Here is a 288,358-nt window from a genome sequence, read left to right as displayed (position 1 = left end):
GAAGATGTAGTTAGAAGGAGTCCAGAGTAAGCCTTTGCTGGACACATGCCATGCAATAAAGTTCTAGAGAAGTGTCATAGAAGGACACTGCCTCTGCTAAGGGAACTGAGGTGACAGACCTAGAAATACATAGCACCCAGCCAGCGTGAGGACTTGGGAGCACAGAGCCCAGGCACCAGTTTTGTGGAAAGCTCCCAAAAATATGAGGTGCTTGAGCTTGGTGATGGAGGAAAAGTCAGACTAGTGGACTTCATGGGAGGTATGCTCCGGACCATGAGACTGGGTAGACTTTGCCTACAGAACGGCAAAGGAGTGTGAGGAAATATTCAGATGTACTAATTGGTTCTCCAACTCAGTCATGCACGTGTTACTACTGAACCATCACTTGTGTGGTATGTGATGTCCAGAGAGTGTCAGGACCTAGGTCGGTCCCCAAGTCCTTCCTCTCCTCACTTTACCCAACTTCTCCCTCCACCCTGCACCCCTAAGTCCCTTCCATTCTTCTCCTTCGTGGTGCAGTCTGAAGTGGGAGAGTAGGACAACCCACAGTCAGCTCTGGGGACACAACATATCCTCCCTCTCAGTACTTCAGAGTTAATGAAGCAGTTGTCACCAAGTTCATCTTTAGTGGAATTTATAGTGTTTTTCCGTCTTCTCTACAATGGGATAAAAAGGAAAAATTTTGGACCAGAAGATTCTGAGCTTCAGTTCCTTCCCACCACTTGTTAGTGGAGCAAACTGGAGCACATGTCATCACTGGGTTTGTTACCATTCCCAGGTCATGTGAGGAGGGACCTAAGCAGAGTGATTGGGGAGAGCACCCAGTGACTGGGAGTTTGTCTTCCATTCCCATCTCTTTGCCCCAAGCCAGAACCATTCTAAGATACCATAAACATGGCCCAAATAAGTTCTTTTGGGTGTAGTTTCTCCATACTTAGCCTTAAAATCCCCACTGAGATATAAGCTAGGATGAAGCCTTCGTGAATTCACTCACAAGAGTCACTCTGAATTGGCCTTTTGTTTCCACACAGTGCTTCCCTCATTCTTTAAGCTCTTCCAACTGAAATGTGCTCTCCTGGGAACGGCATGAAACCTTATTGAACTGCATGTGCCCTTACAATTTTAACTTGAGGCAAACCATCCCATTGTGTCCCTCTTGCTTTCTCCAGAATCCCCTCTGTCCCCAGTTCTTGTCCATCCTCTGCTCTCCTCGCTAACTGGCATCAGCATGACCTTCTTACACACTCTTCTCCCCCACCCCCACCATCCATGCCCACTCCCTCCCCTGAGGGGAATACCATAGCTGTCCTTCCTTTAGGTAGGTGTTCCCCAAGTTCCTACCTCAGATGTGTGAAGGAAGAGGTCTGAGGAAAGACCTGCATGGAAGAAGACAAAAGATCAACTTCTCCCAGGTTTCCCCATCCTCATTTCTGGTACAATATCTGCTCCTCTCCCCAGCAGAAAAGAAGGAAAATCAAACTGGCTGAACTAAATCTCACAGCAATTGATTTTTGAACTCATTTTATCCTTAGTATAATTATCTCAGCTATTCTTAAAAGATTTTGCCATATTATGTCAAAAGATTTAGTGACTTGAGCAATTGCTTGAATTTAGGTAATTTCTTTACAGTAAAGATAATAGTTCAACATAGTGAATCAAAATATCCCTAATATCCTCTCAATTGGCAGCTACAGGCCATCATCTTGATCAATGTGGTTTCTAGGTAGGTAAATAATGAAAGGAAAACATTAGGAGCGTGGCCGGCAGCAATATATTTTAAGTGCTTATCCCCAAGAAATTTTTCATAATGAATATTCAATTAGATTTCCAAAGGAAATGAGAAAATAGGGCTCTTACCATTTAATGCTAAAGGTATTACACAACGGTTTGCGTCTTAATATTTTTTAAGACTCCTGGCAGCTATCTTTTTAGTCAGAGAATATGCAAATTCCCCAAGAAGAAAGGGGCCCAGGACAAAAAGGATGTTCTGACGGATGTCTCTTTCAATTAGATTTCATGATTTCCCAGGAGGCAATGATTTAGTGGCAGCTTCCTATGCCTCCGTGTATTTTTCCTCTGCATAGCTCAAACTCCATGTTCCTGAGCCTCTGCAGAACTGATGTCTTAAACAAACCCCTTCTCCTGTCCTAGCCCTTAACTATAACCCTTCTCTGATCTCATCTCTCTGCTACCCAATTCTACTCATGAGCTCCTATCAGAAGCATTTACTCTCCCAATAAACATTTCTTTTCTTTTTTTTTTTTTATTTATGTATACAAGAAATGGGGTGTAGGCCAGAGATGGGGGTGGTGATGAAAGAATTCACCGAAGACAGACTGGGGAGAAGAACAGGTGGACTGACTGAAATACACTGCTGAAGAGAGCAGTAGGCACGATAGGAGAAGTTCGTTGTGCCATGTGGGTCGGCTCCCTGGCTGGGATTGAACTCATGTCTCAGTGGCTGGCCATAGCTTGATAGTGCTGAGACTTTAACACCTGCACCACCAGGGAGGCCCACCAATAAACATTTCTTGAGCATAATTCAGGCTACAAGTGTGATTCTATTCCTCAGATTCGAGATATAGTCATTGTCCTAGTTTTGTTCCCCCAGAGGCAAACTCTAAGACCACTGTTAGAGTGTGTCAACAAATTGAGGCAAAACAGGAGTTTATTTGGGGTCTTAGAAATTGCAATTCAGAGGAATATAGAGTCAGTACGAAACTGAACGATAATTCCCAATGGTGCCAGGAAATTGTAGTATTTAGAAGTTTAACGGTCTGAAATTTCTTTGAACAGCAATTACCATGGTGAAGTAAGAAGTAGCTGTCTCTGTGTAACTAGTTCATTGCTCTCTCAACCATCACCAAAATTTACAATTGTGCCCCAGGGTGATCGTTTGTAGCCACAGCTTCCACCAGGCAGTATCCAGGTAAAGATGTGTGTAAGTTACACTCTCCTGAGGGCCTCTCTGGCTCCAGTTCAGATTCCTTGGAACTCCATATCTTCTTCTCATTTCCATAAGTGCAAGTAGTTCATTTAGGAGGTGATCATAGGAAATGCCAGCAGGAGAATGGAGAAGAAAAATAGGAAAGGAAAAGAAGCAAATGGAGGTTCATTAGAAAGCAAATTACCATTTTAGGTGCACAGACACAGACACGACAACTGTTTAATGTGGCTCCCAGAGAACCCCAGAAAGAAGGAACTATGTCTGGTGTGAGAGAGCTGTGTGTTTTTATGTACCAACTTCACCAGCCAGACAGCTATTTATTGCTAATTCCCAACATTTCTAACTTTTTGTGTGGAAGAGGCGAAGTGGTTTCTTTGAGCTATAGAAGGCTCCCAGGCAAAAAAAATCTAGATGTCTGCAGTTGCAAGTCCAGCAAGTGTACATTGAAACTGCAAGGACGTGTGGGCAGGCGCCCTGTGGGCAGGCGCCCTGTGGGCAGGGTGTGGCAGAAACCTCCTGCCGCAGCAATGCTCGATTGCATGAATAGTTTCCTTCAGATGCTTTTTTTATACCCAGCTAGTGATGGCAAGCATAGCATGTCATCCCTGTAGATTACTAGTGGCTTTACTGAGAAAGACTGAGAATATGTTAAAGAACAAGAGGGACAACCTGTGTTTGATGAGAGATCTCTGCTGGGATTTGGATAAAGACTTGTGTATCTTACCTGATGTTTGTTGTCTGAATCCTGGCATTACTCCTAAAATAAAGAGCAGAACCAAAATACAAATGCAAAGGAGGGGATAGGTGATCTGGAATCTATGGAAGGAACTACCCTCAAATCAAAGTCCCTGCTGGCCTTCACAGAGATCAGGGGCAAGCACACTGCAGAGCTCCATCTTAGTGCCAGTATGACTTTTATTAGACTTCCTGACATCATTTGTCTGAGCATAATTTGGACAGAAGCAGAAAAACTTACCTGGGAAATAAAGTAAATAGATTAGCTTGTGTAATGGCAAATTTTAGATGAAGATTGAATATTTCATGTGATTTTTAAAAGTTTCAACCTATAATTTTCCTAGGTTAAATATTAATTATGCATTCTATTAAATAATGTATCTGTTATAGGCTAACCATTATTATATGCTCTTGCAAAATCAAGACATGAATAAGACACATCTTTAAAACTCCTAAAGTCTAAGGGAAAAGATGATTTACATTTTATCCAGACATCTTGAGAGTGTGGTATTTAGAGCACAGACTCTTTGGATTTTAATCCTCACCCTCACACTTACAAGCGGAGTAAACTGGAGACATTCATTAATTTCTTTGTGTTTCGCTGCTACCTATTTGATGTGGTTGTTTTGGAAATTGTATCTGAAAATACCTGTGAAATTAAAGTAGTGCCTGGTGTCTAATCAACACTAGATGTATATTTGTTCTTTGCTTTTACTGTGAGAACATAGATTAGGAGCATCTCATTTCCTGTCTGGGAAATCAGGAAGATTTGGAAAAGTTGCTGATGCTTGAACTGGGCACTGGAGGAAGAATAGGATTTTTATCACTGCAAACGGGAAGAGGCTCCAGCAGGGAAAAGGAAGCCACATGCATAGGGATGGAGGAGCCGTCTGGAGAAGAGGAATAAATGTCACATATTTTTTTTCTTTTTTGCCAGACAATTAACTGTATTTTAAAAATATAATCAAGGAGCTTCCCTAGTGGCGCAAGGGGTTAAGATGCAGCACTATGAGGCTATCTGCGGGGGCTGACCCAAATGGCGCAGACCTCTCCAGTCTTGCCCTCTGCTCCCCTCACAGTGTATTTCAGTCAATCTGCCTGTTCTGTTCCTCACTCTGTCTCTGGTGAATCCTCTCAGCCCCTCACCTCTGGCCTGTGCCCCAGTTGTTTTATGCATAAATAAATAAATCTTTAAAAAATATATAATCAAAACTGTATTTTGAAAATATTACTTTGCATGTGTCTGGCTGGCTCAGGTGGTAGCGCATGAGACTCAAACATATGACTTGGGCAAAAAAGCCCATGAGCATGGATGAATTTCTGTGAGAGTTCCCTATCCTCTTTCCTCTAGGTTCAACAAATAAGCACTGAATCCAAAATAAAAACATACCAACTTGAATTTCCTGAGTGATTTAGCCCAGGATCTCTGTAGCAGTCATGCTGGCATTGACCCTGTGCTATCTCAGACCTGCCGCAGCATGGGATTCAGAGACAAATGGGACAAAGTGCTGCATTTAGAGACTCCAGGTGCCTTTTGTCTGAGAACATGGGCAGAAAAATCAGCAGCTTCCATTAAGGCAGTTCCAGAAATCCAGCTAAACTGACCTCTGTGAGCCTTACCACAAAATTATCACTTAGCATGCACTGCAACTTTGTATGCATTGAATCCAAGAAAACAGTTTTGTTAAAATTTCTCTCTGACTTTTTTTTCTTTACATAGAACAGCTTGCAGGAGGCATTTGAAGGACAAAGTGAGGAGAAGACAGGAAAAGATAAGAAACAGGGATTTTCGAAATGTATTAGTCACACAGTAAGGTTTCTCTATTATTTTTATTCCAAAACAGGCATTAGCAGATGAATTAAATGCCATTTGACATTTAATTTGAAATTAAACACCATTAAAAACCATTTAAGCTGAAAAGATCCTTTGACTTGGTCTAACTTAGTTCCTGCATTGTCACATACCCCAAGGTCCATGTGGGTAGGTGACAGCCCCCTGTTGGCAGATCCAGGGCTAATGTTCTAGTTGGAAAACATTGGGAAGCAATTACTCTTTTTGTTGATTAAACAACATTTGGAAGTAACACACTGACGTCATGATTATTTTCATGAAAATAGAGAACAAGTCTGATAATAGAAATACAATACAAGCCACATACTTGATTTTATGTTTTCTGGTGGTATAGCATAGAAAAACTCTTTTCTCTCTTCAAGTGTCTTTGGTCTAATAACAATATTGTCATGAGATTGTTTATAGGGAAAAAAGACAAATTTAATTTCATATATATGGATGACATACGTGATTTAAAGAAATGACCTCTAGATATGTGATCTAAAGAGTATTTTGCTTTAATATCCTTTTTAGACAAAGAAGAATTGGGAAGGAAATAAAGCTTGCAGATGACTGAAGAAGTAACAGTCTGGGGCCTCCCTGGTGGCACAGGCAGTTGAACGCAGCACTGTGAAGCTGTCCACAGTCTCTGCAGCGCAGGTTTGATCCCTGCAGGCCCTTCCTGTTACAGGAGAGTGCTTTCCACATGGGGATTTCTCTCCTGCTTGTAAGAACAAAGAAGTGTTTTTGCAAAGTCTGTCTCTTAAATAACTTTAGTTTAAAATATTCAACATGCAAAAGTGACACACTTTGGGGCAGCTCCACTCTGAGCCACATGCACAGCCACACTGAAGAAAGTAAATAACTTTTCTATATGTTTTGAACTCAATATATTTAAGATCTTATTTAAACATGTAATCAAATCTAAAAAGTATTAATGAGATATCTTACACACTTTTTTGTACTAAGTCCTTTAAATCTTGAGGATATTTTACGCTTACAGTGAATCTCGATTTGAACAAGTCACAACTCAAGTGCCAATGGCCACAGGTAACTGATGAATGTCACATTGGGTGGTGCAGGTGTGGATAATGGAGCTTCATCTGTTCCCCTGTTAGTGGTTTATATTCATTCATTCATTCATTCATGTAATATGCAGAGGGGTTCTACTTTGTGCTTATAACTGTATATGAAACAAATGCATGTCCTTTTGCTTCCAGAGACCTTGGAGACTAGTGCAGGAGACCAACAAGTAGGTAAACAAATTTTTGCAAGGTAGTTATAAATGTATGTATGTGTGCATGCACAAGTACGAAGTTAGTTAATTAGCTTTGAATTGAGGAAGGTACTAAACAGGAAATGACCAAGGCACTGGTAGACATGAATAAAAACCTGTTGGCAGATCCATGAGTCAGGAATCACTTCTTTGAAATTTTAATAGCTAAGCCCAAACCTACAGAGAAGGCCAGTGCTTTGAAGAAGCGATTGGCAAGAATATTCCAGTTCGAGTAAAAGAACTCAGAGAAAGAATCTGAAAAAGGCTAATGTGATGGAATGAAATTGGGGGAAATCTTGGGTTTTCCAGACTTGGTCACATGCTAGAGAAAATGATCACATTGCATGAATTGTTCATTTCTTTGCTAAATATTGAAAATAGTCATAACTTGATGGACATGTAGGCCTGATTAGGAAGAGGAGAAAAATGGCACATGAATATGGGCCATTCCAAAGGAGAGCGGTAGGCCTGAGCCACGATGAGATCAAAGCTATCCTTAAATAACATAAGGGTTTGAACATAAATGAGGTGAGCAGGTGTTAACCCCTCTCCCCATAGGAACCCCCCACCATTTAATACTATATTAAAACCCTAGGGGAATAATATTGTAGGGTTGCCTGGAAGAGCCATCTCTTAGCTCTGTGCTCCTACTAGTCTAGGATCATCTGATCTCAGGACCAGAAAAGGGTGTAGGCAAACTTTTAGTAGTCATTTACCATCAGGAACAACCACAATAAAATCATTTCAGAGAAATGAGCTGTTCTAATCTCTAGAGAAAAAGAGCTCACATTTTCCTTGAAAAAAATAAATGGCTTCTTATAGTTTAAGCATTTCCCAGCAAACCTCTCTTAATGTCTGGCGGGCACTCTCCCATCAGAGTTCAGTGGCATTATTGAGTGCCTTGAAGGCTAATTAGGGACAGGGATGCAAGAGTGGGGATGGCAGAAGGAGGACAAACCAACTACAGTGTAAGCCTCCTCTGCTTGCTCTCTCTAGAACACAGTGGAAACATCTATTAAAGTGAGTCTAGCTTTTTCTAGATAAAAAGTTCATGTTCTCTAATTCATTTTTCAAACTCCTTTTTATGATTCTGTGGATTTGTCAAATTGTTTTCATGTTCTCCAAAACTTCTTCCACTGCAGGAAGCAAAAAAATTTCCTGGAAACTCCCATCAATAGACAAAAGTCATGGAAGATGGACTGACTTTCCCACTAAGTGCCACACCTTCAAATCATCATCTCTATCACCTGCCAGGCACAAAGATGCCTGGCAGAAAAGAAAAACACATTGAAAAGAAAAACACATTGAAAAGAAAAACACACTCGACCATTATCTGTCATAGAGCTTGATTCATGCAATCCTATTACCAGGAAGGTGGACATAGTGAGATACAGGACAGGTGAGATTTGACAAGGGAAGGTGGGCAAGAGTAGTTAGAAAAAGAAGGCAATGCCAGGGAAGACTTGAGGCCCCCAATAGAGCCAGGGAAAGCAAGCCTGTGCAGAATATCAGATGGGTCCATTTGGGGACCATGAAGACTGAAAACCTAAGGCTAAAAAGGAAGACGATATTCAGGAACTTCTTATAGAGTGAAGACAAACTTCATCTTTTACAGTTTTTCCCAAGGCCAGGCTACGAGAAGTGTGAATCCTCTTATGACGTCTGAGATGTGACCTTGCTTGCATCGTGCATTGCTCTCCATCATTCAACGTGTATTTATGAGCATCTGCTGTGTTCAAGGCACAGTCAATTGCTGGGACACACTCTGTCTTAAGGACTGAACTTTTGGATACATCTGGGTGGTTTAAACCATCTTTCTTTTTTTTTTTTAACGATTTACTTATGCATACAAGAACTGGAGTACACGCCAGGGGTGTGGGTGGTGAGAGGATTCACCAGAAACAGAGTGGGAAACAGACAGGTGGATAGACTGAAATACACTGCTGAGTGGAGCAGTGGACAAGACAGGAGAGGCCTGCTGCGCCATGGGATCGAACTCATCTGCAGTTGCTGCGGATAGCTTCATAGGTTGCATCTTAATCCCCTGTGCCACCAGGGAGGCCCTAAACCATCATTCAACACTCTTTCTCAGTGACCATTTTGACTTTCCATTTGTCCACTCAGCTGACTCTTGCCCATTATGCTCTATGACCCAGCATCTCCTGCTGCTTCTCAGACTGGTGATCAGAAAAGAGATGGAACTACTAGCACTTATTATTGTGCCAAGCACTCTACTTACATGATTTCATTTGTACTTATAACAGCTCTATACATCTCATTTTACAGATAACTCAAGTTTAGAGAGCCTAAATAGCTTGCATAAGCATGGTAAGGGGCAGCAGTCTGGCATGAGCAAATAACTTCATCTTCCTGTGTCTCTGGTATTGCTATAAAATGGGGGACAATGAGTGCCTTCCTCACCCAGAGCAGGGTGAAATGAATGAGTCAATAGGAAAGCACTTAAACTACTACCTGGCATGCAGGAGGTGATCAATAATTATAAGTGGCTGTAATTTCTAGTAGCACAATAATAAAAGAAAAAGTGGTTACTGCAGAAACATCCCATGGTTTTATTTTTTAAAAACATTTCTATACCAGATATACTGTAATGGATAGAGAAATTTTTGCTGGCTGTCTTAAAGTTGTCGTGTCTTTTTTTAGTGCTTCAATTCTTATTAGTCAAAGTTTTTCTCACCACTTAATTTTCAATAAAACAATACTTAAGAAAATTTGCTATAGCTACTTGATGGTGTATTAAGCAATTTAAGAACTGAGTACTTAATATACTAAATGGTACATTATGCAGTTGAAGAACAAAAGGGCTAGTCAAGTGCCCAAAATGGAAACATACCTTCAAACATTAAGTGAGAAGAGGTGGGGTGTAAAATTATACAAATACAAGGATGACATGCCTAAAAGGAAAATAGACTGGAGAGAAGGGATCAAAGTTATAACAGTCTTTATGTTAATAACCTGAGACTATGGTAAGTATTTCCTTTATTCTCTAATATTTTGGGCATATGTAAAATGATTGTTTTAATACATTATAATAGATAATTCAGCATTCCAATGTTTTCTATAATATACATTTAAAAACAAAACTTCCCTGTAAAACCTTCTTATGTAGTTTCCCTTATGCAAGAGGGTTAAGTTTTTATGACATAAAAGGTTCCATGTGTTCAGGAACGTCACAAAAAAAATGAACAAAAACCTTTTAGAAAGAACAAGAATGTAAGTCCTTCCATAAAAAAATAAATTTTCCTCAACAGCTAAAATTGGCTGTCTATGCTAAGAAAACACAGAACGGCCAGGAGGAAATCTGAGCCTGCTTACATTTCCACTGTGGAAGCATTTCTGACAGATGGAGGCTGCTGCTCCTTCCCTCTGTCAAGCCTGCAGGAATCTGCCCAAAACTGTGATCCTCACCCTACTCCCTCGCCTGCACTGGGCTCTCCTTGGTAGTACTGGCCCCTTGGGCTTGGTGGTGCTCCAGCTGGTCCCAAGATGTCTGCTGGCTCTCACTTCTGCTATCCTTGTCTTATCCTCTGCCCTCCTCAATCCTCTCTATTCTCCTTTTTCTTTCCCCTTCCCTCCTTTCTATTCCCTGCTCCCCCCTCACTTCCCCTACCCTCCCTTCTATTCTCACTTCCCCTTCTCTTCCTGACCTCCTCTCCTCTCCTCTCCTCACTCTCCTCCCTTTCCTGACTTTGCTAGGTCAGTTCATGGTGTCACTGGAAACTGGCAACAATGTCTGTGTGCCATCACTGAGCCAACCAATCACAGAGGGACTTGGGCAATTCCTGCTGACCAGTACTGTGGTTATGCGGAGCTCTGGCATCTGATTATCTGATTCACAGCTTCACCACTGATTTGAGGCATCTGAGTCAACTCATTGAATCTTGGTTTCCTCACCTTGTAAAACTGAGCTGATAATGACAATGCATCTCTTAGAGAATTTCTGTGAGGAATCAACCATTACATAAAATAGGCGTGGTCAGTGTTCAATGTAAATCAGCGAATATTACTACTGTTTCATGGAAGAGTCAGCTCAAGTTTTGCCTCTAAGATATTTGCCACAGCAACCTTTCTAAATCGCTTTCAGCCTTCAAGCAAGTTGCAGTTCTGTCTTCCCCCCATTACTTTCTTTCCCCCAACTCCACCAGACATTATGTTATTCACATTATTTAATAACAGCAGAATAAAGTGAGCTGGATTAATGTCTGAATTTTCTTATCTAGAGAAGGTGATAGCAAGTTACGAAGAGCCTATTGAGAGCCACCATCTGGATCCATCTAAAATCATCTTACCCAGAAAAGGTTAGGTAGCATACCCAAAGTTCCTGCAACCAGGTAATGGGTACGAAATACTGGATGCATTTGTTTAAAAACACTAAAGTTCACAGGTATCCCAAATATCTAATTTGTTTTTTTCTTTTCTTTTTAAGAGGACTGGCTGAAGCTCCAAGAGTGGATTTAAGTATCAGTAGGGGAAGAATTCGGGTCACACATGTTGTCCCTGAATCCTAGTATCTCCTAAGACATACCATCCGTGAGACCTCTGAGGCCTTCTGGGGCAGTCTTCTTATTCTGAAGTTTCCAGAGCAGCTCCGCTCCTCCAGGTAGAGGGGATACCCACCCTGGTATGAGAGAGGGGTGCGAGCACTCAGGAAACCCAATCATTTCTTGGTTGCCTTGCTTTGCACAAAGCAAATTTCTTAAGAAATTGAGTATAAATCTTTGTAAATTGGATCATATTTTCAGTTGACATTTAATTTCAGCAACGTGTTCCACAAAGAGAAAACAATTGGTCCCGAGACCACAAAAGAATGCAATAAACCATTTACAGCTATACATTTAGACAAAATGTATTATGGAATGTTTTAACACATCCAATTAAGTAAAATAATGTGATACAAATAGAGCCGAAACTACCAGAAACTGTGTGTAAAGAGGCAAAAGACTCATCTCATGGGACCAGCAGCTGGGATTTGTGAGTGTACACATTTTCTTTTTATACCAAAATTACCCTCAAGTATCTATTTCTCCAACTCTTCTCCTCCCCACCCCCCAACCCCCCGCATAATGCTCAGTGGTTCCCTCTTGCTTAGTGGCTTCTTTGGAAACATCATCACCTTCAATATGAAGTTTCCGATCCAGTCTCTTGGATTCTCTGTTGGGCTCAATCCTAGTTAGCATGGACACTAGAAAAGCAAGACCTAGAAAATTAGTCATTTTAGTAAAATAGGTGGGTAGGCTTATTGGCCCAGTATGGACTCCAAGAGAAACTTGGAATGGCGTGTAAATGGGGGATCGGCTCTCAGACTTCTGTGCCTCTCTTGTTGTCCCCTCCCCTTGAACATACCTCACATTGCAGCCTGTGTTCCCCCAACAACTTTGGACAGGTCATGTTGGAGAGAACAGGGAGAGACTTAGTGAAATTAGGAAAAAAAATGAAATGAAGAGATTCCATTTGAAGCATCGATAAGCATCTTAACTTTTATTTTCCAGAACCTAGATCTTGTCACAGGTTTTGTATCTGTGAATAAAGGCTGGAAGACAAGAATTATAGAATGTGGTATATCACAGAATATATGAACTCTTCACCTTGTACAATTTCCTGAACCAGGGCCAGTTGTGCTCAAAATGTGAAAGTACTTGGAGTCTATCACTGGAATGTGTCCATTTCTCTTTCTGAGCTGACTTCTAACTTCTGTTGCCCACAATCTCCAGAGTCTTTACGGATACTGAGTCCTTAGAAGAGGCCCTCCCCCAGGCATAATCTCCCCAAAACTGAACCAGATATGCCCTTACACCTGAATAGTTTATTTCTCCAAGCCCATTAATTTTATTCAGGAGTCAGAAGAAAAAGAAGTGATTCATTCAAGCCATTCTAATATGTAAATGATTAGCAATATACATTTTGGGGCAGGTTGATTATGGTCCCATGAAAACTTTTTGGTATGGAATGAAGGTGGAAATGTGTTTCCAGAAAATGAGTTTACTGACGTGCCTACTCTGAACACCCAAGGGCCTCAGGCTCCTATTCCCTTCCTCCATCCTTCATTGCTAAGATTGCCCTTTCTTCCCAAACTCCAGTTTATCTCCCAAATTGGTTCTGGTGAGTAGCAATGGGTGGAATTATCAATACAGTCATAATTTTGTTATTTTCCTTTGTCATCTCCCTGAGCCTCAGTTTCTTCATCTGTGCAATGGGATTTAGTCATGTTTAAACAAGATTGAAGAAGCAGGTCATGGATAAATGTTAGTTCCAGTCGCCCATAAATCCAATGCTATCAAGGAAAAGAATTACCTTAATTACAGGGGAGGTACTTGGGGCTCTTAGGAGAAACACACTTTTGAAAAATCATCTTAGTGGACTTTTTGACCTGATTTAGTTGTTACCAGATGGCATCTATTCTCATTTTTTTCTAAACCCATCATAATCCTCTTCCTACTCTCCCTATAGAAACTCACATGAACCACAGTCTACTCTAGTTTCCATGAAACTGATCCCGTTAGTCCTCTCTAAAGAAGAACATGTGGCCTTCTGCTTATTCTGTGCCACTGGGCATAGCAATGGGTCCAGGAGTAGCTTTTGTGTATCTACTAGGAACAGAAGTTTCTTGCAGCAAGGATGCAAAAAGCCTGAAGCTGCCAGGGGTCACCAACAGGAAAAGTCCTGGGAGTGAGGTAACACAGAAGAAAGCAAAGTCAGGAGATGAAAACAATGTCCTGGAATATTGGCTGATTAACCGAAACTGAACCTGCCCTTGATTTTTTAATTATGTGAATCTAGGTATTCTTTTCTTTCTTTACTCTTTTTATTTAACTTAGGTGAGTTTGTATTCTCAAGAAAAAAATCTCTTTTTTGTGATTGCAATCTGTTTTTTTAAAAGGTGAGTTAAACTCAATCCACTAATATGTGTGAAAAGCAATGTGGATATTTAAGGCAGTATCTCTGAAACATTTTTGCTGAAGCCACCTACCAAAAAAAAGAAGGAGTTGATATTTCTAAGGCTTGCAAGTCACTAAGTGTTAAAATATTTTCAGCATTGAGTTCTTTTATATAAAGTGGGAATTTTGCATTCCAGTTGAAAATATAACCATTGTGATTTTTATTAGAAAAATATTTTATAAGTTATATTAAATTAATTTATCTTCCATTTCCCATATTTTTGAGGAAAATATGTTGTTTATCCTTCACATCCCAGTGGTGTGTGTATATATATATATATATATATATATATATACATATAAAACCAAAATTGAGAAGCACACATGAAGGAAAAAAAATCAAAATAGAACAACAAGCAGTGAACTCAGCCCTAGAAAGGTCGACCTGTGCAGAATTGCGTCCTTCTGCTATCAACAGTCCATTTAAATGTGAAAATTTACTTTCAAGTCCATTTAAATGTGAAAATTGTACATATAAAGGACACCTTTTAAAGGTGCACCCACAATGACATCAGTATATACATGCAAGTCTCGGAGCACCCCTGTTGGGTGACAGCGATGGCAAAGTCAGTGTTCAAGAGCAAGTGCCAGGGAATAACATTACAAATACAAAATGGCTGAAGAAGGCTTTTCAATTCCTCCTTGCTGTAACCTCTTCAGGGTGAGGACAGGAATGATTAATTCTACAAGTTAGAGTCCTGCCTTTTTCTAACAGTGATCTCATTTCTTGGATAGTTGCCTGCTTGGTGTCTAATCCTTTTTTTTTTTTTTTAATTTTCCAATATTCCCTCCTTAATCTACCCTTTCTCGTGGGGAATTCATGCCATGGCTAGCTAAACACAGAAAGAGAGGTGGAAGTAGAGATGTCCTTTTAGTGGGACTCCTTCTACATTTAAAAAACTGCTTCATTTGCAAATCTTTCCAAGGTTATGAAGTTTTCTATTGACAGTAATAATATTTGATGGCCATATGGCAAACACACACAAGGGGCAAATGTTGGCAGGCGAATGGAATTCTGGACACAATGATATTTTGATTCTGATATACTTTAAAAAGGAAGATGAGAGTGAAGGTAGAGGAGTCCTTTGGGATCAATAATTATATGATAAGCCTGAAAAAAGGCTTACTTAGAGCTCAGAATCATTCAAGAGAGGGCTACAGTTTTGACCACAGATATAAAGATTTGAAATATATATTAACTTGAAATCCTTTGCTTAAAAGTGAAATAAACTGTACTTGACATTTGGAAACTGCTGCTCAAAGATAAAGGTACTAAGGTTTCCAAAATGTAAGGTTGCGATAACATAGGAGGCTTCTTGAAATTTTGAAGTATAATTTAAAAACTTGGAGAAAAAACTCAGTTTCTTGGAAGATGCTTAGTAAAGAAAATATTTTTCTTGGCTTGGCATGATGTGCTCCATTTTCTTCAGAAGAAATTTGAAGAAAAGAAAGTAGAAACTGTTGAGGTGGGCCAGTTTGCATAAATGAGACAGAAGATGAAATAAAAAATGAAAAACAATGCAAACTCTTCTTTAATGCCCACAGGGAGTAAACAAAGAAAAAAAAAGATCAAAAATTATTTATTTTCAAGAAATCCTATGAATTCTAAGCAAAGTTGTGGGCAGGCTTAGTATGGCAGCATAACCATCATTAGCATAATGCTGAGCCCTGGGACAACAGCAGAATCCAGAAGGAAAGAGCAGGTGTCCCCTGAGGAGAGATAGTCCCTGTATCTAAATCAACAAAAGGGCTCTCAGAGGACGTCAACCTAAATTTCTTCATCTCTGGGTTATAAAAAGATAATCTTCTTGGCAATTTCTCTGGGTAGGATTGGGGGAGTGGGAATCCTATCTGAGTCACCTGCCTGTCTCCCAACGGGCAAATGCAACTACCTCCGCCTTCCTAGAAAGGAAGAAAAGGTCCTGCAGACTGTACCACAACACGCCTGGCTGTTTCCCCTTCAGGTTTTCCATTTACTCACAAGTAGGAACCTGTTTATCAAGTTTGGGCCACAGCATGTTTCTAGAAAAAAGTTGTAAACCTAACAATGGAAGTTAAGAACAGAGATTCAGGCAGAACTTTAACTATAGTGTTCGGAACTAGCAGTTCTGGTAAAGCTCACAGACAGTTTCAGAATACAGTCTGGTTTTTTAAATCCTTTTATTTGACTTGAGACTGAATGTTCACCTACTCTGTATTATACTAGGAAAAGAAATGATACCCAGTAGCAGGATTCTACAAAGCATGAAGTGATACATTTTCTCAGGTAAATCTCTCTTCAGCTCAAACCAAATTCTAACATGCTTATTACTTTAATTTGGGGAGTCTCCAAATTCCAGTGATTTTCTGAGCTTGACTTAAAACTACCACACCCTTCTGAAGAGCTAGGAACTACTGTGTCTGACCACAACATCCACCCAGTCTCTAGCATGCGTCAAAAACATGCTTTTGATGTTCCTAAGCACACAGCTATCAAATAAAGCATCATACAACAGCAAGACTAATGTCTGTCTTTCCAGACAGATACATAAAACTTTAATTATCTAAAGTCTAAGTAACAAGAAACTGCAAATAGCTGAACATTTTTCTGTGTACAGAGCAAAAAGCCAAGGGTGATTAAAAAAAAAAACAAAAACACAAGAATTTGAGATCTGGGTCAAAAGATCTTTTCCGTGTCTCGGATGCTCAGCCATCTTCCAGTCCTTCTATTTAGATATGAATTTTAATTCTTATTTACCTACAGGTGATGTGTTGGTTATCCTAGCAAATGTTCAGTCTTGTCACTCTCAAGCTAGTGTGTGAATGAGCACCACTCTTCCCACCAAGGACCTCAAACTCCAATTTGATTTCCTGATCAGCACTGGGACCTGGAAACCCTGCCCTCAGGTAACATGCCTGAGCCACCAGCAGAATGAGGATGTGGCCTACATATCCAAAATGAAAATAAATGAAAAGCGGTATTGTGACAGTAAATAAACAAAAAATGAAAAAAAAAATAAGGTTTTATTGTGGCAAATGTAAAAATAGAAACTACCTTCTATGTATCTCCCATCTATCCAGAATATATCTTGTGTGAGATAACTTACAACTGTGGAGGTGTGAACACCCTTTAAAAACACACTTCTGAATCATGGGCAATGTTGTAAACAAACATTACCTCAATAAGAAAGAAAGAAAAAGAAAGAGAGAGATGGAGGGACAAAGGGAGGTGTCTTAAACTACATTTTCTGAAATCTATATGGAAAGAATATAAATTATAACATTGAATTTGTATCTGATGTTAAAAAATAGATTCGGTGTAAAGCAAATTCAGCATTACAATGTTATATTGAAAAAATAAAAGGCATACCTATTATGATGATGTCCTGAAATTCAGAACCACAAAGAGAGTCATCAATCAACCAATTAAAGAAGAAATTAAAAAGAAAAGGAAAAGAAACGGGCATTAAGTAGAACATATTTACAAATCCCTTTTGTCCAGAAATTCAAGTATCCATTCTTTCAGGAATATGTCAGCTATGAATCCCTTCAATTCCTGCAGCCCACCTGTGGATTATTCAGGTAGGTTAAATTTTGATATGAGAATATAGAAGCACCCTGACCTAAGATTTTCTGTCCTGACTTGTTGATTAGAGGGTTGGAAATCTAGTAACCTGAGACATAATGTCAGCAGATATTTTATCTGACTTTAGCATATCCCTTCCAGCAGCTTCCAATTGCCAGGTGAAGTGCCTGACAGAGATAGCTAAGGATCTCGGGGGGCTCTAGGGTCATAGTGATCATGAATACAGGCGAACAAAACTAAATGGGAAGGTGACAGGTTAAATCACCAAAAATCTCATTATAGCTGCTCTGTGGTTTTCATAGTGTCTATTTTGAACCTTATCAGCCACAGTCCAACAGTTTGAAATGAAACATCCCTCAGCATCAAATATCTATCAAATTGCCATGATGAGGTGGGTCCTATTGGAGGCTTGAGGCTGCATTCTAGGGCTTTCTTAGTTCTTAGGATGCCCTGGTTTCAATATTTAACTGCCATTTTATTAAAGATCATAGAAAGAAAATTCTTTCTTGGACAACAGTTTTAAAATATTTATTTAATAGTGAGAACTATTGCCGTGAGAGCAGCTGTCCACCCCTGTTGCGTTGGAAGGAACACACGAAGTGTTTGTTGTCATTCCAGCAGACCTGGCTGCTCTGTCCTAGCCAGAGTGTTGTGGGGACTGTGGTGAGCCGCAGGAAGTGCTGTTTATTTGACCTGTTGAGAATGTAAAATGGGGCTTGCGGGGCCTCGGTGTAGGAGTAAGCTTTTAACTGACAAATAAGGCTATGTTGGAAACTACTTTGTGTGTAGGTTAAAGTCAATTTGCTGTATTGTTGTTCCTTTCAATAAAATGCTTTAAAAGTCTGCCCTGAACCTGATTACAAGTTCAGCAGTAAGATGACCTTTAATCAGGAAATAATTTCTGATAAATATAATACTTAGGACAGTGCTTGCATATCATTTTTCCTTAACATCCTTCAATAGACTTATCCCAATTAATCTTTGCATTATAGCAAAAAAAAAAAAGTTGACAAGTATTATTAACAATATTGTTTTCGAAGGATGACCTTGTGACCAAAATCACTGATTGTATGAAGGTAAGATGAAAACTCGACTCCTTTTGACTTTAGTGTCTATAAATTCCCCTTAACTGCTTCCATTTTCTCTGCTACCGCAGCATTTTACACTGCATGTTGCTGAAGTGAGTAAGCTTTGATGGGATCTTGCTCATTTTGATTGTTGTGTTCTTAAGTGTCTGAGTTTTCTCATCTTCTGTTAAAGAGGATTGAACTTTGTTTTGTTGGGCTGTTAGGTTCCTTGCATAACAGCTTAATTTTTACTCCACTCTGTATTATTTTTATCTATGTTATTTCACTTACTTATGACATATGATATCTGGGTGATTGATTGCTTGTGTGCCCTTGTGTAAATGTCTACTGTGTTTACTGCTATCTCCCTAAAACCTAGAATAGCTCATGGTAAGCAAAAACACCAATTTGTCATATTGATAAATGAATACATAAGCAAATCACCTCTTATCAAAATTTTACCCTAGGGTAATAATTTTGCCCTAATATTCTCTTTGAGCCAACAGTAACAATTTTTAAGTTTCTCTTCTATTAATTAAGTGGACTCTATTTTCTCTGAGATCAGTTATCAAGATTTGTCACCTTATTGCAGTTTTTAGTTTTCCTCAAATTCTGATTCAACTTGGGAACATGTTATTTCTTTAACTACATTTTCCATTTTTTCCTCTTCTATTAATATTCTCCCATTCACTTCTTTCTTCCATAGGTTCCTTAATATTTTGGGGACATTGATGGTGCATTTGTGGTTGCATGTTTTTCAAAACATATTTTTGGGTATTTGAGAGAGGGACCTAGGGAAGGCAGAGGCACTGATACAAGGTTTTTGTCTGCCATCTTGAATGGGAAGCCTCTACTATAGTTGTCAAATCTGATCAATTTATTCTTAAAGCCTTCAACTTGTCTACTTGACTCTTTACTCAAAGGTATCTTAATGTGATAAATGCAGTTGGGGAATTTTGGGGTAGGATCTGTCTACTTCATAAACATTCTTGTCTCTATTCCTGAACTTTCAGGATGAAACAACCATAAAACCAAACAACAAAGAAAACATTTTGTTAATTGAGCATCTGTCTTTCTGTCTTGAGATATGTTTACAAACTGCCACATCAGCATTCTAAGAGTGCAGGCTTCCACTTTTAAATGTCATTGAATTTTTTTTAACTTTAATGACGTGAGTATGTTTTCTGATTTTTCTTATCTTTTCATATCATGCATGAAAAAGATGCCAAGTAACATTTGAAGAGAACCACGACCGATTTATAGGAAGAATGTGTGGCATCATTTTTATGTTCATTTATTTTATATTTTCTTGTGTTTATCTCATTTTTATATTCTTTGAAACTTGCATTTACTCTGTTCTCTGAACTCTGGGATTTCTAGTAGATGAGTTATTTAGTCAATTAACAATGCTTTATAGAACATTGTGAAGAATAAATCATCCCAGTTTGACAGTTTGGATATTCGTTTAGTACCAAAACATAGTGCATTTCAAATCATATATCTTATTTCTAATACACATGGTGTGTATATGCATGTATGTGTGTTTAGATATCTTAAGATCTAAATGAGATGGCATATTCTGAATCAGAATAAAGCACTTTGGAGAACTATATGGAGATGCTAAAACTTCTTCATAGCTTTAAGAAATGGCATAGTACAGAATCCCACTAACGAGGTATCATACTTTAGTAATCATTCCCATTTCTTTCTTTCATCTTTGTGAATTATTTTCCTACATGAACATATTATTCCCTAATGAGGATATTACCATTTTTCTCTTTCCTTACCTAAAGGCTGTTAAAATCAACTGAGCTACTTAATTATTTAGTTAAGAGAAAATGCCCTAATTGGAAAGCATCCTCCTTTTGCAGACAGTTTTAGAATGTATAGTTTCATAACTTGGATTTAAGAGAAACTTGCCAAAAGAAACCAAGTGGCTAATTATATGGCAATATGATTTACATAGACTTGTGTCACATTACCATATACATTTAAATATTTCAAAAATTGATCTAGTGAAACTGATGAGGTAATTACTGGGATATTTTAGGATTTTTCCCTTGTGATCAACCCAAAACATCATTTATTATAAAAGTGTATCTTAGTTTGTTCTAATGACAAGTATTTAAATAGAAAAGTATCTTAAATAATAGGTATTATTGTTACTATTTAGCATTCATGAGACTATGTGGAATAATTTTTTATTAGTGAGTATTGTACTGCAATGGCTCTATACTCATCTTGGCACAGAATCACCTGGGAGAATCTTTAGAAGATACAGAGGCCTGCACCCTCTGAGATAACAGTTTATTATTCTAGAGGGGGGGCTGCAAGCCCCCTGGGTTGTTCTTTTCAGCAGTCAGGCACTGATGTGAAGCATCATATATTTTTAAAAATCACTGCAAACATGGTACCAAATTGCCAGTTTTTTCTTTTCTTCCTCCTCCCCACCTCCCTCCCTTCCTTCAAAATGATACGGTCTTCCAGGCTTCCCCGATGGCATTGTGGGTTGAGCACAGCACATGAAGCTGTCTGCAGCCTCTGGCAGCACTGGTTCGATTCCTGGCCAGCCAGGGATATACCCACATGGCACGGCAGACCTCTCCTGTCTTGCCCACTGCTCCCCTCAGCAGTGTATTTCGTCAGTCTGCCTGTTCTGTTCCCCGCTATCTCTGGTGAATCCTCTCACCCTCCCATGCCTCTGGCCTATACCCCAGTTCTTGTATAAATAAATAAATCTTAAAAAAAAAAAAGATATGGTCTTCCTTGTTACCCTAAGTAATCAGAGAAAAATTTCATAATTAAAAATTTTGTTTTCTGTTATATCTTTATGCAGAATTTAAGTGAATTTCTCTGCATTCTCACATACACTAAATAGGTACAATGATCTTTCTATACACCAAGGAAAAGGTCTACATGGAATGGGAAAACCCTAGGACACTGAGGCTTCCTGATGATGGTTTTTTTCACCTTTTTCCTCATTACATTGACTCTCTGTGACGAGGGAGGTCTGCAATATATAGTGGTGTCTGATGTTAGTCACAATCATGTCATCAATTTTTTCAATAGCAATGTTTCAAATTGCTAAGTTACACACTAAGTAATAAAATCTAGAAAATACAAAACCCAGTCCCAGAACATTCAGGCCTTCTAAATTCTGCTGGGGACCACATCCAGTTGCCTATAATTCTGCAAAGTGGATTTGGCCATTTCAATTTTGGTTATATAAATATAGACATTAAGAGCTATGAGAGAAAAATGTACCAAGAAGTTTATTACACTTGAACTGATACTAAATTATCATGTTCAGATGATCACAACATTGTTCCCTTTTTAAATTGATGAACATGTATTTTCCAAAGCCACTGGCAGGAGTCAACTAATGATTATAATGAGCTATTCTAATTGAACTGATTGTAATGATCTATTAAACACTTAAAAAGAAATAATGGAATTACATTTAAGTACTTCTTGAGGGGAAACTGTATATTCTTCTGATAAAGAAAATGAAAATTATGAAATAAATATGCATGGTTAAGTGTGTTATTTGTAGTTTCAAACACTTTTAAAGATGGCTTAGGTCATAATATGTTTCTTCCAGTCATTAAATTATTCTAGTACTGCAATCTTTTGGGACAGTTCAGCTGTTATTCTAATATTCCTATTTTTTCCCTGAAAATTATAACTAAACATTTCCTGCACAAATGATATCAGGGAAGAAACAGTGAAATAAATTGTTCCAGCCTCCTCTTGTAAGCAAGTCATTTAGTCAACCACATGTATTGAATGCCAGGTGGCTAATTGTACCCAGAGAGGTTTATCGTGCCAGCGTCATACTGCTTTTCTATATGATCATTTTGGTTCCAAATTTTACCCTCACAAATGGACAAATTATGACTATAAATTGGAGATACATATTGCGTAAAATTAACCCTAAATGTAGAGGCTAATTTTTTTTTTATTTGCCTGCACATCTATGCCTTACTTTCATAGATACAAATTTATGGAATTAAGAGAAAATGTTTCCATCAAACCTATCTCAACATGTCATCATCTCACACAAGTGATGCCAATACACCAGTGACCATTGGGGGAGTACATTTAAAACAATTAAATCAACTTTCCATTTTATATAGCATTTCTTAGAACATAGTCCAAATTTTCAAACATCCTATGTGGGAAACAAAAAGTAAGGGAGAAAAGGAGAGGTCTGGTCATGTAAGGGGAAATATGTAGAGTTTTAACATATAGTGCCTTTGAACTCTTTTAATGAGAAAATAGTCTCATGGCTCTCCAAGAAGGCAGCAGAATATGTAGCATTTCCCAAATGGATCTGATCTTGTAGGGCACAGGGGAGTGCAGGATCTATGGAAATGGTGATTTAATGAGTCAAAACTACTCATTTCTTAAAATAATTTCCATTCACATCTACTTGTTATTATAATTATTGCTTTTAACCTGTACCACAAGCTTGCCTGCATGCCACCACTAACACAGATTTTACTTATCTCCTAAGTATATGTGCGAAGACAGTTGCAGTGCTCTAGAGCAAACAGCTGATTTCTCTAGAGATGCTCTGGAAACAGGTAGACACCCACGTGGCCATACCGTCCAGGACCCAAGAGTCAGCAGCTCGCATGTGGTGGGTTGCATTAGTCCAGGAAGCCATCTAGGCACAGAATTGAGTCCATTTGTAGTCCTTCCTTCAAGGAGTACTTCCATGCCCCACATTTTACAATCTTGCTATTAATAATCCTTTCTAGATACAGTTTAAGGAAGAAGCTGTAAACTTTGGATAGGCTCAACAACCAAATTGGAGTTCTAGCACTATTTCCCCATCTAACTGGACAAGTTAATATCTTCTGAGTGTTAAATGAATCCACTGCAAGCAAGAGTCACACATTAGGACCTCCCCTGGTGGCGCAGCGGTTGAGCACTGGGCTGCGAAGCTGCCCGCAGCCTCTGTAGCGTCGGTTCGATCCCCAGCCGCTGGCGAGGGTCTCACATGGCGCGCAGACCTCTCCTGCCGCCCGCTGCTCCCCTCAGCAGTGTCCTCCGTCTGTCTGTCTGGTCTCCTCCCTGCTCTGGCTCTGGTGAATTCTCTCACCCTCCCGGGCTTCTGACTGTACCCAGTGCTTGTATAAATAAATAAATCTTAAAAAGAAAAAAAGAGTCACACATTAGTCTTGAATTTGATCCTGCTTCTCTCTCTACTTTGACTGAGTAAATGTGACTAGAAAAACAGCAGGAAGGTAAAGTCATAGGAAGAAGGCAAAACAAGTTAAAAGTATTATTTTCATATAATAGTTTGTACTTACTATATATCATTTCATATAATAATATATGCCAATGTGACATGAAGCTGGCAAAAAAAAAAATACACAAATGAGCTTACTTTGACATTAATTCTGTTCCAGTAGAACAGTGATAAAGAAGTAGACACAAGGCCAAGACTTTCCTCTTCTTTTCTACTTATAATAATTGTATTTTGTATCTTACACAGGCATAGTATTGTGCCTGGGTTAAAGTGTAAAAATGGGTATAATTCTTCTAAGTGTGTCCAGGCTGTCCACTATTGTTGCCTCTGTCGGTCCAGCTGGCAGCCAGCCTGTCCCTAGAGGCCTTGCTACCTCGCTGGCATTGCCTCAGACTCACAAGGGAGCCCAAGCAAGACCAGCGGGGCAATGCAGATGAGCTCAAGCGGCCAAGCCACAGAATCATGAGCTAAATAAAAGATTTGCTGTATTAAATCTCTAATTTCTTGTGGGGGGTTTTGTTATTCAACAAAAGCTGATACTCATTCCTGTGTATATTCAAGATCAAATTTCCTTATGTTTTATTTTCTCCCCCAAATTTGAAAAAAAAAAAAAAAAGATAAGGAGTCTTTTCAGTACAATTTCTTCCCAGTAAATTCATGACTGTGGCAACAAAACAGTGGTAGGGATGCTGGTTTCACCTGAAGGCCATCAGACTAATGGCACTTTTATTTTATTGTTATGAAGAAAATGCCCGGACATCTCACTATATTTTTCCTTTTTCTATAATGAGGTCCCATCACTCTGATCTAAGGTGAGCTGCAGTGCTTCAGGCCCCTGGGCTGTAAGGCTTCAGTATAAGTCATTACACACCATTGTGACCTTGTGAAAACACTATCACCAGCGGTGGCAGCTGTAGCTTCTAATGAGGGCTCAGCCACAACACAATGAAATAGCAGGCTGCTTTTATTTAAGTTTCCGTTTATTTTCAAAATGTGTTTGCCTTCCCATAAAACATGTGAGGTTTTGTGGGTCTGTGAAGGGATAGGTAATTAAATAATGCTTTCTGATGCCCTACCTCCTTAGGCAGAGAATTGACAGTGGCTGTGGTATATCCTGTTATAAGTAGATTAGGAGCCTTCAGTGGGATATAAATTTATGGCACTGAGAAAGTTCCTCTCTGAAGAATCTGTCTCATGCTTGTCATTCCATTTAGCTCATTAGTTCTTGTGATCTTAAAGTTTCTTTAATGTTTAAGAGTTCCTCATTAGAGTTAAATCTCTTCTGTCATCACTTAGCGCATCAGTGGGAATCAGCTGATTGCTAGTTGTGAGAAGACCCTTTAAGAGTAGCACATAAGAAGTGTCCTGAGAGAGTTAGTTTGTTCCATTTCATGTGTTCATTATGTATTTGGCGTCCTTGCATTTTAAACTTTAGAACTATTCTTTGGAAAGCTCTGCCAATTACTAAATTGACTTCAAGTCTTTCACATTAAGCTGATGACAATTTTATTCTTTGAGATGTTAGTGTTGCCTCATGATTACTTTGGAAGCCGCTTTTATTTCACTGCTGAGTTTGTGTTCAAATGATAGACTCTCATAAGAATTCTTAGAAGTCATCTCTTCTGATCTTCCTTCCATCCTGACTGTATAAACCAGCAAGTGAGGATCAAAGAGCAAATACTTGGCTCTGGGGCTCACCAGCTACCTCACTCCTCTCCTTACACACACACACACACACACACACACAGCCCTAAGAATCCTGAGATTTAGTGGAGCCTAATTTGGGATTTAGAAGGGAAGAAAAAAGAGAGATGGAAGAAAGAAGGGAGAGGGAGGGAAGGAAATGAGAAAATGAAAGGAAGGAAGGAAGGGTCATTGAGGGAAAAAGACGTTAGAAATAAAGATGCTTGCTGTATCTTTGGAACCGCAAATCTACTGAAGACCACCACTCAGCACAAATCACAGTGGCCCCCAAGAGGTCAGGAGTAGGGGGAATGGAACTCTATCTACAGAGTGTCAGGTTATGTCAAATAGAGTAATCATCTCTATTTCCTTTCCCTTATTTTTGGAAGTGAATTCTGAATAGTGGTGGTGGAAAATTAAGTACATCAATGATAATCCTCACTGAATCCTACAAGCCATCAAAAGTTGTTTCTTCCTTCATCTTTAAAGTCAGTAACACATTCTGTTCATTAGTTATCATGGTACAGGTGACAAAGGAAACTATAAAAGGAAAAACACAACAGAATATAATATATGTATGTATGTACGTATTGTCTTAGTTTGGGTCTTTGAAAGCAAGGCCTGAGATAGAACTTAGAGATGCAATTAGTTTATCTAGAGGTGGTACAGGCAAAAAGTATGAAGGAACTAGAGACCCTGTCAGAAAAGGAAGTGTCAGTAGCCCATGTCTTCCAGACTTGAGCAGCAGCGCTCAGTATACCAGTCCAGGAGTGCACAGAGAGTGACCTGATACTGGGCATTCATCCATCACCTCAGTCCTTCATGCTCCATCCCCAATGCACACTGCTAGGCTGCACCTCACGCTAAGCGAGTCCCAGGGTCTAGGAGAAAGCTCAGAGGCCAAGAGGCCTGGAGGCAGAGAAGCAGGGAGTTCTATGTGAGAAGCTGAGCTCCAAATGCCTGTCCACAAGCCAGCAGAGCTGGTGAGGGCCCTGGCAGAGGGCCCTGGTATTATCAAGGCCTGGGTTCACCCAGTTTCCGCAACCAATGAACACAGGCTCTTCAAGGTAGGTTATACCAAGGCTGGTCTCTGGACACTGACATCTTAACTCCCTGACCCTATCCTCCAATCTAAGAGCTAGAACTAGGCTTTTTATTGGTATGATACAGAAAGACAGCAATTATGATATTGAAAATAGGGGACTCCCTGGTGACTAAGGGTTGAGTCTCAGCACTATCACTGCTGCGGCCTGAGCTTGATCCCCAGCCAAGGAGCTAACTCACATATGGTGCAGCAGACCTCTCTTGTCTCTCCTGCTACTCCCCTAGCAGTGCATTTCAGTAGAACCACCTGTTTTGCTCCCCACTCTGTCTCTGGTCAATCCTCTTATCTTCCATACTTCTGGCCTACACCCCAGTTCTTCTATGCAAAAATAAATAAATAAAACCTTTTAAAAAAGACATTGACAATTTATAAATTACAAAAAGATAAAGTTAGAAAATGATTATTTGTCCTTTAAAATGCTCTTTGGGTTGAACTCTGTGGACACATTCTGATTGAAGCCTAGAGTGTAGGTTTGGGCTGGGGGTGGCCTGCTCCCAACCCCCACATCTCTTTGGTCCTCACCCCCACTACCCCTTTCCCCCTCACACTATCACTAGCTACCACATGGCACTGTCCTCTATTGCCCCCCACCCCCACCCCCCCCAGCCACACACACATCACAGCCCTGGTCTGCCATCTCCATCCCTGTGCCTGGAGAATTCCCACTCATTGGACCAGTCTCATCTCACTGGTCTCTGCTTTCTCACCCTAGGAGCCTGGGATCAAATTAAGTTTTTCCTTAAGAAACAAAATAATGAAGTTTTTAACATTCCGGCTTGAAGTCAGTTTGCCAACTTCAAATCCTACCTCTGTGCCTACCAGCCATGCCAACTGGCAACTCAAGCGCTCTTTGGGCTTCAGTATTCATTACACATGGACAATTATACAAGACAATCCCCCTCATGTAGTTCTTTCCAGATTCAGTGAGTGTGTGTGTTTAGAGAGCACAGCAGTTCCCAGCACTTACCAAAAAGTGACCCTTTAAGTCACAGTTGTCCATGTTATTACTCCTTTACTTTTTAGGTAGTCTCATTTCCCAAATCCCCAGTCTTAATGTTAAATTTATTATATAGTGATTTTTTGTTGACTGTCTCTCTCTCAGACTATGATAACTTTGCCAGAATATTATTTTTTTCTTTAAAAATATCTTCAGTAGCTAACATGCCACACAACAAATATTAGGGCTTCCAAAATCTTGGTTGAGTAGATGATTCATAATTTCATATACTCATAAAACACAAAATTTCTTAATGTGCATGCAGACACCCTCTGCATATGACTACAGTATACTTTTAAAACCCCTCTGCCACCTTCCTCTCTCCACAGTTTGTATTTCATCCATAAAATTGTCATGTGCTATTTGCTGCCATAATTTGCCGTAACTGTTCCCACTCATATGTTTGGTGAATTTCTTTACTTCTTAAGGCATCAGTTGCATGTCACCACTTTTGTGAGTTGTACCAGACTGCTCCAGATTGCTTTTTTGATGTGCTCTCCTAGTTCTTTGTTCTTTGGTGCATCACTTGTGAAAATAAATTATGGTTGGTCACATAAATATCTCCTTTTCTCCTGCCTTTCTTCCTCCTGGAGGGAGAGCAGCGAGACTGCCAGATATTCAATAAATATTTGTTGAAGGTTAATGCCTGTGACTTTGCTGCTTTGGTTGATGTTTAAATCTCTCTCTGCCACATCCATTTGGGGTTCAGTAGGTTATTCTCCCGGCCAAGCTAATCAAAGGCATTCAATGATACTAACTAGGTGGTCTGTGCCTGGTAGAGTCACAGATCATTAAACTTTATCCTTCGTATTCAGTGAGCTGTTTAGTAAGCCAGGCAATTTTATGGAGTCTCTTTGTTCTTTTTCTCTGTGCCATCCCCTCAAACTTGAGTCAATAGACTGAATCTTGACTAACAGGGTTGATCTGTACTAGAAATCAACATGGATAACATCCTATTTGAAGTTTTCCTTAACTTAACCCAACTTAATTTTATTTATCTTGGGGTGGGAGGAACTATTTTGACTAAGCCCAAACTAAGGTTTCTAATTTTATTAAAATGTAATGCAGATAACAGGCCACTGAATTATTAACAATACCTTTGATGCTAAAACAATAAATCACAGGTATTTTAATAACATCTTACATATGTGACAAATAACATTTATGCTTGTTACAACTTTAGTGTTATTTGAGGTAGTGATCAGTTTGCTTAATTTATTTTTATATGTTGGAGTTTTTCTCATTTTTTTTTTTCATAGAAGAGAGGATCTTGACATTTGTTATGAAACGGTAGGTTCTTGTAGTTAACTTTCTGTTTGTTTTCCACATAGACCCTAACACTGCCTTATAAAAATAAATAATTCAGTGGTCTCCAATTGACATCAATCTAAGAGTTTCGTGTGGATAGGGACACTGGTGTTTAACACCAGGTTTAGGGACACAGAGATCAGAAATAAGTAACTATTCCCTAACAAGGGCAACACATGTGACTGTTGAACTCTTGTTAGCTGCCTCACCAACTCAGTCATCACACGTCAGAAAGAACACCCAAGGTGTCCCAACAACTCCCAACAGCCTCTGTCTCTCTTGACTTATATGCTCCCCTGCTCCCTCCAAGCCTAAATTCTGATTCAAAGTGTTTTTGGAGTTTTTTTTTTTTTCTCTTGATTGGGCTTAGTCACATGAAACCAAAAGTGAGATAGCTAATCCCCTTCCACATTCTCTGAAGCCTAATTATTTTCAGACATGTGTTAGATGTAATCACCAAAGCTATGAGCATTCACACTTGTTTGCACACACACATAGAAGAAATTACTTCAAGTAAGATACTAACATAAATATCACATTTATACCTAGTATTTCAGAATAATTTTTAGAATTTAAAAACAACAGTGTAGGGCCTCCCCGGTGGCGCGGCGGTTGAGCGCTGGGTTGCGAAGCTGCCCGCGGCCTCTGCAGCGACGGTTCGATCCCCGGCTGCTCCCCCGCCACTGGAGGAGGGTCCCACAAGGCGCGCAGACCTCTCCTGCCGCCCACTGCTCCCCTCAGCAGTGTACTTCGGTCCTTCTGCCTGTTCTGCTCCCTGCTCTGGCTCTGGTGAATTCTCTCACCCTCCCGTGCTTCTGACTACCCAGTGCTTGTATAAATAAATAAACAAACAAATAAATAAATCTTTAAAAAATAAAAATAAAAACAACAGTGTACATTTGTTGTCTCTTACAGAGTACATAGATCATAAAATCGTAAATAGCTTGGTTTGGTGGATCACGAGCTCAGTCAGCCATCCGTGGGGCCTGCCATTATCAGTAGATGTGACCGGGGCTGGAGTATCTGTTTCCAAGATGGCTCACTTACGTGACAGGTAAATTGTTGGTGGCTGTTGGCACAAGAATTTTTTCCAAATGACTGTTTTATGTCATCATGACATGGCAACTTATGTTCTCTAGAGCAAGGGATCCAAGCGACACAAGCTTCAGTGCCATTTATAATCTAGTCTTGACCTCACAAACCATTGGCCCCCTCCCCCCACCCTGATGTTTTATGATCACAGACATCAACTCTGACTCAATGTGAGAGTAGACTAAGCAAGAAAGTGAATACCATGGGTGAAGTTTGTTGGGGCCATCTTGGAGACTACATATTATAAAAATAGGGAAACTGATTAGAAAGGGAACGGTATTTCTCCTGTAGGTAAAAAGAAATGGGAGATATCTAAAGATTGGTATGTTTGGACTATCGGAAAGAATGTGGAAGTAATTACTAAGAAAGCATCTCAAACTGGTTTTCTTAAATGTTAAATTTTTTCCCTAAGAAATAAAATGGGATTTAAATATTACTTTGCATTGATAAACATGCTAAATTGAGTTAACAAAACTTAGCTTCAAGTATAATAATGAGGAACACAATTTCAAACTAATTTTTACAATATGAATTTGATGGACATAATGTTTGTTTTTATGACAACTTCCACTATGGGTAACAGAAACAGATGCAGTCATGCTCTATGTAGTTCCTGAGCTCTATTGTTAGTCTTACAGTGACATCATTATCATGTAAAATGACAGTGATTATCATTGAAATGTTCAAATGGTGTGTATCATAGTAATAGGTTATATTTCTAGAGCGTTGGTGATCTAAAGAGAGTAAAACTATGAAGTCTCATTTAAATTTAACCTTACTAGTAGTCAAATATTATTTATTCCCATGAAATACTCTCCATAAAATAAATGAGGAAATGGATAGTCAGAGAACATTTAAATAATCTATCCAAGATTACAAACTGGTAAACAAACATGAAATAAGTTGTGTCTGATTCTGACACATGGAGGTACAAACATGCTACCAGGCCATCTCCTCTAATAATAATTGCTCTGTCTTACTTAGCCCCTACCTATTAATTTCTAGTCCCTTGGAACAAAGCTAGCCCAGTGTATAAAGTGAAGTTGATCCAAAGGATATTCAGCTGGACATGTGTTTAATGAACTAAATGTACTTCATCCTTCATACTACGTCTTAAAGAAAAAAATCTAAAGAGACTAACTTAAATGAGCAAATTCAAAATATATCTATTGTCAAAACTTAAACTAAACTCTGTTCTCCTTATTCCTGGACTATCACCACAATTTCCTAATGGTTTCTGTGTCTCAGTCACCCCACTTCTGGTCTGTTTTATATTCTGCCCCCAGGCAAAGCTTCACAAAACATTGTGCTCTTCTTTTCAAAATGCTGTGGTTTAAATGCCAAAGTCCAGACCTCTTAACCTCTGAGTAACCAGAGTATGCTGTTTATACTACTCATGTGATACTTAAATTTTACTGTCTTTTGATTTAGCAATATGTACACAATTTATATTTCTTTACAGAATGTAAGCATTTTGAGGCTTGAACCTCTAACTATATAGCTATTGTAAACATATCATGAGTAACTATCAAATTTGGAATTTTCCACTGGGCAGCAGAAAATGCATTATTTTTGTTCTATGGCTTGCTCCTCAGAAACCACCACCATCTCATCTTGGTTATTCACCCAGACCTCCTTTCCTCCCTCCCTCCCTTATTTCAACCTCATATTCTTTGGTTTCTTCTTCCACAATCCTTTGACTTTGCCCTCGAGTCACTAAAACCTCCTTCTGGCTTTGCTGGTTTTGATGGCACACCTCTAAGGATGATTCTCCAACTCTGATTCTTGGCAAACTCTCTTGGCAACAGTCATTATTTACTATCTTGTAACTTGGGCCAATAATTGTAGGTATTTCCTCTGTCACTCTTTGGCCCATGAGACTAACATCACATGGGTCAACTCACCGACTCTCTGACAGGATGTGAGTCAAATGCACAAAACATGTATATTTCATTACCCCCTAGGTACTGGCTACACGAACAGAAAGGAAGTCAGTGGGTTTCTTGGACAACAAAGTGGGTTGATTAGAATGCCTTATGAAACCTACCTATTGGAACTGAAAGGAGGCACAAGAAAAACAGGACATGAAGTGTAAGAGAATATTCTTTATTTTTGAAGTTAAGATGCAAAAATGCAATTTCAGTACCTTTAGTTAAAATTTTCTAACATGTGTACCTTGGCATTTCTAGGACATGGGCCAGGCCGAGCATGGCACCACTGCACCTGTTCTGGAGGGAGTCACCACAGCCCTCCCACCTGTCTGCTTGCTTGCAAGTTTCTGGAGGAGCTGAGCCCCAACAGAAGTCCAACAGAAGCTGAGCCCCAATTACACCTCATTGGGAAATCTAGAAGTGGGGGAAAGCCTGCCTAAAAAATGTTTGTCCTTCAGTGTGGACTCAGTGACTTCCAACAGCATCTTGGTCATGTCCCTTGCAACAGAGCAAGAAGCTGTATTTTCTTGAGAAGTGCTGGCCAGTTCATTATAAACCAGCTTATATTCACTTTTCCTCCTCACTTCCTTTTTTCCTTACTCTTCCTTCCCTGAGATTGCACTCCCAAAGAAACATTGGCACAGCAGCTTTATTTTAAATTCTTATGTTTAGAGAACTTGGGCTAAAACAGATTTTAGAGTAGAGACTTTTCATCACAGGACTTCATTTCTTGTGCTGATATAGCAAAGTTACTTAGCATTTTCCTGATTACAAAAAAAAAAATGACCAACTGCATTTTTGCACCATCAAACACATATTTTCCTTTGAAAAATATTTGACACAAAATATGAAAGTCACATCTAAGAATTTCACTAATCATTGCCCAGTCAAAAATGCTTTGAAATTTTGCATTAAAATAGCACCCCCTGGATGGGGATGAGGGTGGTAGGTGTGTTGAATATCCCAGTTTGGGGCTAAAGGTTGTAGCCTCATCTATGAAGAGACACCTGGTTATCCCTGACTTTTTGGGTGCCAGTTGTTCTATATTGGGATCTTCAGCATCAGTGGTATAAACATTACTCTGCCCACTTCTCCACTCTTTCCTAGATGTCAATTCTACACACATCTTTATCTCTATCAACAGCGTAGTACTGGTTGTTCAATGTCCCAGATGTGGGTGTGTGCCCGAGAGTCAGGGGGCCTCCATGTGGTTCTTTCCCAGTATCACTGGGAAAGAACACTGCTCAGTAAAAATCACAACACTGCTCAGTAAAAATCTCTCCTATTCATTTATGACAGATTGTTGCTCCTAATGTGTACTGTAGTCACCCATTTTCCTCCTCTGGGGTCATTGACTTTGTTGTGCTCAATTTCGCTGCATATGGAGGAAGTGAGCTCAGAGGCTTCACTCTGTCACCATCTTGCCACTCTGCTGCCACCCCCAGCATTTTATATTTTAGAGCTTGCAACATTTTAGTTCTTCACATTTTGTTTTGTGGCATATTAGAAGGAGTCACTATGCTTTTATAAATTAAAAAAAAAAGGAGACGAGAAGATGAGAGAATGTCATTGGCATCTAGGTTTTCTGGAGCCTGGGAATCTGGTGAGCTACCATGGGGGCCATAAACAAATTTCAACACCCAACAAGAAACAGCCTTCCTGGTTCACACAGTGCACAGAATTATGGAGAGGCATGAAAACCCTGGGAGTGAAATGATTAAATAGCAACATTTCAGGTTGTGGAGTCCAGGAACTAGTTCTTTTCTTTTCTTTTTTTTCTTTTTGTCAGTTTTTTTTTTAAATTTCATATATTTTTTATATCATTTTTCATTTTTGCACAATGTATGTATTTTCATCTATGTTATAGTGCCATACAATTCCCACCACCCTTGCTTTGATCCTACTCCCTTCTCCCCCACCTCTCCCTACCCCCATAGTGTGTCTCTGGTTTATAGTTGCTTGTTGATTTTGATTTTTACTTTATTATATTAGTCTTTTTTCCTGGTCCCTTATTTAGGTTTTCTAAATTCTTGCTATGAGTGAGACCATCTGGTATTTTCTTTTTCTTTTTGGCTTATTTCACTGAGCATGATCGCTTCCAGCTCCACCCATGTTGCTGCGAATTACATGAGTTTATCTTATTCAATTGCTGAGTAATATTCCATTGGATATATGTACCATGTCTTCTTGACATGGTACATGCCTCTATTTTCAGGCATTTGGGTTGTTTCCATAGTTTAACTATTGTAAATAGTGCTGCTAGTGTTCAGGTGCCCTTTGGAATTAATGATTCTGTGTCCTTTGAATAAATACCTTGGAGTGGAATTGCTGAATCATATGGAAGTTCCATCTTTAACAGGCTGAGGAATCTCCACACAGCTTTCCATAGTGGCTGGGCCAGTTTGCACTCCCACCAGCAGTGCAGGTGGGTTCCTTTTTCTCCACATCCTCACCAACATTTGTTGTAGCTCATTGTGGTTTTGATTTGTATTTCCCTGATTACAAGTGATATTGAACATTTTTTCATATGCCTGCTGGCCATTTGCATTTCCTCTTTGGAGAAGTTTCTCTTTAGCTCTTCTGCCCATTTTTTGACTGTGTTATTTACTTTGTTTTTTGTTGAGTCTCATAAACTCTTTGTTAGATTTTTGTGATCAGTCCTTTATCATTAGTGTTGTGTGCAAAAATTTTCTCCCAATCGGTGGGGTGTTTCTTTGTTTTGATTACTGTCTCTTTAATTTGAAGCTCTTTAATTTGATGTCGTCCCAGGGACTCTTTCTTTTTTTTTTTTTTTTAAATAATAAATTTTATTTTTATATTCCCCCATACAATTGCAAACGCCCTATTCTGACCCCAATCCTTCCCCTCCCGCCCCTCACCCCCCAAAAAGTGTCTCTGGTTCATAGTTTTTTGTTGATTTTGATTTTCACTTTCTTATATTCATTTTCCTGGTCCCTTATTTAAGTTTTCTAGATTCCTGCTATGAGTGAGACCATCCGGTATTTTTCTTTTTCTTTTTGGCTTATTTCGCTGAGCATGATCCCTTCCAGCGCCATCCATGTTGCTGCAAATTGCATGTGTTTATCTTTTTTGAATGCTGAGTAATATTCCATGGTGTATATGTACCACATCTTCTTGATCCAGTCATCTATTTTTGGGCATTTGGGTTGTTTCCAAAGCTTAGCTATTGTAAATAGTGCTGCTATAAACATAGGGGTGCAGGTGTTCTTTGGAATTGATGTTTCTGTGTCCTTTGGGTAAATACCTAGGAGTGGAATTGCTGGATCATATGGAAGCTCTATGTTTAGTAGGTCCAGAAATCTCCATACAGCTCTCCATAGTGGTTGGACCAGTTTGCACTCCCACCAACAGTGCAGAAGAGTTGCTTTTTCTCCACACCCTCGCCAACATTTGTTGTTGCTAGTTTTTTTAATATGTGCCATTCTCACTGGTGTGAGATGGTATCTCATGGTAGTTTTGATTTGCATTTCCCTGATTACAAGTGATGTTGAACATTTTTTCATATGTCTGTTGGCCATTTGCATTTCCTCTTCAGAGAAGTTTCTTTTTAGCTCTTCTGCCCATTTTTTGACTGGATTATTTTCTTTGTTGTTGCTGAGTCTCATCAGCTCTGCAGATTTTTGTGATCAGTCCTTTATCATTAGTGTTGGGTGCAAAAATGTTCTCCCAGTTGGTGGGGTTTCTCTTTGTTTTTGTTATTGTCTCTTTTGCTGTGCAGAAGCTCTTTAATTTGATGTAGTCCCAGCTGTTTATCTTTGTCTTCACTATCACTGCTTTGGGTGATGTGTCTGTAAAGATGTCTTTGATGTGCAAATCCCGTAGTGTTTCGCCTATATTTCCTTCTATGTATTTTATGGTTTCAGGTCTTATGTCTAGTTCTTTATTCCATTTTGAGTTGATTTTTGTGTATGGTGTGAGGCAGTAGTCAAGCTTCATTCTTTTGCATGTAGCGACCCAGTTTTCTCAGCACCATTTATTGAACAAACTTTCTTTGCTCCAATGCATAGTCTTTGCTCCTTTGTCAAAGATTAGTTGACCATAAATCTGTGGGTTTATTTCTGGATTTTCTATTTGATTCCATTGGTCTGTATGTCTGTTCTTGTTCCAATACCATGCAGTTTTGATGATTATGGCTTTGTAGTATAGTTTGAAGTCTGGGAGTGTGATGCCTCCATTTCCTTCTTTTTTTTTCAGTAGAGCTTTGGCTATTCGGGGTTTTTGGTGATTCCATATGAATTTCATCAATAATTGTTCTATTTCTTTGAAGAATGCCATTGAGATTTTGATTGGAATAGCATTGAATCTGTATATTGCTTTTGGTAGGATGGCCATTTTAATAATGTTTATTCTTCCAATCCATGAGCAGGGGATGTCTTTCCATTTCTTTGTGTCTTCTTCTATTTCTTTTAACAGTGTTTTATAGTTTTCTTTGTATAGGTCCTTTACCTCTTTTGTTAGATTTATTCCCAAATATTTGATTTTTTTTTGTTTCGATAATAAAAGGGATGGTTTTTTTGATTTCTTCTTCTTCAGATTTATTGTTTGTGTATAGGAAGGCTACTGACTTTTGCGTGTTGATTTTGTATCCTGCCACTTTACTGAATTGATTGATGAGTTGAATTAGTTTTTCTGTGGAGATTTTGGGGTTCTCTATGTATATTATCATATCATCTGCAAATAGTGATAGTTTGACTTCTTCTTTTCCTATTTGGATTCCTTGGATGCCTTTCTCTTGTCTTATTGCTCTGGCTAGGACTTCCATTATTATATTGAAAAGCAGTGGTGAGAGTGGACATCCTTGTCTTGTTCCAGATCTTAATGGAAATATTTTCAGCTTTTCACCATTGAGAATGATACTGGCTGTTGGCTTGTCATAGATGGCCTTTATGATGTTGAGGTATGTTCCTTGTATCCCAAGAATTTCAAGGGCTTTTATCATGAATGGGTGTTGCACTTTGTCGAAAGCTTTCTCAGCATCTATTGATATTATCATATGGTTTTTATATTTCTTTTTGTTGATGTGTTGGATAACGTTGATTGATTTTCGGATGTTAAACCATCCTTGTGCCCCTGGAATGAATCCAACTTGGTCGTGGTGAATTATCTTATGGATACATTGTTGGATTCTGATAGCTAAAATTTTATTGAGGATTTTTGCATCAGTGTTCATTAGGGAGATTGGCCTGTAGTTTTCCTTTTTTGTGTTGTCCTTGTTCGGTTTTGGTATTAGTGTAATATTGGCTTCATAGAACGTGTTTGGTATTGTCCCTTCCTTCTCAATTTTTTGGAAGAGTTTGTGAAGGATAGGCACTAATTCATCTCTGAATGTTTGGTAGAATTCATTTGTGAATCCATCAGGTCCTGGGCTTTTGTTTTTGGGGAGGTTTTTGATTACCATTTCAATTTCGCTGCTTGTAATTGGTCTGTTTAGGTGTTCTATTTCTTCTTTATCTAGCTTTGGGTGATTGTAGAGTTGTAGGAATTTGTCCATCTCCTCTAGATTGTTGAACTTGTTTCCATACAACTGTTCATAGTAGTTACTGATTATTCTTTTGATTTCTGCTGTGTCCATTGTGATTTCTCCTCTTTCATTTATGATCCTGTGTATTTGTGCTTTCTCCCTTTTTTCCTTTGTGAGCCTGGCTAGGGGTTTGTCTATTTTATTTATTTTTTCAAAGAACCAGCTCTTGGTTTCATTGATCTTTTGGATTGTTTTTTTAGTTTCAATTTCATTTATTTCTGCTTTGGTTTTTATTATTTCTTTTCTTCTACTGGTTTTGGGGTTTTTTTGTTGTTCTTTTTCTAGATCTTTGAGCTTCGAGATTAGGTTGTTTCTTTGAGTTCTTTCTTGTTTTTTGATGTGAGCTTCTATTGCTATATATTTTCCTCTTATTACTGCTTTTGCTGCATCCCATACATTTAGGATATTGGTGTCCTCCTTGTCATTCAATTCAAAGAATTTTTTAATTTCTTCTTTGATCTCCTCGTTAGTCCAGTGGTCTTCCAGTAGTGTGGCTTTTAATCTCCATGAGGTAGGATAGTGCCTTGCCTTCTTTTTATGATTTATTTCTAGTTTGATGCCTTCGTGGTCAGAAAAGATGGTTGGTATGATTTCAATCTTGGTGTATCTGTTGATGTTTGTCTTGTGCCCCAGTATGTGATCGATCCTGGAGAATGATCCCCAGGGACTCTTTCTGTTAGTGATATTAGAAAGTCTCTGAGGAACTACTTTTTTTTTGTTGCTGTTGTTGTTCAAGAGTGTTGAGTATATTTTATTTTCCTTTTTACAATTAGCATTTAAATACACTTAATTTTTATTGTTCTTCAGGTGTATATACACTATAATTTGTTCTCTCTTTTTAAAATTAATTTTTAAATTGGATAGCATTTACATATAACATTGTATTGCTTTTGTTAGCTTGTTTAATAAACACTGTGTAAATTTTAGGTGTACAATATAATAATTTGATATATGCATATGTTGCAAAATAATTACCATGATAAGTTTAATAAACATTTATCACCTCACACATTTACACATTTACAGGTTTGTTTTTTTTTGTTGTTGTTGTTTTTTTCTATTTTTTTGTAGTGAGAACTTCTAAGATATACTTTCAGTGATTTTCAAATATACGGTGTGGTAACAATAACATTAGAATCCTGTTACATACTATAACCCATGGCTTATTTATCTTATAACTGGCAGTTTGTACCTTTTGGTCCCTTTTACTCACTTATGTTACTCAGAAAGTGTTAGGATCAGGAGTTTTTGCAGCAGAATCCAACCTGAAAGTAGACAATCTATCCTTGGGTAACACACAACTCCTACTAATATTTTTCTGAGAGTAATTTAGTGGAAACAAATGCAATTAAAGTTGAGATTTGCAGGGATTTGTGTAATCGCTTGTAGAATCTCAGATAGATAAAAAATTATATGAATAGTTGATGAAGTGCCTGTACTTCAAGACCGAATAACTGCAAAATCGCAGCATAAGAGAGATGAAGGGTCCCCGGAGTCTATACGCAGGTCCAAGGCATGTGCTTATCAGCCCAGAGTAGGAATCAAGTGGAGCCAAGAAATGAACACAGGAAAATTCTGACAAAACCCAGAGGCCAGATTTCCTTAGTGTACTCAAAATGACGGTCAACTGAAGCAAGAGGCCAGAGCGGGCAATTATACTTGTTCTGGTCTGAACTGAGGTTCAAGGATGGCCTGAGTAGAAACTAAGAATAAAGCCATTCACCTCGATAGGTTTTGGTGAAGAAGGCAGACAGTTGTTTGAATAAGCATAGAGTTTTTCATCCAAAGACATGAAGCAGAAGAGTAGTCTGAACAAAGTTGTGGAAACTCACAGCCTGAGCTAAAGAAGAGGGAAGCAGTATTTAGCATACAAAGGTAGGTCACATGACCAAAGGTATGGGGAGAAAATTGCCCAATGAGAAAACTATCACAAGAAACCAGTTTGGATTAAGCTGCTGAGTACTTTCATTATAACCCTATACTCCAGAAAATGCTACCTAGCAGAAAACCGAGACTTGTTCCATCAGGATGGTGGTGGTTTGAGGAGCAGGAGTGTCCAACATTATCTAGCGCGGTGGTTTTATAACGGTTCATATTTTATCTTTGTTGATTTGTCTTCATTCTTTAAAGAGCTACTCATATGGAATCTGACATCCAGTTTTCTGTAGGCAGCATCCCTAATGGAATGGTGCTCAAATAGGCAATTTAGATTTAAAGTGCCTGTAATTACAAGTCTCTAATTAGGTTCCTGATTTGTCTGTTGCTAAATAGCAAATCTGGCTTTTGGAATTCGTGTACCCTTCAAATGTTACATACTGAGGTTTGGTGAAGCAAATCTTTATTCTTCTACTTAGGTGATGCTATTGATTGAGAAAATCACTTAACAGAGAGGGCCTCTCTGGAGAACACAAGCTCAACCCCCCTGTACAGGGGGCTCCTTCAGGGAGAGTTCCTGATTGCCTGTGGAGACAGTGAATGGGTTTCCTACCTGGTGGGATAACAGCTGGAGGAGCTAAAATTCCAGAGGGAGGGATTCATGGACAAGATATACTTGGAAAAGGAAGCAACATCTTGTCTACTACTTCAGTACTCAGTCTGCATGGAGGTACCAGTTGGGGTGAGAGGGCTCTCTAGTGGAAGCCCCTGGCTGGTAGAGGAAAGGCAGGAGTGGGGGGTTGGCTGGCACAGCTACCCAAAGGTTCCACTGTGTATGGCATCCTTTTCCCCTTCTGCCTAGCAAGACAAATCCCAGAGTCACCAGTGGCCCATCACCACAACATACTTGCTTACAAAGTGTGACAAATCTCCCAGAATAAAAAGAGCAGTCTAGAAAAAATATAAAAGAGCAAGGCAGTATAAAATTGATAACAGGATTACTCTATCCCACATTACTGACTTAGAGGTTATTCATTTTTAGACCAAAAGTCAGGAACATTTTGACTTATTAATGAATTTTGAACATTTCCTATATGTGGCTTCTTAGTAGTTGTTAATAAGATTTCTGCACTGTTCTCCATTATGTAAAACTCAGTGCTCCTTCTTTGTCATGCTGTTCCCATCTGAAGACTGCAGGGTATGACTGTGTACATATGCAGGAATAACCTTCCCAATAGATGATCTCAGGTAGCATTTCCTTTTTCCCACCTTAGCTAAGCTTGGAGTCTTCTTTCACCTATCTTCTCTCTTCCCCACCCAGTAATGAGGTTCTATAGATCCAATCATTCAAATTAATAAGTATCCCAGCCCTCTACGGACCAGCATCCCTAAACTATGAATTTCTATGATGGGTGAAATTCAGAATGGGAAAACGGTGAGTCAGATTTCCTAATGTGAACTTATTTTCCCATAATGTGGGCAAAATAACAACATCTGGTGGCAATGCAGACTATTTGCCATATCTGGTTTTTATGATCTTATTTTCAAGATGGGACAGGTTTTCTGCAACAGTATGCATTTCTATGAAAGTGGAAGAGAAATCCAAAAATATAAAGGAAATGTCGTAATCAAACGTTTTCCTAAGAGTGAGGGACTAAAAGGAAAAGTCAATCAGCATCACTGAATAATCCTGGAAAGGCATTTAAATTAACGGCATGCCTAAATTGGAGAGTCACTAGACTATATACAAATCACCTGCCATGAAGCTGGACTCTATACTGGAAGAGCATTTTGTTGAAGGAGTTCTGTATGTAGGCCAGTGATGTCCACATTTCTAGCTCTTAAGCACGAGATCTGTATATTTACCTGCCCATTGAACACCTGACCTGTATACCACAGGGTTTCAATCATGCAGGCATAGCTCACCATTTCCCTGAATTCCTCTGACACCTCCTTCTCATCCCTTCCATGCATTGCACTTGATTACCAAGTTCTTCCTTCCTGGAGCTGTTGATTTCTTACAAGTTTATTTCTAGCCTCACAAAAACAGGAGAAACTGTTTAGAGTGTTTAGTGAGAGAGGTATTATAGAGGATATTACATTCTATCCTCTGAATGTGGTCTTTAATTTATTGGTAGCTAGTCTCATTGTTATAGGGCAGCCCCGATATTAAACAGGTTGCCTGGCTGTGGGTCCTCACCTGCGCGCTTTCAAGGGACTTAGTAATACTCCACTACAGGCACACACAAAAGGTTAATAAAAGGTTTATTTACAAGGGAAAAGGAAATAAGGAAAATGTACAACTCAGGGAGAAAATAGGGAAATAAAATCTTTAATGTGTCCTACCCGGTCCGCCGACCTAGAAACCCAAAAAGCACTCTCAGAGCTGGCCGGACGCTGCGAGCTGGCGGAGAGTCAAAATGGGGGACCCCTCCAAAGCCCACATGTCTGGCTTTATACCAACCTGGCTGCTTAACCCCACCCTCAGGTCCCAGCCACTTTCCCTTTGGTGGTGATGGGATTTGGAGTTCCCAGTGTCTTTGGCTTTGGCCTGGGGTGGGGGTGGAGTCCACAAAGCCTATATGGAATTAGCTTTAGGACATCCTTTTCCCCCTAACATCATCTCTTATCTTCCCATCTCCAGTCCTCCCCTCATCACCTCTTCAAAGCAAATGTCCCATTTGTTCTGTCTTTCGGTTCACCGTCTTCCTGTTTCATTATGTTTGGACTGTATCTTCCACCAGAGAATCTCCATGGACTAGCAAACTAGTAAAGAGATTCTCTTTGGTTTGGTCTACACCATCAGCCCTCCTGGGGGCCCTTGCAAGCACACATTTTCCCTCTTCCATGTTTAGATTTGTGGGGGTAGCTGAACCCAGAGAACTGGCCCAAAGTTATTTTCTTTCCCTTTTCTTCTCCCTCACAAGGGCCACCTAGTTCAAAGGGATACATAAAATTTTCTTGGTTAAATAGTTAATGAATAAACAAATGAATGACCAAATATGCTAATGAAAGATAAGTCAAAATGAAAAAAAATTTAGGTTTAGGTAACAATCCAGTCTCTAATTTACCCTTGCTAATTTCCAGGTAATTGATTTCAATCTAAGATAGCTTGAAAGCCTGGTTTTGCAGAAAATAGAAAGCTTACTTTAAAAAATTGAGGCTATGTTTGCAGGGGTCATGTAAAAGTTGTAGGCCCGCTGATGCATATTTACATACTACAGACTGACCAAGAAGGCTTTTAAATAAATCCATGTGTATAATCAAACTTGTTGCTTGCAAGTTTATTATTATTATTTTTTTAAAGATTTATTTATTTATTTATACAATCACTGGGTACAGTCAGAAGCGCGGGAGGGTGAGAGAATTCACCAGAGCCAGAGCAGGGAACAGATCAGGCAGACAGACAGAGGACACTGAGGGGAGCAGCGGGCGTGGCAGGAGAGGCTGGTCGCACTACATGGGACCCTCACCTTCGGAGCTGCAGAGTCTGTGGGGAGCTTTGCAGCCCAGTGCTCAACCGCTGCACCACCAGGGGAGGCCCTGCCTGCAAGTTTATTGGTAACTTAGGGACTTAAAACCTTCAACTCATCGGAGTCTCTTTATAAGTCTCATGTACTATTTTATTTGTAATATTCTACTATTAAATTATATTATATCATATTATATTAAAATAATGCCAACTCCACTTCAGAGATCATAAAAGGGAACCGTGGATATGATTTAAGTAGGATTTTAGTGAGCTTCTCTTGGGAAGTTTCTGATGGTGTAATCACCAGAATTTCCCCTCCCCCCAATTTTTACATTTACTAGTTGCAGTTATATTTTTTGACAAATATTGTTGATTTTTGACAAATATTTTGACAAATATTTGACAAAGATTGTTGACAAAAATTGTTGATTTTTGATTGCTGATTAGCTGGATTGTTATGTTACCAAATTATGCCCATGTGAAGTTCCAGTCTTAAACTTTTCTTTCAGAATTTGTGCCAGTGAAGACTCAGTCTCTCATGACAGGGAGCATGATTTATAATTTGCTATGTCCTCTTTGTTTTCACTGCCAGAAGCTCTGACCCAAATTTGATTCAATTATAGCAACCATTATGAAGACTCAGAGACTACACATTAAAATAAATTATCCTAAGAATCTCCTTCAAATAGATTAGGGTCTATATCACTCCACAGCGTTGTGTACCCTGGGATGAAATTAGACACTGAGGTTGTCACTGAAACAGCAATGACAGCCTTCCTCAGGACCCAAACTCATCACATTTACAAGGCTCAATTCCCTGCCATACCAAGACTCATTTTACTGTTTGGAACCAACTTTCTCTTTTTGGGCAAGTCCTCAGAAAATAAGATCATTAACATTAAAATGTTCTGCATTAAATTGCTATATTACAAACAACCCATAACCAGTCTAACAAAAAAAAAGTCCAAACTAATGAGCTAGTTATTAGGCTATCTCTTCCTTTATTCCTAATTATCTCAACCAATTACAAAATCCTTAGAAACCCTCAGTATAGTTGTGTCCACACTAGGAGAGAGAAAACCTGTGATTAGAACAATGTATTCCTATTTTAAGGGTAAAGTAAACCAGAATTTTAAAACTCCCATCATTTCAACAGCAGTAAACTAATAAAGGGTTCTAACTTGGAATTGCATATCCCTCTGGGGGGCCATGGATTTCTGATGCTATTCTAATGTAGAATTAGGTCTCATCAAGATAGTGTCTCTACTTCCCTTTTCAGGTGTGTGTTACCTAGGAGCCTGGAGGCACGTTAATTGTCCCCAAACAGATGGGTTTTCCCTTTATGTGTTCCTCTTCACTTAGACAGGAAAAGCACAGCTGCATTGAGCAATTTTCTGTAAAAGATTTCCTAAATACATCCACAGCTTTTCATCTGCTCTTCAGTGGGGAGTTGGAAACTGGCAGCTTCTGGCTTCCAGCCCATTAAGGACTAAGTGCTCCTATTCAGATCCTTATCTCTTCATTGACACAGACATACTTATTAGCAATCATTTCTATCTGCAGGGACATTTGACTCCACCCATTTCCTGGTTGGCTTTCAGGAGACTTCTATATTAATCCCAGGAAGGCTAGCTATTATAAACAAACACACCCCAAATCCCAGCACCTCAAGGGAATACAAATGCTGATTTCCTAATCCAGACACAGGTCAATGGAGTGGGATGTGGGGGATGGGATGGGCCTGGGGATGTTTTCCAGGCCACTTGCATCTTCCACCTATTTTGAGGTCCTTGGTGTTTTCTCTGTGTGTTTTTTTTTTTTTTTTTTTCTGTTGAGATGTATTTATTTATGCATACAAGACCTGGGGTACAAGCCAGAGGTGTGGGGTGTGGGGCTGTCAGAGGATTCACCAGAGACAAAGTGGGGAACAGAACAGGCAGACTGACTGAAATACACTGCTGAGGGGAGCAGCAGGCAAATCAGGAGAGGTCTGCTGCGCTATGTGGCTATCTCCCTGGCCAGGGATTGAACTCATGTGGCTGTGGCTACATATAGCTTCACAGTGCTATGCTTAAACACTTGCCAGGAGGCCCTGTTTTCTCATTTTGATTGGAGATTGAGGACCAAGACAGAGCTTATGTGAGAAATTTTCCTGGGCCCAAATTTTCATTCTCATTTTCCCTTTCCTTCTCCCTCACAAGTGCCACCTAGTTCAAGGGGAAAAATAATGTGTTCTTGGTTAAATAGCTGATGAATAAACAAATGAATGGCCAAATATGCTAATGAAATAAATTAAAATGAAAAAATATCAGTTTTAGGTAATAGTCCATTCTTCAGTTCATCCTTGCTAACTTCCGGTTGGTTGATTTCAACCTGAGATAGACCAAAAGCCTAGTTTTGCAGAATATAGAAAGCTTACTTGAAAAAAAACCTATGAAAATCAGCCCCCAATTTTTCATCTTGATTATATTAGCAATGTTTGGTGAATATTTGCCAGGATTTGCCTCCATAAGGAAGAAGCTATTCAGTTTCACTGATTCTGTTTTCCACATTTCCAGAGTCTCTACCTTCACCATTAATGACACCACTTGTGGTTCTGTTAGGGGGAAAAGGATGTCCCATCTGAGACTGCATCCCAACCTCCATATATTCGATCTTCATCACCATGGAAATGGTGGCAAAAAGTGAAAGGGGGGAATTGTTAGGGGGAAAAGGATGTCTCAAAGCTAATTCCATATAGGCTTTGTGGACTCCACCCCCACCCTAGGTCAAAGTCAGACACTGGGAACTCCAAATCCCATCACCACCAAAGGGAAGGTGGCTGGGACCTGAGGGTGGGGTTAAGCAGCCAGGTGGATATAAAAGGCAGACACGTGGGCTTTGGAGGGACCCCCCATTTTTGGCTCTCCGCCAGCTCGCAGTGTCCGGCCAGCTCTGAGAGTGACTTTGGGTTTCCAGGTCGTCGGATCGGGTAGGACGCATTAAAGACTTTATTTCCCTATTTTCTCCCTGAGTTGTAGATTTTCCTTATTTCCTTTTCTCTTGTAAATAAACCTTTTATTAACCTTTTGTGTGTGTCTGTAGTGGAGTATTCATAAGTCCCTTTAAAGCGCGCGGGTGAGGACCCACAGCCAGGAACCCATTTAATATCGGGGCTGCTCTATAACAGTTCCTGTTTCTCTCAAATCAGTTTATAACCAAGTTTAAAGTGTCTCTGTCAAATGCTTCAAGATTTAAGGCAACAAAATGTAGTGGAATATAAGAGGAAGTGAATTGTTGAAACTGTTGCTATGTGGAACTGCCAAAAAGAAAGGAGACCTGGAATTATAAGAGCTTTTACTAGCTTAAGAGAAACTCTTACTTATAAGTAAAATGTCTTCATTGGTCAGTGTTGGCCTCTAATTAAATTAGCTTTTGTTAACTGGAAATACAATTTCAATGAAATTAGAAAAATTTATTATTTTTCCTTTCCTTCTCCCTCACAAGTGCCACCTAGTTCAAGGGGAAAAATAATGTGTTCTTGGTTAAATAGCTGATGAATAAACAAAATGAGATAATCAAAATGAGAATTCGAATCTAGAAAGCAGTCCGAATGATTTTATTCTGTGAAAAATGTTCCACAAAACCCAAGTGTGAATTTAGTTCACACACACAGGAACTGTGAAGCCTAACATTAAAAATGTCATTATTCCTGACAGGGGGCTTCTAGTTCTAAGTTGTTGCAACCTAAAGATATGTTGACTCTCCTATGCACAGAGGAAGGCTGTGCAGGATTTAATCTCTTCCTTTCTAAAGGAAGTACTGTAGAGATGCAAAGACTGAGCACCCACTGTTAAATCATTTTATCCAGCTCATTGGTCATCAGTAGGGGTGAAAAAACTATCTTTACCTCCAGGCATCATATTTTGCATAGCTGTTTCATATTTCAAGTCTATACAAATGGCCCTGCTCTCCTGTCTGCCAGAGCAGGGAGGGTAATTTTCCCAGAACATTTATTGTATGCTCACAACCTGCACTCTTCCTGTCATGTAATCAACCTTCATTAGATGCATTTATGACTAATGTTATATCTTCTATAAAACATCAGGAAACATCTTGTGTCTTTTATCTATATTTTTACCTAAAGAGTTGTTTTAGATCATGTCTGCCTTCCTAACCATTATGGTCTAAAGCTGTAATCCCTCTTTTCCCTCCACAATGCCAAGCACTGGATCTGAAAAACACAAAGTTAACCTTATATTTTTATTTATTATTGTCTGCCATAGTAATCCTATGAACTGGGCTATTGTCTGACCATTTGATATTTCTTCAGACCAACTTTTCTTATAACATTTATAAATTAAGAAAATGGACAATATCAACACAATGATAATAAATACAGTAATAACATTTTCTATAGTATGAGGAAGGTAGAAAGTTTAAAAGACAACCAATCCAACAAAAAAAATCTGGCACCAACATTATAAGCAAACCACAAGTTCAGTTGGGAGTCCTGAGTGCAATAGTGTAGAAGATTTTTAGATATCATCAGGTTTTAAAATCAATGTTTATTTGTCTTTTTTACTTGCAATTCATGTGGTTTCAGAAAAAGACAGTCAGGGTTTAAAAGATTGAGAGGGAGAGAGAAAAAAGACTGGAAATGTTGGTTTGGAAAGTTACTTACACCTAGGAGTGGAATTTTCGGATCATATGGAAGCTCTATCATTAGCAGGTTGAGGAATCTCCACATAGCTCTCCATAGTGGTTGGACCAGTTTGCATTCCCACCAGCAGTGCAGAAGAGTTCCTTTTTCTCCACATCGTCACCAACATTTGTTGTTGCTAGTTTTTGAATAGATACCATTCTCACTGGTATAAGAGTATATCTCATTGTAGTTTTGATTTGCATTTCCCTTGATTACAAGTGATAGTGAACATTTTTTCATATGCCTGTTGGCCATTTACATTTCCTCTTTAGAGAACTTTCTTTTTAGCTCTTCTGCCCATTTTTTTAAAGATTTATTTATTTATTTATACAAGCACTGGGTACAGTCAGAAGAAAGGGAGAGTGAGATAATTCACCAGAGCCAGAGCGGGAAACAGTACAGGCAGGCTGACGATACACTGCTGAGGGGAGCAGCGGGCGGCAGGAGAGATCTGCATGCCATGTGGGACCCTCGCCTGGTGGCTGGGGATCGAACCAGCGCTGCAGAGGCTTGCGGGCAGCTTCGCAGCCCAGCCCTCAACCACTGGGCCACCAGGGAGGCTCTTCTGCCCATTTTTTGACTGGGTTGTTTACTTTGTTTTTGTTGAGCAATTCCACTCCTAGGTATTTACCCAAAGGACACAGAATCATTAATTCAAAAGGGCACCTGCACCCCTATGCTTATAGCAGCACTATTTACAATAGCTAGGCTATGGAAACAACCCAAATGCCCAAAAATAGAGAACTGGATCAAGAAGATGTGGTACATGTACACAATGGAATATTACTCAGCAATCAAAAAGATAAACTCATGTAATTTGCAGCAACATGGATGGAGCTGAAAGGGATCATGCTCAGTGAAATAAGCCAGAAAGTAAAAGAAAAATACCAGATGGTCTCACTCATAGCAAGAATTTAGAAAACCTGAATAAAGGACCAGGAAAAAGACTAATTATAATAAAGTAAAAATCAACAAGCAACAAGCAACTTTAAACCAGAGACACATTATGGGGGCTGGGGATGGGGGAAGGGAGTAGGATCAAAGCAAGGGTGGTAGGAATTGTATGGGGAATATAACCAAGATGACAATGCATACGTTGTGCAAAAATAAAAAAAAATGATGTAAAAAATATATAAATAAAAAAATTAAAAACAAAACTTACATACAGACATTAGAAAAATTCTGGATCTAGCCTAGACCATAGGTTATAACATAAAAGTTTTCATAATCTGGAAAAAGGGAAATATAAAGAACCAGTAATACTTTATATAAAAAAGTCATTAAAATTACATTAGGTTTCTGTAATTCATCCAGTCCCTGTAGAAGTTCTTTTTTTAAAAGATGTATTAATTTATGTATACAAGAACTGAAGTACAGGCCAGAGTTGTGGGGGGGTTGAAAGGATTCACGAGAGACAATGTGAGAAATAGAACAGGAAGGTTGACTGAAATACACTGCTGAGGGGAAGAGCGGATGTGTCAGGAGAGGTCTGCTGCACCATGTGGGTCACCTCCCTGGCCAGGGATGGAATCTGTGCTGCAGTGGCTGTGGACAGCTTCATAGTGCTACGTCCCAACACCTTGCACCACCAGACAGTTCCCCTTGTAGAAATTCTTGATCTCTTGTTGTCAATTATTTTGTGTCCAGGTTTTTTCCATAAGTTTGATAATTGTGTTATCCTCAATTCCATGACAAAGTGTATTTCTATAATATTTGTAAAAGTTCTTTTTGTGTGAATCATTTTGAACATAAAACAGGATAAACAAGAGCTTCTGTAAATGGCAAAAGACTTTAAAATGACCTTAAGATTTGATTACAGTGTCATTGACAAGGAAATCTGCTCAATTTTATGACATAATATTTTAGAATGACAATAATTGACCAGTAATAATATTATAAAATAACATATCCAACTTTTAAGAAGTTTCAGGATAATTTTAGAATAATAATATTAATATCTGCATCCGGGTTAAATGTTTCTCCATATGTAGCAACGATTTCTATGAAATTACATCTCACATTGACCTAGAAGGCTAGCAAGACAACAGCAGAGTGAAGGCACTAGGCCTGACTCCTCAGCATACAAATAATTAAACTGCAGAAGAAGAAAATGAATAACCCCTGAAAGATTAATAGATGACTATAACATATAGTGGGAACAATGGTTGGTGGAAAGTAGTAGGAAAAACTTTAGCTGAGGGGCCTCCCTGGTGGCGCAGTGGTTGAGCCTGGGCTGCGAAGCTGCCCGCAGCCTCTGCAGCGCCCGTTTGATCCCTGGCTGCCTGCGGGTTCCCACATGGTGCACAGACCTCTCCTGCTGTGCCCACTGCTCCCCTCAGCAGTGTATTTTGTCAGTCTGCTTGTTCTGTTCCCTGCTGTGGCTCTGGTGAGTTCTCTTGCCCTCCCGCGCTTCTGACTGTACCCAGTGCTTGTATAAATAAATAAATCTCTAAAAAAAGAAAGAAAGAAAGAAAGTAAAACACAGAGCACTTTCTTCCTCTCTTTAAAAAAAAAAAAAAAAAAAAAAACTTTAGCTGAACTGTGTTCCAGGGCATATACTTCATTAGAGAGAGAGGGGCAGAGAGAAGGTACAGAGCCCCTCTATAGTTGGGGACAAAGGACATATATGCTGTGCAGACATAGCAATGCACTAGATAAGGGTGTGCACAGAGTTAGCATCCAGGACAGAGGGTGCACAATCAGAGAACTATAGGAGAAAGGGTGCAGAGAGATGACTAATGGCTTAAGCCTGAGGCTCCCAACATAGAACAGGTGGAGCCTGAACCAGCAGAGAAAGCCAAGTGGAATCACCTGTGTCTCCTCATTGGCGTTATTTGCAACCTAAGACTGCGATATTTTAAACCTCTACCAAAAACCTCTCTCAAGGCCAAAACCAAGACAAAAACTGAATGCTTTCATGAAGAGTTTAAGCACCTGGACCCTAACATTAGCAAGCCCCACAGGGGAAGGCATTGCATTGGAAAAAGAGAACAACTACCCACTTGTGATACAATCTCAACTGCAGTCCATGCCTAACATCGCAGTTAGTGCTTAGCAAAGCCTAGTTGTCGAAGCTTGCAAAAAAATACATGAGCTATTTAGAGTGAGGAGATGGCCCAAGGAGTGGAATCGCTGTGGCTCCTACCACACAAGGCTGGAAGCTGCAGCACAGCAGGAAACTTGGAGCCCTCATGCTCACAAAGCAACCTTTTAGAGCCCTACTACCCTGGATCTTTTCTACCTAGTATCCCTGGCTGGTCTAGTTCTCTGATCACTTCAACAGGTGTGAGGTGGCCTGTACAGGGAAGGCATAGAGCAGTGTAGAGGCCAGGAATGGGCACAGGGCAGGTTTTCTCCCATTCCTTTGGTGTAGAGGCCAGGAACGGGCACAGGGCAGGTTTTCTAGGATCCCATGCAGACCAGATAAAGGAGGAATCAGAGTCCTTAATGGCTTTTTGCAGATCTTTTTATTGGGATTTACCCAGTACACAGCAGGTAAGGGTGCTGGGGGGCCAGGAGGCTGGCAGGTCTCCATTCTATCTGGGCTCTCCGGCCTTCTCTCTGCTTCTGCTTCTCTTGCTTCTCTCTCGGCTTCTCTTTTGGCTTCTTTCTCAGCTTCTCTTTCAGCTTCTACTGGCGTCCCCGTGACGCCACTCTAAAAGCACAGTCTTAGTCCAGATGGATCTCATCTACCTATGCCCACACCCTACACCAGGTGCCTACCATCAGGCACACATTCAGGACTGCAAGGATCCATTATCTATCCTGATGGCGGGAGGGCAGAAAAGCCTGACTTTTTCCTTACCTTACATGCAGGATCTCTATGACCCTATGCAGACAGGTAAAGGAGAGTCCTTGAGCCCTTGGTGGCTTTTCAGGCTTTTATTGACCTTTTTTAGCTACAAGCAGGTGCGGGGGGTGGGGGGTGGAGCTGTGGGGCCGGCGGGAGGCTGGCAGGCCTCCCTTTCTGCTGGTTCCCCATGATGCCGCCCTTATAAGCCCAGTCTCAGCCCAGGTATACCCACCTATGTAGGCCCACACCCTACTCTAGGTGCCTGCCATCAGGCATGCATTCAGGAACAAAGGGCTCCATCATCAATGCTAAAGGCAGGAGGGCGGAAAAGCCTGATAATCACTTACCCTACAGGTGCAAAGTCAGCAGTAGGATAGTCTATCATTACAACCCATAAAAATCTAAAAATGAAGAGTCATAAGAACATATCACAAATGCTGAGACAACTGTAGGGTAAGGTAAAAAGTATCAGGCTTTTCTGCCCTCCCACCATTAGGATGGATGACAGAACCCTGTGGTCCCGAACGCATGCCTGATGGTGGGCACCTGGAACAGGGTGTGGGGTATATGTAGATGGGATTCATCTGGGCTAAGACTGGGCTTTTAAGAGTGGCATCACGGGGACACCAGCAGAAGCCGAGAGAAGCAGAACGAATGGAAGAGCAGAGAGAACGTCGGAGAGCCCAGAAAGAGTGAAGACTTGCTGGGGGCTGGGAGGCTAGAAGCCTCCCAGCCTCCTTGCACCCCTGCCTGCCATGTACCTGGTAATCCCAATAAAAGCCTGCAAAAGCCACCGAGGGCTCCAGGACTCATTCCTCCTTTACCCCTGTTTGCTGGATCAGAAAACCTGTACTGTGGCCCATTCCTGTCTATACACAACATAATCCCAAAAAACTGAGGGAAGTCACAGTCAAGCACAATTATGCCTGAAAATGAGTTCGAGGCAACAGCTATAAAAATGCTTATTGAACTTTAAAAAATTTAGATGAGGCAAAACAAACAGAATAAAGACTGAGAAAACATGAGGGCCTCCCTGGTGGCACAGGGGTTAAGTCTCAGCACTATGAAGTTATCGCCAGTCACTGAAGTATGAGTTCGATCCCTAGCCAGGGACCTGACCCACATGACGTGGTGGCAGACCTCTCCTGTCTTGCCGCTGGTACCCCTCAGCAGTGTATTACAGTCTGTCTGTTCTGCTCCCCACTCTGTCTCTGGTGAATCCTCTTACCCCTGTACCTCTGGCCTACACCCAGTTCTTCTAAGCATAAATTAAAAATAAATCTTTTTTAAAGAAAAAAAGGAAACATGAGACTTTAAATTAGAATAGATCTAAAGACTATATAAGTGAATTAAAAAATGCAATGGAAGACTCAAGAGCATTCAAATGCAAATGATGGAGAGAATTAGTGAACTCAAAAGCACAATGTCAGTAACCACACAAATGGAACAACAAAGAGGAAAAAGAACAAAAATTAAAAAGGTGAAAATAGTGTAAGAGCCACTTGGGAGAACCTAAGAGAAATAACATCCACATCAGGGAAGACTCAAAACAAAAAGAGAAAGGCATAAAAAATCTATTTACAGCAGTAATTGCTGAGAACCACCTCAATCAGGGAAAAGAATGAGACATTAGGATCTAAGAGGCCCACAGAGTTCAAAACAAAATAATACCAGACACAAAGACACACACCGAGACACATTATAATACAAACCAATGACAAGGACAAACTACTAAATCTAGTTTAGTGTTTTAAAATACTAAAAATCAAGGGGAAAAGGGTAACCTATAAGGAAACACCAATCAGAATGTGAATTTCTCAGTAGAAATATTGCAGGCAAGATGGGGATGACAGGAAATATTCACACTACTTAGAACAAAAGATTTCCAGCCTGAAATCCATTACACCATAAAATCAATATTTAGCACAAAAGGAAGAGTAAGTAACTTCGTTAAAAAACAAAAGCTATTAAGAATTTATCATCACGGGCCTCCCTGGTGGTGCAGCGGTTGAGCGCTGGGCTGCGAAGCTGCCTGAAGACTGCAGCGCCAGGTCAATTCCCGGCCGCCGTGCGAGGGTCCCACATGACGCACAGACCTCTCCTGCCGTGCCCCCTGCTCCCCTCAGCAGTGTATTTCGTCAGTCTGCCTGTTCTGTTCCCTGCTCTGGCTCTGGTGAATTCTCTCACCCTCCCTTGCTTCTGACTGTACCCAGTGCTTGTATAAATAAATCAATAAATCTTTAAAAACAAACAAACAAACAAACAGACGGTGGTTGCCTTGGTGGTGGGAGCAGCTGGTCCATAGATCTGAACATGTGTGCGACTATACCTCTAAATCATATAGAGTTCCGTAAATTAAATTAAACTAAAAAATAAACTAAATGGGACTCCTAATACAAAGGGAAAATAATATAAAATAGTAGGTGGAAGTCAGGGTTAATTTGAAAATGAACAATGTAGATAAAGACAAACAGACAAATTAGTGAGTCTTCATCCATCATCATATTAATTATCAAGAGTGTCTTTCTGGCCACCAAGCTTGTTGCCAACATCCCCAAGTATATCAACTCCATCCCCACCCTGAAGTCAATGTTCTTTTGGGGAGGTTGAAAAGCACAGAGATGGTGCTTTTCTATTCTGTAGCTAGGGAGTCCATGTTGGGAGAAGCTAGGTCTTTGGAGACTGCAGAGCAAGCTGCCAGCAGCCCAAGCATCTTGGGTTGCCTTCTTGCCAGTGTACTTTTTAGTAGACAGCCCTCCCCTCTGTCTGGTGGGCTATGACCCCAGAGAAGCTTTGGTAGTCCAGTTAAGGGCAGAGTGAGTGTTTCCAGGAAAGCTTAGTGTAGAGTAAGGTAAAAAAGTATCAGGCTTTTCTGCCCTACTGCCATTAGGATTGATAATGGATCCCTGTGGCCCTGCATGCATGCCTGATGGTGGGCACCTGGAGCAGAGTGTGGGCATAACTAAGTGGATACACCTGGGCTGAGACTGGACTTATAAGGGAGGCATCACAGGGACACCAGCAGAGTGAAAAAGAGAGAAAAGGAGAGAGAGAGAGAGAGAGTGAAAGAGAACTACTAGAAGAGAAGAGAGGGAGAAGAAGGGAACGAGAGCGAAATGAGCAGAGAAGTAAAGGCCACGAGAGAGCCCCAATAGACTGAAGATTTGCTGGGGGCTGGGAGGCCTGCCTGCTGTGTACATGGTAAATCCCAATAAAAGCCTGCAAAAGACACTGAGGGCTCCAGGACTTCTCCTTTACCCGTCTGCCCTGGTTATAGAGAACCTGCTCTGGCCCTTCTTGCTGCTGCACTTAGCTAACTGCTAGCAGCGCCAGTTAAGTCAGATCAAGGCCAGGCCAGGCCAGCTGCCGGTTTTCCTTATAGAAAGGAGTTTGCCCACCTGTAATGGGCTAGGAGTGAGGGAGAAAGGTAGAGTTTGTAGCTGGTAGAGGTTGAGACTTGGTGCAGTGGGAGCAGCTTCCTAGCTTTTCCTAGACATGGGGGGAGGGTGCATGCCACCCACTTTTTCACGAAGTGTTCTAAAGAAAAACTTCTAGGAAAGTGGTATGAATTTGCCTATCTCATTCTTCCTTCCGCAGCAGGAATTTTCTCAATATTCTCTACATTTGCTATAGAGTAAGCCCAATGTGAAATGGTTGGCCTGAGTGTGGGTCCTCACCCCCACACTTAAAAAAGACTTATGAGATTCAACTGCAGGCACACAAAGTTTACAGGGTTTGTTTACAAAAAGGGGAAATGAAGAGAGGATAACTCAGGGAAAAAGTTCAGTATTCAGAAAATTTTTTCTCTTTTTCATACTTCAATTAGAACCCTTAACCCTTAAAACCTTAATGTCCTAGTTTTTACATTGTAAAGTCTGTTACATCATTATCTCTTTTAGATCGAAATACTTACAAATAACTTTCAAATATTTTAGAAGATGGTGTCTCCATTTTTTTGTGACTTTTTATTCACAGACACAAAGCTTAAGTCTGTAAGAAGTCACCAGTAAGTGAAAAATTTGGTAATTTGGAATAGATATTAACAAATTTCTGTTATTAAACTTAGTAAAATCTTAATTTTCCCAAGAGATTTTTACAGTCTTTCCTTGTTCTTTTATGATAAGAAACTACTCCTTAAATTTATACTTCTAAGAATGATTCTTTGGTTCTGAAGAAAGTGGGGGTAGAAAATTTGCATTATACAGAGACTCTAGCTTTCTACAGTCAGATATATTTTTCTCTCTTTAAATCTGAGATTTTGGATTTGGCATACAGTTTGGAAGCTGAAAAAAGATTTTCTTTTCCTGGCCATTGCAACTTTTAAAGGTATCTTTGATATTAACACAATTTATTGATGAGAATTTTGCAAAATCACAGCTATAACTTTTGTTAAAATATGATTTTTACATTTGACCATTGTATTTTCATTTTTTTAAAAAAAGAAAAAATCTCCTAATCCCAGCCAGATGCCTCTCTATATTTCCTTTGTTACCAATTCAATTTTCTCCAACTAGAAATTCAGATTGAAAACCCTCCAAGTTTCTAGGTCTAATAAGCAATCAAGAAACTTTCTAGTCCAGTATTAGCTCATATAACCAGTAAATACTCCTATACCTTCCTCTAAAGTCCAGAAGTTCATTCCCTGCACAAAACATAAGAGGAAAGAAACTCAATACAGAGAACAGATTTCAGCTAAACTTTGGAGCCAGAATCATAATTTATGCCCACCAAATTTGTGGCTTTTGGCTTCCAAAATTCACTTAGTCTGTATCTTGTCGGAATCAAGAAGCATGAAGGAAAATGGCAAGAGCTTGGAACTTGGATTTCTTTCCCAGGGAGTAGAAAAGAAAAAAAAAAATCACCTCAAGGTGGAGGTTCTTTTGTTGCGGGGAGATGATGTCCTGAACTAATTCCACAAACTCCGGTTTTATGAACCCCACCCCCACCCCAGGCCAAAGAGACCCAAGGCATCAATGACTGCAAATCCCATAATGTCATCACCACTGCAGGGAGGATTGCTGGGAACTGAGGGTGGAGTAAAGCAGCAAGGCTTGGTATATAACCAGAAGTGTGGGCCTGGGGTTTTTTGGTTTTTCACCAGCCTTCAGTGTGCTATTGGGGGTCCTAGCTCAGTGGAACATGTAGGACATTTTCACCAATATATATCACTCTCCTTCTCTGGGAGTTATTCCTCTCTTCATTTCCCTTTTTTATAAATAAACCCTTTATTAACCTTTTTGTGTGTGCCTGCATTTGAGTCTCATTATAAGTCCATTTCAGTGCATGGGTGAGGACCCACAGTCAGGCCAACCCATTTCACACTGGAGTTGCCCTGTAACTTTGTCTAAATTCAAATTAGAAATCTTTACTTTAGGGCCTCCCCTGGTGGCGCAGAGGTTGAGCGCTGGGCCTTCTGGTATAAAATTTGTGGAGAAAACATGAATTTCTGCGATTTAGATTCGATGTAAAGGAAATTCCAAATTCAAAAGTCATAGAACATCATAGAAAAAAAAAAGTCATAGAAAAATATTCAAATTTACGTGAGCTCTCAACAAGGGAAAGTATATGAATTAAGGGAGGAATAAAAGATAAAAATTAAAAGGAACTTGATGCTAAGTGATGCCAAATGCTGTAAATTTAGAAAAGGAGGGCTTCCCTGGTAGCACAAGGGGTTAAGCACCACACTATGAGGCAATCCGCAGCCTCCACAGCACGAGTTCGATCCCTGGCCAGCCAGGGAGCAAGCCACACGACACAGCAGACCTCTCCTGACTCGCCCACTGCTCCCCTCAGCAGTGTATTTCAGTCAGTCTGTTCTGTTCCCCACTCTGTCTCTGGTGAATCCTCTCACCCCCGCCCCCACACCTCTGGCCTGTACCCCAGTTCTTGTATGCATAAATAAATAAATCTTTAAAAAAAGGAAAGGAAAAAGTGTGTGTGTGTGTGTGTGTGTGTGTGTGTGTGTGAAGAAGGATTGTTTCTAGAAGTTTGTACTATATATAACAAGACTTCGATGGAGGTCTGACCTTTGCACACTTTCCAGGCGTATCTCTTCTTGCTCAGCAGTCACATCTGCTATCCCTACATATTGTCCAGGGCTCAGGTTTCCCACCTCAGACCTGCTATATTCATTCAGCAACAGATGCGGTATCTTTTGAATGTGTTTACATTTAGCTTTTTTGGTTTGTTTGTTTTATTGACTCACTAGCACTTCCTTTTAAACATCATTTCTCATAAATGGGTTTCATACATATCTCATGTTTCATTCTGTAAATGTCTCCCCACAATTTAGCTACAACTTTAGAAATCTTCCCTTTTCTAAGAGACTGGTCTACTCTTAACATAAGAACAATATAGCTATGTTTTTTGTAATTAGTCACTTTTCAGAGTGAGTGTTTGAGACTCTGCTATCAACTTCCTAAGTCTTGTTTTTATCTCTATTTAATTTTTTAAAGTATATTGTGAAATTTTCCATGGCTTGATCCCTGGTGCTATGAATCAATAATTAAAATGTAAGTCATCAGTTGTGGTTTATTTAACCAATATAATTATAAACAACTAAAATTTCTTTCTTTAAAGAGCTAGATATATTAAATCCTCTTGTGTTTGTGGAGACTGGAAATTACCTCCTTAGATGCTCATACAAATTTCTGCAAATATATAAGAATCTTACAAAGCAGAGATATGTACCTCTATAAATATATAACCCTCTGTGTATAAAGGACAAGACTTCCTATGTAGGGCCTCCCTGGCAGTGCAGCGGGTTGAGTGCACTGCTGTGAAGCTGTCTGCAGCTTCTGCAGAACTGGTTCGATTCACGGCCAGCCAGGGAGATACCCACATGGTGCGCCAGACCTCTCCTGTCTTGCTCACTGCTCTCCTCAGCAGTGCTCTCGGTCGTCTGCCTGTTCTGATCCCCACTCTGTCTCTGGTGAATCTGCTCACCCTCCCACACCTCTGGCCTGTATGCCAGCTCTTGCATAAATAAATAAAAAAATCTTAAAAAAAAAAAAAAAGACTTTCTATGCATTTGATATATTTGAGACTGAATCCCATTGACTTTTCTTTTTCTTTTTTTCCCCACTGGCTTCATTTATTTTTCAAGGTACCAGATCAAAGACAAACTAAAACTTAAGGTAAATCTCACATTCCTTTAGTTATATGCCATATCTGATAAAGGTAAGTGAACTTTCATTCATTTGGAGTTCAATTCATTTGGCCCATTAACTCTATCAACAAGAGGGACAACACACTTAGCACAAAGGGTAGGTCTCCACCTGTGGTTCTGAATATGCCACTTGGACAGTGAAAACAATCTGCAGGGGATCTCTCCTCAAACACCCAGGGAACCCACACAGATCTGAATGCCTTTTTAGTTACCATTTAGGGATAAGAAGTTAAAGGAGAAAGCCAGGAATTGTATATTACTCAAAACTACCACCAACCACCACTCTCGAAAAGTAGAAAAAAAAGGAACCAAAAGACTAACATCTATAAAAATAGGAAAGGCAGGCAATAACCAAGTTGGCTGGATTTGCTCATGCTATCTCCTGTGTGTGCACTGCTTATGTTCACCTTTGTACTGAGTCATATTTTAGCCACAGGCATAGGTAGAATGACAAAGGATTCATACCCATTGATAATAGAATGAAACCGGTTTTGTGAATTCCTTTCGGCATAGCAGAAAACAGCAGTGAAGTTCTCACTTTAAAGAAAATACCTCCTCTATAAGAATTCCTAAGAAACAAACACGGAAAAAGAGAATGTGGAAGTACTCACCATGATTGAGACAACCTAAGATTTTTATCATCTTCTTCACTAAGGTATTTGATTCAGGAATGCCTGGCCTGCATTTGGTGTTGGTTTATGGCTTATGTTTAACCTTGGGTGTGTTAAGTAAAGATATCTGCTATTCCTGGTTAGCTCACTAAAATCTGGCAGCTTAAAAATGTTGACACTGTTTTGGAGCTATAGACTATGAAAGAATAATGATTGTGTGTAAATTTAAGCAATTATCACAATAACCATTGTTATTATGATGATTTAAATTATAATAAGGCAAATGGTTACAATATTAACTTAATTCAGCAAAATTTTGATACATTCATAGTGTCAATTTAATGTAAATTCTTGAGATTGTTTGAAAATTGTTTAGATACTTAAATTAGAATTTGGGGCTAAATAGTATATCTGAGTAGATAGGCATTTCCAAAGCTCCTGGAAATGGACCTTAAGTACCAACCTTGTTGTTTTGACGGTACTGCCTTGTTATGCATCCACTTTTAACCAAGGTGCATATTTTAGTTTAGGAAACTTTTGCTCTCCAGCAGAGCATGCTGCTTGAGAGAAGAGATACAAATGCCTGGCAGGCCAGCCCTGTCCAGGGAGGCACATCACAGCCAGATCACTGCCAGTCTGTTGAAGAGAAAATATATGGCTAAGACACATGAAAGATTGATGCAAATCCATTTCAAAGAAAGCCCCGCTGCTATTCATCAATCCCTTTCTCATTCATGCGATGTTTACTGATGTCCACTATATGTCCTCTGCTCAAAGCTTTGGACACAATTCTGAAGAGTAAGGAGAAGAGAAAGAAAATGAAAAGAGGAGGAAGAGGAGAATCATTGATTATACTGTATAGTCAAATAATATGCCAAGTACATTATCTACTTAATGGGATATCTCAGTGACGCCTGTCAACTCCTTGAGGTAAATGCTGTTATTTATTCTCACTTTTCACATGTGGAAACTAAGGTTCACTCAGGGTAAGTAATAATTCCAGCTCAAATGACTAGTGAGTGGCTGACCTTGTTTTAAAACCCAAGCCATTCTGAATTGAGAGGCAACACTTTATTAGAACAAAGAGTACAGCCTCTGGAAACAATTGCAGGGTTCAAATTCTGAATCTGACTTACTAGCTTTGTGACTTTGCAGATGATAACCTCTCTCTGTCTTACTGTCTTTTTTTTTTTTAAAGATTTTATTTATGCATACAAGAGCTGGAGCACAGGCCAGAGATGTGGGGGGTGAGAGGATTCACCAGAGACAGAGTGGGAAACAGAACAGGCAGACTGACTGAAATAAAAAACTCCCCTCCGCTGAGGGGCGCAGTGGGCGAGATAGGAGAGGTTTGCTTCGTCATGTGGGTTGCTCCCTGGCTGGCCGGGGATCGAACTCATGCTGTAGAGGCTGCGGATTGCTTCATAGTGCGATGCTTTACCCCTTGTTTCACCAGGGAGGCCCTGTCTTAATGTCTTGCGGAATTATGAAGATAAGGTACATTAGTGTATGGAAAGCATATGGAATAACACTTGGCACACAGTATGTACTGCAAGGTAGTTTTATTACTCCAAGCTTATAGCTATCGCTTTCCCATCTTTGTGGAGCTTAGAGTCTAGTAGAGAAACAAGACTAATGGATAGGCCATTCCAATACTACATGTTAAGGACTCAGACAGAAGAAACTTAAGGACACTAGTGGAACATGCTAGTACTTTTGAATCCAGATTTTTTGTTTCAGGAAGCCTTTCTAGAGGGAAAGACATGTAGGTGCAAAGAACTAGAAAAGGAGCAAGAGTGAGTTATCCCATGGTGCAGAGAGTTGTGGCATGTGCTTAGGGAAGGGTCATTTCTGAGAAACATAACAACAACAAAAAAGAATCCAGGGAATAATTGCAATTCTTTACTCATGTTTTCCTGATGATTGAAAGAGGAAATAGTACACTTGACAACTGCTGTCAAAATAATATTTACAAATATATGCTAATCATTGAATCTGGAATTAGCATTTCAAATATCAAACATTTTAAAATTACTTTTGATAACTGTAGACTGACAAACACAGTGGACTTAAAATACACAGAAATGTCACTTTTCTCATCCTTTTCCCTACTAGTCCATTTCCATCCGTTCCTGTCTTTGTTCCCTGGCTCCCTGCTGTCCTTCCTCCAGTGACAGTATTCATACTTGGTCGGCGATAAACCTCTTGTCATTTCATGTGTCCAACAGCTTTGATGATGCCCCACTGGGGAGAAAGGACAACTTAAGTAATGGAAAGCCAGAGGAGAGAGGGTAGATTCAGAAATGCATATATAGAACAGTCTAGATTTCCCTAGTGCATTCTATTGTTTTTAAGTCTTACTCAGCACTCCCACCTGTTCTTTGCATTCATCATTAGTACTATCTACAAAAATGTTTCAATACTCAGAATACATTTTCACCCCCCCAAAATTTAAAAATTTAACATGATTTCAAATGAGACTATTGTGAGCTCCAACCTGATCCTAGCATGTGAAAATCCATGTTTCTTAAAAACCCAGGCATGTGAAATCCATGTTTCTTCACCATTTAATGAGATGGGCAGTTGTTTTAATCACTTAATCCAGGGTTTTGCAATCCCTACAAAAGCAAAATGAGAAAAACATGGCTTTTCTTAGCACTGGCTATATATCCCTAACTGTCATTAGAAGAAAGATGTAGCACCCCTGTCTACTGCAGCAGAGGCAAAGCAAATGCTCAACCTTTCCAGCATAAAATTTCCACCCCATGCTATGAATTAAGTTAAATATCACCCTTTTTCTCCTGTAAAACAAGGGCTTGTGCTTTAATTTTTTTTCAAGAGTGTCCTTTGTTAACACTTTCCTTAAGTTTTGTTTTATCAGCTCACATATGGTCCTGCTTAATTATTTATGGCTAAGGCAACAAGGCCAGAAGCATTATACATATCCAAGGGGATACTATGCTAGGTATTTTTAAATGTGGTGAGAGTCATAACAGTCTTTCTCTTTACTTTCTGTGACTACAAAGAAAGAAAGGCTTGTTTTGCAAAGCTTAGACAGGATCCTTGTGTCTTTTTTTACTTTTTGATGCTTTTGCTCATTGAAAAACAACTGAATTTCTTTTCTTTTAGTGTACTTAATACAGCAACTTGCAAAATCAGTATCATTTTGTAAGCTATTTAAAAACTGCTTGCATCCTATTTGATTTTTTTTCTCAAAACCTAGAAATGTCTTACAATATAAATATGAAAATACTCCAGGCCAAAATAAATCATTGTTTTAGCCATAGTTTCACTTATATTGTACTGTATACTGAAAGTGTGTTCTTGAGATTTCCATCCTATTGATTCATATATCTATATAAGCAATGAGGATAAGCCAGGCTTCATCAGAAGCACATAATTGGATGATCCTTCCCTCCTATGAGCACCTTTAGACTTGCTCTCTATATACTTGATGCATGGCACATCATGACCAGTGCAAGGGAGCATTGAGAGTTAGGTGGCCCAACCACGAAACAGTTGGAGGTGTGCATTTGAGGAACAAAGAGTATCATTAAGATATTGTTACTGTACTTTGTAATCAACACTGCTGCCCTTTAAAAAGGACACTGATCCTATATGAAATAACCCCAGACTTTAATTTTCTGTCTTGATGCCTGATTTACAGCTCTGCTATTTCCCCTCAGATGATAGTAATGTCTTTAATTCATACTATTTTTAGTTTGACTTTCAAGAGTCCTCTCTGAATTTGAGGTTATTATCCTATTGTAGACTTCTAAGAGAAAGTTTGATATGCCCAGTACTTGTGTCTTTATTTTGATGCTCAGGAGTCCCCTTTATTTTTTTGCATTGTTCTTCGTTCTCAGTGGTAATTTGGATTATTGAAGTTTTCAGATAAATGAGGGATTTGTTGTACAAGACTGCAGTGTTTGAAATGGAAACTTTGCCTGAAACTAAGCAATTCTGAATGTGAAAATATGTTTTCTATTAAGATAATCTGGTTGTCCATATTTTAGGCATACCATGGATAAAATTAATTCTAATTCATCTTTGACATGAATTTGACCAAAATCAAATGTTCTTACTATGAAAACATATCCCATATATAGCTTTCTTTTCACTTAATGCCAAGTGATTATTAACTTATTTCTAAAATCTCCTACAGTTCTCATGTTACGAGACTATGGTTATGGAAATATAGAACTCTTTAGTTTTCAACACATATGAACTTGATTTTAGCTAAAATCAAAGCACATATTTCAGGCAAATGAACAAAACATTGAAGCATATGAACAAAAGAACACTTAAATTTTCATGGTTATTCAATCAGTTTGTGGTTATGGCAAAACATTTCTAGTATAAAACATTTGCTGAACACATGCTTGGCAGTCTTCCAAAATAGTTTCATAGAAAAGTCAAGAGGGCAAGAATTCAAAGTGCTTTTCACATTTTCAATATTAAGTTTCTATAAAGGCTCCAGCATAGAAATCATATAGAAATATCAAATAATAGTCAGATATACTTCATTATCACTTGATCTTTTACATTTAATGTAGACTTTAAAACATTTGTTAGAAAGACTCAAAATGAAATTTGTTGTAAAATATTCCCGGGCAAGCTGAATACAGGGACATCTCTGAGATGTTGTACATAGGCCACAATGAAGGCAATTCTTTCACTAAATCTCTGTACCTTTCTTTCTAACCAATTAGCTACTCTTGAAATAAAATAAAGAACTAAATACATTAACTAAATAATTCTCATCCAAAATAAAGATACTTTTACTTTTTCCCCTTTGATTATATTATTATCCCTTTCAAGAGTTCAGGCTATATAGGTAGTTTTCTATTTATTTTTATTTTTGCTGAAAATCATGTCACAATCAGCTAATTTTAACCTTGGATAAGTTCAAAACAATATTAAGAAACATCACTCTTAACCACACCATGCAGGGTTAAGCGTCCCATATATTTAGGACATATTTTTCTAAGCATCACTCTATAAATACACATACATATAAATAGCACACAATTTTAAACAAGCAGAATTCTATGTATTAATTCATGATCTGTTTTTATTTTTTAAAGATTTATTTATTTATGTATACAAAAACTGGGGTACAGGCAAGAGGTGTGGGGGGTGAGAGGATTCACCAGAGACAGAGCGGGGAACAGAGCAAGCAGATTGGCTGAAATACACTGCTAAGGGGAGCAGTGGGCGAGACAGGAGAGGTCTGCTGTGCCATGTTGGTATCTCCCTGGCCAGGGATTGAACTCGTGCTGCAGTGGCTGCGGATAGCTTCATAGATTGCATCTTAACCCCTTGTGCAACCAGGGAAGCCCCATGGTCTGTTTTTAAATCAAGGTATCATAAAAATGTTTCCTCATTTATTGAGTATGATATACCTTATCTATCAAAAAGTTACATACTATTCTGATACATGGCTAGACCCTTGTTTATTGAACCTATTTTGTATTAATGTGTTTTTGTAATACTTCCAGAATTCATTACTTTAAGAAAGAAAAACCAAGGTGAACATCCTTGTACTTTTGTAAATCTCAGTACTAATGGGAAAGGCTAGGAAAATTCCTTTTCTGCATTAAAACCCTTGGACATACCCAAGCAATGATTTTCATTTTCTCATAGAAAATGGAGTTGAAATTGATCATTGTCTATGAACTTAAGCAACTACTGCAAGAATCTGTGTGGCCTCTTCAAAAATGTATATAAATATAGACATGCAGGGCCTCCCTGGTGGTGCAGAGGTTGAGCGCTGGGCTGCGAAGCTGCCCGCAGCCTCTGCAGTGCTGGTTCGATCCCCAGCCACCGGGTGAGGGTTCCACATGGCGTGCAGACCTCTCCTGCCGCCCTCTGCTTCCCTCAGCAGTGTATTCGTCAGTCTGCCTGTTCTGTTCCTCGCTCTGGCTCTGGTGAATTCTCTCATCCTCCCGCTTCTGACTGTACCCAGTGCTTGTATAAATAAATAAATAAATCTTTAAAAAAATATATATATATACATGCACACACACAGATCTTTATACAGAGAGCGAGAGAGCGAGAGAGCGAGAGAGAGAGAGAGAGAGAGAGAGAGAGAGAGAGAGAGAGAGAGAGAGAGAGAAAGAGAGAGAGATTATAGCAATGAACACATGGCAGGGGTTATTACTACTAGCTGTTCAGCACATGATCCCGCTCCCAAATCCCATTTAGTTGTATACATATATCAGAAACAGAACAGTAATGTTTTAAATTTCCTTCTGAAAAGACCTTTTTTTGTCTACATGGATATGGTCTTCCTTTTCTGTATGGTATTATATTGATCTTGAGGAGAAAGGAAAATAATGCATTTCATCTGACATAGCTCAGCTGAACGATGATGGCTTTGAGTGTGCTTGTCTCCTAAGAAAAGACAGTCTTTTATTTTAAGAAATCATGTTTAAAGCAAGAATATGATTATCAGATAGACTGTTGCCTCTCAGGAAGAAAAGGGTTTCATTTTTTATTTTGGGGGGATCCTCTTATTAATGAAAATAAATCTAATATCTGTGTTGCTTGTTTTTACTTGTTATAAAAATAAAAAGTTCAACAAAATGTGAAGGAAATATTTCTAAGATCATTGAGTGGTTTTAAATACTAGAATGAAGGCTTTATGTTAAAGGAATAAGTAGACACAATTATTTGTTTTAAGAAATTCCGAAAGGAAATAAAGGAGAGATTTTTTTTTTTTCTACAGCAATCTCACTTCAAGTGAGATTGATATAGAGAAGCCAAGAATCACTTAGAGCTTCCAGAAAACTGGCTCTGCCATCAGTCTCTTGGTCATACGTCTTTGATTTCTTTTGGTTGTATAGATTAAGACATACCCTTGTTATTTTACCTATGCTATTCTGAGGGATGCTATGTTCTATTAGCCACCTCTATGACCCTCTACATACAATTATCTTGCCTTTTATGATAATGGCAGCCACTTTCTTCTGACTTTGAAGCACGGCCATTCACCCTCCGGTATTTCAAGATCCCATTATCCCTATTGCTCTCAGAGAGCACATTGCTGTAATAGCATCTTTTATCATCACTGGGACTACAGAGATGCCCACATCTGAGCTTCCTTGTGATGCTCATTCCTTGTTACTTTAGTGTATGGAGTATCCTCTGGACTCCCTTGAAGCACAGCCATCTAGTGGGTTTTCAGTCCTTGCAGAGCAGTTCACTGTAGAATTCCCACTTCTCTAATGCTTTGGCCCTTTCTTCCATAGTCTGCGATGACAAGTCGCCAGGAAATTCCTGGGTATTGCTTTCTCTAAACTCTCAAGTGCTACCTTAGCAGTGTGTTAACAATATCTACAGATAAACTTTCTCTTACCCAACTCTTCATCAAGAACCCTCAGGACAGAAACTTTCAAATTCTCTTCACTCCAAATGGTTAGTGTTGGCTAGGTCCTGTAGCTTCTTTAGAGTATAATTATTTTCCTCTCTTAGTAGAGGAACACTTTGAAGTGATGTTATATTGCAATTAACTCTGGTGAGGCCACTGCTACCCAGGAAGGAAAATGAGGTTAGATATTGAGGGTGGTATATCTTACAAGGCAGATGTCTCTACATCATCTTCAGATAAATGAGAGAGCACAGGCTTTAATGGAGAGGAGGTGGGCTGAGAATTCTATCTGCTATAGAGTTCTGAACTGAGACCTCATTTTTTCCTGCTGCAGGAGGGATAGTGTCTTTATATACTGCTAAGAGGCCCTGTGGCTTTCATACTTAGCTGTAATTGGTGATTAATTGCTGTGGCAGACAGAATAATGTCCCCCCAAAGATTCATGTCTTAATCTCAGAGACCTGTGAAAAAGGGACTTTACAGATCTTGAGTTATTGAAGATTTTGAAATGGGGGATTTGCCTATATTTTTCTGGATGCCCTGATGTAATCCTAGGGTCCCTATGAGAAGAAGTCAAGAGCTCTAAGCCAAAGAAGGAGACTGGATGAGGACTCATCCAGTGAGGTCAGAGTGATATGATTGCTTCCTTTAAAATTAATATTCCACTGAACTCTTGAATGCATATATCTGTGTCTGCTAATGCATTTCCTTCCACTAATATCCTATGCAAGCTCTCACCACAAACATAGTCCCGTTCTAATTATTTTATTTTTTTCATAGTCCAGTCTAAAAAGTTTTATTTTTATCCATCTACTATTTCCTAGAATCACTAGGCATGTTCAAATCTACATTATAGTTAAAATCATTTTGCAAGAATTGTAACTGCCTTCCTGCCAAGCTATAGAAAGTACTTCCCTTTTTTATAGTTTTTCAGGAGTTTGTAAATAGGGTGTGTGTGTGTGTGTGTGTGTGTGTGTGTGAGAGAGAGAGAGAGAGAGAGAGAGAGAGAGAGAGAGAGAGAGAGAGAGAGATATCATCACCTGTTCATTTGAGGTCCCTGCCTTTATTACTCACATTTGTTCCTTCAGAAGACCTACAGGATAAGGTCTTGAGCTCCTAGACATAGGGTCTTTCTTTCATATCAAATCCCTCTTCTTCACATCTCTCAAGGGCTACTACATCTAGAGTCAGTGAATTTTCTCAGAGAGACAAAGCAAGATTTATAAGACCTATTTTACCTGGTTCTGCTGGACTCCCTTCAGTACCACTGTTGCTTTGTTGCTGAATCTGACCTACCTTGCCATGTTTCTGACTTACTGATTGTTTTCTCAAGATATCTTTTGTCTCTCCCTGATATCATTGTTATCAACCCCTCTAGCTCTTCAGGTAAGTCTGTGGATGTTTGTTTCTTATTTCCAAACAAGATTCACTTTTTCTCAAGAAATCCAAGTGTTTTAGCTATGATACCATTTCAGTACTGAATAAGCAATGAAGACAGAGGCTTCTTCTGACGATTCTGTGTCTGATCAGATCATAGAATTTTCTTGAAGGAATCATTGCCCAACCCTGTACCTGACTTTTCTGTCTACATCTAAGAGTCTTTGCTGCATGCAGTGACATTGCAATTCATGTGGAACTCTCAGTCTTTTGTCCTAAGTAGGAAATTGCTTAAAATCAAAATTACCTTTGAAAATCCCTACTATTTTAAAATCTACTGTAAAGAAAGTATAGTGCCATCCAACAGTAAATTCAGCATTGGAACAGACTCGCTAATTTTTCTGTTGAATAATAGATCAATTATTTGGCTTCTATTCACGAGCATTGTTAAATTAAGACAATAACAAAACAAACAACCTGTTTTTAAATGTGGCCAGGATGGTCAAAATGGTAAGGGACTCATACATTAGGCAACCCCTGAGTAAAGGAAATACTAATTTCTCTCTCTTAATTCACACTTACTCAGTAGTGTGTGCTCAGGAATGACTGGTAATTACTACTTATATTCCAGTTAAAATGTACAAGTCAAACAAGTGTGTGGTAAAAGTGTGCTGCATGAATGGAAAAAAGGATAGAAAAAGATATATATTTTATCCAGGTAGTAAGAATGTGAATTTTATTTTTAATAAACTTTTATTGCATTACACTTCCAAATTTTAAACAAGTGTTCATTTTAAAAAGCATTTTATTCTTTTCATAAAAGCAATGCACGGCCATTGCAGAGAAACTGGAAAATGTAAGTAAATGAACAAAAGAAGGTAAAGATCACATCAACACCCCATGACCTAGGGAAAGCATTTGTTAACATTTTGGTATATTACATTTCCATATTTTCCACACACCGCCGATGTGTCAAACTGGAGTTGATATTTGGTGTTGAGTCAGGGAGCATACTTTTATTTTTTTTCACTTAACATTGTATGGTGAGTTTTTGGCTTATTCTTAATTTTCAAAATACTGTTGTTAATGAAGGCATGATATTGCACTAAATTTCCCAATTACTAGGCATTCATAAATGTCTAGTTTTTTTTAAATAGCGAATAATGATATGATGAATAAGTTGTATATCAATATTTAACCACATATCAGATTCTTTCTTGGCATATATTACAAGAAGCAGGATAGGAATTAACAACCAGAAAAAAATGTTCCATTAAGAATATCAATTCATGATGGGTTCACAAATACCTGAAAAACCACTGGGTATTGCCAAAAGGTGTGTTGGTGTTTCCTTTATGTCGGATGTCACACCAGCCTGTGTTTAATGAAATAAGCCCATGCTTGATACAGGTAGTCTGAACCATGCAATGATTATTTCTAACATGAGGACATTTTCAGAATTTTGCCCTTCTGCTGTGGGAAGTTTTCCCTCTGCCTACAGGGATGTGTGGCACAGTAGCTGAAGAATCTTTGAAAGAATGCTAGAGAGGCTGTGGAGATAAAGGAACCCTCTTACACTGCTGGTGGGAATGTAAACTGGTTGAGTCACTATGGTAAGCTGTTTGGAAGTTCCTCAGAACACTCAAAATGGATCTACCACATGATCCAGTAATTCTACTAGGAATCTATGCAAAGGACAAAAGCACTAATTTGAAAAGAAACCTGCACTCCTGTGTTTATTGCAGTATTATTGACAATAGCTAAGATACAGAAACCACCCAAATGTCCCCAAATATATGAGTGGATCAACAAGTTGTGGTACATTTAAACAATGGAATATTGCTAAGTGATCAAAAAAGGCAAATTCATGCCATTTGTGGCAACATGCATTGAACTGGAAGGAATTATGCCAGCCGAAATTAGTCAGCAGGAAAAAGATAAATACCAGATGGTCTCACTTGTATGTGGGATATGGAGAGACCAAACAAAAAGTCAAGAAAAGTCAAAACTAGGAAGCTGACCATAGACCTGTGGTATACAGCAAACGAGGGGGTGGAGGGCAAAATGGGAGGGAAGAACACAAGGGAATATGGTGATGATTTACACATGATACAGTAGTGGGAGGGACTACAATGATATAAGAAAAAAATAAAAAGTGAGGGGGAAAAAAAGAAAAAAAATCCTTGAAAGACAAGACATTGCATAGGTGTAATCTTAAAGTAGCAGCTAGCCGGGTGAGTGCCCCTGAGTATCCCAGCGCTAGGCCTAGAGGGAATGACCCTGGGCACCCCAGACCCAGGGACTTTACTGACTACGCGTATGGGAAGAAATTTCTTTCAGACTCGTCAAAGCTGTGCCTTAGAACAGTCACAACTGCTTGTTAAAATACACAGAAAAAATGCTTGGTTCAGACTGAGGGGCATGTCCCATGACAGTGGGAAATGATAAGCCAAAATGTGCAAAAGGTTTAAACTTCCCCAAACAAATATCTTGATATTCATCTTGAATTCATTTCTGTATTGATACACATCACATTTGAGAAAATAGTCCAGTGCACATGTAAATAAAAGCTGAGAAAGAAATTGGGATGTTTCCTTATTTGGAATGAAAATAAGTGATTCGGGAAGATTTGAGATTAGCTTTAAACTTGTCTCTTTGCAGAAAGGTAGAAAACTACATAGATGTAGTTTCACCTTTAAAATAAATGCTCAGTATTTAGTCTCTCTATCAATGTGTGTGTATTTGGATAATTTTCCTTTTGTTTCAAAAAGTTATATAACATATATTCTTTCTAGTTTAGGCAGACTTCTTTCCCTACAGAAACGGTAACACTAAACTTTAGCATTAGGTCATGCTATCAGTTATTATAATTGATAGACATGATAGGTCTTGCAAAAATGCTTTTTTATGAGTAGTGACAGACACACAAAATCATTCCAGTCTCTCTCTGCATAACTAAATTAAGAGGCTCTATCATCAATCATGTCAAATTTGTTGCAATGCCTTTTTTGTCAGGTTGATATAGACTAGCTTATTTTAGTTACTGTCAGGTTCTTCTTTTTTATTTTTTTATTTTTTTTTAATTTTAAGCAGATGTTCTTAGTAAAAAGTATTTGATGTTAAAGGAATGAGTACTGGGCTGGTTGTGATAAATGAACCATATTTAAAGATAAAAATTGGTAGAGGATTAAGCTTAAAATATCTCCAAAAGGAGGAAAATGAGTTACTAATAATGAGCATCAAAAACGGAGGTGATGGTGCACAGGTGCATTGGAGAAGAAAATTCTATGGGGACTACACCTGAGGGGGTCAGGGGAAGCAAATATTGTTTTAAAATGAACAATGATGTAAAAATAAAAAAAATAGAAGGAAATGTATTCACATTAATATCAGACGAATATCATTCAACTGTTTTAGGGAGAAAATTCTGAGAAGGGTGAAAAGGGCATGCGTGCAGCCTCTGCAGCGCCGGTTCAATCCCCGGCGGCCCCGGCGGTCTGCGAGGGTCCCACATGGCGCGCACAGACCTCTCCTGCTGCACCCACTGCTCCCCTCAGCAGTGTCCTCTGTCTGTCTGCCTGTTCTGTTCCCAGCTCTGGCTCTGGTGAATTCTCTCACCCTCCTGCGCTTCTGACTGTACTCAGTGTTTGTATAAATAAATAAATAAGTCTTAAAAAAAAAAACAAGATGACAAATCTTATATTTATTTTACCATAATAAAAAGTAATATCCTATTACACTAATTCCCAATATTGTATTTCTTAAAGTGTATCATAGATTACCTTTACCTATATTTGACTATCCAAATAATGCTGAGTTAGGAATCTGTTGTCTATGTTATTTAGCTGAGAAAACTAAACAGAAGAGGGGTTAACAGATATGTTTAAAGTTGAAGAGCTTGTAGTATCAGAACTGAGACTGGACCCCAGGAACCTGCTTCTAAACCTGTAAATCTGAAGATAGATAAAGTCTTGTACTACTTAATAATGGGAATATGGTTTAATAAAGCCACTGTTAAGTCATCTGTTGTCCTGAAAACATCATGAAGTGCAAACATACAAACTTAGATGGTGGAGCCTACTAAACATCTAGGCCATGTTATAGCCTTTGGGGATCACCATTGATTATGTAGTCTGTCGTTTACCAAAACATAATTAAGAGATGCATGACTGTCTACTTTCTTCTGTATGTGTGCTGTCATATCTATACATTTGATTCTCTCAGTGAATCCCTCAGTTCAGTTAAAATAATAGATGTTGATATCTTGATAAACTTGAGAATTATAGTCTGTTCCTGTAACTGGTAAGCCCCTCCTGAACATTTTCTAAGGCATATTCTCTGTACTTTTAACAAAATGTATTAGGCAAGTAGTGAAAGTTCTATTACCTTAATTTACTATCCGAGGAAGCAGTAAGGCTCAATGACATGCCTAAGTTCATTGGGCTATGGGAGCTGGCAGCTGAGGAGAGCTTATGCCCCCTGACCCTGTCCTTGATTCTGTTCAGCATGTAACACTGGAAATCTGTATAGGTAAGATCTGGAAATCTGTATAGATAAGATTGAGAAAATCATGCAATGTCAACATTCTTTTCCTCATGGAATCCAAATAATATAAGACAGCCTGTAACTTGGATTTGTATTTGGGTCTGTGTTACAGTGTCTCCTTCAGAAATCTCTAACACTTGTGTGTGGTCACATCACATCTGTTTCCATTACAACAACAGTCTGTGTTGCACTGTATTCCTTTTATGTTTGGCCCATCATGAATGAGGCTGTGACGAGAATCTTTCAATGCTTGCAGATGGGCTAAGTCTTGAACTCTACTCCTGGTGCTCTTGTTCTGCTACACCATGCCAAATACATTCCTGAGTATGTATTGTGTGCCAGACACTATGCTAAAGGTTCTATATACATCTCCTTATTTAATTCCTTACAATACTATTGTTATCCCCAGTAAATACATTCACTTGCTCAATTTATAAATGTGGAATTGGACAAAGCCAGCATTCAAATGCAGGTAGTTTGACTCCACAGTCACGATACTTAATCATCATACCCCTTGCCTTAAATTTCTACCTTTATGCCATGTGATTGTCACATTTTATCAATCTCTAAATAGTAAGAATGCTGTCTTATGTTTTGGCGCATGCCCTTTTCACCCTTCTCATGCCTTCTCAGTTCAGTTCTCTCCTTCTGCATCAATCATTACCAGACAATGTTTAACCTAAGAGGGAGAACCCAATGACAGTTCTCATTTTCCAGGAAATTTCATGTACTTGGTGCAATATTTCCCTTGTGTAAACTGGTATTTGATCTCAGGTTCCTCAAGGCTCACTGTCAGCCTCCAATGCTTTGCTGACTCTGCAAAGCAGTGAGTGATAAATTGCCTGCTCTTTCAGCTTCTGTGCTTTAAGAACACAGTCATCCATCTATATCCCACACTTTCTGTGTCATTGTCAATGATGTCTGATAACGTGTGTACCCCAAGTGTCAAGCTTTCTACATCCCTTATTGCATCCTCAAACACAACAGCATAGAAAAAAATTGAACTAGGAGTTGGAGATGAATCTAAATCTTGTATTGGGTCCTTTAATTTTCACATTCAAGGCCTTCATATTATAGGGACTTTTCCTCACCTGGTGTCTATTGAATGATTTCAACACGCAGTGTGAATTCATTCTAATCTTGATGGGCCTTGAGTACTGATAAACTTTTGAGAGTCACCAAACTTGTGAAAATTTAATAGGATGTATCAGCAGTTTTTCTAATGGTTGCTAAATGATTTCATGAGATCTGGAAATGCTATTTAGAACTTTTAAATGTTTTCTTCACATTTCCCAGAATTAAAACTATTTGTTTTGTAATTGATCCTAAATGCACACATAAAGCTTTTCATTAGCTGATCCAGTTATTTCTAACTAGGATTTACATTTTCAATGTGAAGGTTATACTTTGAGATGGTTAATATTTTGTTTTATATAGTTAGCTCTGATTAATTAGCACTAAAAGTGACCAAAAATTTGGTACATGAAAATTTGAATTTATAGTAGGGTATTTGTTTCTAAATTTTTCAAAACCTGTAGTTCTGAATATCAATACTCCTTTTTAATCAGAAAATCCAGCGATATACAGAAAATATTTACGAGAGAGTGTCAACAGTGAAGATAAGTAGAAAGGTTGATACAGATTAGTTGTTTGCTTTGAGAGTTATGGAAGGTTTCCACTGTCTTTTAAATTCAAGTTCCTGGAGCTCAGCCCTGCTCAGTTTAGCTCTTTTGAACTTAAATGTCTTTTCTTGGTCTGTAATAAAGTTTTTTCTTGACTTTCTGGGTCCCAGCCCCTCTACCTAAAATGGAGGGGGTCACCATTGTTGTAGCTTGGACTTGGAGTTGGAGAGGAATGGAAATCTTATATTGGGCCCTTTAATGTTCACAATTAAGGGCTTCAAATTATAGGGACTTTTTCGTACCCAGTATCTGTTTATCAGCCTATGATGGCCCAAGACCTGAGTAAAGTCACTGAGGGCAGAGAGAAATGTTTTCTGCAAGAGCACACACTGTGTGTTGTGTGCTGTGGCTTCTCAGGACAGGAAAAAGTCGGTGCTCACTTTGATACTGACAGTCAGGGGGCACCGAGTGGCCTCAGGCAATTGCCAGGGCTTGGCAAGGGCTGAACTAAGTACGAACATTGATTCTGCTCATCTGCACTAAGGCTGTCCCTCCTGAGGTAGTGCGTCTCTATTCCCTTTCAACTATTGTTTATGGATACCTACTATTCTCTGCTCCTTAGAATATTTGTCTTTAATTCCGAGAACACATTTCCACACTAAAAACAGAAACAAGACAAAACAAAACTATACTCTCAGTTCTTATCAAACTTTATCAACACTAGAAAGACCGGATCTTGAGAGGCCAAGCTGCCCGAGGCCACTGCGCAGGCGCCCTGGCAGCCACGAACGGGGTGGGTGGAGCCTGCGCTGCCTCTACCGCGCAGTCTCAGAGCTGCCATTGACCTTCAGCTGCCAGGCCGAGGCTAGCGGTCCTCTCCTCGCCTCGTTGACCCAGAAGACCTAGCTTTGAGGAACTTTGCCTCACGTTCCCTGACGCACCTGCTGCGAAGAGCAAACAGGCTTCTAGAACCACGACTGCCAAGCACAGCAGGGCTGAATATTTCTCCAAGGGTCCAAGAAATCCGTATCTCAGGACAAGTAGCAGGGCCGTGGTGTGGACAGGTGCTTCCTGCGTTTGCGAAGACAGCCATGACACAAAGGCCCGAATCGCGCGACTCCTGAGAACCAGTGCTTGGGGGAGAAAGCTGACCAGTGTGTGAGGCGCCTGGACCTGGCTGCTTGGAGAGATCCGAGAGTCCTTGGGAGGAAGGTGAGCCCCAGACTGGCTCCGCCTCTGGGCCAGAAGTCCACTGTGTTCCCCTCCCATTTCGCCATTCCTTCTGAACGTGAGGTGATAGCTATGTGCACCCATAAAAATGATAGGGCAAACGCGGAGGTCCAGTTTGGGCTCAGTGTGGAGGCCCACATGGGACTGAGGATCTAAGTGGTAAACTGAGTGGGATCTGAGAAGTAGACTGAGTGGGGCTGAGGATCTGAGAGGCTCAAAGTAACCGAGGCTTTCTGGAAGATTCAGAGCTAGAGAATCAAACCAGGACAGAGATAGGGGCGTCTCCATCTGGAAATTGGAGAGCATCCCGAAGTTCCAGTACACTTGGGTCTTTGCTAGCCAGAGGTAACTGCTGTCCCTAGTTTTCGTTTTCAGAACTGTGACCTTTTTAGGACAGTGCTTTTCAAACTTTGATCTCAGATTTCTTTATACTGTTAAAAGTTACTGAGGATCCCTGAGAACTTCTGTTCCTATGGGTTTTATCTGTTAGTATTTACTATCTTTGAAATTGAAATGGGTAAAATTTAAATACCAACTTATTTAAAACAGTAATGAACCCCTTATGTGTTAACATTTTGTTTTTTTATGAAAAACAACTTTCCAGAATTAAGAGTGGCACTGTTATACATTTTAGCAATCTCTTCAATGTATTCTATCATTTCAGCATTCATTTTGTTGTGATATCACATGCCATATAGTCGCTGGAAAACTCCACTGTAAACCTAGTGAGAGTGAAAATGCATATGTAAGGTCTCGCTATTATTGTGAAAATTGTTTTGGATTTAGAGGCTGCCTGAGTTCCCAGAGTCTGCACTTTGAGAACCTCTCTAGGAACTTGAGAGGTGTGATCTGACCCAGATTAGGGTGTTTGGATTTGGTTGGTGCCTGTAACACATACCTTGAGGTGAGGGTTCTCTGACAAGTAATCCCTTGCTGCAAACGAATTGTATCAAGAATTATGTTTCCTTGAGATACATGCTCCCTAAACTTTCATCTAGTTTAAGGATTTAGGATGGGATGAGAGTCTGGTTTCATGATGCTCTGATAAGGGAGGTATCATTTACCCCACAGAAGTCAGTATTTCCATATTTATTCATTTTATTTGGGGCATCATTATAAATTCTGTGTGTTGAATTTTACTTCCTTTTCAGTCTTCTTTGCTTGCTCATCTTCCTTTATCTAAATATTCAAAAGGGAATGGAAAGGAATTTCACCCATAGGGTTATAACGGGCTGAACATATTCTTAAAGTACAAATAGGCATCTTTTCTTCTGGAGGGTGGGCAGCTCTCTGATTGCAACTAAGAAATACTGATGAGACTTGTAGTGCAGGAGAATGTGCAGGGTCCTGAACCCTCATTCTTCATGTTCTCTCTCTGCATGATTTTACCCAGCCCCATGACTTTCAGTGTTTTTTATCTTCAAGACATTACTGGCACCATTGTTTCTAATCTGAGTTCTTGGCTCAAAATTTAACTATTTTTATGACATCTCCACTGTTATGTCTTGGAGACAACTGAAATTTAACAAAGCTGAAACTAAACTCCCTTTCTTTCCCATGATTGTATGCACTCAGGCCTGTTCCTTATTTCAGTTTCCCCAGCTTAGAATTTGGAATCATTCTTTTCTCAGTTGCTCAGACTATAAATCTGGAAGTCATTATTGAGATCTACTCATTTCAACTCCTTATATCTCAATCAGTCACCATATTCTATTCATTTTCATTTCTACGTTATATCTCTAATACATTGACTTTTCCCCCCGCTCCTACTATCCTAGTAGTCATCATTTTTGCTTCTACTACCCAACAGCATCCTTCTGTCTTTTCTCCTTATGTCCACATACTGTCTCCTCTCTAGCCTATCTCCAAATAATCTTTTCAAATAAGAAATCTGTGACTTTTCAGTTTTCTTAGGATAAAGCTCAAAGTTCTTAGCAAGGACTCTTAAGACACCTTTGTGATCTTCCCTTGTCCACTTCTTTACTCTTTCTCATACATCTCTTCATTGTTCCTTATGCTCCAACCACAGCGAGTTTCATTCACTCAGTGGTCAATATTTATGCATGTACATTGTGCCAGATACTGTTCAGATATGGAGAACACAGTGGTGCCCAAGGTCAGCGATCATGTTCTCTTGGAAATTATATTCTAGAGTAGGGAATTAGGCTATAAACAATCACACTAATACATGTTAAAGATAATTAATTTCTGATGGTAAAATCACTGCAAAGAAAATTTAGAAATGTGATGGAAAGAAAATGGTGATAAGCAATTTTGATCTGGAAGGTAGGGAAACACATCTTTGTGTTTCTATCATCACATTTCATTCATCTACTCACTCTTCTGCCTCTCTAGTATACTTTTAAGAGCCCATCTGATTACATTGTACCAGCTAGGTAATCCAGGATAATCTTCTTATTTTAAGGTCAGTTGATTAACACTTTAATTTTATCTGCAACCTCAACTGCTCTTAGCCATATATGGTAAGATATTTGTAGGTCCCAGGGACTAAGAATGTGAATGTCTTCAAGAAAAAGGCAATGTTCTGCCTACCAGGAAGAGTATGGAAGAAGATGAGGTCAAAAGGTGGATTTGGACTAGATTATGAAAGGCTTATAGGCCAGGTGAAGGAATTTGGATTATATTCCAAGTGAAAGGGAACGCCCTTGGAGGATTTCTAGTAGGCAGTGAAGTGAGCTGAATTGTATTCTAAAAGGAACATTGTTGGCTATGTGGAATTGGATTTAAAGAGGGAAAAAGTAGCAGCAGAGAGATTAGTTAATAGAATGTGAGAACATATCTGGATTTGGTTAGTAGGGCGATAGCGATAAAGGTAGAAAAAGTGAATGATTATAGGACACATTTGGGAAACCGACACTTGGTAAAGAGAGAAGAATAAAGAGGTGTGCCTAATATATAAAATGGAGAAGGTGAAAACATGAGCACATTTGAGGGGACGGAAATCAATTTTTTTGTTCATATTAACTTTGAGAGGCATACATGGTATCCAATTGGAAACATCAAGAAGACACTTAAAAGAATCTGAATCTCAGTGGAAAGGTGGGGTCTAGAGGTACGTATTTGAAAGCCACCATATGAGTGAGATTAAGCCATGAGGCTGGCTGACATGTAGATAATGATGTATATACAGAAAAGTAAAGGACTCAGGATCAGATATTAAGACAGATATTAAGCAGTCAAGCAAAAGAAGAAAACCAGCAAAGAAGACCGAAAAGGTAAACATAGAGATCATTTCTAGCTTTTTTGAGTGGGAAAGGGGATGATTAGCAATTTGAATGCCAGCTAGAGATTGAATGAGATGGCAAATATTGTGGATATACATTATGGTGGTTGTGAGTGGCCTTAAAATAGTTTGAGTGTAGTGGTGGACATGGAAACCTTACTGAAGAGATTTAAAGAGAGAAAGGAGGGGAGAAAGTAGAGGTAGTTATGCAATACAATTTTTCTAAAATCCTAAAATGTGCTGTGCTCCATCCCAATTTGAAGCCATTGTATACTTTGTTTCCTCTGCTTGATATATCTTTCCTCTTTACTGTGCCCAATTTCTAGCACATAGTAGTTGCTCAACATGCAACTCATTGATTGAACTCATTATTTGAATTAATGAGTATATTAATGTTTTTTTTTTTTAAATCCTGGGATGAATAATGTGGTCTTGTGGTATTTTACTTTTTTTTATAGTTCTTTATTTGTGTGTGATGTTTGGCAGCCATTCACAAAATAATATAAAACTATCAGGAACATTTTAACAATTTTTAACAGCTTATACATATTTTAGCCTGAAAAATAATTCAGCATTTTTAGCAATGAATTCTATAAAGTGAAGAGTTTTATAAATCAATTGAGTTGTGACATTGACGAGCCTGCATACTGTTCCCAAAGGCTGGCATTCCTAAATGCCAACAAAGGGCTATTCTGAAATCTAGAATACAGTCTTTGTGTTTCTTGTATATTGCCTGGACCTCAGTGGGACACCACTTAAACTCTTAGAGTCTGAGTGTCTTTATCTGTTAAATAGAGATCATTGCCCTTATTTTGGTCATTGAATATGGTTGTCATAGTCAAATGAAATAAAATATGTGAGAGCACTTTGAAAATTCTAAAGCTCTATGAAATTCTCAAGTATTAATACTATTATGTTTCCTTTACAATACAACTCTTACTACAGAAATGAAAAGATAAAGATACTATTGCTGATTTCCTACCTTCTAAACTTGGTATCCTTTTAATAGTACTTGCAGTTAGATTAGATGCAATTAATCCTTTTATTATTAGTTCAGGAGCCAAACACTCTAATATTTTTCTTTGTATCTTGTTTATTCTGTTATGTGTTATCTGTTCCCTCTTGTTCATTTATCCCTCATGGGAAGAAAACAAGTCATTTGTGGATTTGGAATCTGTAGGCATAAAATGTGCCCTTTTTGTCTATTCAGAAGTAGAAAATCTTAAATACATGAAATGAGGTGTCTCTTCAATGTGCTGTAGGATTTGCGGTAGAGAATTTAAGAAAGATAAGTATTTTGCCAATCAAAAAGCTGTAAATATGAAATTGCTTTTGTGTTACGAGAAATCTATTTTTTTTTTAAAGATGTATTTATTTATTTATTTATACAAGAACCGGGGTATAGGCCAAAAGTGCAGGAGGGTGAGCAGATTCACCAGAGACAGAGCAGGGAGCAGAACAGGCAGACTGACGAAATACACTGCTGAGGGGAGCAGTGGGTGAGACAGGAGAGGTCTGCTGTACCATGTGGGACCCTCGCTGGCCGGCTGGGATAGAACCAGCGCTGCAGAGGATGCGGACAGCTTCACAGTGCTGTGCTCAACAGCCTGCGCCACAGGGGAGGCCCGGAATCTTTCTATTTTTTATATAGTATGTACAGTAAACAAAGAGTGATTCTCACAAACCATAGAATTCATTATTTTACAGCTGTCCATCTCTAATGTACATATATAGTAATAGCATACTCAGCACAATGACAAGTACACAGATATAGAAATACAAAGGACTTGGTGCAAGTTTTAACTGTGCTGCTATTGGCAAATGTGTAATTACATGCAAGTTATTAACCTTTTTAAATCTCAGTTTCCTCATCTCTAAATGAGATTTTTTTGGTAAGATATTGTGAGGCATGAATGAAATAAGATGGGAAAAAAAGTTAGTTTGTAGTAAGTGGTCAGTAAAAATTAGTGTTATATCTAATTATATATTTAACTATAGTTAGTATTAATATAGCTATATTAATCACATGTTAATATATAAATGCATTATAAATCTAATATATACATACATTTATAATGTGTTATATAAATATATTTATCAATGTAATTATTAGTGTTATTAGTTATTGACATTTATTAATATAATTAATATAATATTTACATATTAGACATTTTTAGAATCTTCCTATTATGGGTGAAACTGTGTCCCCCTGCAATTCATTCTAGCTGCGTTGGCCTTTCCATGCCCCAGTCGCTTTTTTGAGTCATCAAAATTACCAGTCTGTGTTTTCATTTCCTCTCCCTAGTCTGCGACTTGAAAACTGCTTCCATTGTTCACCTTGTTTGTTTTCCTTCTCTGAACTTTCTGATCAGTTTCTGATAAGTGTCTTTTCATATATTTTGTCCAGGGCTCTAGGTTTGGTGTTAAATTTTATCATTGTTACTTTGTCTGCACTTAAAGTGGGAATCTCCCTGTTAAAAAAAAACATTTATGGGGCCTCCCTGGTGGTGTAGGGGTTAAAGTCACAGCTCTATCAAGCTATTGCTAGCCACTGCACAACGAGTTGGATCCTCAGCCAGGGAGCTAACCCACATTGTAGACCTCTCCTATCTCACCTGCTGCTCCCTCAGCAGTGTATTGCAGTACATCTGCCGGTTCTGCTCCTCACTCTGTCTCTGGTGAGTCTTCTCACCATCCCCTTCCTCCCCCCAACACATCTCTGGCCTACACCCCAGTCCTTTTTTTTTTTTTTTTTGTAAGATTTATTTATACAAGCACTGGGTACGGTCAGAAGTGTGGGAGGGTGAGAGAATTCACCAGAGCCAGAGGGCAGAGTAGAGCAGGCAGAATGACGAAGTACACTGCTGAGGGGAGCAGCGGGCAGCAGGAGAGGTCTGAACACCATGTGGGACCCTCGCCTGGTAGCCGGGGATCGAACCATCGCTGCAGAGGCTGCGGGCAGCTTCGCAACCCAGTGCTCAACCGCTGCGCCACTGGGGAGGCCCCACCCCAGTTCTTGCATGCATAAATAAATCTTGAAAAAATACATTTATATATATGAACATAGATCTATTCACTTTCCACTTTTTCCTTCAATAAAGGATACTATACAAACATGCCATATGTACTTTTCTCCATTTCACTGTGTTCAGTTAACAGTATGTCATGGGACTCTCTCCATAATAGTATGTAGAGGCATTCATTCCTTTTTGGTTTCTAAATTGCATAATTCTCTTTTGTAATTTCAGCTTGTCTGCTCTAGATGATCATTTGTGTTGTTCCCGTCTTTCGCTATTGCAAAGGGTGGTGCTTGGAACAACCTTCTGCATGTCTTTTCATACTTTTGTCAGTGTATTTTTGATTAGTTTGTTTGACATAAAATTGCTGAGTTAAAATAAAAATGCCTATGTATTTTTTCTAGAAATTGCCAATCTCTTCTTTATAAGGGTTTAGCATTTTGAACTTCCACCAGCAATATATGAATACCTAACATAACATTAATTTCCCCAAGATCTTATCAACATTTTTCAGATTTTTTATTATTGTCAGTCAATAAGGTGAGAGATATCTATTGTTTAATCTATATTTCTCTTATTTTGAGTGAGATTGAGCATCTCTTTATAAAATTAAAGCTATTTGAATTTCTTACTATAGCTTATCTGTTAACATCTCTAGATCTTTTGTAACAGAGTTGTTGGCCTATTTCTTCTTTATGTTCAGAAACTCTTTATATTTCAGAATATAATAATGGGAAATATAAATTATAATTTTCATTATAATTTGTAATGGGAATATTATCCCACTTCTATGATAGAAATGTGCAAATATTTTTATCTTATTGTCATTTGTCTTTTTGGTTTTGTACTCATGGTAGCTTTCCTCTGTAAAAGTTTATTTTTAAGTTTTTTTACGTAATCAAATTTACTAATTTATTAATGTGCTCCCTATTTCTTCTGAAATTTGAGTTACAGTTAGGACAGTTTTCACCACTACCAAATTATAAAAGAATTCACCCATTTTTTTCCCCCAAGAACTAGAGTGGTTTAATTTTTCACATTTAATATGTGATCTTTTTGGAATTTATCTTATATCATAAGCCAAGGCCACTGCTTGGGCTAGTTGAAGAGATGGGGTGCATTGGAATGTGATTTGAGGACAATAAAATGTGAATTTTTGTAAGATACTATCTCTGCATCAAAGTGTCATTACAAGACAAGGAATCAAAATTGCTTTTAAGAAGAATTGAATGGAAGGATACTATGACTCAGTATGGAAGATGATAAGGAAATTCGTTCTTATCAAATGAATTTATTAGTTCACTTGCAGACACAAAGATATTCCTAAAAGATAATGAGATAAATACTAATGAATGCATTTATAGAATAAGTTGATATAAAAAAAACTTTTATTTCATGGGACAGTTAAAGAAGCTCAAGTGAACTGTTAGGAGAGCTGAATTTTAGAGGATGTGTAGGATAAAGTAAACATGAAGAAGGAGGGTATTTTAGCAAACGGTGTACTTGCAAGGCATGAAAATACTTGCCTTGTTTTGAACAAACAAACAAGTTCCTTTGACTTTGTCCTCTACCATATATACATTATGGAAAGGAAGGAATGAAAGAAGGGACTCAATGATTCTGCTAAACCAAAAGCCAGGAAATGTTTTCATAAAAGGCCAGATTTTAATATTTTAGACTTGCAGACCACTACTACAATTACTCTTTTCTGCTGGTGAAGCATGAAAGCAGCCAAAGGCAATATGTGAACAAATAAGTGTGGCTGTGTTCCAATCAAATTTTATTTAGTTATATAGCTATCAGTTGGATTTGGCCCATGTACCATGGTTTGCCAATTCTTGGTTTAAAATATTGGAATTGGAGTGCAAGTAGAGATATGGGGTGTTAGAAGTACAGTAAAGTCTAGCGAGTGTGGGGGAAAAGTCAAAGCAACATTATTATCTACTTTAGCATCCTCAAAGAGCTAGCTTCTAGTATGAGTGCTATCACTGTGTAGTTTTTAAAAAATAGCATGTAAATTTTAGATTTCAATCTTCATGACCTTCTATTTTGAAAAGCAGGAGTTGCAGAAACCAGAAAAGAATAATGATCTCATTTTTGCCTTGCCCAAGTAGGAGCAGTAAAAGCTAAATTTTCCAGGGTAATCTTAATCTAATTACAAAGCAGGTATCACCCAGTGCCAGAACTCTCTTAAAGGTGGGAGTATGGGGATGGAGGATTTGATGTTGGAAATGAGCCTTCTTAGTGTAATTATCCAGGGGTGTAATGCTGATGGCTAAACCCTTAAAAAACTTTGAAGTCTATTTAAGTGTTATATGAAATCTGTTGAATTAGTTCTGAAAACAAAAGGGAAAATTTCTTGAAGAATTGAATGGTATGCCTAAATTGTGTTTGAAGGAGTAGATGGATTCTAAATATTCTTTAGACTTGCCAGACCCTACAAATATAGCAGCTTAATGACCAACCTATCACAATTTTTGTTTTTGACCTACTGTGAGGTAATGGAGTTTAATTGTGTAAATGCATTTTCATTTTGGTAACAGTACAGGCAATAACCATGTATTTCAAGTACAAATCTTATGAAGTCATATATAAGGTTGATGATTATTCAGACTTACAATCTTAAAAATAAAAAGTTTTGGGCCTCCCTGGTGGCGCAAGGGGTTAAGACACAGCACTATGAAGCTATCCGCAGCCACAGTAGCACAAGTTCGATCCCCAGGCAAGGAGCTGACCCACATGGCGCGGCAGACCTGTCTCGTCCACTGCTCCCCTCAACAGTGTATTTCAGTCAGTCTGCCTGTTCTGTTTCCCACTTTGTCTCTGGTGAATCCTCTCACCCCCCCACAACTCTGGCCTGCACCCAGGTTCTTATATGCATAAATAAATAAATCTTAAAAAAAAAAAGTTTTGACTATGTCTCTGAAAGGAGAAAACATCTTGAAGTTATTAAAAGAAAAATGGCAACAACTTTCATCAAGGAATCAGTCACGTTTTCTCCATAATTATTGGTCGATATAAATGTTTAACTCTGTCAGAGAACTCTTTAATTTTTAGAATTCAATAGAGTGGAGATAATTATTGAGCAGGATAGATATTGAGAATGTTAGCCAGAAGCAAATTACCTTTCAACAAGATGGAAGTTTCATGATCATACTAAATGAAATTTTCTAATGTGTCTGTATGCATTATAATATATGATTTTTGAAATATGGAGATATATAACTTTGCCATTTACATGATTTTTTTTTCTGGTTTATTTAGTTTGTTAGGAAAGAATTAGACTTGAAATGCATTTCACCCATTTTTCACAATTATTGCTCACTCTGCCTCTTGGGCTCTTTGTCTTTTTCTCTCTTCACTATTCTCAACAAATACATTTTTTTCATGCAGTGACATATATTTAAGCTCCTCAGTCATCAAAGGTTCATGACTTGGGTAAAGGCCTTGAGAGTGATCTCTTCCTAAAACATTAATTTTTTTATTTTTTAAAAATTTGAATTTCACTTCCTGTGCTTCCACATAAAGACTTGAGATGTTGTGGAGGACGGGAGTGAATTTGGTTGGTGGAGGTGAAATGTGAGCAAATGGTTAGGAAGTGATGAGGAATTAAATATATACTAGTTCCCAGGTACTATGTTAAACTCTTTTCAATGTAATTTCATTTAAGGAAGTGAAATTTTCTTAATTTCTGAGAAAATTGGAGATGTCTTATTAAGATGTATGTAATATCATTTAGATTGTTTTTCCCTCATGTTTTAACACTTTAGTCAGACATCCAGTAAAATGTTGAATCTGTGTTTTATATTTCTTTCAAAAAATTACTAATTAGCTTATGAATATAATAAGTGATCATTTCATACTATAGCCTAGGTCGTCTTCTCCATTCTTCTCTATTCCCCACACCCCACCATAATCTGAGACCTAACAAAATATTCATTCTTAAGAATTTCTCTATATCACTTCAAAAGATAGCATGTGACAGATAAGAAAAAACTGTGCAAATAAATAGTATCCAAGCCACTGGGGAAATGGATGTGCTGTGCCAGTGAACTTGGTAATGGGGACCAATGGAAAGACTTTCTTAGGGGCAAGGATGATCTAACTTGTGTTTTAGGAACATATTATGCTGTTAGTAATCTAGGGGATGGATGTTTGGAACCAAGACTGGTAGCCAGGGAGACTTGTGTGAAGATTCTTGTAATGTCTACATAAGAAATGGTGAGGTCTGCACTGGGAGCAGGGATGAGAAAGAGGGATACATTTTAGGATGATTCAACCATTTTTAGGTGTGGGTAGAGGAAGAGGAAAGAGACAGTAATATCTCTCAGATTTTTGGTTTGGATAACTATACAGATGATAACATTCTTAATAGAGGCAAAGAACACTTGAGGCTCTATTAAACAAAGCAGTATTTTCAGTTTTCAAAGTTGGACGTGAACATTAATCTTGTATAGAGCAGCACTGTCTAATATAAATATAATTCGAACCACAAATGTGAACCATGTATATAATTTTAAGTTTTCTAGAGACCACATTAAAATAAGTAAATGAAAGAGATGGTTTTAATTTTAGTAACATTTTATTTAACCCAACAATTTCAAAATAATATTAAAATTGTAAACAATATAAAATTATTAATTGTCATTTTACATTTTATTTTCATGGGAAATTTTTGAAATGGTTTGTATTTAATACTGACAGTGTATCTCAGGTCACACTAGTACATATCAAATGCTAGTGTCAAATGGCTACAATGTCACTAATAACTACCATATTGGACAATGCATCTGTAGAGTATCCTGATATAAAGAAAAAAATATTCTTTTTCATAAAAGAACTGGATAGCCCCTGGATATTGACTAGCTAAGATAAGTGCTCACTGACAAACAGCTCAGAAAGAAGCCATTTAGCTTAACAAAAGACTAGATTATCAGGAGATGTGACATCTACTTTGGTTTTTAATACTAAATGTTGTTTGAACTCTGTTAAGTCAGTTTTCCTGCAATCTAATGTCAGTGCCCTTTACAGTTTACTTTGAATATTTTAAGTCAATGAATTGACTGTTTTGTGCAACTTCAGCAATTGTAGTAGTAGTGATGATCATGATAATCACAATCTCATGGGGTAGATTCTATTATGTTCATTTCACAGATAGGAGAACTGAAGTACAGCAGATAACAGCTGATGGCTTGTAGATTTGGATTTTAAATCCAAATCTTGGTCTTTGCCTATACCCTTAACCACTGCACATACTACTTTCTTTAAAAAAAAAGTTGTCATTTTCTTTCAAACATCATAAGCTTAAATCTTTTCCAAGTATATAAAAATAATTTCAAGACTACTGTTAATAAGTTTTGAGTCAGTTTGATTTGTACAGATAATGCAGCATGTACCTATTCATCCTTTAAAACCACTGTTTAATGTAAAGGAAAAAAAAAGGTAATTACTGCTTTCTCATTTTTTCTAGTAATTCTCTGGAGAAAAGTATATGTGTTCTATATATCAGTCTATTGTAATTTTTATAGATAGCATGTGTCCTGTGTAATTTACATATAATAAAAAATAACTATACACTTTACTATAAACTTCATATGGCCAATTAGTTCTAACACAATTTTTGTGAGATTTTTTTCTTGGCTGAACTCTTGTTTTGGTAACCTGTGGCAGCAATTAATGAATGAATAAATATGTTTAGGGCATGAATGTTCGTTGACATTTGCATTTATATGAACCAAGAAGATAACAGTGAATAATGAAGACATATGTCAGAACATGACTCTTTTGTAGATTATGTGAGCTACTTCTTTGCTTAATCAGAAAATAACTCAAACAATAGAAGAGGGGCCTCTCTGGTGGTACAGGGGTTAAAGACACAGTGCTATCAAGCTATCACTGCAGCACTAGTTCTATCCCTGGCTGGCCAGGAAGCTAACCCACATGGTGAGGCAGACCTCTCCTGTCTCACCTGCTGCTCCCCTCAGCAGTGTGTTTCAGTCAGTCTGTCTGTTCTGTTCCCCACTCTGTCTCTGGTGAATCCTCTCACCACCCCTCCCCTGCCAACTTCTGGTCTATCTCCTAGTTCTTGTATGCATAAATAAATAAATCTTAAAAAAAAAAAAGGAAGACTATTTCATCATTTATTTGTGCTATTTAATGGGCCTTCCTGGTGGCACAAAGGATTAAGACGCAACCTATGAAGCTAGCCACAGCCACTGCAGCATGAGTTTGATCCCGACCAGGTTGCAGACCTCTCCTGTTTCGCCTCTACCGCTCTCCTCAGCAGTGTATTTCAGTGAATCTGCCTGTTCTGTTTCCACTTTGTCTCTGGTAAATCCTCTTGTCCCCCACACCTCTGGCCTGTACCTCAGTTCCTGTATGTATAAATAAATAAATTTAAAAAAATAAAAATAAAATGCAATGACTATATATACAACATACTTTTAGATTACATTTGTATTATGAACACTTTTTCCTTTACTTTTAAAAGTCTAGACAATCAACAAAACAACCAAGCCCTCATTTGTAGTAGTTTGCTGATTTCTTTGGTTTAAATACCCACATCATGACTGATTTCATGCAGAGTCAGGAGGAGATTCCCAGTAGCGCACCATTAATGCAGGTTCGATAGATGCAAATAACCTCAAAAATATAAAAACCAGTAAATTGTAGTAAAGTAATTAATATTTCTTACTTTTGTTTTAAATATAATTTATTGTAAGTTTATATAATTCAATTTTAATAACAGCTGTGTTCACAATTGGTTCACAAAATTCCTAAAAGTTTAATAACTAACTGTTACGAGCCCATACAAATCAGTTCTAGTATATTACAGGCAGAAGTATGAGGACCTTATAAGAGACCTGGAAGAAATCACATTCCCCAGCTTAGGCATAAGAGATTCAAAACCATCATGAGATTTTACAATTTGGAAAGACGAGAAAATGTACATGAACTTTAGAACCATAAATAATTATAGTGCACTTAGCATATTCACTAAAAAAAAAAAAAAAAAAAAAAAAAAAACCCCTTGCCACTCTTTACCAGAATCTTGATTTTAATAACCAGTCATGGTCTGTGAGAGGACGATAATTAAATTTTTATGTAAAACATCAAAAGCAGTTGTTGGAAAAAACTAAGCCCATACTCTGAAATAAGATCTCTGTATGATTTAGATCATGTAAAAGTATCTATAAAAAAAAACAGAGTGTGTTTTTATACAGAGTGTGTTGTTCTTCCTTACCTAAGAAATTGATGACAAGGCTTGAGCTAACACGAATGAATGGCCTTACTGACCGCAGCCACCTCTTCTGTGACTGTCTCAAATTGCTACCATAACTCAAAGTCTGCACTGTCTTGAGATGTCTGCTTTTTGCTTCAAAGTCCTGGGTACAAAGTCAAATCATTTCTTATGCTTTTGCCTAAAGCCCACCCTGAACCATGGGTCTTGCCTGTCGAGCAGTGGTTGTGCCAGGGAACTGGTCTTAGAGCCTTTCCTCAGGTGTTCCATGGGCGTAGTGTCTCCATGCCTGGGATGTAAGCCTGCACATGTTGTGAGGAATGAACATTCATCTCCATTGTGTCTGGGTTTTCTTAGTGTCTGATTTTAAAATATTTTTAGGAAAATCCCTTCTTGACTGGAATCCATTATAAAAATAGATCTTCCATTGATGGGACATTTCCTAGGGAAACACCAGTAAGCATACTATAGGAACCCTGCCTACCTCCCAAGCACATAAAATACAAATACCTCAGATAATGTTACTTCTGATATCATGTGTTTTATTGCATCAAAAAAAAAAAAATGCCTCAGACCTCAGAGCTATCTAACTCATTTAAAAAAAAAAAAATTGGAATAGAATCAAGGGGCTAGCTTATAAGGATTTCAATAATTTTTTTAAAAAAAAATTGATAAACCTTTTGTTTATTCCCTTTTCCTATCAGCATTTGATTTTCTTGACTGGCTTATTTTAATACATTTTTTTTTTTTAAAGAATTTTTAACTTTGCCCTGAAGGTTTTTTTTTTTTTTTTAAGATTTATTTATTTATTTATGCATACAAGAGCTGGGGGGGGTGGGGGGGTGGGGGGGTGCTGATGTAGGCCAGAGGTGGTGGCGGGGGATGTGAGAAAATTCACCAGAGACAGAGTGGGAAGCAGAACAGGCAGATTGACTGAAATATACTGCTGAGGGGAGCCGTGGGTGAGTCAGGAGAGGTCTACTGCGCCATGTGGATCACCTCACTGGCTGGGGGGATTGAACTAGTGCTGCAGTGGCTGCAGATTGCTTCATAGTGCTGAGACTTAACCCCTTGTGCCACCAGGGAGGCCCAATATATCTTTTCAGAGAGTATCTTCCTCAACTTGGTAATTATTTACGTAGTTCTTTACTGGTCTTTCATCTACCTCTGTTTGTTACAACTGGCAATCTATTTCTGCATAAGAACATTAGCTCTTCTGGCCCTAAGCTTTATATATTTTTACTTTAGCTGCCAGACACCTAATTTATAAGCATGAAAGGTATTTGTTTATAAACTGTCAAGACCAATCATATATGAAATTATAAGGCTGAAAAATGCCTTCCGTTCATTTATATCAGACTCCTAGATTATAAACTTGCAGCTATAATTTTATCTCATTCCTGTTTTTGCACTGGGTTTTACTTTTCAAATACAGTCACAAGTGTGTATTTTTTCATTTGTTCTTAACTTAGCTCTATTCTATCACTTCAAAGATATTCTATCTTCTGATTTAAGGAATTCTCTTTCAGGTGATCATTAGATAGGATTTAAGCTTAAGTCACAACTTCCTCACAGTTGTTCTTCTCTCTGGTGGGTTCTTCTACTTGACATCATGAGGTTGTGTATGTAACACTGAGGCTGGTGCTGGCCTCCAGACATGGCTCATCTATTTTAGTTGTTGGGGGGGGGGTGGAGGTCACTTTCACATTGTCCCCACTAGCTCACTGTCTGCCTTTTCAGTATAGTCAGCATTTCCAGAAGTTCTGTCATTTCCCCCTGTTCTTCAGAATGCCACCTTGGAACTCACTGGCCCTGGGAATCTTCTGTGGTCTGCCTATACCAGCTTTGACTCTCTGCTCAACCATCAATTCTGTGGCCCTCTGCCACAAATCATCTCTGCTATTGTGAGAGCTTTCCAGTCAGTTCCAGCAGGGGGAAATGGGAAATTGTGGCTCCCCACCATGCCCTCCATACCCTCCATAGCTACAGGAGGTGTAGCTATCTTAGTGCTGAGCAGGATGGCCAAATCTGGAGTTTCAGGTTGTGATGACATATATACTTCTCCAGCCTCAGCTACTGAAGCTTGTTGCTCATATTAACCTGCATCACAGAGATTTAGCCCAAGAGGGGGCAGATTGGTTAGCTCTCTTCCACTCAGAGAGACCAACTAGAGCATAATGGTTCATCTTTGCCACCTCTGCCAAGCTCTGAGAATTTTCAAGTCCTCTCCATGTGGAATCAATACTGCCCTTTTCTTTATATCACTCTCTGATGCCTTGATACACTTTAATATCAGTTTTTCAGACTTTGCTTCTTGAGTCTAATGGGAAGTGTTTAGAACTTAGATAACTTAAGTGCTAAGCTTTTGTCACTGAAAGATGTGTTTTTTTGACCAGTCCATCTGGAATGTCCTCAGAGAGCCAATATCAAAAGTAAAAATATGGGCCTCCCCTGGTGGTGCAGGCAGTTGAGCACCTTGCTGTGAAGCTGTCAGCAGCCTCTGCAGGGCTGGTTCCATGCCAGCCGGCCGGCAAAGGTCCTACATGGCGTGGCAGACCTCTTTTGTTGTGCCCGCTGCTCCCCTCAGCAGTGTATTTCGTCAGTCTGCCTGTTCTCTTCCCCACTCTGTCTCTGGTGAATCCTCTCACCCTCCCACACATCTGGCCTATACCCCGGTTCTTGTATAAAATAAATAAATAAATCTTAAAAAAAGTAAAAATATGAACTTAAAGATTTAGCCATTTATGCACTTCACCTATCACAACTTATAGAAGTTCCCACGTCTGCAAATATTACTTTATTAAGGTGACTGCCTCTAAAATGTGAGAGGACTTGAAAATCATAGTAGAGCAGTGCCAGTGGGCCTCAAACTAAATACACTTGTGGAGTTGCACAATGCAGCCCTGACAGAGTAACTTTGAAGGTAGGTCTATAAGGTTAAATGATATTTGTAGTAATAAAACTTATGCTAGAGGGAGAGGACAGTCCTGATCTCTGTTAACCTGCTAGCCATGAGACTGTACATGTCTGTGTATTTATATATTGACTCTCTTTCTCTCTATATATCTTATATAAAAGCATTTATTTTATCACATTAGTTGTATGTAATATACATACATATATTTGTATTCTTTTATTGTTTATATTTATATTTCTTCCATATCCTTTCTTTGGGGCATCATCCTGAGTGCCTTTACATTGAACCCTCCACAAATCTTGTGGTTCGGAGTAGGTACATCCTGGGTTCCTGTCTTAAGAGTTGCCACATGACTCTGGCATGGGTCAAGAAATGGATATTTGACTAAAGCTGGGCCACTTTCCTGGGACCTCTGCCAGATTTTTCTCTCTCTGTTGGGATAATGCAGCTGTGCAGCTATAGTCGTGTTGCTACCACAGTGCTTATCTGATATATATGTGTGTGTGCGTGTGTGTGTATTTTAAATTTATTGAGGTTACATTGATTAACAACACTGTGTGTGTTTCATGTGTATAGTTTCATGCCTTTTCAAGTGTATGTTATCACACCATTTCTACTGCCAAAGCACCAGTAACCCTCCACCAGTCTAGTGGGTCCCCTCCCTGCTTTCCTCCTCACTCCCCACCATCCCCTCTGGTAGCCTGCGTTCTGTAGATATTTAGGGAATGTTTTGGTTTAGTTTTGATTCTTTGTTTCTTTATATTCTACTTATAAGTGAGATTATTCAGTATTTGTCTTTCTCCTTCTTTGTTTGATATATCTTGAAGGCAGGAGGAAGCAAGCTGAGAAGCAGGGATACTTCTTAACAGCATCTTTTTTAAGGTATGACAGAAGCAAATGCTACCATTGTTTTCTTCAACAGCTTAAGCTAGTGTGAATTGGGTTTTGATTACTTGTAACCATAATAATAATAACAAGCATGCACACGACATTTACTAAGTGCCATGTGTTGTTATAAGTACTTGACTCACTGAATCCTCACAATAACCCCTTGAGGTAGGTACCAATTATCATCCTTTTCACTTTGCAGAGAGGAAATGGAAGCCCAGAGGTTATCTCATCTGGCCATAGCAGTAGAAAGAGGTGTGAGATTTAAACTGGCTAACATGGCACCAGCTATACCATACTGCCTCTTACTCATCCAGACAAATACTGTGAACCTGGATACATAACTCAGCATCTCAGACTCGTTTAATTAGTAAATACATGATACTTTACCAGACTATGTATACAGTTCTAGTTTGATTTGATCATGTATTTACTCCTTAATTTACTTATTAAGCTTACCTTTATAAATGTGTACATTTCTAGAGAGCACATATGCTGCACACCACTGTGAGTGCTGAGGATACAAATGTAGTCAGAACATTATGAAGTGTATTCTCAGGCTTTCTTTCTTGTATTTCCCAGTATGCTATTCTTCCTATTCAGCCAGAGGTTACAATTATGTTAGTGTGGATTCTCCAAAGGAAGGATCATGTACAGACAAAAGAAGTGTAGCGTGACTAGTGGGTGAGGGCAGGCATCAGAATTGTCTTCCCTCCAGCACAAGTTTTATTGCTACAAAATATTGTTTAATTTAACTTTACACTCCTCTCTTCAAAGTCACTCTAATAGGACTGTATTCTGCAACTCTGGGGCACAATTTACACAGTATCCTATTTTCTGGTTTTGAGGCCCTGTGGTACTACTCTCCTGTCACTTTCTATTTTTCCCATTTTCTGTAGAAAGTCACAGTAAGGTAACAGCCCTGTAGTTTCATTTCACATTTACAGATGTAAAAATTGAGACTTCAGTGCAAAAGGGTTCCATGAATATGGAACTTAACTAATAACTTAAGCCTCCTTTATACCAGATTCTATTCTAAGTGTGCTTTGAGAAACCAACCAGAAATGACTGCGTGGGAGTGCCAGTGCTGTGGCTCAGGACTGCTCCTCAGGGCATGCCACTATTCTGGCCCAGTGACACCAGAGCATTCAGGCTTTCTGTGATTTTTTTTTTTTTTTTGAGCTGGCTAATAACCAGTAATAACTATATCACTGAAGAATGTTCCAGGTGATGAGCAAACACCAGTTTCCTGCTCAGTTTCAATACATGGGTCTGTTCACAATAATGGCCCTTCCTGTAGGAATATTTGTAGTCTTCAGAGTATATTGAAGTATCTTTATTAGCTACTAATCATGGTGTTTAGAGCTTACTGAATTTTCCTAGAAACTCAAAAAGTTAACATTAACAAAGCAAGTGTATAATGGCTTTTTGAATGTACAGCATAGTAAGAGGAACCTAAATTTACTGAGCATTATGCACATGATGATTTTATAAGTTATCTTTTCTAAATCCTTGCCCAAAACTGTATGGTAGATACTATCGCCTTGTTTTACAGATCCTAGAGAGATTAAGACTCACAGTCCTTCTTCACAGGGGAAATAATGGAGTTTCCTTATATATTTGTCCCACTCCAAATCCTGCCTTCCTTCCACCATGACATTTTAACCATCCATCTCTTAAACTAGCTTCAAACTAACTTGCCATTATACTTCTCCAATCTAGATGACTCAGTTGAGGTCATGTAAATGTTATCGAATGATGTCCTCTGAGTCATGTTTGAGAAATTTACTAATATGGATTTGAATCTTACTATTCTCATCACAAAATCATAGGTCTATGAAAACACGACCCTCCTTATTCAGGGCTTTGTCCAGGTAAGACTATAAGGTGGGAAAGTATATTCATTTTCTCTGCTATCACTTCATCTTACTCTATGCAAGGCCTTTTCTCCTCTCTTGTCCTGAGTGTGCCTCTTGGAAAGTGACTTCAGGATAGTCATGTCTCCCAGAGTCTTCACCAAACCTGACTCTGGGGAACTCTGTTCATTTCTTGGCATTTCAGCATCATCTAAAAGGGCTGAGATGTCAATTTGAGGACTCTCTCCCCTACCACCCTCCATAGTGTGCAGTTTTGGAGTCTGCCTTGCCAATGCAGAAGACAAGGGTAGCATCCTGGAGGGTCACATTAGCCAGACCATTTCTCTTAACATCCAGGAAGTGCCAAGTGGAAGATAAGCTGCAGCCTAAGTATGCAATATTCTGGTGGTTTGTGTCCTGAGAAAGAAGCAAGGGTGGGAAAAAAAATATTTAATTTTTAAAGATGCATCCTGGCAAGACTCTATTCTAGCAGGCTTGTGTTCTGGTTCCTGCTGCTGCTTTGTCTTTTAATCCTGTAATATTCCCTTGATCTTCCCAAAACATTCGTGTTTCAGAATTAGAAATGTCTCCATGGTTTGCAACCAAAGGACTCTCACAGTAAATTTTACTTCATTGGTGGCCCTGCATGTCACAACTCTCTCTAAGAATTTACTGTCGTGTTCTCCTCTCACCAACTTAGTGGAAATCTAATGTGTTTATCCCATCACTTTCCAGGCCAGATGGTCTTGTCTATCTAGGATGACTGTTACCAAAGCTCTATAATAATGAGCTGGTGACTGAGAGAAGGGGTAGATAGTTCTTTTCCAAGCTTCTCCTATGAGTAACCTATGTGATAGATTAAACTAAACTTCTCAACAGGTGTTTACAATCTGTCTTAGACTTTGTGTTGGGATTTTATTTGAAACTTAGCATCTGACCATTTGTAATTGACCCCCTCCACCCCCCCGCCCAACCAGGCTTCAGTGGGGACTCTTCTCCAAAGGAGGCTGGGATGTGGCATAGGGGATGTAGCTCAGAAAAGTTGCATGAAGACCAAGTTGTGCAGGAGGAACAATTAATCTAAAATTACGGCCTGATGTGGGTACCTATTTGAAACCTACAATTGATTTCTCATCAGAACTCTAGGATAAAGTTGAAACTTTTCACATGACATTCAGATATGTCCAGTCCCTGAACTTTCTGTCTGTCTCTGGCTTCATCTCCAGCATTCTTCCCTTTACCCCATATTCTCCAGAAAGTTAAACTAAAGTGCTTCCCAGTATGTGTCTTGTTTCTTTTTTCTCTGCTTTTTTCCCCAATCTATTTGATATCTCTGGAATGCCCTTCTTCACATCTCCCTAATTGCCTGCACCTACTCCTGAGCTGGCAATTTGTTATTCACCTTTTAAGACTTATTTCTAGCATTACTTCCTCTGGGAAGTCTTCTTTGATGAACTGCTCCAATCCCTCCAGCTCCCACCCCTTGTAGACACAGTGCTTTCAAATTCTAATTCACTTTTGTATTTCTAGTTGCTTAGTATTGTAGGTAATACTGATGACTGTAGATCTTGGGATGCATGGTTGGATGGAGGGAGGAAGAGATGACTGGCTGAATAAAGCACTTGTGTAATTGCAAAACATGACACTACAGATAGTATTCCAGAGTGTTAAGTCTTTTTAGACTAAAGTTTATGACTATGGCTGATTTATTCCCTCTCCCTACTTCAACTGGGTCTATTCTGGTGATTTATTTCCAGTCAATAATGATTCAATTTATTTTCAGAAGTCATTTAAGTCACTCAGTTAAGTCACTTAAGTGGCTTAGTTATATCCATCACATAAATAACACGTCCTGACCTGACAGGCTCTCATGGTGATATAGTCGCTTAACTTCATTACCACATTGATCATAGAATAGAGAACAATTACTGTAGAAAAATAGACCCTGATATCTCTTTAGAACCAGATAAGCTAAGAAAACAGTAGGAAAATCAGAGTACTCTAAATATTCTGTGCCATTATGAGAACACTCAGAAAATAAATGTGTATACTTTAATTAGTGTCAGTAAGTTTTGGTAACTAGTTCAGGGTTGTAGGTCATTTGTCACAACACAATGATGGACTCATATATAACCTTTTAAAATACTTTAAAAGTACTTGTTTTTATTAGAGTATTTCCTTTTTATGTTAATGCAAATTTGTATTTATTTCCTCAATTCTGGAGGTTTTTGGGGAAGTGGTGAATGTGAGGTAGCGTTTACATATTCCCCTAGGCAAGTAAGTGTAGGGAAAATGGAGTGGCTCTGCTTTTCTCCACCTTCCACTGCTAGCCTCTACAGCTGGCACCTGGTGGTCTTGGATTCCTCCTAGGTGGCTTTACCCACTCTGACATCCAGGACCGAGGGCCTTACACATGGGCATGGGGCACACATGCCTTTTATTACAAACACTTAGGCCTAGAAGCCAAAGAGTATGAGGTAGTGCATATGTAAATACAGACACATCAGCCTAAAAGTGAGTGATAAAAGGGGCTTCTCAGCTCTGGTGTGGGTGGCATCACTCTGAGGGTAGGGGTTCAGTTGCTGTCTCCCTGACTGCTGGTCTCCCTGTGCCCAGTCCTCTGATTCCGCATTAAAGGCATGATAGAGATACTGTACTCTTCAAAATTCTCTTTTCGCCTGCGCTAATTGACAGTGAACCTACCCAGCCATGGATGGTTCCACAACGGTATGGAATGATCCTTCATTTCCAGCAGGATAGGAACAATGACTCTGTAATTTCAGTTTTACTAAGAGAATGACAGTCATGTCTGCAAAAGCTCATAAAGCTGCAGCTGTTTTCCTGTTCTGGTATTAGACGATTATCCCCGCAGTAGTTTTGCCAGATAAGCAGCCACGGCTACAAGAGGCACTTTTCTTTTGTCCGTGTGAAGGTTTTGTATAAATGCTTTGTTTTCTTGCCTTTCCTGATGAGGTTGAATATGTTGGAATCTCCATACCTCATAATATTTACTGTCTTGTCACTAAAGCTTGTAGCCAGTGTTTGTGAGGTTTTCCCAGGTGAGTTTTATTATGTGAATTCAGTCTGACTCATCTCTCTGTAAAGGTTGTGAAAAGCCTTTGGAATTCCTAAGATCAGGTTGTTTACTCTTGAGGGCTGAACTCAAATGATGCTTCTAGAAAGGCTGAGGTAGAGGACAGATGACACAGGGTAATGAAAAAGATGGCCTAGTGTCTACTGACCACCTAAAATATGCTTTGTACAGGACTGGTGTAGGGTAAGTAAAGTACCAGGCTTTTCTGCCCTCCTGCCATTAGGATTGATGATGGATCCCTGCAGTCCTGAATGCTTGTCTGATGGTGGGCACCTGGAGTGGGGTATGGGCATACGTAAGTGGGTACACCTGGGCTGAGAGACTGGGCTTATAAAGGCGACGTCACGGGGATGCCAGCAGCAGAATGGAATTACCAGAAGGGGAGGACAGCAGAGTGAAAGAGCAAAAGGAGAACAAGCAAGAGACTGGAAGAGAACCAGCAGAGAAGCAGAGACCATGAAAAAGCTGGAGAGCCCAGAAAGACTGAGAACTCACTGGAGGCTGGGAGGCTTGCCTGCCATGTACCTGATAGATCCCAATAAAAGCCCGAAAAGCCACTGAGAGCTCCAGGACTCCTTTTGCCCATCTGCTCGAATCGTAGAAATCCTGCTCCATTCCTTCCTGCCTTTAAATACAACTGGTATTTAAAGATGCTATTTCATTTAATCTTTCCAAAAACTCTTTGAAGAGATCCTCCACTTTTCAAATTGGGAAATTGAAAGAGAGAAATTAAAATAACAGTGTAGCACCAGGAAAGAAAAGAGCAGGTTTTCTATGATCCAGGCAGATGGGTCAAGGAGAGTCCTGGAGCCCTCGGTAAAGGCTTTCAATGATCTTTCTATACCTTTTGTAGTGAGGCAATCAGGTGCAGGGCAAGCAGGGAGGCCAGCCTCCTGGCCCCCAGTGAATCTTCACTCTTTTTGGGCTCTCTGGTGTTCTCTCCTGGTCTCCACTGTCCTTTGCTGCTGAGCTTGGTTCTCTGCTGACTGCACCTCTGTGTTGTCACCCTTATGTGCTCAGCCTCCAGGCTCAGGTGCACCCACTTACGCATACCCACACCACACTCCAGGTGCTTCCATCAGGCGTGCCTGTAAGACCACAGGTGTCCATCATTGATGCTAATGGCAGGAGGGTGGAAAAAACCTGATCACTTCCATTTACTCAACACATAGCAGCAATTAGCAAATTCATAATTCATAATTCAAACTCCCATCTGACCCTTTTTGGCCTACTACTCACCCTCCTTCTGTTCATTTGTAATGTGCAGGGTGTTTGTGCCCCTGTTGCTCACATGTATCACTAATCTAATGCCTGCTGTATGTGTGTCTGCTGACCAATTTGTTTTTTTTAATTTTTTAAAAATATTTATTTTTGCATAGAAGAATTGGGGTGTAGGCCTGAGGTGGAGGCATGAGAGTATTCACCAGAGACAGAGTGGGGAGCAGAACAGGCAAATCTACTGAAATCCATTGCTGAGGGGAGCAGCGAGTGAGACAGGAGAGGTCTGCTGCACCAGGGTGGCTTCTTGGCTGGGGATCGAACTCAGGTTATCTAGATGGCTGTCAGGATGATAGCGCTGAGCATTAACCCCTTGGCCACCAGGGAGGTCCTGCTGACCAATTTAGAAGGCAAAATGAAATCCTCATTAATGTGAGAGCAGTGAATGAATATGTGTATAAGAAAACAAATAATTTTGAACTATTTGGTATTGTGCATTGAAAATACATGTAATTTCTCCATTTACTACTATTGTCCTATTATTGTGACAAACATAAATCAAGTCCTATCCATTCTTTATGTTCAATAAGGTGGAACATGTTTGAATTTCTGCAAACTTTTTATACAAGGGAATAGAACATGTAAGAACCTGGATGCAGGGAGCTAGACTCCCTCGGCTTGAGTCCCAATTTTGACCACATTCTAGCCTGGATGACCTTGGGCAAGTTACAGCAGTCATTTTCTTCAACTGTTAAAGGAAGATGTTAACAGTGATGCTTATCTCAGTTGCTGTGGGCATTTCATAAATTGGGATTCTGATACCTAGAACAGAATGAGGTGCATGGTAAGTACTCAGTAAATACAGGCCTTTTAATTTCCTTCAAAGGTGAAGTAAGAGGTCTATAGTTCAGCGATCTGCTTGGGTCCCATGTAGTTGGTGGCAGAGTTGGTGCTGACACTGGCTTCTCCCATTGTCAGTGCCGGGCTCTGTGGTGACATTCAGAGCTCTAAAGGTTAGGAGTATTCCCTCTACTATTGCCTCTATTCCAAATAAGTTCCAGTTGCTATTTCTGTGCCCTGAATGTCCACGTTCAACCTTCATAGGGACAGTTGATCAGTCAACTCTGTGATGGGGAGCCTCTTCCTGGTCCCCATTTACTTCATTGCTTGAACCAGCGGCTACAATCTTGTGCTGTCATCCTCTAGCTCAGTGACTTCCAGCAAGCCAAAGTGGTAACAAACTCTACAAGATCCCCACACCCATATTCCAAAATCCAAAATCCAAATTGTTCTCAGATCTGAAAGATTTTTTTATAACTCATGTGATTGTAAACCTTGTTCAGACTGGAACTGGGCAACAAAACACCTGAACTGACATTAGGCTATTTATTGTCTATATTTATCCTTCATGGTGCTGTGTTTGTACAGTTTACTGCAGATATACTCATGTTTTTGCTTATAGGATACTGCCCCAGATCTCACTTAGGGATACCTATTAATCTGGGTCTTGGCAAGAAGAGCTGGGGACACTCTGCTCAGATGAATGATAAGAATTTAGCGGAGGGATTGTCTATAAAGGTGCAGGTGGGTAAAGGATCAGCAGGGATAATGCAGGAGGGCCACTGGAGGTATTGTTAACACTCAGGTCTGAAGGATCAAGTAGAGGTGGAGGTACTGGAATCCCAAAAGAGTAGCTTGGAGGTGGCTGCACTCAGAAACTACTGCCCTTGGTAAAAGGAGCCAGGTTTTAGCAAAATAGCAGAGAAACCTGGGAAATAACACTCAATCTGGGTTTTCTCCTTTTTGATTGCTTTTTATCTGATGCCAGAGGCAAGGGAGCACAGAGATGTAGACCATAATGTGAGCCACCTGGGCACCAAGCAGGGTAGTGAGGGTTACAGGTGGCTCTAGAGGACAAAAGGGAAATATCCTGCGTATTGTGTTCTGTGATATCCAATGTATGCATTCTGCTATCTTCATTAAATTCAAAAACTGAATGTTTTATGAGTTGTATTTTATTGTCAACAACTTATGCCTATATTTGAAAAATATTAATGCATACATGTGTGTAGGGTAAAGAAAATGTCAGGCTTTTCTGCCCTTCCGCCATCAGGATAGATGATGGATCCTTGTCCTGAATGCATGCCTGATGGCGGGCACCTGGAATAGGGTGTGGGCATAGGTAGATGGGATTCAGCTGAGCTAAGACTGCTTTTAAGGGTGGCGTCATGGGGACGCCAGCAGCACCAGTAGCAGCAGTAGAAGCAGAAGCAGAAGCCAAAAGAGAAGCCGAGAAGCAGCAGAACGAACACTAGAGAGCCCAGATAGAGTGAAGACTTGCTGCCTGCCATATGCCTGGTGAACCCCAAATAAAAAACCTGCAAAACTACTGAGGACTCTGACTCCTCCTTTACCCGGTCTGCATGGGATCAGAAAACCTGCACTTTGGCCAGTCCGGCCCCTTACAATGTGCAACTTTTTATAAAATTTGCAGTGCCATATAGACTTATGAACCATTTATAAAAATTCCTTAGTTCTCCTGAAAATTGGAATTACTACACTAAAGAGTACGATCTTATTCATTGATTCACTCACTGATTTATGTATTCATTCATTCAACATATATTCTTTATTGATTACCTACCCTGCAAAGCACTATGAGCTTTGGGATACAAAGACAAAAACTAGTCCTTCCAGTAACTTACGATTTGGGAAAATACACTAATTTGTTGGAAAATAGTAATACAATAAAATCCTGTGTTAGCAAATAGTTTCATCTCAAAACTATCCTGCTCCTGTGAATTTTACTTTGAGAAGGAATTTTTGGTCACCTCTGGACTCAGTGGAGAAAGACTGCCTATTAGCTGCATGTGGCATGGACATATGGTACATAGTTTTGACTGACTGTACTTTCACTATATGGCAGAATGAAATTATTCTAGTAACAGAAGAACAATTTCCACAGTAGGACAGGAGAGGTTACTTTGAATTAGGAACACCTGAGAAGGCTTTATGTGACTAGGTAGAGGGCACTCAGGACTCCAGACAAAAATGGCAGGTAGGAGCACAGGCAAAGTAAGAATGCAGGACAGGCTGGTATAATAATAGTAAAAAAAAAAAAAAAAAGTATTAGGGGATCAAAATAGATGAACAGGCTAAAGAGAATCTATTATAAGGATCTTACTTTATTTTGTACCAAGTAGGTTACAGCTGAGGGCTTTTGAAAATGGGAGGTCCTATTTTTTTTTTTTTTTTAAAGATTTATCTATTCATTCACGCAAGCACTGGTTACAGTCAGAAGCGCAGGAGGGTGAGAGAATTCACCAGAGCCAGAGCAGGGAACAGAACAGGCAGACTGTTGAAGTACACTGCTGAGGGGAGCAGCGGTAGTGGCAGGGGAGGTCTGTCGTGCCATGTGGGACCCTTGCTGTAGGCCAGGGACCTAACCGGTGCTGCAGAGACTGTGGGCAGCCCTGCAGCCCCATAGCCCCGCGATCAATGGCTGCACCACCAGGGCAGGCCCCGGAGGTCCTATGTTTTAAGAAAATCACTGTTATCAAGGCTTTAATGGTGGTGGTGGGGTGCTTAAGAGGAAAATGATTGGAAGCAATCTATGTAAAGGGGAGATTGTCATCACCTAGGCAATGTGATGTGAGAACAAAGACAGTGCGAATAAAAGGAATGCTTGTGGTCAGATGTTACCAGAACGAAATGGAAGATTTGATACTCAATTGGAGGGAGGAGTCAAAGTGACTCCAAAATTTTCTCTCTAAGACAAAGAGGAGGATCATTGACACCAGCATAAGGAGCACTTGTGCAGTGTTGAGCATATTGAGGCAGAGTTAGGGTCAAAATATTTACAAGGAAATACCTTGCAGATATTTAAAATAGAGTCTGTAGTTTAGGGGGAAAAAAGCTAAGAAGAAATTCTGTGTCCAGAAAAGGTGCTACTATAATTTTTTAATGGTAATTCCAAAATTCAAAGATGTTGGTGCCAAAACTTATTTGATAACTAATCTGACCTAAATAAATATGACTTTAATTATTCCAACCAGGGTCAATTCTTTTTGCTGCAGAAATAATATTTTTGAATTGTGCTAGGCTGTTCCAAATTGTCACCCCCCAGGAAAAAAGGTACACTGACTTCTCTTTCCACTCCAGTTAGCTTCCAGGAGGCATTGGGTAATACAGGTTGTCAGGATGTGAAAGGCAAAGTCAGGGTGGACCTCTTTGCTTCCCCTTTTAATTTATTAAAAGAGAGTTGTCTTTCCATTTGTGCTCGTAGTCTACATAGTGAAAATATTGGGAGACACAAAATTTCTTACGATGCCTCTTACCTGCTTTCCTGCCAGATGCCTCCCATAAAGATCTCTGAAAATAACATCGATTGACCCCATAATCAAGCTTAATTTTCAGACAAGTTGAAAGCAGTTATAATTGTGGCATTGAGGGCCAGGAGGGAAGTGGTCTGCTTACTGTAAGAGGGAACACCTGATCAACAGGAAATCAAGTTTATTGTAACTTGACTAAGTAAATAGCAATGCAATATGGTTCTTCAGTTCGTTATGTGGATGCTTTACACGAGATTGTCACATATTCTTCCTGATCACAAAGTTTAGATTGTAGACCCGGTTCTTCTCAGTGGGGTCTCCCTCCGGGGCGGGTTTCCATCTCTTCCCCAGCCACCCTTCACCTTCACCGCCCCCCCCCCCCCTTCATTACCCTGCCTCCAGCTCTTGCTAGGCAGGAAGAGTTCTTAGCTTTGGGCCAAGACTCCCGTTTAAAGAACGGAGTGGAGGTGGGTGGCGGGGGAAAGTTGTGGAGAAAAGGATAAGGGAAGGAAAAAAAGGCGAGAAAAACTTTACTGGGGTAGCTAGCCAGAGCCCTAAGAATCGCCGCCGGTTTCCAGTTTCCTAGAAACAGGGATTGACCCCCCGCCCCCATCCTCCCCGCCCCCAAGTGGGGCTCGTGGGCGTGTTTTTCAATCTATGCTAATAGGGCTGCCGGGCGGGCGGGGCCGCCTTCCCCTGACAGCCCCGAGGGAGCCCCCAGGAGCCGGGCGGGCCGTGCCCTCCCTGTGGTGACCGGGTCCTGGTGCGCTGGTCCATGCTCGTCCCCGCCTTTGTTCTCCGGCCCGAGCGGAGACATGCGCGGCTGACGATGGAAGTGGAGGACTCGGGCGGCGTGGTGCTCACTGCCTACCACTCGTACGCCCGCTCGCCGCCGCCCAGCTCCGAGCCCCGCTGCGCTCCTCGAGCCGCCGCCAGCCACCCGGGCAGCAGGTACCGACCGCTCGAACAGGGCAGAGATTTCCTGGGCTAGGGGGTTTCATCTTGTTGCTGTGTTTTCTGCCAGGGCATACGACCACCACCATCACTTGATTGTTACTGCAAGTTTTAGTGGAGTAGATAAGTGAGCCTGCTGTTCTTTGTATTGTCATTGATTGGCGGGGGGGGAAGTGTATGAAGTCAGTCTGAAGTCTGTCTGCAAAGGCTAAAGGCAGTGACTAACAGAGTTAAGCCGTGGAGTGGGGTTCTCCATACAACTTGAAGAGACAGGCATTTGCCTCATTTCTGGCAAATGCACCAATTGAAGTACTGGAGAAGTGAAAAAAAAAATCATTTAAACTGAAAGGCAAGCAGAAAATGACTAAGTTAAAAATACCCCCGATGGTGCAGCGGGTTGAGCGCAGCTCTGTGAAGCTGTCTGCAGCCTCTGCAGCGCGGGTTTGATTCCTGGCCGTCCAGGGAGCAACCCACATGGCACTGCAAACCTCTCCTGCCTTGCCCGCTGCTCCCCTCAGCAGTGTCTTTGGTCCGTCTGCCTGTTCTGTTCCCCGCTCTGTCTCTGGTGAATTCTCTCACCCTCTCGCGCCTCTGACCTGTACCCCAGTTCTGGTATAAATAAAAAATCAATCTTGAAAAACACATTATCCTAGGTCCTTGAATACTATCAAAATCTTCCTTTGTAACTGCATGCCACCTTAGCTAAAATTTCAGGAAGAGGTACTCTAAAAAGTAAATTTCAGTAGACTTAAAACCAATTTTATGTCTAGATTAAAAAATAACCATTTCAATTGTATAAATATATTGTACCACCATTTTATTATTGCTAATGTTGACTCTATTGTAAATGCAATTTTAATGTAATTTTGGGTCACAAGAGATCTGTGTCTCACTAAGTGCACTTTCGATAAAATAAATCTCGGATCCATGTTGAATTACTTTGTGTTCATCTATTTGATGAAGGCCAAGGAGAATTCCATTAACTAAGCCGGAAATGTTAGACTCTCACCAAGTTTTCCTGGGTAGACAAAAAATATTTCAATAATAAGTGAAATGCTTTGATGACATATTTAGGGAAAGCTTTATTTGTTTTAGCGTGACTATTATCTGCTATGGATTCTTTGATGAATGGTTTTTTTTTTTTATAAATGGGGAGTCTGAGTGTTGTGCTTTTTTGGATGAGGTTTATTTTCAATTTTCCCCCCATACTTTCCTTTATCTTTAGTTATGTGGTAATGATTACTTCTGTTGCTTATTTTAATTGATTTGTGAGGCTTTCAACAGATTGTAACTTTATTTCAAGAAATATCCTTTTGGCTGGTATCCATGAGAGGAACCAACTTTATTGGCATGAGGTCTATATTAGGCTTGACCAACAAAGAAAATATTGTTTCTTCCAAAAGGAGCAGGTTGGGTGAAATCTGCTTTTTATGCAAAGACAATGACAAAGTAACATTTTTCTTCCTGCTTTAGGACTTGTGCACGTTATTTTCAATGCTACTTATACAGACTTGCATTTATCTTTAGGGTATTTTCTAAGCATAATCATTGTTTATAATTGTATTTATTATGAGTAGTTAAATAGATTTGTGATTTACTGAGAAGCAAGGGCCAGGTTTGTGCATTTTTAGATGGTACTGGTGTCATTGTCTTGTCTTTAACTTTCAGCAGCTGTCCAGAGCAACAGCCAGTCTGTGCCATTTGGTCTATCCAAAACTGCATCCATTTCCAAAGCAAACCAGAAGTTCCATTAACTCAGCATGTGGTCTGGTGAAATGATAATACATGAGAGCAAAAGCATTTTGTGCCATAGCTAGTGTTTTAGCATTGGGTTGCCTATGAGATTTGTGTTGCTGCAAGTTTGCATTTTTAGTTATGTCTCCTCTATAGGAATCTTTGTGCCGGTCATCCTGTGATGCAGGAGATAGACGACTTTTAGTCTCTACAACCAAATCACTAAAGAATAGCTTAATTTCTTGGTTCCCAGTAACAACTATCAAAAAGAGGTTCCTGTATTTACAAGGAGCCAGAGGACACCATAAATCATGAGTCAGATAACAGAAATAATCAGGCCCAAGTTATTAACCTTTGACTCATTAACTATTGATCAATACATCCTTTCAAGCCAAGGAGCAAGATCATATTGTTCTATTTATGAAGAAAGCACTCTCTCTTTCAAGAATACCCTTTCCTTTAAATTACTTACACATGTGTCACATATTTGTGGAGCAGTGACCCGCATGGCTGTAGGAAGCATGGACTATTGTAGCTGACTTTCATCATTTTTTTGCCCTTGGTACCATGGTTCAATTCAAAGCAAACCAGCTCCTTATTTTCCAAACCTCCACTCCATCTGACTTTGTTTTGATTTTTTTGGGGGCCTATTTCTCCCCCACTGAAATGTCCAAATGTCCCCAATTAAGCTCATATTCTTCCTCCCCCCACCCCCCTTCTCTCTTTTTTTCTCTTTCCCCCTCCCTCCCTCACCTCCCCCACCCCTTCCTTCTTCCTGCCTCCCTCTCCTCTCTCCCTCCCTCAACATAAAGTGGCAGGATTTTTATGGCAGCCAACCTACTTGCACATACTATATGCCAGCAACACATTAGGCATTAGGGGTACAGGGATGAATGAGACAAAGTACCTGCCTTGAGAATGTAGCTCTTCACCTTTTAGACCAATAGGATTTTGGAAAAAAAACAAACTAGGAATAAGTTACAAAATTAGAAATCAGGAGTCTCCAGATATAAAAATGGACTTCTAGCTTCCCATAAACAACAACAAACAATTCAAAGGATCCAGTAACTCAGGCCTCAGCTGCTGCCTGCCAGCAATGATTAATGCTGAGTAATAGGTTCTCCATTATGCGCCTCTGTTACTGTTCAAAATTGAAGCTTGTAGTCATTGCATTTCTTTTTAGATTTTCCCATTTCCTTAAAATTAGTAGCCAGGATAAAGTATACTGTCCTTCAAACTTGGGGTCAGGTTTTGCATATCTGACACCATTTGCTACCATGTGGCCTCAGGCTACTCGCTTTACCTCTTTACCTGTTTAGAATAGTATCAGACACCAAGGGAACATATATGTTAGCTGTGTTATCACTTTTGATCAGTTGTTGTTGATATAAAGAAGAAAGTAAAACATTATTGTACCTACCTCCAAAAGTTATTCATGTAGGAGAGTCCAGAGTTAGAAGTATTTGTTGGGATTGAGGAACATACTTTGTTATTTCACAAATATTCTGTATTTTTATTCTATTTTAAAGGATAAAAGATAATGAAGAATTATGAATTCTCTGTACTGTTAAGATAAATGATTAGAATTGTGTTTAGAATCATATGACTTTTAGAGTCTAATCTTCTAGACCCTTATTCAGAATTCAGAGTAAAAATGTTGACAATTAATTATATAACCTCACTCACAAAATGACGGGTAGCCAAAGATAAAACTGGGTAACTTGTTTTTCAAAGATTTTATAAGGTATATTCGAATAACATACATAACATTTTTCTATGAAGGTATAGTGTGAAATGGCCATGAGTATTTCTGATGTTTATCTCGTACCATAAACTTCCTTAGAGAAGACAAAAATAGAAAAGGAAAAGAACCAATTCTTCCTCAAAAACAAATAGAAGCTAACCAAGGTTATCCTGGAAATTCTAAATCTACAGCAGTGTTAAAACTTCTGTAAAGGGGATATTATTTCCTAATGTTTCTATCATGGGAATGATTTGATTAAAGTGGACTGAATGATGATTAGGAATTTTTTATTTTGTGGAAAAGACTAAATTTAACAACTGTATTGACTTATTTATTGGTTCCTTCTTGGATTGAAATAATTAAAGACATTTACTTCAATATGCCAACTCTTGTTAAGTATTTTATGTAGGTCTATGTGAATTTTTTGATATATGGAATAAGTACATCAAATACAGGGGGGAAATAGTTACACCTTTTTTTTTTTTTTTTAGAGGATTCAGAAATGGAAATAGAATTTTAATGAGAGAATGAGATGTTTATAGGTCAGGTTATGGGTTAAAGGAGTTGGTGTCTTTGGTTTCTTTTTTTTATGGGGTCCTTGCTGAGTGTAGGTGCATTGTGTGGGGTAGTGTTGAAAACATCTGGCACATTTTCTTTTTTGTGTTGTTTGGTCAAACATTTGGCTAGTTGCTCTGTTCATTTTTAACCTGTTCAGTGCTCCCTGAACAGTAATCCTTAATATATTCACAAAAATTCAGAGGAGTTAGGGTGTCATACAATCACTTTCATGTTGATGAAAACTACTTTATGTGTGTATGTGTATATATATATAATTTTAGACTATGGAAAAGTTGCAAGAATAGTATAGAGTGCTGTGTAATCTTCCCTAGCTTTTTCTAATGTAGTATCTTGCATAACCATAGATCTGTTATCAAAGCAAAAAAAATTCATGCTGGTATAACTACTAATGTTAACTGTAGACTTTATCCTAAGTTCATCAGTTTTTCCACTATAATTGAAATTTATTATTGTAAAATTGAATCCCAGATTTCTCATTAAGTTTAATCATGACTCCCAAATCTCCTCCAGTTTGACAGAGTGTCCTTGTCTTTTATGACATTGGGACTTTTGGCATAAGAATTTCCTCAGTTTGCATTGACCTAATGACTTCTCATGATTAAATTGCAATTCTGTGATGTTGTTGAGCATTCCATAGATTGATGTCAGCTCCTCTTAGTGTGTAATATCAGTGCTGTCTTCCTGATGTTGATGTTAGCTCTGATATCCTGCTTATGGTGGTGTCTGTCAGACTTCCTACTGTAAAGCTATTTCACTCTTTGTAATTAATAAATACCTGGGAGGAGATATTTTGAGACTGCAAATATCCTGCTTTTCCTCAAACTTTACTGACTTTAGCATCCATCTATGAATCTTGAGAAGTAAAATTGATCACCATGGTTTTATAATGGTGATTTTACTATTTTTGTCATTCTTTCTGCATTAGACTTTTTAAACATACTCTAAGATCCACGTTTAGTATTTTCTCTGGTTGTATCATTTTTACCTCCTTGACCTTTAAAAGGCCAAGGAAATATAAATAGAATATAAGCCATTTAACTTATTATTTCCATGATTTTGTGACAAAGTACATTAAACTGTTTTTATTTTATCTGGTCTGAGTTTATGAAGCCTATAAACTCCCTAATTTTCAAAGTCTGATTTCTTAGAAGCAAAATTTTAATATAAACTTAAAAGAAAATTAATCAGAAATTAACTGTTGCATTAAGAGGATAGTAGTTAAATTTCACTTTATGGAAAGTATTAAAAAACTGAGGCAGTCTTTCCATAATTTTTCCCCATTTTTTTTTTTTTACAGCTGTATTTGTATCTGATGGAAAACATTTCCCCTTCACCAGTGTTACTGAGTATTACCTGAACATTTGCAAATGTATTATAACTTAAGTCAACATTTCAATTTGCATATATTCAGAATTTCTTCTCATTTCATCCTTAAGCCAAACTTTCATTTCTTGAGTAATTTCCATTCTCTGTTTTCCCAATCAATGGTCTCAATGTATCATTTCCAGCAAATAATAAAAGTAAAATGTTAATGGCAAAGCAAAGGAAGGGAATAAAATGTTTCTCAGAAGAAAATTTTAGAAACAAAGTTTATACATAACTGTTTTGTTTTTAAATCTCTTTGAATGAACATATAAAGTCAGACATACTCTTAAATAGTATAGAAATGAACTTTTTCTCAGTGGATATCATCAAGATAGTATGATTTACAAGGGGTGTAGTACAAACACCTATTGAAATGAATGTGTAACTTTGCTTGCTTTAATAGTGAAGTGTATATATTGACACTTTTTTAAATATACTTTAAGTATTATTTGTTGTTGTTTTTCCCCTCCCCCTACTTTTAGGCAGTCCTAAGAGGCTTTAATGCTTGTGTTCTTTCTAATATTTTTTAAACATGCTTTGTAGTTTACTTTTGATCAGATAATCAGTTTTCTCAGAACTGAAAATGCCAAAGGACTAAAATGTATAACCTAACAAAAGATTTTGCAAACATTCATTTCTCAATTTGCCTCCATTTTTCTTGTTTTGGTCTGGATAAATGCATTTAGTGAGTTTTGCATAATGCGTCATTCTTTATCACATGGAGTCCTTGTATCCATTTCTTTGTTATTAATAGAGAATGTGCATCAAAACAAAGTAAGAATATTGTGTCCAAAATCTTCAACTTAATTTATTTTCTAAAATAGGAACTAAAGAAAATAACAGATGCTTTACTATATATTTGTCTTAAATAGCTGGGGTATATGACACATTCTTTGACTATCTTAAGTGTTATGTCACTGAAATAAATGAATATTATAGATAAAACTATCCATGTAACAGGTATTAAGTACCAAGGTAATTCCAAGTGTAAGTGTGGGAGAAAATGAACTAAGTATTACTTAGGAAACCAGCTGCTGTGTCTCATGTTACTCTTAAAAACTAATTAAACATATGCATTCTATTCCTGATCCCTTACATGAATAGATGAGGGCTGCATACAAACATACAGTATAAAGGACAGGAAGGAGAAACTGGAAACCTAACTGTGTTATGTGGAATTAAAAAAAATTGTCAAACATTTGAGATGTTTTTGTACATCTTATTCTAAGTTGTGACTGGTTATCTTTATGTACAAGAAATAAATCTTTATATTAAAATTTATGGTCTGCCACAGAAGTCAAATGTAAAGTGAAGGGTGTTTTGTCATCATGCTTTTGCACAATTTTATTGGAAACATACTTAAAAATGTCAACATTCAATTTATTGATTTTTTTTAAAGATTTTTTATTTATACAATAGCTGGGGTACAGACTAGAGGTGTGGGAGGGTGAGAGGATTCACCAGAGGTAGGCAGACAGACTGAAAGCACTACTGAGGGGAGCAGCGGGTGCTACAGTAGAGGCCTGCGGTGCCATGTGGGAATCTCCCTGGCTGGCCGGGACTCGAACCTGCATTGCAGAGCCTGCGGACAGCTTCACAGCACTGTGCTCAATCCGCTGCGCCACCGGGGAGGCCCCAATTTATTGATTTTAGGCAAACTTTTAATTCAAATACTTATGGGAAACTATGTGTTTGTTTTAAATATTATTACATTGTTGTAATTTATGCCTCCATTTTGGTAACAATATTAGATAAAATAAATATTTCACACAAAAAATTCACACAATAGCCAACAGTAAACTTGTTTCTTGTTAGGACTAAACTCATATTTATAAGTGGCACAAGGTGAAAAGCAAGAGAGATTATAAACATAGTCAAAGAAGTAAAGACTGAATTTCTTTGATGAAGGTTTCCTAGACAATAATAGCCAGAAGAGTTGTTACCTAACATGACAACAATCACTTGGTAATTAATCATCCATTGTTCTGTGATGTCAATTCTTTCTTTAAAAGTCCTGGTTTTATTGATAGCTAACTGAACTTAACGTAATCCTTATAACAGTTCAATAACATTGAAAGAAACTGAGGCATAGAGAAGAAGCCCAAGGTTTCAAAGTGAAGTTATGATTTCAGCCAGAATTCCAACCCAGTCCTTCCCAAACTGGTGATTTTACCTGTTACTCGAATCTTAAAATATCATTAAATATTTTCTGCCTAAATTTGATTATAGGTTTATTGAGTACAGAGAGAACATTGTTGTATCTTCCCTTTAGCAACCAATGATGGTAACTTTCACATAGTAGATATTATAAATACTTGGTTTTGGTTTAATCTTTGTTTTTGCAATCATTTTTTTTTTAATTTTTATTTTTTTTTAACCAGAACTGGGGTACAGACTGGAGGTGTGGGAGGGTGAGAGGATTCACCAGAGACAGACGCGGAGCAGAACAGGCAGATGGACCAAAGACACTGCTGAGAGGAGCAGTAGGTTAGACAGGAGAGGTCTGCTGCACCATGTGGGTATCTCCCTGCCTGGCGGGGAATCAAATCTGTGCTGCAGAGGCTATGGACAGCTTCACATCACTGTGAGCTCTACCCACTGCACCACTGGGATGTCCCAATCATTTCTATTCTGTTAACATGTGAAAGTATGGAATGAATAAAATATGAATAGATAGTTTATTTGAGAAATTTTATTATCACTTAAAGGAAGTGCATAACAGGATTTTTTTTAAGAAGTTGTATTTTTGCCCTTCATGCTCTCTTACTTAGGTAATAATATTTTTAAATAGATAAAATGTTCTAGAGAACTCATTCAACTTGACCAAGAAACTGAGATCCAAGCAATCAGTAAAAGGAAATCTTCCCAAAGCTTTTTTTGCAGGCAGAAGATAGGGGAAGCACTTTTAATCTTTTAATCCTTTAGTTTATGTTCTTAGTAACTAGATCTTAGAATTTTTCATTTTCATTTTATGAATTGCATTCTTTACTAAGAAAGACTTCTGTGGGTGAAACATTTTTCACTTCATTTTTTTGCAAAAGGATTAATAATATAAGAATTCTTAATGCAAGTTGAGAAATTTTGCTCCATGAGAATTAGGGGGTCTTTCTTTTTTCTCTCCCAGTATTCAATCAAGTTTTCACTTAACCTGATTTGAAGTAAACTGAGGGACTAAGTCAGGTCTTGGACCTTATTTTTGTGAAGATAGGTTCTATTCTAAATCTTGCTCAAATTTTAGGGTGAGAGAGCATGTAGAAATATGGACCTCTGAGCCATCCCTAGTCTCACTGAATCAAAGAACAGCCCTTATCCATCTATGGTCTTGGAGCCATGGATAAAACTGACCTTAGGATTTCTGTTTAGAAAATTAATTTGTGGCCCTTCATAGTCTGAGCTTGAATCCTGTGGGGAATCTTCTTGGATCATCAGAATCAGAATGACCTTCAGCCATTGGGCACTTTTTTTTAATTTTTCAAGGTATTGATTTTAATAAACTTTGGTTCACAGGACACCAGAACTAGAGAATGGACAGCCATTTTAGTTATGTATATAAGCAGTGGCCTGGGTGCCTCTGCTAGCTATCATGTTAGGCGTCTGTTCTCACAGTTCTGAGCTGGTCAGAAGCTCAAAGTTTGTTACTAATAGGAACTAAGCATCATGAAAGAGCAGTCACGAGTGAGGACTGCAAAGAACAATCAATCTCTGTGGTATAATTGGGAAGCAAAATGTGGAAATGTCTCACCAAGTACTTCAGAAGGAGAAACCAGCTTGTTGAGTCACACTTTGAATTCCTTCTGCTGACCTTGGTCATCTGCTCCCATTACCATAGCACCAAATCAGGCCCACAGCATGGTCAAATGTGCTTGGGAAAAAGTCAAACCAATAGTAAGAAAAAAGTAGAGGAGGGAAAACTGGCTTTTTCATTAGGAAACATGAAGGTACAGAACTGAGACAAGGTGGCAATGATTTATGTGAATGGGATTTCCTTAGTTTCCTTTCAAACACTGTTACAACTACCTGTGCACATTATCTCATTAAGTCTAAGTTGGAGAGTCTCAAAAATACATCCGCTGCTACTTTTCATTGGCATCTTAAAGAAAAACATTTGCTGACCTCAATAGAGTAAGCAATTAAAGTGGAAAAGAGCTGACTGTAAGTTTCCGCAGTTTCTGTTTTGAAAAAGAGAGGATGCCTGGCCCCAGTGATTTTTAACATACCATAACTTTTCTCCTCCTCATTTATAATGCTCAGTGATTATGAGGTCGACTTGGCAACTGTTTTTTAAAATCTAAATTATGCTTAGTTGCAGAAAACTCCACTCTGGAGGACTCCCACCTCCTCCAGTTGCTGGACGCATGTAATTGGAAAAAGCAGGCGGTGCTCTCCATGTTAAAAGCTGTGTCATCCTTTGTGGAACAATGAGTCAACACCAGCTAAAACAACATGAGTCATTGCTTAGAAGAAGCACCAGTGAGGCTGATTCTGATTATACCAATACTAAACAAACACCATACTCCTTTTATCTAGACTATTAAAAAGTTCTGACTATAGAAGTTAAATAAATTAGCACCAATTCTCATTAGAATTTGTGGAAATACTTTGCTACTCATAATGCTTTTTCTGAATATGTCTTAGGAAAGAACTCTCTTCAGTTAGTCAATTTTATCTTGGTTTATTTTCTTCTTTCTTTTCTACTACCCCCACTGCAGACCCTGCTCATAGCTGATTTAGATCATCACTATTTCAATATGGTTTCAAGTGCTGTTGGATTAAAATCCATAAGACCAAAATTATAATCTTGTAACTGTTTATTCTTTTTTGGGATCCCCCATTTACCATAACCCCTGGATTATAAAATATGGTTTAAATAAAGGAGGACCATGACTTGAAGTAGAGAAATAGGGAAGGTTAATGCCATTGTTCAAGCACAGATGAAGAGAGCCTAGACTAGGATTCTGGGAACACGGATGAAAAGAAGTAATGGATTCTGTGTGGAAAATAAGCAATGAAGTTGGTAGGATTTGGTGATTAAATGCACAGGGGAATAGGAAAGCATAACTTGGGTTTCTGTCTTGAGTTTTATTAACTGAAATAGAACTCTGATGGATGAGCAGATTATGAATGGGGAGTTGATGAGTTTAACATGTGGATTTTTGAGTTTTAGGTTCCTGTGAGATAGCTCTAATTATACATGCCCAGCAGACTGTTAGCTATACAAGTTGGAAGGTTGGGAAGGAGATCAAGGCTGAAAGTTCTAAGCTCTTTTTTCACGGAATATTTCAGCATTTGGGGCATAGTTTAAACTGGGCTTGAGTGACATCTGGCCTGAGAGAACAGAGTGTCTATGGAGACCAGTACTGGAACAAACCAGCAATGCTTACTATAGAAGAACAGGGCCTTGGGAGCCTTTGGAAATCTATCAGGGAAGTCTTGCAGAATCTGAGCATCCCTTCCTTTGTGAAGTCTTCCTTGAATGCCTGCCTCAATTCAAGTGGTCACTTCCATCTATGTGCCTTCTCCACCTAAACCATTCTGTAGTATTGCACTTATCTTTCCGCTTATTAGTAGTTCTTAGATACCTGACTTCTCTATAGACCATGATTTTGTTCATGTGTGGGACCATGTTTTATTCATCTCAGTATCCCTGACCTAATATGATACCAAGCATATATATGTTGATTGAGCAAATGAGCAGCTCATTAAATTGTAGTAAATGTAGTGGTGATGTAGCAAAGGTATTAAATGGTGATGTTTTCATAATGTGCTATTATTTTTGATTCTAGAAATTTTGGATTGGTTGTTATGTTAGGGTATATACTGTTGTGATTTTTACTACTTTCTTTCCAAGAATCTTTTAAATTAGCCTTTTTTCACAGGATAACACAAACTCTTGGTAATATGCTATAAAAAATAATTTAAAAAAATCAAAACTGACCATTGTAAATTGTACTCTCAGTTTGCCTTGACAGATAAAACTGAGAGCAGCATGGACAATAGGTAAATAGACCATTGTTTTAAAGAGTATGTTTGTTTAAGGGTCATTTTCACTCAAAATAAGAAGAATTTAAACACTAATTCTTAGACTAAAAGTGAAGGTGAACATTTATTCAGCCTTGGTATGCCCATGCACTGTTACTGATGCTGAGACTATAAAAAAAGGTTTTTTTTTTATAGGTGGCTTTTCAGTGAGGGTAGAGGGATGTGTTGATAGGCAGCTGCATCTGAAGTGCAGCTCCTTAGGTGCAGAAATTATATCCTTCTCCGTGTCCCTAACATTAACCTGCTGGCCCAGAGTTGAACACTCAGCATTTGAATGGTTGAAAGAATGATTGAGGGAAAATGAATGAAATGCTCTGTGGGGAGCAGAGGAGGTCTGCTAGCACTGGAGGATGGGTTGGTGAGAAAGAGTTAAAGAAACTGATCAGAGGATTTAATAACTACATTAAGTCTTACCGAATGCGCACAAATCAGTAGGGGGAATGGGAGTGAGGAGAGTGTTTTGGCAGAACTAGTCTGAGCAAAAGGCTTAGCAGCATGAAGCCACAGTTGGTATGGTTGAGACCAGGTAATAGGAGACTAGGCTAGGCAGGAGGCTAGAGACCACTTACTAAATGTTTTAGGTAAAATGAGTAGGGTCAGACAGAATTCAGTTAAATGCCAAATTTCTTCATTTGGATAATGAGAGTTTCATTAATTGACCTCTAAGTTCTCTTCTAACATTTAACTTGTATTTTTCTCTGTTATTAACTTGGAAGTGAAGGTAATCAGATAATCCTTGCATTTTAAAGAAAAACACGGTTTCAGACCTGTACTAATTTATAACACCTTTACCCTTCTCATTTATTTACTTGGTCTCTCAGGTGCTTATGCTATCTGTGCAATAAGCATAAATTTGTTACCTAATCTTAGTACATTCAACAGCTCTAAGTACAGTTTAGTTTATTGTAACCAAGCTATTCAAGAATAATATATAAGATGTTTGTTTTTCAGCTTTTCTTTGAAAAATACAGCTTGCCCAATTAGGCAGAACTGATTTTTGACTTCTGGAGATTATAAATTGGTAGCCCAATTAATAGAAGTGTAGAATATTGTTTAAGAATGCCACAACACTTTTATTACTTTTTTGTTTAAATTCAAAGGGAATGTTAACTAATAACTTAATTTTTGAAAGATAACTTTTATTCATATCATGTGTGCTAGCTTTAATACTTCAATTTGTATTGGTGTAAAATTAGAATACAGTTTAAATAAAACAAAGATTCCCAAGGAACCAGTGAGCACATTGTGAAATAATTTCTCTGTTTTTTTAAATTTTTTTTAAAGATTTATTTATTTATTTTATACAAAGAACCGGGGTACAGGCCAGATGCGTGGGAGGGTGAGAGGATTCACCAGAGACAGAGCGGGGAACAGAACAGGCAGAGTGATGGAATACACTGCTGAGGGGAGCAGTGGGCATGACAGGAGAGGTCTGGCCTGGATGGAACAGGAGCTGCAGGCTGCAGACAGCTTCACAGCAGGGTGCTCAACCATCTGCTCCACCAGGGGAAGCCCTAATTTCTCTGTTTTCTAATGGTTTAGCAAAGTACACACCACACATAACAATTAAGGAAGAAATTTAATTTTGCTTACTTCCTCATTTTCTGCTTTTCAATTTTTATCTGAACTAATAGGCCCCCAAAGTGAGATATTTTATGACATATTCTGCATATGCCTATGAAGGAAATGGGCTGAGAAACTTGATAGGGATCATCTCTCCAAAAAACTCTTTCCTCTTTCTTATTGCCTATATAATGACAATGATCCTAAAGGTCCAAAAACCAAATTAAAAAAAAATCTTTTAATAGTAGTCACTATTTTAAAAAATTGAGATATACTCAATATAAAGTGCAATTAAACTTTTGGGCCTCCCCGGTGGCGCAGCGGGTGAGCGCTGGGTTGCGAAGCTGCCCGCGGCCTCTGTGGCGCCGGTTCGATCCCCGGCTGCTCCCCGGCCACCGGAAGAGGGTCCCACATGGCGCGCAGACCTCTCCTGCCGCCCGCTGGTCCCCTCAGCAGTGTACTTTGGTCCTTCTGCCTGCTCTGCTCCCCACTCTGGCTCTGGTGAATTCTCTCACCCTCCCGCGCTTCTGACTGTACCCAGTGCATGTATAAACAAAACAAACAAATATAATAAATAAATAAATAAATAAATAAAACATGCCTCCATAAAAAAAAAAGTAAAAAAAAAAAATAAAAAAAATAAAGTGCAGTTAAACTTTTATAAGTTAGATATAACTACTTTTCAAAATAAATGTACAGTATTTTTATCACACAAGAAAATTCCTTTATGCCCCTTTTCTCCAGTTAACTTTTCCTGCTATCTTCTGACTTGCATCACTGTGGATTAGTATTTCCTGTTCTTGGAAGTTGTATAAATAATACAATGTATATATTATCTCATATCTACCTTCCTTTATCCCAAATAATGGCTTTTGAGATTTAAGCACATCATTTCATCAAAACTGAAAAATAGTAAAGCAATCACTCATTCAATTCTATGAAAGAATCAGATTTAATCAAAAAAATTATTTCTTTAGAACTCTTATGGCCAAATGACCCATCTGTCCATCTGTATCTAATAACTGATACAAACTGGCTTACATATTAGAGGTAGTAGGCTTAATAGATATCATCCTTCCTGGTGGCACAAGGGGTTAAAACACAGCACTGTGAAGCTATCACCAGCCTCTACAGCACGAGTTTGAACCCCAGGCTGGCCAGGGAGTTACCCACATGACACAGTAGACCTCTCCTGTCTTGCCCTCTGCTCCCCTGAGCAGTGTATTTCAGTCAGTCTGCATGTTCTGTTCCTCAGTCTGTCTCTGGTGAATCCTCTCACCCCCTGTACCTCTGGCCTGCACCCCAGTTCTTGGATGCATAAATAAATCTTTAAAAAAAGGGAAATCATAAACATGTTAGAATCATAGTGGTTCAGTCAAAGTCCCAACTGTCTTCAAACTTCACATTCATTAGAAACATACATAACTCTTGGGCCTCCCCAGTGGCGCAGCGGTTGAGCGCTGGGTTGCGAAGCTGCCCGCAGCCTCTGCAGCGCCAGTTCGATCCCCGGCTGCTCCCCGGCCACCGGAGGAGGGTCCCACATGGTGCGCAGACCTCTCCTGCCGCCCGCTGCTCCCCTCAGCAGTGTACTTCGGTCCTTCTGCCTGCTCTGCTCCCCGCTCTGGCTCTGGTGAATTCTCTCACCCTCCCACGCTTCTGACTGTACCCAGTGCATGTATAAACCAACCAACCAAACAAACAAATAAATAAATAAAGCATGCCTCTATTAAAAAAAAAAAAAGCCCCTTTAAAAAAAAAAAAAAAGAAACATACATAACTCTTATCCCAGTGTGGCTCAGGATCAGATAACAGAGTTGGGTACTGTGGATGACAGAGTTTTCCTAGTGTTGTACACCAGAGGGGTACAGGACAGGTGGAGAGAGAATACTTTAACCCAACTCTCATGAAACTCTGACCCCCACAAGCATTTGGGTAATTCCATGAAGGCAAGAATGTAGCTAAAAATGGAGCAAATTTTGGAGGTCATCTCAAACTTGGTGAGCAGCAGTTAAGCCCACAAAATGCTAGTGTTATGGAATGCTACTGATTTGTTTTGGGAGAGTGGTATAAGAGATTCAGTTACTGGTTTCAGCCTCTTTGGAATGATGCCACCATTAGAATTCTCCACATACCCAAGCATGATTGGATCTCAAAATCAGTAAATGTTTATTAAATGAACCATTTATTGCATTTGTACCTATTTGGGAAAGTGTTTTAACTTCAAATATCTTTTTACCCACCTTGGTATTAGGTTGAATTTATTTAAAGCTAAATTATAGGTCTTATTCTGAGCATGTATGGTAGGTCCTGTTTTTTAATTTGGAATTTTCATTCATTACACAAAGATGTTCAAATGAAAGCAAAAGTACATGTTATATATTTTCTTACTACTTCTAGCTTGGGGAGCTGAGTTGTAATTTTACAGAGAATTAAAAAAATATTTTTTATCATGTAATTGATAGCTTTTTCAAGTCATAGAAGCTTCTGAGAATCTAATATAAGCTTTAGACCCTATGAGAAGTATACAAATACATGCTGTCCAAATTTACATGCATTTTCAGATGATTCATGGGCCACAGATTAAGAAGATGTTGGGTCAAATTACTATTTAAACTTTTCTTTTTCCCCTTCCTTTCTGGATATCTTCACATTTATAGCTGTCATGACCATTTTATATACCTGAAGAAAACACTCTTACATTAAGAGTGTTTCTTTAGTACCAAGAGATTAGCTTTGAACAAGTGTAAAAACCGTATTTGTCTCGGTGACAGGCTGGCAAGCCTGCTATGTTGAGGCTGCCACTCTGTTTTGTCTCCCTGTAATCAGCATGCTTCTGAGTGGCACTGCCCTGGTGGACAATGTGACTTGGGTATTTCTAGTTGATGTGAGAAAGATGACAGGGTAGAGACTGGGAGTGCCCTGGGCTCACCACATAATATTGTATGGGTAGCACGGTTTTATTGTCAGAAGTGAAAAATGTTGGCAGATAGCATTTGGTGAGATCACGGCACAAGAAGATACTGAATTTTAGCCTCTTTTCAGGGAAGGCATAGAGGAAATGGAAACTTTTCAGTGTTTCACACGAAGGGTGGAAATTGTATAACTGTTGCCTAATAGGAAGGCACAGGAAGTTTATCCTTCTTTTTGATCCTTACACTCACAATCTATGGCCTGTTTTCTAATTGGGAGTTTGCTTGATGTTTCTAGAGCTTTCCTTGGATTCCCATGCAGGTGTGCGATCTGCCAGTTCCTAGTCGTGTGCCAAACCAGAGAGAAAAATATTTATGCAAATGAATCACATCTGAGCTTAGGGATCAGGCTTTCAGTGCATCTCTGACTCATATAATCACAACAGGACAAAATGTTTGAGCTAAAAGTCAGTTGGAGCAAACAACTGATCTTAGCTATTTATCCATTATCCACTCACTTCCAGTATACAGAAAGTAAGGATTCAAGAAAAGTTAGCTGAAATCAAGTGTAGCACATTAGTAGCATATTTCTGTAGGGAAGTTAGAAATGTAAAAGCCAAACAAATGTTGCTTTTTCCTACAAACATTCACCAGTAACTTTTTCTGACAGATTACTGAACTGGACAGGTAGTTTTCTTTACCCTTTCTGTCTTGATTCCATACAATTTGCCAATCAGTTTAGAACATGTGAGGTCCCAGGTCTGAACAAGCTCAAATGTGCTTCATTTGCATAAACATTTTTCTCTCTGGTTTGGCACAAGACTAGGGACCGGCAGTCTCCTGTGTAGAGGTCCTTTGAAAACATCCAACCCTATTTTTTCAGTGAGGAAACGAAGACATTAGGCACACGAAACATTCAGTATTGTAACATTTCTATACTATTTTTTTTAATGGAAAGGACTCATATATTCCATATTGTGATTCCTTCCCATATAATGTTATGGCACCACAACATAACAGTCCTCTTTCCAGGGGCTATCAATTTACATGTTGTATCCAAATACAGGGTTTTGTGGTGCTGCCTGACAGTCATAGATTTATGACTGATTCCTTCAGCCCTTGGAAGAGAAGGCACTTTTAGAGTAGTACGGTTATCCTGTCCTTTGAAAAGGAGTATTTTAATGCTGGCACACATTATTTTCCACTGATATGCTATTCTCAAATAGTAGCTAAAGTGTACGTAGCATCAAGGGTATATACCCTCCTCAGGAGGAAAAAAAAAGTGATATCTTCAAAATGTTATTTTACAAAAAATGATAATTTATTTTCCCACCAGATTTATTGAAATATAGTTGATGTAGAGCAGTGTGTAAGTGTAAGGTGTAGAACATAATAGCTTGACTTATCATTACCTGAGTATGTTTAGTCACCATCCATCATCGCACAGCGATACAAAAAAATAGGCATATTTTTTTTTTCAAATGTTGTTTCTGATCATCTTCAGCTTAGTTTTCATTTATGGGTTTCTGCCTTGTGTCCTGGGCTTTTCTCTCAGAGAAAGCAACTTAAATTCGCCATATTCTTGAAACTCTCCTGCCCGCACTCAACTCTGGGTCTGCAAGCATGATAATTATAGCATCTATTGAATACTTCCTATAAGCAAGCATGGTTGCTAATGAGTATCATTAGGTATGTATCAGTTTGTGTTTCATTTTATAGGTTTGGAAGCAGACTCAGAGGGAAAGGAATTTGCCTAAATGAAGTAGGGCATCCTCACTCCAAAAACTATGTTGCTTATTGTTTTTAAACCATGGTAGGATATACTGAACACAGCAGAGCCTGAGTTAACTCCTGCACACCACCCCCTGTCTCCACATTCTATTTCCCTTGCCTGAAGTCTTTTTCCTTTGCCCCAGTCTTCATGTAGTTAAGAAGGGATTGCTTCACAGGTTTAGAAAGCCTGCCCTTCACTTCCAGTCTGGCTCCAGTTTATCGCCTTTGTGCTCTCAATGAATCCTGGATCTAGTTTAATTTTCCTAGTGACAGTTGTGATATCACTTCTCTGTAACTGCTTCCACACCAAACTACAGCACTGCCTAAGAGCAGGGGGCAATATAAGGCTTTCCCCGCAAAAAACTGGAAAGCAAAATAATTGACTATAGTTAAACTTTATCACAGAAGATAGTTTCTTACAATAAGAAATATTAAATGATGTACTGAGGAGACACAGGGGAATGCTAATCAAGGTCAGGGTCTTCATGCTAACTTGCTCATATTTTCACTTTATGAGATTTTATCTCTTGTGAAGGGAAAATGAAAAGTTCCCTGGTTGGTGAAAAAGAAAGGAAGTTTTTTTTTTTTTTTTTTTTTTAAACTGTAAAACTAGAGTTTCCATGACCTCATAGTGAGGCAATGATAGTATGTCTCCTGTTAAAGCACAGCATCTAATTTAGGGCTCAGTAACTTAGGATGATTCAGTGGATATCAGAGAATGTAATTTTAAAGACTAGAAAGTTGTGGCCATGAGGATTATACATAGAAATTAAGATTGTTGGGCCTGGAGCATAGAAAGGCAAAATGAGCTTTGTGAGCTGATTCAGCAAGAAGAAATACTGTCCAAACTGGTGGCCCACACATGCTCTGCTGGGGTGTCTGCAGTGTATGCTGGTTCTCCAGCGGCACTGCCAGACCGGGTAAGAGCACAAGAAGCACTATAGACTACAAAACACTACAATGTTGTGTCTTTGTAATTGTGTAAACCATAACATTTGCTATTTAATGTTCCTTTCTGATTTTAGTTTGACTTTCTGTCTGTGAAATTCTCTAGGGTTATGAAGTTAATTGGTAATTGTAAAAACAAGAAGCCAGTTTTCCTATTGTAAGAAATAGCAAAGTTCCTTCCATTTTCATGCCTATAAGATTAAAATTCCAGGCATCTGGGAACTCCAACTTCATAATAGTGTTTAATTAGGAAGGAAAGAGAGCAAGATTTGTAGAACAGACCAGTTTGATTATATTTTAACTATTAAACTTTCAGGGTGGTCATTCTTTATTATATGCATTTAATTGACATTAAATTATATTAAGAATTTAATTTTAGGTCCCTCTACAAGTTGGCCAGTGCCTGTTTACCTTTATTAAACTAATAATATTTTTACTCAGTCATGCTTTTTGTTAATCCTCATTACTACTCTTGGAAGAAAAACATGAGTAGGACCAAATGGAATTCTTTCTTTGACTAAGTTCAAAAACCACAGTTTTTGGAACTGTTTCAACTGAATATGAGCTTTATTTTAAATTATTGGGTCCTCAGACCCAAATTTAAACAATGAAGTAGAACAGACCTTCCTGTCTGTTCTGACCTGTCCAAATTGTATCACTAGCATTGCAAGTCAATAAAAGATTAAGGCTTGACATTTAACATATGAGCTTTCTCTTGATGCTCTTATTCTAACTTGGTCTCTCACCATCTTTTTTCTGTCTACATCTGAGACCATTTGTGTCTTCATTTAACATAAACGACATGCAATATAACAAAAGTTCCAGGCTCAGCAAAACTAATTGCTAAATCTACTTCAGCCATTGCACAGAGGAGTACCCAAACAGAAAGGACTGCTGTGAAATGGACTCTGGAAACTTCTTTTCAGGTACAATGTTAGTCTTTAAGGTGGAATTGCCATGTGATGACACAACAGGCTTTGCTTCCTCTCAGCTCAAGAGCATAGACTGGTAACAATGAGGTCACTTGTTCCTCTCAACGCTTCTTTATCTAGTCACAATTCAGGAATGCACAGGTTAGGTTGCTAAGAAATGTGGGGTTTTTTTTTCTTTCTTTTTCTATGCTTTTCTCTTTGACTCACTGACTGATGATAATTTTTTTCCCTTGCTATTGCTATGAACACTGCACATTGGAGTATTAACTTTTCCTAATCAGTCAATAGCTTGTGTGTCTTACAGAAATGTCAGTCAGTTGTTTCTAAGTCAAGGTTATCACTTGGAAGGAGAAAGAGAAATAAGGGATTTATAATACTAGGTGCCCAGTTCAAAATGTCTTAAGAGGGATTATTTTGTGTTTTTTTTTTTAATTTGATCAAGTCCCATTGTTTTATATCCTTGTTAATATTTTAACAGTGTAGGATTTCTCCCCTCAGGTGTGCTCTGCCACCACTGAAACACCCATGTCCTTCCACCATAGTCTGCTGTGCTCTGTTCATCTGTGCCCCCCTTCTTACCCACCTCCCCCATCTTCAGATTTATGGACAGTTTTCAAGGATTGGTTTTAATGTTTGTCTTTGATCCTTTGTTTGCTTTTTCTATATTCTACATAAAAGGGACACTGTCCAGTATTTCTTTCTCCTTCTAGTTCACTTTTTTTGAAAAACATAGTCCTCCCCATTTTTGTTCATGCTGTGACAAATGGCAAGATATAATCTTTTTGATCACTGAGTAGTATTCCATTGTGTGTGTGTGCGTGTGTGTGTGTGTGTGTGTGTAATCTATATATCTCAATCCACTCATCTGCTTATGGGCACTTAGGTTGTTTCTGTATCTTAGCTATTATAAAAGTAGTTCTGCACTGAAGATAGATTAGCTTTCCTTTCAAATTAGTGTTTTTGTGTTCTTTGAGTAGATACCTAGGAATGGAGTTGCTAAGTCATATGGCAGATGCAATTTTAGTCTTCTGAGGAACCTCCATATTTCTTTCGATTGCGCCTGGGCCAGTCTACATTCCATCAACAGTGTTTAGAGGTTTCCTTTTTTCCCACATGTTCACCCATGCTTGGTGTTTCTGGGTTTTTTAATATGGATTATCCCCACTGGTGTGAAGTGGTATCTCACTGTGGTTGTGATTTGCATTTCTCTGATGATAAGTGATGATGAACATTTTTTCATTTGCCTGATGGCCGTCTGCATGTCTTCTTTGGAGAAATACCTATTTAGCTCTTCTGCCCATTTTTTAAATTGGGTGATTTGTTGTCTTTTTGTTGAGTTGTATGAGCTCTTTGTAGATCTTTGGTATCAGTTCCTTGTGAGATATATGGTGTGCAAATATTTTTGACCATTCAGTAGGTTCTGTTTTGGATGCTGTCTCTTTTACTGTGTAGGAGCCTTTTAATTTAATGTAGCTACAACTGTTCATATTTTCTTTTGTTTTCCTCGATAGTTTTTTTCCTAAGGTAAGAGCTATTGAAAGAGATTATTAAATATTTTCCATATAATACTGCAATTGCAAAACTTAAAAATAGTAATTTGATATGAGAGTCACTGCTCATATCTAATTAAAAATAAATTCCTTCAAATTAATCTCTTAAGGTAGTTGTATTTTAGATATTCTCATTTTATATAATATAACACGTATTGTATTTTTCATGAGATCAAATTGAGATCAACTATTTTTTTCCCTTCTCTGTCTCCTCTCTATATTTGTGATTTATGGAGTCAGTGCCTTCTTATGATTTACCTTGTATCATACAATAAAACTTAAACTTACTTTACAAATGCAGAATAGAGTTGGAAGAACTGTGTACAAACAATATAGAAAACCTCATGTAGGTCCTCCCCTGGTGCCCTAGGCGGTTGAACACAGCACTGTGAAGCTGTCTGCAGCCTCTGCAGCGCCGGTTTGATCCTGACCAGCCAGTGAGGGTCCCACATGGCGCAGCAGACCTCTCCTGTCCCACCTGCTGCTCCCCTCAGCAGTGTATTTCGTTACTCTGATCTGTTCCCCGCTCTGTCTCTGGTGAATCCTCTCAACCTCCCACGCTTCTGGCCTATACCCCAGTTCTTGTATAAATAAATAAATAAATCTTTAAAAAAGAAAACCTCATGTAGTATGAGATTAACCATTAAAAATAATTAATAAAATTAATATTTTAAATTTAATAAATTTTGGAGAATTCAAATGGAATGAATGGAGAAATCTTACTTTTGTTGGTATTTTTAGGATTTTCCCAGTGGCTTCACTACTGCTTGTATCTGACTCTGTAGTAGAATTTCATCTTGAAACATTTCACTCCAAACATACCAATTTTTCTCTTAGTAAAAGTGGTCTCTGCTCAGAGAAGACAAAGAGATTACTGAAATTCTTACAGGGGTCTAATTGTAAAGGTGTCACATGGAGCCATATTCACTTTTTGTGATTAAGATTTGGTCAAATTCTGGTCTATATTAGACAATTTGTACTTAGTCTACGAATCACATCCAGTGCTCTTGAAGTGTATGATACAGTTGATTCTCTGCAATGATTTAATCTTCGTTCTTGATGTTTGCTTATCTTAAGAACATTTTCACAAGGAAACAGATAATGAGGAAGAAATGGCTCTAACATTATTATAGAATGGAGTATATAATTTTTAATCTGTAATTACATCTTGAATGAAATCCCCTTGTTTCTATTAAATGTGATTTTGAGACCTTCCTGTACTTTCTCCCAAAAAACCACCACATATCCATGTAACTTTTATAGAGAACCCTTTATTATACGTCATTATCATAATGATATTATGCCTATCTCTGCATAACTGAGACCAATTATATTTACTAAACCGTGGTCAGAGAAGGCACATTCTAGGACAATTAAAGATGAATGCAATTCTACGTAAGATACTGTCATCAGGCTGTTTAAATACTGAGATCTGAAGAACCCATGCTGGCTAAGAGAGAATATTAACAGAACTTTGAAATCATAAGCAAGATAGGATAGGTTTCCCAGCAACTGGCAGCAGTCTCCTTTATACCAATTCACCACCAGCATGACTGCTTTGGTACCAGTGACAGACTGTACCTTTCACCATCTATAAACAAGCAGATTGAGATAAAAGTAAAGCAATAAATTCCAGTGCTTTAGAGTATATGTAAATTGAATTTTTTTTTTTATAGAAGGAGGGCAGGAATTTCCACTTTTCCTTCTGCAGGTCAGTTTGCTAAGTATCTTCATAAGCAGTTTGGTGAAGCAATATGGTGAATGAAGCCCAGGAACTGAGAAGCTTAATCTACTGAGTTTTCCAAGTAGCTTATACATCTGAGGGGATGGATGAATTAGATTCAAGGCTAAGGATGTCAGGGAGTTTGTGTAAGGGGACCAGAAGAAAGGAATTTTTCAGAAGAAATATAAAATGATACGGAGCAAGGGCAAGGATAGTAAGGGAGAGTGAAATTGAATAGTTTGTTTCCAAAAGTTCTTAGGACTATAAGTGAATGTAAGGGGGTTCGTTATGGACTAGAAAGCAGTGAAGAAGGGGAAAACAGTGATTTGACCAGAGGTTAGAGGAAAATGAAATGTTTGAGGGTAAGAAGAGAAAAGGCACCACTAAGCTCACAGTGGCAGACAACTGATTTTAGGGTGAGATGAAATAATCAGAATTCTTTTTTTTTTTTACCGTATCGCTACTGTTTTATTTTTATTTTTTTAAAATTTTTACATCATTGTTCATTTTTAAACAATATTTGCTTCCCCCACCCCAGGTGTAGTCCCAATAGAATTTCCTTCCCCAGTGCACCTATGCACCATCGCCACAATCCCCTGTGCTCCTCCCTCCCACCCTCTGATCCCTCTCCCTCCTCCTCCCCTGCAGGATGTCTCTGATTTATAATCATCTGTTTTTGTTTTTTTGTGTTTTGTATTGTTATTTTTTTACACTGATGTCTTGTTTGGGTCCCCTATATTCCTGCTATAAGTGAATCCATCTGATATTTTTCTTTTTTTTTTTTAAATTTTATTTATTTATTTATTTATACAAGCACTGGGTACAGTCAGAAGTGCGGGAGGTTGAGAGAATTCACCATAGCCAGAGTGGAGAACAGAAAAGGCAGACTGACAAAGAACACTGCTGAGGGGAGCAGTGGGCACTGCAGGAGAGGTCTGCGCGCCATGTGGGACCCTCGCCTGGTGGCCGGGGATCGAACCAGCTGTGGGCAGCTTCGTAGCCCAGTGCTCAACCGCTGCGTCACCAGGGAAGCCCCTGATATTTTTCTTTTTCCTTTGGATTTATTTCACTAAGCTAAATTCCTGCTAGCTCCTTCCACATTGTTGGGAATTACATAAATTTATCTTTTTTGATTGCTGAATAATATTCCATTGCGTATATATTCACATACTCTTGATCCAGTCATCTATTTTAGGGCATTTGGGTTGTTTACAGGTTTTACCTATTGTAAAACCAAATGCAGCACTTGTCAACTTTTTCTAATTTTTTTTTGAAGACTAATTTATTTATTTATACAAGCATTGGGTACAGTCAAAAGCACGGGAGGGTGAGAGAATTCACCAGAGCCAGAGCAGGGAGCAAAACAGGCAGACTGATGAGGTGCACTGCTGAGGGGAGCAGTGGGCAGCAGGAGAGGTCAGTGCGCCATGTGGGACCTTCACCCTGTGGCCAGGGATCAAACCGGCACTGTGGAGGCTGCGGGCAGCTTCACAACCCAGCGCTCAACCTCTGTGCCACCGGGGAGGCCCAGCACTTGTCAACTTTATGCGGCTATTGATTCTACAAAGATAAATAAAATATTTAAAATTAACCTGGTGATGTATTAAATCCTGTAAAACATTTGAGAAAAAAAAAAAGGTGAATAGAACACATCCTTTTATGAACATATATGATTATATTGTAGAAATAATTATGTAGGTTTAGATGCACAGAGTTTTTTATTATATATTAAGATGGGGAGGAGGGTGTTTGTTTTGTGTTGATTTTTTTCTTAATCAACTGCCATTTCCCTTAATTAACTATTTTTAATTAGTGGTCCAAATTTGATAGAAAAATCTAAGTGAAAGATTCCTGTTAAATAGAACGTTTGGGAATGGGATCACACAACATCAACAAAAATATACATAAAGATAATAGAATAAGAACTAGTCAGAGAATAGCCATTGTTTGTTGTTGGCATAGATCAATGTTCTGGAGTTGCTTTTGAAGAATGCTCTAAAAATAAAATGATAAAAAGATTAGATCTGATTTTTATGCATTTTTCCAGTTATACTTGTGCATAATAAAGACAATTATATATTGTCCAAAAATGGGACATTTTTGAAAGTGAAAGGAGATGCTATTAATAATCATTCCTGGACAGCAGGTAAAAATTGCAATTTATCTGAGGAAACCAGGACAAATAGTCACCCCATCTGAGTCCAAATACCATAAAATATAGTCCATGTTTTCTAAAATGAATGTCATTCTTGGACAACAGTTAAACAGTTTCTTTGTGTTATCAATTAACACATCCCCCCCCCCAAAAATCAGTTCAGTTAATATATATTGCAACTATTACAGTTCATGTGTTGGTCATAAAAGAATTATGGCATTTTAATTGTAAGGCACTGCTAATTTCACTTCCACCTTGTCCAATATTGAAATAATCAGCTTGATTAGCATTGAAAGAAGCAAATTAATGGTGAAGTGCAAGATTTCTGGAGCCAAACTGACTGGTTGGAATCCTTGCTCTTCTAAGGACTGTGGGGCTTTGGCCAGGTTAACTAGTCCCTGGAGGCTCCCTTTTCTCATTGGGGATAATAGATTCATTTGAGGATCAAAAACTTCAAAACAAGGAAAGAGTGTTGGACAATCTTAGAACAATGACTGCAACATAGGTCTGTGTAAGAATGACCTGTGCTTATTAGCATATCCTCATGAAGCACTGGTCTTGTTTTGTTCAGCCCTTTGCATCCTCATTTCCTGTTCTCCTGTGCTTACCCACTTCCTTTACCAACACAACTTTAAAATGTTGAAAACCTGGGCCTCCCCGGTGGCGCAGCGGTTGAGCGCTGGGTTGCGAAGCTGCCCGCGCCGGTTCGATCCCCAGCTGCTCCCCGGCCACCGGAGGAGGGTCCCACATGGCGCGCAGACCTCTCCTGCCGCCCGCTGCTCCCCTCAGCAGTGTACTTTGGTCCTTCTGCCTGCTCTGCTCCCCGCTCTGGCTCTAGTGAATTCTCTCACCCTCCCGTGCTTCTGACTGTACCCAGTGCATGTATAAACAAAAACAAACAAACAAATACATAAATAAAAAAAAAAAAACATGCCTCTATTTAAAAAAAAAAAATGTTGAAAACCTAAGATGAACAATGAAGATAACTTGCACCAAAATGCCTAGCATAAATGGACTGTTCGATAGTTACTACCAGTGGGAAATAGCATTTTTTTTGGAACATGAAAAGTGACCTTAGATACTGTGGTTTTGACTGCACACCATTGCCAAAAAGCAAGTATCACAATAAAATGAGTCACATGAATTTTATTTCCTTAATAAGAAACTGAAAATTATGTTAAAAGCTACTGAAAGTTTGTAGGTTATGTTTACTATACTATGGTCTATTAAGTGCAATAGTATTATGTCCAAAAAACCAATATGTATCTTAATTAAATGTGACAGAGAACATGCTGTTGGAAAAATCACACACATGGACTTGCACAGTGCAGGGTTTCTAAACCTTCAGTTTGTAAAAAACAGAAAAAAGGGTAATATCTGCAAAGCATAATAAAATGAGGTACATCTCTAGTGAAATAAGCCATTTTTTTTTTTTTTTTTAGCACCAGGAAGCTGGGAAATAGGAGAAAGCCCTATTAAACATTCTGTGGAGATACATAGGGGAGTATAGAGGGCAGAGCAGTACTGAAAAACAGGAAGGAAAACAAATTAAGTCAAATTTAAAGAAGTCAGTATCTTTAGAGAGATAGGTCAGAGGAGGAGATAATGACAGTAGGAAGTTGGCCAGCATTATAGAAGTGTATTCGAGTTAGGAATTATAGGAATGATGGTATAGTATTTGGATTATATAAAATTTGGACTCACAACTATCCTCATGTTACCACCTTGGGGAAATAAAATGCATACAGATTTGGTAAAGGGGTATTTAAGTGGTGGTGCATGTTCTACCTACTTATTCTAATGAATTAAGAATTCAGCAATGACAAGGATATATATGATTTTCAAAATTTTATGATCTTTGTCTCTTTATAGCTTTCTCTTCATTTCCAAAGGTAACAAGGTCTGTGAAATCAGGAACAGACTGACTATCCATCCTTTTAGAAACATCAGTAAGTTCTTTCAAAACGGTTGCCAAAGGTATTTCCACAGTTGAATAGAATGAAGCATTGAACAGAGTTGTTTGCCCCATGCAAGCAGGACCAGATATCACACTGTCACACCCCATTGCCTCAGAAGAAAATTAATGAGTTCTGTCCCTTGGATTACCTATCGAGTCAAAAGGCTTTGAGCCTGGTCTCCCTGCGACTAGACCTTAACAATTGAGCTATATATTTTTTTTTTACTTTGAGGGTCATTTTCCAAGTGCTATTGAATCCTTTCCTTCAGCTTTGCTTGAGCGGCTGTTTCCCGAGTTCATTGGGCCTGGGTTTGAGGAAAAACTTGATGCTTGTGAACTCTTTTCACATATGTCACACCATGAAATTGTAGGTTTGCTGGAAATATTTAGAAGATTCAAAATAAGAGACACCTGTGGCAAACACACTATAATTATATCAAATAAGAAATGTGGGGGAGGACTGTAAAAACTCCATAAAACATAAATATGATTCTTATTTTCTTTTTTGTTTAGAGACATAGAATTGGCACTGGAGCTTGTTGTTTGCCTGTCTTTTGACATTCCTGATCCAGAAATCAGGAAAGGAAATTTCTTCCTGGTTTGGTCTAGTTAGAGATTTGTAGCTAGACAGACTTGAAAGTGAGATTTTATGGTATTTGTGGCTTTTTCCACTTCATATGAATGTATTTACTCATTATCTTAGAATCTGGGAGCTCTGGTCTTTAATTAGATAAGATCAAAGATGAAATAGGAAACCATGATTTATTTATTGTAGGAATCAGGTAGGACTGCTTTTAGATTTGTGCTAAAATAATATGAAACTTGTTTTATTAAATGAGATTTTATTGATGTGATTAAAAAATCATACTCATTTCATATATGATATTGTATAACATGAGTTTGAATATAATAATGGCTCAAATCAATTAAAATTTAATAGTATGTTAGCAATTCCACTCCTAGGTATTTACCCAAAGGACACAAACATCAATTCCAAAGAACACCTGCACCCCTATGTTTATAGCAGCACTATTTACAATAGCTAAGCTTTGGACATAAACCAAATGCCCGAAAATAGATGACTGGATCAAGAAGATGTGGTACATATACACCATGGAATATTACTCAGCAATCAAAAAAGATAAACACATGCAATTTGCAGCAACATGGATGGCACTGGAAGGGATCATACTCAGTGAAATAAGCCAGAAAGAAAAAGAAAAATACCGGATGGTCTCACTAATAGCAGGAATCTAGAAAACTTAAATAAGGGACCAGGAAAAAGAATAGCTATAAGAAAGAAAATATCAAAATCGACAAACAACTATGAACCAGAGACACCCTATGGCGGGTGGGGGGGCGGGGAAAGGAGGGCTTGGGGTCAAAATAAGGGACTTGTAATTGTAAGGAGAATATAAAAAATAAAATTTAAATAAAAAAGATATAAGAAAAAAAGAAATAGATAAAAATAATAATAATTTTCAGTTACACCCAGGAAATGGCTTATGTTAAAAAAAATTAATAGTATGTGTATCAAGTGCTTTTCCTTTCAAGTGCTTACTCTGTTTCCTTCTAATCTTTATTTCACCACTGATGCCTTATATATAATTCTAAAGAAGGAAATTCAGAGTCCTGGCAGATAGGGGTTTGATTCTTATTCTAATCCTTTTAATTACAATTGCTCAAGTTTCAGAGAGTTTTATTGAAGAGTTGGTTGGCAAATTGGAAACAGATTTTTTGAAAGCAAAAATTTAGAAATAAGTTCTCAAACAGAACATTCTATTAGTGATAATAAAAGTCTCACTTTGCATATAGTCTTTATTATTTTATACCTTTTTGGTACTATTTATAAGGTTGCAAAGATTACCTTAATTTCTATGATTCTCTAAATTATTATTAAAATGGTACTAATTTTTACCCAGTTATCGTGCCGTAAAACATGGTTGGTTAATTAAATATATATATTTAGTGTTTGAGTTATCCGCCTAACAAGTTTAGTGAAGAAACAATCTATAACTCTGTGACAGGAAATAATGGAAATTACAGGATCAATAATGAGAAGTAAAATATAGCTAAAATATGAGCACTTTCATAGAGTTCTGTCTGACCTTGACAAAACATTAAAGCTATGACAGAAAAACTAAGCTCTCATAACCAGCTGCAGAGTTCCCCTGATACAAAATTACTTGATTTAAATTTCATCCAGAAGTTACAACTTCCCATCTAGTTTTGAAGATAGCGTCCTCCAGTCAAAAGTTTGGTCACAGGTGGTTGATTCTTTTCTCAAAAGCAATTCATTAAGATTGTGATAAGAACCAACAAGAAGGCTATGCAAGCTATTGGCTATTTTCTAGGAGAGGGACTTGAAAATATAGTCAGGAATTTTAGGGTTTAAGAGGAACTTGTGATCGGACTACATCAAATTAAAGAGCTTCTGCACAGCAAAAGAGACAATAACAAAAACAAAGAGAAACCCCACCAATTGGGAGAACATTTTTGCACACAACACTAATGATAAAGGACTGATCACAAAAATCTGCAAAGAGCTGATGAGACTCAACAACAGCAAAGAAAATAATCCAGTCAAAAAATGGGCAGAAGAGCTAAAAAGAAACTTCTCTGAAAAGGAAATGCAAATGGCCAACAGGCATATGAAAAAATGTTCAACATCTCTTGTAATCAGGGAAATGCAAATCAAAACTACCATGAGATACCATCTTACACCAGTGAGAATGGCACATATTAAAAAAACTAGCAACAACAAATGTTGGTGAGGGTGTGGAGAAAAAGGAACTCTTCTGCACTGTTGGTGGGAGTGCAAACTGGTCCAACCACTATGGAGAGCTGTGTGGAGATTTCTGGATCTACTAAACATAGAGCTTCCATATGATCCAGCAATTCCACTCCTAGGTATTTACCCAAAGGACACAGAAACATCAATTCCAAAGAACACCTGCACCCCTATGTTTATAGCAGCACTGTTTACAATAGTTAAGCTTTGGAAACAACCCAAATGCCCAAAAATAGATGACTGGATCAAGAAGATGTGGTACATATACACCATGGAATATTACTCAGCAATCAAAAAAGATAAACACATGCAATTTGCAGCAACATGGATGGCGCTGGAAGGGATCATGCTCAGCGAAATAAGCCAGAAAGAAAAAGAAAAATACCGGATGGTCTCACTCATAGCAGGAATCTAGAAAACTTAAATAAGGGACCAGGAAAATGAATAACTATAAGAAAGTGAAAATCAAAATCAACAAAAAACTATGGACCAGAGACACTTTTTGGGGGGTGGGGGGCAGGAGGGGAGGGATTGGGGTCAGAATGGGGGGGGTTGCAATTGTATGGGGAATATAAAAATAAAATTTATATAAAAAAAAGAGGAACTTGTGATCAAAAGATTTGCAGTTGGCCTTCACACAAAGAATTCAGTATCCTGAAAAATGAAATGAGTCTTCTCTGAAATGGAATTATATCCTATTTACACATACCTATGTAAGCTCGAGCAAACAAAACTACCTGTTTTGGAGAACTGCAGTGAAAGATAAGTTTTTTAAAAATAACTTTAAGTGTGCAGTAACTTTGAAAGTTTGATGGCAGTAAGTTTGCGATTATTACTTATATCTTTAAAGTAAATTCTTCTTTGCAGTTTTTTATTCTGTGATTAAAAACAAAAATAGTATAAGTTATAGGAGAACTCTCAGGGCAAAGACCCTATTACCCTAAAAATAAGACTAATTTAGCATTCAGCAAGGTCAATATAAATTATGTAGTACAATGAACATATAGTACAATCTTGAAAGTTAAATGAAAAATAGTTGTTTTAGAAAAAAAATTAAAACTGGTAGTAAAATTTATTTTCATTGATATTTCTATGGTTTTTATAAAAACACTTAAAACATTTTCTAAAGTCATTTTCAGTTCCTTATCAGCGTGAAAGATTCCTTACTAGAAAAAAATATTACTTTGACAAAGCAATGATTAGCATTGACTTATAATTTGTTATTATTCAAAGCTTATCTCTTTTATTTTATTTTTTAAAATTTTTTAAGATTTATTTATTTTATTTATATAAGCACTGGGTACAGTCAGAAATGTGGGAGGGTAAGAGAATTCACCAGAGCCAGAGCGGGGAACAGAACAGGCAGATTGACAAAATACACTGCTAAGGGGAGCAGCGGGTGCAGCAGGAGAGGTCTGCGTGCCATATGGGACCCTCACTGGTGGCCGGGGATCGAACTGGTGCTGCAGAGGCTGCGGGCAGCTTTGCAGCCCAGCGCTCAACCACTGTGCCACCAGGGGAGGCCCTGATCTCTTTATTTTAAACTACTGCAGTAAGAATTTTTTTTTTTCTTTGCTTTAAAACAGCTCTCAACTTTACTATTACTTTACCTTCTAATCTTTCATTCATATGAAGTACTTTGTTACTCTTAGTCTGGTTCAGCAAATCAATCTCTTCAAAAGGTTACAACATTGATTCATTTCACATTGCTGATTTTACCTGAATGTAAGTCCAGGGTGTAGGTCCTATGTAGACATAACAGGGATTCTAACAATACAGGAAAATGACTCATGAGATTTTACTCATGTCTCTGTAAAAAACTTTTTCCCCCTCAAGTTAAATTGGGGGAAATTCATGTAGGTATACACTGTATCAGTCCATTCATGTTTGCCAAAGATCAGCCAAAACAAATACACTATATCAGAGGTCAGGAACGTAGGGGAATCTAGGAGTGGTGGTGTGGGAGGGCTGTGGGGTCTTGACCAGGTTATATTATCTTATTAAGCCTCAGATTTCTTATCTGTGGAAAGGTATATGGTAATATGTATAGAGTACACCACTCTGTGGTATATAGCGAGGGTTTAATAAGCAGTAGGTACTATCAGTAAAAGGTAGTCTACTGGCAGCCCTGTAGATTCCTCTAACTCAAGAGTTTCACTTTGACTTTGTCATTTTACCTTATCATCTTCCTTGCCCATTTGACGGTAACATGGAAATTATTCTTTCTTCTTCTACTCCTTATCAATCACCAAGTCCACTGATTATTATTTCTGAGCATATCAGGACTTTCCTCAAGCCTCAGCATCTTATTTTTCTTATTTCAGATACCTCCTAGGTGCTCACTCTTCCTCCAAATATCTCCTTATAATGCAGACAGTGATTTTTCTAAAATGGAGTTCAATCATGCCACACACTCTGTTTCCATTTCCCTTAGAATAACCTACATATGCTCAATTCTTAAACTGTCTTAAAACGTCTTATGTGCCTGCTTTGTCTTGGTTTCCTCCTTTATAATCTTTGCTCCAAAGGCTATAATTTCATCCTTTTCTCTTCAACTTATTATATGAGCCTATTATAGTTCTTACATGTTATCCCTTCTGTGAGAGAAGTCCCCTGTCCCTCTCCCTGCCTCAAATATAGTTGTGGGCTGAACTGTGTTCCACCAAAATTATATGTTGAAGTCCTAACTCCCAATATCTCAGAGCTTGACTGAATTTGGAGATAAGTTCTTTAAAAAGGTGATTCAGTTAAAATGGGGTCCTTAGTGTTGGTCTTACTCCAATTTGATTGATCTTATAAGAAGAGGAAACTAGGGTACCTACTGGCACAGAGGGAAGATCATGTGAAGACAGAGTGAGAAGATGAACATCTTCAAGCCAAGAAGGAAACCTCAGAATGAAATCAACCCTGCTGATAGCTTGATCTCGGACTTCTAACCTCTAGCCTGTGAAAAAATAAATTTCTGTGTTCATGTGCCCCAGGCTGTGTTACATTTATGGCAGCCCTGTCACATTTATGTGTCCACAGTGAATCCATGCCCGTGCTTCAGGACTGAGCTAAGAACTCACTTCATCCAGGATCCCAGCTGGGCTAGGCCAGGTGCCCTTCCATATGACATAATCTCACCAAACATGCATTGATCATTCACTATGGGCCAGGCTCTGTTCACAACATATTGCCTCATGTTAGTCCACTTAATTTTCACAGTAACTATGGGGGAGATAGCTTTAAATCCTAAATTTACTGATCAGGAAACTGGGGTAAAGAAGACTTGCTAACCAATGCAATCCCAATCTCTTTTCCTTAGTTCTTATTTGTCAAGGTGGAATTTTCTTATACAAGTGTTAAACTTCGTCTCCATAGTAACCTTATTTACCTTATAACAGTCATACAACATTATTTCAAATACTTGCTTAATTTTCCTCTCTAGAAGAATCACAAAGTCTGTCTGAATTATTTCTGCCCACCTATTAGCTTCCAGTATTGGGTGCTCCCAACTTCAGTGCTGAGGCAAGTGATATGTGAAAGCAATCCTGCCTTTCCTGTGGGTCAGGAAGAATGGCAGCAATGTGGTTGAGTAGAGAGGATCGAAGTGGCCAGAGGATGCAGAAAGCACAGGCCTCTCAGCTTCTCTCTCTTATTCTCCGCACCCCTGCATTGTTTGCATTTGTTTATTTGGGGTCTGAAAAGAGAAGTATTAAAATAGACAAGTTATTATCAATAAATATTATAGATCCATTTTATAATTACATCTGGTTGGCTGTCTTTTGGCTGTTTTGTTCAATCAAACTAAATATGGCTTTGTTCAGAAATTTATGATATAGGTGATAAAATTAATTCCACACAATTGAATTTATCCATGAATTTATCCAAAGAATTCTCATTGACATAAAAGAATAAGACTGAATAGTTTATGAAATGAAACAAAGACATCTCTATTATTGAATTATTTGATGCTAGAAAAAATAATGCAAGTTGGCATGTTTTATAAAATTTCAAGCCACTTCCTACAACTAGGGCCTATTAATACTGAATTCATAGGCTCACATCCAGGTTCCAGGTATCCAATTAGAGCTGGGCCAGGCAAAAATTAAAATTTTAATTTCAGAAAAACTTTTATTTCATTCAATTTTTTGGTAAATATTTAGAGTGGTAAGCACTTAGAGTGAGCCAGACACTAGGGCTATGAAGATAATGCAGTTACTACATCCAGATGGCTTCTGTTTAATGAAAGAGACAGGCACAAGAGCTGATAAATACAGTGACGGAGACAGAGGCTGGCATAGAAATGTGTTTAAGACCTAGAGGACAAAGGAAGAGACGGGAGAGTTTTACAGTTAGTGGACTGAGTTCTGAGAGAGGAACCATTGAAACAGGCACATCGCCACTTAGAACCAAAACCAATTATTTCAGCCAATTCTTTTGGCACATTAAATAAAACTTTTCTAAGAAAAAAAATCCTCAAAAGTCATATAAACAATGGACACAACCGTAATACAAGTATACTTACTCTCTAATTCTAGAGTTCATTTTTTATTTTATACTTGTAACTTTGTTTTAATAACTACATTTATTTTGAATCAACATTCAGTAATTCAGTTCAGCATTTACTGAATAGTTACTTTGTGCCAGATGCTGCATTAGCCCTTATATACAGAGGCAAGTTTCTTGTCCTTTAGTTCATAGCTAATAGGGAATCATGTGTAAATGAGTAATTTAGATTACACGTATTAACTGCACCTGAGAATGAATGTTTAGCTCTGAGTAGTGAGGGATCCTTGTAAGTTATTTTGGAGGTGGTCACATCTGATAGGTTTTTAAAGTTAAATAGGATTTGTAGTTTTCAAAAGAAACATAATAAAAACTGAACATTATCTTTTAAATGCCATGTTTGTGTAAGTTTTTCTATATATTTTATTAAATATATTTAATAATCAGCATGGACTGACCTACTGTACTTACGTATGCTGCAACATTTGTGACAAGTACTACCAGGTCAGATAACAGAGAGCCTAATTAACTATTTTAAGAATTTTTATTTACAGTCCTTTAGACATTCATCCATTTCCTAAACTGTGTTGAGCATCTATTTTGTATCTAGAATTATACGAGGTACCAGGATGCAATGGACTTGCCTTCACATGCAGTTTTTGCTTTCCAGCAGTTTATGTTTAACAGCAGCCTTAATATAAATAATACAATGTATTGTGCATTTATATATCAGGCATTACCCTAAAGGTACACACACACACACACCTGAAATAACTACAGTATTATTATAATATAGCTATGATATAGGTATTGTTATTACTCCTGAATGGGAAAACTGAGGCATCACGAAGTCAAATCACTTGTCTAAGATCTCATGGTCAGTCAGCAACAGCACTATGCTTCAAGCCAGGGAGAGTTACCCCAGAACTTAACCCTGATCACAGTATGGTCTAACCCCTCAAAGAAAGTAAACCACCTCTTGCAGAGATGTCCCTGTGAGGTGGGAGGGCCCTTGTGAATATGGCGGGAGTTGCAGAGACTGATAGATCTGAAGTAGAATTCTGACCTCCCTCCTATTTAGCCAGGTGATTTTACCCCAGTTTTTCTATTACTTAAAAACAGGGAGGACACTTTCTAGGTGCATTGTCAAAATATAATTTGATGAAATGGGGACAACACCTGTGTTTGGCAAAACCTGGGCACTCAAGAAATACTTATTTTTCCCCTTTTTCCACAAATCCTGCAGACATCACCCGATGATTGCATTTTCTATTCAAGGAAAATGCTTGAACAAGGATGATATTTTTTTGTTGTTGTTGAACTGAACAAGTTTACAGGACAAGTTTCTGTAGATAGATGTAGTCTCCCTTTCTCATTGTAAGATATAGGGGTTGTTTTTAGAAGTGAAGTGATTTCCTTTTGCTCTAGATCAGTGGGAGCCAGACATTTGCACTGCCTACTTTTCAATGTAACACCTTCTCACTTGCTACTATTACTACTTTTACTATGCTATTTCAAATGTGCTTGTAGTCATGGAGTGTGCTACTGTTTTGTTGAAAGGATTTTCATCTTGGCAAGTTGACCTGCTGCTGAAAAGCTCACAGAACCATATTATTATTTCTTCATATTTTTCTTGATTCAGAAAAATCTATAGAGACAAAAGTGTCATTCCCAGAAGTAGGAGACAAGTAAAAATATAAATTCCTGCAATGTGAAAGCAGAAGTAGTAGTTGGTACATGGCAAAATTATTCTTCAGTTTGTACAGCATTAGAAGCCTTGCTGTGGAACCCTGAGCAAATTACATAATACAACCTGAGAAGCCTGGCTGTGTAATCCTGGGTGAATTACTTACCTCTCTGTAGAAGGATAAAGCCTTGTGAAATGTCAGAAGCGTAGCTGTGTAGTATTGGGAAAATTACTTAACTTCTCTGAGCCTCATACGCTGTCAGAAACGTAGCTATGCAATCTGACCAAATTACTTTACCTGCCTGTGCCTCCATTTCTTCATCTATAAAATGATGGTATAATCTCATAGGGCAGTACTGAGGGTGTGATGAGTTAGTATATGTAAAGTACTTACAGCACTAATCAATACCTAATAAATGGATGAAGTTCTTTACTATTATCTCACTGTTTTCATCCTCGCAGGACGCCTTGATTGAACATCTTCCTGTGAAACTGTAGGTAGATTATGGCTGCCTTCCTAATATGAGAAACATAAATATTTGAGAATGATAAAAGTAGTTTCATCTATTAGTGATCACTAGTGATCAAATTTAACATATAATTGTTACTTAAGGCAAACAACTTGTTTGACTTGTAAATTGAGAATAGTGCTTGATTTTGTTACTTATTCTTCCTTGTTGGCTACCTATGTGACTGAATAATAAAGACTTAACTCATGAGTTGCATCAATTGTTTTCTGTATGAGAATTACCCAGCACTGTTGTTTATAATCCAAGGCTCAGGACTGTTGAAAATGGGCAATAAAATTAAGCTTTAGTAGAAGTACAGCGTAACAGCAGCAGTCACCCTGTGCCTTAATGCCCTCACAGTGCAGCTGAGTTAATAATCACTCACACATAACAGCTCATAGTCTAAGCAGGTTGTTCATAGCTTACTGTAAACAAGAACTGTTTGCTATCTTGGTTTCAGAACATATTTCCTCCTTGACAATCATTTTGCTTCTTTTGTTCCCAGTAATCATCTTGGGAGTGCTTGTGTTACCAAGGAAGCTATAGTTTCACTTCCAGACATTTTATTTAAAAAAAAAGATGGGCTGAGATCTTGATATGTATTTAAACCTCTTTAAAAATTTGTTTCCCATTGTTAAGGATAAGGACTAAAATCCTTCATAAGGCCCGATGCCTTCTGGTCACATCCACCCCTGCAGCACCCTCTGTGTTCTTGTCCTGTTTTTTTCAAGTTGTTCAGATGTCCCACATCCTCTCTTGCCCTAATTACCCTGCCTATAATGTTCTTCTGGCCATCTACCTCCCACCCTCTGCACTAGCTGGATCTTGCTCATCTATCCACCTCCTGTTACAGCTTTTCCTCAGTCAAGTCTTCACTTATGATGGTTATCACCATTTTGTAATTGTAGTTATGTGTTAGTTCTCCCCCTTAGAAGTAACCTGGACAAGAGCAGAGAATATACATATCTTTGTTCTGCATTCTGTCTCTTTTCTCCAATACCCCTTGATACTTGGGTTCTCACAAACCCAGTGGGGACGTTTTCTTATATGCCAGTACTAGTCTAAGTCAGAAGCATGTTGTAGGTTGGCAGAGATTCTACTCATGCCTCCATATGCATGTCCTTTAGCTCCAGTGTCTTTTTCCATAACCCTTCTCTGTGCACCACATCATGTAAAACTTACTGAAAAACTGCATTAGTTATCAGTTATGCCGTGCTTATTACCATTTAATAGAAATAGGGAGAGGAAGCGAATATGGAAACCAAGTAATTCTGGATTTCTAAAGAAAGACACTTTGTAAATAAAAGAATTGTTTTGTATTTAACAATATAGATCATTGCCTCATTGAACAAGACAAGTACAGTATCCTGATCCTGACATAAAATACTCCATTAGGCAATTACCTACAAAGAGAAAGTCCATTATTTAATGACTACATTCTGAAATTGGTACCACTACCCAAAGATTTCTTATTTGCATAAACACATCCTGCTGATGACTTGAAATAGTAGGAATGGTGACTAGTTTTACCTTGATGTGCAATAAGATAAATAACCTCTTTCACCACATTGCTATTTATTGAAAGTCCTATGAAATATGGTTTTTAAATATGGTGTTTTCTCTCTTTTTTAAAAGATTTATTTATTCATTTATACAAGCGCTGGGTACAGTAAGAAGTGCGGGAGGGTAAGAAAATTCACCATAGCCAGAGTGGGGAACAGAACAGAACAGGCAGACTGACGAAATGCACTGCTGAGGGGAGCAGCGGGCGAGGCAGGAGAGGTCTGCGCACCATGTGGGACCCTGGCCGGTGGCGGGAGCTGCAGAGGCTGTGAGCAGCTGCGCAACCCAGCGCTCAACCGCTGCGCCACCGTGGAGGCCCCTGGTGTTTTCTCATTTTGCAGGGGCCTCATCATACACACTGGATGTTGCGTATTTGAGAAGAGGTAAATGGGAATTCACTTAGTTAAAGGTGACTTTAATTTTGGCCAGGAAGTTAACCTTAACATGATGTTATGTTTTTCTTTGCATTCGAGTAAATGACTCTGACTGCTGAGCATAAAAGTGATGAGAAAATACAGTTCCAAGTCAGAAAATGTGAACCAGAGATTTAAAGAAACAGATCCTAATTTTGCGTTGGTTTACATATGTATGATGTGAACAAGCCCTTTGTAATTTTTTTCTTAAATGAACAAAGTGATAATCATTTCAATGACTTTATTCACTTTAAGTGAAAATGAAAAATTGAGTGAAACATGAAAAGGCAGTTAATTTGTGACTTGAGCGTAAGAAATTGGTCTGAGTTTTAAGATAATGTTCAGCCTATAAAAACTCTTTTTTATTTGGCAAATTTGGGTATTCAGGTAGACCTCCAGAATATACTTGAAAAAGGAGTCCATTATGTATCAAATATATAACAAGGAAAACAGGTAAAAATAATCTTAAAAAATGTTTTTAGTCTTTTCATTAAATATATATGCGATCTAACATTGTCTCAAAGGTATGCAGCATGTTAATTTGATGCATTTATATATTGCAATGTAATTGCTATTGTAGCACTAATTAGCACCTCTAACACATTATATAATTATCATTTCGTTTTATGTTCAGATGAATTAAGTTCTTGTTTCTTAGCTAGTTTGATGATGCTGTACAATATTATTGTTTATATTCATTATACCATGCTTTAGATTTCTGTGGCTCGCTTACTACTTACAATAAATTTGTACCCTATGACAATCTTTCTGCTTTATCCTTCTACTGCCCGCCACTCCTTATACCCTGTTAACCACCAGGTTACTCTTTATTTTTGCACTTTGACTTTTTTAGATTCTATATCTAAGTAGTGTCATGTCACACTTCTCTTTCTCCTTTATTTTTATTTTTTTAATCTCACCTGTCATAATGTACTCAGGGTTCACCTGTGTTGTCACACATGGCAGCATGCCCTCCTTTCTCATGGCTGAATAATACTCATACACACACACACAGAGTGATACACACACACACATATCACATCTTTACTTTGTTGATAGGCACATAGGTTGTTTTCATATCTAGTGTGTTGTGAATAATGCAATGATATGGTAGTGCATATATTTCTTCAGAGTTCTGTTTACATTTCCTCTTGAGGTATACCTAGAAGTAGAATTAATGGGTCATATGGTATGATATTATCTGTTTTGAATTTTTTGAGAGACCTCTATGTTGTTTTTCATAATGGTTGTGTTACGGGGCAGGGAGAGGGGCAGCCCAGTCCCTGCAAACCTGCCTACTCTAAATGGGTTTTGCCATCTGCCGCATCTGAGATAAAACATCTGAGACTTTAATGGGAAGGAACTTTAATACAATTAGTAAACAATAAAGGCAAAGAATACAGTTTCTAAATCAAGCACCCAAAGTTACCCGTTCCCTCGTAGGCAAAAGTCCACCCAAGCAGGATTGGCCCAGAACAAGGCCCCAAAGCCTGTCACAAGTCTAAAGCATCTTCCAATGGGGACCCACAGAAAAGGATCAGAAACAACCAGACAAGTCTGAAAGGAAAAGAGCAAAATGAAAATCAAGACAAAAACCACCATTGTCACCTCCCCACGGGTCTCTCACCCACATCTATGTCACCCAGTCCATGATCAAAAGGCAAGCACAGTTTCTTCACATGTCCCTTGACTCCATGTGCCTCCTCCAGGTCTCCTTCTGGCTCTTCATCCTGCTTCCTTCTTTCCTCAGTCTCCTCTGCAGCCTCTTCTCCCCTTGCTCAGCTCCACCCCCCTTTTGGGTGGGGCAGGGAACCTGGAACCTCCCCCTTTCCTGGGGACCACCCTGTTACAGTTGGATGATTGCATTCCCAGTAACAGTGCACAAGGGGTCCATTTTCACCACATCCTTGCTAGTTTTTGTTGTCTTGTCTCTCTCTCTTTTTTTAAATATTAATTTATTTTTATACAAGAGCTGGGTACAGGCCAGAGGCGCAGAAGGGTGAGAGGATTCACCAGAGACAGAGCAGGGAGTAGAACAGGCGGACGACTGAAATACACTGCTGGGGGGAGCAGCAGGCATGACAGGAGAGGTCTGCCAAGCCGTGTGGGAATCTCCCTGGCTGGCTGGTAATCGAACTCATGCTGCAGAGGCTGCAGACAGCCTCACAGGGCTGCGCTCAACCTGCTACGCCATGGGGAGGCCCTCTTGTCTCTTCTTGATGATAGTTATTCCAAAATATGTCATGTGATATCTCATTGTGGCTTTTATTTGTATTTCTCTGATGATTATTGATAGTGAACATCTTTTCATATATCTGTCAGCCATTTGGATGTCTTCTTTGGAAAAATGTTTAATTCTTACACCCATTTTAAAATCAGATTGTTTTGTTATATGAGTTCTTTTATATTTTGTGTATTAACCCTTTATCAAATATGTGATTTACAGAATTGTTTCCCATTCTGTAGTTGCCTTTTCTTTTTATTGATTATTTCTTTTGCTGTACAGAGTCTTTTAAATTTGATGTTGTACTGTTTGTTGGTTTTTGCTTTTGGCGTCATATCCAAAAACATTTCCCAAACAAATGTCAATGATTCTTTTTTTTTTTAATATTTATTCATGCTTACAAGAGCTGGGGTATAGGCCAGAGGTGCCGGGGGTGAGAGGATTCACCAGAGACAAAGTGGGGAATAGAACAGGCTGAAGTATACTGAAGTATACTGCTGAGGGGAGTAATGGGCGACACAGGAGAGGTCTGCTGCGCCATATGGGTAGCTCCCTGTCAGGCAGGGATTGAACTTGTGCTGTGGAGGCTGAGGATAGCTTCACAGTGCTGTGTTTAACCTCTTGCACCACCAGGGAGACCCAAGGAGTCTTATACTTACAATTTTTTCTTTTAGAAGTTTTGCAGCATCAGGTCTTAAGAAAGTGAAGATCTAAACAAGTAGACATCTTTTGTTTATGGATTGGAAGAATTAATATTGTTAAAATATTCGTACTATTCAAAGTCATCTATCAATTCAATGCAATCGCCATAAAAATATCAAAGGCATCATTCACATTATTCTTCTTCAAATACAAGAAACCATAAAAGACCCTGAATGGCTTATGCAACCCTGAAGAAAAAGAACAAAATTGGAGGTATCACACTTTTTGATTTCTATACTACAGAGCTATAGTCATAAAAATGTTGGTACTGTCACAAAATAGACACATAGATCTGTGAAACATAATAGAGAACCCCAAATTAAGCTCCTGCATTTATGATCAACTAATATTTGACAAATAAGCCAAGAGCACCTAATGGGGGAAGATAGTCTCTTCAATAAATGGTGCTGGATAAACTGGAGAAATATACTAAACAATGAAGTTGGACTTCTATCTTACACCACTCACAAAAATTAACTCAAAATGGATCAAAGTAATGCTAATCTTGACTCTTAGTCACAAAGTAAATTTGACTTTCTGTAATAACAAAGTTTACTACTGTGCTAAGGGAAAATTGAAAACGATAGTAAAACTTCTACCATGCACGCAAACATGATATAGAAGTGAAATCTTTATCTTCAAACTGTTCTTAATGACAACAAGAATAGCTTATTCTTAAGAGGAACTTAAAGTGCAGTGAGAGTTCAGAGGAAGATGTCTCCTCCCCTCACTGCACTCAAGGACTAAATGGCCATAACATTGGAATTACCGGTCTTCTGGAGCTTAGAGGTCCATCTTCCTGAGGCTGCAGTCTGTTTTCTGACTAATTGCATCAACCTGAGACTATTAGATTCTGCTTCTAACCTTCTTTGGAATTCAAATCAATAATGAATTCATGAAAGTTCATTTTGCATCCTATTTCATCAGTTTGTCTATATTTTCAATATGGCTAATTAAAAAAATTCACTGTAATATAATTTCTACGCCTGTCAGTTCAAGTCTACAAACAATTACTGCACTCACTGCATGTTATGTTATACTCTGACCTGGGGGCTAGATACTAGTGAATGTAGAAGTGTTAGGTACTTACTGTGTCCCCTAAGCCTTTTTATTTTATCCCCTGATATATTTTGACAATGTTTTCAACCAAGAGGGCCAGTATTACTGAGTTCAAACCAAATGAACAATAGAAATTCATATCTTCATCTCCAACAGAGGAGTTATAGCAACATAAGAAAAAAATATGATGCAACAGTGATCATTGTTACAGTATTAGGCAGATGAACACAAGATGTCATCAGCTGGTACTTGATTTGATTTCCTAATATTTTGTTGTGGATTCCCATGTTTATGTTCATGAATGATGTTGGTCTGTAGGTTTTTGTTCTTGTCCTGTCTGATGTGGTTTTGATATTAGGGTTATCCCAGTATCTTACAATTAAATGGGAGTAGTTCCTTCTTTTTTCATGTAAATTTGGTATTGATTTATCCTTAATACCTGATACACATTAATACTTAACTTATCTGATAGCACATCAGTGAGATTGTCTGGGCCTGGAGTTTTCTTTGTGGATGGGCCTTAGTTATGAATTCAGTTTCCTTAATAAATATGGGTAGATTCTACTTCTTCTAATATCACTTTTAATAGTTCGTATATTTTCAGTTCTGTACCTCTATTTATGAATGGATTTTCTTTCTCTTTTGCATGTCCATGGCATCTTAAATATATTTTTTAATTTTTTTTTGGCAGGACTATTGTTTATGGAGAACTTAAAGAACTTAATATTCTATTAAATTATTAGTATTCTTAAATTCATTTAATTTTCACCACAACCTATGAGACAGGTACTAGCCTAATTTGTAGTTTACCAATGAAGAAAGCAAGTCTTAGAGGGATTAAGATGTTTGTCCAAGATCACACAGTGTGGAAGTGGCAGAGTCAAAATTTGAGCCTATGTCCTTCTCATTTCATGCCCTGCACTCTAGGTACCATTTTTTAAATTGACAGTGATGGAAACGATGTACTCAAAACATCTAGCAGTAAAACCCTTGCCCACAGCAAGCTGAGAGGGAGAAAAGAAAGGAGGAATATTTCCTTTATTTCTGACTTAGGAAAAGAAATAACCCTAAACTCTTAGAATTAACTTCCTATCAAAATATATACTTCCTTATCAATAAGATTAATCTTTCATTGTAACTTTGTTTTACTTACTGTATTCCTATCTAATAATAGCTCTAAGAGCCTGCTGCCAGGAAATCAACTGTCCTATAAAACAACAGATGACAAAAAGGAAAAATTCATTATTCTATTGTTCAGTGTACATATCTAGTCATGGCAGATTTGGGGATAATGTGTTCCATGATATTTTTAAGTCTTTCAGAAACTGGGGCAGTAAATCTCTTCTATAGGGACCAGCTAGTTGGCACATGGCATCCTTAAGTAAGGACATCAGAGCTCCTGGGTGGGTGCTTCCAAGAAGTGTCTTTACAGTAAATGAGGAGAAAACTGGATTTTGGATCATGGTTTCCACAGCTCCCCTTCCCCTCCCAGAGTGAAATGTGCATGTTTTCATAGGCATTTTATGCATGTCTGATACCCTAGTAGTTGAAGTAGGTAAGCTCCATGTAGACTGGGGTTTTTCAGAGTCTACCTGTAAGGTGAGGGAGTCTGCATGCTGGAAAATGTCAAAAATTTATTTCAGGACTTCTGCAGAATCTTGATTATTCAATTAAAAATGCCTCTAGCACTGGGGTAGCTGTGTAAGAGGAGGAGTAGGAGGAAGAATATGGCAGATATCATCACAATGTCTGAAACTGAGTTCAGAAAAACATAAAGAGATACTTGTTAAAGGCAGTAAAATTCTATTTTTATTGAATCTGTTCTTTAGAGATTCTTTTTCATTGGCCAAAAGCTATTGAACTTTCATGTACAGTGATTGTGAGACACTGCCTCATGTATTGAAACTAAAGTGTCTTTATTGAGTAAGCCATTTGAAACCTTTATTTTCCATTTTTAACTCTTGCTGAAAGAGCCATAGTAGGATGATTCTTGTTCTTTCTTTAAAGCGCCAATGGAATACTATTCAGCAATCAAAAAAGATAAACTCATGCCATACGCAACAATATGGGTGGAGCTAGAAGGGATTATGCTCAATGAAATAAGCCAGAAGGAAAAGGAAAAATAACGAATGGTTTCACTTCTAGAAGGAATATAGGGGAACCAAATAAAGGATCAGGAAAACAAATAGTAATAACAACAACATTAGCAGGCAGCCATTAATCAGAGACATTCTGCGAGGAAGGGAGAGGAAAAGGGATCAAAATGGGAGAGACGAGCACAAGGGACTATGGTGATGGTTCATGGTGAATTGGTGGTGGGAATTTTATGGGTACTACACAATGATGTAAAAGATAAAATAAAAAAAAAGCATAAAAAATAAAGCATAAAAAATAAAGTGGGAGCTGAGAGAGAGGGCAGAGGGGAAGGGGAGATGTGGAAGTTCTCAAGCAGAACAACAGGAATCCTTAGAAGTAAAAGGAAATTATGTTTCACATGATCTCTTAAGATTCAGGATCTTTCCTCTCAGTAATTTTATAAAGTGGGCGAATGTCCACCAAAGTCCCTTTCTTCCTTACACATTATGGATTAATGAGCAGTCATCAAATAATTGATTTTCAGTCTCTAGTGACTTGAACTTACCTGAACTAGATTCAGGCAATAATGTGAAGGCTCCAAATTAAATCCATTGTTTCAGATCCCTCAGACTATCCTGTTTCCCACCATGTTGTTATGTTATGTTAACCATTAGTAGTTGGTTCATAAGAACCACATGGGAACACACTTCCTTAGCCTTCTTGTCTGGGTAATGCTCTTAAAAGCAATCAATGAGTCCTTATCAAATCCCACTGCCACCGAACTAGGACTTAAAAGGCAACAGAGGAAAGAGAGTTTCCATTTTTAATGGAAGGATTTTAGGTACATTCCAAACTAAGTGAAGCTCATTTTAGTGAATTCCTATCAAATATTGTGCATAATGTCCATGCTCTAAGAAGTTTCACTTCTTCGAAACATTAACTGTCTTCATATATTTGAATATGGTGATTCTACAAAATGTACAGTCATATTTATCTCTCATGTTTTCGAAAGTGCCAGCTTGGTTGAAGTTCTATTACATTGCATTTTCTCGGGGATGTTTGTAGAAAGAGGTTGTGTTCATTCACTAATCCATTGAGTATTTGTTGCAGACTTACTGTGTATAGAGATGCTGTACTTGATTTTGTCTGAAATTATGTATTTATTCATTAATTTACTTAGCAAATATTTACTGCACGTTAGTATATGCCAAGAGCTGTGCTCAGTACTAGGAATGTTGTTAAATCAGCATTATCAGTGAGCTCTCTGAACCCTCTGCAACCTCAGTACCATTGGGGGAAATTAGACAATGTAAAAGCAGATGTCTCCATAATATAATTTTAGGGAGAGGAGATATATTAGTTCTTTTGTCCAGCTACTAATGCCTGATATTATAGAACAGGAGCTGGGAAATTGTACACCATATCATAATGATAGCATGATCTGACTGTTAGGTAGGGCAAAGTATGGGGATTTTTATAGGGTTATATAAGGCATGTCTCATAATACCCGTGTAAAATATGTATTATTAGTCTCATTATTCTCGCAAAGAAACTGAATCCCAAGAGATTGGATTAATTTCTTAGGTGGGACCCAGAGAGATCAGTTGAACACTTTTACTTGAAGCTAATAAATGACAAAGGTTTTTCCATATCAAACTCTTGCCTTCTAACTGTAAGTTACACGTTTTTCCCCCTCTGCATTATAACTTGAATTTATATTGGATTAAACATCTACCAATTATTTACTTTCTACATTCAGGTTAAGAATCTCTCAGGAATAAAGACATTTGCCAAGCCATAGGTACTACTTTTTCCTTTTAAAGTACTTTTAGTAAAATCCCTTATTTGCCTAGTGGAGGGAAGGAAAGGGAAAAACTTTCTAAAAATTGCCTTTGCACACTGCATGGGTTTTTATAAACCTCAGTCTTCTTGAGACTGATTACACTTTGCAGTCTTCCTTAGGAAATGGATGAAAATGTGCTCTGGGACACAAACAGGAAGACTCTGAGGCAGCACCTCTTTAAATAGCCACCAAGCAGTGGGAATTCCTTCTGTGCTTAGACAAGAAACTGCACTGCCCTTTGTTTCTCTGGCCCCTGCAGGGCTGGAGGCTGCCAGTTCTCCTGTGCTGGAGTGGAGGCTGGCTCAGCAGGTGTGGGGAGGTGAATGTGGGCTGGAGGATGGCTCCCTCACCTCTGTACCATGAGGACACAGGGCTTCAAAGGTGTTCTGTGCTTCTCCCTTAAGAATATCATCCTTGAGACTTTTAGCCTGCTAAAAGGTAAGTTTCTGAGCATTTCCCAAATCAATAATTTAGGCTACAGACTTCTTTCTGCAGATCGGTTCTTTATTTAAAAGAAGAAAGAGGAGAGGAAATAGTTGCTCCAGCTTTTTAAAAAAGAAATGTTTTTAGGGGAATGTATAGGTGGGCCTGACAGTTTTATTAGTAGTTTATAGGTATATATTGTTTAGTGATAGTGAACTTTAATTTTTTAACCTTCAAAAAAGATCTTGTTGGGGTATGAATGAATATGAGTATCTTAAGCTTAAATACAAAAGGAAAGTAGATAAGCTCTGTAGCTGATTTGGGAAGACTAGTTTAAATGGGATCTTCAGTGATAGATAAAAGTGAAGACTTAGGGGTCTCTTGGTTCCAATTCTAATCCAATCTTTCCAGATAAATTATCTACTTTCAGAAACATATATCGTGGTAGACTCCATTATCCAAGCAACCAAGCAAGCCGTTCCACTCTTTAATGGAATTGCTGTATTTCTTTGATCAGACTACCAAGCTTTTCCTCTTATTTTCAGTGCTGGGACAAAGGGCGCCAATTAGAAGTGGCTGTGTTTGTTGCCCTGATTCTAGAGAAGACAGGTGAGTGGGGAGGGAGTTCTGTGAATATGCCTGCGGTACAGAAATATATTCAACCTGGAAATTTCTGTGAAACTGTATCTGTTTCTTCTGATCTTGTCCTAGTCTCCTCCTGCTCCTTCTTTATGTAATTTCTAGAAGTCTGCACCTGAGTTAGAATGTACTCTAGAAGCCAGTGGTTAGTCTGATTAATAACAAGCAGAGGGTCAACATCTAGGTATACAAATACAGGTCTTCCCAGAATGTTTTCCATAATGTGGTTTGACCTCTTCTCATGTTTAATTTTTGGAGCACTGTTATCAACCACAATGACTATTTATCTTTTATTTTCATTCTTTCTCTTGTCCTTTGAGGTAAGGGGACTGTTAGGGAGGGTGATTTTGTTGTTTATTTGAATTTTGTTTCCTGTGAATTAGAATCATTTGCTTCAGACTGTAAGTCCTATCATCGTTGTATTTTGCAACTGTGTTCATAGTATATTGCTTTTAAATTGCTTTACTAATTATTTTTGTATAAAAGTTAGTCTGCTTTCACCCTACTGAGCCTTCTTTTGAGATTGTGGTAAGAGAGCCTTTTTAATTAAATATTTATTGTTTGGTTGTATAGTATGGGGTAGATAAGGGATTATAATTATGATTACCACTTAGTTTTACCTCAGATTTTAGAGGGTTGTAAGCAAAACCAAGGTCTATATTAGGATATAAATTTCTAGCTTGATGTGTAGGATGTGGCAGTAATGTTCTAATTTGTCTAAAAAAAATAATGTAGTACTTCTGTGCTTTGATGATGATCACAAAACAGAGACCATCTTTAACTTTAAATCTTGTAAGTAATTATATGTAGAAATTGTTTCAAAATTCACAATCTATTCACAATCTACAAACTTGTTTTGATAACTCCTGTGGTTCTGCAAATAACCACTGTCCCCTGCTCTCCCTCCTTGTACAAATCCTAGCTGATTAATTGAGTAGCAACTGTACTAATCAAAGAAAAGTTTAACAGGATAAGATTTGTGTTTATATCTAAAAATATAAACAAAGGACTTTATTTTTCTGCTACTAAAGGAAGAAAAAAATCACATGGAAAACAGAACAACAGTTCCCTTACCTAAGCAAGCAGAAATTTTACAGATAAGGAATTCTTTCTGAAGACAATGGGCATAATAATATAAGGCTCTGTTAGCCTGCTTGGTAGCCAAGGTTCTGATAGAAATTTTAGGAAAAAATAAGAAAATAATTTAAGATGAGCTAAAAGGAAACCAGTGCCCCTCTGCAATAAGTAGAAAGACAAAGCAAAGTAACAGATTTACTGGAAGGCCTCCTACTGACCCCAGTTGAGCTGAGTGCAGGAATGTGTTTCAAAGCCTGTTTAAAACCCCAGAGGTGGTGTTTTGAATCTGTCTTGCTGACGTAAACACAGACCTTGCCTTGGACGTTTTCCAAAAGCTGAAGGTGAAAGCAGCTCCGTCAACATGTATAGTGGTTATTATAGTAAAGGCATGGGGAAGAAATGTACCACAGTCTTTAGACAGAATATATCACCTTGAAGCTCTCTCTAAAGGTGTAGTGAGACTTAGGGATAAGAACAATCTCAGAGGGATCACACCAAGAACAATTGCCCCAAAGTACTTATCTAAACAGAAGGAAGGAAGGATTGAAAAACAGGGAATTATTTCTAGTGATAGCTTGTGCATTGTTTAGGCGAGAGAAAAACTATTTCGAGGAGTGTTTGGACTACCCAAGCGCTGATTAGGTGGATATTCATTGCTGGGTGACTTCAGTGATGAGTCAGTGATAGGTTTATGGAACTCAGGCTCCAAATAAACTGAGGGTTTGTTAGTGGAGTAAACAGGGCTTCTCTCTGTTAGCTAGGAAGATAAATGTAATTCTGCCTTTGTTAGATGTATTTAATAAATGAACATCAAGGTTTAAACTTTTTTCCTTTCTCTTTTGTTAGACATAGTAAAATTAGAACCAGATAGGTAAAGGCTATTTCCTGCTTGGTAGCAGATTACCTTAGTTTACACTTCCCCTAAATTTTAATTGGTGCTTCATTAAAATCACTGTTTGGGACATGAAAGGGCCATTGTTTTGCTCAGAAAGACAGGGGTACAGTATTTCAGTTATTTGTATATTGAAGTGGCAGTAAACTAACTGAAACTTCTGGAATAAGTTGATGACAGTAGAGATGTGTTCACACTGTTTTGCTTCTTGTTCCATGACTTGCAGAATTCACTGCAAAGAGTGGTCCATAAACTTCCAAAGAAATGCTGGACATATGGAGACAATAGGACAGTCAGACCTGCTGAAAGCAGTTTATAGGAGGCCTTCATTGGTTGACCAAGTGTCTCAGTTATGGTGTAGGACATCCTCAGGAGCAGTGTGAATATTTAAGGCAAGGTCCTTTTTAGCAATATCATTAAAATGGGGATCGAAGAGAGTTCACTTTAAGAGTCTTTTAAAACAATAGCAAGTTGTACATTAGTTATCTTTCATTCTTTTTCAACCTCAAATTATTCAGTAGGTATAAATCTTCTAATATATTGAATTTAAATACTACAGGATTTATCATTTGATCCCTTTGACTGATACTGCTTCTGTTCTCTCTTTTCCCTCCTCCCCCCTTCCTTCTCTTCTAAGAAAACGAAACACCTTACAGCATAATTTCTCTTTGAATTAGGCAAGTGTATGGCTCTCCTTTACCAATAAGAGGTCATAGTGCCCTCAAAACTTCTCCCTAATGTTTGACATAGAACAAAGCAGGAATCTTTTTTTTTTTTTTCAAGAAGTAGTGTGATTTCCAAAGAACAGAAGTGCCTGAGCTGTCAAAATGTCTAGTACTAGACATCTATAGGTTTTGTTTTGTTTTTTAACTGTATTAGTCTCCTTATTCTATAGTTTGTCTCTTTCAGGGTTGGCTACTTCTGTTTGTAGGTGATAAAATCTGTAAGGAATCCATTAATAGATATTATTATAAACATGGTCTTTCCCCTCAGTTCAACTCAGAATTAAGACTTTTGATTCTTGTTTTTTTTTATATTCCAGTTGCAGAAGTCATCTGTAGAAGTTTTCTGAAGACAATCTTATGCTTTCTAGTAGTGGTCTTCCACCAGGCTCTGGCTTCTCCAAGAACACTATTGCAATGTGGAATTAAATAGCTATTAAACTAGAAGGCCATCTCTCAAATGAGTTTAGATGCATTTTATTTTAAGACAACTTACCTACTATGTTTTTCCCCTGAAAACAATGCCTCTACTTCAAGTAAATCAAGGTCAAAATAATTGAAGCGGTCAAGATGACTTCAGCTCCATTTATCTGTCCTGGTGGTATGTAGATACAGTCAGCTGTGATGACAAGTGGTAGATCCAGAGTAATCATCAAACTTGTTAATGTTTTCCCACTTCTGAACCATCATTAAAGAAAACCATATATGGGGTCACACCATCTTCACAATAGTACAGCAGAACAACCATACCATCTGGATTCAAGTTTTCATCAATAAAAAGTTGGTAGTCTTTGAAATTAGCAATGCTGTGCTTGATTTGATTTACAGACCCTATCAGAAAAGGTTTTACTCTTTCTGGTCTGTGTTCTTCAAGTTTGCCTTCAATTTATTTCATAGCTTATCAGGAGCTGGAAGTGAGGAGTGAGTGCTGCCAGAGAGGTGCTAGGCACTGGGGGAAATTTTGTGAATACTCTTTCAGTCCTTGCAAATGTGGCTAGTCACAGTTTATAGGTGCAGAAATTGAAGCATGAGGAGGCTGTTTTGCCCAAGTTCATACATCTGATAAGTGTCAGGGAAAGAATGGGAAACAAAGTTTGTTTGACACTGTGGCCTGAGCATTTTCACCCATACCATGCTGAATAAATGACAAAATTTGTTCTTCTGTGTGTTTTTCAGTCTGGATGTAGTAGGAAAATTATTTGAGGTTATGGTGGAAGTTGCTTCAGGACTTGGAGCAATCTGGAGAAGCTGTTTCTCCTCATTTATGGGGCTCCCATGTTCTCTCTATTCTTTGACCATTTTTACTTCCTTCTCTGACTTAGTCATATGAAGGAGAAGATAGTGACTATACAAATCTTATTTGTTCTTTTGTGAGTGTATAACAGTGTGCATGTGCACGTGCGTGTGCATGTACTGTTGTGAGTAAAGATGGGAAAGGAATCACATCCCATAAGAACTGATGGATAAGGAATGCAAAAATTGATAAGGAATATATTAGACCAAATTATCGTGTGTTCTTAAACCCTAAGTGAGTCCACTGAGCATTTTCAGTAATCTTTTTACAGTTCTATCAGAATTGATCAAGATTTAACTTTTAGGAAGCTCCTTGACCACTCTGTATTTGTAACCTGATTCATTCGTCAAAGTCCAACTCAGATGCCATACCCCCTATCTCCATAAAACACTCTCCCTGTAACCCCCCACTCTGATATCTTCTCCAAATTACTAAAATCTAGGTTATTGTTATCTTTCCTTCACTATGTACTCCCATAATCTGCAAGGTGAGTATTATTTTTAAAGGCATTATCTTGTCTTTTGGTCAGCTCATAAGCCCCATTGGATACTGATTGCTTCTTCTATCTCAGTAACATTTCCCTCCCCCCATCACTAATATAGGGGTTACCCTTTAGTTATAGTTGACTCAGTGGTTATATTCTCCCATTCATTCTGTCTTTCTATTGTGAATACACACAAATTGTTCTTCCCAAGAGACTTCTTGAAATGTTTGCAGACTGTGATCATGCTTCCTTGGCACTTTCTAAATTTTTTCCAGTGCTTTCAACATTTGCACACATGACACTGCTTCTTGACAGTATTTCTTCTATCTGTCCTCTGAATTCAGTCCTGGAAGTCAACATCCTTCTTGAATATGATGCCCAGAACTGAATTCAAGTCCTGTTGCATTTAGGGTAATCATTTCCTTTTATATATGATATATTTTTATGCCACTTAGGAGCCAATTCGTTTTCTTGGCATCTCTGTCATATTGTTGGCTCATACTGACTATGCATTTGGCTGAAATTTCTTCATCTTTTCACATGGACTGTACTCATGTCAAGAAGCAATCATCCTAAACATGTACAGCTGAAGTTTCTGAACTTCATCCTCATTCCTATTAAATTTCATCCTGTTAGTTTCAGCCTATTAGTTCTCCCAATTGAGAATTCCTTGATTTTTGGATTTTCATCCAAAATTGTCTATTAGATGAATAAAGAAAGTGACCTGAGAAAAAAATTCCCAAGCTTTAAACAAATTCTAATAAAACTTCCCAAGGAATGCTTCTACTCATGTTACCTTGTTGAGAAAACTTGAGACTTACATAGCCTAGTGGTTAAAAGCCAAAAGGACCTTCCTGTATCTTCTAAAGTGTCTTTACAACTGTGTCTCCTATTACATCAACAGCCAACCAGACCTCATCATCCCAGCCATTCCTTGCATCCTCCTAATTCTATTCACCCAGTGTTTCTGCCTAGAATGCATGGCATGCCCATGCCATCTCTGTCAGTCAGAATCCTGCACATCGTTCTTCTTAAAATATAATAGAAAGTGATATCTCCCAAAAGCATTGTCTAAAACTTTCAGCATTTAACTGTATTTTACTTTATGTGAGCAGAGTAGCATGCTGGTTGAGAGCAGAAAGTGTGGGAATGGACAGCCTGGTGCGCATCCAGGCCTTCCCTTCAGTAATGGTGTGAACATGGCCATGCAAATCTTTTTCTCTGAAACTCAGCTGTTATACCTATAAAATGGATCATTGTGATCCACTGGAGCATTGTGAGGATTGAAAGAGTTATTATATATAATGTGCTTTGGATGGTACCTGGCGTATAGTGACTGCTAATAATTGTTATAGTCATAGGTACTCAATAAATGTAAACTTTAGTGACAAAGCTTAGAATAACTTATGGACATGACTTTTTCAATCCTCTAAATATGGCTAAGAGAGGAAACATTTTTGAATTTATGGGGACAGGATATTGGAAAGGAACAGCATTTTTCTAAGGAGACATATGAGATCATCTCCAGCGAGTGCCAGACTTAACAAACCTTTTCACTTGTAGTAAAATATTAGTCAACATTTTTATGAGCACTGTGCATATTTACTAGTATCAAGTAATGTGGATAATCTAGAGAAATGTGGCCTACATGTTATATACTGTGTTTATCAACAATGTAATTAAAATATGTAATTGTTCAAAGCCCAGTTTTAACTTGTTTGCCCATTATGCCTGTTAGCTTATGCTAATTTGTATTTTGCTTTGTGGAAAGTGACAAAATAAATTATAAAACTTTTATTTTTCCTTTCATGAAGTATAATCTTTATTACCTTGAAGCAAACCTTGGTGGTTGAAGGACATTAAAAACTTATACATTTAATTTTTGGCATTTATCACGGGGATTAGCAATATTCAGTCTGATAATTCTCTCTGACCTCAATATTTACTGATGGTCTGCCAAGAATCTTGTGTTGGGCTTTTAAGTGTTGACATGTTAAGAAATATAAGATGAAATTTCTATACTCTAGTGTATTTGGAGATATAACAAATAGTAAATAGAATAATTTAAAGCATATTGTAAGGAAATTCTATACTCAGTTAATTACTTAGTCAATGACATAAAAAAAGTATGTAATAAAAGAACCTCATAGGATATTCTTTTATTTTTTGATTAAATTTATAATATTTTCTTACATCATTGTTCATTTTTGTACAATATTTGATTCCTCCCCCTCAGGTGTAGTCCCTGTTCTCCCACCATTATAGCAGCCATGGTGCATCACTGTAGTTCCTTGTATTCCTCCCTCCCTGGTTTTGACCCTTATCCCTATCCCCCCCTTGCTGTATGCCTCAGATCTATGGTCTGCTTGCAAGTTTTGTCTTTTAAGTGACCTTTTGTTCAGTTTCTCTATATTCCACATATAAGTGAAACCATCTAATATTTTAAGTTTTTCCTTCTAACTTATTTCGCTTAGCATAATCCCTTCCATGTCCATCCATGACACGAGTTTATGACATGTCTATTTTGGGACCTTTAGGTTTTTTCCATATCTTAGCTATTGTAAATAGTGCTACAATAAACATAGGAATGCAGGTTTCCTTACACATTAATGTTTTTGTGGTGTTTGTGTAGATTTCTAGGAGTGGAATCACTGGATGCTATGGTCATAGATCCATTTTGAGTGTTCTGAGGAACCTCCAAACAGCTTTTCATAGTGACTGGGCCAGTTTACATTCCCACCAACAGTGTAAGAGGTCAGCAGGATAGATCTTAATTGATGCAAACTGATTTCAGTGTTCTTTCCAAACTCTCACTTCAAGAATCTTTGGCGACTAAAGAATTCTAAGTCATGAGGAAATCATCATTTAACAATGTTATATCTTTACAAAGTGTTTCTCCTTTGAAAATGTGTTCTACGTTAAATAGTAGATATAGCTATACCTGATGATGAAGAGGATTGTAGCTGCTAACACATTATCTTGGTTAGCTCTGATGGTAACTTAACATTATCCTATTTTCTGAGACATGGGGACATTGGGTCTCAGAGTGTTCACCTATGTTAATTCATCAAAAAAGGGGTAAACCTGTGATTCAATTCACATCAGTCCAACTGAAAAGTCTTCTTTCTCAACAACTATATCTTGATCCCAGATTTCTACTCAGCAGCCTATTTTTGGAATCTATGATTAGATCATTCAGGATCAACTTGAATGATTGAAATGGGGAATAAAGATGAGTTTGAAGAGGTAACTTAAGACAGGTTGTAAAGAAACTTTACAGTTAACAAGTTTGGGACATCCTGCCAACTGTTGGGAGAAGCCCCATTACTGATTAACAGGAGGATGGCAAAATATAATATTTGCAAAAAAATCTTGCAAGTGTATGTAAAGGGTATTAAAAGTAGAGGAGACAAGATACTGGGAGAAAAGTTAGGTGTACAATAGCCTAGATATATCATAAATGTACACTGGACATACAATAAAATAGAAAATAGCTGGAATGGAGAGGTATGTCTGAGGTAGACTTGCCAAGATTTGTGAACCAGTCTAATAGTAAAGAAGAAGGAGGAATGAAAAATGGCAGGTTGTGTAGTGATACCATTCCTGAGGTCGGAAAAAGGAAGGGGGCTGACTGTTGGGCATTATAAGTTTCAGAAGAAGGACAAACTAAAGGCAGTTTAACATCCTGAAGAGTCAGAACTCAAGAGAGATCAAAAGATTTGTGAGGGCCCCAGTGGCGCAGTGGTTGAGCACTGGGCTGCGAAGCTGCCCGCAGCCTCTACAGTGCCAGTTCGATCCCTGGCCGCTGGCGAGAGTCCCACATGGCGTGCAGACGTCTCCTGCTGCCCACTGCTCCCCTCAGCAGTGTACTTTGTCAGTCTACCTGCTCTGCTCCCCGCTCTGGCTCTGGTGAATCCTCGCACCCTCCCTTGCTTCTGACTGTACCCAGTGCTTGTATAAATAAATAAATAAATCTTTAAAAAAAAAAAGATTTGTGAACCCTCAGCATGTAGTCGAAGTCAGAGCACTGGGTAAGGACATGGGGAGATGCAAGAGGTGCACAAATAGAGAGTAACTGAACAAGGATGAAGACTATAACCAGAAAAGCTACCAGTATTGAAAGATGACTTTCCTTAGCCATGGTCTGATCTGATGGCCTTTACTAAGGACTCCTTGATTGGACATAGATGTTTCTCAAGCCTATGTCAACATGGTTACAAGTCATCCTTTATGGTGGTTTCCTTGAATAGTGGCAAAATCATTAACTGTTAATTTTTACTAATATCACTCTCAGAAGATTGATTCAAAACTTCAAAAAAAGTAATTTGTTCTCTATAACGAGTAAGAATTGGCACATATATATATATATATATATATAGATCTATATAGATATATAATTTACAAGTATATAACTTACAAGTGAGTTGTTAGATGTCCTAGATTTTCTTTAGAATTAATTTTCATAAAATTTTGCATGTTATATTTCTAGTTCTAAAATAAATTAGTGCAGTGATGGAATTCACATGAAATGATTGTCAGTCCTTTTATGTGCTCCAGTTTCTTGTGAAATGTCTTAGCGTCTTTACTGGCAGCTTCCTAGATGTTAAAAATGTATGAGGTCTTTGATTTGATTGTGATGCACTCTTTCAGTAATGAGCAGAAACTTCTCTAAAAATTGATCATATTGTCCATTCATAGAAAGCTGTCTAGCAATGACACTGCATGAGAAGTAACTGTGATGCAAGTAGATGGGGAGAAATACTCAAAGCCCAGGGCAAAGAGTTTGGACTCTTAGGTCCTATGCCCTGAGTTCTTTGAATCCTAGATCTTCCTCTCAACAGTTATGGGTCTTTGAACCAGCGAGGAACTCTGCTTAAACGTTTGGCTCCTTATCTGTAGAAAGAAATTATGATAGTACCTGTAGTATTTCTCAAAGAATTGTGGCTATTTAGCAGGTATTTTACCCAATGTTTTGCACTAGGGAGTTTTACATTTAATTACTGAGTATTAATGCACATTTACTAATGCCAATTAATATTTTATTCTGTTTGAAATACGTGTGAGTGCCGCACTATTTTGGAAATGCTTTTATCTGATTGTTCTGAATGTAATACAGCTCCTGGCTAGATAGTATTCTGATATTAGAAAATTTTGGATTGTCACAGTAGTTCATTTGAATGGATCTGGAAGACTGTGCTTGTTCAGGGTATCCCACCCTCCCGTCCTCTTATAGAATCACCATTTCACATCTGTAAGCAGAGTGCCAGTCTAACTCTGCAGCTTAAGCAGGGGTCAGAACATCGGAGGCAATCGCTGATACTCTGGTAGGTTCTTTTCCTTTGTTCTCCAGACCAGATCTTACAGAGCATTTGCTGAAGAATTATAGTAGAAGTTCTTTCTAAAGTATCCATGACATAGAATCACACAGATGTAATCCCAAACTTAAAAGCCCAGTTTTTATTCTGGATGATTACAAAAATCAAATTAGTTTGGGTGCAGGTATTGAAGAGTACAGTGTTTACTCCCTATTAAAGCAAACATGCATCATACTACATGGGAAATTCCCCCAGATTGTGGATTTAGGACAGATACTACACACTGCAAATTAAGTAGTGGTGTCTTCCTTTGGCTGCTAACCAGGATTGTGGAATTTACAGGATAAAAATGATTAATGTTGCTGGCAAACTAAACATTTTCAGGAATACATTTGTCACATTTCCTCAGGTGGGACAAGATTGCAAGGACTTTGCCACGGCACTTGCTTGGTTTTCACAAACCAAATATGAGAGCTGTGTTTGTATTCCAGACTCTCCAGGTTGTTTTCATCAGAATTCTACAGTGTTGTTTCAGCGTATAGCTCCAGGGTTCAGGTATACTGCGATCCCCTAAACAGCCATTTTATGAACAATATCTGCCCAGGAAGTAGGGTTAAGATCACATTCACTTGCTTGCCACTACTTGGGGAGAGCATCTGCCTAATTTTGCAAAAACACTTTAAATACAATCTTTATTATTGGGAAAGAGATGTTATAATATGGAAAGTCCATTTTTCAAAATGTACACCGGCTTCTGACAAAGTCTTCATTGCTTCAGAATTAGTTGGGCCAATTCTAACTAAATTCTAGCAGGAGTTCAACCATCCTGCTCAAAAGGTAAATTGAAGAGAATCAAAAATATCACTCACATGGAACCTAAGAGTCCCTAGCTCATGTAAAATGCTCTTAGTATTTGGAATAGTTTGTGAAACTGCAAGGGGACACATGAAATAGCGGAAAGATGCAAAGAAAAGGGAAGGGGTCCACTCTCCCTGGGAACTGCAGAACTGGGGCCACGTTGACGTGTGAGCTGGGCTTGCCCACAGGTTTTGCCTCTCAAGTAGGGCTGAGAACCAGGTGCCTCTAGGCTGGACTGAACCTATGAGGCCATCCCAGCTCTAAATCAGAGTTCAGGTAAGATCAAGGTCAAGGCCAGAATCAGCTTCTCCATTGTTCAAAAGTCAGACTGCAGAGCTGCTGCTTCTGGATAGAATTTGACCTTAACTAAGTGTTCACATATAAGATTTAAGCAATGAGAGGTGAGAAAATCAATCAGTTTTTAATGCACATGAATTTCACAGTCACAGAATATAATTTTCTTTATTTCTGGTAATGGAATTTATATTCTAACTATAGTCCCCCATTTCTGACAGAGAGCAGAAAAACTTAATCTAGTCACGGTCCCAGCCAGTCAGCTTTATCCAATTTAGCGCTTTCTAAGATGCTTCTAGTTAAAATTCAGGAATATTCAGAATCTCTCTCCTCCATCCCCCTCCCCTCTGTTGTTCTATGTGTACCACTATAGAGGTAATCGGGGCACTGGTTTTCTGGACTCAGCCTCCCCTCCCCTTACATCTTTAACAGCCTCAGCTGTCTTACTGACCCCAATGGAATTGCATGTAGGGATACAAATATGGGAGGGGACATGGCTACCCACTTGTCAGTACCTGCCATTAGGCCCTTTATCTCCAGTAGAGAGTATTTGTCAGATTGAGAATTAATCTGTTTCTTTGTTCAGTTAAAATCAGCATCCCTTAAGAAAAACGGTGAGTTCCTATTCCCACCATCCCTTAGCCCACCAAGCTACCTTCTCAACCCATCTGTCCTGCCCTTGTGACATGGGATGTCTGCAAGCTGCCCTCAACAGAGAAGGGAAGCAGGAAGTAAGCATCCTTCCCAATTGTCTTAAACTTCTTGGGGGGAACTGTGATGACACCAGCTCCCATCCTGATACATCAGAGCTTTCGTCTTAGGAAGGGACACTGAGTTAAAACTCAAAAAATTGTTCTGCTAGTTTATTTCTCTTTTCCAAACTGTTTTTGTCTCTCATTTGAAATACAGTCAAGGATTTAGAATCTCTCTCTCTCTCCCCCTTTCTCTCCCTCTCTCTCTCTTTCTCTCTCTGTCTCTGTGTGTGTGTGTGTGTGTGTGTGTGTGTATGTATGTGTATGTGTGTGTGTCCTTTAACAGTTTCCCCTGGGCAAGTAGTAAACTGACCACATCACTTCTCTTGGAATATGAGTTTAGGGAAGGGGTTCAGGGCAATGAAGAAGGGATGTGTCAGTCAACATTACATCATACTGTCCTGGTGGGGTTACATAAGCTCATCAATCCAGGTCCAGGTGGCCTTTGTGCCCTTGAGATTCTAGCGCTGTTTGGCTTCCCTCCTGTTCCTACCTGGCAGGAACTGCTGTCTCCACTATTGCTAATAAGTAGGATGGCACAGAGGATGAGGTGACTCTTTCTTAGGGTGAAAGACACTGGTTTTTAACATGTCAAAAATCCAAATATGAGAATGCTGCTCTTTCCATTTTCTATTTTCCTAAGAGCCTTAATTAGAGTGCTAGTGAGGAATGTTCTTTTTTTATTTTTAAATATTTATTTATTTATACAAGCACTGGAGGGTGAGAGAATTCACCAGAGCCAGAGCGGGAAGCAGAACAGGCAGAGGACTGAAGTACACTGCTGAGGGGAGCAGTGGGCATGGCAGGAGAGGTCTGTGCACCATGTGGGACCCTCACCGGCGGCCAGGGATGGAACCAGTGCTGCAGAGGCTGTGGGCAGCTTCGCAGCCCAGCGCTCAACCACTGCACCACCCGGGGAGGCCCAAGTGAGGAATGTTCTTTAGGTGTGTGTCATACATACATCTATACATCTATGCACACACATATATGATTATAATCATAGTTCTCTGGCAAACTTTTGGTTAGAATTTTTTAGTTGTTGCTATCTTGTCATGGTGGAGGGTCTTAGGCAAACTGGAGATAGTGGAGGTCTGCCTCCCACCTCCCCACTCTCAGTGTCCTTTCTCCAGCAGAAGCCTAGGAGCCACCCATCTTCATTTCCTGAACTGGCCTGTTAATCTTTTCTTAGCACTTCCTTTATGCCTCTGCCACAGGCATTGATCTTGTTTTTTTTCTCTTATGTTTAAGCTACCCCTGCTTACCATGCCCTTAGAGGCTTTTTTCCCCTAAAGATGGCCTACATGCAGTTTTTTCATGTAGACAAGTCCATACTCTTTCTGCTTTAAGGGTATTTTCTTTCAACCACAGGAAATAATAAATCACTAAATTGACCAAAGTTTCTATGTTGGATAGTTTATTCTGCCTTATCTAGACTCCTCTCCACTCTAAATAGTTTTTAACATGTTCAAATGCTCAGTAGCTTTGAGCAGCTCAGGGACTCATCAATTAATCCCCCTTGTCCTTTAGGTCTCAGTTGGGTCTGGCCAATAGTGGAGCCTGGAGGGGATCAGAAGGTAGGGAGAGCATGAGAGTGTCTATTTTCCCTCCAACTGCTCATTCCTGTTCTAGTTCAGTGTTCTTTGCTTCTGCTAACTTCTCCCTCCTGATATCCTCATGATGGCTTATCCTTTAGTCTGTACTCTTTTTTTAATTTTTTAAAAAATTTATTTATTTATACAAGTACTGGGTACAGTCAGAAGCGCGGGAGGGTGAGAGAATTCACCAGAGACAGAGCGGGGAACAGAACAGGCAGATGGACGAAATACACTGCTGAGGGGAGCAGTGGGTGGCAGGAGAGGTCTGCTGTGCCATGTGGGACCCTCGCCTGCGGCCGGGGAAACCGGTGCTACAGAGGCTGTGGGCAGCTTCGCAGCCCAGCGCTCAACCGCTGCGCCACCAGGGGAGGCCCTTTAGTCTGTACTCTTATGATTTTCTGTTTTTCCTTGTTGGTGTCCCCTATTCTTGCTCACATCTTGGTGAAGCCTCCATCATTACTCTGTTTATGTTCCATATCTACTTTCTCCCAGAACCCTGATCAAATCCAGTTATAGATCCTGTGCCTTCAGGTGTGTCTAAATTGTGGACCAGCAGTATTTGTAACCCCATGGGAGCTTTGGTAGACATACACACTCTTAGATTATGCCCCAGACTACCTAAATGAGAAAATGTGTTTTAAGGATTCTCAAGTGATTTATATACATCTTCACGATTAAGAAGTACTGTGCTAGAGATAAATGTCCTTAATTTATAGGTAAGTCTCTGAGAGTGGCCCAGAACCCTGTTGGGTTTTTTTTGGGCTGAATGTAATTATTAATTGTCAGGCTCAGAGACCTCCAAACCTGCATGCTTTAAATGGATTCTGCCACCTGGTGCACAAAGACAAAGTATACAGGATATTATGCATCCAAAAAATAATTTTATTATTTTTAAAGATTTATTTATTTATTTATACAAGTACTGGGTACAGTCAGAAGCACGGGAGGGTGAGAGAATTCACCAGAGCCAGAGCGGGGAGCAGAGCAGGCAGAAGGACCGAAGTACACTGCTGAGGGGAGCAGCGGGCGGCAGGAGAGGTCTGCGCGCCATGCGGGACCCTCCTCAGGTGGCCGGGAAGCAGCCTGGGATCAAACCGGTGCTGCAGAGGCTGCGGGCAGCTTCGCAACCCAGTGCTCAACCGCTGTGCCACCGGGAGGCCCCCCCAAAATAATTTTAATAGAAAATGTGTGCATAGAAAGAGAAGAGAAAAAAGATAATAGTTTTCTAATAACAAGTTTGGGTTAAATGCGCAACCAAACAGGGCCTCTGAGGCATGAAAACTTGCCTAAAGTCTAAAGCACCTTTTGGTGGGGAGCCATAGGAAAGGGGCAGGAGGAGCTAGGCAAGTTTGAGACAAAAGGAACAAAATTAAAGTACAAATGAGGGTAGTGGCTGCTATTGTCAGCCTCCCCAAGGATCTCTCACCCACATCTCTTCCAAGTGTCTCTACATGTCTTGACTCCATGTACCCCTTTCTGTGTCCCCCAAGTCCTTGGTACAACTCTAAAGCTGAGAAGCAAGCAGACTTTCTCGTGTCTCGGCTCCAGGTGACTCCTCCAAGTCACTTCCCTGCTCAGCTTCACCCATCAGTAGGTGGGGCAGGGAACATGGAATCTCCCCTTTATATGGAAATTACACTGTTACAGAATCTCTTTGATTTCTGGAGAAAACCCAAAACTGTCCTTACTTCTCCTGCCCTGCTTCCAATCTCTACCCCATGCTAAATCTCGTATTCTTCCTACCCCTCTCCTTGTTTTTGACTATAGTAGATCGGTGAGACCTTTCTAAGCTCCAGGTATGGTCACAGTGCTGGGAATTCAAAGAAGAATAAGATAATGCATCCTTGCTCTCAACTGGATTTAGTGAAGGAATAAGATATGTTCATAGTCAATGTCAAGTCAATAAGAAGTACATGTTATAGCAGAAATAGGGACAAAAATGAGATAGAAGTAAAGGCCAAAGTTAGCTTGATGAATGTGAGGAAGTTCCTCTACAAGGTCCTGTGAAAAGCATTGTTTTCTAATTTTGGGCACATTTGAAAATCTTGAGGAAAGGTATCTACTTGTAATTCCCTGTCATAAAACTTCTTCCTAATGTCGCATTTGACAAATAGCAGTCTCTCTCCCAGGGATGGCTCACAATCTGTGCAGTCAGTGTTTGCATTGAGGTAGCTGCTGAACAACAAATACCTATGGGCAGCAAGAGCCATAAAGAAGCTAAGGAGCTGATTTATTTTTTGTTTGTTTGTTTGTTTGTTTTGTTTATACATGCACTGGGTACAGTCAGAAGCGCGGGAGGGTGAGAGAATTCACCAGAGCCAGAGCGGGAAGCAGAGCAGGCAGAAGGACCGAGGGGAGCAGCGGGCAGCAGGAGAGGTCCGCGCGCCATCCAGGACCCTCCTCCGGTGGCCGGGGAGCAGTCGGGGATCGAACCGGCGCCGCGGAGGCCTCGGGCAGCTTCGCAACCCAGCACTCAACCGCTGCGCCACCGGGGAGGCCCAGGAGCTGATTTTTTACTAAAGAAAATTTGTAAAAAAACAAATGATTTACTCAAGCTGTCATTGGAATTAGTGTTAAGTTCTTGGGTTAAACATGTTAAACATTCTCGTAGAAATTCCTCATAATGCCCCCATCTTTTGTCACTTGTAAGCACCACTTCTGCTCAAGTCCCTGCATAATTCATATAAATGAATAATACAGATTCCGAATTACCCAAGGGAAATGGGGGCAATTTTTCATACCATTAATGCATTTTTGAAAAAGGAAATGTGAACTTAGAACTGTGAATATTGACTTAACCATTCACCCAAGAGTTTGATGTGTCACTCAAAACATGCTCTCCACCCATACTTTTGCCCCCTCTCCCTGGCACTGCAACTTAGCAAAAGAGAAAAGATATCTTCATCATTCTGGATTCTTAAGCTTTGATTACGTCTTTAACCCAAATGATACCTTAGACCAGCATATGTTGCTTCCTGCTTTCTGCTTCCTTTATGAACAGATGGAACTTGGGATAACTTCTGTGAGTATGTACAGGGGTTGATTCTGATGGTGACTCTGTTATTCTCTACCCCTAATATGTCATAGTCCTTAATTTCTGGGAAGCGATTAAACTAAGCAGTAGGCTCAGGAAATTCCAAAAATGTGGGCACAATTGAGACACAGAATGGGGCATTGTTGTGTCTGTGATCTATAGATGAGTTTCTAAACACTAATACTACCAGTAGTGGGATGTGAAATCAACTTAATTGGTCACTATTAGCATCTGAAAAAATAGAAGAGGTAGTATGTCAGAGTATGTTACATATAAAGAGAATTTCATTTAATGTGTATATATTATATTTGTTGCATATATGATGTATGAGTGTACTGGAGATATAAATTTTAATTTCTGATATGGGTGAGGTTAAAAAGAAATTTAAAGTCCATTAAACAAAAAAACATTTTGGGATCAAGTAATCAAGACACAGTGATTTCAAGAGCTGTTAATTTATACCAGCTAAACTGCAGCTAAAAATTAGTTCATGTATTATAATACATCATTTTTTTTACCATCTCATTTTCTTTCCCTCTCCTCTATTTAGTATTTAGTAACAAATGTTTTAAAAAATTATCTTTTCATATATGATCAAACAAAAATTTATGAGTGTTTTCCTAACTATACCAGAATCTGAAAGGGGTACTTATAGCCCAAATCAGGATAAATTGGCAACAATGAGGGTAAAGATGTGAGAACTCAAAGGAGGAAAGCAGCTCTCTGGACTTGAGACCCTGTGTTCCCCCACTCCCAGTGACCCTCTGCAGCCTTCCTACTACATGACTCCAGGTTCTTGGGGTGACCACTTAATTTTCTTTTTCATTCTTTGAAACCAGTAACATTATTCCAATGTCCTTGCTATTGGTAGATGAATCCCTGAAAAATTATGAATATTGTAGCATTTAATATCTGACTAAATGGATTAAAACAAATTCTTACCATAGCAAAAACTGCCATTCAAAACTATTAAAATTTTGCTATGGGGGAAAAACCCTAAAATAGCATTTTTTCTTTTTAGAGCTTAATTTCTTTTCATAAAGATTGCCATTCTCCAGCCTTTTGCCTTTAGTTTAAAAATATTGAAATGTTCCAATCTGATCATTAATTTAGATTTTAATTTTATATTAAAATATATTTTGAAAATAGGAAAAAGTCAACTAAAGTAAAAACTGACGTCCTTTGAGAAAATTCTTTAAGCTACATGGTTGCAACTTATCTTCCTTTGCTGCATCATTCACTGTCACTTTTTAGTGATATTAGCAATAGTGAAATTAGCAATAAGGATGCCAATGAAGATAATTGTTTCCTTTTAGGAATGTGATCTACAACTGGGGAAAATTTTTCATGTAGTTTGATGGTTCTCAACAGTAGGAGGTTTTAATAATACTTATAGCTGATTCCCACCTCCTGAATTTCTAAGTCATTAGGTCTGGAATGTGGCCGAGGCAAAAGATTTTAAAAAGTTGTGATACGCATTCAAAGTAATGGCAGCTTGAATATGAGTCTGGCCCAGCTTCTCATAGGTGTCCTCATGGGCATTTTGTCTTACTCAGGAACACAGTTTTAACCAAAGTTAAAATTGTTTATTCAAAACATTAGGCAAAATTCACAACATTTTATGCATTTTAATTATATGAGCACATGAAATTTTTAAAATGTGAACATTTAATTCTTCATTTCTAACAGTCTCTAATAGTTATCAGTCACCGCTTAAGCCAACTGTCATTTCTTCTTCAGCAAACTCAGGTAGTTCTGTTTCTTTCAACAGGTGCCTTTTGCCTTTTGTCTAGTCAGAAACTATAGTCAGCTTCAGTTTCTCCAGGCCAACAGCACATCAGAGTTCCTCACAGATTATCTTCCTACAGCTTTTGGTTCCATTCATTAATTTGGTCTTTCATCAAATGTTTTTCTGAGTGCTTGTTGTGTGCCGGACTTTGTATCAGGGCTTGGGGTACAAAGATAGCTAAGATACCATATTTCCCAGGAAGAGGGAATCCTTTGTCATTTCTCTCTTATACCAAGAGACAAGTGCAAAAATAAAGTGTTCACAGCGGTGTTTGGGAGGAGAGTGTAAGTGGCTCCTAACTCTCAGCAAAAGCTTCAGAGAGGTAACGGCATTCAAGTTAAGTCTTAAAGGATAAATGTTACTTGAACTGGCAGCAAAAGGGATAAAGGACATTCTTGTCAAAGAAAACAACCTTGCAAAAACTGCCACAGTCCATGACTTGTTCAAGCAAAGATGGAAGGTCTGTTTGTTGAGAGGAAATACAGGGGATGAGGCTTAAAAAATATATTTGGGAGAGAGGCTGTCAGACCTCTTCATGACAAGCATGTGTATTTACTCATGGACCATTGCAAATTAGGGAGCTGGCAGAAGGAGAGCTCCATGAATAAAGCAACACACACTTTGAAAAGATTAACCTCTTGGCAGCATGGAGGGTGCCCTGAAAGAAAAAGATACTGGAAGCTAAGAAAATGTATGAGAAGGTTGGACTATGGTACAGGCACTACTGACAGTACTTAACAAGGATTTAAAATAATTTCTTATAGGAAAATCATGATCATTGATGGAAATATGGAAGATAGAAAAAATATTAAGAGGAAAATATAATTCATAATCCTTCTATCAGAGATAATCACCATTATAATGTTTCCTTATGTGTTTTATATAGCAAAGATAATTTATCCTGATTTTTCATTTAACACAATGAAAAGTATTTCTGATTATAATAAAAACATCCATTAGCATAATTTAATAACTACAAAAGTGATTTTGTATGGATGTATAATAGAAATATCAATTGGTTGTTTCTTAATTTTTTGTAAAAATACTGATATATGACATTCATCTTTATAAAGTTTTTAGAATCATTATTTTAATAAGGCTGTATGATTAAATAGAGTTAACATGTTATACCACACTTAACATGGAGCCTTTAATGCTACTATATTATATTTCAGAAAAAGGGCAAAAATTTATGATTTAGATTTTAGAAATACTCAAGATATAGGATAGTTTGGTTGGATTTGTTGGTTCCCATTTTCTAATTTGTCAGGCTTGATAATTTATATCACCACTAACAAGAAAAATAAGAATATGGAAGAAGCTGATTTTGTAGGGAAGATAATCAGTTCTGCTGTGTGGACTTGCTGTATTTGAGATAGTGCACTGGTAGTAAATTCAAGTAATATATAGTGAACAAGTGAAATTTGGTGTGTAATTCAGCAGAAGAGGTTGGAAACTGAAGGTCTAGATTAGAGAGCAATTTGGTGAATAAGTGTTTCAGACATTAGAAGTGAGTTGAATTGATAAATCAGTAATAATAGAGGGGTAGTGTTGAAAATCTGGGGAAAATTGCTGCTTTTAATGGTTGAGTACAAGAAAAACCAATGAACTAGTAAGAAAGTGTGTTTAAGAATACCAGAGGATAGCATCATTACAGAGGCAAGGAGTGAGAGATTTTCCGGAAAATAAAAAAATGGTCTGGTATGAAAAAATGTTAATCGTCACTCCTGATAAGAGATGCGGATTGAAACTGCATTGAAAATGGCATACCATCTCACACCCATGAGAATGGCACTTAGTAAAAAGACCCCCAGCGACAGATGCTGAAGAGGATGCAGAATAAAATGACAAGGGCACATGAGGGACACTGGGGACAGGCTGAGGGAAGAATGGTCTACAGCCCTGGTTCTCTATCAGAAGTATTGTCTCCTTAACCACGTGAAATTTATGGATAATGTAATTAACCTAGTCATGCAATTTTACTTATTTTTATGTCTGTCCACCCACTATTCCATGTGTCCCCTTGTCCCTTCCCCTCTCCCAGAACCCTCAGTTTGTTTATTAATATCCACTGTTTTTAAAAAAGATTTATTTTTTATTTATTCATGCATACAGGAATTGGGGTGTAGGCCAAAGGTGCAGGGGGTGAGAGGATTCACCGCAGACAGAGTGGGGAGCAGAGCAGGTGGGTCTACTGAAATACACTGCTGAGGGGAGAAGGGGTAAGACAGGAGAGGTCTGCTGTGCATTAGCTCTCGGCCAGGGATTGAACTCATGCTGCAGTGGATAGCACTGAGACTTTAACCCCTGTGCCACCAGGGAGGTTCCAATATCCACTATTTTTGAAAGTGTTTAATATTATCAAATTGTCTGCTGTGTAAATGTCCAGTATTTGTTTTCATCCTTTTGATTTACTTTGCTGCTCATAGTTGTTTCAAATTCCCTACATTTTATTGAAAATGGCTGTACTTCTTTGTTATGACTACATAATATTTCATGCTATGTATAGACCATGTCCTCTTGATCCAGTGGTCTGTTGATGGACATCTAAGCTGCTTCCATATCCTAGCTATTGTAAAGTATGCTGCCACAAACACTCTGGAACATACAGGTTTTTGTGTTGATTTCATGTTCTGTGGGTATATGCCCAGTTGTGGATTTGCTGGGTCATATGCTATTTCCATTTTCAGTTTTATTAAGGTAAATCCAGATTGCTTTCCATAACAGTTGCCCCAGTTCACATTCCCACCAACAGTATAATAGAATTCCTTTATCTCTGCAAACTTTTCAACACTTGCTATTGGGGTCCTTTTAATATGTGCCATTCTCATGGATGTAATTTTATTTGCATCTCTCTTATTAGAAATGACTATGAACATTTCTTCATATTTTGTTAATCTTCTGAATTTCCTTTTTGGTAAATTACCTGTTCATAACTGTTTCCCATTTACTAATTGAATTATTGTTTTAGTTTTGAATTACATGAGCTTGTTTATACATCTTGCATATTAATCCCTTTTCAGTTATATGAATGTTATTTTATGTATTATATGAACATATATGAACATTTTCTCCCATTCAGTAGAGTGTTAATCATGTTTCATTTTCTTTTATTGTGTAGAAGTATTTTGCTTGCAATAATCCCAAATGTTTGTTTTTAATTCCCTTGCCATAGGGTTGAGTCACCAACAATATCTTTTTTGTTGGTATCATGGAATGTATCATGTGCTTTATTCTATGTATTTTATTGTTGAAGCTCTTAATATCTAAAATCTTTAATCAATTTGAAATTTATTTTTTTCATGATGTTAAAGAGTGATCCAACTTCCAATTTTCCCAGTACCATTTATTAAACAGACTGTCTTTTCCCTATTTTATGATTATAGCTGCTCTATCATAGATTAGGAACCACTAAGTATGTGGATTTATTTCTGGACTTCTGATTCAATTCCATTGGTCTGTATATCTGTTTTGGTGCCAATATCATATTGTTTTTAATACTGTTGCTTTATGGTAAAATTTGAGGTCTGGTAACCTCCATTTGTCTCCTTTTTTCTTAAAGTTCCTTTCGTAGTTTGAGGCCTTTTGTGGTTCCATATAAACTTCAGTATGTTTTTCAATTTCTGAGAAAAATATTGCTGGTATTTTGATGGGGCTTGTGTTAAAATTGGTATATTATTTTAGGGATGGTAGTCATTTTGATTATACTGGTTCTCCCCATCCAGAGAATTGGATATCCTTCCATCTTCTTATGTTGATATCTTACATTCTCATTGTATATGTTTATACCTCCTTTTGTAGGTTAATTCTTTGGTAGGTTATATAATTAAAGATAAGATATTTAATCCTTTTTGAAGCAGTTATAAATGGAGTTATTTTCTTACGTTTCTTGTTCATTGTTTATAAAAAAAGCTATGGATTTTGGTATGTTGACTTTGTAAATCTCTGCTTTGCTGTAGTCATTTATTGTTACTAATGACTGTATAATGGAGTTTTTAGGATCTTCTATATGTGATGTCATATCATGTGTTAATTGTGATCATTTCACTTCTTTTACTACTTGAATTCCCTTTATTTCCTGGTTTGTCTGGTAGTGGTGTTAATGGACATCCTTGGATTAGAATGGATCACATGGGGAAAGCTTTCAGTTTTTCATTATCGATCATTATATTGCATGTTGGTTTGTAATATATGGCCTTTATTTTATGGAGGCAGATCCCTTCTGTAGCTGTTTTGTTTAGAGATTTTGTCATAAATGGATATTGAATCTTATCAAATGCTTTCTCATCATTTATTGGTATCATATGATTTTTGTCAATATGTTGTATTATATTAATTTACATTAAACCTTGTATCCTTATGATGAATCCACTTGATCATGTGTATAATCCTTGAGGTATACTGTTGAATTCAGTTTGCTAATATTTTGTTGAAAATTCTTACATCAATATTCATTAAGAATATTGGTCTATGGTTTTCTTGTACTACTTTTGATTGGTTAAGGTAATGCTGGCATCATAAAATATTTTAGGGAGGGTGCCTTCTTGTATTTTTAAAAGTAATTTGGGGCCTCCCTGGTGGTGCAAGGGGTTAAGCACAGCACTGTGAAGCTATCTGCAGTCTCTGTAGCATGAGTTCAATCCCCAGCTGCCCAGGAAGTTACCCACATGGTACCGCAGACCTCTAATGTCTCGCCCGGTACTCCCCTCAGCATTGTATTTCAGTCAGTCTGCCTTTTCTGTTCCCCTCTCTGTCTTTGGTGAATCCTCTCACCCCCTGCACCTCCGGCCTGTGCCCCAGTTCTTGTATGCATAAATAAATAAATCTTTAAAAAATGAAAACAAAAATAAAAACAATTTGAGTAGGGTGGGCATAAACTCATTTTTTAAAATGCTGCATAAAATTTAATTTATGAAATTTAATTTAATAAAATTTAAACTACACCTCGATTTTTGTTTTGTGCAAGATTTTTTTTCATTAGTTTCAATTTTCATGCTTGTGATCTGTTTGCTCAGTTTATCTCTTTTTTCCTGTGTTAATCTTGGTAGACTATGTTGATGTAGAAATTTACTCATTTCTTTTAAGTTCTCAAATTTATTGGCATATAATTTTCATAGTGATCCCTTATGACCTTTTGTATCTCCGTGCTATCATAGTGATTTCTCCTTTCATTTGTGATTCTGTTTATTAATGTTTTCTCTTTTCTGTTTTTCTGTTAGCCTAGCTATAGGTTTGTCTATTTTGTGTATCTTGTTAATGAACCAGTTCTTAGTTTCATTAATTTATTTTGTATGGTATTTTTTATCTCTATTTCATTTATCTCATTTATCTCTGCTCTTATTTTTATTATTTCCTTCTTTCTACTAACTCTGGTTCTTGTTTGTTCCTCTTATCCAAGTTGCTTTAGATGAGATATTTATTTGGGATTTTTCTTGCTTTTTTTTTTTTTTTTTTTTTTTTTTTATAAATTTTATTGTTATATTCCCCATACAATTGCAGCCCCCCATTCTGACCCCAATCCCTCCCCTCCCGCCCCCGCCCCCCTAAAAGTGTCTCTGGTTCATAGTTTTTTGTTGATTTTGATTTTCACTTTCTTATAGTTATTCATTTTCCTGGTCCCTTATTTAAGTTTTCTAGATTCCTGCTATGAGTGAGACCATCCGGTATTTTTCTTTTTCTTTTTGGCTTATTTCGCTGAGCATGATCCCTTCCAGCGCCATCCATGTTGCAGCAAATTGCATGTGTTTATCTTTTTTGAATGCTGAGTAATATTCCATGGTATATATGTACCACATCTTCTTGATCCAGTCATCTATTTTTGGGCATTTGGGTTGTTTCCAAAGCTTAGCTATTGTAAACAGTGCTGCTATAAACATAGGGGTGCAGGTGTTCTTTGGAATTGATGTTTCTGTGTCCTTTGGGTAAATACCTAGGAGTGGAATTGCTGGGTCATATGGAAGCTCTATGTTTAGTAGGTCCAGAAATCTCCACACAGCTTTCCACAGTGGTTGGACCAGTTTGCACTCCCACCAACAGTGCAGAAGAGTTCCTTTTTCTCCACACCCTCGCCAACATTTGTTGTTGCTAGTTTTTTTAATATGTGCCATTCTCACTGGTGTAAGATGGTATCTCATGGTAGTTTTGATTTGCATTTCCCTGATGACAAGTGATGTTGAACATTTTTTCATATGCCTGTTGGCCATTTGCATTTCCTCTTCAGAGAAGTTTCTTTTAAGCTCTTCTGCCCATTTTTTGACTGGATTATTTTCTTTGTTGTTGTTGAGACTCATCAGCTCTTTGCAGATTTTTGTGATCAGTCCTTTATCATTAGTGTTGGGTGCAAAAATGTTCTCCCAGTTGGTGGGGTTTCTCTTTGTTTTTGTTATTGTCTCTTTTGCTGTGCAAAAGCTCTTTAATTTGATATAGTCCCAGCTGTTTATCTTTGCCTTCACTATCACAGCTTTGGGTGATGTGTCTGTAAAGATGTCTTTGATGTGCAAATCACGTAGTGTTTCGCCTATATTTCCTTCTATATATTTTATGGTTTCAGGTCTTATGTCTAGTTCTTTAATCCATTTTGAGTTGATTTTTGTGTATGGTGTGAGGTGGTGGTCAAGCTTCATTCTTTTGCATGTAGCGACCCAGTTTTCCCAGCACCATTTATTGAACAAACTTTCTTTGCTCCAATGCATAGTCTTTGCTCCTTTGTCAAAGATTAGTTGACCATAAACCTGTGGGTTTATTTCTGGATTTTCTATTCGATTCCATTGGTCTGTATGTCTGTTCTTGTTCCAATACCATGCGGTTTTGATGATTATGGCTTTGTAGTACAGTTTGAAGTCTGGGAGTCTGATGCCTCCATTCCCTTCTTTTTTTTTCAGGAGAGCTTTGGCTATTCGGGGTTTTTTGTGATTCCATATGAATTTCATCAATAATTGTTCTATTTCTTTGAAGAATGACATTGAAATTTTGATTGGAATAGCATTGAATCTGTATATTGCTTTTGGAAGGATGGCCATTTTAATAATGTTTATTCTTCCAATCCATGAGCAGGGGATGTCTCTCCATTTCTTTGTGTCTTCTTCTATTTCTTTTAACAGTGTTTTATAGTTTTCTTTGTATAGGTCCTTTACCTCTTTTGTTAGATTTATTCCCAAATATTTGATTTTTTTTGTTTCAATAACAAAAGGGATGGTCTTTTTGATTTCTTCTTCTTCAGATTTATTGTTTGTGTATAGGAAGGCTACTGACTTTTGCGTGTTGATTTTGTATCCTGCCACTTTACTGAACTGATTGATGAGTTGAATTAGCTTTTCTGTGGAGTTTTTGGGGTTCTCTATGTATAATATCATATCGTCTGCAAATAGTGATAGTTTGACTTCTTCTTTTCCTATTTGGATTCCTTGGATGTCTTTCTCTTGTCTTATTGCCCTGGCTAGGACTTCCAGTATTATATTGAAAAGCAATGGTGAGAGTGGACATCCTTGTCTTGTTCCAGATCTTAATGGAATTGCTTTCAGCTTTTCACCATTGAGAATGATACTGGCTGTTGGCTTGTCATAGATGGCCTTTATGATGTTGAGGTATGTTCCTTGTATCCCAAGAATTTCAAGGGCTTTTATCATGAATGGGTGTTGCACTTTGTCGAAAGCTTTCTCAGCATCTATTGATATTATCATATGGTTTTTATATTTCTTTTTGTTGATGTGTTGGATAACGTTGATTGATTTTCGGATGTTAAACCATCCTTGTGCCCCTGGAATGAATCCAACTTGGTCGTGGTGAATTATCTTATGGATACATTGTTGGATTCTGATAGCTAAAATTTTATTGAGGATTTTTGCATCAGTGTTCATTAGGGAGATTGGCCTGTAGTTTTCCTTTTTTGTGTTGTCCTTGTTCGGTTTTGGTATTAGTGTAATGTTGGCTTCATAGAACGTGTTTGGTATTGTCCCTTCCTTCTCAATTTTTTGGAAGAGTTTGTGAAGGATAGGCACTAATTCGTCTCTGAATGTTTGGTAGAATTCATTTGTAAATCCATCAGGTCCTGGGCTTTTGTTTTTGGGGAGGTTTTTGATTACCATTTCAATTTCGCTAATTGTAATTGGTCTGTTTAGGTGTTCTATTTCTTCTTTATCTAGCTTTGGGTGATTGTAGAGTTGTAGGAATTTGTCCATCTCCTCTAGATTGTTAAACTTGTTTCCATATAACTGTTCATAGTAGTTACTGATTATTCTTTTGATTTCTGCTGTGTCCGTTGTGATTTCTCCTCTTTCATTGATGATCCTGTTTATTTGTGCTTTCTCCCTTTTTTCCTTTGTGAGCCTGGCTAGGGGTTTGTCTATTTTATTGATTTTTTCAAAGAACCAGCTCTTGGTTTCATTGATCTTTTGGATTGTTTTTTTAGTTTCAATTTCATTTATTTCTGCTTTGGTTTTTATTATTTCTTTTCTTCTACTGGTTTTGGGGTTTTTTTGTTGTTCTTTTTCTAGATCTTTGAGCTTCGAGATTAGGTTGTTTCTTTGCGTTCTTTCTTGTTTCTTGATGTGAGCTTCTATTGCTATATATTTTCCTCTTATTACTGCTTTTGCTGCATCCCATACATTTAGGATATTGGTGTCCTCCTTGTCGTTCAATTCAAAAAATTTTTTAATTTCTTCTTTGATCTCCTCATTAGTCCAATGGTCTTCCAGTAGTGTGGTTTTTAATCTCCATGAGGTAGGAATGTTCCTTGCCTTCTTTTTATGGTTTATTTCTAGTTTGATGCCTTCATGGTCAGAAAAGATGGTTGATATGATTTCAATCTTGGTGTATCTGTTGATGTTTGTCTTGTGCCCCAGTATGTGATCGATCCTGGAGAATGATCCGTGTGCGCTTGAGAAAAATGTGTACTCCATTTTTTTGGGGTTTAGTGTTCTATAGATGTCTGTTAAGCCCAATTGCTCTAGGTCTTTATTTAGAGCTTTGGTTTCTTTACTTATTTTTTGTCTTGTTGATCTATCCATTGTTGATAGTGGTGTGTTGAAGTCTCCCACTACGTATGTGTTTTCTCTGATGTCTGTTTTCAGAGAGGACAACAGTTGTCTGATATATTTTGGTGCTCCTTCGTTTGGTGAGTATATGTTAATGAGTGTTATTTCTTCTTGAAGTATTGTCCCCTTGATCATAATGTAGTGACCATTGGGGTCTCTTTTTATCTTTTTGAGTTTGAAATCTGTTTTATCTGATATAAGTATAGCTGTTCCTGCTTTCTTTTTTGGTCCATTTGCTTGTAGGATTGTTTTCCATCCTTTAACTTTGAGCCTATTTTTATCTTTTGTAGCTAAATGTGTTTCCTGGAGACAGCAAAAGGTTGGGTTTTGTTTCTTAATCCAGGCTGCAACTCTGTGTCTTTTTATTGAAGAGTTTAGTCCATTTACATTTAGAGTTAATATTGATATGTTAACATCTGTATTTGCCATTGTGTTTGTCTTTCCTTTGATTTTATTTATTTATTCTTTTAATAACTTTTTTTTTTTTTTTGGCCTTCTTTCATTGTTATTCGTCGCTCTGAGGTTCTGGCTTTAGGACTCCTTGTAGTATTTTTTGGAGTGGGGGTTTAGTTGCAATGAAATTCCGGAGTTTCTGTTTGTCTGGGAAGGTCCATTATCTTTCTTCAAAGAGGAAGGAGAGCTTTGCGGGATAGAGTATTCTTGGTTGGCATCTGTTTTCTTGGAGTCTGTTGACTATGTCCCTCCACTCTCTCCTTGCCCGTAGTGTTTCTTCGGAGAAGTCTGATGTCAGCCTGATTGGTTTTCCTTTGAATGTTATCTGTTTCTTCCCTCTTGCCAGCTTCATTATTTTTTCCTTGTCCTGGATTCTTGGGAGCTTTACTATTATGTGTCTTGCTGTATTTTTCCTTTCGTCGTGGAAGTTTGGTGTTCTTCTTGCTTCTTGTATATCAATTTTCAGCTCCTTCTTCACATTTGGGAAGTTCTCTTCAATTATCTCTTTGAATATTTTCTCTGTTCCTACATCTCTCTCCTCTCCTTCTGGTATTCCTATAACTCTTATATTTCCTTTCCTCATGGAGTCAGATAGTTCCCGAAGTCTTTCTTCGTTCTTTTTCCTTCGTACTTCTCTTTCCTTTTCTGTTTTGGTTCTTTTTATTTCTGTGTCTTCAAGATTACTTATTCGTTCTTCCATTTCATCTATTCTGCTTTCATTGCTTTTCCCAGAATTCTTTAGTTCTTCCATTAATTCTTTGATCTCCTGCATTTCTTTTACTTCCCTCTTTAGGGACTCAATTTCTTTCTTCTGACCATTGTTTTCCCTCTCTAGGGACTCAATTGCATTCTTCTGATCGTTGATTATTTTTCCCTTATCATTGTTTTCCTTTATGACTTCTGTCAGTTTTTTAATCACGGCAATTTTAAATTCTCTTTCTGGAAGGCTCAGAAATTCTTCCAAGTTATTGTCGTTGCAATCTGGGGGCTGGCTTTCTTTTTGTGGTGTGCTTTTTCTCTGGAGAGTTGCTAGGTTGCGTGTGGTTCTTCTCCTCCCTACTGTCTGTTTTCTAATTTGCCGTATGCGTTGGGACACTGTGTTGTTGGGACTTGCCGGCATCTTGGGTGGGCTTCTCTGTTCCCCTCTGGTTCTTCCAGGAGTCATCTGTCAGTTTCAAGCAGCCTTTACTGGAGAAAGGTCCCTGTTCTAAAATGCCGATGTGGGGACACACTCCCCTGTGCGCCTGGTCTGCCCCGGCGGTGGGTTCCTGCTTCCCTCTGGGCTTGGACTGCAGGCCAGAGGGGGTCTGGCGTGGGCGAACTTCCCCCGCTCACCTCTGGCTCCTGAGGAAGCCTTCTGCAGGTAGTCTTTACTGAAGAAATGTCCCTGTTCTAAAATGGTGATGTGGGACACACTCCCTGCGCTTCTGGTCTCAGGCACACTCTTCTGCGCGCCTGGTCTGCCCCGGCTGTGGGTGCTCGCTCTCCCTGTGGGCTCAGACTACTTGTTCAGAAGGGGCCCGGTGTGGGCTAACTCCCCAGCTGGCCACTAGCTCCTTCAGTAGCCTGTGCTGGGGTCAAGTCGCTAGGTGGCACCAGAGATCTCTCCTAGAGCCCTTGGGGAGCTGATTTTCCACCCCGTGGGACAGGGAGCAGAGCGGGGATGGTAGGGTACACCTCAACAGCTTTGGGGTGCTGTGTCTGCCTTGTGCCCCACCGTCGTGGAAAACCCACGCCCCTAATTTCGTGCCCCGGGTCTCAGTTCCAAAGCCCTCAGTTCCAGGACGCGGGTTGTAGCCCAGATCAGTGGCGCGGGAATGGCGCCTTTTGAATCCCGCTCCCCTGCCTGGGCGCCTTGTTCCTGCTCACTCAGGGAGGGCCTCCGCCCGGGTCTCAGTTCCAAAGCCCTCAGTTCCAGGATGCGGGCTGTAGCCCAGATCAGTGGCGCGGGAATGGCGCCTTTTGAATCCCGCTCCCCTGCCTGGGCGCCTTGTTCCTGCTCACTCAGGGAGGGCCTCGCCCGGGTCTCAGTTCCAAAGCCCTCAGTTCCAGGATGCGGGCTGTAGCCCAGATCAGTGGCGCGGGAATGGCGCCTTTTGAATCCCGCTCCCCTGCCTGGGCGCCTTGTTCCTGCTCACTCAGGGAGGGCCTCGCCCGGGTCTCAGTTCCAAAGCCCTCAGTTCCAGGATGCGGGCTGTAGCCCAGATCAGTGGCGCGGGAATGGCGCCTTTTGAATCCCGCTCCCCTGCCTGGGCGCCTTGTTCCTGCTCACTCAGGGAGGGCCTCGCCCGGGTCTCAGTTCCAAAGCCCTCAGTTCCAGGATGCGGGCTGTAGCCCAGATCAGTGGCGCGGGAATGGCGCCTTTTGAATCCCGCTCCCCTGCCTGGGCACCTTGTTCCTGCTCACTCAGGGAGGGCCTCCGCCGTCTCCCCGCAAGCCTAGGTCGCAGGCACAGGGGCCTGGGCAGCTGCAATCCGAGCGCCGCTTTCGCGCAAGCTTACCGGGCGGCCGGGGCTGTGTGCTGGTGCTGGTCTCCTCCTGGTGGGCGGGGCTCTCTTTTTAATGGCGCGTGGAGCTCACCTCCGCGGTGGATCCTGCAGGGTTCGCCTCAGCTCCCGTTCACGGGGTGTGGTGGCTGAAATAGTTCCTTTCCACTCACAGTCCCGCTTGCTGCATCCGTTTTTCTTGTTGGGCGTTTTGGTTTGTTGTTTCCCTGGTCTCTGCCGGTCGGAGAGTGCCGCCTCTGTGGGCGGGGGAGGGGAGCAGGGTTCTGCGCTTCCCTCCCTTCTCGTCCTCTTTTATGGCAACTTTCTTCTTCGGGCAGTTTGCTGGAGTCGTCCGTTTATCTTCCGTGTCCCAGTTCTCACTGGGACCTGCCGCTTTTCCTCCCTATTAACTTTTTTTAATGGGAGATCTTACTCGCAGCGTCTCCTCGCCGCCATGTTGCTCCGCCCCTCCCTTTCTTGCTTTTTAATATGGGCTTATATTACAGTTATATTCCCCTTAAATCACTGTTCAGTATCTCATAGATTCTGGAAGCTTATATCATCATTTGTGTTTGTTTCAAAGTATTTTCGATTTCTGCTTTGATTTCCTCTTAACCAATTGCTCGTAAGTAGGATGTTGTTTAGCCTCCATGTGTTCGTAGTTTTCTCTGTTTCATTTTTTCCTTATAGTTGTTTTCAATTTTATGGCATTATGGCCAGAGAGGAAACCAGTGGTATAATTTTGATCTTTGCCATTATACCAATTCATACCATTTTTAAAAATCAACATGATATTCCAACTATAGCATAAAAGAAAAAAAATAGTATTTTTTTATACCATGAGTATTTCAGTGTGTAAGCATTGTAACATATGTTCAGTGAGGTGAAAGAGGGAGTCACGTTCTGGCATGTGAAACTACCATGGAAGGGGAGGCTACCTACTGGAGACTCATCCATATATAACTATGTTGCTGAATATGATTGGAATTTCCAGAATGGTGAATGTTAAAGCAAGAAAACAATACCATTTTCACTCAACTTATGCTATATGTTGCTGAAAAATTTTGGATATAAAAATACTTTATTTAATAGATAAAGACAAACTGAACAATTAACCCTTGATAACCGGCTGTAGAACTGAAGCAGCAAGCAGGGAGTGACTGGGAGAGGAAAAAGAACAAAGAGGGAAGGAAACATAATAGTCTATGGTGGTAGAATATGAGTGAGTTGGTGGTGGGTACACTATAGTGGTAATACCTAATGGGGTTACCCCAATATTACCTCAGTTAAAAATAAATAAAATTAAAAAAAAATCTTATGTCTGAAACTGAATCAAGTCCTTTGTCCAGACAGTTATAAACAGAAGAACTGTGCAGAGAGTTCTTCACCTGTGGTGTTGAGCAAGGTGTGGACAGTGTCATGTATAAAACTGGATGCTCCTTTTTTGGTGCAGGAGTGTCCAATGTGTTGTAGGACTCTTAGCATTCCTGGCCCTGCTATTTGAATGCTAGTAAGACCCCAAGTCATTTCAGCAATCAAAGAGATCCCCACAACATTCATTTCAGAGCACTACCTTTGGAATGTAGTCCAAGAGGGATGCAGTCAAAGAGGGATTCTTGAGTTCATTGTCAGATACCCCTCCAAATTCTTAGTCTTTAAAATTCTGACTAAACAAGAAATGGAAGGGAAATAACATAATGGCGACTACAGCAGAGGTCACCCACTGTGACCGCTGCAGAACTGTCTGGTTCTTCCTAATTGGATGATATAATTTTCCACTGTTTCTACATAAATTCCTTCCTTCCTCTCTGAATTATTGGTTCTTAGGTTAATTCATTAGGCATAAAATTATATAAGTTCCCTTAGTGGTGGTTTAGTCCAGTCCGTTTCCAGTCCATTTACAAAGGAAACTGCCTTAAAGCTGTTTCTAGCCAGACACTTAAATTAACTTGGTTCAAACTTGTATTTTAAACATTAAACAGAATATAATGAGGATCTTGAAATAAATTCCTTAATTATTTGGGGTGATTTGTGTGGCATTTATACTGATCATATTGGGTACAAAAGATTTCTACCTTTCTTCCCCAAAGACCATTCTGGGGCCTTGCCGGTGGGTAGCGGTTGAGCGCTGGGTTGCGAAGCTGCCCACAGCCTCTGCAACACCAGTTCGATCCCCGGCTGCCAGGCTGCCAGGAGAGGGTCCCACATGGCGCGCAGACCTCTCCTGCTGCCCGCTGCTCTCTCAGCAGTGTACTTCGTCAGTCTGCCTGTTCTGCTCTCCACTCTGGCTCTGGTGAATTCTCTCACCCCCCACCCCCGCGCTTCTGACTGTACCCAGTTCTTGTATAAATAAATAAATATATCTTTAAAAAAAAAAAAAGACAAAGACCATTCTGTAAGTCATGTGACCTGGGGAAAATCACTTAACTTCTGGCATTTCCATTTCTTCATAAGTAAAATTCTTACGAGATGTGAGAAATGTAGAACACTAGAATGTCATAAACTATAAAGTCCATAGTTGTTAGGGACCAGCTTTAAATATAGAAGACTTTGGCGGGATAGGTAAAGTCCTTTGCTCAAAATGACAAATGAAGAAAGTTGCTCCTCCAGTATTTCTTTACTAATTTGTAATTTTAAGCATTCAGACCAATGAATCTCTTCTTCTATATAACTCTATTCCATTTCATTTTAATTTTTTTCCATTTATATCTTTATGCCTAAAGGGAATGGGAAAATTTGGGGTGGATATGAACAGTGTAGGAGAGAATTAAGCTTGGGACTCAGGAGGTTACGTTTTGAGTGGAAGAAAATGAAGAATTACAGTCGATTTTCAGGGAACTGTTTAAAATGTCTTTTTGTTGCCCTGCCCCCTTCTCAGTTCCATGTTGGGAAGCCATACTGTGAATGTTAAAGTACAGTATCTGTCTCTGGACAGTAACATTTAAAAGATGGTAAGTCATCCTCTGTTTGCTTTCATCAGTAAAGGATGTATATTGGCTTCCAGTATGCTGACAGTTTTAATTATATGCGTTACTCCTTCAGAGGGACACATGATGTCAAGGAAGACGTCAGAAAATATAATTCACAATATGAATGGAACATTTTACACACATACTCACAGTAAGGGAATGTGTTTCTTGCTCAAGGCAAGTATTAGATCATTTCTGTAATGAGTATGAAAGGGAGAGAGAAGTTATGCCTTATAAATTCTATATCATGATAAAAATAATTATATTCTTTATACAATACATTATTAGACAATACACTGCTGGCTCTTTTTCTACTTAGAGTTCAACAATATTTTTCTTTAAGAAAATGTATTTTGTGTGTAATTCTAGATTTAAGGTTGCAGAATAGATTTGTAGAATATCGATTGTACTTACAGTAATTGCCAAGTGTTTTCTGTTTTTTATAGCATTTCTCACTACACATGAATATTTTTCTCCCAATTTTTTCTAACCCTATCCACAAAATCAGTTTTATAATACACTAGAAAATTTTGTTCCAGTCTACTTTTTTATTCATAATTTAGTAAGTAATTGCAGTGATTTTGCTCACTATTTTTGCTTGACTTCAAAAACACTGGAAGAATTGTCACTTTTTAAAATGGTCTATTGACCTTCAGCATGTAGTAGGGAAATAGGGCAATAATCCTGTGAAATGCAGTGGAGTCTTGGAACTGACCAATCCTTGACCTCCCACTGTGAGTGACATCCTGTTGCTGTTCTGTTCCTTGTAGGACATAGCTGTACTTCAATAATTTTGATTTCAAATGCACTGTCTTCCTAAACTTCCTTAACAAGGCACAGTGATTTTCACCTAACTCTAAATGCTTTCTTCTAGATCCTGTTTTTTTGTTCATTCAGCAGAACTCAAGCTTTTGAATTCTAAAATCACATTTAATTTTTCAGTTATGGTTTTTCCTAGATATATGAATAAAGATTAAACAGACTTCTTGGAGAAATCAACTGAAACGTTGACTTTTTATTTTTTGCATACTACCATTAAGTATTTTCTAGCATATTTGTTTTATTAAAGACTCATGAGTAGACTTTAGACCAAGGTGCTCTCCAGATGATTAGAACTTTTACAAAATTTTAAACTCAGAATATGAAAAAAACATACTGAGTCTCCCATTCTTCCTGAGATTCAGAAATGATGGGTCAAGTCTTGGAGTTTCTCTGCTCCAGGAGGGTGCAACCTGTTGTCCTGGTGGAGAAGTGGGGAGGGTGTTATTCTGACACTCTGTTCCCCAGGAAGCTGTCTGTTCTCTTAAACTGGAGGACTTAGCTTTCTCAATGTGTCCTACTCCAGCACACACAAATCCCGGTGCCCCAACACTTTTTTCTGTTCCAGGCCAGAGACTAGCAAACTTCCTTTAAAGGCCAGTTGTAAATATTTCTGGTTTTGTGGTCCATAAGGTCTCTGTTGAAACTATTCCCCTCTGCCGTTCCAACTGAAATGCAACTGCAGAGTGAAGTTAAACAAATGGCTGTGGCTGAATGTTAGAAAAACTGTTTTCAAACCCCAGCAGCTGGCTTCATTTGTCCATATGTTGTAGTTTACCGACCTCTGCTCGATGTCATGCCCTGTCTTCTTATTGGGCTATCTGTGTCTTGTCCCAATCTTAAGGTGAATGAGGTGCTTGGGTCCTCATTCCCATTCACATAAAGGACAATTCACCACCTGTTTAGAGGTAGTGCTTCCTTAAGCACTTACTTTATCCAGGCCACCTCTTGGACATCCAAGAAAAGTTTTAAAATATAACTAAGTAACAATTATATACTGACTTCATCTGTAACATTAAAGTCTAAATTCAGACTGTACCATGTGGCAGAAACCAGACTGTCATATCTAGTTCCACAGGCTTTCCCTGTAATGGGGTACATAGGGCATATGGGGATTGAGCAAAGTTGCAAGAAGGCAAGAAAGTATGGGTTCAAGCTAAGCAGAAACCCCATTTTTCTCAATCAGGAATAAATAAGGATGATATTCCAAGTAAGGGTGATGACCCAAGTATTTACTAACTCTTAGAATGGACCAGGGACCTACCAAGAGCAATAGGTCCTAATGGTAGGTAAACAGCAATGCTCCACTAGCCAATTCTCACTTGAAAGAAGTTCTTAGTATATGGCAACAGAGTACGCACTTGGACATCCTGAACCTGCACAAATCTATGTATATGTTAAAAGATACATTCGTAGTGTATGTACCTATTTTTTAGATAGACCATTGAGATCACTTGGTCTTGTACTTCTTTATTCTGAATCTCAATCTTCACTCTCTTTACTCCTGATTGAGAAAAACAGGGTTTCTACTAAGCTTGAACCCATACTTTCTTGCCTCCTGGCAATTTGCTTAATCCCCATGTGCCCCATGTGCCCCAAGCACCCCTTACAGACCAATCTTACTTTTTCTAAAAACTTCCTGTCATTTGCCTTCTCAGATGTTTAGGGCTTTCTTATTCTAAACTAGTAATCATGTACTTAATACAACATTTTCCATTCTATATACTAGCATCTGTTTCTTCAGAAAAAGTAAGTTGTTATGCAGGCTAAGAAATTTGGTATCAACAATTTACTGCATTCTTTTTAAGCTCTCTGAATTCTGTGAAGTTCATCTTTCTTGTCACTTTCCAAAAATAACTCACTTGTAGCCTCTGGTAGGTCTTATAAATAATGATATCAGCCAATTAACCTATTTGATAAAGTCCTAGCAGACCTGTGTTGAATTAAAAGAGCAAAGCCCCATAACAGTCTAAAACTACCTTCTGTGTTTCTATATACACACACACACATATGCACACACACATGTCTGTGAGTTTATATTTTATTCAAAAAATAATTTAGGGCCTCCCCTGGTGGCGCAGCGGTTGAGCGCAGGGCTGCAAAGCTGCGTGCAGCCTCAGCAGCACCAGTTCGATCCCGGGCTGCTGGGTGAGGGTCCCACATGGTGTGCAGACCTCTCCTGCTGCTAGCCTGCTTCCCTCAGCAGTGTACTTAGTCACTCTGCCTGTTCTGCTCTCCGCTCTGGCTCTGGTGAATTCTCTCACCCTCCAGCGGCGTTTCTGACTGTACCCAGTGCTTATATGAATAAATAAATAAATCTTTAATAAATAAATAAATAAATAATTCTTTAAAAAATTAATTTAAAAGCTTAAATTAACAAGTAACACATGGAAAATGAGAAAAACATTAGCCAAAATGACTGTTGGAGGAAGACTCTGTAAACTTGTGATGACAATAAGATAAAGTTTAGATAGAGTTTTATTGGAAGGTAAAATGGAAGGTAAGACTGTATGTGTATGTCCAATATTTACTGAGAAAGTAAATAGACACTTGGGGGTATTTAATTGGCCCTGACTTGTTTTGTTGCCATTCAAGTGTTGTATTAAGTTACCATTCTGTGTTAAGGTGCATCCACTTTCAAAATCTTGCCTGCTTTGTAGACAGTCCCTTCCTCCCCCCCCCACCTTTTTTTCTTTAGCATTAGTATGCCTCACCTGAAGCAAGGCTTTAGAAGTGGAAAATACCTAAATCACTTTTATGCTTTTTTAGAGTTGGTTCTCTGTCACTTTGAGATTGGGAAAGAAAAGATGGCTCACAGATCTCTGCCCTCTGGGTGCTCCTGTGCCTTTGCTTCACAGAATGTCTTGTGAGACTAGAAATCTCCTGGCAGTTGTTTCTTTTTTTTTTTTTTTTTTTTAAATAACATATTTTATTTTTATATTCCCCCATACAATTGCAAACGCCCCATTCTGACCCCAATCCTTCCCCTCCCGCCCCCCACCCCCCAAAAAGTGTCTCTGGTTCATAGTTTTTTGTTGATTTTGATTTTCACTTTCTTATATTCATTTTCCTGGTCCCTTATTTAAGTTTTCTCCTGGCAGTTGTTTCTAGGACTGCACATACAGCTTAAGGACTCTATTCCCATGAATGTTTATGTGGTATTTTTTCTCCCACTCCCTAGTCTTCTGTTCCCTTTCTCTTCCATAATAGCATAACTTTGTTATCTTCTTGAAGCTGGTACTGCCTGGAACCAGTTTCTACAGTTTAGAGATCTGTGAGAGCAAGGAAATTAAAGAATAGTGATGAACCTCAGATAATGTTTTATTTTTTTTAAAGTTGTTTTTGAAATGAAACCTTGAGTTTAAAGGAAAAGCACATTTGGAAGAAAGAAGAATATAGTTATTTTATTCTATAATAAATAGAAAAGAAATTATAACATTATTAAATTATCTTAAATAAAATAATTTTCTGAACCATATTTCTTAAGTGCAACATATACTTAAAAAAGATTGTCCACCTCTACCTACAATCCATCCATATTTATGTGTCTAATATTTATTCATGAAGTCGGATTCGTGCTGGAACCTGCCATGGACTGAGAGTTGTCAAAATAAATCCAATGTTATTCTTTTTCAAAGTTGCTTAAAATCTAATAGTTGAGGGGGATCATAAAGGCAGTATAATACAGCCTTTGGTGATGGCATACATTGGCAAAGCATTTTCATCTGTAAGACAAGGGATAATATCCTAGACAAACTGGGACTTATTCATTCTTGGTTTATACAACATCTCATTTTTCTCTAATAATGTATACAATTTTTTCTTTGATTAAATGTATGTCCAATCTCTGGCCTATTAAAAAAATTCAGTTGTTTCTTTTACTATTATTAAATTTTGAATGTTTTATAAACATTCTGAATGTGAGTACCTAATCAGACATGTGATATACAAATGTTTACTTATAGTATGTCATTTATCTTTTCATATTTTTAAACTGTGTCTTTCACACAGGAGATTTTGGTTCATTAATAAAGGTTTTATTTTGTGGATTATGCTTTTTGTGTCACCTAGCCTAAACAAAGATTTTCTCCTACTTTTTGTTTTTGCATAGAAGAACTAGGGTGTAGGCCAAAGGTGCAGGGGGTGAGAGAATTCACCAGAGATAGAGTGGGGAAGCAGAACAGACAGATTTACTGAAATACACCATTTAGGGGAGTAGTGAGCAAGACAGGAGAGGTCTGCTGTGCCATGTGTGGGCTAGCTCCCTTGTTGGGGATTGAATTCAGGCCATAGAGGTGATAGTGCTGAGACTTAGCACTTAGGCCACCAGGGAGGCCCTATTTTTATATTGTTTATACTATTGTAAATTGTATTGTTTTTGTTTTGAATTTGAATTGTTCATTGATTAAATACAACTTCTTTTTGTATATTGATACTATATTTTACAAACTTGCTAAACTTACTTGTTTTAGTAGCTTTCCCTTTATTCTATGGCATTTATATATATACATATGTATATATAAAATGCAGGTATAGTACTTCTTTCTTTCCTATATTGAATGCATTTTCCATCTTTTACTTGCCTGTTTGCACTGGTTAGAATCTCAAGTACAATCTTGAATGAAAGTGGTGAGAACAGTCATCCAGGTTTTGTTGTTGATCTTATGGAGAAAACGCCCAGTTTTTCACTATTCAATATATTAACTGTTTTTTCCCCTGCAACTTGGGGGAACGTTTGAAGAGATTTTCTTTTTTTTAGAAGCATGTATTGCTGGAATTTTGTCAGTTACTTTCCCCATATCTATTGAAATGATGCTGTGGTTTTTGTTTTACTCTGGTAATAGGATGTATTATCCTTTTTATATATTCTTGAATTTTATTTAGTAAAATTTTGTTAAGAAATTTTGCATTGGGGTCATTGATATTTGGCTTTCTATTTTTTTCTTTTTTAAAGATTTATTTATTTATTTATACACGCACTGGGTACAGTCAGAAGCGCGGGAGGGTGAGAGAATTCACCAGAGCCAGAGCGGGGAGCAGAGCAGGCAGAAGGACCAAAGTACACTGCTGAGGGGAGCAGCCGGCGGCAGGAGAGGTCTGCGCGCCATGTGGGACCCTCTTCCAGTGGCCGGGGAGCAGCCTGGGATCGAACCGGCGCTGCAGAGGCTGTGGGCAGTTTCGCAACCCAGAGCTCAACTGCTGCGCCACCAGGGAGGTCCCTGGCTTTCTTTTTTTTAAGGACTTATTTATTTATGCATACAAGAACTGGGGTGTAGGCCAGAGGTCTTAGGGATAAGAGGGTTCACCAGAGACAAAGTGGGGAGCAGAACAGGCCGATCTACTGAGTTAAACTGCTGAAGGAAGTAGCAGGCAAGACAGGAGAGGTCTGCTGTGCCATGTGGGTTAGCTCCCTGGTAGGGACTGAACTCATGTCACGGTGGCTGGTGATAGCTTGATGATGCTGAGACTTTAACCCACCAGGGAGGCCCTGATATTTGGCTTTCTTTTATTGTAATATGTTTCTTGTTTTTTATGGACTGATGTTTCCATCATGAATGAGTTTTGTAAATATTTCCTCTTTAATTTTCTTGAAGAGTTTGTATAATTTTGGCTTTATTTCTTCCTTCAATTTTTGGTGTAATTCTCTGTTAAAGCCATCCAGGCGTGGAGTTTTCTATGTGCTAAAGTTTTTAACTGCAAATTCACTTTCTTTAAAAGATATGGGACTATTTGGGTTATCTGTTTCTTTTTAAATGAGTTTTGATAGGTTGTGTTTTATAAGAAATGTTTTTCACATCTAAATTATTAACTATACTATGCCTGTGTTATCCATTTAATACTGTAAAATTTATAGTGATGCCATCTCTTTGGTTGCGATACTGCTAACGTGTATCTTTTCTCATTTCCCCCTAACTGTCTGGGCAAAAGTTTACTAATTTTATTGATCTTTTCTAAAATGAGCATCTGGTTTCATTAATTTTATCTACTTTTCTATCTTACTGTATCTGTTTCTGATAATTTGTTGTTTCCCTTTTTCTGCTTACTTTGGGTTTAATTTCTTTTTCTAGTTTTGTAAGGTGGAATTTGAAGTCATTGGTTGATTCTTTTCTAATATAGGTATTTAGTGCTATAAACTTCCCTACAATTACTGATTTAGCTAATTTCATCTTGAATCCTCTTTTTGCTCTATTGGCTATGTAGAAATGTGGTTTTTTTTTTATTTTCAAAATATTACTGAATTTTCCATATGCCTTTTAACTATATACTTCTAATTTAATTCAATTGTAGTCAAAAAACGTGTTTCTATAACTTGAATTATTTTAATTTATTGGCATTTGTATAGATCAGATATTTATATTGGTAAATGTTCTGTGGGAACAAAAAATGTATTGTGCAAGTCTTGATGGGTGGAGTGTTCTGTAAACATCATTTGAATTGCCTTTTATAACTTGATCTATAAATTGTTGAGTGAGGGAATTTTTACATCTCATTATAATTGTAATTTTTGTCTGTTTTTCCTTTTCTGTCAGTTTTCGCTTTTTACTTATTATACATTATTGTGTGCATTCATTCTATTTTTTTAAGATTTATTTATTTATTTATACAAGAACCAGGGTAGAGGCCAGATGCATGGGAGGGTGAGAGGATTCACCAGAGGCAGAGCAGGGAACAGAACACAAGACTGACGAAATACACTGCTGAGGGGAGCAGCGGGCGAGACAGGAGTGGTCTGCTGCACCACGTGGGACCCTCACCGGCCGGCCAGGATGGAACCGGTGCTGCAGAGGCTGTGGACAGCTTCACAGTACTGTGCTCAACCGCCTGAGCCACCAGGAGAGGCCTTGCATTAATTCTTGACTGACCATTCTGATATTATAAAATTTTAGTAATATTTTACTCTGTAATAAACTCTTTCTGATATTAAGGTTGCCATCCAACTTTCATTTGATCATTTTAGCCCAATATTTTTACTTTCTTTGTACTTTTAACATATCTGTGTTTTTTCACTTACAGTGGATTTCTTGTCAGCAGTATTTGTGTCTTGGTTTTTAAAGCAATATAACAATCTCTGCTTTTTAGTTAGTTTTGGACTATTTATACTTTGGTGCGATAGGATTATGTGTAAACATTATTTTAACAATTTGTATTTGTCTTATTCCCTCTTTTCCTCCTTTTTCGGACTTGTTTTGGAATAATTGAATATTTTTCTTGCTACCTCTGTGTCATGTGATTTTAGTGATAGCTTTAAGTTTCATATTCTTTAACTTATAGTCTACCTTCAAGTTATATATATTATTAACTTGATGTTATAAATATTAATACTATTAATGTGAAATAATATCCTATTATTTTTGTTTCAAGTAATCATTTTTCCTGTAGGATGATTTAACTAATAAGCAACTTATGTTTCATATTTAACCCTATTGTTATTATTTGTTAAGCTCTTCATTCCTGTCATTTTCCTTTTGTTTGAAAGAGTTCCTTTAACAAGTCTTACAGTAAAATTGTGCTGTTAGTGGATCTTTTATCTTTTTTATTTTGAAAAAAATATTTTCCTTTCATTCTTGATTTTTTCACTGTACATATACTATTTTTTAAAGATTAATTAATTAATTTATGCAAGCACTGGGTATATAGTCAGAAGCGTGGGAAGGTGAGAGAATTCACCAGAGCCAGAGCGGGGAACAGAACAGGCAGACTGACGAAATAAACTGCTGAGGGGAGCAGCAGGCGAGGCAGGAGAGGTCTGTGCGCCATGTGGGACCCTTGCTGGTGGCCAGGGATAGAACGGGCGCTGTAGAGGCTGCGGGCACCTTTGCAGCCCAGTGCTCAATCTCTGCACCACCAGGGAGGCCCTGATTATGATATACCTTGATATAGCTTTCTGTGTGTTTCTTACATACTTTGAATTTATTGAGCTCCTTGAGTTTTCATTAAATATGGACATTCTATTTGGGTCTTTGTAAAATCTCTCATCCTCTCCCCCCCCTTTTTTAGTTAAGGTTAACATTCATTTATAACATATATATTTTAGGAGTTTAGGTTGACACCTCTTCAAATGTATGCAGTTACACCATACCCACCACTAAAATACTAATAATTCTCCACCACAGTTCATTTGTCCTCCTCCTATGTGCTCCTACCCCGCTGTCTCCCCATTTAGTAGCCTCAGTTCTGCAATCAGATTCCAAAGGTTGGTTTGGTTTTGTTTATCTGTTATTGGCTTTGTTTCTTTATATTCTTCATGAGTTGCTATATTGCTCCTTCTGACTTATTTAGCTTAGTATAATCCTCTTCATGTCATCTATGCTGTCACAAATGTCAAGATTTCACCTTTTTAAAAATAACTTGAGTCATATTCCATTGTGTGTATATACTTCATCTTCTCTAGTTACTCATCTATTCTTGGTGCTTAGGTTGTTTCTATAACTTGGTTATCGTAATAAGTGCTGCAGTGAACATAGGAGTAGGTCTGTCACTTCATATTATTGTTGTATTCTTCGGATATATACCTAGGACTGGAATTGCTGAATCATATGTTAGATCTATATTTAACATTTTGAGAAATATTCAAACTTTTTCACAGGGACTGGACTAGTCTACATCCCCACTGTGTGTGTGGGGGCGGTGGGTATTTTTTTCTCCTGACCCTAGCTAACACTTGTTATTTGTGATCTTTTTGATATAGACCATCCTCAGTGCTGTGCAGGTGTATTTCACTGGAATTTTGAAAATCTTCCAATTGTTTACTTAAAATGTCACTTTTCTCTCCAGTTTCCTGAACATATCGCATAAAATATTAACTGTTTTATTATCTTTCTATTAATCCTATCATCTGTGTCATTTCTAGGCCTGTTTGTGTTGATTGAGCTTTCTCCTCATTATAGACAATATTCTCCTGTTTCTTTGCTTGCCTGGTAATTTTTTATCGGAATTATGAATTTTATCATCTTGCAGCTGATATTTTTATATTTCTATAAATATTTTTGAACTTTTTTCTGGGACTTGAAAACTGTTTTATCCTTTTGTATTTTGCTTTCAGGATTCACTGGCTGGGACCAAAGTGGCATTTAACCTAAGGGAAAGTTTGCCCCACTGTAGAGGTAAAATGCTTCTGAGAACTGTATACAAAGTCCTATCAATCATTAGCTCTTCCACTCTGCCATTGTCAACACTAACTATTCCTGACTCTCTTGATTACTGAGGATCATTTTCTCTTATTTTTCTAATGACTTTTCCTGGGCCTGCTGTAGTTTTCATGTATGAGTTTTCTGATCAATACTTTGTGAAAATTTGAGGGGTATTTCAGGAGCTCCAGAGTTCTCGTTCCATGGAGATTCTGCTTGTTCAACACTCTCATCTCTGAGCTCCATAACTTCCTTGAGTTCCAGCTTAATATCCTAAACTCAGACAGAGCAGCAGGCTTAGCTGGGTTCCCTGTCTCTGTGCCTTGGCTTGGAAACTCTATTGACGTAAAGCTGGACCCTATGGTAGGAGTGAACTTGCTTGTTTTCTTTCTCTCAAGTATCATTGTTTTTAGTTTCTTGACATTTAATATCTTGAGAATCATTTAATATATTTTGTGGATTTTATTTCTTCTTTATTTGAGGTGGGTGGTAAATCTGGTTTCTATTACTTCATCATTGCTGGAACCTGACACATTTATTAGACCACCTGACTTCCTCCTATTGGTCACAGAGGTTCTGTTTATGTTTATTTTTCTCTCTGTGTCTTACCTTTGTGCTGTTACTATTGATGTGTCTTTAAGTTCACTGCTCCCTTTTCTCTAATATGTAATCTGTTGTTACTTCCACCCAGTGACTCTTATCTCACGTACTGCATTATTTATGTATGGAAGTTTTATCTTTATTTCTTCTCTTCATATTCATGTTTTGTTTCAATTCTTCAATATTTTTATATTTTTACTATACTCTTTTAACATTTTCCCCTGTTAATTAAATCATCACTCTATCTTTCTGTTGACTGATAATATGATTATAAGCCGCTTTTTCTTTCTTTCTCATTTATCTGTTAATTTTCATTGGACACTTGAATTGTGAATTTTAGGTAGTGAATTGGTAGGTTATATTTCTTTTTTTTAAAGATTTATTTATTTATGCATACAAGAGCTGGGATACAGGCCAGAGATGAGGGGGCTGAGAGGATTCACCAGAGACAGAGTGGGGAACACCACAGGCAGACTGACGAAATACACTGCTGAGGGGACCAGCGGGTAAGACAGGAGAGGTCTGCTGTGCCATGTAAATTTCTCCCTGGCCAGCCGGGGATCGAACTCATGCTGCAGAGGCTGTGGATTTCTTCATATCTTCATAGTGTGGTGCTTAACCCCTTGCACCACCAGGAAGGCCCTATGTTATATTTCTTTATTGTTGGATTTGTTTTAAGAACATGCTGATTTATTTTGGCAGAGTTATTTGTGGATTTTTTTTGGGGGGGTGGGTAAATGAGTACATTCTGGAGTAACCTGTAAATTAATCTTTACAAGTAAGGTAAGAGACTTCCAAGGTTTCTACAGAATGCTCTGTGTATTCTCTCTGCCTTATTTCTTTATTTTGGCAGGCCCCACATCTATTGCTTTATCATGGTTGAAGGTGGAAGTCCACTTGATATATTTTTTTTTTCACTTGATATATTTTTAATGTGTATACCACAGCACATACATATACCTGGCTCTGAGGATTTTGAGGATTTTGTCATTTATAGCTCCCTGATTCTAGTCCCAGGAGTTAATTTGTATCTGTTATGAAGATTCAAATTTGCAACCCTGACAGGTGAGGTACCTGAGTAAGGGAGACCCCCATACCAAAGTTTCACTTCATAGATCCTACTTTTCTTGTGTTCTAATTAGAAAATTCTATCTTACTCAGCCTTTCTGAGCCACGATATCTGCTCCTGCATTTCAGTGATACTGCTCAGTTCTGCCCAGTATCTCCTCTATGCGCTATTTTTGAAATTGTTCTAAATTGATAGTCATGTGCATAGGAAGATTCATCTCATTTGTTTCCTTTCTCCAGGCAGCACAATCCTGCACTGCCTGTTAAGGTTAAAAACAGACTTCCTTTATTTGTCCAATTTTCAATTTTGTCCAATTTTCAATTTTGTCCAATTTTCAAATTTTGTCCAATTTTCAAATTTGTCCAATTTTCTTGTTTACAGCAAGAGGGTAATTCTGAACCAGTTTTCCATGATTCCAAAGGGAAGCTCACTTAATGAATTTTTAGTTATGCAACTGCATGCATGATATATATACAGTTTTTTTGTTGTTGTTGTTTTGCTTCTGCTTGCCCTATTTAGAATGAAAGCTCAAACAATCTTTTTGCTTTATTTACAGTACCTAACATAATGGATAGCACCTTCAACCTCATATCTAGTACTAGTAGATACTTGATAATTTTTTAATTATTCATTATCATCATCACATTGTAGTCAGTTTCTTCAGAATGCCAATTTTGTTTTTCTCTTTGCACATATTTTCTAATTCACTATTACCTCTAAATCATCTCATATTAAATTCTTAGTTGTAAATACTTTGCAGATATCTACTTTTCTCTTTTTTTCTACCAAGTTAAAATTTTGGCTGATTATTGAGAAAGTTGGGGCTTATTTGAGGAAGTGTTTGAGCTTAATGACCTGTATCTTCTTGTGAGTTCTAAAGTACTTACCTACAAATTATTTTTGTGTCTTCCATGGAAATATCTATGATGCACTGATAGATTGTCTCAAATCCTATTAGCACTCATTGAGAAGAATGCAGAATAGGTTTGAGAATATCTTTCCTTCAGGAAAGGCCATCTAAATAGATCTTAAATTAAGTCAGGAGTGGGAGGAAGGATTCCAAACATAGGGAAAGCATGAGCTAAGACACCCAGTCATTAATCTGTGGTTGAAGAAATACATGTGCTATTTTGCTTTCTCATTGCAACATCCAAATAGTAATGTTCAGTGGGATGTTGGATGATGATCCTGAAGGGAGTGCTCAAGAATGGAATTAAGGTTGGGAAGTTACTACATGACTAAGTCTAAACTCTGATGTGAGAGCTTTTGAGAGGGTGAGAGGGTTTGTATAAATATAGACAAAAATAGCTGTGTGGAACCTTGAGAGATATACTAAAATATAAGGATTAGTGGGTAAAAAGCATTCATAAAGTAGACAAGAAGTACTGGTCATAGATATTTGACGAGAATCAGGAGAAAGTGAGGTCTTGCTAATAATAGATTTGTAGTTCTAAAAATCTGACTTAGAAATCTATGGCACTAGAATTACTTAGGGTAGGCTTGTAAGGGGGGGGGGCTTATAAAAATGCATATACATGGGCCTCCCTGGTGGCACAGGGGGTTGAGCATATACTTGTGCCTGTCCTCAATAGAAATATCTGTGAATAAGACCTGAAAATATTAATTTTAGAATGTTCTCTAAGAAACTTTTAATAAGATAAATATTAGGAGCCACTGGAGTAGAGTTTCACGAAGGAAAACTCATCAACTGAATCAAATATCAAATATCTTTCATCAATTGAAAGAAATTCTAGTCTAATTGAACTGTAAAAAATATCCTTAGAAGCTGATTATTTAAAGAATATTTGTGGATTCTTAATGTTCTTCCTGTTGTACCTAGGGTTACCTTTTGCCAGCTTTCCCCAAGCTTACTAATATGCTAATATAATAGATATTTGTTGTATGAATGACTAAGTCATCTAAAAATGAAAGATTATGGATATAATTAATAACTTAATTTGGTACATTAGAAGAAAAGCATGGGTGGGCAGGGCTTGAAATTTTTTATTATCATGCATTTACTTTGCAAAATAGAAATAAGGCTAGCCTTCATTCCTTTGCAGTCTATTCAGTTTAAGTTAACATTTTTTAAGGGTTTGCTACATAGTCTTCACTTAATCTGTGTCCATTAAGTGCATCAGGTATACCAATTTTGTGTTTTCTAACTTCAGAAAAACAAAGATATAATTTAAGGGGGTTGGGGGACTTTTATTTACTATCCTCCTGGGTTTTTGACACTATAGATCTATTTTTTTTCTATTACAATATTGTTTTTATGCCTTTTTTTGAGAAATACATAGTTTTTTTCTTCTCATTTTTTCTGTTTAGGATAATAAAACCAAGAAGTCTTTTGTGAAAGAGCACATTTTTTACAAGTTTACTCAAAGAGCCATAGTTTACTCAAAGAGCCTTTTTTTGAGAAATACATAGTTTTTTTTCTTCTCATTTTTTCTGTTTAGGATAATAAAACCAAGAAGTCTTTTGTGAAAGAGCACATTTTTTATAAGTTTACTCAAAGAGCCATAGGTAATATTCAACTTCCACATAATTTTTAAATTTTCATTAATGAATTTAAATTATCATTTATCAAACATTTAAGAGAACATTTTTTTCTTAAATATGTGATTTCAAAATTTTTGCTGGAGACCAGTACTTTCCTAGAAGAATTCTACATTGAAAATAAATGGGAAACGAGTCATCTAGAAGAATTCAGAGTCATGGATATAGTGATGTAGGCTGCTTATTATATGAGAATGACAAGATGGCAACTGGGTGCTCAACCTTGCTCCATTAGCCAAACATGTTTTCCTAGGAGGATAGTCTTTACTGAAATCCCACAAAGGTGCCATTCATCAAAGGGGAAAAAAAAAAAACACACACACACACAAAATATTAATTGCAAAGTGGCAGGTTCCTTTTTATTTATTTATTTTTTTTAAAAAGATTTATTTATTTATTTATTTGTTTATTTATACAAGCACTGGGTACAGTCAGAAGCTCGAGAGGGTGAGAGAATTCACCAGAGCCAGAGCGGGGAGCAGAACAGGCAGAAGGACCGAAGTACACTGCTGAGGGGAGCAGCGGGCGGCAGGAGAGGTCTGCGGCCATGTGGGACCCTCACCCGGCGGCCGGGGATCGAACTGGCGCTGCAGAGGCTGCGGGCAGCTTCGCAACCCAGTGCTCAACCGCTGCACCACCGGGGAGGCCCATAATAAGAGTAAATGCACTGAAATACAAGACCTAGCTCTTTTGTGTCATTTGTGTTTTTAGAAAAATGCATGAAAGCTCAACAGATTTGCTTGAACAGAGAGAATTAATTTAAAATGTCTTTGATTTGTTGATTATTATTATTAATAGTATGAATGATAAAAATGTGAATTTGGAATTTATTATTTTACTTGGCTATGTATGAAGCTTGGCAAATATCTACATGCCACAGAAAGACTGAGTAAAATGGAAGTCTTAGCTCCTATTTTTTTGAGTGGTTTCAAAAAAAGAAGATATGAAATATTGACACTATTTCAAGAGACTTGGGTATATTGTAATATGACAACCAATGGATAAATTAAAATGTGTGATTAATATTTAACAATACTAATATATTCCTTTTAAATCAGATATATAACAATTTTTTGTTACGATGTCTATATATATTTCATATACAACTTATATAACTAGTGTATTTGGTCTGCTACAATTGCCAATTTTATTAGCTTACTTTTAGATTTTTAGAGAACTTTTTATCTTTTTATTTTCTCTCTTTTTTAAAAGATTTATTTATTTATTTATACAAGCACTGTGTACAATCAGAAGCACGGGAGGGTAAGAGAACTCACCAGAGCCAGAGCAGGGAACAGAACACACAGACTGACGAAATACACTGCTTAGGGGAGCAGCGGGTGTGGCAGGAGAGGTCTGTGTGCTATGTGGGCCCTCGCCTGCGGCAGGGGATCAAACTGGCTCTGCAGAGGCTGCGGGCAGCTTCACAGCCCAGTGCTCAACTGCTGAGCCACCAGGGAGGCCCAAGAACTTTTCATCTTGTGAGACACTTTTGTATATAGATGTCTTTGTGTTTTAGTAAAAACTTTCCCTACCCCTTGATGATTAAAAAATGATACATTTGAGGGCCTTCCCTGTTGGTGCAGCGGTTAAGCACTGAGCTGCGAAGCTGCACCGGGTTCGTTTCCTGGCCACCACAAGGGTCCCACAAAAAAAAAAAGTTAAAAAAAAGATACATTTGATTATTTTATTGTGCTTTTTGAGAAATAGATTAAAGGAATATATAGCATATCTCTAAGATAGGGTGTAAAGTAAAAATTTTGGGATAAATGAAGAACATTACGTAAAATGAACAAGGTGACTGTTCATTGGGGAAAAGAGCATAGAGTTAAGCTTCAGGAGACCAACTTTATTTTATAGTGTAGTTTCTAATAGTTAGCTGTGTGATCTTGGATGAATTATTTGTCCTCTCTGAGCTTCAATTTTCTTGTCTGTGAAATGTGATTTATTTGAGTATTCCTCAAACTCCCTCTCAGCTCTCTAATTCGAGGATTCTCTGTTTCAGTGGAAACCCTAGTTATGGATTTCCAATTCAAAATTGTTTTTGTATGGCAGTTAAGAAGCAGCAATCTTAAAGTTAGTCAATAAAAGTAAATGGACATAAGATGGTTATTGCTCAGTTGGACCCTATAGAATTAAAAACCATCAGGGAGGGAATCTGAGTGTGAAAAAGTATATTGGGAAAGAACAGAGATCAAAGTTTGTTGATAATTAATATTCCAAATGACCACCTCACTCCTGCCAACACTTAATAAGTCAGACTTATATTTTACTTTGGATTTAATACTGAATAGTTTGAAGTAAGCTGACACAAGTTCCCATGAGGAAGAAAGCCAGTCCACCCAGGGGAAAGCCTTGTCAGGTGGACCACATTGCTCTCTAAGACAGAGGGACTACCAGAATCCTTTCATCTTGTTTGTGATTCTATCCTGTTATTATTGAATTTTCAGAGCTGAAGAGGGGCAACAGAAAAAAATAAAAAAACAGTATAAAGATGTATAGAATAGTTTTCACATTTCATGGCTGAAAATTAATGACTGGGTAATAATGACAATAAGTAGACACCAGAGTTGTGGAGGAAGCAGAGGTCAGTTAACATGGTTGTATTCCATCAAATCATCACAGCACCAGAAAGACAGAGGGGGAGTTGGAAAAGCAAGGCAGCCCCTCAGATGATGACAGAATGAGGGACTCATCTGCTTTATTACTCTGAAAGTCATGTATAGCAATACCAGCTGCATCAGGCCCCTTAAAACCACGTAATAAAAAATATATACTGCAGGTTGGCACTAAACAATAGAGAGAATGTGTAACTTACTTTGGGAATAAACATACGATTTTCAAAGATTATTTATCCAGACTGTGTGGAGAAGAGTAGTTTCAGAAGCACAAAACATCAAGACTCTTCCTGTGACATATAACACCTAATGGATAAAAGATAGAATTCTATTAAAAAGCAAGAAAAAGCTGTCCTTTGCTCATATTATATTTCATAGTTTTTCCCCCGGTTATCTCTTAATTGAATAAAAAATATGAGCCTTTGAGCAATGATTAGGTGTCACTAAACTAGGTTTCTACCCTTATTTTAACTTACCTTTGAGTATAATGGTAAAAAGAGTTGCCTGTGTTATTGACTGAGCTTCACCAAAGTTAAGTTAATAAACTGCATATTAGTTTTTAAACGGACAGGATATAAAAATATTCAGACTTGGCAGCCACTTAGGAACTTGTTGAGATGATTAGTAGTTGAACAGGTAAGATTATTTGTCTTTGCTCAGAGCAGTCACTAGCCTTTCACAGACGTATCTTTCAATCTTTCTAAACCCATAGTCTTTAAAATCTTGCATCGTTTTTGACTTTTCCTAAGTCATTTTAAATCTCATGGCACTTTATTAATACTTTCTTTTTAGGGAACTTTCAGGTTCACAGCAAAATTTAGGAGAATATACAGAGATTTCCACATGCCAACTATCCACACACAAGCATGGCCTTCCCATTAGCATCATCCCCACTAGAGTGGTACATTTGTTATGTTGATATTTAATGACTCTACATTGTCACAGCTTAATCACCCAAGGACTATAGCTTATAGTAGGGGTCATTCCTGGTGTTGTATTTTCTATGGATTTGGGCAAATGCGTATAATGACATGTATCCATTGCTATGATATACAGAATAGTTTCACTGCCCTAAAAATCCTCTGTGCTCCATCAGCTCATCCCCCACCCCCCAGCCGCCGCTATCAGTTTCCTACCTTTTACCTTAAAAATCACTGATTACAATTTCTATAGTTTTGCCTTTTCCAGAATGTCATAGGGAAGGAGTCATACAATATCTCTTCTTTTCAGATTGACTTCTTTCTTTTAATAGTACACATTTAAATTTCCTTTGTGTTTTTGTTTTTTTTTTTTAATAGCTTGATAGATCTTTCTCTCTCTCGCCCTAAACAGTATTCCCTTGGCTGGATGCACTCCAGTTTATTTATCCTTTCACCTACTAAAGAATATCTTGGTTCCTTCCAAATCTTAGAAATTATAAATAAAGCTGCTAAAAATGTAAGTTTGCAGGTTTTTGTGTAGACATAGTTTTCAACTCCTTTGAGTGAATACTGATGAGTGTGATTACTGGATATAATGGTAAAGCTTTGTTTAATTTTGAAAGAAACCACTAAAATATCTTTCATGTGTCATTTTGCAAACCCACCAGCAACAAATGAGAATTTTCTTACTCTACCTTCTCATGAACTTTTGTACTGTCTTAATTACCAAAACTCAAAAAAGGGTAATTTTTCCTCTACAGTTTCATTAAGGTATAATTTACATAACATAAAATTTACCCTTTTAAAATTCAGTGGTTTTTATTATATTCACAAAGTTGTGATACCATCACTACTATCTAATTCCAGAACATTTCACTCCAAAAAGACTCCATATCCTTTAATAGTCACTCCCATTTCCCACTCTACTCTGCCAAAGCAGGGGAAATAACAGATAATATTTTGATTTTGTCATATTTATATTAACCCATATAATTGATATATTTTAGTGACCTTTTCTTGGTAGAGCAATAGTTAGAACACAGTATAGATCACTTTCAAAGTTAAGCCTATAGAATTACTTTTACTTGGATAGCTACCTCCAAGAAGAGATTCTGTCACTCTCTGTCACAAAAGAGCTTTTGCTCCATGTGAGCCTCTTCCCTTTGTCAGTCACTGGGATTCAGTGTGTAACAGTATGAAGTTGTTTCCTCCCCATTGCCTCTCTTCCTATTCCCATACTGTACTCCGAGGTGATACATAAATGCATAAAAATTTAATTGCTGCTTAACCTCAGTTGGTTAATAAAAGAATTCCACCTTGTAAACCATTTCTGATATTTCCTGCTGAGTGACTGAGGATTTGTTTGCTGTTTTAAGCCTCCCCCTAATCTACAAACACATTTTTCTGTAACTTTTATTGCCAGCAGAGAGGTTCAGGCAGACCTGTTTACCTTTTGATGGAATAAATTCATCAGCTTTCTCTTTGCTCCCCTAAGAGGGCTGAGGCAGGCCAGGAAAGACAAAAGAAAACAGGATGAGCTTGAGAGGATGCCAGGATAATGTGGAAAACAGAGTCATGGAGCCTGAGAAGGATTGCAGGGACCCCTTCTATGCTCTTACTTCTGTTACTCTGAAACTATAGCTTCCTTTTATCAGCATTGCCTTTCAAGTGCTTTTTGCAAAACATCCAAGTTGAGCTTGTTTATAAGCATGTTAAAATCCTAGATTACTGAGAAGTCAGGGCATAAAAACAAGGGATTTGTCTTCTTACTTTATCTGAATGGTCTCCCTAGGAAGCTGAGAGGCAAACAGCTGCATTCCTGGGACTGTGCCAGGGTCTCTTCCAGAGAACCCCTGTTACAGAGGCCCATGTATCAGGATCCAAGATGATTTCTCTAGATGACCGAACTGTGTGGCCACCAGTATCATTCAGAGACCAAGACAATGGGGAATTCAGTCCTCTTCTTTTCAGAAAGGGAAGGGGAAATCTTTTGTATGAATCTATTCTTCCTAAGCTCTTGAAATATATTTGATTTGAAAACAATATAAATATATTTCCTGTTTATTTAGGCAGGAATATCTTCATTAGGGATGAAGTTTAACTCCATTGTATATTGATTAAGATGAGACCAAGGCATGGGATTAGGCTAACAATTTAACAGCTCCTAAAATTGAAAATCATTACATTAGATACCACTTTCTTTAGGAGCCAGGTTTTTGACAGTCTGAGCCCATCTCAAATGACTTGTTGAAGTATCCCTTCCAATTATATCAGTTAAGGAAGATTTTGGCTACAAAATAATAGATTTTTTTAAATAGTGTATTTTATTTGCATTTTGAGACGTGGAGAGATAGGCAGCACTTAAGTTATTTCTGAGATGAACTAAGATCATGCCTGGCTACAGCACTGTTCTCGGCTTTTCTTTTATGGTTATAAGATAGCTGTTGAAGTCCCAGTCATGTCTTGTCCACATTCCAAGAAGGAAGGAGGAAGAGAAGAGAACAGCACCTATAACGGAAAACAAGAGTTGACTGAAACCATGGAGAAGAGTTTTCATTATGTGACTGTTCAGAATTGTGTCAAATGGCCAAGTCTGACAGAAAGGAGTTAGGGTAACAAGTTGCCAATGGCGTTGAGTCAGACAGTCTTATTTATCTCATTTTGAGTGACATTTTAGTGCCCCCTGTGATATTTTATTGCCTAGTATAATCTGACTCTAAATCGATGTGCTCGCTAGCAAATTAGTTAAATTATAGTAATGGACTTACTATGTGCCATGTAGCCTACAGATATTAACTCGATCCTCATACTAACTCAACAAAATGTAATGATTAATGTTCCCAATTTATAGATTAAGAAATGGAAGCACACAATTTTTTTTTTTAAGATTTATTTATTTATACAAGCACTGGGTACAGTCAGAAGCGCGGGAGGGTGAGAGAATTCACCAGAGCCAGAGCGGGGAGCAGAGCAGGCAGAAGGACTGAAGTACACTGCTGAGGGGAGCAGCAGGCGGCAGGAGAGGTCTGCTTCCCTGGCGGCCAGGGATCAAACCAGCGCTGCAGAGGATGTGGTCAGCTTCACAACCCAGCGCTCAACCACTGCGCCACCAGGGAGATCCCAGGAAGCACAAAGTTTTAATAGATCACTGTAGGTCATAGATTCAGGAAAGTGGCAGAACTACATTCAAACCTGAGCTAACTTGGGTTTTTTTTTTTTTTTTAAATTCAGTTCATTATATTCCTTCTCTGGTATAAAAATAAGTGTAGCTAAACCAAGATACACAGATACTAGAGGGGACTTTTGATGTTAAGAAAGATTACTATAGAGAAAGCATATGAACATGATTGAAAATATTTGAATTCATATACTGGTTCCACTGTTACTGGTTATTCACCCAGAAGATATTTCTGAGTCCCCTTCATTTGCCAGACACTGTATAAATAAGACAGATGTAGTTTTTCTATATATTTTTTTTTAATTTTTGCATCAAGACCTGGGATGTAGGCCAGAGACAGAGGGGTTGAAAGGATTTACTAGAGACAGAATGGGGAGCATAGGAGGCAGATCTACTGAAATACACTGCTAAGGGGAGCAGTGGACGAGACAAGAGAGGTCTTAGACCTGTGCCATATGTGGGTTAACTCCCTGGCCAGAAATCAAACTCAGGTCATAGTAGTAATAGCACTGAGACTTAACCCCTAGACTACCAGGGAGGCCCAGTTTTTCTATATTCTTTTGGGGAAACATTTTCCCCAAAATGATATAAACAAATAAAAGAAGTGTATATTGTTAGTGAAATGAGAAAAAAAAATGCAGAAAGCTTTGGTGTTGGATAACTTGAAGGACTGGTATGTTAGGGTCTCCAGGAAATGATTTCCTGAGGAGATACTAGGTTGAGAGCTGAATGATGAGAAGCATTTTGCTATGGAAGTAGCAGGAGAATGTTCCATGCTGAAAAAACAGTAAAAGAAAATTTCCTACACGGAGAAAGAGCTTGGTTTTGTAGAGAACTTGAGAAAAGATTAGCATAACCAAGTAGTAATGCCAGGGGAGAGTGATATAAGGTGAGACTGGAGAAGTTTCAGGACAAAATGTGCTGGACCATGAGGTCATAGAAAATAATTTGTGTGTTTTTGTCATTGCAATGGAGAGTTCTGTGTCCCTACTCCATTCTACTCTCAGTAACTGTTTTCCTCATTGTACTGTGATACTTGCTTTGGTTACTTCATGGAGTGAATACAAAGATCAAATGATGTAATGTGAATGATATATTGTTATATGTGAAATTGTTTTATATGACCTGTTTTATGTAAAATTCTTATATAATGTGAAACTTTCTATTAAGTAAGCAATAACTAAAGGTCCGATGATAAAAGCAAGAAGTATGTCTTTTTAAAATGTTCTTTGGAAAATACTCAGAATAATCGAAGTTGTGGTTAGACAAAGCAAACAGTGTATTAGCAAATACAACATTAAAACATCTGATATGTTTATAATGTTCTATGGAAGTTTCACTTCCACTTAGGACATAGACTAGTTTGTGGCCAACTTGTGTTTCCCTCTAACTAGAGAAAAAAAGAGAAATGAGAAAATCATGTGTGTGTGGGGGGCAGGGCACATGGGGTGGTGTGTGTTTTAACTGCAATGGAGAGGTATTGGATAAAAGTCTGAAGGAGCTAACTTTTAGTGAGGGTCTAGCTTTCCTTGTGTGTGGAGAGCCCAGCATTCATTTCCCTCCCTGGAATGTCTTACCCTGAATCTGTGAACTGTTGGACAAAGGATCACTCCTGCAAGGGCTTGGGACTCTGCTGGCATGAGGAGACACCAATGAAACTGATAATTGTCCTGCTCTGGTACAGCACATTGGAATTTGAAAAAGTTCCCATGCAGAATTAGTTTTCTACACCTGATAATTATCTGCCTTGGAGAGAGCCCAGAAACACAGGAGGCTAGAAACTGAACTCTAAAGTAAAGAGATTTCTGTAGATTTCTGTAGCTCCCCTGTAGTCTCCCCAGAGGAAGAACCTATAATGCACATAGGGCAGATTTTCCACTCAACCATCTGGAACCAGAGGTGACCTATAACTAAATTAAAGTTTCAGTGCAACCCACACTCAGCTCAACACCTAATTAGATTGAAATGAATGATCTTCACCTCATTCTAACTATCAGAAGTGAATCTTGCCTGTCTGGAGAAATAACTATTTATTTTCTAGAAATCTTTTTTAAAAAAGTGTCTGCCTACAACATAAAGTCATATGGTAACTGGAGTTATATAAGGGGAATGGAAAATGTGATCTATATAAAATGGACTGTTTTTTGATTAATATTAACAGACACACTGATGACACAGATATTGGCCATTAAAAAACAGAGACTTGTGAATAACGATGATAAATATGTTAAAAAAATTAGAGGAAAATGGATGAAAAGATGAATAATGTAAACATAAAAATAGAATATCTACAGAACTAATTGTACATTCCTGATATGAAAACATACAACGTAGAACTGAAACGTTCAGTGAATGGAATTAACAGTAGACACGATTTGGAGAAGAAATAAAAAATGTATAAGAAGATAAGGCAGTGGAGATTTTCTAAATATGAGGATTAGAGAAAAAGTGGGGAAATAAATCAGTTTTTTAAGGGCATTGGGACATATTAATTGGTCCAACAGTCATGTTATTAGAGTTCCAGAAGTGGAGGAGAGAATAGGGCAGAAGAAATATTAGAAGAAAAAATCCATATGAATATCCAAAAATTGATAAAAGACATTGATCCACATATTCAGGAAACTCAGTAAACCTGAAGCAGAATAAATACAAAGAAAACCACAATCTAGGCATTTCATAATTAAACCATTAAAAACAAAAGATAAAAAAATCTATCAAAAGTAGCTGAAGAAAATAACACATTGTGTTTAGAACATCAGTAACAATTATAATAACTTCTCACCAGAATCAAGAACCCAGAAGACAATGGATTGGCAATTTATAGAGGAATTTAAAACAACAACTACCAGCCTTGAGTGCTTTGCCCTTTTTTATTAAGATAAAGATTGAACAAAATATATATTCAGAAAAAAATCTAATGGAATTTATTGCCAACAGATCTACAGTGCAAGAAATGCTGAGGAAAGGGAGGAAATGCCAAAGGAAGTTCTCAAAACTGAAGGGAAATGATCCATTGTGGGTGCATGGATATCAGGAAATAATAAAGGGCTCCAGAAGAGTAAAATGTAAGAGAAGACTATTGACATTTAAAGCAACCACAATAATATAAAATGTAAACTTGTAAATAAGCAACATGCATGATGATATAAAAGATAGAGGGAGAATCATACTTTTGTGAGATATTTATGTTGTCCGAAGTTGTAAAATACTAATTCAAGGCAAACAGTTTTAAGTTGTAGGTCTCTGATAATTATTAAAATACAGTACATGTGATTTTTAAAAAGACAATAGAGGAAAAAATGCAATAATAAAATATTTCTTCATGCCACTTTGAATTCATGGTGATTACCATGCACTGAATATCTAATTTTAATTTTATGGTGTTTTGCCAACAATTGTTGCTATATAATACAACTGCACTATGTTTTTCATGTAATGTTTTCCTAGTATTGTTTTGGGAAAAAAAAAAAACAAAACAAAACATGAGCAGCTGATGAAGCTCATGCTCTATTATATCCTAATATGGTGAGGTATGAAGCTGCAGATAAGGCTCATCAAACTGTAGGATGGGCCTGAAGATCACAATTACATAATGCTTTAAGACTGGAAGGTCATAGTTCCTACTCCACCCTGGAATGAAGAAAGAACCATTTGAATCCTCAACTGAAAAAGAGAATTCGTCCAAATGTATTTGCCCTAAAAATGCTGCCTGACGGCTTTGCCAAAAAAAATTTGATCATTACAGCCAAAGGGGTCTTTGGGTGGATTGCAAGAGGTGAAATTAGTGTGTTACTTACATGCTCATGGCCTGTATTTCATCTGATCCTCCAAGCCGAGCTTTGAGGTGACTCTTCTTTAAGAACCCATCGGTATACCTTTGTTTGTATAAGAAACCGTTTCATAACTAAATTATCATTAACCATAAAAGTATCTGCTCCCCATCTTCTAAAATTCACTTATGTCCAAATTTCTCACCTCTTCAAACATTTTCAGTGTTTGAGTATATCTGTATGTTTACTTACTTTCTAAGATAATTTATGCTACCTCACACAGCCATTGAGATATCTCTGTTGGCATGGAAAAGATGTGTACAGCATGCATTTGTAGGAAAAGTAAAACAGTTTTTAGAATAATATTGACATGATGCAGATGGAAAACCCTCAGTTGATGCGTTATATAATTATACTTTATTTAAATTTTATACTTACACTACATTATAATTTAGAAAACCTTGGTCCTTGTCTCTGGCAAGACTATAATTTTTTGCAAGTTAACCATTTTGATTTTTGTAAATAAATAAACCTAAAAAATTCCAGAACTAGGGGAAGTCTATTTTTTTCTGACTATGGAACATGGAGGGCAGTAAACTATGTGAGTAGTAGTGATTGTTTATAGTTTACCAAGATGTAAATGTTTTATATGATTGGGTTTTGTGAATTTATTAGTGGTTTTCAGTATGAAGCTTGTTGCAAAAGGGAAAAAAGCCTTAAATGCCTAAAACGAATCAAGAAAATGATAATTACCTTGATACTTGTGTTGATTAATATAGATATTAACCACTGGAATGTGTCTATTTTTTCAGAATAAAAAAAATCCAGTGAAAAACTTATATCAACCAATTTATTTTTTTTAAATTAAAATCTAATCAATTTAGGAAAATAGAAAAAAGTCACTTTTTAATATTTTCCTAAATTGATTAGATTTTAATTAAAAAAAATGTGCTAACTTAATGTTCAAATTTAAAACAACTTACAGTATTCTACCACAACAGGCTCAGTGATATAATGACAGAGATGGTTACTAAAAGGTGGTTTAGAAATCAAAATTTCTTAGAAGTATGAACAATGTAAGCACAGAATCTTATTACTTATTCTCTTTTGTGATCTCATGGCTTTCAGTGTGCTTTACATATGCTTTAGGGCATGACTAAATTTGATAGCAATCCCCTCCCTATATGTATCAAAATGTATTTGTCCTAAGCAAGTCATAATTCCTACATGAACATTATTATGCTATTGCTCTGGTTACCTCTTTCTATCTGGGAGTTCTTGTTTGGGTTAAACAGCGGAGAGTCTCATCTTTTGGTTCACCTCCACCTGAACCTAAGGAGAAGAAGGCGACCTTGCAGACATACTTTGAAAGGGTTTGCATACCCACTCTCAATAAGAAAAAGCAAAAGAAAAAAAGTCATGTAAAAACAAGAAGATTATATTGCATAAAATAACCTAGTTAGGGCCTCCCGTTGTGGCACAGGTGATTGAGCGCAGCGCTGTGAAGCTGTCCACAGCCTCTGCAGCACTGGTTCGATCCCAGCTGGCCGGCGAGGGTCCCACATGGTGTGCAGTCCTCTCCTGTCTCGCCTGCTGCTCCCCTCAGCAGTGTATTTCGTCAGTCTGCCTGTTCTGTTCCCAGCTCTGTCTCTGGTGAATCCTTTCACGCTCCCGTGAATCTGGCCTGTGCCCCGGTTCTTGCATGCATGCATGCATAAATAAATAAATAAACAAACAAATCCTTAAAAAAAAAAACTACTTGTTTTTCATAATAGGGAACTGTATGTAGTGTTCCAGTTTAATCAAACATTTTGTTCCTAGGAAATGTAATACTTGTCAATTACTTCATTTCCCAGTGCCTGAAAACCCTTTCGCTGAAGGTTTTCTCTGAATTTGATTACTGAAGGCAATGAAATCATATCTTATTTGTCCTTATGTGATAGCGTTATTTCACTTGGCATTTTGTCTTCAAGGCTCATCCATGTTGTAGCATGTGTCAGAATTCCCTTCCTATTCAAGCCTGAGTAATATTGCTTCGTGTGTGTAACCAAGTATTTTTACCTATCCATCCTTTGATGGACATTTGGGCTGTTTCTACCTTGTAACTGCTGTTGTATGATGCTGCTATGCTGAACAAATACTTCTTTGAGTCCCTGCTTTCAATTCTTTTGGGTTCTTTTTCTGTTTCAATTTTTTTTTTCATTTGTTTTGGATGCTGTTGGTATATAGATATCTCTTCAATGCACTACTTTCAATTCTTTTGAGTGGAATTTCCTAGAATAGGAATTTCTGAATCATATAGTAACTCTAAGTTTAATTTTTCTTTTTTTTTGTTAATTTTTTAATTAATGAAGTACCATTGTTTTAAATCTTTGTTAATATTTTGACAAAGTAGAATTTCTCCCCTTATGTGTGGCCATTATAGCTCTCCCACCACCAAAGCACCCATAGTCTTCCGCCATAGTCTGCTATGCTCTCCACTACTTTGCATCCCTCCTCTTCTTCTCCCCTTTTGGATGCCTCACATCTATAGTAAATTTTCCAAATTTAATTTTTTGAAGAACTGCCTTACTGTTTTCCACAAAGGGTGTACCATTTTATATTCCCACCAAAAACCAACATGGTTCCATTTTCTCCACATTCTAGCCAATATTTTTTTCCTGCTTTTTTTTTTTTTTTATAGTAACCATCCTTGTGGGTATCAGCAGCCAGCTCTTCACAATCTCCTGTCATATGAGATATCATATGAGACACTTCACAGAGGCAAATCCTGATCATTCTAACCTAGCTAGAGTCATTATGAATTACAGAGAATAAAAAAGGGCCACCACTGAATGGAGATTATTTCTTCAGCCCAACCCCTCCTACCACACTAACTCCATTTCTCAATTCACTTTTGTTATTTATGACATAAAACAGTTTTTTTTTTATTAACAGATACTGTACTTTCTTTAGAAAATCCATTCCTCGCTGCCGAAGAATTAACAGGATGCTCTCCAATGAATCCCTCCATCCCCCTGCATTCAGTCGATCCAACTCACAAGCCTCTGTAGACAGCGCCTCAATGGAGGATTTCTGGCGGGAAATAGAGAGTATTAAAGAGAACAGCATGGGAGGCCAGGAAGAGCAGATGTCAGCGGAGGTCAAGCCTGTGGATGGTAAGATGCTGGACTGGTTTTCCCATGTGCTCACTTTCTTTGCATATTCTCTTTGTTTGGTTGGCAGGTAGAATCCATCCCATTATTTATTTAATACATGAAATGGTAGAATTTAGCGTGTCTACTACTTGCTTCCACTGATTTCTATCTGCTGCACTGGCTCAGGGTAGCTTCCATCCAAAGTGAAGTGAAGCATTTACTAGTGTTGATGTATTTAGAAAACGATTGTTTTGTATTCCACAAAACAAAAGCTATGTCAAATATATTAGTTTTCAGTGACACTAAAAAGAAGAAAGTTGAGGACAAAAATGAGTGAATGAAGGGATATAATTGTCCTTATTTTTTTTTTAAAGGAGCAAAATTATTGGCTGAGGTAAAAAGCAGAAGTCATACCCTCTACCTGTCAACAACTAAATACATAAGATAGCCAAGAAAAACTAAAGATGTTTAAAAGTATACTCCAAATAATGAATTAGTCAGTGATTGACCTCAAGATAACAATCAAGTTTAAACCTTAAAAACTTTTTAATTCTTCTTTCCCTATTCTGTAAGTTTATTTTTTTGTAGGACTATAATTTAGATGCACTGCAGTTAGTATCCTTCATAGGCCATTAGAAATAAAAAGTCCCTCCACACATTTAATGAGAATACATTCAAGGGAATTATTCCCCAACAGTGAAGTATATTCTTACTCCTTTTACTTACTTCTCTACTTTTGTCATTTCAGATCCAGAATGACAGAAAGACTCATAAGAAGTAAAATACCTCTTATCCCCACCCCTTTTCTCTTACTAGACAGTTATCCATAAGTTGAACCATAAGTTCAAGTTGATAACCTCCAATTCCATTCCAACATGACATGGTTTGTTGTTATCATCCCTTTTCCTATATTCATGACATGTTCTCCAATAATGAGAAATCTGACTCCCACTATCTTTAATATATTTGCTCATTATTTCAAGCCTAGGGTATAAGATGTTTTTAGTTTTTCTAACCTTATGTGCTACATAGAGCATACCTACCATCCAGGGAATCTTTTAATTTATTTAAACTTCTTTTTTTGCATTTGGTTTCTTTCAGTCTTTTTAATACTTTTCATTTCTTTGTTGAAATTCTCTGTTCACTCTTCATAAGCATATTTTCCTTTAAGTACTTGAGTGTAGATTTAATAACTACTTTAACGACCTTGTCCAATACCAGTCTTCTCAGGGTCACTTTCTAATGACTACTTTTTCTCTGGATAAATTAGTCCATTTTTTAATTATATCCTGGATATTGTAGTATTAATGACAATGCAATATTGTGACATTATTGGTATGTTTCCTACGCTCTGTATTCCATTATTTTCTTCTAAAGGAGTTAATTTTAGTTCTAGTAGTTACTTGACTGGACTCATATTCTTGACTTTTTTTCCTTTGCTCTATGCAGAATATATTACCTGGCTTATTTATTTTAGCCTTTTAGTAGATTCTAAGAGGATGTTTGGAGTGTCCCTTATACCTTTTTTTAGTCCAAAGTTAGTCAAGGTTTTGGTCAGTTTATGTAGATTTGCTCCTACCTCCTTCTCTTCAATTCTGGTAATCTGAGTTTGACTCCTTCTCTTCAATTCTGGTAATCTGAGTTTTGGAGGCAGATATCAAGGGTTTACTTTGATTTTTTTTTTTTTTTGTTGTTGTTCCTTTGCTTTTTCCCCCAATCTGATTTTACCTTTCTTTTTCTGACTTACTTTGCTTGGCATAATCCTCTCCAATTCCATTTGTGATGAATGGCAAGATGTCATCTTTTTTTATAGCTGAGTAGTATTTCACCATGTATATATACCACATCTTTATCCACTCATGTGTCTTAGGGCACTTAGATTGTTTCTGTACTTTGCTATTATAAATAGTGCTGCAGTAAACATTGTAGTACATGTATTCCTTCCAATGAATATTTTTGTGTTCTTTGGGTAGATAGATACCTAAGAGTAGGATTGTTGAATCATATGGGCAATCAATTTTTAACATATTGCAAAACCTCTATAGAGGTGGGACTAATTTACATTCCCACCAACAGTGTAGGAGGTTTCCTTTTTCTTTACCACCTTTACCAACGTTTGTTGTTTCTGGTCGTTTTGATCAGACTATTCTCACAGGTGCAAGGGCAATTCTGATTGTGCTTTTGATTTGCATTTCATGATAATAATCAATGATAAGCATCTTTTCATGTGCCTTTTTGCCACTGTCTTCTTTAGAGAAATGTCTATTTAGTAGTTCTGCCCATTTTTTGATTGGGTTATTTGTTTTCCTCTTCTTGAGTTCTCTGTTGATCTTGGATATTAACCCTTTGCTGGGTATTTGATGCGCAAAGCCACATGGTAGGGTATCTTTTTGTTTTAGTGATAGTTTCTTTTACTGTAAAGAAGTTTTAAAATTTTTTGTAATCCTATTTGTTAATTTTTGCTTTTATTTCCCTTGCTGGTATACAAGTCCCCAAGGACATCACTGAAGCAATGTCATGGAGAGCTTAGTCTGTGTTTCACATCTTCCATCCAAGTGTTTGGCCTACTTTGAATTAATTTTTTTGTACAATGTGAGGTAGTGGTCTAGTTGCATTTTTTTGCATATAGCTGAAGGATTAAATGTCATTATTTAGGGGGGTCAAGTAGGAGAATTGGCATGTCCAAAGACCTTGTTACAAAATAAACCATGGAATTTTTGAGAAACCAGAAGTTGGCCAGTAATGCTAAAGAAGAGTGGGTGAAGAGAACATGGTATAAACTGTTGGCCAAAAAGATTAACTGCTTCATATCTTGTAGGCCATGTTAAGGGTTTTAATCTTGATCCTAAGAGTGAGGAAATCTTGTTTTGTTATTTTAGAAAGTGTAACGGATTTATATTTGCATTGTGAACAGACTGATTTAGTTGTAATATGGAGAACAGAGTGGAGGGGGAATGAAGAATGGGAAGAACAGTTAGGAAGCCATTGTAGAAGTTCAAGGGGGAGGTCGCTTGGGTCAAGGGTCTAATCAAGGGGGAAAAAAAAGGAATAAAACTTTGAGAAACAATAAGGAGGTAATCCCAAAGGTCTTGGTGATATATTAACTTTGATATATGAAATATAGGGAGATATCTCCTGGGTTACTTGTTTTTATTAGGTGGATGGGGGTTTCATTAATTGAAATATAAAATACTGAGAGAGGTCTAGAATTGGGAATAAAGAATATGTGTTCAGGTTTCAAAATACTGTGTTTGATATATAATTGCTAGAGCCAAGTTGATATTGAGTAGGCCGTTGCATACATGGACCTGAAATTCAAAGGGGTGTTCCATGTTGAAGTTATGTATCTGACGCCTGGAGTAATGAATATAGGATTGCATTGTCTATGATTAAAAAATCAGAATAAGTAATTCCTACATTGATATTTATTTCCTGTGGGAAATAAATGCCCTATATAGTCTGCAACCTGATTCCAAGGATTTGAATCTTCCTTACCTCTAGTTTGTTTACTCTGACCTTACTGATTGCTCATCCTTCCTACTCTTTCATTACTACTTACTGGGGTAGAGGGAAAAATACAGTTATTAAACTTTAATATTAAACTATTTTAAATTTTGTCCTCAAAAACTAGTATTTTAGCTGAGTTTTAAGAAAAGTCATGACTCACTAATCTAAAAGGCTTATTATTTAACTAAAGCTAAGTTTAAGTTCACTGATGCATTTTCTGTTAAAGAATCAGCATATAAAGCAAATGAACAATAAAAACAAGATAGCAAATAAAAGATTTTCTGGGCTAAGAAATTGTACCTGACCAGCACGTTAGAAGGAGGTGTTTATGTATGAATGATGAAGTGATATAAGTCCAGGATTCCTTCCTGGACTGATACTTTGACAGACTGTTTACAAGTCACTCTAATCTGCTCTTTAAACAAACCTCATTGAGGTAATGCCTTTAGCATAGTTCCCAGAAATGTATGTAGAGGGGAATTTTCTTTTACAGGATGTTACAATTCTGAATTCTTTATTATTTCTGTACATTTGATTTACAATAGCAATTGATTCTCGTATGACAAATTTTAAGTTTTTAAATTGCCTTCTGAAAAAGGGAAAAGGTTCAGAATAAAGAGAAAAGTAAGAGGATGACTAACTGTTGAACACATACTTTGTTCCAGATTATTTACTATGTTTGTAAAAATATTGATAAAACAGTGTTCATAGCTACCTAATACTTTCATTTATGTCACCTCTATTTATATTGATACGATACTGAGATCAAGAAATATCTTAAAACTTTCCAAAATCTTCTGCTAGTCAATGTATGCCATTAAACTCTCTTTTTCTGGTATAGTTTAAGTTTAAATATTCATATTTTATTATTTCTTGAACTGGTAGTCCATAGATAGATTATATTTAACCCTCTGAAAAGAAAAAAAATACCTTACCATATTTGCCAATTAACCTTATTCTACTAAAAAATTCTTTAAAATTTGACATATTTTAAAAATGTAATACAACCTTTTTATTCAGTCTAATAGGACTTTCCCATAATTACTGTGGAGGAAAGAATGTCTTAAGAAATAGTTTACTAAAAAAAAAAAAAAAAAAAAAGAAATAGTTTATTGACATCTCTTATTCAGTGTTTGCACGGACCTACCTATATGCAATTCACCCAATCATACAGAAAATGTTCTAACCCCTTGATAATGTTATTTACAGAAGGAGAACTTGAAGCAGAATGGTTGCAAGATGTGGGTTTATCTACACTGATCTCTGGTGATGAAGAGGAGGATGGCAAAGCCTTGCTCTCTACATTGACTCGAATCCAAGCAGCTGCAGTGAAAAAGAGATATAACACTTATACTCAAACTATGAGGAAAAAGAACAAGCAATCTGTCAGGGATGTCAGAGATATCTTTGGAGTCAGCGAATCTCCTGTAAGTAATGAATGTAGCTCAAAAAGTTTGTTTTGATGCGGGGGAGGGAGGAAGTGTGTGTGTGTGTGTGTGTGTGTGTGTAAAAAGTACCAGAAACAGTTGATTACCTTCTCAGTTTTAGAGACTACTGAAGCATAGTATAGCACAAAATTTTACAAATTTGTAAGTTAAGTGATAATTCCTTATCTACTTCAACACTAGCAGTCTCCCTCAACACTAAATGTATTTCCTTGGTTGTTGAAGTTGAAATGGAGCTTTGTCAATGGAGCAAGTCTTTGTGGATGGGATGCACAGAGCCTTTCCTTAAATCTTAGTAGAGGTTTAATGGAAACTCAAGGGACAAGTAAAGGAATTTTGGGTAAGTGGGCTCAAGTATTAAAGCAGGCTAAGGCAGTTTGTTTTAAATGGGGGTGTGATGGGAGAATGAGTAGTGTGGCCTTTATGTTCAAATAAATCACAGTGTTCAAAAGTGGAAGAGAGCAGCATTACTTAAGTGGAAGAGAAAATGATTCAAAAACTATAAAGGAAGCACTACATGTTTTTGAGAAATGGCCTGTGCCAATTCCAGCTTAGCCTTAGCAGTTCTATGCCCACAACTTTACTTCGAGACTCAGAAGTAAAGACTCCTAGTTCTATGTATGTTTTACTGTTAGCTCTCTTATTCATTGCATCAATGCAATGTTGGATTGAAATAATTACAAAATTGTCTGCAACAAATGTTTATTATATATTTCTCTGAAAGGGTCCTATATTAGGTTCTGTGCGATAGGATTCTTAGAACTTTGCGGGTGAGTAGTATACCGGGAAAAAAAAAAAGACACTTGATATTCTGCTGTTGTTAAAAATAAAGTTGCCTGGGGAAAGTTAGTTACTCATTCTGATTTTAGGCTTTTCACCTGTTTAATTATAATATCAATAATGATATAAATTAGCACCTCAAAGATCTTGGGTAGAAAACATAGTTGAAGAGAATCACAAATTTGAGTTAGTTTAGATTGTGTGTCATATCTTCTCTTAGGTATATTAATCACACTAAGTAGTTGCCAGGGTAGCTCACATATATTTAGTTAACCTTTGCATTTGTCCTAATGATGTCCCAAAATAGCACAACCCTGTAAAACTTTCTACATTAATGGAAATGATCATTTTCTGTGCTGTCTAATCTGGTATCCTCTAGCCATTTGTGACACTAGCACTTGATATGTAGCTTAGTGTGAGTATGGAACTGAATTTTAATTTAATTTTAATTGATTTAAATCTAAATTGTCACATGTGGCTTATAGGTAATATATTGAACAGCTCAGTTGTTCAATAAATAATACTATAATTGTAGGATTTTCTGTATGTAATGACACATCTGAGGTAGGCACAGTTTGAGTTCTTTGCTGTTTGAACTTTCATTCTTGTTGAAACCTGTGTCTTTCTGGATTTTGATGTTTTCTACAGCTATAATTGAGTCACGGTGTCTCTCACAACTTGAGGCAGGGGTCCCATCAGTAGGTGTCCTGGCCAAGATGCCAATCAAAGAAAAGGTTTTTCTTGCAGGTTTCAACCCCCTGGGTCATTGTTCGGTTATCTCCTAAGAACCTGACCTGCATACTTCCTTTCTCACTTCTTCCAATTACTTCAGACTAAAGATTTTATTCTTCCTTTCCATACTATAAAATAGCTTCTCCTGAATCCTCTGGTTACTCAAGAAAATGCATGACTGTTCTCTGTAGACTTCCTAAAATTCTGGGCCTGTAGAGAAATAGAAACAGGGAAACAAAGTCTTTTTCATGTTCCTATTTCTTTCACATAGACCCTGAAGGGAAACATTAACAAGGCACTTTACACTTTGGGGATTTCAGCATAAAAAGAAAGGAAGACTCTTACTTTGCTATAATACATAGTTGCAATAAACTGATTCTTATTTAACTTCAGAAAAAGTAGAGAGAGAGCCAAGGAGAGATTTCCCATCTGTGGTGAGAGTGAAGAGTGGTAGGCATGGGGGGACTCTTCCTCTTGCCCGCCTTTCTCGCCCCTTCCAGCCTTACTGTTGAAACTGTAGTTCTAGAGTGAATTGAGAATGAGGCCTGAGGCAAGGAAAGTGGTCATAGGTGGAAGAAAGACCATATATTCTAGGGAGTAGAGATTTTGTACTATTCTGAGAAATGGGGCCTGTGAAAGTCAGCCTGGTATTGTATATGCTGCTTAAAAATTCGAATTGTTCTTTAAAATGTTAAAAAGCTGGGCCTCCCAGGTGGCGCAGCAGTTGAGCGCTGGATTAGCAAAGTTGCCCCCATCCTCTGCAGCGCCGGTTCGATCCCTGGCCACTGGCTGAGGATCCCACATGGCGTGCAGACCTCTCCTGCCACCCGCTGCTCCCCTCAGCAGTGTATTTCAGTCAGTCTACCTGTTCTGTTACCCGCTCTGTCTCTGGTGAATCCTTTCATCCCCCCCCCCCCACCTCTGGCCTGTACCCCAGCTCTTGTATGCATAAATAAGTAAATCTTAAAAAAAAAAGTTAAAAAGCCATATAAAGCTAGCCTTTAAAAAAATATATATTTATATAAGGCCAAATAGCCATCTTCACTGATCCCACCCCCCCACCGCCCCTAAAATTGCAGCTTCTGCTTCTGAGGTAGAGAGACTTGGAAGTTTCTTAGGAATATACCTAAACTGTTCAGTTTCCTATTTGAATTTGGCATCCTAAACACCAATTCTTTCTTCCTGCTCTCTCTTTAGTCTCTTTGTGGTTGCTCTTTGCTTTCCTTTCCGTCTCCTTCCTCCTCTGTCCCTCCTCTTGCTTCTCCTCCTGTTCCTCCTTATTTTTCCTTTATCTCTCCCCTTACCCATATCCCCTCCTGTCTTTATTTTTCTCTTTGGCATCATTTACCTACATTAATAGGATAATTACCTAGAATTTTCCATTGCACTGTCTTAATAAAGATTTGACATTTAGTTTCAAAAGGTGATTTTGCATTAATCTTAATCCAACTCAAGTACCTAGTGAAGATATAAATCCAATAATTCAAAAGGTGTGTATATATATATATATATATTATACTAGTTATTTCCTTAATTTTTTGCACTTAGAATCCCATGACTAATATCATTTTCCTTCAAAAATTTGAAAGTTCATTATCTTTTCTCATGTACCATTGCTGAGGGGGAAGTACAATGTCTATATCAATCTCATTCCTTTATCTACACTGTGGAAAATTTTTGAATTTTTTTTTTAACATTTATTTTTATTTATTTATACAAGCACTGGATATAGTCAGAAGCGCGGGAGGGTGAGAGAATTCACCAGAGCCAGAGCGGGGAGCAGAACAGGCAGAAGGACCGAAGTACACTGCTGAGGGGAGCAGTGGGCTGCAGGAGAGGTCTGCGTGCCATGTGGGACCCTCCTCCGGTGGCCGGGAGCAGCCGGGGATCGAACCGGCACTGCAGCTTCGCAACCCAGCGCTCAACCGCTATGCCACCGGGGAGGCCCTGAATTTTATTTTTATCATTGGAATCTTTAAATTTTATTGGTTCTTCCTGGCTAGAATATTTATCTTGGTTGCTGCTAAGTAAGCTCTCTCATTCTGAGATCCCATTATTCTTCAAGTCCAAATTTCTTCTAACATTTAAAACAAGTGTACATTCCCTCTGTCTTATCACTTATCTCCTTCTTGGACTCCTCATAAATGACTATTGCATTATTTGCATTGAATCTCTGTTCTTTCATATTTTTCAAGTTTTGTCTGTGGCATGTTTGCTCTGCCTTCTTGGATATCTCTCACTTTCAATTTTTATATCTATAATTTGTCCATAAGTTTATTAATTCTTCTACCTGTCATTAATTTTTAAAACCTGAGTCAGGGCCTCCCCTGGTGGTGCAGGCAGTTGAGCGCAGTGCTGTGAAGCTGTCCACAGCCTCTGTAGTGCCGGTTCGATCCTGGCCAGCCAGCGAGGGTCCCACATGGCTCAACAGACCTCTCCTGTCACTCCCACTGCTCCCCTCAGCAGTGTATTTTTTTTTAAAGATTTATTTATTTATGCAAGCACTGGGTACAGGCAGAAGTGCGGGAGGGTGAGGGAATTCACCAGAGCCAGAGTGGAGAGCAGAACAGGCAGAACGATGAAGTACACTGCTGAGGGGAGCAGCGGGCGGCAGGAGAGGTCTGCGTGCCATGTGGGACCCTCGCCCAGCGGCCAGGGATCGAACTGGCACTGCAGAGGCTGTGGGCAGCTTCGCAACCCAGTGCTCAGCTGCTGCACCACCGGGGAGGCCCTCAACAGTATATTTCGTCAGTCTGCCTGTTCTGTTCCCAGCGCTGTCTCTGGTGAATCCTCTCACCCTCCTGCGAATCTGGCCTGTACGCCGGTTCTTGTATAAATAAATAAATATTTAAAAAATAAAAATTAAAAAAATCAAACCTGAGTCATATTGTTAATTTACTGAAGTATCTCCTATCTGATTTCCCCTATATTTTAACAATCTAGTCTTGTTTCCTGGTTCCAATAGCCTCTCAGTCCTCTGAAGGTACTAACTAATTAAACCTTAAATTACAAGGCTTTCTTCTTTTCTTTGAATTATTTGTCATGTTTACTTTTAGCTTTTTGTTTTTCACTTTCATTGCAATTTTTAACTGATCTTGATCCTGTGAGTTTATTTATATTGTTAGTGGAGAACTATATTGATTGGTTGATTAGTATAGGTAATGATGTTATATTTCCAATGCAGTTATGTAAACCTCCTTGCTCCCCAATTTTGTTTGTTTGTGTGTGTGTGTGTGTGAACAGGAACCTGAACCTGTGTGAGTGGTAAAGCTTGTCACACTTCACTTTAAGATACAGAAATATGGTATCAGTGAAAATAAACAAGTCCTGAGTAATCATAATTCACTTCCCTTTAGGTAGACCTAACTTTACCTTTTTATACTCCTGTTCCTATCTTTTTAGAAGACCCCTATGAAGTACTACCCAGTTCTATTTCTCTTCATGACCATAACACTCACATTAGGACAGTCATTGCATCCCTCCTCTCCCACAAACACACCCCCACCTCAAGGCTGCTGGTCACTCTGTCAGCAAAAGGATCCATCTTGGGTTTTATCCTGGAATCACTTGCAGCTACTGGCTTATGATAAGTATTAGAAGGAGGAAAGTTCTCCTGTCCTCATTGTTCAGAAAAAACATTCTTTAATTACCTGGGTCATTGTCTTCTGAGCTGAGGGATGCCTTCCTGCGTTTTCTGTTTTCATTCTGGCTCTCTGCTTTTTCTGGATTAGCATTTGCTTCTCTATATATTTTCTGGTACCTTTTTTCAAACTAACTCTGTTCTTATCAAACAGTTCTTGCTTGCTTTTATCATCCATTAACATATAAAAATTTCTGTTCTGCCAATGGAAATGCTCAGTAATTTCTACATCTATTCTTTGAAAAAGGTATCTCAACATTTTTGATTTGGAGAGGAGAAGAAAAAGTGGTATGTGAATTTGCTATCTTGATCCAATTTTTTATGCCAGTTCTTATGCCAGTATTTTTTCATTTCCAAAAAAGGTAGTTTTTCCTTATTAAAGTAATACATACTCTTTACTGGAAACTTTGAAAATATGGACAACATTGGTGAAAAATAACTATTTCCATGTACCCAAATAAAATTGTATGATCACATAAGGTATGTAATAAATTCATTTTTTAAAGGAGTTTTAGCCTTTGTTTTAGTAGTACCATTAGGCACTAAATCACAAATATTAAATCAACCTCTAGATACAAAATACAAGATTGACAGTACTGTTCGTCATGAGCAGAATTTTAGTGCCCCAAAATATTTTCCAGTATTCAGAACATTTGAGTCAGATTGTTCCTTTCAGACATGTAATTGAGCAAAATAGTCAATCTAATTTATTTCCAATTTATAATTGATAATTAACAGTGGGACTACCTTTTAATTGTACAGACTAGTCTATTTTAAAAAATATGATTATATCTCTTACATGTACATTTATCACTTATATTTTGTAAACCTGAGAACTCATGAGCTATATAAATATGGTTTTGTTTTTCTCTCTTCAAGAGGAAGCTTAGGGTAGGTGTTCCTTTTCCTAATTATTAATCCAGCTTCCTTCTTTCTATTCTGACTTTCACATGTGACCTTCAATCATTTACTTATACATTGACTTGGCTATTTCAGGCACCATATCCATGTTCCTGACATCTCCTAGAACTTGTGTAAACTGACTCTTTCTCCTTCTGACCTTAGTTTCCTGGAATTCTTATTTGGTAGCACTCCATTTACTTTTCATTACCTGGAAATATTATATGGTCATCCTTAGCTGCAAAAAGAGCCTGGGAAGTCAGCATTTTTATAGTTGGAGACAAAAGTTACTGAAAAAAAAATCAGGATTCTATTAAGGAAACAGGTAACTCGTCTAATTTCATTCTTTTGTCTATTTTGTTGATTTTTTTTTTCAAAGAACCAGATTTTAGTTTCATTGATCTTTTAGTCTGACTTTTTTAAATTTCTATTTCATTTATTTCTGCTCTGATTTTTATTATTTCCTCACTTCTACTAGCTTTGGCTTTATTTGTCCTTTCTGTAGTTCCTTTAAGTATAAGCTTAGATTATTTATTTGAGCTCTTTCTTGTTTCTTAATATGGATCTGTATTGTTATGTACTTCTTTCTTAATACTGCTTTTGCTGCATCCCATAGGTTATGGTAATTCATGTCTTCAATTTCATTTATCTCCAGGCATTTTTAAATTTCTTTGTTGTTTTCTTCATTAACTCAATAGTTATCCAGTAGTATTTTGTTCAGTACTCATGATCTATTGACACTAAAAGTGACCCAGTATGTTGTCTGATCTTGAGAATGTTCTGTGTATATTTGAGAAGAATGTTTTCTGAACTTCTCAGTGATACAATACTCTACAAATGTCTAATATGCCCATGTGGTCCAATTACTCATTTAATGCTTTAGTTTCTTCGTTGATTTTCTGTCTGTCTGATCATTGATATAAGTGGGGTGTTAAATTCCCCTATGCCTCTTGTGTTGTTACTAATGTCTATTTTCAGATTTTACAAAAGTTGACATATATTTTGATGCCCCTTTATTTGGTGCATATATATTGTTGAGTGGTATGTCTTTCTGATATTTTCATCCCTTAATCATTATATAATGTCTATACCTGTTTCTTATTACCATTTTTAGCTTAAAGTCTATTTTATGTGATATAAATATAGCTGTCTCTTTATTTTGGAGGGCTCTCATTTGCTTACAGGATTGTTTTCCAACCCTTTGCTTTGAGCCTGTAATAATTATCTTTGAAGTCTGAATTATCTATGAGTCTCCTGGAGGTATCATAAGACGGGTTTTGTTTTCTGATTCAATCAGCTACTCTGTGCCTTTTGGTGAATTCAGTCCATATCCATTTAAGATAGTACTTGATTTATGAGGGTCTGCTGGTGTCATTTTGTCTTGAGTTTTCTAGTTCTATGTATTTCCTTGTTTATGTTTTTGTGGATTTTCTTCTCTCCAATTTAGGTAGGAGTGCTCATTTCAATATTTCCTGAAGACAGGATCTAGTGTTTACAAACTCATTCAACATCTCTTTGTCTGGGAAGGACTTTATTTCTTCCTAATATCTGAGGGAGAGTATTCAGCATATGGTATCCTTGACTGGCAATTTTCATCTTTAAACATTTTGATGAAAACCTAATGGGAGTATTTTTATAGTTTTTCCCTTTCTCTACCTTCAATTTTTTTTTTTTGTCTTGAATTCTTGGAAATTTCATGATGTTTGTCTTGGTTTTAGATCTTATTACATTTAAGTAAGAAGGTGTTCTTTTCCCTTCATGGACTTGTATTTTAGCTCCTTACTCAGGTTTGTGATGTTTTTCTCTCTTGTTTCTTGAACATATTCTCTGTTCCTTTCTCACTCTTTTCACCTGAAATGTCCATTATTCTTATGCTGCCTTTCTTAATGGATTTGCATAGTTCATGAAGTTTTTCTTCATAATGTTTTATTCTTCTGTCTCTTCTTCCACCTGGGACCTTTGTGCATTATTATCTTCAAGGTCACTGATTTTATTTTTCATTTTGGCATATTTCTCCATGGATTTTTTTCAAAATTTTCCCCCTCTATTAGTTATTTTCCAACCTGTATCTCTGTTGTGGTATATTTTTTTCTATTTTATGTTAATTAAATTTATTTTTGAGGTCATTCACTTATTTTTCTGAGTTTTCCATTTCTTTGAATTTCTTTATCATGGCAGTTTAAACTCTGTATATGATAGGAGTATAAAATCTTCAAAGTCTTTTTGTTTGGTTTCCAGAAAGCTGTTCTCTCCTCATGATTTCCTTGAGGTCTCATGGTGCCATATGTTGTATTTTTCTGTCTGCCCATTTTGCTGCTTTTCATTTCCATATAGTTCCATTTTAGTTTCTGTAATAGTTAACTTAGATATTTGCAGTACTTTATTTCCATCAGGTGGCACTATGGTAGTGTTGTTTTTTAACCTTTTCCCCAGCTTTATATGATTTTAGATGTTTGGCCTTTTTGGGTACCTGTAAATATGGAGACGTGATCTAGCATCTGCTGAATTAGGGGGTTGGGGGGGTCATTTACTGATAGGATTTTGTGGGTTGGGGAAAGACTCACTCATGCAGTACCATTGCTAATATCTCTCCTCTCTGGTGTTCCTGACCTGAGTCTCTGCAGTCAGTGCAATCTACCAGGCCAGTACCAGTACTGAGGGAAAGTACTGCCCAGTGCAGTCTTTGTCTTTTCACTGAGGACCCTGCCTGCTGGGTGCACCCTCGCCCTTCCCCCTTATCTCCCCTCAATCAAGTATGTATGCCTTCACTCAGTACAATTCTTCCCTCCCCAAGGAATGCTGGCCAAATGGCAGCCTGCAGTTTGTATGGGAGCTGTCCATCAGATCATCATCTACAATGATTAAAAGCAACCATACTGTAATGACAGCCACAGCTGGATATCAGAATTTAAGAGTTGGTTGACAGCTAAGTGTTTACCCTGTTAGCCTAGCACATAATGGTAAAGCTACCCTACATAGTAACTTACAATATTAATTTAATTCTCATCATAAGAAATATTGGGGCATTGCAGCTATTTTCTAAATGTAAATATCTTGTATGAAGTAGCAATATAGCAGAAATGGGTGGCAATATGTAGGAAAAGTGCAGTATCTAGTATAAGCCATACAATACACTTTATTAGAAGCTACCTGGTCTGAGTTTCAAAAAGTGCAACTCAAAGTTCTTAACTGCCAGTGCAGCTTTCTGAATAGCAGACTTTGTTTTTGTGAGATGAATCCCATGTCATAATCTGTACCACTTTGTATGAATGAGTATGGGTCCTTTTATTAAAGTGGTGTGCTCTGAGATATGGAAGAAAGTAGGTTTGAAGATATAGAAGGGAAACATCTGATTTCACTTGAATTAATGGCAGCAGAATATTTATAGTGAGAGACTTTGCTGTACTCCAATTTCCTTTCCTTTAGCTCTTCTTTCCCTTCATAGCAGAGGAAAAGGGATTATTTGCTGTTCTGAGGATAACCTCTTTGAGCTGATCATGATGATGGTGGTGGTGGTGGTGTTGATGGTTCATTTCTATGTACTATATTTTCATTGTGTATGTATACTTTGCAAGAGACACTCTGTCTGGATCTTGTACTTACCCTAATACAGGTTAGTTCTTGGTCACTTCCAAAATTCTGCTGAAGGTTTTGGATGTGGGCAGTTTGGTTCTGGTTGCCCTTCTAGTAGCTTAGGTCTGGAGGTAGAGTGGGGTCAGCTGGGGCCGTAGGCAGATTTGTCTCTAATCCCCCCAATTTCATTATGTTTATCCTAAGAATGTTAATTCTATCAAGTCAGAGGTCTGTATTTCCTGTTGAGTTGAAAACAGATGTCCTTTAGTGTCAGATGTTCCCTCAGTACAGGAGTCTTACACACCTTACTTCTGAGGACACTGAATCCTAGGATTTGTTCCTCACACAAATCCTGTTCCCCCTCACAGGAGCTATTACCTCTTCCTTCAGCCAGAAGAAGGGAAATCAATGTAGACACTGGAGTCTTTTCAAGTGCTGGAATTCTTTGACCCTTTTATACAGATGTCTCAGTTCCTCCTCTTCACCCCACAGGTGATGGAGGAATTCCTGCCCTAGAGTTGCTAGGATGATCGAACACATGGCACACACAACTCTAGACAGATGAGATCAATAGCAGTTTATTAGTCACATATTCTCACAGCGGGGGAGGAGGTCACCACATAGGGCCATATTTGGACTGCACTTGGGAACAGAGGGAACAACCAGGCTCTGTGGAAGACAGGCTTTGTAGTATGAAGAAGGAAAGGTGCCTCCTGGTTCCCACGGGAGGATGTGATTGTCTTGTTTAAGGGTTTCTATGTACTAAACCTTTTATTCAGAGATCAGCAAGAGCTATGGCAGGTCTCTTAAATAAGGAGAATTGTTTGTCTGGGGGACCTTATCTGAAGCAGCAGAACTTGAACTCATAATTAGGTCACTCCTGGTCCTCCTTACTTGACCAGATGTCAAATTGCATATAGTACTGAGCCTTATTTTAGGTGTGAAGCCACACTGACACTCCCACCCTCATCGCAGATTCCCATGATTGGTCTGGGCTTATGTTATTTCTTTTCTCCTTTTCCTCTATCCCTTTTATTTCAGTTCCTTGGAGGTGTTACCCTTTTTAAGGGTTTATCAAGAGGTAAGTGTGGTAGACTTCTCACAGAGAAGGAAGAAAACACTTAAATTTTACTCCTAACTCTCTGAACTGCTCATCAATTTATAGAATGAGAAAGCATTCTATTTTCTCAAACAGGACCTTGAGAGCTGGAATAAGAGAATGACTACAGAGAATAGTAACAGTATTAATTCGAATAATCACATATATTTAGAAAAATTGTATCTTCTTAGCTGGTTGTATCCTTTTATTGTTTGCTCAAAGAATAAAATGGACAAAGAATAAAAATGGAAAGGAGTATCTCTGGCTACTAAATAGTCATATTTAAAAACTTAAATCCTGTACTTGTGAGTATCCAACACTTTTGGTTCCTAAATGGGTTTCCTTCAGAAATTTATAGACATTTATCTGTTTACTCTTTCATACTGTATTGATATTGACATGTCAGATGCCTCTTTAAATACTATTTAAATTTATATATTAATATATATATTATAAAACATGTATATGAAACTTCTCATCATGATCAACTTTTAAATTTGTTTCTGAAAAACTATTCCTTTCATTTCAGTTCTGAACATCCTCTTTGCATTATTTTTATGCCACAATGAAATAAATTTATTTATTAATTGAATAAGCGGAAAAATAATGTGCAAAAAAAGTATGAAAAATAACAATTCTCTTACTTTGCTCTCATTTAATGGAAATTGTTAAGCACAAAAATGATCTGTTTTTCCAAATCTTAGTATTTTTATCTTCCACAGTTCCTTTAAGTCTTCACTAGATATGGGTCATTTTGGACAGTTTGTAGTAGAATAAGCTCCTGCCTTTTTTTATTAAAAAAGCAGTATTTAGTGAGTACCACTGACATTTTTGTTTAATTTATGCTTTTTAAAAATAATATAATTTTTTTATTTATTGACATAAAAACACTGGATGTGGTTCAGAGATATAGGTTCACACCTCTGTGTTACCACACTACTTTCACCGCTACAACACACATATTCCTCCACCATAGTGCATTGCTTCTTTCCATTATTTCTTTTCTCTTTTTTCTGGCCTCTCTTTCATTGCTTGGAATAAACTCTTGTGTCTCTTAACTTGTCTTATATTTCAATATTTTTGTCCTGTTTGTCGTAAACTAGGAAATTTTGTCTAAATTATTTTGTAGAGCCCTTCTTCTATGTTTTGTCATGAGTGATTATAATTCAGTCCTTACCATTTTTTTTTATTTCAACTATGATATTGTTAATTTTTAAGAACTCTTTTTTTTGCAAAGAACTGGGGTTTAGCCCAGAGGTGTGGGGATGAGAGGATTCACCACAGAGTGGGGAGCAGAACAGGTAGATTTACTGAAACACACTGCTGAGGGGAGCAGCAGGTGAGATGGGAGATGCTTGCTGTGCCATATATGGGTTGGCTCCCTTAGCTCCCGGTCGGGGATCAAACTCAGGCCATAAAGGTGATAGCACAGAGACTTAACCCATAGGCCACTTGGGAGGTCCTAATTCTTAATAACTCTTACTTTTATACTGATTTCTCCTTTATTCTTATAATTAGTCCTGATTTATAATTGCAATAACCTTTCAAATTTCTAAAGTTATTAGATCACTGTAAGCCTTCTCTCAAATTTCTGTTTTTTCTAGAATGTTTATCACTGTCCTTTTTTTTTTCAGGATTTTTGATTTTTTCCCTGAATGACTTTTTCATGTTGATTTTGTCCGATGACTGATGATCCTTAGTGATTGACTTATATTTATTAGCAAACTGGATTAATTAATGACTTAAGATATGCCATTGCTGTGTATTTGTCATTATATGTATTTTTTTTCCTGACTCTTTCTTGAATAAAAGGGAGAAATTTGGATCCTGTGTAAATTTATAAAACTATGTCAACAGTATATGAATGGAAGTTAATAGCACGCATTCATGAATGTGCAAAGATATACACACAAACACACACACACACATCACACACCTTTAATGCCAAAGGGAATGTGGTGAATGAATTCATGTCTTTCTGTGTAAGACAAACCTGATGTTTTCCTTTTATTTTTCTATCCCTGTTTTCTGTGAAAATCTAGAATGGCATGCTTTGGTCCAACTCTTACCATGTACCTTGAAGATCTTCCTAAGGAAAATAGCTCACTTCATTTCGAGTGCTTTTCTAGTATTCATACATAGCTACTGCCTGCTTTTCAGTATACAGGGGGGCTGTTGGAAGGCCTGACTGGCTTCTCTATTGAGTAAATGGTTTTTAATAATTGCAGGCCAGAGGTGTGGGACAGTGAGAGGATTAAGCAGAGACACAGTGTAAAGCAGAACGGGGATTTACTAAAATTCATTGCTAAGGGAAGCAGTGGGTGAGACAGGAGAGGTCGGATGTGCCATGTGGGTTAGTTCCCTGGCCGGGGTTCCAACTCAGACCATAGTGGTGACAGTGCAGAGAATTAGCCTCTAGGTCACCAGAGAGGATCCTATCTGTTTGCTTTTGTGTTCTCAGTCCTTTCTTTATCAGCAAGGTTATCTTATGCTGTTCTTAGGCTGCTAACTTCTCCGTAATTATGAAACAAAATTTTACTTTTTATTTTCCAAGAATTTCTAACAATTTCTGATTGGTTATTAGAACACTTGATTTCCAGTGCCATTTTGAATCTCTTCTTCTATAAATAGTTTTATAATTTTAAGACACTGGGTTTGGTGCCTTTCAGTCCTCTCTCTTGGCCTACATTTTCTTGTACTATTTCTTTAGTATTGTTTCCACTTCAATATAGATATATTTTTCTCATTGATATAGTACATACAATTTGGGGAAAAATTAAAAATCATGAAAAATGAGATAAAATAATAATTTCTAAGGTCTGGTGAAAACTGTGTTTTCATTACTATCCAGTATGCTTAATTTTGCAAAAATTAAGTTGCTTCATTACTGGAATGAAATAGTTGCATCTTATTTTGGGGGATGCCATTATATCAGAAATGCTTAAAATCTTAGAGCATATTCAAGAAGCTTACAGTATAGCTCAATATGATCAGAATATTCTTCAAATATCCTTCTCTCAAAATGAAAATCAGTGAATGTGATGAAATTTTTGGTTTAGTCATATGTGTTCATGATATAATCAATTGAATAGATTTCCAGTTTGGTAATTAAAAAAACAACTATTCTTGCTATCAATTTATAAATCATTGTGAAATTACAGTCATAAAAATTTGATTATAAGGTGGCATCAGTAAGCTGCATGACTTAAACAATAAAAAAAATATTTTCCTTACAAAAATAAGAAACTAAGACTGGTGTGGCTGGTATCCCAAACATGGATCTACCAACTTCTTTATCTTTCCATTTTGTTCCACGAAGCATATGAGCTAACATTTATTATTTTCAGAATGTCTAGGCTTCACAGACATCCACATTCTGGAAGAAGCTAATTCCATGCACATTAACAATAAAACATTAGCTTTCCTGGGTTCTCTAGCAGGTAGGATTCTACTTTTGTTTTATTGGACATAACCATCACATGATCACCCTTGTTCTTTTTAGACACACAGCTTCTTGAAGCAAAATCATGATATTCATAAGTTAAAGAGGAACAGAAAAGTGAATGTTGGCAGGGAGTTAGCAGTGTCTGCTTTCCAGACCAATTTCTATTGTAGTGCGGGGCATTTATGGAAGATCAGTGTAATTATGGACAAATTGATGAATGCTATTATCATTGCACGGTTGTCATTGACTTTCTCTCCACATGTCTGTACATTTTGCAGATTATGGTGTAATGCATAATTGAATAAACAATCACATTGGGAAAGATAATCCTGGTTAAAAATGACTTCCTTTTCTCTCATTAGCCCAGTGATAGGTGTGACAACCATACTGCTCAGTTGGATGGCACCCAGGAGGAAAAAGAGCTGCCAGGAGTTATCAAAACAAGTGCTTCCTTGGTAAGTTAGAGTATGGTAAAAATGAAAGAAGAACTATTTCTTCAAGACAATTGTGCAAAACTTCAAAACAATGAACATCATTAAGATGACTGGACAACAGGCATCAGCATGCTATCTACCTTTAGCCAATTTGTAAAGAAAACATCCAGAAGCAAATGAGCCTAGGTTTAGTAGTTACCTGAACAAGCTGCATGCTTTTTAAAATCAGACCCATGCTCAGAAACGAAATGAGTGTAGGGATTTCTTTTGCACAGATTTAGTTCCTTTGTATTTTTGCTTTTATTTAAAAGCATCTTTATAGAAGTGTTAGTTCTATGGAACCACAGTTTTACCTAGTTGGAGCAGAGGAGTCCACAGATAGTCTGTTGTTTCCCCTGCACCAGGAAAGTATCAAACACTTTACTTCATCATTATTTTAACCCTAAGCCTTCAGTGTTTCCCTCTCACCCCACTCCCCTGCCTTTGCCCAGAGCCAGAGTAGGGCAAAGTCAGACAAGCCTGGTAGGAATGACTTGCAACCAATAAAGGTGCTTTGTTTATAGACTGTTCCTTAGCCTTTTCTCACAACTGTTTTCTTTCTCTTGGTGAAATTCATATAGTTTCCCATTTATTTTTCAATATTCATAGTTCTTCCACTACCTTCCTCTCATATAGGAAAAAAAAGGCAAAATGATGCCTGAATCCAATATGTTCTCCTATCTAAACTGTGATGGTGTTGGAGAGACTTACTTTGAAGTGGCATACATATAATGATTGAACCCTATTGTGGTTACTCTGCGTTTAGTCATTTTCCTTCTTAATCCTTTTACAGAATATCCATTTTCTTTCTTCCTTGGTGCTGTTTTGATGGAAAGGGAGATGGATTTTGGAATAGAACCCTTGTTATTCCTGGAAAATCTCTCTGATCACCTCTTCTGTGAATGTTGCTGTTATTCTTCTTTCCTATTTTTTTTTTAATTTATGCTTTTTCTGTTCTACTAGGTTTTAGGAAAGAGATGCTTGGTCATCGGACTTACCTATCTCATTTTATGCCATGATAATAATCTCTATTATTTACAGAAATAGTACAAACTCTCTTTAAATAATGAAATTACCCACAATCTGCTCCTTCCTGGTGTTTCCAGCCTTTATTTCCCTTGACCTTACCACATAAATTCTTAACTTTTGAAAACAAATAGATTTTCTCTTTTAAGAATATACCTTTAGTTTGTCAGTGGTAAATTTTTGTTCAGTCTCTCTTATCTTTTAAAATCAACAAAATATTTTAACAGACACTTACCAAAGAAATCAGGGATTTCAAATAGCTCATGAAAAGGTGCTTGATATCACTAGTGATTATGGAGTTGCAAATAAAGCCACAATGAGCTATGGCCAAAATTAAGCAAACTTACTATACCAACTGGGCCAAGGATGTCAGTCAACTGGGACTTTCATACAGTGTTGGTAGCAATGTAAACTCATTCATCCACTTTGGGAAATAATTAGACAACTTCTTCAAATGTTAAGTGTAGACCTACATAGACCCATCTGTTTCACTCAGATAATAAATATTCATATAAGGTCTTATCCAAAAATATTTAAAGCATGATAGCTCCAGTATTGAACTAAGAACATCCCAGTATTGTCTAAAAGGAAAAGGATCAACAAACTGTAGTACATCTATGTAGTAGAATACTACTCAACACTAAAAAAGCAATGGGCCATTGATACACACAGGTGAATCTCAGAATAATTATGCCATGTGAAAGAAGGCAGAGCCCCCCCAAAATATTCAACTTACATAAAATTATAGAAAATGTAATAATAAGGGAAGGAATATCAGTGATTGCCTGGAAACTGAGAGGAAATGAGGAGGAGAGGAAATCAATACTGGTAGGGAATAGGAAGACATTTTGGGGAGTGCTAACTTTGTTAATTGTCTTGACTGTGTTGATGGTTTCACAGGCCTAAATATTTGTCAAAACTCATCAAACTCTGGGCCTCCCAGGTGGCGCAGTGGTTGAGCGCTGGGTTGCGAAGCTGCCCGCGGCCTCTGCGACGCCGGTTCGAATCCCCGGCTTCTCCCCGGCCACCGGAGGAGGGTCCCACATGGTGCGCAGACCTCTCCTGCCGCCCGCTGCTCCCCTCAGCAGTGTACTTCGGTCCTTCTGCCTGTTCTGCTCCCTGCTCTGGCTCTGGTGAATTCTCTCACCCTCCTGGCTTCTGACTGTACCCAGTGCATGTATAAACCAAACAAACAAACAAACAAATAGATAAATAAATAAGACATGCCTCTAGAAAATTAAAAAAAAAAAACTCATCAAACTCTACTTTATACTCTTTAAATATGTGAGTTAATTGTGTATAAGATAGACCTCAATAAACCCGTTAAAAAGAAAGTCCATATGATTTCATTAAAGTCCGACATGTTTATTGTGCAGTAAGCTACTTACAATAAAGGACTAGTCTACGTATGTTGTTGATCTTTGACTCTCAATCCAAATGCCTAAATTGTTTTTCAAAAAACAATCCAATCTACAGTCACCACAATCCTCTACAAATCATTTCTTATACACCTAAAAGAAGTAATATTTCCTCATGTGCAGTTGATATAATGAATTGTTCATTCAAGGTATTAGTTTATTCAGAAGGCAAAGTAGTTTCTGTTTGTTTTCAATGTCTTGAGTGAAAATCAAATAGCTACACTTGTTATTGATTCATAATTTCCTGCAAAATACAATCATACCATCTGTTAAAAATTATCAGTTACATCTGTGTTTGTTTCATAGAAGAGAAATGCTAAGGAAACTTGGTTTAAACAAGTGGGAATATGTTTTAATATAATGGGCAGATCAAGCTGGTACAACTGCACTACTATGCAGTGCCAACCTTAGCATGAACTTCTGACTTTTCCTTTTGTGCTGCCATTGTAATATGTGAATTTAATCTTTACACTTACAAGATGGTTAATGCATTGTGGGCGCCATGTTGATGTTTCTGTTAAGAATGTGCCAACTGATTGTCCGTGCAAGGAAAAATCTTAGCTCCCCTGGAAAACCTGGACAGTAGACTTTCTCTTCTCTTTAATTCACTGGCCATTCCATTTTTAGTATGACATTATTTTTGTTTTATTTCTTTCTCATTTTAGTTGCCTGAATCCCATCCAATTAGAAATAAGGTGTTTTTTGTTTCTTTGTTTGCTCTATGCAATATTTTTGAAATATAAATTTATTTTGAGCCTCACAAGGATCTGCCCTTTATTTCATTCATCATGGTAACTATTCAGTGAGTCCTTTTTAAACTGTTTTCTTTCTTGATTCTGGACATTGCCCTCTGCTATGTCTTAACTTATTTTTCTCCCCATTTTCAGCGTCCCACTCTTCTAGAACACATATTATGTAGTTGTTGCTTCGCTTTAAGTGGATTTCAGTATCTCCTAAATTTTCCCTCCTTTGTCTATTTGCCCTGTGTTCTGTATTCCAGATTTCTAATTTTTTTTCTTGGTTATGATTGTATTATTTTTAGCTTGTTCTTAGTCTTTCTGTAATATCAGAAAACACTCTTATTTCTTTCTTTTTTTTTTTTAAAGATTTATTTATTTATTCATACAAGCAGTCAGAAGCGCGGGAGGGTAAAAGAATTAACCAGAGCCAGAGCAGGGAGCAGAGCAGGCAGAAGGATCGAAGTACACTGCTGAGGGGAGCAGCGGGCGGCAGGAGAGGTCTGCGCCATGCGGGACCCTCCTCCGGTAGCCGGGGAGCAGCCGGGATCGAACCAGAGCCACCGAGGCTTCAGGCAGCTTCGCAACCCAGCGCTCAACCGCTGCGCCACTGGGGAGGCCCAACACTCTTATATTTCAAGAACAACTTTTTTCTCTTGGATTTACCTGTTATGTAGCCATAGGTTCTTGATTCATAGTAACAGCAACTCTTAAAATTACTATGATGATAAAAATTAAATTATTCCTAAGGAATTGAATTATTTTTATACTTTTTGTTGAAGTGTAATTTATAGACAATAAATGCATGCATTTTAGATGCATAACTCACTTACTTTTAACAAATGACTTCACTGATGTAACCACAGTCAGTCAAAATATAGAACAATCCTTCCTTCAACACAGAAGTTTCTCTCAGGTCCTTTCCCGTTAGCTGTACTCCTATTTCCACAGAGACAAGCCCTGTTGTGATCACCTTTACTTATCATGTGTAAGTTTCACTTATCATGTATAAGTGGAACTTTAAATACGCACTTTTGTACCTGGCTTCTTTCACTCATAATAATGGTTTTTAGATTCATCCATTTGTTGCACATATTAGAAGTTTGAATCTCTTATTATGAATAATCCATTGCATAATTATACTGCTTTTAGTATATCTATTCACCTAATGATCGATAGTTTGATTGTTTCCAGTTGGGCTGTTTTGAACAGTGTCACCACAAACACTAATGTAATAGAAAGATGTGTATTCTCATTTCTCTTAGATAAAGATACAGCATAATTCAAGTTCTCGGCAGACACAGCCCTGTCATCCGAGTTTTTAAAGTTAGCAAAGGATAATTTAATAGGTAAACAGTGGGTATGGTGTGGCAACCAAAAATGAAGGGAGAATTTCTTTACCTCTAAAACATAAACAATATTGTAAACCAGCATTACCTCAATGTAAAAAAAAAATCATTTCTATCCTTAAAAAAAGCACCTATGAACAGAAACAACAGCTACAAAAACTAATTTTTAATGTGTTTACTAAGTGGAGGATGTTGTTAACGAAAACTTCGTCTTTGCGGATGAGCTCATGCAGAAATAAAGTGGATTACTATATAAATATTTTTTCAGTATTTTCCAAATCAACTAAAATATAAATACTTAGGTTTTTTTTCAGTTATTTTTCAAATGTTAACATTATGTGTGGAACACTCAGCTTTTGGAATGTGCAGCACTAAGTGATGCACACAGTTAAGTGTGTGGCGTAAGCAGCATCTGCTGAGGAAAGGGCACACCTCCCAAAGCGTGGCAGCAAGTGTCCTCAGGTTTTAGGTTTTTCTTCCGCTGCAGGGAGAGCTTCTGACCATAACTGTGGATCCTGAATGGTAATCCGATCCATATCCCCAGTCCCTTCTCTGTTCCCCGGTACATCTGAATGTTATAGCATCAGAGTCCACCAATGACTCCATTGAAGGAAATACAGGGGAGAAAACACTCTACATGGCAGAAGATATCACAATTGCAAGTAAAACCACAACTTCAGGTGCTCCAAAGTTGTCTAGAGACGTAGAGCAGAACTTGACTTATTTTTTGAATGACTGGTGTAGAAATTGATGTATGTTTCCTTTGCAATGGAGTTGATAAATTTTCCCCAAAATTGCTGATTGTGTGTTGTAAGTGGGGAAGTACTTATGATGTGTTGAGGGGGCAGGTAGGTTAATAAACACTCTCCCCAAATGCAAAACCAATGAAGGGGATGAGGAACTCTCCAGGCAAAGCTGATTTCATTTTACATTCTGTCATGCCTTTTACTGTGGCTTCCTGTTCCCTCTCCCTTAGAATCCACTATTCCCACCAACAACTCACCTATCCCAGGAAGTTAATTAATTTTATTTAGATTCCATTTTGGAGAATTTATCCTAGTGTGATATTTAGGGACTACCTACATGTTTAAAGGAAGAGAGTCCATTTTACTCCAAACATTCTTCATTATTTTCCTGCACTATGTACATTCCATATTATTTGCTTTTCTCTTCCCTATTTAGACATTTTCTTTTATAGTGTTTTAAGTAGTTTTTTTTTAACTTGGCCAAACCAATTCCACTTTCTTTTTTATCTATAAATTTCTTAATTTCCTTCCTTTTTTTTGAGATAACATTGGTTTACAAAACTATATATTTTGGAGGAATAGAATTACATCTCTTCAGATATATGTTACCACATTCCAACCCTTCAACCCACCAAGGCACCCCATAGTGCTCCACCACAGTCCGTTGGATCCCTTCCACAGTTGGTCTACTACAGAATTCTTTGCAGATTTCTAGTTCTGATAAAAATCTATTCCTTCAAAAATATACATTTTTTTTGTATTTGGAGTGGGAGTGGAAGTAGGTGATTGTCAGTTTGTCACCTTCAATTTCTTGTACTAATTCTTGTGTTTTATTTTTTCCTACGAGTTTTTTCTTCATCTTATACTCTCTTTAGTAGAAAATTTAGAAAATGTGGTCAAGCAAGATGAATTACAACTTTTTAAGACAAAATAATGTATTTCTCATAAAATATACTCAATTTTGTATTAAGATTCCTTCAGCAAAGGGAAGAATATTCATGCCTTACACGTCAGTAAAACCATTATACACTAAAGCAAAATTCTCTTAGTGACAAAATAAGTTGATACTATTGCTACTGAATTCTTATTACTACAAAGATCTGTATAGAATATGTTTAAAAATAATTGAAAGTTAATTTTGTTTTTGGCTGCATGTAATAGAAAATTAGGAGTTGTTTTTGTTCACATGAAGGAGAAACTGAGTGAGGTGTCCAAATCTGACAGCACAGACACATGATGCTTCTCAGCAAGGATCCAGCCATTTGCTATGCTGTCTCTTCCAGCCCCCTCTGTAGCCATCATCCTTATTTGTACAAAATGCTTGACAACTCGAGGCTGTCATCTCTGAACCTGTTATGGGCATATATACTCTGATCTTATTCTTTTTGTTCAGGAAAGCCTTAGATTTTCTTCATGCACTCTTGGTAAAATTACACTTACATCTCTTTGGCCATACTTGTCACACGATCACTCTTAACTAAAAAGGAGCAGGGAAAGCAAGTTCTTTGGTTTAACACCTAATCCCTGAATAAAAGCAAAATATTGTTAAGGAAAATGGAGTTTGTGGCAGGAAATAGAGGCCAGTGTCTGTCAGAGGGCCTGGCATGTGGGTGACCCACAGTAGTGATCTCTGAAGGGCTGGATGCAGCACCTCTGCCCAGGGACTCATAACCTCTATATATTGCCACATATATCTAAATATGTTCATATTATAGATTGCAGAAGTGCAACAGAAAGCATTTGCCTGAATAAGAATGGTGCTTTCATTTCTTCATTTAGCCAGATGATGCTTCTCTCAACAGTACTACCCTCTCAGATGGGTCCCAGGATGAAGAAGGGAGTTTTGCAATTTCTAGGAGTGAGGGCTCCATGGTAAGTCATTGCATGCCAAGGCAATTGCATGTCAGGGTAAAATTGCAAGGTCAAGGCAAGGAGAAACAATTTCTTCACAATAGATAAGAAAAATTTGAACTAAGATTGTAAGGCAACCAGTGCTGTCACAGCTAGATAAAAAGGAGACTCAGAGCTGAGGGATGAATAGATCTCAGTAAAACAGGACTCCGTAACTAATACACTACATTCAGAATCCAAAGGATGCTTGTTACGTGTATCAAATACATAGAAATTTGTTAACTTTGGTCCTCTTGACTAAGTTCTTACGGATGACCTGCATTTAACCTGCAGGATAAATGAAAAACCTCTTATTCTGATAGTAAAGGTGCTCTGCTATTGTCTGTAGTCCCTGCCTTAGTTATTAGGACTTACCCAAACATGGACAGATTCACTTGATTAAAGTTGAGTAACAGAACTTGTGTCTTTGTCAAAAGTGCTCATAATTCCTCATGCCCCACCTCCAGTGGGAGACCCCCCTTGGTGTCTCTGTGTAAGTGATCTGGCATGAGTGATATGCTAGACAACAGGAAGCAAGAGACCTTCTTAAAGGAGGTAGTGGCTTTCCTATGGCCAGTTAATAGAAGGAAACAGAGAACACATTAGACAGCAGATGGAGTGGACACATTCATATGTGTTCCTCAGGGACAGTTTGTCTACTTTGAGATACAGGATAGTTGACATATACATGCATGACACAAGTCCAGGATATCCCCACTGTTCAGGGTGGTTATGTTATTAGCCCCATATATCATAGACTTTTCTGTTGTATTTTCAAGTTTTTCATTATGGTTGTTTTATTTTGTGGTACAGTGATGTTGTAGACACATAGAATAATGTGAATGACTTATCAATTAGTAACTTAGCAATGGCAATACAGGTTATGGCATAGATGAGCTGAGGGTTATCCACAATGTCTGACCTACTTACTAACTTCCCACAAGAAAGCCCCCAGAGGGCCTCCCCTGGTGGCGCAGCGGTTGAGCGCTGGGCTATGAAGCTGCCCGCAGCCTCTGCAGCGCTGGTTCGATCCCCAGCTGCTGGGCGAGGATTCCACATGGTGCGCAGACCTTTCCTGCCGCCCGCTGCTCCCCTCAGCAGTGTACTTCGTCAGTCTGCCTGTTCTGTTCCCCACTCTGGCTCTGGTGAATTCTCTCACCTTCCTGCGCTTTTGACTGTACCCATTGCTTGTGTAAATAAATAAATAAAATAAATCTTTAAAAAAAAAAGCCCCCAGAAAAATTTGCATTACAAAAATCAGGCACTCATTCACTATCTAGACTGGCAAGGGGCCAGTTAACCCAATTTACCAGATGGATTCACCTTATAGATGAAGAAATTGACATTTAGTAGGTTTCAGCATCCAAACCAATGGTTTCAATCCCTAAATCAATGACTCTCATATTCAGGAGTGTTTCTCACATAGGTGAATTATTTCAATGTTTGATTCTCCCTCATTGGTGAATTATTTCAGTGTTTGATAAAGCATTTCTTTGTTCAAAAACTCAAGAAATCACTGAAAATTTGTCCACATCTTTTTAAGGGTTTGAATGTATTGGTTATCTTTATTCTGAAGTGTTAGTTTTTGGAACCACCAAAAATGCAACTGACTATGAGCTGTATGTCCCTAAACTTTTTTTTGCCCTTTCATTCTTCTATCAATTGTTTAATGAACACCTATGTTTTAATAATTGGCCATATATTTATATACTGTTTACACAATAAGAAGTGTGTCATCTCCTTTGACATAAAATAGGGAGGAAACACACACACACACACACACAGAGAGAGAAGGCCTAGAATTAAAATTTCCTTCTGCAGTTTTTAGCAGGAATGAAATATCGTTCATAAAATAAATATTTGGTTATTGCTAAATAAATATGAGTATAAAAGAGACAGCACTGGACTCTGGGGGAAGATAGAACAGGCTCTGTTGTGAGTAACAAATGAAAGATTCTTGACAAAGTAACAGGTTTTCACCCTTACATGTATTCACAGATGATAATTCCCACATTACAATTTGTATTGTTAGAATTTGTGTGTAAATTTTTTTTACAAATGCGCATCTAATTTGAGGAGTAAGTCACTTTGCAGAGTTCTTCAGAGGATAGATACGCAACAGATAAGATTACAGGGAAGTGTTTTGTTTTGGCGGGTCTCAGTGAAGACAATAAATAGCACATAAGAGGGAAAACTGAGTGAGAAAACAAAATTAAATTTTTAGTAGTTATTGCCACTCTATTTTGCAATGAAGGAATATGTTGATATATTAACAGTAGCTCATGTAGTATTCACCATGGATGAAATATTGTTCTGTGTGGTTTATACAGAATAAGTTATTGAAAATTTATAATACCTCTTCAAGTATCTTTTATTATCATCTTCATTTTATAGTTTAGGAGACTAAACAATAGAGAGTTCTAGTAGCTTGCTCAAAGTTACACAGAAAGTAGCTAAACCAGGATGAGAATCCAGTCTAGTTAAAAAATCCCTGTCATTAACTCTCTAACTGTGTCATCACTTAGAGTTTAAGCCAAAATGTATTACCAACTGCATCAAGAATAACATATACTGGGCCTCCCAGGTGGCACATTGGGTTGAGCACCATGCTGTGAAGCTATCCACAGCCTCTGCAGCACAGGTTCGATTCCTGGCTGGCCAGGGAGATCCCTAAATGTCGCAGCAGACCAATCCTGCCTTGCCCGCTGCTCCCCTCAGCATTGTATTTCAGTCAATCCACCTGTTCTGCAACCCGCACTATCTCTGGTGAATTTTCTCACCCTCCTGCACCTCTGGCCTGTACCCCAGTTCTTGTATAAATAAATACATCTTTTAAAAAAAAAGAATAACATATACTATAAATGTGTAATTGTCAAACTCTAGTATATTTTATTTCTTGTAACATGGAGTATTTTAATTTCTGCATCTTAGGAAAGGTATGAGCAGCAAATACTTAAGAGCTAAGAAGATGCAGTTATTTTGGCAGTTCTCTTTTGAGAAACCTGTGTGAGTTGTACAGGTGTGAACTGAATGCAAAAGCAATGCAAACCATATGCAAGCCCTTTATGAAATATAGAATGGCTGTTTGTGAAAAGAAGTCCTATATACTATAGAACATAAATCATTTTGAAATGTGAGGTTAGACTACTTATATGGTAAAGTGTTTTATGTTCGTCTTCTCTTATTTTAGTCTCTACTAGAGACCATTCCAGATATTCCAGTTCATTCCAATGGATCTCCAGAACGTGGACAGCCCAGTCAGAATGTAGTGAGGGGTGAGTGGGACAGCTACCAATTAAACATAAGCTGTTTTTTCTTGCCTTTCTTCTTGTACTCAGTAGACCTTAGCAGTAAATTTTAAAAAGTAAAATGTGTGTTTTTCTCCCCATTTCGATCCTATCACTCCAGTACTCCCCTCCACCTCCAAGCACACCATTCTGTCACACCAATAAATTGAGCCAAATTAGAAGGAAAATCTTTTTCTTCCTTCTCTACTGCTACATCATTTAAAAGCTACTCCCTTGGGGGCCTCCCTGGTGGCACAGGCAGTTGAGCACCCCACTGTGAAGCTGTCTGCAGCCTCTGTAGCACCAGTTTGATCCCTGCTGGCCGGCAAGGGTGCCACATGGTGAGCAGACCTCTCCTGTCTCGCCTGCTGCTCCCCTTGGCAGTGTGTTTCATCATTCTGCCTGTTCTACTCCTTGCTCTGTCTCTGGTGAATCCTCTCACCCTCCCACGCATCTGGCCTGTACCCCGATTCTTGTATAAATAAAAATATTTTTAAAAAAGCTACTCACTTGGGTAGTGTATTTGATTGGGACCGCTTTCACAAGTAATCTGGATTTGCTTATAGTTACAAGCAGATCAGGAAGTAGGCCACTTCCAGGAGTCACTAATTATGCTCAAGTCTATGCAGCACTGAGACATCTTGTCACATACAAGGTGACAGAACTAGCTTTTAACCAGGCCTCTTCCACTTGAGAGGTTAGCATGCTACATAGCTCGGTACAGAATCTCAGATCTTTCTTGTAGGAAATAGGCCCCTTCAGGCCATACTTTAGTGATTCCTCCAAATTTTCCCTAAATATGTACACCTTCCTCATAAACAGTAGGGCCATGTACTTGCAGCATTTCCATCAAAATTAAAGTAAATTGGGCTGGGCCTCCCGGTGGCGCAGCGGTTGAGCGCTGGGTTGCGAAGCTGCCTGCAGCCTCTGCAGCACCGGTTTGATCCCAGGCTGCTCCCCGGCCACTGGAGGAGGGTCCCACATGGTGCACAGACCTCTCCTGCTGCCTGCTGCTCCCCTCAGCAGTGTGTTTGGGTCCTTCTGCCTGCTCTGCTCCCCGCTCTGGCTCTGGTGAGCGCTTCTGACTGTACCCAGTGTTTGTATAAATAAATAAATAAATCTTAAAAAAAATAAATAAATAAAAATAAAGTAAATAAAAATAAAGTAAATTGGGTGATGAAACTATTTTAAAATTGTGCTGATGGTTACATAACTGAATGTGCAAAACCCATTGTTTGAAACTCTTTAAATGTATGAACTGTATAGAATGTAGCTTATATTTTGGTAAAGCCATTACCAAAAAAAAAATCATAGAGAATGGGCTTGCCAGAAATTATTCCACATCATTCAGTTCAAGTCATGCCACTAAAAGTTAATACTTAGAGTGATCTGGTATTTTGGGCATTGGCCTATGTATTCACCACTCAGAAGAATCTGCCCATAGTTATTTAGGAAGGTACTGTATTAACAATCTTCCTCTGCTTTGAATGCAGCCTCTGGATAATGACTGAAAATCATAACTCTACCCTGGCTATTTTCTAAGTTCTTCCCATATCCCTTTGTTGTCTAATCCCTATGTATAACTCAAATTTTTAATCAGCTGATTTACAAATTTCTCCACTTAACTTTTATTTTAATTAATCTTGGGCCTCCCCTGGTGGCACAGCGGTTGAGCACTGGGCTGTGAAGCTGCCTGCAGCCTCTGCAGCGCTGGTTTAATCCGCGGCCGCCGGCGAGGGTCCCACATGGCTCGTAGACCTCTCCTGCCTCGCCTGCTACTCCCCTCAGCAGTGTATTTCATCCCTCTGCCTGTTCTGTTCCCTGCTCTGGCTCTGGTGAATTCTCTCACCCTCCTGCGCTTCTGACTGTACCCAGTGCTTGTATAAATAAATAAATAAATCTTTTAAAAAAAGATTAATTAGGTCTTCTATTATTTCTGTCTTTAATTCTTTGTTCTTCGTTCTACTTGTCCTTTAGTCTAAGAGAGCAGTTCTCTATTTTGTAGTCAAATAATTCTTTTCATTGCACGTGAACAATTTTGTCAGACAATGCAACAATATGGGAGGCCAAAATCTTTGTTAAAAATCAAAGTTTGGGATTAATCAAATGATTTCTGGCTTCTCTTGTTTTTGTCAAGGAATCTTGTCTTTATTTCAAACTGCCTTGAGGAAAACATTTACCTGGGCATTACTTGTCACCATTCAGCTCTTTCTTAAGGAACATGACAAAAGGTCGGGCACCAATGCCAGATCATAAGAATGTGACTTAATTCACCTGAACATACCTAACAGTAAAGTCCAAATTGAATTTGAACCAGTTTTAAGGGCAAATAGTCTACAGTTTGGGTGAAAAACGTAAGAGGATTGAACATAGGCAGGGATTTGCGTGGGAGCTCTTCTCTTTTCCCCTCTGCATTAAACATCTTTCCTAATGGCAACAACATTAGATCTGATTTTAATATCGTAATATATAGAAACACCTCATTTGTATACTTCCCTCTGTTAGTCCTCAGTAACTTTCACGAAACATAAAAATGTAAACTTAAAAACATCAAGTTAAAGAGAAAATTTGTTTGGATAATAATTATAGAAAATTATTCGTGGGCAGTCTGATGACACCTTCTTACTGTCTAACTGAAATCCTCTAGATGAGCCTGATGCTTTTACTTGGATATAAACATTCTAACATGCTTATAGATTAGTGTGCAGATATTTTCCCCTGATTTTACAGTAAATTGTATTGATGGATTAAATAGCATATTTAATATCTTTTGGTTTTAGGTGATGATTATTTGGAAAAGAACATTCTACCAGAAGCTGAAGAACTATCATTTGAAGTATCTTATTCAGAAATGGTTACAGAGGCTCCAAAAAGAAACAAATCTAAGAAGTCCGATTTTAAGAAAGAAGATTATGCTTTAACCGTAAGTAAAGACTTTCATAATTATTCCAGTAACTTCCTGTGACTTCTCCACAAAAGAATCTAGGATTTTAAACAAATTCCAGTGTGTGTGGAGAAGCCAAGCATTGGTGTCACTCACTCCAGGACACCATATGTTGAGTAGTGCACTACCTGGTTGGCCATACCTGGGAGCCCTGAGTCAATAAAGAGTTGTGAGGGTATATACTTGAATTCTCTTTAACTGATGAAATTGTATTTTCACATAACTTGTTTGTTTTCATATACTTTATATCCTTAATTTACTAATAAGTTGATGCTGAATAATGTGTAGTTTCTTGTGCCTCTGGTAGCCACATGTCAGAAGCAGTAGTGTAGGAAAATGCAGTAATAACAATAAGAAGTAGGTGCTTATAGGAGTGACACAAAAATTCATCAAAAATGAGCCGAAGAATTTATCCTATTATTGTGGTTGGGCAAATAGAGACACACATTTCAGTATCCTGGAAGCCTGTGTGTGTGTCGGTGTCTTTATGTGTCCATATATACATATACACATGCACATATCGATCAATAGATATATCATCTCCTGAAAGCCAACTACAGAAACTGTGTTCCATTGATCTGTTTGGTAAAGAGTTCATGATATAGAGCCCTGAATATTCTGCCCTGATCAGGGCTGAAGGAATGATGAGCTGGGCTCGGGTAGTTCAGAGCTAAAGGAATGATTCATGTAAAATCTGGTAGTCTTTACCCCAGGCAACCTAGACAATCCTAGACAGCAACCCCATGGTAGAAGGGACAAGAAGACAGGGCAAGAGCTTTAGATGTCTTTTCTAGGCCTGACACTACACTAAATAATGTATTTGTAATTACCTAAGTGATCACTCCAATTTTACATCAGAGGAAACTGATCCCCAAAGAAGTCAAGTAATATATTAAAATTCCCACAGCTAGTAGGAAGCAGAAACAAGATTTAAACTTATGCATGTCAGTCTCCCAAGCAATCTTTATGTTAGAGCACACAGTGCCATTGTGGAGCAAAAAGAGGAATCCAGCGGGGCTCTGGTTTCAGGGAGAGTCCTTCCAAATCTTTAGAGAGTTGGCTAAGGCAAGATATCACCCACTGTCTCCTGAGGCTTAACTTGCCAGCCGTGTAGGCAGGTCACATGAAGAGCTTTGCATAGGATTGAGCACATGGTAATTGCTAAATGGCTGTGGTTCTTGTATACCACTGTTGATATATATTATTATTATTATTATTATTATTATTATTATTATTATTATTAAGGCTTTGGTGTCAAAAGAAGACAAAATAACTAAGTATTCATTAGCACACAATATGCCCCAAATCACATCCTACATATTGTTGTTTTATTTTTACATATTCAGAATTCCAAGGAACAGTTATTGACAGACTGAATGAATGAATGAGTGAATAAATGATTAGATGGCTTAAAATACCCAGGAATTTCTAATTTAGGGAGCTTCTACAGAGAAATGTGTTAAAGCTTTGTAATTTAAATAAATATGGGGTTTTTCTATCTTAGCTTTTTTTCAATAGCAGATTTTTCTGAGAATAAAATATATTTGTGAGTATTATATAAGAACAATTTTCTTCAAAGGTTTTACTTTTTACAGTTTTCACACTATTTCTGGATTGTTGAAGGACGTCATTTTTTTTTTTTTTGGTCTTTTTAGTGTATTTTGTTTTCTAATGTAGAAATGGAAACTATAGCAATATCATTGTCTTCAAAATACTAGTAGGACTCTTTGGCACTTACTTTGCATTTTCCTTCAAAAAAGAAAATCATCTCAATTGGAATCATCTCAATTGATTTCTAAGGTACAGTAACTGCAGTCTCAGCAAGCATGTACAATCAGGTACAATTGAGAGATGATTTAGTCTTTTAAAATAAGAAGTAGAGAATAGATGATGACTGACTGAAGGATTAATGGTCCGAAATTTAAGAAAGGTATGTCAAAAGCTCTCCTGAGAGTACCTAGATAATGTGCCTTGTGTTTATATGTCATGTCTGCCTGTGCTAGGTGCTTTCTAGACTGAGCCTGGGGTATGTATTGTTAAAAATATAGTGTTCCTGATAAGACAACAGTTTAAACGGTTTTGGTGACAATGGAATAGTACATTTCAGGCCACTGTTTCGCTTCTATTTTAGTATAGTAATTACCTGCAGGTGTTTTAAAAATCATATTCATAATCTTCCTATGGCATAGCATGCTCCTGAGATATTTTGCAAATAGCATGTTTTGCTGTACTGATTTAGAACAAGACATTTGAATGAAGGGATAATCATTTTCTTTTGTCATAAAAAATAAATATCCTCAATATGTATTTTAGAAATTTATTGTTCAGAAAACCAGATTTGGTCTAACTGAAGCAGGAGATCTGTCTGCTGAAGATATGAAGAAAATTCGCCATCTCTCTCTAATTGAATTAACGGCTTTTTTTGATGCCTTTGGAATTCAACTGAAGAGAACCAAAACAGAGAAAGTAAAAGGACGAGGTAATTGAGAAGACTGGTTTCTTCTGAATTTAACACTCTCTTGGGATGAAATAATGTTTTTCTGATTCTTTTTTCTTTCTCTCTCAATTATTTAACAATGAAGACAATGGAATTTTTGGAGTTCCACTTACAGTCCTTTTGGACAATGACAGAAAGAAAGACCCTGGAGTGAAAGTTCCCTTTGTATTGCAAAAAGTGAGTTGAACTTAAATGAACTGAGTACTAATAGAGCCTCATGCTTGTATATTTGTAAACCCACTAGTGAATTTTCTCTTAGAGTTTAAGATACTAACTAAATCCTTATTAGGACTCAAGTCTTTGGTGAGTTTCACTTTTCTTCCATGTTTCTCTTAAATGCCACACAGGTATTTGGAACAGTTGCTGTTGTAAATTTTTGGTACCTGTTTCTTTGTTTGGACCATCAGGTTTCAGGTGATGGACACATGACTTCCTTTGTTTAATTTTCTCCCCAATATTAAAAAAAAAAATGTTATTTGTATGCACATATGTATTTGTGTGTCTCTGAAATGAAAGATGACCATTAATTATCAGCAGTCCATTTATATATCATACAAGCATATCATAGATTTGGTGTTATTAAATGCATATTTGTTAGCATTAAATGAATTTTCCAACAAACATAGTAAAGTGTAAAAATCAACTTGTTCTGATGATTTTTCAGGTATGACTGGGAAGATAGGATCCATTTAACAAAGAACTTTTGGTGGAAGGGATTTTTGAAAACAGTATATTTGAAACTATCATATGCTGCTGTCTCTATGGCCATCATTGCTAAATAGCTGATTTGGATTTAAGTCACTATGCTAAATTTAAACTGGTTTCCTTAAGTATGCATTTATTCAACAGTGATATACAGTGACACAATTAAAATTCCAAGTCTCAAAGAAAATCTAGTTGAATTTTAAATTAAGCTTTTAATGATATATAAAAACATTGACTGAAGAAACATATACTTACTTTGCTCACAGTAACAATTCTGTGTTTCCTATCTTTCTACATTTGCTACTGATGCCCTGAAATTAGCTGCTTCTCAAATCAGGTGATTGATTGCTACCAGTGGGAGAGGATGCTGGTGACATGTGTGTGTGCGCAGGGTACCTGTAGGGTGCCTCCCCTGTGCCAGTGCCATCATACCTTATCATGTCTAGTCAACACCAAGCATCCTGAGGAGGTGGTGTTAACTTCTCCTTTTTACAGGTGAGGCAGTTGGGGCATAGTAGGGTAAGATCACTTAACCAGAACACGCAGCCAGCAAGAGGTAGATGTGAAAAAAAGCACAATGTATCTTCAAGGCCAAGTCTATGGTGATGCTAAGATTTTTTTTCCTTTGAGTTAAAATCAGATTTCTGCCCTTGGGCCTCTTTGTAAAGGTCAGAGTATGAAGAAAATGCATAAAATATCTAAGACTGAAAAGAGTCAACACATGAATATATATTATTATGTAGGTTCAAAAACCTAGCACAGATTGTAGCAAATGTAGCTGCATGTTACATTAAGTCCAGATTTATGTCATATTGGCAACTCAAAACTGTTAATACTACCATCGCTGTTGTTTTCCTTATTTAAGACCTCTTGAATTACTCTTTCGCTCCTTTGGGAGAGTCTTCCAGACAGGCTTCTTTCTCCTACAAAGATTATTTTTCTCCATTTATACAAGAACTCCTTTAGTTTTAGGTAATATCATTTCTTGAAGGGAAAATAGCAGAGACTTGATCTTCCTTTTGCTGTGTGTACTCGGGCGAGTCACTCATCCTTCCCATGCTTTAGTCTCCTCAGCTGTAGAATGGAAATAATAGTACCAGACCCATAGAATTACTGTGAGGATTAAAGGAGTTAATTTGTGGGAATGCTAATACACAGTGAGTGCACAATAAAAATTAGTGTTTATTATTACTGTTTAATACCATCCTCATCTCCACCAGGAAAGCTAAAGAAATCTATGAACCTTTATAATTTCCACCTCCTTGGTCAGATTTCCACAATTCCTTTAGTTTTTTTTTTAGCCTGAGCGGTTGCAACTAATGATACTAATCTTAGATTCGCTTCTTACTGGTCACTCTGCAGAAAGAGATATAGTCACCAGATCTTTAAGTGGTCAAGTAACAGCATACTCTGCAGGTTAAGAGCATAAGCTTAAGTCAATCAGTGCCATTAATTTTAAGGTTGATCCTAGGAAAGTAACATACAGCTCTTAATTGTCTGCTTCCTCATTTGAAAATTAGTTTTCCTAATGTTGACCTTATAGGGTAGTTGTGAACTTTTAGCAATGCATTTAAGTACTGGGTGTGTATATATGCTTGGTAATTTATCAGCTATTGCCATCATTATGTTCTCATTGTTTGTAACCATATGGAGGTGCTTATTTTTTGTGTGTATCATTGTTTTTTAGTTTTTTAAAAAAGTGGAAGAATCGGGTCTAGAGTCTGAAGGAATTTTTCGACTTTCAGGATGTACTGCCAAAGTGAAGGTATGGACATTTTCTGTCTTCTAGATAGACAGCTCCCTAGAGCCAGTTCATAGAAGTATCAGGTGCCACGTCCTTTGTTGTTGATACTTATCACTTGACCCCATCTAGTATTCCTCTATACTTGTGATTAAATGTCATTTCAGGTTCCTGAGTTCTGTATGCTTTCAAATTAAAACAACAGCAACAAGAAAGTCAACAACAACAAAGCACATCAGTTCCCCACCAAAACCTGCTATGTGTCTTTTGTGTGAAATATCCCATTGCTGATTTTTAGGCTAAACACTTTAGTTTTGATTCCTCTCACTGGAATTCACTGTCAATATTTTATGAGCTTTTATTTCCATTTTCAGTTGCTTTAAACTCGGAAACATTCTTTGGCTCCTCTTTTAATGAAAGCCCTTACAAGAATTTGTAGAAATGGCTGTAACCACTAGAATACCCACTCAGCAGTTATAAAACCCAATTCCATTTAAGGTAATGTTAGTTTCCACAAGGAAAACCACCCATGCATGCAATGTGAATCTTTTTGCTTTATTTTTTCCTTCTGTATGGTGGCAAACTCTATAGTACAATAAACAAATAATTTAAAAAAAAACCCCTTTCTTACAAATTTCCAATAAGTTATCTCACTTTTTCTACTGGTGGGCATACACAGTGAAGTTTCCTCCTGCCTTCCCGGGCTAATGGACATAGAAGCTTGAGTAGTTTTATGTGGTCTTTTGGATCAAATTTTTTGTGTCCTTTGGGTCGATCCCTAGTAGTGGAATTGTCAGGTCTACGGTAGCTCCATTTTTAGTAGACTGAGGAATACAGCTTTCCATAGTAGTTGGACCAGTTTGCAGTCCCACCAGCAATGCAGGAGAGTTCCTTTTTCACCACATCCTCACCAACATTTCTTGTTGCTTGTTGTATTTTTTTTTGTTTTTTTGTTTTTTTTTAAAGATTCATTTATTTATTTATACAAGCGCGGGGTATAGTCAGAAGCACGGGAGGGTGAGAGAATTCACCAGAGCCAGAGCGGAGAACAGAACAGGCAGAAGGACCTAAGTACACTACTGAGGGGAGCAGTGGGCGGCAGGAGAGGTCTGCGCGCCATGTGGGACCCTCCTTCGGTGGCCGGGGAGCAGCTGGGGATAGAACCAGCATCGCAGGGGCCACAGGCAGCTTCACAACCCAGTGCTCAACCACTGCGCCACCGGGGAGGCCCGCTTGTTGTATTTTTGATCTGTGCAATTCTTACTGGTGTAAGGTGGTATCTCAGTGTGGTTTTAATTTGCATTTCCCTGATGATAAGGGATGTTGGACATTTTTTCATATGCCTGTTGGCCATTTGCATTTCCTCTTTGGAGAAATGTCTTTTAAGTTCTTCTGCCCATTTCTTGACTGGATTGTTTATTTTGTTTTTGTTGAATCGTGTGAGTTTTTTGTGTATCTTTGTCATCAGTCCCTTATCAGTTAACTTGGGTGCAAAGATTTTTTCCCAATCAGTGGGGTGTCTCTCTGTTTTGGTTAATGTCTCTTGTGCTGTGCAGAAGCTTTTCAGTTTGATGTAATCCCAGGTGTTTATCTTTTCCTTGACTATCTTTGCTTTGGGTGATGAGTCTTTAAAGATGTTTTTGTGATGTATGTCTTGTAGTGTTTTACCTATATTTTCTTCTATATATTTTCTGGTTTCAGGTCTTATGTCCAGTTCTTTTATCCATTTTGAGCTGATTTTTGTGCATGGTGAAAGATAGTGGTCTAGTTTCATTTTTTTTGCACGTGTGGTCCAGTTTTCCCGGCACCATTTATTGAACAAACTGCCCGTGTTCCATTGCATATTCTTTGCTCCTTTGTCAAAGATTAGTTGTCCATATAGGTTTAGTTTTATTTCTGGGTTCTCTATTTGGTTCCATTGGTCTGTGTGTCTGTCTTTGTTCCAATCCCAAACTGTTTTAATTATTATGGTTTTGTAGTATAGCATGAAGTTTGGAAGTGTGATAACTCCTTTCTCCTTTGTGGGTTTGTGTGTGTGTGTGTGTGTGTGTGTGTGTGTGTGTGTGTGTGTGTGTGTGGGACCCTCACCGGCGGCCAGGGAACGAACCGGCAATGCAGAGGCTGCGGGCAGCCTCGAAGCCCAGCGCTCAACCGCTGTGCCACCAGGGGAGGCCCTCCTTTCTCCTTTGTTTTCATCAGCAGGGCTTGGCTATGTGTGGTTGTTTGTGGTTCCATATGAATTTCATCAGTATTTGTTCTATTTCCTTGAAGAATGTCATTGAGATTTTTATTGGAATAGCGTTGAATCTGTATATTGCTTTTGGTAGGATGGCCATTTTATTGCAGCACTATTTACAATAGGTAAAACTTGGAAACAACCCAAATGCCCAAAAATAGATGACTGGATCAAGAAGATGTGGCCTATATACACAATGGAATATTACCCAGCAATCAAAAAAGATAAACTCATGTCATTCACAGCAACGTGGATGGAACTAGAAGGAATGATGCCCAGTGAAATAAGCTAGAAGGAAAAGGAAAAATACTGGATGCACTTATAGTAGGAATATAGGGGAACCAAATAAGACATCAGTGTAAAAAATAATAACAGTACAAAATACAACAAAGCAAAAACAGACAATTATAAATCAGAGACATACTGCAGGGAAGGGGAAGGGAGGGACTGAGATGATGGTGCATGGGTGCATTGGTGAAGGAAACACTATGGGGACTACACCTGAGGGGGTGGGGGGAGGCAATTATTGTTTAAAAATGAGCAATGATGTAAACAAATTTAAAAAAATAATTTATTAAAAAAAGAAGCTTGAGTAGTTTTAAATGAGGAAACCTTCAGAAAATGGGTTAGGAGAAAAATGAACTTGGTTGTGTTTAGAACTATTAAAAGGAAATGTGTAGCAATGGAAAAACATCTCTTTTTTAAATTCGTTTTGGTACATGTTTTGGGAAATTTGCTTTGTATCAGAAATCTCAGCGTTTTCACATGAAATTGTTTCTAATGGGACCTCCAGAAAGCAGATGCTGGACAGGAGTGAGAGTAAAAGAGGATTTGATGAGGGGAGGAGAAGGAGGGATAGTGAGCACTTGTGAAAGATGAAGGGTAAGTAGCATGATAGGAGAGGCTGAGCTTCAGGCTGAATGTGGGTCTGATAGTTCTTCCCTGGAGCTTTGGGCACAACAGGCCAACCCAGCTGCCATCCTGCCCACAGTCTCTGCTGGGGTAGATCAGAAGGTGCTAGCTTATAGCTCAGGGAGTCAGCTACCTAGACTACAGATGAACAACAGATTCTTTTTTGAAGGGAGATCTGAGTAGCACACAGACTTTGCCAGTGGCAGATGGGATCAGGGCGTTTTGGAGAGTTGTGACTTCTCTGAGATTGGAGTTTGCTAAATACAGCAGGTCCTTAAATAACTTTGTTTTGTATCATTTCATTATATTGTTGATGAGAAGAAGAAAATTCCTGCCCATGTGAACAAAGTGACGTTATTAGAATGTCTCCTTTCATTATGCATTCATTATGCATCATGATATTAAGTGAGGACTTATTCTATTGGTACAGTTCCTTTGGCAAGCAGGAACATCCCTAATGACTCCTTAAGTTTTCTACTATCTTAAAGTGAATCTACATTTTATCTCAGGTTCTTATGGTTATGGTTATTACTTATACTGCTGTACAAATGTTTCATGATTCTGAGGATGGAAGCTATCACTGGTTTTGGTTAAATCTTTGGTTATAGCTATAGAGTCAGAGAAACAAAATGAAATTAAGGAAATGAATTTCCTAAACAAAACTAGACCCAACCCTTATACCCCTTTCCATAATTGAGAAACTGTCTTTACACATATTCTCCTGTGTGTGTATATGTGTGTATTTGAAGGATCATGATGGATATGATAAAAATAGTCAAAAAGAGAAAAATTAGACATTTCTTGTGCACATGAACTTTAACATCATAACAGAAATTACTTTTTCTCAATAATCCTTGACTGAAAAATACTTACCAGGCTAATAATTTGTTAATGTGTTTTTGAAGACAACCATTCCTGCACCACATTTAGGTAAAAAAAAAAAAATCCCTTTTCTCTCATAACTGGTTTTGTATAGTCTCAGCTTATTTGTTTCATTGCTTGTTAGTCTGAAAAATATAATCCAGATGTTTTTTTTTTGGTTTGACTTCCAAAAATCCAATGTAAGAGAATTTTGGACCAATGACCAGAAAGAGGGAAATACAACAGAAAGACTGTGTGGAAAAAAAAAAAAAGAAGAAGAAAGGGTAATTAGATATATTAAAGGGGATTTTATTTCTTTCCTTTATTCAAAATTTAAACTACCCTCTTTTTTTGTGGTAATTTCATCTTTTAGACATTTTTTTTTCTAGGAATGTGCTTGGGCAAAGAAAGTTAAAAAAAATCCATTATAATTATGCTCAAGTTGCGCCAAGTGGATGACACTAACACTAATGTACATTATGAATAATCCAGCCCCAGTTGGGCTTTCAAGGCCTGGCAAGAGTAAGGGGGAAGCAGCCCCCAGGGGATTCTGCTAGTTTTAGCCAAATAGGAATAGGGCATACACAGTGGGGCCCACTCCTGAGTTTGAAGCATCAGATCATTTGGAACCAATTTAATACTTTGGTGTTTCCAGTGATTTTCTTTTCCAAAAATGACAGAAATTTGAGCCAGACACTAGAGGAATATATTTTATGGAAGATGGCAGACTGTTTGGCATGCAAGGTTTTCCTCTTTGACTAGCTTCATTTATTCTGAAGCTGATCTAAATGTTTTATAATTATATTACAGATCTGCTAGTTTCCTGAACTAGTTTCTGAAACTGTAGGCAAGTCTTTTGCATTTTATTAAAAGTACCTCAAAAATGGAAGTAGGTCATACATTTTATTCAGAGGTACTTTAAGCACATGACATGGCTTTGGATCCTTGTCTAGTGTTATCATTAACACTGGACAGAAAGCACAATTTCTTTAACTTCTGAAGGCTTCTTTGGCAAGGCAAATTCAAGTCCTAGTTTATATGTATTTTTTTAAACTTTTATTTTATATATTTTTTTTAAGATTTATTCATTTATTTATACAAGCACTGAGTACAGTCAGAAGCGTGGGAGGATGAGAGAATTCACCAGAGCCAGAGCAAGGAACAGAACAGGCAGACTGACGAAATACACTGCTGAGGGGAACAGGGGGTGCGGCAGGAGAGGTCTGCACGCCATGTGGGACCCTCGCCTGGCGGCCGGGGATTGAACCGGCACTACAGAGGCTGCAGGAAGCTTTGCAACCCAGCGCTCAACCACTGCGCCACTGGGGAGGCCCTAGTTTATATATTTTTATGCTTAGGACCACAAAGGAAATATCAGCTCTGCTCAGACAGTCTCTGGTCTGTACTATCTGGCCATCTAGATAAGATGAAGATATTTTCCCCCCAATCCACACCACAGACCCGTTGGTGTCCCATAGTAAAAAGGCCATAGTAGACTGAAAGGTGAGGGAAGGAATGAGGCTCTTATTGTGTGGCAGGCTCTTTTGAGCTTTGAGCTTTATATTATATGATCTGATTATATTGTATTATATAATCTGATTGAATCTATGTGAGACAATTTTAATATTGCAATTACATGGTGAGACACTTGAAGCACAGGCCATACAACTGGTCAGTTGTGCTATTGGGATAAGAACTGCAAGAATCTGGTTGTAGAGTCTGCCCTTGACATCACTATGATATTGCCCCTTAAGGGACAGGGTGCCACTGACAGGTCAGAGTGATGGTCACCTCCAAGTTTCAGAAAGCATCCTATGGCAAAAGTATGTGGGAAATGAATTGAGTCATTCCTGCCCACTGAAAATAGTTTACTCCCTTTGCTTTATGGCAGTCATAGCAGGCAATGGATGGAAAGCATTTGCTCCTCTGTATCGCCTGTTAATGACACCTCCATCTGCCTATTACTCCAGCTAGCAATCTGAGAGTCATCTTGAACTGTAATTTCTCCCTCTGAGTCTAATATTCAACCTTTCACTCTCATTCTTGAGTTTTTTTCTGACCTAGGCATTTCTGAAGTCCCTCCTCTCCTTTCTATCATACAACCATTTATCCAGGTTAGTCCTCAATTATCCATAACCATAAAATAGTTCCATGGCCCAATAACTAGTTTCCTTTCCTCTAGTCTTCTTCCCAACCAGCACTGCACTCCCCTCCCCCAAATTGCTTTTCCATCTCACTGTCAGGAAAGATAAATTTCAACTTGTAATTCTATTCTTAGAAATCTTCCACGTTGCCTCATTGCCTTCAGAATGAAGCCTGTTCCCCTTAAGATCAGCTCTGGTCTGCCCACAACTCTCATTTCTTCTCCTCCTTGCCCACAGTGCTCCAGCAACACTGAACTAACAGGAATTTCCTGCACTCACTGATGCCCTTGCATTTGTACCACTGCTTGAGCAGTTTCTTCTGTCCAGGACACCCTATTTCTTTTATTCCCTAGCAAGCTCTCATCAGTCCTTGAGTCCTTGCTGTCAAGGACTCAGCAGATATTGATTTTCGTCTTTCGTGGCTGCATAGCCCCAATACTAATTTTGGTTTTAGCATTTAACACCTAACACCCTGAAATTAGCATTGTGAGTCCATGAAGTTTTCCCTTCCACAAGATCCACAAGATGCCCAAAGACAAAGAGTGGATCTCATGCATCATCCAGAGCCTGTCTATGCTCTATCTGTAAGGATTTTATGTGAACTTCAGGACTTCATAAAATGTACTTATGAACAAAGGATTGCTTGAGTAGCCATACTGTTCCTGTTAGATTGAGAACTTCTCAAGGACAAGAAGAAAATTTCCTTTAGACATCATCAGTGGGGTCAGCAGGTAGCTCGGAAATTTGTCTGTGAGAAACATGTCCTAATAGGGTGCCCCTGTTATGAGGCTCTGGGGGTCAGTAGATCACTTATGTCTGAGCTGGTGCATGAGCTGATCCTTGGATGGAAAAGATAAGATGTTCAGGCAAACTTGAGCTGTGCATGCTCAAGGTTAGAAGAATCAGGCTTCTCATGAAAATAAAGCAGAGGACCTAAAGAACAGGGTTTTCAGAGTCATCTTTTTTGAAGCAGTTTGTGTCAGTTACGGAACTGACTGTAACTGCTTGGTTTGAATAGGTAGATACTGCTGCTCAAGAAAATGGCAAAAATGAATTTGACTTTGGAAAAAACACATGGAGAATGGGTTGCACTGATAATCAAATGAGTTGATACTGTGAAATGTATAGCCAGGTAGAACATATGGAGGCTTAGTGACTTTTTTAAAAGTATTTACCCAGCGTTCCAAACCTTATGAAGGATTCCGCACACATGCAAACATGTGGAACACACATGTATGACTTAACAGAGAGCTCTCCTGTAGCTGCTGTAGGATGGTGTCATTCATCTGCATGCTGCAGTGATGCTGGAGTTCCTTTATTGGGATGTTTCTCACTCTGTGTGTGAACTACTGAGAGGCATGCATTATTGATATAAGTTAGAAATAGTTGATGGCTGAAGAAAGGAGTAATGAAATAAAAAGGAAATGGAATCTTTGTCAAAATCTAGCAGTGCATTTATTATGTGAAGATAGGTAGTATTCCACCAAAACCACATAAATAAAACCATGGCCTGGGTAAAGAACTTTTTATTTGTAAGAATTAACAAATTATATCAAGATGAATCATATTCTAAAAAAATTTTAAAAACTTTTTAAAAATTCAGAAATATTTAAATTTTTTAATCATGTTGAAAAAACTTGGCCTTGATACTGGCATTTCAATCTACTTACAAAATTAGTTTCTGTGATGACAGATTTCAAAGGGAAAGGGCTTCAAATGGTAAAAAATTAAAACCTGATAGAATATTGACTGTTTTTCCTTTGTTTTCAGCAATACCGTGAAGAACTGGATGCCAAATTTAATACTGATAAATTTAAATGGGACAAAATGTGCCATAGAGAAGCTGCAGTAATGTTGAAAGCATTTTTCAGAGAACTACCCACCTCTCTCTTTCCTGTGGAATACATACCTGCCTTCATCACTCTCATGGAAAGTAGGTTGAACCTTTGTAAGTGGACTAAGATATAAGGTCAATAAATGTCTAGATTTGCAATTTCCTAGCTCCTTGGTGAAATATTGAGTTTGGTGGTAAACAGTCATCTCTTTGCATATCCATGTATTTGTGTCTGATAGGTAAGATTTAGAACATTTTATAATCATTATAAGGTAGAGCAGTTTTCAGAAAAGATAGACTTTTGAGATTTAAATTCCTATTTCAACCATTTGTTTGTCTCATAATCGCCGCTTCTGAATTTCATTGCCACACCTGAAATTATAGATAATGATTTCTTGTCAGGGTAGTTGTGGATATTGAATGAAGACTTGTAGAATAGTACCTGGTATTTAATAATCCTTCAAAGGCATAAGATCCTTCTCTTTAAATCTGAAGTCCTGGTTCTGACAATGAAGCACACAATAAATGCTACCCAGAAGGTGCTTTATCTCTGAAAATTACAATATCACTTAGTACTTTTGAATATTACAAAGTCACATAAACTAGACCATAAGTGAGGTATTTGGATACAAACATAGAAACTGGGAATTGTGTGTTATACATAGCAGTGAGGGAATAATTTGGCATAGTTTCAGTGTATGAAATTAAGAGAAGTAGAGTGGGGCTGGATAGCCCTTATGGAATTTGGGGGTTGCAAGCCTAATTATGTATAAGTCTGTTAAGTAAATGGTGTTTCTACGTGGACAAGAAAAGTGTTGTGGCCAAACTGTGTGGGCTCACACCACATGAAAAGTTGAACCGTTGCTCAACTCTAGACAATGGCCACCATGCAGGAGTGAGAGCCCAAAATTCAAGTTTTAGTGGGAAAATCTTCATTTGAAAATGTGCATCATGAATTCAAATTTGAGACCTATTCTATAAGCTCAATGAGTAATATCTGTGTTTTTTACTTTACAATTTTATAGGTTCATTGGAATTATAAAATCCTTAAAACCAAAATGAAAGAAAATTATAGTTAGATCCTAAGTTATGTGACAGAATTTGTCCTAAAATTTAGTAGGCTCTAAGTCCTTAAAAAAAATTTTTTTTTAAAGATTTATTTATTTATTTATTTATACAAGCATTGGGTACAGTCAGAAGCACGGGAGGGTGAGAGGACGCACCAGAGCCAGATCAGGGAGCAACGCAGGCAGAAGGACCGAGGTACACTGCTGAGGGGAGCAGCAGGTGGCAGGAGAGGTCTGTGCGCCATGTGGGACCCTCCTCCGGTGGCCGGGAGCAGCCGGGGATCGAACCGGCGCTGCAGAGGCTGCAGGCAGCTTCACAACCCAGCGCTCAACCGCTGTGCCACTGGGGAGGCCCAAGTCCTTAAAATTCTTAACAACAGATTCATAAAAATAATCTTTTGTGTCTTCAGAGAGGAGACTATGATAGGCAAGTCAGTCCTTTTCTGAGCTTTCATTCATACGCCATGTACGACCAGTATCTCATTACTTGGTAAGATATGTATTTTTTGTTTTTTGAAGAACACTGATAGAGAAAGAGAGAGAAGAGTTATATTCTTTTTTTTTTGATATTATATTTTGTTTCAGCTATAGAATTTCCAGTTGGTGCTGCTTAGATATTTTCTATTTATTGGCTGATAATTTGTCTTTTCATTCACTATATGTATATTTTCCTTCACATCACCGATCACAGTCGTGTGTTGCTTAACAATGGGGATACATTCTAAGAAATGCATCATTAGATAATTTTTTTTATTATGTATATATGATAGAATCTAGTCACACAAACCTAGATGATACACACCTGGGCCACATGGTAGAGCCCATTGGGACCACCATCTGTGCTTGCTTCATCATTGACCAAAATGTTGTTAAGTTACATATGACTGTCATTATGACAGCTGCTTCAAAAATTCTTGTCTCTGGTTCAACACTTGGGTTATCTCAGGGCAAGTCTCTATCAGTTGTTCCTTGAGAATGGGTCACTCATATGTCGAGTAAGTTTAACTCTCTTGAACATAGTGAATATTATAGTTCGGAGGTTGTATTCTGTAGTACTTTCCAAAGTGTTTTCCTTTTTTTTTTTTTTTTTGCTTGTCTATTTTTTAGCGATAATTGCTTACCTGAAGTCAAATTGCCAATGGTCTTTTAGACAGTGGTTCAATTCACTCTCAGTCCAATTAGTTAATCATTACCTGTGCTTCTCCATACAAGCCTGATTCATCGGCCAGGATTTGGGTGTACTTTACCACAGAATCAGGTCTTTCATCTCTGACCTCTCCTTTCTGGATTCCCCTCCTAACTTTCTAATAGTTGTGGTGGTCCTGAGTCCTGTCCTGTAGTTGGTCACAGTAGAAAGACTAGGGTTCTCTTTGAGAATTTTAACCACGTCTTTTGCCTATTCTCAGACTCAAAGTCAGAAAAACAAGACTTTACCATTCTCAAATTCCCAGTATTCAATCTTCTCCTAAATCTGCCTGCTTTTATTCACTTCCCATTGCTCAAGTAGTTGTTTTTGGTATTCTTTCTAGAGTTTGTAGTTATTTTCAGGAGGGTACATCACATAGCAGCCATACCAGAAGCAGAACTCCCTCACTTTACTATAAGTCTGAGAAACACAAATTTTCTATACAGTGCGTTTTCTTGGAAAATGGACTGCAGAGGCATTAACTTTGCCTTGATTGTGGTTTATGTATTAAACAATTCTTCAAACTCCTCTGGTGTGACAGAATTTTTTTGATTGGGGTTTTTTGATATTATGAAATTATGCAAGAAGAAATTAAACCTCTGATGCCAGACCTGTTCAGAGAATCATATTTAAGAAAAGTATACCATTAAATTAGCTTTTCTTAAACCATCCTTCCCTATCTGGCTACAGCCAATACACTTCATAGAAGGGAGAGAATCTGGAAAATATCCTGAAAAGATCCACAGAGGAGTTCACTTTCTTTACATGATGGATTTACTGAAATACACTGCTAAGGGAAGCAGCAGGCAAAATAGGAGAGGTCGCTGTACCATATGTGGATTACCTCCTTGACTGGGGATTGAACTCAGGCTGTAGTGGTAATAGCACTAAGACCTAAACGCTATGCCACCAGGGAGGCCCCCAAAACTTAAGTGTTTTCATGAAAAGTTTAATAACTTTCTGGAAAAATAGTGACCTCAGTGGAAAAAAAAAAAAGACTTAATTAGGATGTGAAATGAATTAACTACAAAACTACTAACCATAAAACAGTGTAGAGCCAAGTTTCCTAAGTAAAATGAAAATGGGTTATTTGCAGATTTCAAGTTTTAATCTTAAAGGAAATGAACAATTTCTCTGAAATTGATGGAAATATAGAACCTGCATCTGCATCTACAATCCTCCCTCCAGATTTTTTTTGGATTGCATTGAAAGACTATAGTCTTTCAGTTTATGTATTAAAATATTGCCTATCATAATGCTTCCCTAAATACTCTGTAATGAGATATGTTCCTGCTAGTTCCTATTATTCAGGTAACTCACATCAATGTGTCGTAGCTATTTTCAAAAACATATAGGACTCTGTCATTTCTGTTTACAACTTTGACATAAATTCATAAAAATCCACCTGGGTATTGTGTTGTAACAATATGAGATGATCCTATAAATATTCCTCACAACTGTTCCTTCATTGCATGGTTATATACATTAGTCATCTCCTGCTAACTTGGTTTCATACCACCTCCTGTAACCTAGTAACTTGTCACAAGAGTGTTTCCGCTACTGTACAGACAGCTGACTGCATTTCATCCAGTGACTATAAATAGATGGACTTTCCTTCAACTTGAGAATTCCCCAGGGATTCTAGAACATAATGCTTCCCTCCAGAAACTCCCCACTAAGAGGCCATTTTGAGGAGGATACAGGGAGACAAAACAAAGCCTGGATACTCTGGTATACTATACATTTTCAGCACAGCTGGTTGTGGATTATCCTATTATGGATGGAATCCCTAAAATTCTTTCCTTACACTGCAAAGAGCCTATACTGAGGCTTCAAGTATACATGCCAACCCTCTGGCGCCATCTTCTGTCATTGTCAAAGAATAAAATACTCGGAACTCCAAAGACCCAACTATAATCACCTTCCCCAAATGTCCATAAGATATAGAATAAATGTGATTAATCATCATAATAAGAGTAAGCACATATAAAGGTAATTGTGTATATGTACTGATGTAAGCACTCTACATATAGTGACTCATTTACTCTTCACAGAAGCCCATTGAAGTGATGGGCTACTCCAATTTTACAGATAAAATTATTGGGATTCTTTTATAGATAATCTACTTCTCCACTTTCACTATTTTTTCTTTGTCTTGAATTCTTAGAAGTTTCTCTTTATTTACTTGGTGTTCTTTTAGTTTTATGGACTTGTGTACTTAGCTCTTACTCCAAGTTTGGGAAGTTCTCCTTTCTTATTTCTTTAAGTTCTCTGTCCCCTTCTGTATAAGAATAATATTCTTATACTTCATGAAGTTGGATAGTTCTCAAAATATTTATTATCTTTTTTTGGTATCTCTCTCTCTGCTTCCACCTGAATTCTTTGTGCATTTCATCTTCAAGGTCAATGATTCAATCTTCCATTTGATCTAGTCTCCTTCCATAGCTTTTTCCAGGTTTTTTTATATCCTCTGTTGATCTTTATATATCCATCATCTCTGTTCTTATTTAATGTTTTAATTTTGATCTTCTGTTCATTAATTTTATTTCTCATATCATTCATTTATTTTTCTGCATTATATTGTACCACTTTGATCATATTTTCTGTTTCCTTCCATTTCAAATTTCTTTATCATGGTAATTTTGAATTCTGTATCTATTAGAGCAAAAAATTTTTTCATGTCTTATGTTTGGGTTCTGGAGATTTGTTTTCTCTGGTGATGTAGTACTCCTTCCCCTGAGGACTCAGTTTGCCATTTGTTGTGATTTGGTTTTTTTTTTTTTTTTTTGGTCTCCCCAGTGTTTACTTTCTGAATATTAAGTGTGTACAGCTTCTACTTTCCCAGTACATAGGACTGGATATCAGTAAAACTAATCTCTATATGGGTCTTCAGTGAGTAGGGAAAGGTCCTGGAGGGGCCATCAATAATGCAGGTTTTCAGTGTGAACTTTGCTCATGCCTATGTCATCACTGCTAGCCCTTTTTTCTGGGCCTCAGACCCACACCTCCAGAGTCTGTGGGCTAGGTCCTGGGCACAACCCTCATGCATTCCAAAATGGCTTCCCTTTAGTTCCCATAGCTGCCTGCTTCCTGAAGAAAATAGAGAGGGTCACATATTTCTAAGCTTTCCTTTATTCAATGCTTGGCTCACCACAGCACTTTTGCCTCTAGCTCCCATGGCCAGATCCATAGCAATTAGCTTTGGCTTTCCTCTGGGTACAGGTATGAACCTAGGTTTCTAATCCATAGGCACCCTCTTTTCTTACTCATTTTTTTGTTCTGCCCAGTATTGAATTTTCTCCATGTCTCTTCTGTCATGCTTGGTCAGCAGTCATTATGCTTGGTCCCTGGTCATTATGAAGTATTCCAATCTCACTCCACATCATGGACTTCTCTAAGTTCAGTGCCTGTCTAGACTTCTCAGGCCATTCCCCATAAAGCAAAGCAGGCAACTTCCTCCAATGTCATCTTCCACCAAGGCATTCAAGATATATTATCTTTTGAGCTTCAAGTCTTTTGTTTATAGCATAAAACTAAATCAAGGTCTGCGAATGTATTTTGACAGAGAAATGTAATATGAATCCAGAAATATTTTGAGGTTCTTATTGGCCACTGGCCTCTATAATGGCATCCTGGGATATGAAAGAGGACCTGATAGAATGAGGCTCCTGTCCATTCAAACAGATTTACCTTGTTAGGCTTGAAACCTGAGTTGTGACCTTAGAGAGCTGTCAGGAGCCCTCCTGTGCTACCACATATTGCCAAGAAGTACTGTCAGAATGTATTATTGTTGTTCAAAATATGTGGTTATTTCTCTGTTTTCTTATTAGGAGGACCTCACATCAAAGTACAATTTCAAGCCTTACACCTCATGGTCATGGCACTGCCTGATGCCAACAGGGACACAGCCCAGGTATGTTGTTATCAACCTCATGGTCTCTCGTCAGTTCTTATTTGTCAGAGGAAATAATTCAGATGGACAAATGAAAACTGAGTCGACAATTTACTAAGCCAGCCAAACATGTTGCAAACCTATTGCTTTTCCACATTCCCACTACTGTTCTCCTGAGGAAGACAGGGAAAAATATAAATCATAGTATCTACCTTGAACATTGCAGTTTCATTTATTCAGTCTAGTAAGAGATATTGAGTGCCTACCATATGCTAGGCACATGGGCTAGGATTAGCAGTAGGAGGAGAAGATAAAAATAATGAACTGGAACAATGTGAGAAGTAAATGAGACCATTATATAAATTGTAAAGTATGAAGCTCTAGAATTGTTGGTTCACAGCTGTTCACTTCAGGGTAGTGGCAAAAGATCTGGTGTATGTGCAGGAAGGAAATTGGGGAGGAAATTTGAAATCACATATTTAAATGGAATTTCTGAAATGTTCATGACTTATTATTTATGAAGATAATTCAATTTAAAGAATTCTAGAATCTCAGAATTTTAGAGATCACCTGGTAATTTCTTGTCATTTTATGGATTAGAAAAATTAAGATCAGCAAATTGACTTCCCAAATTAACATATAATAGAACAGTTGATAGAATCATATCCCATAGTTCTACATTCTAATAATCTTCTCTCCCTTTACTTCAAATTCATTTATATTCTCTATATTAATAAAAGTCAAAGTTTCTTTTGCTATTTTGGTCATGATTCTGTACACAATAGGAAATTTGTTAGAATATAAGCAGGTGTTGAATCTTTGAACTGAATTTGAGTTAAAAATGAATTGAAGAGAAGGGCTTCCTTGCCCCTCCCTGGCCTGGTTCCACTGGCCTGGGAATCCCACTTTATGTCTGTTCCATTACTCCTCAATAAACTGTTTCTTTCTCTAAACAAACAAAAAAAAATTGAAAAGATCCTATAATTTTGAGGTTAGTAAACATAATGCTGAAAACAGATAATTCTTAGTGCCACTTCTTATAAGACCTGTCAGTTTGGTGAGGACTTTTCCTTCTACATAGTGAAAACATCTATGTAGGTAGGATTTTGCTATGACATAAGAATATTTGTGTCTAATGCAATTTGGTCTTTTTTTCAAAAACTGGGAACATATTTGCTTGCTTTTTGGCTTCGTCTGAACAATGCTATTTTTTTTTCCCCAAAAAAAACAATGCATGTGGGCCTCCTTGTTGGCGCAAGGGATTAAGATACAACCTATGAAGCTGTCTGCAGCCTCTGCAGCATGAGTTCGATCCCCAGCCAGCCAGGGAGCAACCCACATGATGCAACAAACCTCTCCTGACTTGCCGGCTGCTGTCCTCAGCAGTGTACTTCAGTCAATCTGTCTGTTCTGTTCCCCACTCTGTCTCCGGTGAATCCTCTCCCCCACACACACTCCTGGCCTGTACCCCAGGTCTTGTGTGCATAAATAAATAAATCTTAAAAAAAAAAAAAGACCAAGGGATTTAAAACAACAACAACAAAAACAATGCACGTGATACCAGAAATCTGGGTCAAAATGTCATCTACTCTTTCATATAACTAAGATGCAGCAATTGTCATATAATTTCTAACAGAAATTATTATTATCAATACACTTCTAATAGGAAATTCTAAAAAAACAGCCATGATGAAGAGTTCACATACACACACACTTTTATTTTTTCATTGTAAGTTGTGTTTGAAACTAATATTGAAGCTAGAACAGTGTAGAAATCAAGAGTTCTGAACTCTTGCCACTTAGTTAACTGACACTAAGCAAAATTACTTATCCTTTACCACCTTAGTTTACTCAGCTGTAAAACAATGTTTGTGAAATACCTACATTGCGAGGTTTGGAATGATGATAAAATGCATGGATTGTATCTATTAAGTACTAAGAAGAATGCCTGGCTCGCAATGGGCCTTCAAATAAAGGTTAGCTATTACAATTATGTGCTGCTCAATTTCTCATTACAAATACTATATTTTTTCATATTTAATGTAATATTTATTTTTAAAAATTTATTATATATATATTTTATATCAGTGTTCATTTTTGTACAGTGTATGCTTTTTCCTCTCAGGTGTACTTCCTATAAAATCCCCACCACCAATTCAACAGTGCTCCATCACCATAGTCCTTTGTGCTCTTCCCACCCCTGTTTTGATCCCACCCCTTCCCCTACAGAATGTCTGTTAATTTTGCTTTATTTATTTATTATTATTATTTTCCTGATTCCTTATTTGGTTCTCATCTGTTCCTCCTGTAATAAGTAAAATCATCTGTTATTTTTCTTCTTCCTTCTGGTTTATTTCACTGCACATACTCTCTTCCAGCTCCATCCATGTTGCTACAAATGTCATGAGTTTATTTTTTTTGATTGCTGAGTAGTAGTCCACTGTATATGTACCACATCTTCTTGATCCAGTCATCTATTTTGGGGCATGTGGGTTGTTTCCATATTTACCTTTTTTAAATAGTGCTACAATAAACACAGGGGTGCAGGTATCCTTTTGAATTAATAGTACAGTATTTTTATTTTTTTATTTTTTACATCATTATAAATACTATTATAGAATTCAAAATTAGAAACCAAAGAGACTCTCCTTTTAGGATTTCAACCCTCTAGTGAAATTTAAAAAGTTTCTAATAAGCTTCTGTACTTTGGCGGCTCAGCTAAACTTTCACTAATCTTTCTCAGATCATTTTTTTATTTTATTTGTAATGCTGAGAACAGCTGTATGTAAGCATTTCTACTAAAGATACCAAAATTGAAAAACAATAGAAAAATGACACTCAAAAAGAAAACATTTTAAAGTTTTCAGTTGAGTTTACATTTGGGCTGAGGAATGAGATACTCATTTTTTAAAAGGGTTTTCCTTTCCTAAAGAAAGAGTAAGTAGTTTTCAACACTAATGCTTTAAATTAAGGTTGTTTTTTAGAATTATATTACTTCCTTCACAACAGAATTGCATTTTATGTTTATTTGAGCTGCAACATTTTCTCCTTCTAGTTCACTATTTAATTTTAGTATTTGTCAATTTACAAAAGATTTTTAAAAAACAAAATGCAAACTGTTAGTAAAATGTAGCTACTTTTATGATGCGTAGAATTGGATTAACTATTCACTTTCCTCACCCCTTTTAAGCAACTAAACAGGAAATATTTAAGCATTCCACACTACTGGCACATTGAAAGGGTATGGAAATGTATGAGAGAGAGCAATTTAGTGGTACCTTCTGAGGTTTTACAATACTGTAACAATGCTGTTTCTTGTTAGGCCCTCATGACATTCTTCAATAAAGTGATTGCCAATGAGTCAAAAAACCGAATGAGTATATGGAACATTTCTACTGTAATGGCACCAAACCTTTTCTTCAGTAGAAGCAAACATTCTGATTATGAAGAATTACTGTTAGCAAACACCGCAGCCCACATTATTCGATTAATGCTGAAGTACCAGAAGATTTTGTGGAAGGTGAGTGACAATGTGATGACTGCAGTGTTCTTCTTAGAAGTCTACCAAACCAGGGAACATATGTCTTATAAGTCTTTGTGAACAAGTAGGACCCTTAAGTCAAAGGGAAGAAGGAGATATTCCCAGGTTATTCCCAGGCAGATTATAAGCTTTTATTTTCCTTTTAAAGAAGAGCCCTCGGGATTGTTGCTGTTTTGTTAATCTTTACAAGTACAAATACCATGGTTCCTAGTTCCCGGACATTAAATAGCTAGAAGGAGTAAACCATGACTGAGGACAGAATCTCCTAGAGTGCTTTTGTTCTAGTGTTCTCCTTCTAGTAAAGCTATTTTTCTTCTCCAGGTTCCATCTTTCTTAATTACTCAAGTCAGAAGAATGAATGAGGCCACAATGATGCTAAAGAAGCAGCTTCCAAGTGTCAAAAAGCTACTAAGGAGGAAGACCTTAGAAAGAGAGGTAATAACAATAAAGGAGGGTATAAATTTTGTAACTACCCAGGTTTTTATTTTTCAAAGTCAGGTACAAAGGAGCTTGTAATTTGGAACCAAACATATTCTCTTCTCAAAGTAAGTGGGCAGTCTTGTGACCTAACCTTGTGGAAACTGTGTTCTTATAAATGGTCGTAAGGTTAAAATGGTTCTTACAAAAACCCAAAGTCAACACTTGAGCATCTGTGAACTGGATTTAGGGGCAATCCAGTATCTAGTATACTAAGAGAAAATATTTCTTTAGTAGTTGGATAATAAAATAGTATCTAATTATCTCAAGTGGTTATGTGTAAATTTGCTGCATTCTGAAGCATTTTTGCCCAGTTGTTTTCAATGGAGGTGTGTAACAGAAACAGGTTTTAGAACAATTGTCTTTATTGCTTTAACTTAATTTGAGGATAATCATGAGTATGGGTCAAAGCATTTGACCTAAGCAGACTTTGAAGATAATGAAATTCATTTTGCCCTTAAAGAAACTTAACCAAATGTGGGAGGGAAATGCATACAAGGGCCATGAATATACATTAAGTTTCAGAGCCCTTTGCAGGCGATGTGTCAGTATCATGCAGAGGAGAAAAAAATATGCTCCAACATTGGCATTTGAGTTACAACTTGAAGACTGGATAGCATTTTAAATGCAGAAAGGAATGGAAAATTCATTCTGGAAAAGAAATGGTAAATGCCAAAGCAGTAAAGTGGGGGTTGCTCATTGTCTTATTGCAGTCATGATAAATGGCAGTATTTTCTTATTATAGACACAAAAAGCATCAAGTAGAATCAGGACATTTATTGACGGAAAACATTTTTAATTTGTTTAGAGAAAAATACATATAATATAAATTTCACAATTTTAACTATTTCAAACTTTTTCATTATTTTAGTACATTTACATAGTTTTAGTATATTTACATAGTTTTAGTATATTTATAATGTGCAACCATCACCACTATATAATTCCAGAATAATTTTACTATCCTAAAAATAAAATGCACACCAGTCAAGCACTCTGCATTCCACAGACCCTGAAAAACACAAATATACTTTTTGTTTCTATGAATTTACCTTTTTTGGGCATTTCGTATAAATGGAATCATACAATATGTGGCCTTTTGTGTCTGCCCTCTTTTGCTTAGCATACTGTTTTCATGGTTCATCCATGTTCTAGTATGTCAGCACTTCATTTCTTTTTCGTTTTTGCCTCCATCTTTTTAAAAACAACTTGACTGTATAATCCTCATGTTCTACAATTTATCCATTGAAGTATACAGTTGTCATTTTTCATGTATTCATATATATTTGTAACCATCAACAATTAATTCTAGAACATTTCCATCACTTCAAAAGAAATAAAAACCAATACCCTTTGTTGTTATCCCTCCAGTAACACTACTTTCCTGATTTCTCCCCACTAGCCCTAAGCAACAATTAATCTACTTTGTTTCTGAGAGTTCCCTATTCTGGACTTTTGATAAATGAAATAATATGATAAATATGTGATCTTTTGTGATTGGCTTATTTCACTTAGCATTATATTTCATGTTTTTTCCAAGTTGTAGTATAAATGATTATTTGTTATAGCCAAATAACATAGTATTTTATGTTATACCACATACTGTTAATTCACTTAGCCTTTGACTGAGATTTGTGTTTTTTTACACTTTTTGGCTACTGTGAATAATGCTGCTATAAACTTTCATGTACAAATTTGTATATATGTGTGTATAAACATATATACATGTATGTATATGTATGTCTGTATATATATGTTTTCAGTTCTTTTGGGTATATGCTATGTCATAACTTTTTCAAATCCCCTCCATTTTGTTGGACATGGCTGCATTTTATCCTTTCTTATAGCTGTGTATATACGTTTTGTATTTCTACTAGTAGTATATGAGGAGTCAAATTTCTCCATATTCTCAATATTTGTAATTACCAGATTTTTTAGTCTAGTTATCCTAATGAGTATGAAGTGATTTTGATTTGCATTTCCCTGATGACAAATGATGTGAAGAACCTTACTATGCTTATTGGCTAGTTATATATCTTCTTTGAAGAAATGTCTATCCAGATCTTCTGACAATTTTTGATTGGGTTATTTGTCTTTTTATCAAGTTGTAAGAGTTCTTCATATATTCTAGATACAAGTCCTTTATCAGCTGTATGATTTATAAATAATCTTCCATCCTGTAGATTGTCTTTTCAATTTCTTGATTGTTTCCTTTGATGCACAAAGATTTTTAATTATGATGAAGTATAATTAATCTACTATTTCTTGTGCCGATCATGCCTTTGTTGTCATATCTAAGAATTTTTTGTCAATTCCAAGATCATGAAGACTTAACCTTATGTCTTTTTCTTGTGCAAGTTCATTCTTTTGTATGTGATTTTCCTTATACCGTTTACTGAAAAATCTACTCTTTCCACAATGGCAAGTAAGAGCTATGAAAAACTTGGCACTCTTATAAAAAAAAGTATAGGCCATAGATATATAATTTTTATTCTAGACTCTTAATTTTGTTCCACTGATATGTATAGCTATCCTTTTGCCATAACGGCAGATAACTGTATATTTGTTGTAAGTTTTAAAACTGAAAAATGTGAGCCCTTTAAATTTTCCCCCAAAACATTGCTTATTTGGAATTACTGAATTTCTACATAAATTTTAGGATCAACTGTTCCCATTTCTGCTAAAAAAAAAACCAAAAAACAAAAAACAGAAAGAAAGAAAGGGTAGTAGGAATCTTGAATGGGATGGCATTGAATATGTAGGTGTTTTAGAAAGTATTGTCATCCTAACAATATTAGGTTTTCCAGTTCATGAAAATGGGTTATCTTAACATTTATTTAGTTTTTATATAATTTAATTCAATGTTTTATAGTTTTCAGTGTACAAATCTTACAATTCCTTGATTGCATTTATTCCTAAGTATTTTTTTTTGTACTTTTTGATACTATTTTAAATGGAATTTTCTTAAGTTAATTTTAGATGGTTGTTAGTATGTGGAAATACAACTGGGTTTTATATATTAACCTTGTATCCTGTAATTTTGCTAGACTTACTTATTTTATTTTTTTTTAAAAGATATTTCTTTTTCTTTTTTTTTTTTAAAGATTTATTTATTTATTTATACAAGCACTGGGTACAGTCAGAAGCGTGGGAGGGTGAGAGAATTCACCAGAGCCAGAGCGGGGAGCAGAGCAGGCAGAAGGACCGAAGAACACTGCTGAGGGGAGCAGCGAGCGGCAGGAGAGGTCTGCGCACCATGTGGGACCCTCCTCTGGTGGCCGGGGAGCAGCCAGGGATCGAACTGGCGCTGCAGAGGCTGAGGGCAGCTTCGCAACCCAGGCTCAACCGCTGCGCCACCAGGGAGGCCCTAGACTTACTTATTTTAAAAGTTTAGTTTTATATGTATAGATAACTTTGGATTTTCTATGTAGAAAGTCATGTTATCTATGACTAAGAATTTTCCCTCTTCCTTTCCAATCTGAATGCCTTTTATTTTGTTGTTGTTGTTGTTGTTCATTTAATTGTCCTGACTAGAACTTTTAATAGAATAATAAATAATAAGGAAAGGGCAGAGATTGCTGTGTTGTTCCTGATCTTAAGGGAGGTGCTTTCAATCTTTTACCATTATAGTTATAGCTGAGTTTTTCATAAATCCCACTTATCAGTTTAAGAAAATTCCTCGTAGTCTTAGATTGTTGGGTATTTTTGTCATGAAAGTACGGGGAATTTTGCCCAATGCTTTTTTCTCTATCTGTTGAGATGATCATTGGGATGCCATTTGATATGGTATATTACACTGATTGGTTTTTAAATGTTGAACTAACCCTACATTCTTGGGATAACTCCTGTTGCTCAAGATATAAAATCATATGTCATTTCTCACAAATGAGTATATGTGAAGGATAAATTTGTAGACATGGAATTGTTGGGTCAAAGAACATAAACATCTTACAATTTGGTAAATATTGCCAAAAGTCTTCCATAAAGATTGTACCAGTATATACCTCCAACAGCAGCATTTACTTTTTCCAACATTAATTCTGAAAGCTAAATGTGTTTTATTTAGGTTACAAGCCCCAAGACTTCAAAGGTACTACAAAAATCACCCTCTTCAAGAAGAATGGTAAGAAAACAAGTAATTTCTTTCTTCCCTAATACTAACTACCTACATAAGTATTTTCTAACTATATATACCCCACAGTCACATATAGTTTTGGCCATGACATATCCTTCAAAGTTGATACACGTAATGGAATATTACAGGTAATCAACTAACTGATGACTCCATTGTCTGTTTAGGCATTTTGTAACAGTGTGAATACTATAGAAAATTACAGGAAGTGATTATTGTGATCATACAGTTTCAGAAGTGTGGAATTAATTTTATAGAGGCCTCTGAGGAGCTGGAAGTAGAGGGACATGAGATGACTGAGTGTTTTAGGAGTACAGTCTTTTTTAAATTTATTTTTATATTTTACATCATTGTTCATTTTTAAACAAAATTTGCTTCCCCCCACACCTGCTCAGGTGTAGTCCTCATAGAATTTCCTCCACCAATTCACCTGTGCACTATCACCACAGTCCCAAGTGCTCCTCCCTCCCTCCCTCCCTCTGACATAAACCAGGGGTACTCTGCTCCCTCCCAAGTTTACATACTTCATATCCATTCCCTGAAACATTCCCCAGGTTCTTTGTAGTATTATCAGAAAAGTACTTTAAAAATTGTCCCTATTTTTTTTTTAATTTTGCTTTAGTTTCTTAGTGTTGCCTTAACAAAATACCATAAACTGGGTGATTTAAAACAGTAGAAATTTATTTTCTCACAGTTTTGAATGCTGGAAATCTGAGATTAAAATGTTTATTTAGGGGACTCCCCTGGTGGTGGTGCAGTGGTAGAGCGCTGAGCTGCACAGCTGCCTGCAGCCTCTGCAGCACCAGTTTTATCCCTGGCCGCTGGTGAGGGACCGGCATGGCACAACAGACCTCTTTTGCCTCACCCGCTGCTCCCCTCAGCAGTGTATTTCATCCTGTTCCCTCCTCTGGCTCTGGTGAATTCTCTCACCCTCCCACGCTTCTGACTGTACCCAGTGCTTGTATAAATAAATAAATAAACAAACAAATAAATAAATCTTTAAACAAATAAATAAATAAATAAATAAAATGAATCTTCCAGTTGATCTTGACAAAACAGAAATTTATGTAATTTACACAGTATCCTTTGAATATTTTATTTAGGTAAGTGCTCCTGAGTACCCAGATCAATCAGGACATCATATGAAAGCAGAGCCACTCTGCTCTTCACAGGGTCATGAGCATACTCTGAAAGGCTCAAATTTCAAGTGCCCTTATAGAATTAATTTGGGCCTGGCCTGTCATTGTTGCTGACTGAAGAAAAGGATATTTAAAAAGTCATATTTCCTACTTGATCCTTTAGAGAAGGTTGACCTTTTCAACAATGAAATACAGAAAGCTTAAAGTAGGCTTCTTTAAGATATTGTTCAAGGAAATGTGCTGATAGAAATGTTCGGTTTTTTTTTTTGTCTGTGTCATGGTATTAAGACATTACTATATAGCAGGACCTTAGCTTGTGGTGATAGTGAAGTCCCGGGGTGGGTTGAGTCACTAGTGAAACTCCCTTAAGAAGAGGCAGTGCTTTATTTTGGTTAAAATCTGGTCATGTTTACATATTTTTCTATTCAGAGTGCCACTCATTTCCATCTGTCTTATGTGTAATCATGACGAGTTTGATACAATGTACTGAATTTTTCCTCATTGCCAGTCTGACGTGCCCGAAGGAGTCATACGGGTCCATGCTCCACTTCTCTCCAAGGTGTCCATGGCCATTCAACTCAATAGTCAAACGAAAGCCAAGGACATACTAGCAAAATTTCAATATGAAAACAGGTGAGTAAATTTGTGTCTAGGTTTTTATACAAGGAAGATGAACTTTTATCAAATGAATAACTTTCCAGGCATTTGCAGTTTGGCCTTTTTGAAAAATCAGAACCTTCACCAGTAGATGAAAAGGCAAAATAATTTAATAAACTATAGAACAATCAGTAACACAAGTGTATTTTTAAGAAATTTCCATACATGCGTTCTTAATAGTTGTTTCCTGCCTTGGTGGCTTAATTTACTTGAGTTTTACTTTTTATTAGAATAAAAAATACAGCAAGGTAGTTTTGCAAATGTCTTGATAGATTCCAGGAATACTATTATTCCATGCTCCATTAAACATTAACATGCCTTTTTCAGACAGAGTTAATGTAAGTTAAATGGACATTTTAGCTCTTTCTTAAAACAGGCTACTAATAAATCTTGCAATGAGAATGACATTTACAAAATCTCTTTGTTTATCTGTCATAAATCACCTTAAAGAGCATAAATCATAATAATTTTTATCTAGGCATGCTCCCTTGAGGATAAACATTTGCTGTGAGGTTTTTAAAAGATGAAAGAAGCACTAGTTGAGTCTATCCATCAGCAAGCAGGTACAATTTGGTGGTCTCTAGTAAATCTCGATGGATATCCTTAAATAGGAGCTTGCCAGTAATATGAAAAAGGAGTAGCCATGTTTAGCAGAAAAAACATATTTCAAAGATTGCATTTTACAAGATTCCATTTATATAACATATTAAAATGACAAAATTTTAGAAGTGGAAGATAGATTAGTGGTTGCCAGAGGTTGGGAAAGGGTTGCTTCCATAGGGAGGTGGATGTGGTTGTAAAAGGTAAATGAATACAAGTAAAATGGTATATGTGAATAAGATGGGTGAATCATATCAGTGTCAATATCCTGACTGTCACATTATACTATAGTTTTGTAGTTATATCAGTAAACTCATCACTGTCACAGAATGCAAGATTACACAAAAATCAGTCAGATTGGAACATGTAGAAATACTTCAGTAAATATTTACAGGATTTATATGCTAAAAATTGCAAAATACTGATGAAAGAAATAAGTGAAGGCCTAAGTAAAAGTAGATATATACCATACCATTTTTGTGGATTGGAAAATACAGCACAGTAAAGATGTTGATTAATTTCTTCCCAAATTGATCTATGGGTTTAATGTAATTTCTGTCAAAATCCCAGTAAGTTATTTTGTAAATGTGCACAAGCTTATTCCAAAAATTGTATGGAAAGCACAGGTCCTAGAAGAGCTAAAACACTCTTCAAGAAGATATAAACTAGGAGGGATCACTTTACTAGAGATTGAGTCCAACTTGCTGTAGGAATCAAGGAAGTATGATTGGTGGTAGAGGGGTCGAAAATTAGGTTAATAGAACAGAATAGAGAATCCAAAAATATATTCACAGTTATGCCCAACTGATTTTTTAAAAAAATATTATTAAGCACATGTAGCATACAATTTACCATTGTAACCATCTGAAGTGTACAATTCAGTGGCATTATGTACATTCACGTTGTTCTGCAATCATCATTGCCATCCATCTCCAGAGCAATTTTCCCATACTGAGACTCTACTCATTAAACATTAACTCCCTTTCTGCCTGTCCACAGTCACTGGTGTAACTGCTGTCCTACATTCTGTCTCTATGAATTTGACTATTTTAATAATTGATTTTAGCAAAAGTACAAAAGTAATTCCATAAAGAAAGGATAGCGTTTTTATCAAATGGTTCTACTGTATATCCATAGGCAAAAATAAAAACAAAAAACTTAATCTCAACCTCACATTTTATATAAAAATAACCCTCAAAAGTATCACAGATTTAACTGTAAAATGTAAAATGATGAAACTTTAAAAGAATAACACAGGAAAAAAATCTTTATGACATGGGACTAATGAAGAGTTCTGAACTTTGACATCAAAATCCTGACCTAGAAGAGATAAAAATTTAAAAATAATTAAATAACAAATTTTAAAACTTAGACACTGATAGAACCTATGAAAAACATAAGGTAAAATAATTATAAACCACAGATTAAAAAAAGAAGTAATATCTAAAATATATTAAAAACACCACAACTCTGCAATAAACAATCCAATATGGAAATGAGCAAAATACATAAAAGACATTTCATGGAAGATATGTAGATGACAAATATGCACATGACAGGTACTATCTTTAGCCATTGAAGAGATGTTTGAAAAGCCACAATGAAATATTATTAAACACCTATAAAAATAGCCAAAATAAAAAAATAGTGATGACACCAAATGCTGGGAATGATGCCAAGAAAATGTCACTCATGTATTGCAGGTGAAACTAAAATTGTGCTGTGTCATCATTCTAAATTAACTTGAGAGTCTCATAAAACTAAACATGTAACTATCATGTGACCCCCACATTCACATTCCTAAACCTTTATTCAAAAGAAATGAAGATGTATTCACACAAAAACTATACACAAATGCTTATAGCAGCTTTCTTTATAGTAATTAATAACTGGAAAACCCAGATGTTTTTCAATAAGTAATAACTAAAAAAAAAATCCAGAGTATGGCATGCTACATAGCAATAAAAAAATGTAGAAACTTTTATGAATCTCCAGGGATTTACACTGATTGAAAAAAAAAATTCCATCCTGTGTATTTCAAATTATATAACAATTTTTAAATGAAAAATGTATAGAAATGTGGAATAGAGCAGTGGTAGCCATGGATAAAGAATGGGGGTAGGCATGGGGAAAGAGGAGGGTGGTGAGTGTGACTATATAAGGGGAACATGGGGTTTTATGGTGATGGAAACTGTCTCTCTCTTGACCGAATCATTGTCATCCATCTGGTTATGATACTGCACTAAGTTTTGCAAGATACTATGTGGAAACTAGATAAACATTGCAGAGGATCTGTCTGTGTAAATTTTTACAACTTCTTGAAAACCTGCAATAGAAAGTTTAATTAAACAAACAACAAAAAGAATACACAGCCCTATTCCTCACAATAGAGAACTGAATGATTTTGAAGTAACCAAACTCAAAGTCGTTACTGAAGTGCAGTAAAGATCAGTAATTGTCTTTCTCTAAATCCGTCTATTAGGGCAGTCTAGTTTGGGGTGGGAAAGTAAATTCAGCAATTATTTCCTCTGATTTGTTTTTATTACATGGCAGAGACAAGCAATGAAATCAACATTGGACAGTTTGTAAAGCAGTAGGCAAGCTTAGAAATGTGACATGGACTGAGGAGAGAATCCCATTACATATTTGGCAAATACAGAAATGAAACTCAACTTCTTTTGAACTGAAAGTAATGTGACCAATGATGAGGCAATATTAAACAGCCAGCTGGTCCTTGGCCAGCCTTGATGTGTCAGTAACATTTTCCTACCTAAAATGGAACTCACAGTTGTGTTTAGAATGGACTTTGTGCTGCTATAGAGCACTATAGAGTCCTTGATTTGAAATAGCCCCATATTCTCTGAGCCTTGGATGCTTTACTGCATCCAGCAGGGAAGAAATTGTTTTTATTATAACTTCAGTTTTTATTATAACTGCAGTAATGATTTGTGGGGTATATTTCACTTAAGGCAAAATGCTTTGTGACCATGGCTGTTTAATCTACAGAGTTACCTCAGATCATGAAGAAGGCTTAAAATTATATCACTTTCTCCCTTTTTCAGTCATGGTTCACTGGAATGCATTAAAATTCAGAACCAAAGGTTATATGAGATTGGAGGAAATATAGGTAAGCTTTCTTTATTTTACTCCTAAATTCTGATTACTCTAAAAGAAATATGTTGCTATCATTATAAAAGTATATTTTATAAGTTTCTTAGATACAAATTTTATATTTATTTTTGAAAATTTAAGTGTGAATATTTTCATTGGTATGGGGTGGCCTTTGGGGTCTTTTAAATATGACTCAAAGTTGGAAACTCTGGAGACTCATGAAAAACAAAGAAGAGAACATCGAAAGAACTTTCAGAATCAGGACACCCTTTTTGTTCAACTTGTCTGTTTTCACTCTCAGCCCAAGTTCATTCTTCCTATTTTCCTGAGGTGGATAAACTAGGAAATCAAAGGAAAATTTCCTCTGCTCCTTATCTTCCTGATGGATGAAATATCAGTGCCTCCTTCCTGTCCCCCCGCCTAATCGTGACTTTGCTCCAGTCACTGCCCATTCCCTCCTGAATCATCCACTTTTTTCCTCTCAACTGCATAATTTCTATCTGCATAAACAATTTTGGTTATTTCTCTGTCTGTACAGAACTCTCTGTTGATCCCCTTCAAGTCTACTCTCATTCCTCTGTTCCACTTTACAGCAAAAACTCCTTGAATCAATTGTCTAGGTTCCAATTTCTTCCTCTTGTCCTCTCTTGAAACCACTCCGGTCAAGCTTATCCCTCAACACTTGACCAAAATTGCTCTTATCATGGTCACCAGAGGACTCTTATGTTGTGAAATCCTATCATTCATTCTGTCTTTATAACTGCCTGAGTTGATCATTCTCTTCTTTAAGAAATGCTTTCTTCACCTGGTTTCAAGGGCAACCTAAGCTTCTGGCTTTCTCCCCACTTCACTGGCTGCTCCTTCTAAATCTTTTTTGCCTGTTATTTCTCATCATTTCAAAGTCTTTACATTGGAGAGCTATACTGTTCAGTCCTCATAACTCCTATCTGTCTACACCTAACTTCCCTGGTGAGCTCAATCCTCTTCATGACTTTAAATATACCTGTTTGTTGATGCTGCTCAAATTTACATCCATACTGGCCCACAAATACCAACCTTGTATATCCAGTCAGTTGGCATATTTTGCCTGGTGGCCTTTGCATTGCTAGGGCTGTTGTCCTTCAGTTGGACCCCTCTCATTTCCTGATCTCTTTTAGGTCTTTGGTACTAAATCACCTTCTCATGAGATCTTCCTGGATCATACCCTCTCTTTTGTTCTTTAATGTTCTTATCATAAGCGGACTTGTTTTATATTATACTCATTTATTTCCTAGTTGCCTTTTACTACCTTAGAAAGCACCCAAGAGAGCAAGTAGTTTTGACTATCTAATGTGTATCTATTGCCCTACCCCCTAGAATGACTCAATACATATTTGAACAATTAAACCTAAGTAGTTATGAGACTTTGATATACTTTTCCAACACACCAAACATAGAGGTTTTGATATATTTTTGCCCCATAGAATGACCTTTTTGTTATCATTTCTAGATCTCTTGCATATGGGCATTGCACCCACCCATGATAAAGAAATGAAATGACCCATTTAAATTTTCTCTAATCCTGGTCAATTAAAACCATTCAAGAACATGTATTATTATGTAAGTGATCAGTTTATACCCAAAACAAGTTCTTGTCATATTTTTTCTAATTGATGTAGTAAGTACAGTGAGCAATTTTCTTGTGGTTGGAATGTCTGGGTTTTTTTTTTTTTCCCCTACAATTTCACATAGGCTGTATTTGAAGTCCTTCACAGAAAAATATGAAGAAAGGAGAGAGGGAGGGAGAGTGGGAGGGAGGGAGAGAGAGAGAGAGGAAGCAAGCCTGGCATCTTTCCTAAGGAAATTTAAAATGTTTCTACTTAATTTTGGCTGAGAGAACTGGTTGGCCATGCTTGAACTTATAAACACACACATACACGTGTGCACAGAAGTATGCACTCTTGAAAATGTTCTCTGATTTTCTCATTCTTTTAGGGCAGCATTGCTTGGACCCAGATGCATATATATTGGATGTATATCATGTAAATCCTCAAGCAGAATGGGTGATTAAACCCCAACCAAATTTTTGAAATACCTGCCATGATGACAGCTGTCATGCATTATATGTCAAGAAGAGCCTCCATTTGGTAGGGAAAAAGAAGACTGCTTTTGACGTGTTTGTTCCCTCCTAACCCTCTTGATGTTTATCACCCAAGTGGGGACTCCTGGCATTGTCAACATGAGCTGTGGAAGCCGAGCTGGTTGGCCATTTGAGCTGATGCTTTCTCATGACAGTACCTTGATAAGAGTGAAGGAAAGATTTGATCCTTCCAGAAGAAAGGCCAGTCTAGAAAATAGACCTACAATAATTTTGAGTATTTTGACTTCATAGCAGAAATAAACTTGATCCAAGCCTGGAGATAAAGAAACACTTCTTTATGTAACAAATGCTACCAGACACAAGAAGTGGAAGACTCTTTTTTACTTACTTATCTTATACATATATATTGACTTTTTTGAACAAAAATGCCAGAAACCAATAATTTCTCTCTGAAGAATAATTCAGATTTACTTTCCAAAGGGAATCAGTTTCTAAAAAGTTATAATATTTATGCTCTGATTTGCTCCTGAACTGAAGGAAAAGGAACTTTTGTTTAATGAGCACTGTACTGTATGTGTCATACTATACCATGACTATCAGTATTCTGGGGCAAATGAACATTTTTCTATTGTGGACTATTGGAACTTGATATTTGTAAAGCTTATTCTCTGATGAGCATAACTAAATTTAGTTTGACAAAGTTTGTTCCTAGGCTTTCATAACCTTCTTTGTGGTCAATAGTCACAGAACCTCTTTTTTCTCATCATAATTATGGTGCTTATGAATAGCTTTCCATGTTCCAGGCACAGATTTCCTTTCCTGATGAAACATATCGTTTTTTATATTTCACAACTGTACATAGTTACTTCTGCAACCTCAATTTAAAAATACTGGCTTTGTAAAAGTACTCTTTATCCAAGAATGCTGGAAAATATTGCTATATCCAGATTTTATATGTTGTGAAAGCAGATTTTGCTGCTGTTCATCAATCATAGATATAGCCAAGCTTTGTGGATTAGCTTCAGGCTATAAAATCAGATGCCTGTTCGGTTAGCAAAAAGCCAGCTCCCTATCAAGATCCTGTGGAGCCATTTTGCAGACCTGCAATTGGCCAGAACATGCAGTTCTTCATGATTCTAATTGAAAGCAAACTAAAATATGCCATAGGGTTATAGAGCACTGCCTTTCATCTTGAGACTGCAGGTATAGTCCTTCTAAGGATAGATACAAATGGGAACAGACATCTCATTTATCCCACACTTGTACTTTGGAGTAGAACCCACAGATTGAGATTTTGATGAATTCATATCAGTTTTAATGAGATTTAACACCCAAATGACTCCCTTACAATTCAAGCAGTAGACGAAATAAATCACAAGAAAACTTTTTGTCTTTTTTTTTTTGAAGAAATCTTTTATATAGTACATTATGCATTGATGTTCATAAAAACATTACTTATATCCAACAAAGATAATTACATTTCTGGCCATTTTGTTCTATTTTATAGAAAATGCAAATATTCATTTAATTTGAGAATTTTTATTTCCTTTGCCTGAAAGCCCATTAGAAGATAAACATGTTCTATAGTTTTTTTTGTTCTTTTCATCAGTTTTCAATGTATGGCCTATTGATGATACGTGAGATTCCATAATCAATTTCAAAAATCTGCAAAAAATGTTTTTATTGTTTTTTTGCAATTCAAACAGTGGGACTAAACATCTTCCTTTCAGTGTTGCTAAATTCCAAGATATAAAATATCAGTAATTTATGCCTACACACATAGAAAAGAATTCTTCAAATTAGCCCCCTTTCACTTCTATGTACATATGAAACAGTGACAGCTTTTGCTCATTGTCGTTCCTACCATTAGAATATGTAAGTTTTATTGATTTATACAGAAAATTCACAGGTCTATTCATTCCATTTGGGGGGGAGGGGGGAATTTCATTTCTTTTTAACTTAAAACACACTAGATCATATACATAATTTGTAAAGGTTTTAAGGTTTACTCCACTTGTTCTCAGATTTTGAAAATGCTTAATAGATGACAGGTAAAGGAATTTCTGAATTTCTTATCCACTTTTGTATGGTTTTAGATGTCAAAGCCTTAGCTGAATCAATAGCCTTAATGATGTCAATGTATTCAAATGTGTGACAACTTTCAAATAACTAATATGAAATGCCATGTCATGCTGATATAACTCAATGTAACTTTTATTCTTATTCATGGGATAACTGATTGGAGAAGAATATCCAGTAGACACAGGCTAATTTTTGTATGAAGAGGTCCTTTAAATGAGCTTATTCTTAAGGAATAAAAAAAAATCATACAATTGAAATTCAACAATTCCTGCCACCTAAGTATTGAAAAACATCTTTGTCTTACCAGGAGTTGTTTTAAAATAGTTACAGTAATGTGTAAAGGTGGTTAGTATATTTGCAAGCAAAAGCAGAGTCAGATACTGGACTTCTAATTCTATTTTTAATGGCTTTCCCCTCCCAGCTCACCCTAAGTGCTCTGTATACAGTTAGGAAAATACTATCCAGGAAAGTATTAGAGAAAGTTAATGTTTTAGGAACACTTATTCAGAAAATAACCTTAAAGCAGACTCATTTCCTCCATTCTGCAAAAGAGGATCCCTTTGTAAAGCAGCTCACTTGGTGATAATGATTCTTGCAATCAATGATCTTTGAGCATACTGGAAGATTAATTTGTCTACAATGTATATACAGTATAAACTACCTCACTTGCCTTTCTTGGGAAAAAAAAATTAATGGACTTTAACAATTTTGTTACAAACTGTCCCTGAGTCATTATTTAAGTCACTTCAGTTAGCTTTCAATGTATATTTAATAATATACATTTAATGATGTAAAATATTTTTAGCAAAGCTTTAAAACCAAAAACGCTCTTAACTATAATCGATGGTATACTCAGAGAATTTGTGTCTATTGGTCTTTGTGTTGATAACTGTGTTAGATGTAGGTTTTCACGTGTAGGAATTAATATTCATCTCTTTGTTTAAGCCTTTTTCAACTGCTTTCCCCATACTGCACTTGACTGAAAAGTAGCATGTAATTAAAATGTTCCTTTTCATTATCAACATATTTCACCTCTTGTTCACAGATGTATTACAGGATTGAAAATGTATATGTTATGGAATTAAATAGTTCCTATTTACTGACAAGAATTTTCAGTTGTTTCCATAAATATGTCACTTAATAAAAAATAATATGACATGGATAAAATGTTTCTTTCAAGCATTTTCCACAGTTTTACACACATATCTTAATTTAAAAATATTTTTTTCTTGCAGATATATTCCAACTTTAAAAACTATGTGATTTGATTGAGAAATCATCTATGGCTAGAAAGGCCAATGTTTTTTGTTGTTGCCCCTCTCAGAAGTCATTATTCTTTTGTCTTATCAGCTTTTGTTGTTAAGCATAATATATATACTGCATTTTATCTATAAAAATAAAGAGAAAAAATTAAACACATTGTTACAAGAGTTTATATTCAGCTAGTCTCTGAGCACCATGGTGCTGGTTAAAACTCAGGAGCTTCCAAGTCAGCTTTTTATCTGAGCATAGTGTCTGTCACTTCCTAGCCAGATGGTGGTCTCTTGCAAAAGCCACATAGCACTATAATGATGATAGGTGATTATGTGTAGGGGACAGACTGAAGAAGCATAAATTTGTTTGAATTCGTACTTTGGGCAGGTTTTTAATATGTGCTTTTAAAAAAAGATCTTTTCAATAGCTACAGAAAAGACATTTGACAAAATGCAAAACTCACTTCTATTTTCATAAATCAGTGCTGCAGTCTCTTGTTTAAAGGAGCAGTTTGCCAGGGAGATTTAAATTACAGGTGTCTAGGGAATAGTTTCAATGCAATCCAGTTCTAACAAGCAATCCACAGTTGTTCCAACTTATCATTACATAAACTCTAGCCATACAACTCTTGATTCAGCAATGCAGTGGTTCAAGTTGCATGCTTTAGTGATGCAGACAACAAGTACAAGATGTACTGAACATAAAAACATCTTCCACAGCAATTTAGCAAGTCAACATCACCCTCACACCACTTTGCAAAAGTTGGGGAAAAAAAAGTTGTAAAGCAAAAGGTTCACAAGGAATCCTAGGAGGTCTCCGTGGTGTTCTAAGTCACCTCAACTTAAAGAAGGATAGTATTTTACAAATTTAAGAACTCCCTTGATAACACCACCCAATAGCAGTAACTTGTTCATCTATTTAAAGCCTATAATATCCTTATACAACAATTTCAAAGAGTTCATGAAGAGAAAGGCAAGACCATGTGTTTCTTTGAGGTTGATGTATTCCTCAGCAATTCATACAGAGGGATGCGTCTGAGAAATTACTCACCTGGCCTTTCTTGCTACTAGAGCCAGAAATTCATATGGATATGTTGCACTACACGTCAAATTGAGGAAAAGGTTTTCTGCTTCAGGAGAAAAAGATTACAAAAATCTTTGTTTGAAAGTATAGGGATACATCATAAGCTCTGCTCTTCCTTTGTGAGAAGTTGGTTCCTAGGGGATAAAAGAGCAAGAAATGTTATGAAGATCAGGTTTTTAGAAAGACAGAGAAAAGGTTATGCCTATCCTGTATTTACAGCCCTTCCTCTCAAGACAGGTGTTCAGTCCACTTGAAAAAAAAAAGTGGGCCTCCCTCGTGGTGCAGGGGTGAAAGACAAAGCACTATCAAGCTATCACCAGACACTGCAGCATGAGTTCAAACCCCAACTGGCTGGGGAGCTACCCACATGGCACAGTAGAGCTCTCCTGTCTTGCCCGCTGCTCCCCTCAGCAGTGTATTTCAGTAGATCTGCCTGTTCTGCTCCCCACTCTCTGCTGAATCCTCTCACCCCTCCCCACCGCACCTCTGGTCTACACCCCAGTTCTTGTATGCATAAATGGATAAATATTTTTTTTAAAAAGTTGTAAAAAGGTTTCACAGGATTTCAAAAGGATTCAGAAGGAATCCTAGGTACCTCCTAGGAGGTAAAAATAAACAAAATAGTGTACATGTCATCATCTTTTTCCATGGAATAGTGAGCTGGTGAAGTAATTGCTTCACCAGCCTCTTACATATATTCAATTAATTTTGATAGAATCTCATATCTTTATCCTGGAGATTATAGAAATGTTTACATAAAGTAATCAAACATGGCAATTTAACAAATGAGATTACAGCATAATTTTTATCTAGTTTATCAAAAATGTCCCCTTTTCATCATTCCAAATTTAGTAAGTAGCTAAGCAAATTTTTAAATCTTTACACCCAAATCTATTTTAACCATATTAAGAAAAAAAACTCAGTGAAAACTTAATACTTCCTCAAGTCAAAATGCTTAATGTCCCTCATTCTCCTTTTTAAAACCACCTTGTCATAACCCACATGGGGGGAGTGATCAAGTTTGAAAGCCAATAATACCCCTGTCATAGCAGAACACAGGTAAACCCAGGTGCTTCTGGCTTGACCTTTTGAACAATTAGATTCTGTCCCTTTTCATTGTTATCAGGATTCCTGAAACTCAGGCACTACCCCTGGGATGGCAAGTTCATCTCCCCCTACCTTTGCTGCCTTCCTTGGAAGGGCGCAGAGTTTCAGGGCCCTCCAATGTGGGTGGAAGCCCCAGTGAGGCAGGTGCTCTGTGGCCTTACTGCCTGAACTACATGCCTACTATAGGAACTATGGAAAAAGGAAAGGGCAACACCTAGTCTAGGAGTCTGCATGTACACAAACAGTGTAGGCTGCACAGAAACCCTGTATGATTAAATGATGTTTTGAACTAAGATTCCTGCCCAGTGATGCCTGAGGAAATGTTGGATATTGACATGATCAGAAGCTAACCAGGCCCAGTAAGCTAGGATGTACCTGGGTGAAGGTGACTAAGGAGGCAACAGCAAACTTTGGGGACTAAACATGATGAACACCAGGGACATGAATGTGATGGGCCATTATGATGGACTGTTCACTTATGATTAACTATCATTTTTTAACTCACTAGAAAAAGGCCAGCTGGAGATGAGGTGCCAGAATTATTATTTGGGGACAACATACCTGCTGTTCTCTCAGATGACTGCCTTTCTAACAATAAAAAGTGCACCTTGAGATTCAATTCCTGTCTCTGCTCATTGGCTTTGGCAGTGACAGGCAGCCTGACCCCAGCATTCTGGCAACACTTCTAGAAGTGCCTGCCTGTCCCTTGCAGTTCAATGGGCAGACAGGGTGTTTACTTCCTATACTCAAGGTAAGACTAGTAGGACATCTCTGTTTGAGCCTCTCTCCTGCACCCCACATATGGTTTCATTCCAAATGGTCCATTTATTCCCTTTGGCACAGCAAGCAGATATCGCTTCCCCACCCTCTTTGTGCTTCCAGTTCATCCCTTTGAAAGAGTGATGGAGATTGCTGCCCCATAGTATAGCTTCTTCCCTGTTCCATTGAAGCATTTTTTTTTCTGCTTCATGGTAATAAAGCTCATATTCTTAGGCAATAGCGGATAGTTTCAAGGGCACAGTTAGGTTATTTATTCCCATGTTTTCTGACTAGGGGGTGTGTGCTGTCCTCTTCTGGCCATACTGGAAAGTTCTTACTCTGCCTGAGTTGCAATGTGTTCCATTAGATCAATTTGAAATCCTGCTGAGTGTACCTCGTGATGAAATCCATTATCTCAATTCCAAATATCTCTGCAAAATGTGATCTGACAGAAAAACATACAAGTGGATTGAAAAGAATCAGGAGTTCCAGGGATTCTGAGAACTCCCAGACATGTCTCTTCTATCTGCCCAGCAGGAGAGCAGTCCAAATAGAAGTTGGTTAATGCAGGGAGGGGAAAGGGAGCAGACCTCAAAAGATTAATCTGAGTTTTATCAACAATCACATGCGTGCTCTTGCAGAATGTTGCCTTATTTATAACAGTTCATTCTCAGTAATTGCTCTGCATTTGTTTAGCCGTTTTTATCACTGCACATCAGCAGCCTTTGCTATAGTCCTTAGCTCCACATCCTTTGATGGCAGAGTGGCAACTGACTTCTTTTCTATGTAGTCCCCACTACATTGCACCAACAAAAACTTAGCCACACAAGGACAACAAAAACTTAGCCACACAAGGAAATATTTGATAATCTACACCAGGAAATGTAAGATTTCTGCTCAGCCAAAATTAAAAAATTGAAAAGGCAAGCCACAAATTAAAAATTGTGTGTGTGTGTGCGTGAGAGAGAGAGTGAGAGAGAGAGAGAGAAACAGAGTCAGAGAGACAGAGATAAGAGATAGATAGACAGACACCCTGGGTATGTAAAGTACTCAAACTCCATAGTAAAAAAAGATAACTCATTTTTAAATGAGCAAAAGACTCACCAAAGTATAGTGATTGTCAGTATACATGAAAAGGAAATCAATCCCAGTCATCAGAGAAATGTTAATTAAACCACAATATGATAATGCCACATGCCAACTGTTGGCATGGACATGGAGTAACTGTCATTCTCATATATTGCTGGAGGATGGGGGATCTAAAATGGAAGAGCAACTTTGGAAAAATATGAAATAGAATGAAGTGAATCATTGATCTATCCCATATAAACTAGAAATTCAACCTGTGGATATTAACTCAAGAAACAAAAACATATGCATACAAATACTTGTACAAAAATGTCCATAGAAGTTTTATTCATAATAGACAAAATGTGTAGTAGAGAGAGTAGAGGTAATTTTGGTTAATTCAGTCAATGGAGTACTACTAGATAAAATACACATAACAATATGGATTTCAAACAATTTCAAGAAGTCAAATGCAGAAGAGAACATTATACTATCTCTTATGTAACATTCAACAGCAGGAAAAAAAAAAACTAGTTTTATTGTGATAGACATCAGAAAGGTAGTTGGTTACCTCTTATTAAAGCAATTAATTAGAAATGGGCCAGAAGTAATTTTGTGGGCTTAACTTTACGTCTGTCTGTTGCTCTACACCCGGGCCTGTGTCATCTAGGCAGCTTAGCTCTATTACATTCCCACACCACCTACCCCAATGTTAGAGGATCCAACCCAAAGAGTGAGTTCTTTGCCTTTTGAGACGAGAATTCACCAGAGAGTGCAAAGTGTAGTTGAAACAGACCGGGCTTAGAGATTTTTGCATAAGAGAATAAGTTCCGGAAAGGAGAATTTAGTCTGGTTCTCCTAAGAGAGTTAGGAAGAGAGATTTCAAGGGTAGGTCCATGAGGCTTGCCAGAGAAGTGCCTCATAGCTTGTTCTAGGTTGGGCTATGCCTAAGCACAGACCAGTTACATGCTACTACATCTATTGGCTCTTAACCTGCTCCCTCCAGGAAAATGTGAGATGATAATTAGTCAAAATGTGATGTTTTCTTCCAGCACTGTACTTTATGGTCAATGTGGTAGGTCAAATTGTTTGGACTGGGGTCACCAGTCCAAGATTTAGTCCACTTGTTCAAAGAGTGCTTGGGACAACTCATCCTACCAACTCACAATT

The 288,358-nt window shown here is 37.8% G+C and overlaps 1 protein-coding gene across 1 annotated transcript; it reads left to right on the top strand.

Annotated features, from left to right (window-relative positions):
* Window positions 1-103,657: 103,657 nt before the first annotated feature.
* ARHGAP28 (Rho GTPase activating protein 28) lies at window positions 103,658-279,824 on the top strand (the record flags this gene model as incomplete). Its single annotated transcript, XM_084252806.1, has 18 exons — window positions 103,658-103,794; window positions 211,851-212,053; window positions 216,749-216,966; window positions 231,516-231,608; window positions 238,682-238,774; window positions 241,983-242,067; window positions 244,860-245,002; window positions 247,337-247,502; window positions 247,606-247,697; window positions 249,913-249,990; window positions 257,890-258,052; window positions 264,037-264,119; window positions 267,421-267,618; window positions 267,961-268,074; window positions 272,183-272,239; window positions 273,896-274,020; window positions 277,707-277,771; window positions 279,730-279,824. Exons 1-18 carry the CDS (start codon window positions 103,673-103,675, stop codon window positions 279,822-279,824), a joined length of 2,193 nt encoding a protein of 730 aa, XP_084108932.1. The 5' UTR covers window positions 103,658-103,672.
* Between the last annotated feature and the right edge of the window lie 8,534 nt (window positions 279,825-288,358).

The sequence above is a fragment of the Talpa europaea genome (assembly GCF_964194135.1).
Source record: "Talpa europaea genome assembly, chromosome: 13".
NCBI lineage: Eukaryota > Metazoa > Chordata > Mammalia > Eulipotyphla > Talpidae > Talpa > Talpa europaea.
The sequence above is the reverse complement of the archived record's forward strand: the minus strand, read 5'-3'. Positions and strand labels throughout refer to the sequence as shown.